Source organism: Crocodylus siamensis, chromosome 3 (genome assembly GCF_052110815.1).
Source record: "Crocodylus siamensis isolate JL-2025a chromosome 3, ASM5211081v1, whole genome shotgun sequence".
Lineage (NCBI taxonomy): Eukaryota > Metazoa > Chordata > Crocodylia > Crocodylidae > Crocodylus > Crocodylus siamensis.
In genome coordinates, this window is record NC_143397.1 from 161,938,161 (window position 1) to 162,226,518 (window position 288,358).

Genomic DNA, 288,358 nt, shown 5'->3' on the forward strand with positions numbered 1-288,358 from the left:
ATTTATGGTGTTAAAATGAACAAACAATTCAATAGAGGGCAATAGAGGAATTTTCCATTGGTCCAATTCCATTGTCCCTTTTCACTGAGATAGTAGTACAAAAGCAAGAAGAATCCCTCTGGAGAACTGCAATGATGAAATGTTAATACTAATTTACTGTAATAGCTTCACATTACTTCAGTCTTTGAACTGGGGATGACTAAATCAGATTGAATGGGCTTAGAGAAACTCTGCATCATTGCACATAATTTGAATGGACTGAGTGCTTCAGATGTTTGAACATAGATCTAGTTCAGTAATATTTAGCAAATAGTTCATTCAAAAGTATTTGCCATATTTTTAAAAAGCCTTTTTATCAAATACTGTCTTCGCAATTCAACAGCTTTCACAAAAGTTGAGACAAATTATTTGTGAACAAAGTAATACTGAAAAATTGTCAACATTGAAAAATTGTACACTTTGTATCTATTTGAACATTCATGATTTACCACCTTTACACAATCCAATAAATTGGGGCAAAAATATTCCATAAGAGAGAGCTTTTAATATAATATCTCTCTCAGATGCATGTCACTGCATTTTCCTTTCCTTGGATCTCCTAGTGCAGAGTTTCCCAAACTCTAGATACTTGGGGCACACTTTTTTTATTCAGGATTAAAATTGTGTATTGAAATACTTCACTTACCAGTTGGATCCAGTCTATGGGCCTGATCCTGTGTGCAGTACTGCTCCATCCATGGCCAATTTCCTCTACATAGGGCCAGCACAGCCAGGCCCCAATCAAGACAAGTGGGTCCAGTGTGTCTGGGGTTCTTTCCAGCCCAAATTTCCCAAGCCACTTCTGCTGCTTTTGCAGCATGCAAGTAGAGTGCCAAGGTGCACCCTTTGGGAATCACTCTCTTAATGAATAAAGCCTTGGTCAATTGCATCAGGAAAGCACACTGATAGATTTTGCTTATAAGAATTAAAGTACTGTTCCAGTAAGTCACTTAAGCGTACCCTATTGGGACTGTTTGTATACTTAAAGCTAAGCTCAAACTCACTGTTTTAATGAAATGAGGCTTTTTGTTGCCCGTCTTAGTTCCTGTTTTGTATGAATCACAGGCATAGCAGTGATGGCAGGCTAATTTTTATCTATAATTTACCTGCAAGTTACAAGGATTTTTGTCATCATTGGTGAAATACTTCATTTACCTTGAGCTCTCTAAAGATTATTTATTTATATTCTAATGGGAGCAACTGTTCTTCATCTAAAGAAAAGTTAACGATGCTTGTGACACCTTGACATCTTTGTCTCAAAATCCTCCCATTCTCAAGTACAATTGGTTTCCTATTTGCATAACACTGTTATCTATCAGTTCTCTGGCAATCAACTGACCATTCATTTGGGTTTATTACTTTCCGGTATTTAACTGGTGTCACCTTTAAGGTCATCTAAAGGAAAACTGATTTGAGTGAATGTCTCCGGTTTTCAGTAAGCCATCTAAAATTCCATTACCGACTTAGACACTGTCATCTGCTTTATTGAATATAAAAATTAAAGATAGAAAGATGTATGAGGTTAGGTAACCCATCTCTTGCATTGTGCAGCATTATTTCCTACTGTATTTTGTGTAATTCCTGTGTCCAAGTCATTTTAAACATTATTTAAAAATAGTTTCTTAGAGAAGTGAATTGACTGTGTTACTCAGATTTTTAGTAAGGGATACAATACTTAACATTTTTATGTCATTAATTAAAATATGACGAAATCAAGCTCTAAGTACCTAACTTCCCAGTATCTGCTTAATTTCAACCATGATAAAATGGGCCTTCATTCCTAGGAACTAGCTTTAGACCATATCTGTCTTGGATATGTATATTGGCTCTATTACTCTAGTAATATAACATTTCACAAACTTTTAAATGTAATCCAGTTTACAATACCCTGAAGAGATAGGAAAGTACAGAAAGGGAACTGATGAACTAGCACAAAGTGAGGTAGCATAAGGTCATACAGGAAATATGTAACAGAGCAGGGAATTGAGTCTACATTTTCTTGACTTCCAGGCTAGTATCCTAAACACTAGGCACACCCACATATGCTTACATTTTTTTCAGTGATTAATACTGTAAATCTAAGGATAGAAGTTAGCCCTTGTGTTCAATATTAATTATATTCAGAAAGCTGTGTGTGGTTGCCAGTACTGTAAGTGAAGTCACAAAATATGAATAGAGGTTGTTCCCAGAGCTGCAGAATCACCAAATCTCAATGTACAATGTCTCTTGATTCCAACCATATCCTCTCTCTCCTCTGCCATATGTACAGATTTATGTACTTTAGATTTTTAGTTCTACTTTTGGAACATTGTGGAAGAAAAGTCGTGGCTGGGGGCAGAAGAGAGGCACCTAAATTTTGAAGAGCAGTAAACTTCTGAAATGACTGTCAGGTCCTATGGATCAGCTTGAAAGACTTGCAAAGTTCTAATTAGGACATGGCTTCAAATTTCACCCCGATTATGGTTTAGCAACACTTCATTCTCTCTTGTATATTTACACAAATTGTAAAATTTCAGTTCAACAATAACCTTTAGTTTTCCCCTCAACAATGAAGGGGTCATGCTTGGATTTTTCCTTCTATTCTTTAAACTGAGAAGTCAAAATCCAATGTTCAAAATGGTGATAGAGAGGTCTAAATGAAGAAATTGGGGTCTTTGACCTCCATCTCTGTTTCTGGGGAAAAAAATCATTCTGTGTTTGCTAGTTGAACCAGAGTAACCTTCACCTAGCAGTTTAACCTATTAGGTTTTGAGCACTTTCCAATAAGATTAGTCTCATAAACAACTGTATAAAATAATATTTTATTAGTAAATCAACTCATGGAAAACCCTGTTCAATTAGAAGTTTGAAAACTTTCTATCATGGTTGTTTATACTGTGTTTGTCCTGGGAGAATCTCATTGCATTTCCATATTATCTCTGAATACCAAAACTCATAGAACTTCCTGGCAATAGAGCAGTGAGTGGTTCTTAACCTTTGTACACTCTAGACACCCTTTGCTAGACTCAAGACACCCCCATTAGACTCAAAGCACCCCTTAGAAAATGTCAGCTCTTAGTTTTCCCTCTTTTTTTATTAAGGAAAAATAAAGCAATTTTTCTGTTGCAAAGAACTGAGAAAACCTACAACAGGTCAGAATACTTCTAACACTATAGATTCCTATTCTAAATCTTCGGTTTTATCTTGTGAATCATGCTTACGTATCTAACAGACTTAACATTGAACAGCACCTTGTACCACTCTTGAAAGGACCTGAAAGCACCCCAGGACGCTGCAACACCCAGATGAGAATCACTGAAGTTGAATAAACTAATTAAAACCGAGCATAAAAGCAAATATATGGCTGTGATGGTGTAAAGAAAGTGGATTTACATTCGCTAAATAAAATAAATAAATGGTGTAGAGAAGAAAATATTTAAAGTTCATTTAATCCAAGTCCTAAAGAAATAAAAAAATGGAAAGTTTACAGATAAAAAATGTTGCTTGATCAGTAGAAATGAATAGGTATGATTACAAAAGTAATAATTTAAATATTGTCATTAAAACATAATCATTTTAGTGAAGGATTATTGGACTAATTTCATAAAGAAGGGACCAAAATTCATGCCCACAGTTTGAGCTGCCTATGTATGCAAATGAAAGGGATTTTTAGTAATCTTTAACTAGGTCTTCAAGGGGATGTTGTATGTTGAAGTACACGGTTTAACGTTCAGTAATATGGTTTTCCAAGCAAGCACATAAGTAAAATTGCAAATTTTTAGTTTAACAATAATCTCACAGCTATGCTGCTCAAATACGGACTTTAGAAAACAGACAGATTTTCCTCATAAGCTGTTACAACAGGTGTCTGAAATCATGTTAGGTTGGTTGTTTAGGCTAATAGGCATTTACACACCAAATAATTAATTTGCCAATATTATTTTTTTGCCTCAAGAAGAGGTGATAAATTCTCAAATCAAAATGTCCTTTAAGGCATTTACAGTAATTTTCCAAAGGGAGAGAATATCTAGTTTACTGTTTTTATTTAACTCTTGTTTGGGCAACGTCAAAAATAATAAATGGTGATAAGGATGTAGTAAAATGCAAGATTTGACTTCTACTAAACTTTTTCAGCTCCAGTTCTGAATTTTGCATGGCTAGACCCTCTCTTATCTTTGAAACCATACAAGATAAATAGGTCATTCTTTTTAGCACCGCTTTACTCTGGCTCAATTAGACACATGGAAATTATTAAATATGTGAAACGTTAAGAAGCTTTTTCAAAATATCGATAATGATAATCAGGACAATTAATAAAAGTAATACTCATATTTACACTTATAATAATTCAAGTATGTTGACAGTTCTCCCCTCCCCCACCCCCATATCACACATCATAAGTATTTTTTTTTTCCTCCACAGGCATAGTTTTGTTTGTACACCTGTGGCACTCTTTTCATTGAAAATTAATCCTGTTCTGAGTTAATCTTGTAATGAAATCTAAAAATAGTGTATGTTAATTTTAAAAATATTTACTAAACTCAAGTATAATTAGCAAGCAATCAGCAAGAACACATACTTACTGTGCCCTAACAATCATTAGTAATGTAATTACTTATTGTGCAAGATTATATATGTGCTTTCTAAAATATGATTATGAGTATTTTTTAAAGATATGAAAACAGAGGATGATCATAATTTAAATACAGTTACTCAAATATTAATTTGAGTGGTGTTTGTTTTCACACTATTTCTAAAGAAAGGAGAAGCTTAAATGGCAGTGTACAGAGCAGCAGCATGAAGAGGTAAAGAATGGTAAAGAAGAATAAAAGAGAAGACAATATCCAGAAAGGAATATAAAGCAACAGAGGAAAGATGAACACTTGAAAATTAAGAAATGCAGAGAAAAATATGAAGAATCTGAAGTCAATAAGGAAAAAAAATAAGTAAGGAAGAGTTAAAAAAAATTGCAAGTAATATGAAAGCAAAGGGTAGGGAAAGATAAATGGATGTTTGTAAATATAAACAAAATGATGAAGAAAGGAATAAGAAAATAGATAAAGAACATATAAGAAAATCAAAACCATAAACAGCAGAACAGAAGGACTAAATAGTGGGGGAGGGGAAGAGATTATGAGATTTCAGAGGGATATTGAAAATGACTCCATTTCCTTCTACACTTTAAAATGTATAAATTCATAGCAAAATACAAGTTTTCAGTGAAAATGTACTATAGTCCTATAACTTCTCCTCCTCTTCAAGAGGCATGTGGCTAACCTGGAGAGGGTCCAGAGGAGTGCCACTTGCATGGTCAAGGGGCAGCGGGGCAGGCCCTATGAGGAGAGGTTAAGGGGCCTGAGTCTATTCACCCTCCACAAGAGAAGGCTGAGAGGGGATCTAGTGGCCATTTACAAACTCACCGGGAGGACCACCAAGAATTACCACCAGGAATTACTAGGAGTAACAGCCACAAATTGTTAGAGAGAAGCTGCAGGCTGGACATCTGGAGATATTACTTTACAGTTAGGGCTGCCATGCTATGGAATAGGCTTCCAAGTAAGGTGGTACTCTCTTCTACTTTGAGGGTTTTCAAGAAGATATTTGGCTGGGGTGATATGACCCTGGCACCCATCCCTGCCCAGGGCAGGGGGTCAGACCTGATGATCTGTTTAGGTCCCGTCTGACCCTAAGCAGTACGATACTATGAATATGCTACTTTGCAATATTATTAGGCTACTGGACAGTAGCATCACTTAAACAGCACTCACTGGTTCTACTGCACAGTAGCTGTGGTTGCTATGAATTTATTTAGTACTTGATTAAAGAAGTATTAAATAAATATGCAGCAACCATTGTGCAGCAGTGTCTTGTGTAGACGTAACCAGTGCAACTACTATAGTGGGCTCATGCCACATTGCAGTTGAACTATATAAAATTCCTTTTCCCTTCTTTGCTCTGTGAGCAAAGTAACTAATCTATAAGATTAATTAAATTCTATATCCTATGTGAGGAAATAAAAGACCTTCAATTTTATTATGTAGTGTTTTAGCCAGAAGATATAAATTTCAAATTCAAAATTATACTTCGTGAGTTCAGGGTGGAACATGTGCAGGCTTTACTTTGAGTTAATTGTAAAGTGAGGAGTGAGTTTTAGTGACTCAGAGTTTTGTAGTATTCAGCTTTTTCTACTTTCAGCTAATTCTGATTTTGATGCAACAGGACAGAAGTAAAAAATAATTTAAAATATAAAGGCAAGAGTGTTACCAGTACAGATTCTAAACAGCCTTCTGTATTTACAGTACCATAACTGATCAAGCTACTGTAACACTCATTCCAAACATCCATGGGGAGTGTTCCTAATTATTTAAATAGTTATTTAGTTTTAATAGTGTTTCTACAAAACACTGAACAAAATCTTTTCAGCTTAGGAAAGAGATATGCAGTGACTGTGGTTATCATATGTCTGCAATGTCAATGCTATTTACATTTTTTAATGGTGGAGGAAGGAGGAGTACAATAACTAAGTGAAGGTATTTAGGTGGTGAGTCACACACACTGACAAAAGCAGTGATTTATCCAGTCAACACTTCTCTATAGATACCTGTTCTTTGACCAAGTGCAATACATTGTCTCAGCAAATGTTGAGTAGAGACAGTTCTATATAGAATCACCAATGCACTGCCTGCTTTAAATACTGGATTTTTTCAAAGAGTGGCAGACAGCATTACTAAAATCAGCCAGGTGGCTTGATCAGAATGCTGTGCACAATTCCAGTTGCCATAAGCCATCATACTGATATGCAATTTGCTTTTCACACATTCCTCTTAGACAACAAAAACTGAAAAAGGACATTTTTGGCACCGCATAATTTTTCCAGTGTGTAAGGATCCATTGACTGCACACATGTACTAACTTTAGCTATGTAATTAAAAATGGAAAAGTGGGAAGAGGAAACACCAACTCTGCACCAGAACATAAGCAGTCTTTTGAGTGAGAATAATGAATATTTTTGCATGTTATCTAGAGTGTTACAACAATATTTTCTCCAGTTTCCTATTTCTTAATTAACTTGCTTCTTATACTAATATACTGTTTTAACTGGTGGAAATAAGTCTTTACTGACTTCAGTTGAGGGGATCAAGATTTATTGATGTAAAGGGTAAATATTGACCAAGGTAAAACACAGGTCAATATCTGCAGTATTTCAAAAGATATTAAGTCTTGCTAGGTCTGTAGAAGCCATTCCTGTATTTCATGGAGGGGAAAGAAAAACATGGATTTAGGGATATTTGTTTGAATGAGCTTTGAGTTAACAACAAAACGGATTCAGATTCTGTTGCCCTTAATCACATAGGGCATTTTTGCTTTGGGAAGCATGGAAGGGCACTTTAATTACCGAGTGCTTTTAATTAAAAGCGCCTGAGTGTCATGTGTATCAGCATCTGCCACACTGAAAAATGGTGGTAGGGTGCTTTGAACTAAAGCTTATTTAATGAGCTTTAGTTCAAAGTGCCCCACAGCCATTTTTTGGCACATTTTTATGTCTAATTCATATGATGCCAGAGTCAACTGGTTCACATTTATTTCCAGGCTCCAGCAGACTTGATTAAACGAGTCTGCTCTGGTGCACCAGATTTTCATTGCATCAGAGCTGGCTCCCTATATGTGTATAGAAGCCCATAGACCAATACCTCCTGAGGTCCTTTCCAGCCCTATTTTTCTGTGATTCTATGATCACTTTATCTACACTGAGCAAAAAACCTTATGCGATTGTTGGTATGACCCATACTGCCATTCTACTTCTGCTAAAATTCTTAAATATTTACTATTGCTTTAATTTCTTTTCATCTTAAAAACCAAAAATTCCACTTTTAAATAATCCCTTTTCAAGACTGAGCCCAGTAAACTGCAGATTATATAAAATGTTGCAAATGGTTTTCACCAAGTTTCAAAGTTTCCCAGAGTATGGAAAGCAAGAATAAATCTATTATAAAAAATAATCATACGAAACTACTGTACCAACAGAATAATCTTTCACAGTGTGTGGAGTGTATACCATATTTCACTAAAGAGATCATTAATTGTCTAGTTCATGACATGCTTAGAACTACAACTCTTTTTCACAATTCATTTTCTGGAAACTTTGCCATGTGTATGCTATTAAATGTCCTAATGAAAACATTAACATCATAAGCATTTTATCCATTACTTGATAAAAGAAGCCATATGGAGATTATTTAATATGGTGAAAGATATCCTGTTTATGTCTATTTAGACTGCTAACAGTAGGCTTAAAATAAATTAGCGAAAGTTTCCATTGTTACAGTCTTAACACTTATCTGCTGAAATATTCATAAACTCTTATGGCTTTGAATATATTTAAGATCTCAGTTGAAATAAATCATTAAAAATAGTTGGACTAGATTACTTCTTAGCATATCTGAATTAATGCTGCTTTTCACTGCCATTTGTGAAAAGTGAAAACAGTATGGAAAAAACATATCACATCATTTTTAGCCTTGTAATATCAAATCTTAGGTATCAGTTGCATCATTCTTCTGACTAGTAAAAATAAATTTATTTCTGGCCTTGAATATATGATCCGTCTTTTCTTGTTTCGTTGTTTTCATTCTTAATAGAAATATTATGTGTATGCCTGAATATAGTAGATTGTAGTGGTTGCCTTCACTTATGACTATAAGTCTCAAAAGTTGCCTTTGTTTCTTCATCTACTGCAGAGTTGTATTATAAAAAGAATAATAGTAGAGTAGTGCTCATTAATCTCAGGTTTCCAGGTTTATTCCATTTTTTTCCCAAAAGGTCCAACTCCATTCTCTCCCATCATTGTTTCCTACAAAGTGAATTGGTTAGGATCTGAATCTGGCATGTTTGTCTACAGATAATCGCTTTAGAGGTAACACATAAATTAGTGGGTGTGTCTACACATACCAATTTAAGGCACTTGAGACTAATTTAAGGTGTATTAAGGACATGTATGTACGCCTTTAAAGTGCTTTAACATGGAAAAAAGCAGGTATCAAATTTAGGCACAAATATCCAAAGCACATTAATGCACAGGTAGACGTGTTAAGGCACATTAATGCTGTGTATAAACTGACTTGCTACTAACTTTAGTCCCATGTCAGCCCACACATACAACATTAATGCACTTTAACATGTGCATGTATAGATGTAAGACTAAAATCGCCATAATGCACATTAAGCTAAAGCACGTTAAATTTAGGTGCACATAAATGCATGTGTAGACATGCTCAGTAGGTCCTACCTCCCCCTCCAGTGGGGAATAGTAATGAAAATTAAATCTGTTCATGCTGGACATAAGCTGAAAAGCAATAAGGTGTACTGCAAGACCGTTTCAGGCTGGACATAAGGAAGAATTTCTTTACTGTCCGAGCCCCCAAGGTCTAGAACAGTCTGCCAGTGGAGGTGGTTCAAGCACCTACATTGAACATTTTCAAGAGTAAATTGGATGCTTATCTTGCTTAAATTGGATGCTTATCCTATGACCCCAGCTGACTTCCTGCCCTTTGGGCAGGGGGCTGGACTTGATGATCTCCCGAGGTCCCTTCCAGCCCTAATGTCTATGAAATCACAGGGTAGTATGTCTAGAAAAGTCACATTAGAGAGATTGTGATACTAGACTTACAACTCATAAATTGCTTATGTGAAGACTGATTGGCTGTCCCCTTCCATCTCCTCATCTTGTCCAGTCAAACCTTCTTATGGAGTGGGTAAAAAGCCTCCAGGGGATTCAGAATAAATCTCAGGGTGTAGATACAAACATTCAAAAAGCTCGAGGTAGACTCAATCTAAGTTATGCCATTTTCTGTAAGTGATGTAGTTTAGATTAGTAGTGAACGGAACAACTTTGGGGGGTGTGGGGAGGGGACAAACAAATCTTAAACTGGGTTCTACCATTTTTAAACTAGTCTATGCATACCAAACGTCAGTTCTGGTATGGGCACTTATATTGGAAAAAGCGTAATGTTTGTAACTGACCTAGAAGATTCTCTTAGAATATAGTACTGGTGATGGTAATTAATCAGGCTCCTTAATGTTGCTGCATCAGTGCTTTATAAATTGCCAGATGATCAAAAGAGATGAGAACAAACTTTGGTCAGACAATAGATTTGTTTTTAATATCATAAAATCTTTGTTGAATAACACCATCTCCCCATTTTTAACTTTTCTCCAACTAAGATACTTGAGTTAGAAATAAAATCTACTTCTCCATTCTTATTAACAGTGCTGATTAAAAATACCCAAATATAAAATGAATCTGTATACTCACTATATTATGAATCGAGCACAATGTATATATTTTTTAAATTTGGAAGTTTGGGCCACCCTGGTCTAGAGGCCCCAAGCTTTTACAAGACAAGCATAATCAAGACAAAAATACATTACAAAAGAAATAATTATTTTTCCTACCTTAATTCATTTTACATATGGAATCAACAAAAAGAGAACTGTTTATTTTACAATGATTACTCAAGGGATGGGTCCTCTTTTACTAAGTCTTTAATGTCAATGGACTATTGAGAAACAAAATTACCATGCTTCACATTACTAAATTACACTCTTGGAATACACCTTTATGCAATACCTATTTTATTCCAGTGTTGGCAGAAGTCGTCTAAGAGGCACAGACATTTGTTTGGTCATAAGAAATTACATTGAGAGAAAAAGAATTTTCTTTAACATTTTGAAACTTCTCATAAGCAACTGTATTTGTATCTCCTTTTAAAAGTGGAATATAGTTTAACAATAACAGTTACTTAATATTCAGAAGTTACCGTCTTGTTCATCGGTGCTGTGCTAGAACTAAAGTAAACAATTTAGTCAGCACAAGAATATACAGAAAATAAGAAAATATGCACTTGGATCTTTGATCAATTAAAATTTCTCTATGGCACAAAATTCTTCATGCTACAAATCTAGAAGGAATTTTACCATGTGCCTACTATAGGTGGCAACCCCTGAGTCTTGCAGGCCATCTGCATACTAAAATGAGTTTAAAAAAACCAAACAAAAATCATATAATAAAAAGAGTGTCAAGAGTCATCAGATCAACAATTAGGGACCAATAAAATAAAATATTTCATCATTGTATGAAGCCATCAAATATGTGAAGTATAAGCACTGGAAAGGAATTCCCCACTAGAAGCTTAAAAAAACCCCTGTTAGGTCCATCAATTGTTATGAGAAGTTTGATATCATATGTCCTCCACATTTCTAATTTTATGGGTTCCATTCACATATTTAATTTAGCCATAAAACTAACAAATATCCAAACTGTAGATACAGAAATTAAAATAACCCCAAAGACAGTTTCCTTACACATCAAGCGAATACCCCAAGGATATGCTTTGATTTCAGAAATATAATATGAATGTATATGTTCATTATCTACACATTCAATTAGAATTTTTTTTTCATCCTACGACCTGTGTCTCACCTAAAAGAAACCCTTTTACTGAGATTCAATTGAGAACCAACCCAAAACCCTGCACAAGGGTATTGCTGTTCTGATATATGTTTCAACAAGATGTATTTAGAGTAAGGGGGAAAAAATCTAAAATTAAGACTAAAGAATTAATTTATTTCTCTTTCAGTGCATAGACAGGATTAATGAATAGGCTTATTTTAATGTTAATAGGGGTCATGAATACAAATCTCCAGTATTCTGAAATGAAAATATATTCATCATCATAATGAGGGAAGAGTAGACCACTGGGTTATGTAAAAGCAAATTAAAACACACGGGTAGGTTACTGAGGTTCTTGCATGAATCATGAAGTGTGGCCCAAGACTAGGATTTACTGGATGACGTCATCACAAGTAAGAGAACAGCACAAAATATTGGAGCTAGTCAAAAAAAAAGTTTGATTCTTCCCCCCCCATAAAAATACCATTTCATCAAAATATTAAAATTTCCAAAGGAATGTGTGAATTTTGTAAATGACTATACAAGGTGAATAGCTCTGGAAAAAAATCAGCAGAGAGTCTTTTGAAATGTAACCATAATGTACATTCATGTGAACGAAGAGCAAGGCAGAAGGTTCACAACCATAGCAAGCTTATTTCCTTAATTTTCAGTCCTGAAATTAGCCACATTAACATTACATTCGTCTATTTTGTTTCATCTAACTTGTATTTAACTTACATAAATACATCTGCAAGGAACTAAGGCAAGATGAAAATATTTACTTCCAGGTCCATCAAAATGGGTAGAATAATTTTCATAAGAACAAATGTAATGATCTTCTTAAATGTTATCTCCATACCATTAACATGGAAAATGGCACATTAGAAAATCTACTCTCTCCATCCCTGGTGTTGTTTAATGAATCTCAGACACTCAAGACCATTGGACTTGGAATTCAGTAGCATGGAGGTAAAATTGTTAGTGTATTTAAATGCATAAAAGATATCGTATAGCTTCTTACAGACTAATTTTATATTTCATGAATGTGGATGGCCTCATTACTTCTGAGTACCATAGGCATTAAGCATCAGCCAGGACCAGTTATGTATTTCAAACATTTATTAAATCTTTGAACACCATTTCTGCATTTTAATGAGTATTTCTTCCTACTGTCACATGTCAACATGTATTTAAAAAAAAAAACATTCAGGGGATGGATGAATATAGGTAGGATTTTTAGAGTCAGGTGAGAAGTACCTTCTTTAAAATACATTTTTTTTTTCTGCTATGGGAAACTATCCTGCAGGATGCAGTCTAATAAAATTTCCATACAATCAAGATTTAGGGGCAGCTTTTCTAATGAAAACATAAACTTAGATAGTGTTTTCTATATTATGTGATATGATCATATATTAATTTTGATTTCAAGCTAATGTATTCAGCTTAATATTTTGAAAAGTGATCCATTAAAATCTGGACATCCATACCCCTGTAGACTCCAGCAGACCTCAGTGGGGTGTGAAAGGATAAAGATTTATGAAAGAAAAGCGTATTTCAGGATCAATGCCAGAAATATTATTTGTATATTATACATTAATATATTTACATTATTTTTCTCTCTGATGTTGAATGACATTTGCTTTTGTAATAGATTAAATCTCAGACTAACCTGATGTTATATCATTTGGAAAATTGTTACCATCACCCCTGACTTAAGTGTAACTTAGAAAATGTAATTATTGATTTTTGTCAACATACCACTCTAGGAAAGCCTTGTAGCAATTAGTAAATTTACATAACAGTCTGCTTTCATTCTGTAATCCCATTACAAAAAACATTCCTCCTTTATATTCTCTTATCTGTCATAGTCCTTCATGCATAGCACAGTGCCATACTGTGCACTGAAAGATAATTGGTAAAATTATAATTATGTCTCAGAATTTAATTTTTTTGCCAACAAATGTTTCTTAGAGCTACATTTTGTCATGCTGTTTAAATATATCTAAATAAAATCCCTGGAAAACATTCATTATGAACCAAGCTAGTTAAGAACTTAATTTTCCAACAGCTGGATTTAAAAATAAAAATTAGTAGAAAGGCTCCTCCCTTTTAATGTTATTTGTAAATATAAAACCAGCACACCACATGTGAATGCAGTCATAATCCCAGCAGCTGCTTAATAGAATGTATTTCCAATAGCAATCATACAAGCCAGACATTGGAAACAGTATATGAATTTTATTTGAATGATATCCAGACATAGACTGCTTTAGAGTTACATAACAGGTAATGTTTGAAAGTATTACATTAAAAATGAAATAAACAGGGCCACTATTAAAATCCAGGAGCTGCAGCTACTAAACGTTATGTCATTTAAGCTATGAATCAATTATCATAACTGTGGCATGACAGATAAATAATTGCTTGGTATCTTTGGGTAAATATAGACTTATTCATATTAAACATTCTTATTAAAAAGTACAGACCCTGATTATCTATTGTTCTGCACTTTAGTCATTTATATCAATGCTAAGTGATTGAAAAGTAAATGCACATTGCTACTGAAACCAAATATTAATGTTTATACACTATAGGCACGTCTATACATGACCCTGTGTTGATGTAGTGAAACGCAATGGTGGAATGTGCTACTAGAACGAACTAGCTGTAGACACCTGTGGATGCAACACACCACTACAGTGAAGTAGCTGGTAAATATAACTAGTGTGTATGGTTCAATACGGGCTGTTAATGCACTGTACTTTAGTACTTCCAAAAGGAAGTACTAAAGCATGGCTCAGTAACAGCATCACCATAGGACAATGTAGATGCACCCAATTGCTATTTGTTTGTTCGGCTGTAAATTATCACATAAGCTGTAAAGTAATGGCAAATGAAGCAGAAGGCAGGATACATTTACATCTCATAGAAAAAATAAAACAGACAAGGTGGGTAGGAGAGAGAAAATTAAGGCTTTTAACTTATTGAGGGTCATAAGGATTATATAAACTAATCCAGGTAGTAGGATAAGAATCCATAGTCTCAGGTAGAATCGTAGAACATTAGGGTTGGAAAGGACCTCAGAAGTTCACCTAGTTCAAACCCCTGCTCAAAAGTAAGAACATCCCCAACTAGATCATTCCAGGTAGGGGTTTATGAAGCCAGGCCTTAAAAAAAAAAAATTCCTGAAGGATGGATATTCCACCACCTCTCTAGGTAAGCTGTTCCAGTGTTTCGCCCCCACTCCTAGTGAGAATTTTTTCCTAATATCCAACCTAAACCTCCTGTTCTGCAACTTGAGACCATTGCTCCTTGTTCTGCCATCTGTCATCACTGAGAACATTCTAGCTCCATCCTCTCTGAAACCACCATTCAGGTAGTTAAAGGCAGCTATCAAATCCCCTCTGTCTTCTCTTTTTGCAGACAAAATAAGCTCAGTTCCTTCAGCTTCTTCTCATAACTCATGTGCCCCAGGCCCCTAACCCCTCATTGCCCTCCTGTGGACTCCCTCCAATTTGTCCACACCCTTTCTGTAGTGGAGGGCCCAAAACTGGACACGCTACTCCAGATGTGGCCTCACCAGTGCAGAATACTTGCTTCCCTCAATCTGCTGGCAATGCTTCAACTAATGCAGCCCAGTATTCTGTTAGCCTTCTTGGCAACAAAGATACATTGTTGACTTATATCCCTCTTATTGTCCACTGTAACCTCCAGGTCCTTTTCTGCACAGCTGCTGCCTAGCCACTTCATCCCAAGCCTGTACCAATGCACGAGATTGTTCTGTCCTACGTGCAGGACTTCACACTTGTCCTTGTTGAACCTCACAAGATTCCTTCTGATCCAGTCCTCCAATATGTCTAGGTCACTTTGAATCCTAGTCCTACCTTCCAGTATATCTACTTCTCCTCCAGCTTGGTGTCATCTGCAAACTAGCTGAGGGTGCACTCCATCCCATCTTCCAGATCGTTAAAGATGATATTGAACAAAACCAGCCTCAGAACCAACCCTTGGGGCACTCCACTTGATAGCGGCTACCAACTAGATATTGAGCCACTGATTACTAACCACTGAGCCCAACAATCCAGCCAGCTTTCTATCTACCTTACATTCATAGACCCATACTTCCTCAGCTTTTTTGCTAGAGTGCTGTGGGAGATGGTATCAAAAGCCTTGCTAAAGTCAAGGTAGATCACATCTACAGCTTTCTCCACATTCACAGAGCCAGTTATCTCAAAGAAGTCACTCAGGTTGCTCAGGCATGACTAGCTCTTAGTGAATCCATGCTGAATGTTCCTGGTCACTTTCTTGTCCTCCAAGTGCTTAGAAATAGATTCTTTGAGGACTTGCTCCATGATTTTTCTAAGGACAGAGGTATGGCTGACTTGTCTGTAGTTCACTGGAAGCTCCTTCCCTTTTTTAAAGATGAGCACTATATTTGCCTTTTTCCAAAGGCTTGACCTGATCACCACTACCTTCAAAGATGATGGTCAATGGCTCTGTAATCACATCAGCCAACTCCCTCAGTACCCTCAGGTGCACAGCCCCATGGACTTAAGGTCATACTTACACAATCTATGCTGTAGATGATTTATTGTTCTGAAATTTCTCTTTCAGACCTGGGGGTCTTTAAGAGGAGGCTTGATGCCTACCTAGCTGGGATCATTTGAGCCCAGTTTTTTTTCTCCTGCCCAGGCAAGGGGTCAGACTTGAAGATCTACAAGGTCCCTTCCGATCCTACTTCTATGATTCTAAGAATATTTTAAACGTTTTGTTGTAAATGAAGTAAATGATGGAATGTGCAGACAAATTAAAATATTCTGCATCTCCAGCAGTGTCCCCTCTTTTTCTCCCCCCCTTCTTTGCCCTTTGTATTCCAATCACTGATTTTATTTAGCAGCTATTCATCCTGCAGTCCCTTCATAGCATCTGATGAAGTAAGCCCACTGTTTCTATACAGTGGGTGCATCTACATGTACAATTAATTTGAAGCAATAAACTCCAAAGCAGTGTGAGCCAGAGTAAAGTACTCCTGGGCACATCGTCTACATGTGCACCTGGGACAACAACAATTTGAGTGGGGGCGGAGCAGTTTATGCCAGGGCCAAGGGCAGAGAGCAGGATCAGCTTGGGTTCTAAGTGGCAGCCTAGAGCTGGCTGCAGAATGAGAATGCTGAAAGTGCGGGGTCTAGAGAGCAGGCAGGAATCTGGCCATCTTGCTAGCTGGGTTGACCAGGTACAATTTACATCTGTGGTCAATGTCCAAACATTTCTTTAATCACAGTTAATTACTCTGCCATAATTACTATTGGACAGTACTATCTTATGGCAGTGAAAATTAGTTTACTGTGGCCTAATAGCACCGCACACGTAGACTGTACACCTTTACTCCACAGCCAATTAGTCTACTCTTCAGTTAAGTGCACATGTAGATGAGGCCATTATGTAATGTTTGTGGATCTGATTCCCTTTTCACGAGTGTGGAACTGTAGTGACGTCAAATTGTCCTTAAAGTTTCTAACTGATATAGAGCTGCCTGTATGTAACTACAAAGTACAGTTTATAGTACTCGGAGAAAATAGAATACATTGACATAAGATACCAAGATGTAGACTTTTTGTCCCCAGCATGCATATTTAATTTTCACTTACCTTACAGGAAGCATGGGCAAAACTAGAGAAAAATTAAATGCTCAGGTCTCACAGTGATGCACAGTGTAATTGTTTCAAACCCAAAGAATAGAGAAATAACTATCCCCAATACAACGCAGTACAAATTGCAACACAGATTGTTCTTTAAACAAAACCAATAGACATTGGTACTGTGCGATAACTATATATAGAACAACCTTTACATTTAAATACATGATCATTGAATGCAACTTGCTATAAATAGTCTTGATAAGCCTTGACTTTGGTTTTTAAAGGGATAACCTTTTCAGTATTCGAAGTGTCAGTGCAATTTCACTGGCTGCTTCAACTTCAATTTTGGCACAATCAACAGACTGGCATCTTGAGATCGTAGTGCTCAACCATAATATGAAGAGAGATCAGCCTATTAAGGTAAGAGAATTCAAGGGCATACTAGGTCTTGTAAGTCAGAGGACATATTTTAAAATCAATATAGAACCTGGCTAGGTGTCAATGCAGTGAAGTGAGCACCTAGGAAATGTGCTGAGTTTATCTAAATCATGTCAATAATATTCTTGCTCCAGTTGGTAACAGATTGTCCATAACAGATTTGTGGGCCAGAAAACATGGTTCAGTAGTCTATGACCTTACCAGCAAAGCACATGCTTAACTTTAAGCATATAAATAGGTACATTGGGCTCCACTGTAGTCTGTAATTAATCATATGCTTAAAGTTAAGTATGTTTAAGTATTTTGCTAGATCAGGGTCTACCAAAGTAATAAATGGACAACAAATATTTTGGAAGTTAGGTAGGTAAATATAGTAATTCAACTAAATTTGAAATTTAGATTATAAGGTGCACTCACATTTATCATCATGTGAATATTATCATATTCTTTAACTGGAGAACATGCAGACATACTGAAGGGCTATGTGTTGGTAAAGCCCTTGTCATCACCAGATTCCTAATCCTGGATACAGTTAATACATACTAATTAAAGGCCTTTGATATAAGTGCCAACCGTATGATACTAAAAACCCAGTTGGCGTGATTTCATTCCCTTTGGGGATGTTTTTTATTCATGGAATCCAAGTAGTCTACTAGATATATAAAAATGCAGGGACAATAATGGGGAGCTATAATATATTGCAAAAGGCATGTAAATGGCATTTTTTCTGGATAGCAATGAAAGCCTGGATTACATAGTCAAATCAAAGAAGCTAAAGGCAGCACACAGATAACAAACAGGAGATTTGTCACAGAGCCCCTGAGACACCTCAGTGTACATCAGACCTGACACAAAAGACCAAAAAAACCTGTCGCCATAAGCTGAGATTTAAGCCTCTCTAAATCACTGTCTAGGAAAGGCTCACCTCCTTTGATGACCTCTAAAATTGGTCAGGGAATCCTATTGTTGAATGGACAGAGAAGAACAGAGTTAGAAATATTGTATCATTTGACAGAGGGTAGAGGTTGGGACTTGGAATTACTTTGAAGAAAAATTGAATGTAGGAAGTTTGTCTTAGTCTAGGGCAGTGCAAACAGAACAAATCTTTGGAATAGCATGATAAACCTAACAAAATCAGGGCAATCAAATTAAGCATACTTTCAAAAGCAAGGTTCAACTAGAGGAATAATGTTGCTTATATTCATGAAAGAAACATTTACAGTAATATAGATAAATTTAAACAAAATAGAATCCTCTTAAGTCTCAAATGCTGCAGACATCTTACACATTCAAATAATAAAAGCTATACTTTTCTGATTGAAACAAAACGCTGTTAAAATCAGGACTTAAATTGAATTTAAGGATATGAAACTTGGATAGGTTGAAAAGGTTTTGAAGTTGGTACATGGGTTGTGAATTCTTGCTGGATGCAAAACCCCTGTAAAAAACGACTGTGTATTGCCAATGATTATGGGGTGTCTTGTATGCTAGCTGCCATTCCAGTTGGAGCAGGTTACAAGCAGTAGCTGCAGGGACTAGTTCAGTAGCAGCATCAGCTAGGGAGAAAATCAGAGAAACACTTAATGAGATACAGTACCAACTGAACTTGACCACAAGACCTGCAAGTTAGATATTGTCATAGAAAACTGCACTGGAGAGAGCTCCTAGACACTAGGCCCAAGAATTCCCCACCCTTTACTAGACTGTCACCAGAATTATAACTAGGAATTGTTAAATGTTTATCTTGCAGCATAACAGTTTAAAAGGTATACCCAGAATATTTGCATCAGCCTTCCTGAAATATCTCTTCACTTTAGCCACGTATCAGAAAGCTAATTTTGGACTCAACAGCAGTAGAATGAATAGGGCCCAACAGCTGAAGTGCCTGAGTAGTTTATCTCTGAACCATAGTACACCTGGTTTACTACTTGTATTTCCTAAGAGCTTTGGTGCAGCACAGGACAAAGAAGCTAGCTTAAATGACAGTAGCTTTCTGTCTCTTGAAATGATTAGATGATATGTAACTATTTTGTGAACAAGTGTTTCATTAAGAGAGTAAGGAGGAGGTAGAATCAAAAAGGCTACTTGTGTTACAAACCACACATCTGGAAAGCAGTGAGAAATCCCTGACCTTGAAAGGGTTACTATGCCAAGGCAAAAGACTGGGGCAGAAAATAAATGACTGGCCCACAGACTCAGAAATAGACTGAACTATACAAGCAGACAAAACTATTAGAATGGATATGGCTAAATTCTTTGAAAACTAAGCCTGCCATTTGATACCCTAACAGACATGAAGCCTTTATTGCAATTCTATGAAAGGAGCCCATTTAATATAATTTTAGGATCACTGGAACCTAAATGGTTCTGCCATTAGGTAAAACAAAGCCCACTTGAATGCACTATTCTATGAGGTGAGCAATTCCCTGACAGAAGAGCAATCTGCACTACTTAGACCCAAGAACATGAAATTCCATAGATAATCCCTGGAGTGGACATGAAAATGACCCTAGAGAAAGGATCTGTGGAGACAAATTCTTGAAAAAAGAAAAAAATTTCTGCATGACTCATAAAAGCAATTTAAACTTAACTGGATAAATGGATTAGTTAGCCAGGGTCTGCACACCACTTGAAGATATATAAGCATGATACTTCCTATTAGATAGCTTGTACAAGTCACACAACACATTTCTTCTATGTCAGTTAAACAAAGAACCATAATTTCTTTAGCAGACTCCAAATAATTTTAATTTATTTGTGTACAACTTACCTTTAAGTTTGAATAAATAGACTTTAACACATCTTAGACTGTTCTGGATTGTATTCCATTTTCAGATTCAGTACTTTACAGATGACAAACGCTCCCTCAGTAACTGGCAGACAAGATTCTTTGGGTAAATCTGATATCTTTTATTAGACCAACTCGAATGAAACTAGGGTTACTGAATGAGCATGCGGTAGGAATTGGTTGGACAATACTATGTCTGCAGGTAATGTCATGGCCCTAAATATATTAACATCTTTTGATATTGGCCATATAATACATAAAGAAATGGTGAGAGGTTTAGATGAACTGGATGGCCAAGTGGAGTTTCAGACAATGTTCCTCTGCAAAAGAAGAATATAATTTCCTGAGGAGAAATGGGGTTAAGACCAAAGAAAAAGATGTAATGGCTCTTCTTGTATTTTTTTCATTTATCAGGGATATATGGTAGCCTGAATGACTAATCCCGGGTCATTATTTCTAAGAAGGTGTCCTTATAAAACTTTCTTCAACTTACTTGATCCTTCCCTGTAGCAACGCTTTCCAATAGCAAGACCATATCTACTAGATAGTTTTTAAGTAATGCATTCTCTGTGTATCCAATTTTCATTTCATGTTTCCTATGCTATATGACTTTGACCTTGTAACCGCTGATAATAAATGCCATAATCCTCTTTGACTGCATCATATTTCAGGATGTACCCTCCGAGAGCATCTCTCAGAAGCACATTACCAGTCCATTATGGGCAGAGCTGTTATGACTCCATTAGCCTGGACAGAGATGGGAGTGAAACCCAGACCCTAGAGCATAGTAAAACCATTGTCTTATTCCAAGAAAATCCAGGGAGATTGTACCAGTAAGCTGCAACCTTGGATGTTCCACAATGCTTCAGGGTGAGTGCTGAATGTACTAGGTGTCTAGAAGAGAAGCATTTGACATCCTGAAGGAATGTAAATGCTGTTGTTACATCAATGACAGTAGTTAGGAAGTTTTCTAGTATACCTTCAATTTGGTGCCTAAATTGAATCTACTCCTGCATAATACCCCTGTAGGTTTTTTTAATCATATATTATTAGACCAACTCATTCTGATGATGTGTTACAGTGATAAATCATCAGATTGTGCTGCTGCTCTGATGAGCTGTTGCTCCAGTACACCATTGAAACTGTCATGAGAATGATGTATTAGTAAGGCATACTGATGATGTGTTACGCAAAAGATGGCGCTGCCCAGGGAACAAAAGGTTTAGGAGAAAATTCAACATAATTACAAGATAAAAGTCAGCCAGCACACAGCATGCTACAAACTGCTTTCATGGATATATTAAATTACCTTCTCTTTCTGTACTATTTCAGGCATGATTACCCTGCTTTTGCAACTCTGATTTGAGGCAAAAAGGAGGATCTGGGAAGGGGGGTAAGGAGGGTGCACCACACAGTTTGGAGAAAAATTATTTCAAGCAAAAAAAAAAAAAAAAATCACTAAAGTAATAAAACAGGTGTTTTCTTTACAATCTTAACCACACTACAGATGTCAGGTTTAGGTTTAATGCATGTGGTAAAGTTGCAAGGCAGGAGCATGAGTATACAAATGTCCCAATTTTGTCTTGATATGCAAATGGATGAAGGAGCAAAAACATAGTTGTCCAGATTTATTTTGTGCACAAGGATAAGAACTTAATATGCCTTTCTAATGCTCTAGGATGAACTGAAAACTAGGGTGCTGGTAAGGCTATATAAACATGGCTGGTGAACATCTAATGGAGGCAAATTAAAATGTTTCAATATTCTTAAATAAAATGGTGGAATGAAAATAGGTATAATTCATTATAGACTCAATCCTGCCATCTTTTGTAATTGTTTACTATGCAGAAGTGTAGATTCTACAATAGGTCAAATATCTCAACTGTTTAAATTTATTTTTCTCTTAACAAGTGACTATCATCACAGGTAATTTTAATATTTTTCTTGATATAATTGAAAGAGACATTCACACAATTATGCATTCTAAATACCATATAATATACCTATTAAATATTTAAGATTATAGTGTATCATATCATATATGATATTACACTTAATACCACATTATAACACTATAAACAACTATAATATATGACAACATTATATACACACACACTTGTGTGTGTGTGTGCGCATATGTGTGTGGGTGCAAAGAATAATAATGCTATGCAAACCAAAAATTTGTCCCGTTTCATATTCAGTGTGGCTCATATTTTCATCTTAATCAAGACAATCCTTTATTAAATTAAGTAGAAGCCTTTTTATCTCTGTTTTGACTGATGTTGGTGTGAGCTTTGCCTGAGTGTAGTATGGCAATGACTACATAATGATTACAAGACTCTCAGAAGATAGGTGTGATATGTCTGTGTAGCAGACATAGTCTATGCCAATTTATGCTATATGAAAATCTGGCCTTTTGCTTCAAAAGCAGAAAATCTGCAACTTGTAAGAAGTCAGCTGAAAAAGGGTTCAAGAATCCAGGATTCGGTGACCATAACAATATTTTAAAATGGTATCGGTTTTAAATAGATTATTCTGATACTTGTTTTGGTAAACCTAAAGTGTTCTTTACTATGAATATTGAATCACACCTTTTGTAGTATTGACCATTTAAAGTGATATTTTTTTCTATTTGAAACTATTTCTGTTTTTGTAAAATAAATCAGTATTAGATAAAGAAAAAAGATGTCAAGACGGAAAGAAACCATCATCGCCCTGAGCTTAGAGATTATTTGCTGTGACAGTTTGAAAACATGGCTGACCATTATCAACAGATGTTTAAATAAAACAATCAATTAGTAGTATTGATTGTCTTAAGTCATTCTGTTCTATTGTGTTTTTTTCTAAAGTTCTCTCTGCCATTTCATCACTATTCTATGATTGTTTGTTTTTTAAATATTTTAAACAATTAAAAATATAATATCTTAAAAATATGTTGCTAACAGTATGTAGAAGGCAACACTAAAAGGAAACTTTTATTAATGAAGAGATTTCTCCAAAGAATCACAGTATGCTATTGGGTCACTTTCCCCCCCCCCCCTTCCTGAATCTTTGATATACAGTTATTTGAAGACCTGTCCACTTTCTGAACTATTCGCCTTGAGCAGAAGTTTCCAAGTGTAGAAAGAATAGCTCTTGAAAGTTGTTTGAAATCTTGTTTAACATCTCTCCTATTCAATAGCTAGCCCAATAAAAATATTACCAAACAAAACTGACCTTTTACATAGAAGGAGTAAAGCACTTTTATCTTCTGTAGATATCTTAATTGAGCACAGCACATTGTCTTCCTTTTGGTAAAGTTCACCTCCCCACCCTCTTGTCTTGTTCCTCTACTAGATGGATTGCCATAGGCAATTGGTATTTTTTGCTTGTTGTTGCTCGTGGAGGTGGATTTTTTGCTTTCCATTTGAAATGAGCCAGGTATCAATAAAAACCCTAATGAAGAAAAACTTTGAATACTATTATATGTCATCTCCTGGATGAAAATTGTGTAGGGAAGCATTATACATTGACACATAGGTGGCTATTGGTTTAGGGAAATGGAAAATGTGTACATGCAAGATGCCTCTTTATTTTCTGGAATACAATAATTCCCAGAAATCACCTGGAGGAATGCATTTCCATATAAGTGTCTAGTGAAGGAATGTGTCAAACATAATACCATTATGCCCTTCATATTCCCCAAGTACAGTTTACACCAAGGTACAACTTCTACATCTTTCCCCAATTCTGTGCTGACCAGGATTCAATTGAACACAGTGCAAAGCCTCCTCTGAGTTAAGTCCAAATGTAATGAATCCCTAAGAGGACATGCTGGCAGTTGATTACCTGCCATGATGGGCTGTGTCTCTGGGATGGACCCCTCTGCCAGGAATTGCAAAGATGCAGAGACTCTGCTAGAGACAGTAGCAGATAGTAAGAGAAGCCACTGCTGGTTGATCCCGACCCTGTCCATGCTGCACTGTCCTGGGTGGGTCAACAGACGCATTCTGCCTGGCTGCTGATATGTTGTGGGTTCAGCAACAACACTCTGGACACTCCTGTATTGAACTAACAGTCATTTATTATTATTATTATTACTACTCTCTGGAATCATATCCAGGGTGGATCTTAACAGTTGTATCAGTAGATGTATGCATAATTTATACTTGCTCTGCCTCTCACTTGACCCAGTGCAGTCCTGTGAAGGTAGAGGAACCAGATATGCTTCTCCTGGCAGAGCATGAAGTCCCCAGTGCTGCAAAACTGCCACAAAGCAAAGTGAACCCTGAAATGCTGAACATGTGGGCTTTGGCCTTCAAGGGACAGTGCAAGGAAAACACAATAAGACACAACAGCCACCCACAGGTGGCTGCTAATCACACTGGGTAGAAGGTAGCTGGAGCCAGAGTCCCACACATTGAGGCAGGAGCTACCTGGCTGAAGTTCCTCCCCCACACACATTCAGAGTGGTACAGCAGGGGCAGGAGCAGGAGGAGCCACAACTGGAGGTAAGGGGGAGTAGAAAGTAGAGCAACTCTGCTGGCCCAGGTCCCAGCCAGCACCTGCAGCTTCTGGCAGGGCTGTTCCCAGTGCAGCTGCAGCTGGCGGGGTGCTCCTCTGCTCCCCTCTTCTCCAGTGGTGGCTCCTCCTCCTGCCCCTTCTGCACCACTTCAGGCATGGGGGTGGTGGGAAGCTTCAGCTGGGCAGCTCACACGGGAGGTGAGGGGAGCAGAGCAGCTCCTGGCTGGCTGCAACCACACCAGGAACAGCTGTGACAGAAGCTGTGCACTAGCTGGGGCAGGGGACAGAGCTGAGGCTGGGTTTATGGGCACAGTCAGGAGTGGTGCAGACTGCTGCAGGTGGGGATCAGCCTCATGCAGAGCGGTGTGTGAGCCCCATAAACTGCACCGCCTGAGCGAGCTCTGCTTCATGCACCCCCCACCTCTACCTCCTTCCCTTCATCCCAGCTTGCTCCCTGGACCTAGCACTCAGGCAGCATCCTCCCCCGCAAATATGTGCAGACACCCTCCCAGCCCCCGCCCCCACAGGACAGGGTGTGCAGGGAGCAGATCAGCTTTACTAATCCATCCCACTCCCAGAACTGCTCCCTGCCCACCCAAAACCCCATAGGGAGTTTTGGTGAGTTGTTGCATGTGGGGAGGTGCTGATCTGGTCCCACAACATCTCATCAGGCCCAAATAATTGCGTACCCCTGCTCTGGATACCTTGGAATCTCAGTTCCAGTGCATTTTAACAGCTGGGTTTTTTAACAGCAGAATGAACTAGAAATAAATCAGGCAAATTAAGAATAAAATTTACTGGTGACACATTAGAAGATTTATTGAAATCAATGTATGCTGTGGAATATTTCATTTTCTGGAGGAAAAACATACCAATTGACATTTTCTGAGCAGTTTTAGTGTTGATACTACTCCTGTAAATTGAATCTTATTCTCTCTCTCTGATGATATAAAACCATTCATAAGCAGCCTGGCACACCAATTCAATATCAAGCACAAATTGTACACAAAATTATGGCATTAAAAAATTAAATGTGTACCCCAGAAATTAGTGACAGGTAACTTCCTGCCCCCCCCCCCCTTTTTAAACAAAATTCAGGCCAGTGTGGACAGATGGAAAATGTGCCATCACCTATGGGAAGAATTAACACAATAAAAATTAACATAATTCTATAATTCAATGGTTTGCTCTGCATGTTACCCTGAAAAATATTCAGAAAAAATAAGGAGAGACTATTCCTAAATTTTCTGTAAATTCAAGAATAATTACAAGATATTCTAAGTAACCAGATACTGTTCTTTCCTTAATGGACTTAATCTATCCAACTTTTATAAAAACATTAGACACAATGATTCATACTGCATATTTAAGAACACTTCCCAGGCATTAACAACATTAGTTTGTATTGTGTTTCCAGAAATCTTATGTCCATTTAAAAAATGAACAAACCCCCCCCCCAAAGCCCCCCAAATACTATGGACACTAAAATTCCAGCATAAAAAGAGAGAAGAAAAACAAAAAACCTAAATAAACATTGTTTTTAGCAACTTTATTGGCTGAATCCTTTTCTGCAGGTTGGCAAATTGTCTTTGTTAATTACATGCATATATAATGTGTGATATTGTTACTGAAGTAAGAAAAGAAATATATGGCCAAATTTTGCTTGACTTTAAAAGCAGCTTTCTATCTGTGTAAGTGGCATTTTGGAGTATAAGACATGGAAGGGCTTTATTCCTCCTTGTTTTTTTAATGTACACACATATGCAGCTTTGTATGTGCCAGGCCAGTGTATAGCCTACCATGTGCACTCAAAAGCTATATTGAAACTTATGCACAGGTAAGAGAAAAGCAAACTTTGTCACTTAGTTGGAAAACTGCCATTTGGGTTTATGGCAGCGTTCCATCTTTGGACTCTTCCACAGATGGCAGCCAAGGAAATGAACATGTAATTCCTGAAGCCAAACATTATTGGTCCAGTAGGAACAACCCAGAAGTAGAAAAAGGCTGGGTCAGCCAGAAGACCTGTTGTCCCAGAGAGGGGATGCATAGGAGATCATTCGCTCCTGCATGCTGCCCAGAGGTGCAGAAACTTGTCCAGGAGACTGAGAAGCTATTTAGAGAAGTTGATCTAATTGAGGAGAAAGAAAAACGCTTACCTTTGCTGGAGAGGCAGCATGGGAGATTTCAACTCAGCGAGAGATTTGTAATCCTGGCGAGTTCAACTGATGTTGATTAACTTATCCAAGATAAAAGAGAGGTAAAAGGGTCATCAGACTTGATGACTTCTGGGTAAGAACCCCCTTTGTCTAGTCTATTGGAGAGGGGGCCCAGGGGACTTAAGTGGGTCAGTTGCTTACAATTGCAATGAAACTGTGTGGTAGGCTGGGCACCCCCGAGTCAAAACAATGAATGTCTGCAAGGATTAATTGATAGAAAGCTGGTGGTAGCTGGATGTGTCTCTGGCAGTGAAGGATAGGTACTAAGCCAAGACCAAGATGAATCTAGTGTAGCCAACAGAATCAAATAAAGAATGGATGTCAGTTTCTACAGAGTGCGTTAGGAAATTTGTCTAATAATGGTATAAAGGAGGGGACTGGACTGATTCCCACCACTGTATCTAGGAACCAGGGAGACCATAAACGCAGACTATCTGAGCTGTGGTTAGGGTAGGGTTTAGGGGAGGCAGAGCCCTGTGAAGAGTCTCTTTGCCACTATCCAGAACATCACAATAAACAAAAGATTTCACCTCCCTCTATTTTGTTTTTCCTTTTCTCTTTCTTTGTATTTATGTTTGGAACATCAAAGCTGTGGCAGGTGAACATAGAGATTCTTGGAATGAGAAGAGATAGCATTGGATTCATGACTCAGAAAAGGTAAGATCTCCACTTGGGCCAAATTCAATTTCATTTTAAAAGCCAGTTTTCCAGCAGAAATTTCTTTTACTATAGGATTATAACAAAGTGGTATTCTATGGTGTTGAGATATCAGGGTACCCTTTGACTTCAAACAGTTTTCTGCAATTTGGCTGCTTGCCCACTGGAAACATACCAGGTTTTGCCCTGAAATAACCTCTTATCCCCACCACCCTATTTCTACCTGCCCCAAACTAGGCCTTGCAGCTTCAGCATAGGAGGTTTTACCAGGTTATGGGTAATACCCTCTTGGTTTATGAAATATAATATAGGTCCTCAACCCTGCAAGAGTAAACACTTGTAATAGCCAGTTGCTCTGAAATGGCACTTGCCACAGACAATCAGTAAAGTATATACAAGAAGGATTTGCAAGATAAATCATACAAACAACTTAACTGGAGGCTGGAGAAACAGAATGTAAAAGAAATAATCATAAGAGCAAAAAAAAAAAAAATCTCTCTACATTTATTGCTAGAACACAGCATCTCTCTGTGATCTGTGAACTCTCCTGTGAACAGGTGCCTGAAATCAGCTTCTCTCAATGGTTGCCAGCTAGGGGAAATCAGATCATCTTAAGGCTCAGGATCTCTAGACAACCTTGTGCCTCATCCAGCATTACTTATGTACTTTCACCTTTATTTTTACCATCTGTATTTTTCTATTTAATTCCTAAGTAACATGTGTATACTATGCAGAAAACTTAGATCTGCATCTGCCTGGGAGGCCAGGTGTTACTCCTGATTTTTATTTTTATATATTTAAGAAATGTAGAAATATTTATATCCTTTCAGACAGATAACTACTAATTATGTTTCCTTGGCTATCAGTTATTCAAGAGATACAACTCTCTCTCATTCTGTTCAATCACTGTGTGACAGGGGGCCATTACGAGGCTGTCAAATGTCAGCCCACACACCTGTCTGGAGCAGTCTGTCCTGCCATACCTGCCCCAACTTGCTGTTGTATAGTCTTGGTGTAAGTAGTTGGGAGGCTGCCCATTTAATACCCCGATGCCTGGGATGTTATACACAGTACCAGCCTACCCTATACAGTGCCCCATGCCTCGCAGATGGCATCGCTAATTGGTAACAGCTCTGGCCCAAGACTGGGCTAAACTCTCCCCCTTGCTGGGCCTCTAGCATTATACTCTTGCACTCGGCCCCCTCTCAGTGGGCCTCATTCACACTGCCCACCATGGATCCATGCAGCCTTTTTGGGTCCCCTTTGGGCCCTACTGTGCATGACCCTTCTGCCTTTCCTACTTACACTCTGGCTGGCCCACGTGCAGCTATACAGACCCCGCAGCCACCAGCCTTATACCTCACACTGGGCTGAACTCAGCCTCTAACCCCTCTCTGGGCAACTTGCTGATGTTGTCTCTCTTGTGAAAGTTGGCCCATGTTTAGCCCTTCAGGTTGTCCAAGCAATCCTACTCTACATGCCCCCTGGAGCAGCCCTTCAGGCCTGCCTCTGCAGACCCTACTCTACACCCCCCACACAGCCCTTCAGGTGCCACAATGAGCCCTACACTTTGCAGGCCTCTCTACACATTCACAAACCCGCACCGGGGCCCTATTCTACCCCTTCACTGGGGCCAGCTCTACACCCCATCTCTGGGGCTCAGGGTCTTACACACCATGGGCTCAGGTATCTGCAAATGTGCCTGGCCCCACTTACTGTGCCTGTTCTAAAATTACCCACTGGGTAGTGGGAGCTGGGGTTATAAAGTGTCCTTACCAACCTTTCACTGGGGAGGCAACTGGCCTGGAATTTCTGGGGAACTACCCCACCATGAGCAGTCCCACCAGGCCATCCTTCCCCAGCAAGGTGTAGTTTTCAGTCATGCTCCAGGACCAGGAGCTTCCTACCATCCCCATAGCTCTTGCCCTTACCTCCAACATGTTCTGAGCAGCACTTCAGCCCGATGGTGTTCTTTCAGAGGCCAGCAGCAGGATGCTGGCTTAGCCCTAAGGGCCAGAGTTAAAATGGAGGCTGATCAGCCCCCTCCTCCAATCACATGGCCCCCCTGCAGTCATGTGATTGCCTTATCAGAGCTGGGCTGCACCTGCCAGCTGCCCTGCTGCCACTCATAAAGTGGCAAGTCGCAAAGGTGTTCTACTACACAGTAAAAAAATGTCAATCTCTGTCCAGGTGTTTGTCATCTGAGAATGGATCCCCCTGGTAAGGGATTCCCCTTTGAAATGTAAACAATTGCTCAAGAGTGTATCTATCCAAGTACACAGTGAATGCATCTACACAAAATTCTTAATGCTCATTACCCTAATAACACTGCCCAGTAGTGCATCACAACACAAACTGTGCTAATGAGCTACTGCACAGTATTATTAGGGTACTGTGCAGTAGCATCGCTAAAAAGGTATTCACTGGCACTACTGTGCAATAACTCTAGTACTTGATTATACAAGTATGAATCTAAATGCACACTAACTACTGCACATTAATAAACTTGTAGACATGTCCACAGAGAGTTCTGCTACCTTTTTGCTTGATCAATATGCATCTTTCAGAATCCTCTCTAAAGTGTGAACAGCTATCCTCTTCCTGACACTTGAATTAAAAATCACTTGACTAATTCCAGTCACATTGTAAAATTACAGCAATACATTCATATCCCAAACTATGGTTAATATAAACATGCAAAATTATTGAATTGATCATAATGTTAGCCAGAAGTACATACCAACAACTGCATTAATAAATCCAATTTAGGAAAAAGTATCTATGCATGATATATGGTAAACTGCCAAACAAACCCTGCTTTTGGAAGGATTTGTAACCAGGCAAAATGAAAAAAACTCCAACTAAAAAATGCTGTTTGGTTGTTTCCATGTTTTTTACAATTGCAATGAACTATTCAAAATGATTTTACATATGCTGAAATACACACAGGAATAAACACCCATTACTGAAAGAAGACCTTGGGTTGGCTCTTAAACAGGTGGGTTATTCAGAAATCCAGCATTGATCCACATGTAATACGCCATCCTAGATTATTTAATAGTATGTTTCTCTTTCAAATGTTGACTGTAATTGAAATACTATGATGTTGATCTATTACACGCTATATTTAAGTACAGACATACACTATTATTTAATACTTTGGGGGGCTGGACTCAATGATCTTCCGAGGTCCCTTTCAGGCCTAATGTCTATGAATCTATAAATCTATGAAACTGTTTTTCTCTTCTCTTTGCCAGAAACATAGACAAAAAAAAAAAAAAAAGAAGCTTCTTAAGAGCAATAACAACTGCCAAAAAGATTGGTTTGATGACCTGGCTATCCAAAGGAAGATTCCAAGAAGCAGACCTCCGCCTTGTAACTGTATTAACTTTGAAGGGGCTATACTCTTTTACATCAAGTTTGGCTTGGTGAGGGCACTTTAATTAGATAGTGTAATATCAGAAGACTTCAATCATACACCAGGACAAAAAGATTGTTACAGTCTGATCACTTTGGGGCAGAAACGTTCTCTAAATATGCTTTTTTGAACAACACCCAGTACTTTGAACATAAAAAATGGAATTCACACTAATCCTGTGCATGTAAGTTTGTGCTACTTAAGAGTGCAAACAAGCATTCGTGGGACCTGGTTCCAGCTAAAACAGGTTGAGAGCCTAGTTTAGGTAGTTTAGTTTAAGTCATCTAAACCTGAATTAGAATTGCCACATTCAAGCATTTGCCACAGGGTAAGTGAAGGAACGAGCAGCTAAAGCTGCAGATTCCTGGTGCTTGGGCCAAATCCCTATTTTCAAGAAGGGGAGGAAGGAAGAGCCTGGCAACTACAGGCCAGTCAGCCTCACTTCTATCCTGGGGAAGGTCTTTGAAAAAATTATCAAGGGCCACATTTGTGAGAGCCCTGCAGGGGAAGTGATGTTGAGGGGTAACCAACACGGGTTTGTGCCAGGCTGATCCTGCCTGACTAACCTGGTCTCTTTCTATGACCAGGTAACAAAGAGCTTAGATGCAAAGGAGGAAGTCAATGTCATCTTCTTGGACTTCCTGAAGCCCTTTGACACAGTGTCCCACCCAATTCTGGTGGGCAAGTTGAGGGACTGCAGCATTGATGAATGCACAGTCATATGGGTGGCAAACTGGCTTCGGGGCGCACCCACAGGGTGGTGGACGGGTTGATGTTGACCTGGGAGCCCCTGGGCTCAGTCCTTGGGCCAGTGCTGTTCAACATCTTCATTAGTGACCTGGACGAGGATGTGGAGAGCACCCTGTTCAAGTTTGCTGATGACACCAAGCTGTGGGGTAAAGTGAATACACCAGCAGGCAGGGAACACATCCAGGCAGACCTGGATAGGTTAGACTAGTGGGCGGATCTGAACAGGATGGGGTTCAACAAGGACAAGTGCAGAGTGCTGCACCTGCGGAGAGGGAACCAGCATTATGGTTATAGGTTAGGGGCTGACCCTCTCAGCAGGACAGGGGCAGAGAGGGATCTTGGTGTCAGGATGGACTCCAGGATGAATATGAGTCACCAATGCGACAAAGCAATAGGCAGAGCCAACCGTACGCTGTCATGTGTCAACAGGAGCATCACTAACAGGCCCAGAGAGGTCTTGCTCCCCTTCTATGCAGCACTCATCAGGCCGCAGCTGGAGTACTGTGTCCAGTTCTGGGCGCTGCACTTCAAGAGGGACATGGAGAACCTGGAGAGGGTCCAGAGGAGGACCACTCGTATGGTTGGGGGCCTCTGTGGCCAGCCCTATGAGAAGAGGCTGAGGGAACTGAATCTCTTCAGTCTCCGCAAGAGGAGACTGAGGGGGGATCTTGTGGCTGCCTACAACCTTATCAGGAACCAGCAGCAGAGACTCAGAGAATGTCTGTTCACCAGGGCCCCCCTTAGAGTCACCAGAAGCAATGGCCACAAGCTGAGGGAGGGTAGGTTTAGGTTAGATATTAGGAAGAACTACTTCACTGTAGGGGTGGCCAGAGCCTGGAATAGGCTTCCCAGAGAGGTGGTGCTCTCACCTTCCCTGGAAATCTTCAAGAGGAGACTGAATAGGCACCTGGTCTTATGACCCCTGCCATCCCCAGTGCTCCTTCCTGCTCATGGCAGGGGGTTGGACTAGATGATCTGTCTAGGTCCCTTCCAACTCATTGATTCTATGAAAGGCAATAAGTTGGGGGGGGGGGGGGCTGGGAGGGACTGGCAGGTGGGGCGGGGGAGGGCAGTAGCTGGCAGGTCCAAGGGAAGCTAGCAGGTTGATAGTGGTGCTACCTGGTTGGTGGGGTGGGAGAGTTTTAAAAAGTTCAGTCAGTGTCAGAGGGGTAAAAACAGCAAAGTCCCACAACTGTGGACAGTGGCTGGATTTTCCAAGGCTTGGGGCCTTGCTGTGAACACATGCAAGCATTCACTAGGTTGGTTTAACCCTATGCCAATCTAAGTTAGGTCTTTTCTGAACAAGCACTAACTTTATATTAGGCGTGCCATTTTTCGGGTGACCTAAGCCCTGTGAATGCTTGCACACCCAGGCATTTAGATCATCCTAACCTTGGTGAGCCTTGTACATATCCTAAGTCTGCCTCCTTTCTTACCCAAAATATAAGGCGTGTGTTTGTTTCATGCTGACTTTCTAAAAAGAACACTTTTCATCCATTATAAAGAAATAAATAATAATTAATTTGGACCCTTTTAAGTAATCCATACTACTTGTCCTTACATATTTGTTCATGAGTTATATCAAAGTCTAAAGGAGATTATGTGTGCACATATGCATCTCCTTCCACAGAACTTTAAACACCTCACCTTATCACCGGGTTTTGCCATTGAAAAGATATAATACAAACAAACAGATACTAACCAGCTATAAAATGTCTTCCTGTTGTTTGCATTTTATAGCTATATTGAATTTCTCATGTTATAGTTGTGTTATTCTACGTAGCTAACAATACATTATTAATTATACAAAATAAAATATCCTTTTTAGTATGCCTTTGCTCTTTGATGGAAAATACATTGCCTTTGATTGATTACTACTGCAAGGCTGGATTCTAGTCTTTGTCCTCTGCCTGTGCACTGAACTCCCTTCTTTTACATTCCGGTGATGTTAAGGTTATTAGCATGATGCTGACAGAGATGCTGACATGCGATGTTTGAAACAAAAGTTTTTGAATTATTAACGAAACTACAAGGGCAGAATCAGATGATTCAATGGAAGTCAGGATCTTTAAAAGAGCAATAACTGATACTAAATTTTAATGAAGTCCAGAGTAACACTGAAATGCACCATTTCATTTGCTGTTAACCTTTTTGATATGCTGCTCTGAGGTCTTTAACTTCTTAAGACAGGGTGCCTTTTAATGACAAGGAAAGGTGACTGTTCCATTTAAGTGGGTATGCTTAACTGAAACACTGAAGGGGAGTGAAAATCAATGGGGACTAAACATAAATGGATACAAAGGTTTAGAGATGATCTCTAAGGGCAGAAGAGGGGAGGAAGAAGTTGCCAATAGATACCTAAAGCTGGACTCCTTGGAAGAATTCTTCGTGGGATCAAATAAATATAACTTGACTGATAACCAAGGAGTTAATGCCCTTTTCTGGTAAAGACTGAGTGCCCTCAACTCATAAATATCCAGATATGTCCATATAAATGTATACGTCTAACAACTGTTTTGGAGAGAGAGCTTAAACTGAGTTTAAAATGGATGCTGAGAACACGAAATTCTGAATTCTAATCCTGGCTGTGTCTTGGCTCCTTGTGAGTCTTTGGGCAAGTCATTGTGGTATAACTTTTAAAATGTGAATAGTTCTTGTGAAATCAATGGGACTACTTTGGCACTTAAGGTGAGCCACATGCTTAAATACCTTTTTATGCTGGAGCTTAAATGTAAGCTTTATTTGTTTACACATGTAGCATAGAGATAAAAATGCTCCTTTACCTCAAATGGGTTTGGAAAATTCTTTGGTTAAGCACTTTATAGTATTTTTGAGACATAAAAACAGGTGCTTCAGAAATGTGTAAAGCCATAATTTAAGACAGGTTTTCTTCAACGGATGGCAGTAAATCAGGCAGTCTATTTGCCCTGAAGTTTTTTGAAAGCCAGACCTAAAAGCTTTTATTGCTTGGAGCTACATGGATTAGAATGCTTTGGGTTCTGATGGTAAGGGAGCAGAGCAAGTGATTCTGGATGTACTGATCACCTGTATGTTATCTTCCTATCTTGGCTTCTCTTCTCACCCCCTTTGCCCTCCCTACTCCCCATGAGAAAAGATGGAAAAGGTTGATGGTGGATCCTGGAGAGGATAAAGGTGTAGTTTCACTAAATAAAATTATAGTAAATTCCATCCCAGTTACATTTTCTCTTAATAACACAAGTTTTCCTGTACCTTCATACAAATGCCAGATAGAACCACATGTAACTGCAGGCATCAATCCCAGAGGCAGCTGTTCTCACTGTTTAATCACTGACATCAAAAGATTGCCCTAATCTGATGTTGGGCTATCTCCAGATCTTCACAGATAATCATTTTGTATTCATTCTGTTTTTATTTAGGTTGCTGGCTCCCAACCCTTTTTAGCTGGAGCCCCTCAGGATGGATTGCTGATGGTTGCTAATTCTCTTTTCCCTTCAACTATGTTCTGACACAACTAACACCATTTCTCCTTAATTGTAGTTCTGGGCTCCACATTTTAAAAAGCACATAAAGAAGATAGAGAAAGTCCAGATGTGGGCAACACAAATGATCAAAAGCCTGGAAGGCAAGTCATATGAGAAGAGATTGAAAGAGCTAGGTAGGCACATTCAGTTTGCAGAAAAGATTCTTAAGAGGTGGCATGATAGCAGTCTTCAAATACTTGAAAGGCTGCTATAAAAAAAAGGGATATCATTTTTTCTCGTTTGCTGAAAGAGGAAGAAGTGGACCAATGGTTTGAAGGTCCAGCAAAGTAAGTTTAGATTGGATATCTGGAAAAATGTCTTCACTGTTAGAATAGTGAGGGAGTAGAATTGACTGCCCAGGAAAGTTGTGGACTCTCCATCACCAGATATGTTCAAGATGTTGGATAGCCACTGGTCAAAGATGATCTAGGCATAGCTATGCCTATTTTCTACCGTGAGTATTTCCCATGCTTCTGGGCTTTCCTTGTTTTCTTCCCTTGCCACCCCCTTCCAATTGTTATATGTGTCAGAATGTTTTTAAGCTTCCCCAGAGACATAGGGTGTTGGCTACAGCTAAGTTTGGAGACTCCAGATGAGGTGGGCTGATTCTCCTACTATGAGCAAAACCAGATGTTCCTGGCTAGAGGGTCTTGCCCCTCCACTTAAGGTAAAACTCCATATTTGGGGTCAGAAAGGAATTATATCCCATAGCCAGATCAGTATGAACTGGAGGGATTTACTGGAGGGACCTCTGTAGTAGGGGTCATGGCATTTTACTCAGGACCTCTTGAGTATATATTGACAAAAAGTTATAGAAGCAGAACATTGGCTACAGAGGATTCGCTGCTTTACCTGTGGCACATTAGGATGTTAAATCAATATTGTATCAAGTTTGATGGTAATCTTATGTAGAGTTTAGATTATGGTTTATATGGGATGTTTTGGAAAGGGATGATACCACTTCAGGCAGGGGGCTGGATTAGATGACCTCTGTAAATCCTTTCCATCCCTACTTCTCTATGACTCTCTGGGTGTGTCTACACGTTGCCATATGGCACATTACAGTGATGTAGCAATCACATGGATCTACACGAACAGTAACCACCCATACTGCACCATCCTTCCAAAGGGAAGTACTAAAGCATGGCACCATAGCAACATCACTGTACAGCGACGTGTAGATGTACATCCTATGACTCTAACTCCATCTGTCATGTTTGTATGTATTTTTTTCCTGTTTTACATTTTTTACATTTAACATTGTTTACATTTAGTTTTAATGAGACTGTAGGAAAAAACCTTTTTCAAGGTCCCTTACAAGATCATTTCAAAAGCACTACCAAAAACCTTCTGCAATTTGTTTTCTCTCATGTTAATTTTACTAAATCACTCTGTTACATTTTTCTTAAAATACCACAGTACCCTCTTTCCTATTATTTATTCCCTTCATACTTTTATTGTGGGTTTGAGAACATTAATTATTTATAAACAATAGTTATTTTGAGGTTAGATCTAAATCTATACCATTTCCACAGAAGTCTTGAGAATGCCACTCTCAGACATGTTCTGCCCATGCGCCAAGCCCAGAAATAAGGACATCAGGAGCTGCCATTCTCAAGGGCACTTCTTGCTGCTTCTCTCAAGTACACCAGATACAAGGATCTTGAACATGGCAGAGTTAGCTTCCTCAAAATGGCATTACTGTCTCCAGTCCAGGATTGTCAAGTGTGTGTTGGGAGTGGCTGGCAGGGTATGGTTCAGACTAGCCTTCCAAGGATATGTTGTAAGTGGTAAAGACATACACAATTTCTTTTGTTTAGAACAGATGAGTTTCACTGGGGTCTCAATCTTTACACCTTTTTTTAACAGAATGAATAAGAATTGCAATTAGTAAAAATGAGTTTCCATTGGAGTATTGAACTATTTGGAATATAAATTATCATGCAGCATAACTACCAGGTCAAGGGAAGTGAGCAACATATATGAGCTTTTTACCTTTCTTATCTCCTTATACTTCACATATAACTATGTGACAATCATTGCTATTTTAATTGCTTGAAGCTTCAGTATGTAACTGGGGCCAGAATCTGTGTTTTGTATTCTGGTATTTATGGGATGATTTAAATTGTCCAATGAAGCTGAGTTTTTCCAGGCTCATTAAATATTTAACAATGAAGGGATGTAAAAAGTTAGCTACACTTCTACACACACAGAAAAAAAGAATTTACTACTTGTGAGGCAGAAGCTAATTAAAGTTATACAAGACAATGATCTATTAAACAAAGAGATATTAAAGGATATCTGTTTGGGAAGGCATAGAAAGCTGACAGTCATACATATTCATTGTCTTTTTTTGGTGTATGATTGTAAACATAAAAATGCACTTACTCAGAAAAATAATCCTGAATGAAGGTTTTGATGAAGAATCTGGTTAACTCTCAGACCCCAAGAACACAGATTTTAATACTTACTGTATGTGGTTTTAGTCAATGAATACTTACATTACTATCACTTGCCAAAATTTGCTAGGGATTGATTTGATACAGGAATCTTTCATAATACATCGGAAGCTGTTAACTGCTTGGCAAGAACATGTAATTCCTTTGTGATATTGTTGCAGGGCATTAATATTTAATTCGTTATCTTGAATTCTTTGGAGGATGCTCCATAGTTTCATCACAGGGAAGCACCGTGCACCAATCTGTGCACCATTGAGGCTCAGGCAGGGTCCTGATGATGATCTTCTCTGGAGCTCTTCTCTCCTCACTGTCCCTCACCACATCTGCCCAGCATGCTGGGCTTTTATTTAAACTGGAGGCCTCGCCCCTGAAGCCTGCTGGATCTACAAGTCTGCCAGACCTGCAAAGCGCAGACTTCAATCAGGTCCAGGGTCTCCTTGCGCCTCACCCTCTGAGCAGGGGTGAGGCAAGCCCCCCCCCCCCCAGCTGTTACCTGATTGGTGGAAATGTTCCACCAATCTGAAGTGTCCTTCTCCAAGCCAGGCTTTCTGGGCAAAGGCAGTGAGCCTACCACATAAATTCAAGTACTATCCTACTGTGGAGTTTGTTTGTGGACAGCAGCGCACATGTAGACACCAATGTTTGGCTGGGGCATGACGGTGCTTTGGTGCAGGGGCTGCCTGCTGTGGCTAGCCCCACAGTGGAGCACCTTCGTGGCCCAGCCATCCCCTCTGCAGCACAGTGAGCCAGGTCAGAGGAAACCCAGGTTGGCAGGCTGACCTCCCACATGCTCCCTGCCAGCTAGAGCTGCTTTGACCTGGCTCAAAGTGATGCAGTCCTGGGGGTACATGTAAAACATGATTCCTGGGAGCAATATGCACCAGAGTTTATTGCTTCTCATTAATATGCACTTGCAAATGCACCCACTGAAAAGATAAAGGAGTCTCTACAACATTCTAGGGTGAGGGTGGGCAATCTTTTATGAGCAGCGAGCTCCTTCTATCAATTAAGTTGCTGTTACAGGCCACCAAAGGCCATTGATTCCTTCCACAGCACCCAAAGTGCCTACTGCTGCTTCTACTGCTTGCACCACATGCCACTGATTCCTATCCTCAATGGCAATGGGGAGAGGAAAATTTGTGGCAAGGGTGAGCAGTGTTTGCCATACTAGGCAAGAGAGTAGCTGGGAGGGTTGCATAATAGGTGTTGTAAAAGGGGATTAGCAACACATCAGAGGGTGGAGAAGTGAGATGTGGCAGGGCAACCTGACTGCCAGTAATCCTCCATGCTGCCACAGGCCAGGTCAGACCGTCATGGGTGAGATCAATTCACTTCACAGGATGGATCCAACCCACAGGTCATAGGTTGCCAACCCCTTTTCTATGGCACGTCAGAACTTAGACCTTTTAGAGGTATACCCAATCCTATGAGATTTGCCTGCAAAGAAAGCAAAAAGGAAAAAGAATAAAAAGAGCTTTGTTAAATGAGCAGAATGGTAAACAAGAAACAATAGAAACTTAAAATAGGAGGCAAAATATACCTGCTGAATTGCTTCCTTAGTTACCATGAGCATCCTTAAAGTATGAAGTTCCCAAGTCTGACATGGAGAGAAAGCACAAGAAAATCAACAGCTTGTTAAGAAAATTGCTGGGATGTCAGTTAGCTTCCCAAAGAAAGATTCTTTATGAAAGTTCTTGTAAATGAAATCTTCCCCTATCACCATTAATGGATGAAGCTTATGTAACTGCTCATGGAGCTGTAATAACACTGTGAGGGTCAAAGAATGAAACACTGAAGCTGGCTGCAAGGCACTTCAGTGTATCGTGTGAACACACAGTGAGATAAACAGGTAATCTCATTACTGGAATGGGCAGATAAAAAAAACACACGTTTTCATTTTGTCTTCCTCCTCACGGTGAAACTAAACCTCAGACTGCAGAACGTATCAGATAGGAACCTCTGTGAAATTGAGGAGACAATTGCACAATTTGATATAAAAGATAAATTACTGGGGAAATAAAATATTTAAAAGTGTTTTCGTATTTTTTTTCCAGAGAGTTGAGGCCAAATTTACCACTGACAAAAACAAATTAGTTTCCATTGACTTTATTGAAATTATGTCAGCTGACTTTTCCCTGCAGATACTTATCCCAATGTCCAGTGAACTAAATAAATATATAAACAAACTTTCTATTGAATTTAGTTGAGTTTGTTGGCTTGTAATAAGGAGAGCTGTTTTGAGTAAATGGAAAGGTAGGAAACAACCTTTGAAAAAGTTGGAAAATGAAAGCCTGCAAGTTTCAGAGTTAACCTGAAAATAGTATCACTGGGTTATATCCCATTTCCTGGGTTGTTGGTCAAATATCTGATTTTTAATGTCCCTAGAATGAGTGCTCAATTTTGTGTCACTGTAATTGTGGTGCTAAGCACCAGGAAACACTAAACACTCAAGTTGGTTGGAGAAATTTAGATGTATTCAGATCCTGTCATATTACACAGTTTTGCTGAAAACAAAGCACAGAATTTTGCCATAACATTGGTTAGGAAGAAATCAAAATAGAAGCTCCAACTATGCTAAAATATTCTGTTTTGATACTTTTTGAATGAAATGTTTTGATTTCTCATTTTGAAATGACACTTCCTTACATTTTTTTTTATTCTGTATTATATGAACTATACATTTATCGCTGTGTATTACAATACAAACTTATTTTTTTCAGATCAAAACAAAATCTTAATTTTTGAGTGAAATATCTCTATCAAGCCAGAATGCTTTTCTGACATTTTCCTTCTCAGAGAATTTTGAACTTTTTAAAAATCCATTTTCATTCCCAAGCCACATTTCAAAGTCACCAAATCCTTTATGAAATAGAACTTCTGTCCTCCACATTTTTCTAAGTCAGGATGAATCAGATTGGAAGGTTGGCCTTTTATTGTACCTCATGAATTGTGTCATGAAGACACAAACTTAACTCATTTATCATTAACTACAAGATTTTCTGTTAAGGCTGCATTAATCTATGTTGGCTTTAGAAATGGTACTTAAAGGTCTGGGTTTTGGGAATTTGCTTATAAGTATAGATATATAGTATAAGGGTTCAAGATGGGCAGCCGGGGTTAATTGATTTGTAAGAGCCTGGGTTTCGCACATAGCTCTGGAAACAGACAGACTATTTAGCATGACAAGGCCAATGGATGGACACACCTTGAAAACTGAGGGGAGCATGCCATAACATGAGATCACAGTCTTCAACCCAGATAGGCTGTCTAACAAAACAAGGACACATAGTATAGAAAATGGCCTGGGAACCCCAAGAGTATGTCCCATACTGGCCCATAACATGAGATAAGTGACACCAGCTACAAGGCCCCAGAGCAGAGTGGGGGGCTGAGTCCTAGTTTTGGGGGAACAGACCAAATTAGGAGAAGGCCCGGAAGGCTATGTGGATATGTGACCACAGAGAGACAACCAACCAGAGAAAGCCATGGATCAAGAATCATCAGGAATCATCAGGAGGGAAGGAGAATACAGAAGCAGAGACTTGAGAGTAACAAAGGGTTCCCTTCCTGTTTCTTCTTGTCCCTCCCTTTGACCTGTCCCTCCCTCTCTTCCTTTTGGTCCCTCCTTCTCTTCCCTTCCATCCCTCCCTGTTCCTCATTCTCCTGCTCCCTGAGAGGGGTCCTCATCTCTCTCCTCATCCCCCAGAAAGGGGCCCCAAGGCCACCATGGGCCAAGGGCATACCAGCAGCCCATCTCTCATGCATCCCACTGGAGTGGGGCTGTGGACCTTGGCATCCTACCTCCAAACTGAGGACATATGACACCTAAAAGACAGCCTTAGAGTGAGGCCTGCATCCTGGCCATGTGTACTTTGACTCTGATAACAGCCCTAGGATTTTGTAGATAGATAGAATTGCTTGATTGCTTGTATTGTTTCTTTTTTTTGTTATCACTGCGTATCAATACATTTGTCTACTATCAAATGGAAAGGTTGTGGTCAGTCTGAAGGTGGGTCCCCTTGCCCCAAACAAGGTATCTGGATCCTAATCCAGACCCAATAGCCTGTTCAACCACATCCTGAGTCTTGTATTCTTAGGTAGCTACATGCTGTGTTATGTATCTGATACTTTGTGATTTACACTAATTTTACATTAAAGTAACTGGAACTTGGTGACTTTGTATAGTAATAATTAAGCTAAGAAAGTTTTGCATCCTCACCAGACATATTTTACTTTTAGTAATGAACACATAAACTTGTTTTCTGTAAAATATTTTCTGGAGAATTAATTTTTGTTCTATACATGCCCAATTTCAAATCAAAAATAGAGTTTATTTGGTATCACACCATAGAAACTGAAACTAGACAAAATTCTTGAACACATATTAACTATGGAGTTTTAATTTGCTTTGGGATTATCCAGTTTTGTATTAATGCACATTAATAACAGCTGCAATGTAACATTCCCACACTGGCATTATAGTGACTGCACACACATACACAGAAGGAAACAAGCAAACAATCCCCCACATCCCACCAAATTTATCCATCCATGTGAAAAATAATGATGGAGTGCATAACAAAATGAGAAAGAACAAAGCCCTGACATGCTTCAGAGAAGAAAGAGTTAAATGTTCTGGGAAAGAACAAGGATGTAAAAGTGATGTGAGCTGGCCAATATAAAGGTCATTCAAGTTTTGGGATATGCGCTGAGAATGAAGTGTGCTTGTAGAAAGTAGGGTCAACAGTTTTCACATATCAGGAAAACAGAAGGATCAATAGGTAGATGAAAATGCATAATGAGATTAGATTATTCTAGTTGGAAAATTAAATGTAGAACAGTTGTGCTGCATGAGGAAGTAATGAGGTTCAAGAAATTGACAAGAACTGCATGAAGTTGTGGGAGATGGGCCAGATACCATGCCTGGAAAAAGACTAACATAATACCCCTCTTTAAAAAAGGCAAAAAGGAACTACTGGGGAACTACAAACCAATTAGCCTCACCTCAATACCTGAAAAGTTACTGAAGCACACCCTAAGGAAAGCAACCATCTGGAGGAGTAAAGGCTGATAACAAGCAGCCAGCATGTATTTATCAGAAACAAATTATATCAAACAAATTGTATCTCCTTCTTTGACAAACTACTTGGGTGGATGAAGGGAATGCTGTGGATATAGTGTATCTGGACTTCAGCAAGTTTTTGACAAGATCCTGCGTGACCTTCTCATAAATTGGAGAAATGTAGGCTAGATAAAACCACTACAAGGTGGAAAAATAACTAGTTCAGAAGCCACAAGCAAAGGGTAATGATTACCCAGCCCATTTAAGAATGGAAGGAGCTTCTGACTGGAGTCACACAGGGGTTTGTTCTGGGTCCAGTGTTTATTAGTGATTTTGATGCTGGAATAGAAAGCTTCTTGAGCAAGTTTGCAGATGACATGAAACTGGGAAGGATTGCAGAAATGTTGGAGAATGCAAGCACAGTTCAAAAAGACTTTGACAGATTGGAAAATTGGGCTAGAGCTAACAGGATTAAGTTGCAGATACAGGCAAGATGCTACACCTATGGAAGAATAATCAAAAAGACAAATAGAAAATGGGTGATACCTCACCAGATGGCAGTGCTATGGAGAAGGATCTGGGAGTTGTATACAGACCCAGTACGAATCTGCAGTGTGATACAGCCTCACAAAAGGCAAATGTAGTGTTGGGCTGCATCAACAGAAGCATTAGGTGCAAGACACAGCAGGTGACAATGCCCCTTTACTCAGCACTGGTTAGGGCCCATATGAAGTACCATGTGCAGTTCAGGACTCCACATTTTAAAGAGGATGTGGAGCATTAGTGAGGGTCCAGAAGTGGGCAAGAAAGTGCTAAAAGACTTGGAAGACAAGTCATATGAGAAGAGATTGAAGGAGCTGGGCATGTTCAGCTTGCTGAAAAGGCACTTAAGAAGGGATATGATAGTCTTAAAATACTTGAAGGTCTACCATAAAGAAGAGGGAAAGCACCTTTTCTTTCTTTCTACAAGGGGATGCAGACCAGTGGCTTGAAGTTGCAGAGAAGTAAGTTTAGTTTGGATATCTGGGAAAAAAAAACAAAAAACTTCTTCACTGTTAGCACAGTGAGCTGGTGGAATAGACTGCCTAGGGGAGTTGTAGACTCACAATCCCTGGATGTGTTCAAGAGGAGGCTGGACAGCCATTGGACAAGGATGATCTAGGTATAGCTATGCTTGTATTCTATTATGGGTATTACCCATGTTTCTGGGCTCTGCTGGTTCCTTCCTGCCCCTACTCCCCTCTCCTCCCCTTTCTGCTACTTCTGTCAGGGTGTTTTTAAGCCTTCCTTGGGGGACTTCAGCTGGAGTATGTGAATACTTCTGCTGGAACAAACGCTGCCTTGGATGCTGGCAATCCGCTTTATCTGTGGCGGGTTAGGGTGTTATGTCTCATGCCAGCCTTGACAGTGGTTTTACAAAGAGTTCAGGTTATGGTTTGTATGGAATGGTTTGGATAGGGATGTCCCTGCCTCAGGCAGAGAATTGGACTAGATGACCTCTGGAGGTCCATTCCAGGCCTACTTCTCTATAACTATACAACACCTATTTGCTTCTTATGCACCGTCTTGACTGAGGCCAGAGGTTTAATGTTTTCCGATCTAAATGTATGATTTCTACAGTGTGAGCTAAGGACCTAAGACATAACACAAGATAAACTGAAAGAATTCTCTCCTCTGTTCCTTTTCTCAGAAATAGACTGGGATATGAGGCATGCATACTTCTGGTACAGTATATGTAGGAAAGGGAGGACAGCAACACGTCAGTTGATGTAAGAAAAAGTCACTAATTCATAATGAAGCTCAAGAAATAAATGAAAGGAAATCGAAGGATGTCAGGGAAAGTGGTTTACATAAAAAAGTGGAAAAGACCTGATGAGACAGCAAATATCCAGTAGACAAAAGTCTCTTGCTGAGACATGTGAAAAATGAAGACACAAATGATAAGCTATTGCGAAAGAACATCACATTTTCTTTTGCTAACACAAGCATAAAATTAACAAAAGTAATTGAAAGAACATTTCAGCCATAGAAGAGCTTAAGAAACATGATATCACTTGCATGTGGAGCACTGTCCCAGTGCAGGAAAGAGGTGAAAAGGTGCAGACACATGAAAAGATAGGTGAAAATTTATTAACATTAATTATACAGGCAGTCCTTGGACTTATGACACAATTGGTTCCTGAAAATTGCATTAAGTCGAAACATTGTAACTCAGAACCAATTTTCTCATAAGAAACAATGTTATAAATGGGGGATTGGTTTCTGAACCAAGGCCCAATACCCTATGTTCACAAAAAATACCCCAGAATTTTTTACTTGATCAATTATAGATGAGTAATATAGCTATATTAATATATTTATATTGTAAATAACAATCATATTTATTTTCAAGGACTTCTTTGAGGTGATTTTGCTGGACTTTTTGAAAGGCCTTTGGTTGGACTTTTTGAAGGGTTCTTGGCTGGAGTCTTCTCAGGAGTTTTGGGTGCAGGTTTTTCTGGCGTCTTGTCTACTTTCTTAAAGAAAGTGTTCAAGGAAGTTTCGACCGATGTTCTCCAGGGAGATAAGCGACGCAGCGAACTTGTTCGCTGGCGTGGCATTGCATTGGATCAAGCATTTTAAGTCAAAACTAGCATTTTAAAGTTGAATATGGGTGTTAATTTATAAATGTTATAAGTGCAAAATGTTCTAACTCGAAATGTTGTTAGTTGAGGACTGCCTGTTCTTCTGTGATTTTCTATGCCTCATCTAATATTGAGGCCCTTTGCACTAGATGATTTGCAAACATGTAATAAAGGCTAGTCTGTGCCATGAAAAGTTGGTAATCTAAACAGGAAAGGCAGGGAGAGAAAACAAAAGTAGGGAGATATATGTGATTTATAAAAAGTTACATAGCGAACAAATGTCTTAGCCAGGAATAGAATCCACATTTCCTGACTCATGGTTTAGTGTAGTCCCTACTGTATATGTTTCCTCTTAGCATTGCCATCACAGTATTATTCTAACCCTATGTGTATATATATATATATATGTGTGTGTGTGTGTGTATATATGCGTGTGTGTGTGTGTGTGAGATATGTCAGATTTACCATATTTACTCAAACATAAGATAATGCCCCCCAATAATTCAATTTTATATTTTATATCCAGAAAATGTATACATTTGTTATAATTTTCCAGATGTAGAATCTAATTATCATAAGTTTGTTTTGAATTCTTCCCCTCTCCCACTGCTACAGCAGGGAAAATAGTGGCTGCAGGGGATAGGTGGCTGGGAGGAGGGAGGGTCAAGTGGTCCCTTTGCCCTCTGCCCCCTCCCCTTCTGCCTCTTTCATTATTTCTGTCTACCCCTACTGTCAGACCCTTCTGAGGCTCTGTTCCCGCCCCAAGCACAACACAGAGGACCACAGTGTAGGGGAAGTGAACTGTATATGACAGTAAGGGGGAAAGGAACAGAGGGCAGTGCAGAAGTTGCAGACAGGAACAGGAGATTGCTGTAAGTCTGACTCAGGCCTTGAGCTGGACTCAGGACCAGAGTCAAAACCACAGAAGCTGCCCAGTCCCCTTTGTTAAATTAAAGTGCAAAGGACCATAAAAACACTGACTCAGCACATCTACATGAGAAGTTTATTGTGCAGTAGACTAATTAGCTGTGCAGTAAATGTCACACATCTACACATGCACCCCTATTACATTGGAGTAAACTAATTTACTCCACAGCAAGATAGTACTTTTAAATATGAGTATTGTCCTGCTGCAGAGTAAAAAACTGCAGCAGTGCACATGTAGATGGCTGGGATAAGAGGGTACTACACTGCAGGGGCTGCCTGCTGGCTAGCCCCACACTGAAGCACCCTCATGCCCCCACCATCCCCTTTGCAACACATTGAGCTAGGGGAAGCAGCTGCAGGCTGGCAAGCTGATCCGCAGTCCCCTCTGCCAGCTGAGGCTGCTCTGACCTGGCTTAACGTGCTGTGATCTCAAGCACACATTTAAACAAGTGCCCAGGAGCAATATACTCTGGTTTAATAAACACTGGAGTTTAGTACAGTGCATTAATATGCACATATAGACACACTAATTTTGTAATAAACATGTCAATAGTAACTTGCATATATACAAATTGCTATGGGTAAGTTATTCAGAATTGATGCATTTTAACTTGTGGCAAACTGCTACAAGTTTCAAGGCAGGTACACCATAAGCACACTTTTTGTACTTATTTATGCATAATACAAATTATTATGCATGATAGTAGTCTAGAGCCAAAAGGATCATGACTTATGATATAGCTCATTGGGCTGGACCTCACCAAAGTAAACAGTATTTCAAGCCATGGTGACCCCACAGCCCAGTGCTGTTCAGTATGTACCTGTACTTAAGATGCCCAGCACAAATGTGCTAATTACCCACTTTTCTGACTAGATCCAGGTGTTTTTTTCACGAGACTTGACACCCTCAAAAAATTTAATTGCAGATGAGGCACAAGGGTGCCTGGTCCATTTCCATCCTATTGAGGCCATGGCCACATTAATCACATGACAGGCTGTGAGAGGGGATGACAGAGTCTCTCAGCTACAGGGCATGTGCATATGAGAAGTTTACTGTGCAGTTACCTGCCTTCTGTCCCCATACTGAAGCACCCTCATGCCCTAGCCAGCCCTTCTGCAAAACATTGTGCCCAGCTGGAACAGCCCCAGGCTCAGTGGTTGCAGCAGCCCTACCTAGCAGGGTCCCTGGGGTCCAGATATTTTGTGAGCATGTTTAGTATAGGCTGCATTCAGTCAACTTCATAGTTGATTTCCATGACTGAGTACATGCTGTTTCTTTCTAGCAGTATTTTAATGACAAATGATGTATTTAATGGGCTGGGGGTGGGGTTTCTAGTATGTAAATAATAAGACAAGAGGATTGTTTTCCCACGATGATGGGGGCAGGGGGAACCTCATGTTGTATTTGAGTAAGTACAGCACATGCCACCCATATTCAAAAGCAATCTACCTTCTGTGTCCCTGACCTATGAAAGGATCCTTCCCTTTCCAGCCCAATCTTGCTTCCAAAACCCCATTCACTATCTCCCTGAAAAAAAACAAAGACATTCTTATAGTCCCAACTTACTCCCACTGCCCAACATCACACCCAAGAGTTTCTTCTCCGCTCCCATAATTTTCCTCCCAAGTTCATACTTCTCCCCAGCACAGTAAAAATTAGGAATAAAATATGATCACCCAGAGGCATAACTAGCAATTTTAGTACCTAGGACAGAGTGCTACCCAGTGGGAGAGGGCCAGAATCCAGGCGCACACCGCACCGTGGCTGCTGCCAAGGAACAGCCATTCTGGTGGCCTCTCTCAATCACTTCCCAGGGCTGCACTTGCCCCACCCTAAGCATGCTATGATTAACAACACTATTTGTTACTTATCAAATTGTTTTCAATCTGTGTATGCATAGACTACAACAGTACTGTCAAAGTTAAACAAACACCAATGGGAACCAAGAAGATGGGAGTTACTTCATGGTTTTTAATTAATTTTAATTGCTGACATTTTGAAAGATAGTTTAGCATCCTGGATTCTTCCCCCTCCCTCCCTCCCAACCTCTCTGGATGACACTGGGATTCTGGCCAATTTTTTATTGCTTTGGATTCTCTCAGTGCTGTTAAAAATGAAGAGCTTTAACAGGTGAAAAGCTGAAAACCCATTTTAGTCAAATGGCTGCATGGAAACAGGCTAATATTTGAAAGCTTAACACTTTATTCAGGGGGAATAAAATGGGATGGCTCATCAGCAGGGAACTGTAATCTGCCTGGCTAGATTTGTGTAGGCATATTATATATAGTAACTGCAGCCACACTGAGAACATTATGTGAATTATATGTAAGAGAAAGGCTTCACAACCATTGGATTAATACATAAGAAAAAAGGTTTTCTATCTATTGGTGGTGGCTTATTTTTTTCAAAATAAGACACAAATTTTAAGGTAAATCTGATTCCACAAGACAGAAATAGACTTGATATTGCAATCAGCATCTGGCACTGACAGTGTAAAGGCATGCAGCTTTTTAAACACGCTAATCCAGTTATTGCTATAGTCATTCCTTAAGATGAATATTTCTTAAGATGATGCTTGCAAACATTTGCAAACCTCTCTGCACTTTTCAGGTAGACTGATCTGAGCCACTGTCACAACCTTCATAGTCTCAATGCTGACACTATGCTTTTGCTCAGGTTTCACAAACCATTAATTACTGATAATTAAATAGACATCAAAAAGAACTTCTTTACGGTAAGGTTTGCCAATACCTGGAATGGGCTTCGAAGGGAGCTGGTGCTCTCCCTTACCTTGGGAGTCTTTAAGAGGAGGCTAGACAGGCACCTGGCTGGGATTGTCTGACCCCAGTGCTCTTTGCTGCCCAGGGCAGGGGGTTAGACTCAATGTTATCTACTGAGGTCCCTTTCAACCCTAACATCTATGGATCTATAATATTCTCTCTCTGGATACATTACAGACATGAAAAGCCAACTCAAATTTAAAGTTAACTAAAATATTTTGTATCCAAGTTTTGAGGTTGTTATATTAGATCAATAATTGAAATGCCCTACATAGTTGATCTAAACTGATATGTGTTCTATGGTAAACATGCAGCTTCACATTAACAAGGTGATGCTTGATGTGACAATTTTCATCACTGGGTTAAAATAATCATTCATTCTCTGACTCTATGTTAGAAGGGAAAGAAATTCCACAGATATGCTCAAGATAAGGTCTGGCATAGCCTTCAAGGTAAATAATAACAAAATAAAACATGCTGACCAGTTAGTGAAAATGTCAATGTCTGATACTGGTTTTCTTGTCAGATTTTATTCATATGTGTTTAGAAATAACAACAAACCATTGGTGTTCTTATCTATTGGTGCATCTTAACAAACAGTTAACAAGCATTCCTCTGAATGTCTACACTTACAGAAAATGGTCACATACTGTATGTAGATAAAAGCACAGCTGGATATTTATGAGACACCAGTTTTCTATAAATATAGAAATTTAGTAATTATCACTGTTGTACAGTTGCAATAAGCACAGCTGGGGAATGATGCTGCTGCTGTTTCTTTGGCTGCAAACCTAATTTCAGACTTACAAGTCCCTACTGTCTCGTCTGCTTCTTCATTCTGTGCAGTAGAAACAACTTAGAAACGCCACTGTAAAACCTGTGCCTGGTCCCCACAACTGGTGATCACTGGCATGATCCAATGCTTATTGAACTCAACACAATGATTTCCACTGACTTTGGATCCAGCCCGAGGCATTCTGTTGAGCGTTGCAATCAAGCCACCATCAGGGCTAAACAAAAAGCAGGACTTGAAAACACCAGGATACTCAGAGCAGGCCAATGAACAAGGAAGTTTTGTAGGTCTCTGTTTTCAAAGAGCTCATAGCAGTGGCTGCTAGTTCAGGCCTGTTAAATATATATTTTTTTAAATGGTAGAGGGGAATCAATTATCAACATGATTTTTAAAATTATTAGTAGAATAGAACTGAACTGCCTGTACTGTAAAAGCTTAATTTACCTTGGATGGCCAAATCCAGCTTCCCAATGCTAATTAATCTTTTTAATTCTCACTCATACTCCACTTACAGCTTGTAAAGTCTGCAGAGGAGGAAAATGGTGGTAAAATGTAATCTGAAGCTGTTGGACAAAAATGAGACTGTAATATACTTTCCAAAAATGTACTTATTGAGATATACTTTTGTATTTCATTTATGTTGGATACCCTGTATTAAGAGGAAGCCAATCACTGTCTGTCTTTAATTTATTCAGCAGCACTTGTGCCAGGTTATCTAAGGCTGATTTGCATTTGTCTAGACTGCAGATGCACAAAAGAGGAAGTTGCAAAAAGTACCTCATAAAACACACTTTGTAATCTCACACATTCCCAAACTCAGCAATTGCTTTCTGTCCACATCTATTAGAACATAATGGACACATCTACATGAGATGCCTTACTGCACATTAGACTAATCTAATGTGCAATAAATTGTCACTGTCTACATGTGCATGGGACTTACTGTACAGTAAATTAGGCTAATGCACCATTTACTAGTACCAGGAAATACAGGTATTAGATTAACAGTGCATTAGCTACTGCACAGAAGTGCACACGTAGATGCTGACCAGGAGCAATTTTTTCCTAGGATCCCAATGTGGCTGGCAGGCATTGTCCCTGCTCTGTGGGGACAACTCTCCTGACCATGTTGGGATTGGGAGCTCCCTATGGTTGCTGCAGGGAGGCAGAGCAGAGCAGGCACAATTTTCTCCCAACAGAGGCTGCACAGGTAGACATGCACCCCAGAGCACTTTTAATGAGCCTGAATGTTCTGAAAAAAAATTCAGGCATGTTAATTGCACATGTAGACATGCCCAATATGTCAGAAAAGGGGGTCTTCTGAGCTGCCCAATTGAGCTGGCTGGCTGTGTAGCTAGTATACTCCTAACACTATGATGGTGGCATTTTGTTCTTGTAATGGAAAGCAGTAAAATCAGGCTGCAACTTAAAAGACATGGCTTATTTCATGCTCTGTCACTGGCTGCTGGGCTGCTGGATAGGTACAACATCTTTCTCTTGATTCCTCAGTTTCCCCATTTATAAAACAGAGAAAATGGCACTGACCTCCTTCCTAAAGTGCTTTTCCATCTGTGGATGAAAATCTCTATGCAAGTCCCACGTTCTGTTCACTGGCTATTACTGTTGTTCGAAGAAGCATTGTTCAGTTGGGAAATGAATGATGTAAATTATCTGGCATTTCTGTTACGTCCACAGTCAGTAGGTAAGCAAACATGAGTGAACTCTGACCTTTTAGCAGGGCCATGGCTTTTAAGATGAATGAGCAGCACAACATTTGTCATATCTGCAATGCTGAATATTGGTTCCAGTGAGTGGATAGGTGGACCAAATCATTAGGTCTGTCTACATGAACACAAACACATACATACAAAGGTATTCCTTTGGACAACTTTGCTTCTAGGTTTTTAATCTATGTGCCTTTGTGGTGCTCTCACATACCTTGGAACATAATTTTCCTTCAAAGAGCTGATACAGCATCTCAGGATAGCTAGGCAAGGGATGACCAAGCCATTCTGTCCTTATCACAGCCTCACTTTCTAGGAGGAAATTAGGGCACTAAGGTGATGGTGTAGCTGTAACACCAACTCTCTCCTGTATGAAGGTTCTGCTAAGCTGCAGCAGTCATCCTGTTACTGTCCACACTGTCATCAGGGTTACAGTTTGCCAAGGTTATAAAACAAAGCATGGATGGAGGCTCCCAGAGCTTTTGGCTGGAGGCCTTCGTTTTGAATCAGTGAAGGAAGGTTATGCCAAAACATGAGAAACAAATAGTTAATCATGTCTAGTAAAAACCTTGTCTAAGAATTTTTCACTGTGTACAAGAATAATCCCACAAACACTCTTAAAATTGCAAAAGCTCAATCTCTCATGGTTTATCAGCCTTAGGGTATATGACAAATGAACTAAGTTAGGTGCAGCAAGATGAACTAAGAGAGTACACAAAGGATTAAGAAGGATATAGTCTATATTTAGCACATGCATTGTTGGATAGGTTTTTTTTTTCCATCAGCATTTTGAATGATATACTAATACACACATTACAACACCCTGAAAAAATACAGTAAAGTTATAGCTTTTTAAATATGTTTCTAGTTTGAAAATAGATTTCTGCAGAGAAGATTCTATAAGAGTTGCTAAAGATGTATTTTTAATATTTTTTATGCATTGGTAACTTAGCAGAACATTTTACACAATCTGAATACTTTCTATAATTATTTGCATTCATATTCCTGATTTGATTAATGTGATAGAAATTACTGGATAGAAAAGTGCTGATCTATGAAAATGGATTTCTTCATCCTTATCCTACGTTTTCCTCCTTGAATATTAATGAATAGGCAAAGTCTTTTTCCCTGTCTTCATGGACTGGATTCTCTTCTGCCTAATGTTCATAGCAGTGCAAAAGGGGTATCAATTACTACTAATCAGTAACAACATTTCACTCCCACTTCACACACATGTGTAAGCTACAAAGCAGTGGAGAATTCTGCCTCCAGAGGATTGCTTATAACTGAAATCCTGTTCTGAGGTTATTGCCTCGTTTTGCCAAGTAAAAAAGATGCACGCTGGGTCTTTATAAATGGGTACCTAAGGAGTGTTAGGCAGTGAAACCTCAGCTGATAATTTATCTCTTTGGCTCGCTTTTCTTCTTAACTGATGTACTATAGCTTAGATCTTACAACAAGAAACAAAGATGAGCGTAACCAGGAGACTGATACTTCAGCATTCATCCTCTGTGCCTACTCACCCCGGGAAGTTTTGCATATTGTTTATATAAAAGCCTGTGGCAGAATAAAAACAACTAATATAACTAACTGCTGGTGTTAGAGATGTGAGTAGGAGTCTTTCTTTACTGAATCGCCCTTGGAAAGTTACACCTGCCTTTGGGAATGATTGTTCAGACAGGCACATTGTGTTACCTCAGAAACAGCTGCGGCTGCATGTGTATATTTAAATCGAAGGCATTTTGTTTCCTTCACATTTCTATCTAATACCCCATTTACTTTTATTTAAGCTGCTAATGCAGGCAGTCCTTTACAATCACATCTGCTCCCTTATGCTCCTGAGTGTACCCATCACTGCTAGTAAACAAAGATGGGTTTTTTTAGTGATTCATATGTGCCTTTGATGACATTGCTTCATTTCTAATATATCAGGGTGTTCTGAAGAAGAAAGATTAAAGGACATTATTCACATATTTAGGCGCAGAAAAGTAAATTCCATCACCACCTTTAGAGGATGTAATATTTTGACATGACAGGCCTAGTAACAAAACAATACAAGTGAAGCTCGTTTCCACTTATTTCATTATACCATTAAGAAATATGGTATTTGTCTGTGAGATAAATGCTTGGCAAGTGGGAGCCAGAGGACAAGGAATCAGAACACAGACTCTTTTTTGTCTTCTGAAAGTGAATTGTTGTGAGGCCTTGGGTGGGTCAAATAAATTGTCAGTGCCTCAGTTCTTTAGTGAAATTGGCTACTAACACCTACTGGATGTTTTGAAGTTTGCAAATGCCTTACAGTCCTTAAAGATAAGGAACAATAGAGGCATTAAGTATTATGATTGTGATTCTCATGTTTTTAGAATAAGAGAAACAATGATTTTACTGATTGAAAAGGTAATATGATTCAGCTGAATATTCCAGGGCATTAACTCTTTCCCTTCCCTTAGACAAATGACTCTATTAAAAATGTTTTAAAGCTTTTAGGGGTTTAGATTGTAAAATTGTAACCATGTTGGTCTGATGACATAGGCAGACAAGGTTCTTCGGGTGAATCTGATATCTTTTATTAGGTCGATTTAAAGAGTTGGAAAAAAATTTCTTAGCAAGCTTTCGGGTTTAAAAACCCTTTGTCAGGCTGAGGAAGTATCTGCAATTGGTGTGTGCTCTTCCTGGATGGATAAATAGTAAAGAGGCTGGTATGCATGCAAGAAAGCCAGTCAGTGAAGATGTAAACTGAGGAGTCAGTGAGTGAGAGACAGGCCTGGGGGCGGGAGGGGAGAGGTGGGGAGAAGGGGCATGAATGTAGCAGGTAAACAGTGGAGAGGTACCTGGGGAGTCAGATGTCAGGCAGGTTATGATGAGTCATAAATCCAATGTCTATATTTAGTCCATGATTTTTAGTATCCAGGAGGTTGATGAAGTGAAGTTCCTAGGCTCATCTGTGAAAAGTGTTTTGTAAGTTCTCTTTGAGGATTAGAACTGAGAGGTTGGAGAGAGAGTGGTTTTCTTGTAAGAAATGTGCTCCCACAGGTAATTCGGTATTCTTGTCTTTGATAGATTTCTGGTATGCGTTCATTCTGGTGTGCAGTTGTTGTTTGATCTCTCCTACGTATTTTCCATCAGGGCATTTGGTGCATCAGGGTATTGGATGAGATATATTACATTTCTGGAGGTGCAGCTGTAAGATCCAGGAATGCTGATGGTTCTGCTGTGGGGTGTAGTGACTGTGGGGATGGTAGAGATGTGTTGGCAGGTTTTACATTTCTTGTCATGGCATGGTCCTGATCCATTTGGTGTGTTCTGGGTTGTTGGAAGGTTGTTTCTGGTGATGAGGGTAGCAAGGTTCAGTGCTTGTTTGAAGGCTAGGATGGGTGATTCTGGGAAGATCTCTTTAAGAATTGAATCTCCTTTTAGTATGGGTTGCAATTGTTTGAGGATTTTCCATATGGGTTCGAGGGAGGGGTGATATGTTATAACCAGTGGTGTGCATTCGTGGGGGGGGTTCTTTTGTACTGCAGCAATTCTTCACCTGGTATCCGGGTGGCTCTTTCAAATGTGTGATTTATCTCTCTGGAGGAGTGTTCTTGTTGAGTGAAAGCCTTTTTAAGATTAGTGAGGTGGCAATCCTGGGTGTTCTCAGTGCAAATTCAGTGGTATGTGAGGGCTTGACTGTATATCACAGCTTTCTTGGTGTGTTTAGGGTGATTGCTAGTTCTGTGCAGTTATTAATGTTGGTCTACAGATTTCTTGTATAATGTGGTATGTATTTTACCATTCTGGATATTGATCATTATGTCTAAAAAGGAGATGTTGGTGCTGGAATATTCAGAGATAGTTCCTTGATAATAATCACTTGATAATTCAAGAGATATTCCTTAAAGCTTTTATGTACATATTGCTAACTATGGATTCAAAGTGGAAAATAAAAGTTTTAAGAAAATGAAGATAAGTAATATTCCCAAGGCTATCATCTGACTAGTCTATCTTCCATATTAGAATATATTAGGAAAAGTGATAGAAGAGCCATAAGAAAGATCAGTAGAGAATAAGAAAAGGCCTTCATCCAGTGGTGTGTTCATATTGGTTTAGAACTGCCTATATTTGTATATCAAAAAGAAAAAAAGGAAAAATTGACAATTAACTTGCAAAAACCTGACTAGCTCCTTTTGTCAAATCTCAGATTCACACTTCCCCTTTCCTCATTCTCAGTCTTTCAAGTTCCTTTCCACTCTAAAGCCTCTTTTTCAGTGTTACCAGCCTACCTTTTTGTAGCCCCCTGCTCCAGAGAGGAGGATGCTGGGCTTACCCTGATTGATGTTGTCCTTTCTGCTTTACACAAAGGATTCTTTTTCTCCTTGTTTCTCTTCCACACAGCTGGTTCTACAATGAAAGCTATTATTCTGGGGTGGGAGTAAGAGTAACTGGGTGTTAGAGAGACCTGTGCAACAATATGAGGGGGAGAAGTTTGCCAGGCTGAGCAGTATCTTGTCCATCAGCTGCTGGAGAGGTGGCTGTCAGTGGCAGGAAGGAGGTGAATAACAACAACAAAAATAGCTTCTGACAGCCAGCCAAAAAATCTTGGAGGTAGTGAGAGGTGAGCCAAAGTATGTGTGAAGAATGAAGCAAAAAGATAGAGTCTCTGGCTGAAAGTCAAAGACTTGGCAGGTAGGCATATATGCAACATTCAACTAACTAAAGCAGCCAGAATATTGTTCTTTCAAATTTCTGGTCCTATCTTTTAAAATTCCATGACTTTCTCAAATATGCCAGTGGATTTACTTGTGCAATAAAGCAGAATGCCAAGGTCTAATTCTCATCCCCAACCAGATTTATACCAGTTTGCGGTTTTTTTTAACATAGTTACTTCAGTGCTCTTGGTTTATATTTCAGCATTAGTAGGGTAAGGGAGATTGGAATGAGGCCATAAAGATCTGAAGGGACCACCACCAACTGCAAGTCCATGGTTGCTTTCCATATCTTACTTCATTATTCAATTGTGAAAAGCACTGCCTAGTGATTAAAGTAGAGAAATAAGAGCCCAAGCTTTGTTACCTGCTCCATTATTGATTTCACAAGTTAACCACCTTTTGCATAAGTTTCACAACCTGCAAAATGAACTTAAAGTCCCTCAAAAATTCCAAAAATTTTATATGCATACAGTTGGATGCTAGGCCTTGAAAATGTACTTGAGGATGTATAATCCTCAAATGTACTTGAGGATCTCCAGAAGATCTGTCTTCTGGAGTAACCAGCATGACATCTAGCTTCATGCCAGGAACATCACTGTATTTCACTTTATAAGAGTAAACTCTACTCTTAGGCTGCCAGGTTGATCAACCAGGTTTGTCTGCAATTTCCATTCATAATTGAATACATGTTAAACATTGCAATTTCCAGAAGTCAAGATAGCAAGATATTAGAAAATATAAAATATATAATTAAATATTGGATATTAGAATTCTGTTCAGTCAGCACTTTAATACATTGAAAATAATGAAATAGGTCCTTGATTTAAAAGCTAACGATTACTTGTTACCTGAATTTGAACATAACTGCCAGAAGTTTTAAAGTTAAGGCTGGTAGCTGATTAAATATCAGAAGAGGTTTTATAACCGACCTTAACTTAGCTTGAAATGTCTTAGCTTACTCAACTGTTTTCCTTTTTTAGCGCTCTTACAAAAGGTGCTGAATTAACAGTTCTCTAGCATCTGAAGCCTTCTTGATCTTACTCCATATGCGCTAGTGTAAGTTTCCTGTATTAACATGACTAAAAATGACCTGAAGGGAACATTTCAAAATGAGCTGGAGACTGGGAGGGTAATTTAATCTATCAATTCAGTATTTTCCTTGTGCTGAGACCGCTAACTAGGAAGCTAATTTAATGGCCAGTTGTGCATATGTGAATGCTTGTCATTTTGGAACCAGGTTCAAAGCACAAATTCATTTGACCCAATAACAACTAGAGGATAATGCTTTTCAAAACCTAGTCACTATTGCCCCCTTCACAAAAGAAACTTTCTGAGCGCACAGAAGGATTCCTACAGATTCACTACCTGAGCCATAAATCCCTTTTGCCTTTTTATCATTTCTGTACACAGCACTGCTATTTCTTGAAAACTTTTATGAAGCAAAGAGAGTGAGAAAAGTACATGACAGAAGGAAGGCATTGCTTTGAAATCTTTTTCTCAAACATCTACTGGTGAAGGGCGAAATTCTTTCCTAAGCTGCACCCAGTAAAATGGCACAAGTAAATCAGTGAAGACTTGGCTGTAAACAACCATAGAAGAAGACAGAATTTCAAGAAGTTCTTTTTAAAGTGCCCAGTACTGCAGTCTAATTTTGCAGCCCAAGGATTTTGTTTCTGTGTGAGGGAGTGTATCTAGTGCATTTTAACCTTATTAAGACTGAGCAGCTGTACAATAAAATAAATTTACTAGGGGAAAGAGTGAAGGCGAATGAAGAGAGGGGAAAACATAGGGAAGGGCAAAAGAGTGCAAGAGCAAAGGAAGTCTCTGAGATCATGTGATTACCCATTAATTTTCAGGCTGCCAAGGTAGCAACCCTATAAAATACTGATGGACTACCACAGTGATTGACCTCTAAATTGTCTTCGAACATTACACTGTGTATTTATACCTATTTCAGACTGAGAAGAAGGCTGGATTTATTTGCTTATAGGATACAATTTATATTTTTAGTCTCCTGTGTTCAATTTTACATTTTCTAAAGTGCACTAAATTTAATACTTCGAAGTTAACAGCTCTCTGATGAATACATTCAGTTGTAAACAAGACATCCTGTTTTTGAGCTGGTTAGGGTTGCAGCCGCATATTCTAACATCATGTCATTCTGCACATTATTCACAGTTCTGCCTGTTGGCTGTAAATAACATATTACTCTGGATCTTCAGATAATACATATGAAAACGACTTAATTTGCTTTTTATCTTGGAATGTAAAGGTCAGCAAGCATAAAAGCACTCGTTTGTAAGAACATCAAAAAATTAAAAGGATATTTCATAAGAGAGTATAACCATGCCTTTCTCAGTCTACCCATCTTGCTATTCTTCTAAACGAAAAGATTGCTTGATGCTAAATTCAGGCTCACGTTGAGTGTCAAAGGTAAGAGATTTATAAAAACTGCAAAAAGGGAAGAGAGAAGCTTTATTATTTGACCTACCCACCATCTTCTCATGCCACAGCTGGAGAAAGGAAGCATAGCAACTGCAAAATGATTAGAAATAATAAAAGGTTTCTATGTAAGTTACCAAAGATCCCCAAGTAAGATCAAGGCAGGGTTGTTTCAAAAGAATTTAGTTGATGTGGTTTTAATGGGAATTGTGCCACTAACAACTTGTGCAAGGCTTTGGACATTTTAGGATAAAAGCCTGATATGATCTGCTTCACTAAAATAACAAAACATAAAAAGGTGAAAAGTCTACATGACCTTCTTTTTTTTTCTATAGCTAGCTTACCTCAGACTGAGAATCTTGTCACATTTCATAGACTAAATACGGTTGGGTTAGATGGAAGACCTTTGGGGAACCTAGGAGATAAAAAATGGCATTGCCTTGTTCAGTGGATGGCACTGTCCCCTCTGTGTCAGAATAAGTCCAATATCCTAGCATAGAGTTAATTAATGACATTGTACTGCTGACAAGTGTAATTTATTGAATGAGATAGAAAACAAAGATTCTGACTGCCTGTGGTCATTACAAATCCTCTTGTACTTTGTGACAGAGTAGGTCATTAATACACTTTGTCCTGACCTGTTTCCCAGGCGTTTTAATTTGGATATGGTCTTCTCAGAGGTGAAGCAAGTATGGAAATAAGTGTCCTATGGATATCCATTCAGGTTTGAAAACTGTGTGAGAAACAATAGCAATACTTTTGAGTAAACAAATATTTGAGTAGTTGGTCTTTCTCTATGTGAATCTTGATGAGACAAATGAGTACCTTTATTCCTCCAAATTAACTTCAAAGTACGTATTTTATTGTAACAATCACATTTTGTCATTTTTGTGACAAAAATGGCCAGTTACATCCATTATCACATCAGGGAACAGAAATAACCAACCTAAAATAGTTTTATAACTATTGATTTGTAGGTGAATGTCCCCAAGATGTCTTTTTCTACACAACTGTTTTCCCATGAGTTCTGACACTTACATCAGTGCTTTGGAGGTAGGATTGGAAGGAGAAGCTGGTGCAAGAACATGCAACATCAGTAGGACACAGTTCTCAAATGCTGCTTCACTAATATTCCTTGACTGAAGAAAAGCAGTTGATTGCATTTTCCTGAAGGAAGTAAAAAGAAAAATGTTTACATTTGGGGAAAATTTGGTTTATGGTTGAAATGCAGAATAGGTTTGACAACTTTTTCTTCTTTTTGATGGACATGAAACCTCCCTGTATTTTGAATTTATTCTTCCCTAAGATGATTGAAACCTAAGCTTTTGATCTGTAGAGCAAATATTTAGTTTTGAGGTTGGATTTAACAATTATTAAAGAAAGCAACCAAGAAAGCAAGTTCAGGAGGATAGATTGAAACCCTAATGCAGTTATATGGGATGATCTGTCTTCTCTTGCCATTTCAGATCACCGAGCCAAATTTGGGGCTCTACTGACTAATATAACAGGCTTTTTTTCCTAGGAAACAATGTAAACTCCTTCCTCGAGCTTCCATTTACCCATTTGATTGCAAAGTGCTATGGTTCTGTACTTGGTTATGGATTTTGGAAAGCACTTACCTAAAATGGACAAAAAATCTGAGTAGGTATCTCAGTCTCTCAACCCTTTCACTCTAAGAGTGCCTGGGACAGTGTGTAATATCAACTAAGGTGAAATTGTTTTGCAGGAATTCTGTTAAAATAGAAAGACTGTCTTGATTGTTTTTCCTGATATCCTTTATTTTACCCCTTTGATATCTGTGTTACATACATTTGGCACACTCTCTGAATACCAAAAAAATTTACCATATGCTGCCTTGGCACTTACCTTCTTTTCTCTCCTAAATTCACCCTCCAATCGATACTTCTGAATTTGACTGTTTATTCTGGGGCTAAATGTTATTGTTATTTATAGTGGTTTCTATTAGAACTTGACAAGTATTATGTTATTCAGGGGTACAATGTCATAGTATTTGATAATATAATGAGAATAGCAACACTTTTATGCAAACCTTTGTATCTGTCAACTGGAAAGTGTACAGCCCAGATGGGATACCTATGCACACGCAGTGAGTCTGCTCCAACACACTGTAATTACAGTGCCTTAGAGCAGACTCGATTGAGTCTGCTGGAGCACAGTAATTACTCCACAGTAATTACTGTGCTCCAGCAGACTCCAGTGTCACGTGTATCTGTGTCCTCTGCTGAAAAATGGTGACGGGGGCACTTTAACTAATGCTCATTTGACTGATACACATGATTGAATGCTTTAATTAGAGCAGCTCTCAGACTTGTTCTAATTAAAGCGCCCTCCCTTCACTCCCAGAGCACATGTATAAATACCCAGAAAGTTATATTTCCCAAAGATGCAAAACAGATCAGTAGCCATGATAAAAACAGAATTTGGATGTTCCAGTTCCAGATTCAAAGAGTAAGCCACTGGGCTATATATTATTGTAACCCTCAATATTATTTTCCTTTTTACTATTTATTATTTATATTGTTATGGTGGCTAGAAGCAGTAGAATAACTAGGGCAAGATGACAGGGTACCCAACCCAAGTTCAGAGAAAAATGCTGCATCCACAGCTTCACCATTGTACTGGTGGCATGGCAGCAGCTGTAGATCACCACTACCTCTATGTATCACTAGCTGCTCTGGGCACTCTGCTGATACACCTCTGGCTAAAAGCACCAGTCCCAGCATGCTATGTGCTGTACAGAGAGATGTTTTCTGTCCCAAAGAAATAAAGTCTAAATAGGAGAAATCAGATAAAAGGTGAATATTGTCATGCAATTCCTTGTAAGTTGCAAATCAGCAATGATGAGAACACACCAACTACATGAGCATTGTTAAGTTCTTGTGAGTATCAGAGTAGGAGTTTTTAAGGGGGGATTTGAAAGGGGCAGTGTAGATTTTACAGGGAATTCGTCCCATGTATTAAGAGATAGCATGAGACAAAGCCTATAGGTACTGATCTGAAAATAAAAACAATAAGAAACTAACACTGTGCCACTCTTGAGAGGGGGGATTGTCATTGAAGAGTTTTAAAGTGAAGACATGCAACTTATATTTGGGTTGGAGGAAAGGGAGAGATGGAAAGAAAGACAGGAAGAACATATTCAATTAGTAAAAAAGTCTTCATTTCTGCATTTCAAATGGATCCAAGTGGATCAAGAATGCATTTTTTCAGCGTTGGAGAAGTAGATATCAGAGAAATTGAGGCACAAGAAATTGAGAGCCTGAACATATGTCTTAGCTCTTTGAATGGAGAGAGATGGATTCAGATAGGCTAGGGACATAAATTACAAATAAATCATTATAAGTTATCAGAAACCAGTTCAATTCTGTAGCACTAGAGAAATTCAAAGCACATAAACTGCTTTCAGAGTGGCTGAACTGGTTTAAGATAAACCTGGATGGATGTAGTATCAGGCTTAAGTGATTTAGGGTAAACCAGTCTATCCAACTTCTGCCTCAGATCCCATTTCCCATCAAGTTAAGTCATAGACCTCCAGCACACCAGCATGCTTTGCAGCTCCAGTTGAGCTGGGTGGCCTGCCACCCGGCCATCACAGAGCTGAGGCAGCAAAGCCTTTATTTCCCAGCCAGACCTGTGGGAAGCACAGGGGGGTTGGTGATGGGGGAAATTTCCCCCCACTTCAGCCCTGGCCCTGACCTCTCCCAGTCAAGGTCTGATAAATGTTTGGCAGGAAGGCCCCAGGCACAGGCTTTTCTTCCTCTCTCCCATCGCAGCCCAACTCCATCAGCTGGGAGTGTGAGGTCCCTGCCTGCTCACTAACTGCTGAGTTGTCAGATGCAGGGAGTGGGCAAGAGGGTGGTGGGGAATGGACCCCTGCTCTGCCCTCCTCTGCCTCACCAGAGGGCATTTTTCTGTCTTAGTTAAGGTAAGGCTGAATGTCAGTTTAGTTCAGTATTGGTTCAGTTTACTCAGCTTAGAAAGACCCGTGTCGATTAAATTGATTCCACATCAGGTTTTTTGAGTGTCTGTACTTAGCCATAACGTGCAAGAAGAATCACCAAGCTTTGATATTGACTGTATGGGCCACGTGAATTAAATAAATCTCATGAGGTTCAATAAGGAGAAGTGCAAAGTCCTGCACTTAGGATAAAACAGTCCCATGCACCAGTACAGCCTGGGAACCTGTTGGTAAGCAGCATCAGTGCAGAAAAGGATCTTGGGGTTACAGTGGACAATAAACTAGATATGAGTCAGCAGCCTACTCTTGTTGCCAAGAAGCTAATGACACACTAGGTTGCATTAGTAGGAGTGTGGCCAGCAGATCAAGGGAAGTAAGTATTCTGCTCTATTCAGCACTAGTGAAGCCACATCTCGAGTATTGTGTCCAGTTTTGGGGCCCCCACTACAGAAAGGATGTGGACAAGTTGGAGAGAGTCCAGCAGACAGCAACAAAAGTGGTGAGGGGGCTGGGGGACACTACTTATGAGGAGAGGCTGAGGGAAGTGGGTTTATTTAGCCTGAAGAAGAGAAGACTGAGAGGGGACTTGATAACAGCCTTAACTACCTGAAGGGTGGTTCCAAAGAGGATGGATCTAGACTGTTCTCAGTGGTGACAGATGAAAGAACAAGGAACAATGGTCCCAAGTTGCAGCAAAGGAGGTTTAGGTTGGATATTAGGAAAAAAAATCTCATTAAGAGGTGGTGAAGCACTGACATGGGTTACCTACAGAGGTATATCCATCCTTGAAGGCTTTTAAGACCCAGCTCAACAAAGCCCTGGCTGGAATGATCTAGTTGGCACTGGTCCTGCTTTGACCAGGCAGTTGGACTAGATGAGCTCCTGTGGTCCCTTCCAACTCTAATTTTCTATGATTCTAACACATAGGGTTTATAAAATAAAACTAATAGGTAGTGAGTTTAAAACTTCAAAAGGAAGCTCTTTTTCACACAGTGTCATACTCCTCGCCACAAGCTGTTGTGGAAGCTGACAGGTTACCAAGATTCAGAAAGAGATCAGACATCTATGCTTGCAGTTAATTTGACTGATTAAACTCCACTGTGTAGCAGAGTTTATTGCTCCAGGGTGCCACATTTACATGTGCGCCCTGGACTGCAGCATGTTAAACCAAGTCAGAGCAGCCCCAAATAGCAAAAGGGCTGGGGGAGCAGGGCATCAGTCTCCCACCCTGGGGATGCTCTGATCCAGCTCAGCGTGCTACAGCGGGGTTGGCTGGGGCACAAGGGTGAACCAGTGCTGGGTTTGCCAGCAGACAGCCCCCACACTAAAGAATTCTTGTGCCCCAGCTAGTCTTCTTAGCATCTATATGTGCATTGTGGTGCACTAAATAACCCTGCCACAGGATAGTACCTGTGTTTAGAGGTACTAACCTATGGAGGAGTTAGTTTTCTGCAGCCTAATAGGGCCACATGTGTAGACACTTAAAGTTTACTGCACAGCTAATTAGGTAACTTGGCAGTAAACATCCCATGTAGACGTGCCTTATGTGGCACAGGATACTGGGCAAGGTGGACCTATGGTCTAACCCATTTAACGGCTGTTTTTCTGTTGTTATTTACACCAACTGAAGACATTATTAATTATTATGTTGTGAACCTGGGTCGGCCTAATGGCTTTTATATGTACACTAGGGTAAACATTCTTTACCTATCATATTTTATTGCTGTTTCCATAAACAACCATTTCTACAACTGATTCTTTCTCTTTTCATTTTCATCTAAGCCAGTATATCCAGTGCCTTCCATGATTTTTGCCACTATAGCAACCATCAGCTGGCACAATAATGGAACTCACCTTGCAATATCTAAGGGTTTCTTATAATCTCTTAGTTTGTCAAAGGGATTATTGTTTTGCTGTTCTGCCTGGGACAGTCCAGAGTATATGTTCTGGCAGTACTATTATGTAGTTAGGTGCAACTGTGGGGGCTGGGCTAGGATTTAGATGATCCTTTCTAGTCTTGTTCTTATGTGCCTAATTACTCATTCAGTTGAACACATGATGCTAGCACATAATTTTGCTTTCGGATGCATATGTAAATAGATGCCATTGAAATCATTGAAAGGGCTGAGTTTTCTCCATTTATGTGATGTGAGTTCCCTGTTCTTTACCCTGTTTCCAAATATACCTATCTTTCACCATGAAGAAGAGTGGACATCCTAAAGCTGTTTATTACATAAATTTCCTTTCCTTGACAATGTAATACTTTAAATTTTGATTCATTCATTTATAAGATATTAAGCCTCACAGAAAACTATTAACTATCACCACAACTGTTAAAAATGGACCATGCTTTATTAATTATTTGTTATTATTGATTTTTTTCATTATTATTTCTGTGTTTTTTGTAGGATAATTATCCTCATGTGAAATGTAATTCAGTTTTCCTTGAAGCCACTTTGTCAAGGTCACATAATAGTCAAAAATAAAGAGCTATTAAATCTCTTTCCTTACTCTCAAGCATCAATTGTGTTGCCTACTTATTCCATATTCACCTTATACACACAACCACTTACAGAGAGAATGAGAAAGTACCCACAAAAGTACAATGATAGAGTAGAAAAAATCTCACTATCATATAGAGTCTCAAGGGTCCCAACAAGAACTGACTCAAAAGGACATGAGCACTCACATCTTTACATTAGTCTATTTTGTATGTGTTAAGAGAAGGAATTCTTAACCTCATAAATGTCATGAATCTTACCACGTCATTGGATGTACAATATACATTGGATGTACAGAGAAAAAGGAGACCTTTTTTTCATCCCTGAGGATGTTTCCTGTATGTCACAGTCAAGCATTGCTAGAAATTGAAGGGAAAAAATCAACCAAAAATATGGACAGGTATCCAGCTTTCCCCTTATAAAAATTGTAACAATGTCAACAAAAGGCATTTTTTGTCTTTGGGAAATTGCATACTTTCTGTTAAGTTTGTTATCTGGTTTCTTTAGACCTACTCCAGGGAACAACTTTTTTCTTGTGGGAGTTATTCATTCTTACAATTTATTAGTTTAGGCCAAGAACTTTGGAAACCTGAAAGACTTTTCTCCGAAGGATGACACTGGTTTTTTTTCCCCCTCTGGTAGGATTTTGCCCTTGATAAAATGCTTCTTCCTTTCTTTTTTGGATCATTTTTGAACCAATAAAAGCGTCAAGGCAAAGCTTTGTATGTTTCATATCTTTTTGCTACACTACAATTTTTCTCTGTTAAACTCCCAAATCACCATCTCCTCTCCACACCACAAAGCAACAGATTGTGATACTCTTGAATAGTACCTAACAGATTGGGTTGTCCTACTAAACTCACACTGATTATTTATGGTTTCAGGATTACTTACGGTATCAGAATCTGTCCCTAAATAAACACTTCTTATACAGTAAGAACAAACATTTTCTGGATTTTAGAAATCATCAAACTCCTACTTTTCCAGTTGGTATTTCACTGTAGTTTTTACATCATTAAAGTATAAGTCTCTTGTAACATCATATTTAATTTAGACACAGATATTAATCTTTAGAAATGACCTCTGGGAGCAAGGGTATTGTCTGTAACAGTAAGGGTATGTGCTGAAAGCAACTGAATTATACCATTAAAAATATCCTAGTAAAATGCTTGCAGTACCATAAAAGATGAGGATTATGCTTGGTTGGTTGTAGTATGTGGAAAGGTGACTCCTAAACAAGGAAAGGGAATAAAAAGTGAGTACAAAAAGGAAAGAGTGTCCAAACTATTAATCCTTCTTCCTGTCACTACCAGAGGGCATATTAGCAGACACCCTTTCCTGTCTTTCACTGTGGATGAACTTCTGGCCCTTTGGAGTTTTGCCATTGCCTTCAATAGGAACAGAATTTCACCTTCTATCTTTTACGTGCTGTAATAAATACATCTTTTCCCTAGAGTTTCATCAGTGAATTTTTCAGGTGGTAATAGTAGTTTTTCTTTTTTCGTCTCATAGCCTTTTTTTTGGCGGGGGTAACATTAAGGATATAAAAGGATATTAAAATTCAGGCTGACCATACTTGTTAGACTTGAATGCTGTAATGTGGCCCAAATGTCTGGTTTGATATCACACTTATCCCTAATTGATGAGTAGTTAGTCCCAATGAAAGGAAAAGCTATCAGTGTGTTAGGGGGTACTGAGGCAAAGCAGTAATTAAAGGAGTGCCATAAATGTCAATGCACATTGGACATATTGCACTTGTGCTAGTCCTGTTTAATTTTACATCTTTACTCCTCTCTTTCTCTGCATCAAGTGCATGTGATTACTTGTAACATGGTTCCTTCATTATAATTTATGAACCTCAAAAAGGTTCTGAAGTTTGGTTTTGCTAAATACCTATAAGTTATTAGTAAAACTGGTAGAAATGACACTGTTCTAAAAATAATAATAGGTTTAGCGCATGATATGAATGGTGATTTTAATGGCTTCTAGAAGTAACTGCAGTGAATATACATTTAAAAAAGTGATCTTTACTGCAGACTGCCACTACTTTATGCATAGTTCCTTCTCCCTAACTCCTCATATTAGAGAGGGGCTAAACATGAAGTAGTAACAGTCTTCAGTGCTACAAGAATTTTGTTTCTGAAAGGGGAACATTACTTTATAATTATGGCACCAAGCTAAAATTGAGATGTTCTAGGTATAGCTAACTGTTCATTCATTGATCCAAAAAATGAGCCAAAATTATTGATTTGTCAAAACTAAACTTTCCACATATAAATTTGAAAACACTTTTTCAAGAAGTTTTCTCAGATGCAGGATAGAATCAAAGTAATGGTAGAATTTTGCATCTCATGCAAGACTAAGGAAGTGATATTCCCACTGTACTCCACACTGGTGAGACTGCAGCTGGAGTACTGCATCCAGTTCCGGACACCACACTTCAACAAGGACATAGAAAAACTTGAGAGGGTCCAAAGAAGAGTCACACGTATTATCAGGGACTTGCATGACAAGCAATACAAGGAGAGGGTGAGAGACTTAGACCTCTTCAGCCTAAAGAAGAGAAGGCTGAGAGGGGACTTACCTCTACGTCAGGGGAGTACATCGAAAACTCAGTGAACAGCTGTTCACCAGGGCACCCCTGGGGAAGACGAGTACCAATGGGCACAAACTTCTGGAAGGCTGCTTCAGGCTCAATTCCAGGAAAAAACTCCTTCACAGTCAGAGTATCCAGACTGTGGAATAAACTCCCTCTAGTGATGGTGCAGTCACCTACCCTGGAAATCTTCAAAAGGAGACTGGACAATCACCTCACTGGGGTCACTTGACCCCAGTTGTCTTTTCCTGCCTCATACAGGTGAATTGGACCCAATGATCTACAAGGTCCTTTCCAGCCTTTAACAATTTATGAAACTATGAAACTATGAAATTAAAAGAGCAAGAAAGAGAGAGCAAAAGAGAATTCCTCATTAGTATATTCAGTAGCCTATTGTTTAGGATGCTTTCCTGAAAGGGAGGAGAGCCAAATTCAAATCTCTGCTATGCCTAGTTAATGGCTTAAATCTGGATCTCCCATTTTCTAGGAAACTGACGTGGAAACACTGGGACATTGAGTATTTTAAGGTTAGATGTTTGATGTTTTTTTCATTAACATTTTCTAATGGTCTTGGTTTCTCCTGATGCTGAATGAGATGAAAAAACACCCCAAATCTCTTTTCTTTCCCAGTGGAATACTTGGTTTGGAGCCAGTCCTAGTTTTGGGTCTTCTTCTTGGTCCTGTCATAGGGCTAATGCATGCCATTGTCTGAGGTCCCTGCCACACATTACTTATATTATGCAATTAACTGGTTAATTGTGCAATAAATTTAGACTGGCCTCATGTGCAAAGTAATTAACATTCCATAAAAATGTTCATCCAGCTATTAAAAAAGCCAACCAGCTACAAAGTTAGTGCTTGAAAATATGTAACCACTTTATAGCTGGTTTTTATCCAGCTTTAATTTGAACATGTGGCAAGGACTCAGACAATGTCACACATTGGCTGTCACTTAACTACTTTATGCTTCTCTTCCCCTTATGCAAAATGGGGTTGATAATTATCTCCCTCATAGGATATTTTAAAGATAAGTCTACTAATGAATATGAGGCACTCTGATACTATGATGGCTGGCCCAAGAGAAGACTTTTGCTTTCTCCAGTAGAAGACAGCTAGGTTTAGGATTAGTTCTTCTCTTTCCCTGATGCTTAAGGTTACAACTGTGCAAGACTGTTTAAGCGGTTACTATGGTGCTGTGGAAAAGTGATCGGGTTTGAACCAAATCCCAGGCAGGTTGGTTGCTTTTTCTTGTGTAAATTTCCTTGTAACTATATTTGAGAGGATGGTGAGGGAATCAGAATTCCGCATCAGAGGGACTTCATTTTGTTGGTGGGTGAAGTGAACTGATCAGGGTCTTCTTCTGTATCTACATTTCAATGCCTTGTGTAGGGATAAGTTATCTGAGCTACCATTATTTTATCTGTAATTTCATGAAGTTTAGTGCAGCCTAATTACCAGCCCAGAAGTGGATACTACTCTGATTTCAGCAGAGATATGCTCTTAATTTCAGATTGCAGTATATAATAGCAGTAACAGCAAATGGACCATAAATTTTATGGAAACAGTTCTTGGGAGATTTTCAATACTCATAATTTGGTGGTGGGGGAAATATAATAGATAAGTTAGATTTTGCTCTCAGAGTCAATCTTAGCATTTTGGGTGGGCCTGAAAATAATTAGCTACCAAATATACACTATAATTTTTCTTTGCTGTCACACCCTTAGGCATAGAGATAGCCTAAGGATTTGGGGTAAGATTAGAAAGTTTATAGCTTATACCTTAAATGAGTTGTTTTATATAAAAGGTATGTGAAAAGGTGGAATGGTTAAATGTACATTTAATTTCAGGAACATTTTTGTCCCTGATGGATCTGAGGAAAAGAAAGATAAAAGTCACAATGATGCATAACATCTTCTTTTCCTTTAGATTGAAAAATGTTGTCAATATTTTTTTTTCATGTCAGAGCATGTTCCACTATTTGAAAGTTGACAGTGACAATCATGATGACTATGATACCATTCTTTTAGTGTTCTTTTCTGTTTATGAATTTACCTTGTATCATCACTACTGGTTATTAGACCTCTTGGGTCAAATACAATATGTTAATCAAAGTGACAAGAAAATTTCACCTGAGTTAGTTTGTTCTGTTCTTTCTTGCAATTTCCATGGTACCCATGTGCAGCTTTCTGCTGCTGGAAATGACCTTCTGTACAAGCAAAAAATTAGGCAAACATTTTTTTATGTAACAATTTGTCCTAGTAGTTTGGCGGTAATAATATGGTCTAAAGGTTCACAGACTTTATATACCACCTTCAAGGTATTTTCACCTTGTAGGAAATGATTCTCTAATATGCCAAAGCATAATATAAACTATGACATTCATATGTAGACATCTTGTTTTACTACATGAACTGTATTAGCAGACTTGTCTCAGACAATTAATTCAGGCATTATGGGCTGTTTTGGGTACAGCATATTTCTATGTTGTGCGCTGTCACTTGTAGCTCAGAAGTTAGCCATTCTTCAGAGCTTTGTAGTGAACACTTTTGCACTTGTATTAGATGCCAGGAGGACAGAGTGGTCAATCTCAATGTGATATGATATATCGACTATCAAGAAGTTTTGTGGTGCCATGGTCAGGGTTCAGGATTGGGACTTAGCAAGTAACTGGGCGTAATGACATTTGCTTTCTTTATAAAGTACTTAAAAACTAACTGCTGAAAGTGCTTTATCTGTTTTTTTCCCAATTTTCAGTATCTGTAGGCATGTCTACATGATAGCCTAAAAGCACAGTAAACTAATTCTACTGTACATTAGTGCATCACATCAAAAACCATGCTAATGCTCAGTAGTATTAGTCTACTGGGCATTAGCATCACTTAAAAGATGTGTGCTGATACTGCACAGTAGCACCAATTACCACACATTTAGTACCTGTTATTACAGCTACTAAACTTAATGCACTGTAATTAATGATGTGCCCAGTGAGTATATGAATATGATGTTGTTTAGCATGCCTCAGACCTGTATTATTTTGCAGCTTTTTATACTGAAGGTTGCATTCAATAAAAACAACAACCAAAAAATCTCAAACCCACAACCAAAAAAAAAAAAAACCCTCTACCGCAAAAGCCAGCCAGGTGTTTAGCAATTGGAGCTAATGCTGAATTAAATGGTAGATTTAGTGTAAACAGTCTTTCATTTGATATATTAGCTTGTTAATGTTCTTACAAGTCTAAAAAAATGTGTGATTTCTTGTGTAGTTGTTTTTCATGATTGCCATATAACAATGTATTACTTCACTTTGTGTCCTCCTATGGTAATACCTTGGAAAAATAGGCTGTTGCTATTTTTTATTTCACAGCAAATTTTCAAAAACTCTTAAGGAAAATGGATAAGATATATTTGGATACTGATAAGAGTAGAGGGATAGAAAATCAATGTGCAAGTTATTCAGAAGAGAAATGTAGACACAAAGGAAAATCTCCCCTAAAAAGATTCAGTGAAAAAGAACAGGTGCAGCAGAAGAAATATTCTTTTTCTTCCTTAATTACCTCTTTTTTCTCACGTTATACCATGACTACAGTGGTCCTTCCAAGAGGATCATTTTAAGATGAACTGAGTATAACTTTGAATCTATTAGTTGTGTCAAAATACTAACTTTACTCTTTTTATTATATATATAGGGTTAGATTGCCCAGGAAGTTATTAAAACAATGGCAAAAATTGCATCAGAGGAATTTTACATCCTTTCCCAAATATCACGCTTTTTGTCATGCTAGATGTGAATGGCAGGAGGTGCGATGTTTGGGATGGGGCATAACATTCATCTAATCCTAATCATGTCACTGCAAAGCTGCCTCCAGCCCAACCCTGCAGATCAAGCAGGGAGTGGCTTTTTCTGAGAACCAGGGCTAACCCCAGCAGATTCTGGACCTAAGGCTGCCTGGTGATGACAATCAGTTTTGTGTTGGACCCCTTCTGGCTAACCCTAGATCCTGTTCAAGTGGATCCCCAGGCAGGTCTAAGAATAAGCAAAGCAATAAGCTGATTGCCAGACATTTCTCAGACAACCCTGGTTCGGGTTTGAGTTTTTGGGACAGCCCAGCTTCATGTCCTGAGAACTTCCAAAATCTAAGGATCGGGGAGCCTTTCCCCTATCCTGTAGTCCTCATGACACAGGATGTTTAAAAATTGCATGGTCAGCCCATCGCTGCCAACCCTGCATTTTACAGTGTCTTGGCCTTCAGCTCAACTGGGGCTTCAGCGAAATGCAGAAAAGGTTGCTGGACTCAGAGGCTGTGTGCTACCTGCTGGGGGGCCCCTTGCTTTGTTCCCCACTCCTGCTGGAGAATACTGAAACCCACTCACCTACAATCTATTTTCAGCTTGAGACCAAGGTTTTACAGGTTCTGCTGTCAATTTCTGTCCCCATGCTGATGCTGACAGGGTGCTAGACATTCAATTTATAACAGTGTCCAAGTGAGCCACAAAGATGTTCCACATATGTTGTGGAAATCTCTGTGGTTGGTCTGCCAATTTATGGCACTGTAAATTGGCTGAACATTTAGTATTGCTACATGTGAATCATACCATGTAGTGTAATATGTACCAGGGGCATTTACAGCTGTTTTATGACAGTTTAACTCCATTTATTTCAGCTGATACACACACCCATAGCAGTGTGAAAAGTCTGGCATGTAATCTTAGTGTGTTAGTTTTATCCAGAGTTTGTTAGGTGTGTTGTTGCATTCTCAGTGTATTGCTTTAGCAACATTGTAAAGACATCATAAAATCTCAGTTGGGAAAGATGCTATTATTCGATAAGAAAAGAAAGCAAGTGTTAAAATTTCATACAGCTGTCACAGGATTAGACTCTTGTAACCATGAAGGTTCAGGAGATATACAAGAACCAAAGGTATGGTTTTTTTATTTAGTTATTTATTTTTGGCATGGTATGTTGTAACGGACCAACTGTATAGTTGAGGAAATGTTAGACAAGCTTTAAGGTACAAAGGCCATGTCTACACATGCTTTGACATGCGCCTAAACTTAATACACATTAAGACACGCCTAATAGACATTAAGGCGATTTAGGTGCAAGTCTACACATGCACATGCTAAGGCACATTAACACGGTGTGCAGACCAACTTGGGACTAAGGTTAGTCTCAAGTCAGTCGACATACACAGCATTAATGTGCTTTAGCACGTCTATAGATGCATTAAGGTGCTTTAGCTATTCATGCCAAAATTTGATACTTGCTTTAGCAGGTATAAAATTTAGGTGCAAATAGCCTAAAATCACCATTTTAAAGTGCATTAAGGGCATGCACTTGTAGACCCATACCCTTAATGTGCCTTAAAAATGGTTAAAATGCCTTAAATCGGTATGTGTAGACATACCCAAAGTGCCCTTTTTCAAAAGATAGTAGGCAGTTTTAATGTTGTTTTGCCCAATGGTTACTTGAACTCATAAAAAAATAGTCAAGTATGTCAGAAGCATGGGCAAAACTTGTGAGGTAAAATCATTTAAAAATAATTCATTGCATATTGTTCCTTGTCTTTCTGGCATCGAAAAAAAGCAATGATGTTTTACACTATTTAGTCAGAAGCCTAATCTTAAATAAAGCTAGAACACCAGAATAAAATAACTCTAAAATAAACTATTTTAATCTAATAGGTAAATTGTGAATCAACAAATCATAATGTAGCCTTGAGAAGTCTTTTTTTTAAGTTTGCATTATATATTTCATGTATAACAAACATCTCTTATAAAAAATGAGGGATTTCCCTCCCTCTCTCCTTCCCTTTTACCAATTTTATAGCCAGCCAAAAAGCCAATAATAGTAGAGTTTCTGAATCACCTTCAAATGTGTAGTAGAAAATGGATACATGCAAAAAAATGGAATAAATATCTATCCTACAGCAAACAAGAACAAAGCCAACATATATTTCATAAAAGAAGGGTATAATTTTTTTAAAATATAAAATGGGAAAAGCAAGGCAGTTGTGATGTTTACTTAAATTGAAATCTCCTTTGAGTGATATGTGCTAAAATCAGCACTTTTGACATCATAATCCAAATGCATGAATTATTTTATCTTCCTGCAAACAACACAAGGTTGTTATAAAACTGCTCTTTCAGCACTTTGCTGACTTAGTACCTACTTAACTGCTGCTGCACTTCTGGCTTTTATTGAACTACATACACTTGATCCTTTTTTCCCACTTTTTTATTGAAAATCTTACATATGTGACTAAAAGTCATGGGCAATATCTTTCAGTTCCATTACAAAATTGGTCATATATATATATATTTATATATATATATATATTTATATATTTAATACAATTAGAAGAAAATCTACTAAATCATGAAATAATGACTGTCTACCAAAATATAACCCAAATTAAAGAACTGTGTTGCAAATTATTACATTTTTTTGATGAAGCTGAAGGCCACTTTCACATAGGTAATTGATAATGCTGGGTTGCAAGACTTACAAAGCCTTAAAGGATATTTACCCCCATCCTTGTATAATCCATATGTTAGGAATTATACAAGGATCCCCTTTTCAGAAAGAAGCACTTTCAGAGTAAGCAGCATCCCCTATGGAGTGCCTACGATCTGCAGACACATGCCCAGTCCTGCAAACAATTGTGCATTCCTGTGAATTGCCCTACTAACATCAAGTCACGGAAAATTAAACCACACTGAAATGTTTGCAGGATCAGAATCTTATCTAGGAAGTCATCTACAAATTCTCTAAAAAAAAAAAAAAAAAAAAATCTGAAAGAATACTAAAAGAAAACACTGTTCTTACTTGAATATATGCCTTATTATCTAATAATAAATCATGAAAGATGACATATAAATATTGTCAGAATCATAAAAAGTTGTCTTATTCTAAGAAATCCTACTTCAAAATCATACAGTATTTTAACTGACAGCAATTGTCCTATTTTGGCACGCCTGAACCAGTGTAGAAATTTTGTATTGTGAAGTGAACTCCTTTGGAGAAAATACTTGTGTGCATCAGGATCTAAAGATGGATTCTGGAGTTAATAGTATTACATTACTTAGCATATGAAAGAAATTTAAAATAGCCTTTTACTGTGATTCAGCAGCAGCAAAAGAGAAGGGGGAAAAGCAGGGTCTTGAAAGTCTCCGGAGCATATAGGACATGTCACCTTGAAAATTAAATCTTGCATAAAGACACTCCCAACCCCTCTGTAGTGTTCTTTCAAAAATGTGATGTACAAATACTTTATTCATATGTCTCAGACTTTGTAATGGCTCAGAAGTACAATGGTGTCCTTGTAGCTGTGCTCCTTTCTGCGCGATGAACGGTGGGCTCGATTGCTTTACTGTAATTTCTCCATTTCCATGCTTCATTTCCTTCATGTATCTGAGATTGGAGAAAAATCAGCATGTTCTCATGAGCCTAATGCCATGAGGCAGTAAAATGGACCTGAATTTAGTGGAGGCAAGAGCTCCAAAATAAATATAACACTATATGTCAAATAAAGGGGGGGAAAAAGATAAATTCTCCTGTACAAATCAGAAGAGATAATAAAAAGCAACAAATAGACAGCAACTTTTTTCTGTACCTACACAGGCAGCACAAAGCTATTTTCAGCTTTAAAAAATCTCTTCCCTTTCCATCTTTCTTGTTTTATGTAGTTTATAAATTATGTTGATAAGGTGATGATAAATGTGACAGGTTTTTTAGCATGAATTTGCCTTTTTTTTTCATTTTGAATGGATTGCCAGGTATTCACAGAGACTTCTGGTTAAATAGCTCCATTAACCAATAACAAATAAGCTAATTTTGCTGGTTATGGGTTTTTTTTTCTTTGTTTTGTTTTGTTTTTCAATTTGATCCAGCAAGCTGCATGCAACACTGTAAATAAAATTTGCCAAACAGTTGTGTATTAGTAAAATACAGTGTACTATAACACTGTTAGAAACGGCATATTGCATTTATTTGTTTCCTCTTTCCCTTATCTCTTATTAGAGACTGCATTCTTGACATAACAGTACTGTGAAGGCATCTACAGGGTATCATTGGCTCATTGAGGTCACAGTGCACCACTTATTCTTAGAAGTTAGTTGCCTCTGTGGGTATATGTGTGTTGCTATCTATTCAAACATGGCTGAGCATCTCATTTTATCAAAAATGCCACCAAATGCTCAGAATCTGTGTGGTCAGTGCAGTCCCTAGGACAAGTCTAATGAAGATATGCTTCACCAAGGCAGAAAAACCTAAAAGATTAAAAATGGAGAAATATTTACAACTTTCCTTAGTCCAGATGTTTCAGTTCTTGGGTTTTGTTTGTTGTTTTTGTTTTCTTCAGTGCATTTTTCATAGAAAGTCTCCAGGGCTATGAGTACAAGCTCTCTGGTCCAGTCCCATACATATCTGCAAGCCGTTTAAAACGAGGCCCCCAGTCACTGAGGTAATCGTAATTCTGATCAGAGTTTGAACTGATAGAATCTAAAGAGCTGAGGGACTCGGCCACTGAGCCGTTTCCCTCGAATGCATATGTCTGCAAGGAATCATAGGGTGGAGCACAGGGATCCACATCAGCCTCTTTTAGTCTTTCCCAAATAAATTCTCTAAAAATGACATTATCTGGGATACTTTTAAAAGTTGGTCTGCTCAAGAACTGAATCTCGGGAGTTACATCCCTTCTGGTCTTGGTGTCTCGGATGATGTTGAGATTTCTCAGGGCGGCCATGTCAAAAGCCTCTGTGTCTTCTTCTCCACCACCTTCATCATCATACCTGACTATGTTTTCTCTGATATCTCTCTCCTCATCAAAAATGAGTGGCTCTTTTTTCCGTCGTCGCATGGTAACAATCAGCAAGACAAGCACTAGAACACAAAAGAAGAAAATGTTAGCAATGCTAATGTTTGAACTTATCCTCCACTCAGATCCTTTCCAGTGTGGCATTTAAATCATAAGCATCCTTTCCTTACCTAGGAAACAACAGGCAATTCATTCAGTTAGATTTCAAATCACTATCAGGCCCTAAAATGCCTTTTAAACCCAGGGCTTCCAGACTTTAAAGAATCTATTTCCAAAGCCATTCTGAATTAATGTCTTCATCTTTAATTCTATATCCTACACTATTGGCCAAACATAAATTTAAGGGCCATTTCTGGCTGAATATTAAAATCCCACAGTCATGAAATAAAAAAGGACCTTTTCCTGAACCCTTAATTGCTCAAGCGGTAAAAGCACATTCATAAAGTGACTGCATAGTGTTTAACAGCCCTAGCTTGGAAAGTGACTGAATTAAAGCATACGGCCATAGGTTTTCTGATGAAATACCTGTTCCTTGATTGGGGAACTCTCAGTTGTTAAGTAGTGTCTAACATAAGACTGTCTTAGTTCATGGTTTAAAAGCATCTCTATTTTAGGCTGCACTTTGCTTTAATGTGCAAAGTATGGTACTTACTGTCTGTGAATTATGTGTGATGAGAATAGTGAAGGCTGGAGTTTATTGGTTAAACCAGTGCTAGGGAAGGTAATGATTAAAAAAATTCTGACATTTAAGGTTTCTCCCTTCAGCCTTAAAGCAAATATTAATTTGGAGAAACTTAACCAAAGAACAAGAAGGAAATTCACTCAAGGTTCAGTTAGCATATTGGGGGAAAAAAAGTATTATTCATAAACAAATTGTGGAGGTGCTTTCATGAATTTTAATCATCTATATCGCAGTCACAACAGTATGAGGCATCCCTTTCCCCCAGCCTCAAAATCATTATTTAATTCAACATTGAAGTGTCTGAACAACTTTCACTGGATTAATAAGAAGTATATATGCTCTTAGCAAAGAATGCATGCCAGGTTGTAAATATCACAGTATAGTCAAAGGTAAACCTCTCTTGCACATTTAACTATTTGCACTGCACTTTAATATTTAATTTTAGTCTCTTAATTTTAGCTTCTTGATTGTATGACAGTATGTTTTCTGGGTTACATTATTTTCCCATAGCACTCACCACATTTACTCACTATAAAGAAGGGGTGTACAGGGCACCAGTCCAGGTGCTAAGTCTTGGTTGTACTGGGGGGAATAAAATACCAGTAGTACTGCTGGCCAGGTTACCAACAGCACAGACACTGATGCTGCCCCTTGTGTGGATGCTGCTCAGGACACTCAAGCACCCAAATACACCTCTCCTTCTACCATCATGGGAGAATAAACACAGCATTCTCCTAGGATGGTAGGAAAAAAAGGTTGGAAGGGACCTTGCAAGGTCATCTAGTCCAGTCCTCTTCTCAAGGCAGAATCATTCCTAAAGAGTGATATTAATGCTCTAAATAATGTTGGCTTATCATTCTCATATGTGAGTCTTTTCAGGGAGGTATTTTCTATGAAGACATCAGACTATAAAGTCATCACTGACCATAGTTTAAGGCTAGGGACAGACATTATACATAAACCAGTTTAATTGATCAGAAACTAGTTTAAACCTGTAACAGAATAGATGTTCAGTGCCATGTTCAGTTTGAAAATGACTGAAACTGGTTTAACATAAACCTGGTTGAATGTAGTATCAGATTTACCTGATTTGGGTTAAACCAGTTTATTCAATGTCAGTCCCAGACCCCTTGCTGGTTTAAGATAAACTAGACTCCCCCAGCATGCTTTCCGGGCTGGGTGAGGTTCTCTGCTCCACAGCAGGGATGGCCCCTCCCCTCTGCTTCCTGGCTGGAGCTCTGGCAGAGACTGAAGGCACAGTAGGGTCTGCCTGACTTCTCCCTGCTCCACACCCCACCTTTCGCTGCTCACTGGTGAAGTAGATGACTTATATGTTGCAGTGTGGAAGTATTAGTTTGGGATACTTAGCCACCTCAAAAATAAGGATGTTGACCTTTAAAAAGGCTTTTGATTTTATGTCAGGCCTTTATATTCAAATAAGACAGGTTGTGTTAAAAATTTCAGAACGGTAACCGAGAACAATTAAAATCCTAGAGACAACAGCTGCATTTCACTCTTAATAGATTTCCTTATTAAAAATTATATTTTAAATGAAAGACAAATTATGTTGCTGTCAGTGATAAATACATGATTCAATTTCAGATCACTGTTGACAGAACCATGTAGTTTGTTCATCTTCTTTTTAGCATTTTTTAACATGTCACTGTCATATTTTTTATTGCCATGTACCAAACAGTTAATCATTTCCTTTACTCAAGTGTAAATGTGTTTTCACACTGCTGTCATGCTTAGCAGACTTCATTTTGAGAGTTAAATACCTGCTAATAAGTGAAAAATATGAAGCATTGCTAGATAGGTCTGCCTGGATGTACAATAAAAATCAAGATACAATGAATGTTTTATGTGGTATGCCTTGTATATCCCACTCTTGCTTCAAGCCAAGAAAAATATGAAGTCTTTCTAAAGGTTAAACATTTTAGCATTTAGATGGCTTTATGAGATTATTAATTCCTAACTACTCCAACAGCTCTGAACAATAATTTTTAACTTCTAAATGAACAATGTTTTAGCTGCAATGAAGGAACTTTGGAGATGATTACAAGCCCAAACTAAATTTCTAATCCCAGAACTACTGGCTTTAAATGTAGTCTTTTCCCCATTATGCCTTTTTTTCCTTTCCCATGCTAATAACAGAAGCAGGTATCAAGGCAATTATTAGTTGTTTGGCTGAATGTGTAAAGAAAATAATTTTATGGATTTTATAGTAGAAATAAAAGGTACATTAGAGCCATTTGCTATACTATTCACACTATCTACCATACGGACAAGAACACAAATGGCAAGATCATGTTAATTGTATTTAATAGTCAAAATTAATTATTAAAAAAAACCCTTACAATGAATAACCAGAACAACAGATGTGTATATTGTGCTGATTTACAAAAATCAGTAGAAATTACTAAAAAAATTGATTTAGTTAAATCAGTATAATGCCCCAAAAGAAGCGTTAGTTATATACAGATATAAAAGTGTTTACCAGCAGCCTATTTGTTTAGGTAAATTTAAAAGCCTGCAACCATAATAGGAGTTTGGAAATTATCTCTATCAGTTGCTAAACTGACATAGTTAAAGAAGTAGCAAAATTGTGTGTAGAGTAGACCAGCTTCAACTACAATCTTTTTAATGTTTTTTTATGACATCGTAATCTATTTTATAATGTGCTTTAGTTTGGAAGTTTTCTTTTACTTTCATAGAATATCATCCAGTACAAGCACAGATTAAATCATTTGCATCTCTGACTGTTATGCTTAAAAGTCCATGTTGTTCTAAGACAAACTAACTTCTAAGTTCTGCATCATTGTAAAGATGTCATAATAACCCTTAAAAACCTTGAGGGGGGTGCTACAAATAACATATAAAAAAACTGCATGCAGCTAAAACCCACAGATTATCACTGCTATACATTACTCCCCTAAACACGCTATCTAATATAAAAATAAGTAAGAACAGGTTGTGAATTAATAGGTGATTGGTCTATGCCTCAGGTGCCTTAAAAGTCACAAATCTAAAGGCTTGAACCATCCAAGTTGTACACCAGTAGCCCATTTATTCAGAGTCTATCATAACTAGTGCAATCAAATGATATTTTATGATTAAGGCAGACTGAGACTATGAAATCTGGATGCAGTTCCCAGCTCTTCATGTAAAAATGAGATTTTTTTTTCTTTAATTGTCCAAAATGATTCCAGGCTTTGAATGCGCAGCTTGAGTGACCCTAACAGGACCTGGCTTTCAAAGGACATGTTAGCATCAGTACCATCTGAAAATAATCTCACTTGAAATATCTTAAATTGGGTCTCTAAAAACTGAGCTACCCATACTCATCACTCTTAGCATGTGGACCATAATCTCTCCATTCCTTAGTTTCAAACCTGGTATCCATGCATTTGTAAGGCAAACAGGTTAGGGCAGGGACTTTACTTACTATTTGTAAAATAGATGTACAATGAGGGCACAATCTCATTAGAGCCATCCAGTAGTAACAATAATAAAATCATTTGCTCTTCAATAGGAAAAGAAAAGGTCTGTTAAAAATGGCCTGGGGAGGAGGTATTAATCAATGTGTTAGTACACTATACAATGTAATACTTATAACAGACTGATTGTGATTAATAATCAAAAGAATGGAAGTTAAAAGTCAGGAAGGACATGTCAGAGAAAAGTAGAGCTGGAAGGGACCTCCAAAGGTCATCTAGTCATTCAAGCTCAACCTAGTTTCAATACAACAAAAGCCTCTGAGCTTAGGAAATAAACTATGGGCATCCAAAGATATACATACTTTTTTTGCCTGCTTTCATGTAATATGTGTAATGTAGATATAGTTACTATTATGCTAAATATTTATTATAAAAACAATCATCGTGTCTATGACATGTTAACTGAAAAATAAATTACAGTGAATGAAATTATGTGATAATTTCAGATGAAATAAAGAATTCCTTACTTATTTTTTTTAAAAAGTTATGTACAGTATAAAGTGCATGACACCCAGTGTGGTGCTTTTCATGTGCTTTTTATGGAATAAATTACATGTGTATTTTTAGTTTGTATTTGAAAAAAAAGAGCCCCACCACAGAGTCCATAACTGTGAGTCTTTTCTAAATAAACTATATAGCATTAGGAATTTCTTGTGGAATAGAATTTGGATGTTAATCACCATGAGTCAAACTAGGGGGGAAATCTTTGCTAAAACTTCAGTTAAATTTACATCTATTTTACTTAAGAATATTTAAAATGCAGGGGTCTTGTTAAATGTGATCATATGGACATTTATAATATAATACTACAGAGACCCAGTCCTTTACTCAGATCAGTATTTCTAGTCAAAATATTTACATGGATATGACATATTTGTGAGAATAGACAGGTCTATGTTCATGCCCCATCTTTAGTCACATTGAATTGAACTTAAAATGAAAGACCTGGTTAAAACTTGGAAGGGAGAGTATCAAAATACCTATTTAAATTACATAGGGAAAGCTTTCTACTGTAAGCATATAACTGGCTTTCAAGACACAGGACTACATTTTCAGATCTGCCTGTCTAAACTGAACTGGCAGATTTATATTACACATTTGTATTTGTATTTAAACATAAGGGCTTTTCAGGGAGAAAGCAGCAACAGCACATACAAATGTCCAATTAGACAAACAAGAGACATTCGGACAGGTGAATTTAAAAACTCATAATGTATAGTGACTGTCAAATCTTTTGATAGCTTAGATCGACAGTTGAGTAACCAGAAGTCAAGTCCCTCATGTTCTGCACAACAAATTATTTAGATGTCACGTTCTGTGATCTATTCCTCTGCTCTCTGCCAATGAACTCTAAAACAAAATAACTGTGCATGGTCTAGAAGTGATTAGAAGAAACACTGTGTTCACTTGAGTTATCTGCTGCATTCCGTATCAACTATACTAAATAAATGAGATTGTTCTGAGAAATACAGTTTCCTTTGTTAGGAAAAGTGCACAAGAATATGGACTCAGTTTTTAAACCATTACACACTACTTACTCCTTGGATAGGTACTGACATTTAAAAAGTCCAAGGTGGAATTGATTTAAGTTGCATGGTTTTCTGTAAGTGGCATAGGTTAGGTTGCTACTGAACAGATCATATGTTTCCCCTTTGATGGGAGCGTGGAAGGCTGCCTGCACTGGCTGAGACCAGCAGGTGGGGGGCATGTCTACATACCACCCAGCAGGCCTTGTGGGCTCCCTGAGCTGCTGGAGACTGCCTAGTGCAGCTGAGTACCCAGGCCACCCCTGATTGGCTGCCAGGTACGGCGATCATGCCCCCAACCCCCTGTTACAACATCTATCAGCCATTGGCATCTGTCTGCCACAGGCAGGCAGTGGAAGTGAGGAAAGGAGGCATCTGCTTTCCCATGCATGAGCCTCAGCACCTGGACACCTGTGTCCCTGGGCCATGCCCCCACACTTTATCATGAAGCACTCCATGATGTACACACAGACCTGACACAGAGCCCAGAAGAACCCCTGTGCTTGGGTGCAGCCCCGTGGAACCTGACTTGGCTGTCAAGGTCTGAGTGACCCACCTCGTCCCACGGCCTGCCTGTAGCTGCCTGTGACTGGCAGATGATACAGCAGTGGCAGGAGGCATGCTCACCCATGCCCAGGAACCCAGTCCAGCTCCATGGGGCTGCGTCTAAGCATGGAAGTTCTCTTGGACTCCATGTAAGATCTGTGTGTACATCATGGGGTGTTCATGATGGGTTTGGGACATGGGTACTCAGGTACCAGGGCTCATGAATGGAAAAACAGGTGCTTCCCTTCCCCACTCTCACTGCCTGCCTGCGGCTGACAGCTGCCCAGAGGCAGGAAGTGGGGCTGGCTGTGAAAAAAGGTCTGTGCTGGAAAGGGGGGCTGTGAAAAAAGGTCTGTGCAGGAAGTGGGGCTGGCTGTGAAAAAAGGTCTGTGCAGGAAGTGGGGCTGTGCTGACTCAGCTTTATGATAACTCAGGGGTGGAGCCCACTGGGCATTCAGCTGGAGTAGCCAAGCATTGGGCAAGTGCTAGCACACTTCCCTGTGAGGGAGGGTTATCAGGGAGCTGCAAAGGAGCCTGGGATGCCAGCAGACAGTGACCTAACATGAGCTGATAGGAGAAGTGGTACTGAAGTTTGATGTACCAGTCTAACCTAAATCAATTAAGTTTCAGTGCACGTTGATCCAGGTCTAGCTTAGACCAGGTTCCACTACTTTTAGATCAGTCTATGTACACCAAACTTCTGTTCAGTCTCCAATCACTTAGCTAGGTAAACATGTAATGTCTGTAACTGGTCCTTTAACGAAGACAAAAAAATCCTTAGTGCTCTTGCTTTCTTTACAACCTGGGATCATTACTTAATATGACAGATGTGGTAGAATTTTGTTTTGAGTGAAATGGATTCCTGTTAGTGGAGAATTTATATTTCAGTTAAGGACCTTGAGCCTGATCTAAAGCTACAAACTAATGTAGTGACATTAACACAGTTAATTAATTATGATTTATATTAGATAAGAATTTGATTTCTTATGCCTTCCTATATAAGTCATTTAGCCAGTGATCCCAGTAACAGGCACTGGGAGTTGCAGTACTGAAGCAGAACTAACAGAGAGATTGTGTTCATGAATTTTCTTTCAACTGGATGATGATTAGGACAGTGATGATGTTTTTTCAAAAAGCTCTGTTCTATCTACATCCTATTATGCTGTGTATGTAAGTCTTAAAGAAATGTCTTCATTGCAAAATGTGTTAAGAACAAATTTGAAATCATTTTGTGCCTTTCTCTCACAAACTTAAAACACCAGAAGAGAGAAAATACAACCTGCATATGATTCTCATATAGAAATCAACTATGTCTCTACAGTTGTAATAATTCTTATCTTAAACAGTGACTTAAGAAGCTTCTGCCTTTCAACTTTGAGTCAGTATAGATGTCAGAGCAGAGAAACAGGAAGCATTATGCCTCAGAGATGCCATATATATGTTCTAGGAAAGTAGAGTTTGCCTCTGTGTACCATACAGGTTGATGTAGGGAAGGAGAGTCTTCCCCAGTAAAGGACTGCACTTAGGCACTTACCAGTCATGAGAAGGGATCTAATTTATCCTCCACTTGCAGAGCAGGTACATTCAGTCTGACACTATTGATTGAAACCATCTGAGATTTCTCTGTATATAGCCACCTGAGCAGCTATATCTAACTATGAACTTTTCAATCTTCCCATTCTTTCGGGGATGACACTGATAGGCCTCAGTCCAACAAGGCTCTTAACTGCATGCTTTTATGCTGAACTGTGGCCAAGAAGTGTGAACTCTGACACACAGTGAACGAAGACAAAAAAATCCTTAGTGCTCTTGCTTTCTCTACAACCTGGGATCATTATTTAATCAATTTCACTTCAGTATGCAAACTAATGTGAGAAATACTGAGCCAGCTTTGTTGCTGATACATTGTTTATTATTTTTACATCAGTTTCCCTTCTGGTCTGGCTTCAGTTTTTACCGCAGGATTTAAAATCCCACTGTTATAACAGGTGCAGAAGTAACAAAAGGACCTTGTGCAAACAATATTCTTAAATTAAATCTGCTGGTTTTCATCAGGAAACTACATCTGCAGCATTTTCTGTATGTGTTTTTTTTCTTTGCAAATCAATAAATATTTGCAAACAAATAAATAGTAATAAATATATCAATAGATAATTTATATCTCTTGTGCTTATTATATATGCAATAAGTAATCTGAAAATGGCCAGCTGTGTTATATTAAACAAAAGAGAAACGTCCATAAGCTCAGCTTTTTTCACCTGAATTGTCTATCTAGAACTATTATAGCAGATGTGAGTGATCTTATTCCTTCTAGCATTATTTTATATATACCATTGGAGGCAGCTTAACTTTGATATAATTTATCTAAGCTTGAAAAGCCAAAACAAACGGCTTTGTGTTGTTCATGATACAAAATGCCTCTCTTGCTGGAATATTAGCTTTTCTTGTCTCTGGAAATCTGGGGATAAGAATAAAAGCTTGAGGCAAGGATTTTTTTTTTCTATTGTACTTTGAAAGGAAAAATAGAAAAACAATGTGGGACATACCGAGCAATGTCAGAACACAGGCAAGTATGGCTATAAGTGCTCCAGTGCTAAGTCCTGCAGGTAAGACGTATGCCTCTGCATTGCAAGTCTGAGCTATGCCATCTGCATCACAGTCACACACTCTAATGGTGAGGGTATTAGTGCTACTAAGCGAAGGAGAGCCACTGTCCACAATGAATATTGGCAAGTAGAAAACAGACTGTTCCTGTCTCCGGAATCCATTTCTCCTGGTTAGCACTGTTGCAGTGTTGTCTAGAGAAAGGAGAAAGACAAGTATGAGATCTACATATTTCGAAAGGAGTAATCATTTTGGGGTGCTTCTTGTTTAATTTCAGTTTTGTATTATTTCATTTGCTTCTGATTCCTGGATGATTGGTAGCAATGTGATGTCTCCTAGAGTTCCCACACAAACAAACAAGTCCATGGGCATTCTCATTACTAAAAGCATGAAGATCTCCATTTACCAGCGAAGTTTATTCTGCAAATGTGGGGGCCTTTAAACTTTTAAACACCCTGAATGACCCCCTGAAAATGAACCTAGACAGTTGGCTCACTAGGCATAACTATGAAAATATGCTTTCCTATCACAAGCACATCTGTTTGCATGCAAGCATTAGTGCACGTCAGGTAAAGGCACATCTAATTTTCATCTGTATGCACAGAGACTTACTTATCTGTGCTGTATAGGAATCTACACATGCAATGAATGTGCAATATGTATGAATACATATACAAGTATATGCAGTATGTATACATTTAAAGCAGGACTGGAAATGACAATTTGTTTGGATTTGTGTTAAGTGTCCTCAGTGAAAGAGTGTCCCTGGCAATCTACAGACACATGGCAGTGGAACAAGTCACTTCTTCAAGGTGTATAATTGCATCTAATAAAATTAAGAAGTTCAATAGCTTCCAATAATGATAAAATAGAAGTATAGCTAAGATATAATTAGCAGCTCACAAGCAATTGAAGACAAGTTTTGCAAGCTTTAGTAAGCATGTCAAATAAATATAGCTGTCACAACTGATTAGAAGTGTTTAGTATGGTAGTTCAAATAATGATTTTGCTTCCCAATCGGATACAGGAAAGGGTTGGGTTGCAGTTTTCCTATTCAGCACATATAACAATTTTAAAGTATTTTTGTTAAAATAAATGTTTTTAAATATAATAAAATAAAATGATGGATAGTTGAATCAATTTTCCTTTGCAACTTTTTGTTCTGATTTTAAAGTTCAAGTAGTTGAGAACAGATCACCACTATTTAATCCCTAATGTTAAAAAAAAGAAAGCAAAATGAAGACTCTAAAAATAAACGTGCATCATTTGGCTCAGTCTTGGAGATACTTATGCTCATGCTTATCTCTTCTTTTGAACTTAACAAGACCACTAATGTGGTAAAATATGTGCTTCAGTGCTCTGCTGAACTGTGCCCTAAGTCTAAATCCAAAACAGCCATGCCCAAAAGTGAACATGCTCAATGCAGATGTAAAACACTGAGAAGTAGAAACTTATGTCTCTAAGGCAGTGGTGTCCAAACTGTGGCATCAGTGTGGCATACAGCAGACTGAGAAGGCAACATGCACCACAGTGGCAGACAGCACAGGGATCAAAAAGCAAAGCGTCATCTTAAGCAGGAAGCATAAGGCAGGGAACAGAAAGCCAAGCAGCAGATCAGGTAAGGGAATAGCATATTTCAGGGGTGGAGTAATTTGTGTCTTGCCTATCAAAATGGTTGGCCCTCACATCCTTAACATATTCCTATTTGGTATAAGGCAAAGCAATGCTGAGACACTCTGCACTTCTGCAGCACAAAAGCAGGCTCTCCATGCATGATAGATCCCAAACAAAAAGCAACATGACCACTTCAATACAGTGCTGCTGAAGAGCTGAGGGATGAGTGCACAGTGCTCTGTTAAATCAGTTATTCTAGGTCTGGTTAAAGAGCTTGCACATTTGGATCATTAGAAGGGTCTCAGCTCAATGCTGTTTTGGCTCTGTATAAACTAGGCTTCAATGTGGTTTATGCACATCTGTGCATGGACACATTAGAAAATACAAGAATTTATTTCTAAGCACAGACATCCAACATGTAAGAAGTTAGGTGATACAATAATCTGACTTTCTTCTCTGCTGAAGGTGATGTCTTCATCTTGACCACCTTTTTAACTTGTTCTTGACTACATGTTTCAACATCATTTTGTACCAGGGGCCCCAAATCCCAGAATCTAATCTCAAAGGTCTATACTTACTATTACTTGTCTATACCTTTGAGCTACCAAATCATATTTATTTGACTTTTGTGATACTGCTTGTATGAGGAAACTTAAACATGCCACTAATTGCTTGCAACTTGAGATAGTAAATTAGAGACAGCTGGATGAAACAGCTTTATCAGTAGCACAGATTTTCTGACTAGTCAGCCAAAAAGAAAAGATACTTAATTTCCTGCTATTTCATTTTTTTCTTGTTCAGGATGAAGGGTAGATCACAGTGTGGATCCAATTCAGAAAAATGACCTATCAAATAGGACCTTTTTATCTCAACATATGTTTAATTAACATTTTTTACTAAAAAGAGCTACCTTTTTTTTTCCACTCTGGATACTACTATAGCGCAGTAGCTCTGTGCAGTAATACAGGAGTGAGGAGGAGTCTTATTTTATTTACTTTAGCCTTTAACTAAGTAGACTGATCAGATTCCAGTGCCCTACCAGATGCAGCAACTACTGAGGACCCTGATTAGGAGTGTGCTCTTGGAATTTTTCATTAATGGAAATGTGATGCCAATGGAAGTTTTCTGTATAGATCTCTGCACAGATCTTTACAGCCTCATGCCACACATGTAAATATTGTGCATAGCCTAAAACACGAGTACTGAGCTTCTCCCTTCAAAAACATTCTTCTGTAGCTTACATACTCATTGAAAAGATTTGTTTTTCCAAAGGAATGCTTGTTTGCCATGTGTTTTAAGGTTCATTTCTCAATGCCCAAAGTTATATTAATAAAACATGAAGCTCAGGACATTTTTCATCCTCTGCCCCAAGGTAAAATCTAATTTGGAAAAAGACCTATAAATACAGAAAAAAAGGAAAAAGAATTACGTGGAAAAAATAAGATTTGAAGTCTGTTTAGCTCAAGGCTTTAAATGAGTTAAACAGTTTCTTTCTCTTGACAGATAATCTATAGATAAAAATTACTCTGGAAGCTGATTGCTCTTTAATTAATGGCCTTACTGCAAGGGACGTTCCCCTAGATGATAATCAGGATACCCATCTCAAAAAATAAGGTGCCAGACAATGAATGTTATCTCTTAGGCTTCCCTACTACATCTGTATTCCTACCTTTGTTATCTTGCAGTGTAAAATTGTGGTTATTTGCTGCCTCTGCTGTCAAACTGAAGTAGAACTGGTGGCCGTTGGGTGGGTCATCTTTATCAATAGCACTGATTTTCTGGATAACCTGAAAACAATGTAAATTTAAAATTATATGTAGATTTATATTTGATAATATGAATCATACAAGTATATTTAATTACATAGTCTGTATACAGTACGTGTAAGGTCAAATGCATTTGTCATGTGGTTTTGATCACTTGACTCACATTCTCCTCACTCTTGTTTTCCTATTTGAAAATTTAAGTAACTTCAGAGATCATTAAAAACATGCAATATCCTCATATCTTCCCCAATGCCAAAATGCACTCATTCAAGTCATTTCTCTATGTCAAATTTTCAGGTCTTAGTGAGAAAACCAATGAGAGATTTGAGATCTGGTATTTCACTATGCATCAAGACTAGGAATACAAGCAAAACATTATTGGAAAGAGAATATCTTGTGAATGAAAATAACTGTCGGTGTAGTGTGGTACTCACTGGGTATATCTACATTTGCGCTTTACTGCAGAGTTGATTAATTAGCTCTGCAGTAAAGCATAACAGTCTACACATGCGCTGATATTATGAGCAGGAAATTAATTAATTCCACCACTGAACAGTACTGTCAGGGAAGTACTACCGCGGAGTAATTACATGCACTGAAATGCATGTATTGACAGTGACAGGGGGATGCTGGGGCACAAAGGTGCTAAAGTACAGGGGTGGGGGGAGGGACGGGATGATGGCTTGCTGCCTAGCCCCACACTTTAGCATCCTTGTTCCCCCGCCAGCCCCGCCACTGCCTGACACTACCACACAGAGCTTGGGGCTGACCCCTGCCAGCCTGGGGCTACTCCACCCTGGCTCAAACTGCTGTGGTGTTGGGCACACATGTAGACACTGTGCCCAGGAGCAGCTGACTCCAGTGCAAACTGTGCTGGAGTTTATTCTGTCACCTTAATAGCATGTGCAGATGCACCAGTTATTTGTGGGTACAACTGATGTCACACTTCATCTACAAACTGCAAATGCATACACAACACTTTTTAGTTCACTTACATTCAACGCAGACCTGGGTGCATCTACACATGTGGTTTAAGGGTATTTGAATCTGAAAGCTTGCAAAGAAAGACTTTTTTTTGCTATTGTTTAGTTAGTCTAATAAAAGATATCAACCGAATAGCTTTGTTTGTCTCTATTTTTAGACCAACATGGCTACAATATATATTGCCGAAACATGGAAGATATTGTATTTAGCTATTTGGAAATGTAAACTTCATTGCTAACCACAAAAGAATAAATTTTCTCCTCCCTGCCTGACATCAGAAACCTCCAGGGAAGAGCCTGTATAATCTGCATATTATAGAGCAACAGCCTCAAAAAAAGACTCTGAAGAACCCTGGATAAAAAAAACTTCTATCCTATACCTCCCCTGTGCAAAATAAAGTTTCTTTTCTACCTGAGAAAACTATTACCATCTTTGAATTGTCCTCAGCCTGACAAAGGGTGTTTGGACCTGAAAACTTGCAAAGAACGAAAAATGTTTTGCCACTATTTGGTTGGTTTAATAAAAGATAACGCCTCTAACCAAGAGCTTTGTCTGTCACAAAAAACATACTGTTTAGCTAATGCACATTAAATTAGGCTAATTGGGATTTTTCTAGTACCTCACAATTGTACTGGAAAAATGGTACTTCACAATGATATGTGCTTTGTCCTGGGGGTGGGAAGGGATGGCGCTTTAGGGTGGCTGTAAGAACTGCTCTAATTAAAGTGCTATCATGTCTCATATATCAGCATCCTAACATTAAAAAAAAGGTTGTGGGGCATTTAAAAATGGTGGTGGGAGCATTTAAAAATAGTGGCGGGGGCTGGTACATGAAACACAGGAAGCTTCTGGAGCTCAGTAATTACAACACTCTAGCATACTTCATTAATCATATGGAATTCCAGAGCATCAGAGCAGTCTTGCTACACATGTATAGGCACCCATAGGTACTAGCTTAAGTGTGCATTACCTAAAGTGCATTAATGAATGTGTAGATATGCCCACTGCATATTAATCTGATGTTAATATCATTTTTTAACTTTAAAAATATTTTTATTTCTGAAAAAAATTCTGAAATATTATTCTAAACTATACCAAATAGAATAAGCTAATTGATTTCTTATTTATAATTTGTAAGTGTAATAGCTATATGTATCTAAAGACCAGCAACAATGGTTAAAGCAGGGACAACATTAAGCATTTTATCCAATCCAACTCTATTCTGATTGTGTTCAATGGCCCTGTTATTCAGTTTCTTAGTTGCCTTTCAGCATAAGCTGTTAATCACGTTCATCATGCTATCTGTTGCTGTTTTAAGTCCTGCTGTTTGAAGAAGTAGATCAGTGATTTCTGCCACAGAAGAGGGAAAAGGATGAGACTTGGGGGCAAGCACTGAGGTGGAAACAGTCCAGGTAGGAGTCCAGTAGCGCCATGGGAACACATCAGATCTGTGAATGTCAGGGGTGAATACTCGAGCAGTTCCCTGGTGGGAAAGTGCAAGGAGTTAAGGGATGCTTTATGTTCTTTTATGAAGTAACAGGAAGATAGCTTTGTATGACACATTTTCAGAGAAACTAGGTGCATCTACATGTGCCCCTGACTCGCATTTGGTACAGTACCCAGCAGTAATACACAGTCCCAGCGGTGCATGGTTATTTTTAAATGCTATGTCACCATAACGATGAGCTACGGTGATGTAGTTCATCACCACAGTGATGTAGCATTGGTGTAACAGTTTGTGCCTATGGATGCTACATCACTGTACTGACAAGCTACATCACCATAGCTCATTGCTAAGGTGACATAGTATCTTATGTAGACGTGCCCACTGAAGAAAAATGCTGAAGTCAGTAGAAACAAAGGTAGTCAGGACCTCCAAAAAGTAGGCCTTGCGAGGGCAAAGCTGCATCATTTCTTTTACAGGAATAATTTACATGAGATAAAGTGATCCAAACCCATTTTTTTCTTAACCCAACTAAAGACACAGCAGCCAGTTATTAGTTTTAGGGATAATAAAGGATTTTTAATTCCAGGAAGTATGGAATATTCTAATCCCAGTGAAATAACTGATAATTATGCTTGCCTATTACTTGTACCAAATCCAGGCATTCATGACATAATGTTTAATTTGCCTATGTAAAGAAACCTATAGCCATTAGTAATTTTATGTTACTTTTCATCTCTGATTTGTACGTCCACTTTTTGCAATGAGTATGCTGGAGTTCTTAGTTTTTTTGCTGAATATTTGTTTCTGCACATCATAGTATCACTTTTTTCTGCAATGAGATGATTATATTCTATCTTAAAGTTGTCAAGCTTTTAAAAGAAATTACTGCAAAACTGATATGAATAAATGCTAGAAATATCAATCAGCACCTGGCCAGGTTGAGCGTTTTCACAGACAGTGGTCTCATACTCCATGGCAAACTCAGGAGCATTGTCATTAATGTCAAGGATAGTGATAGCCACATAACCTCTTCCAATCTGTGCTGGATTCTCTGTTCAGAAAAACAAGCAAGCAGAGCTCATTACAGGTCATTTTTTTTGGTAAATGCGCTTTGTTATTTGCATTTTCCCTTTGCACATAGTAATCAAAACCAATTACAATAGAAACGCAATGAGAAATAAATCCAGGCTAAATTTCTGACCCTGATCAAAACAATGAGAATTCTGCTATAAATTCACTGACAGTTTTGCTTTATTTAGGCCAAAGTTGTAGTACTATAGTAGCAAAACATAGCTGAAGGGATGAGAATGAGTGATATAATGGTGCTGCCCGTGGATTCACATCAGAATAGAGAAAGACTATTCACCTAGGATAGATTATGGTAAGAATGGGTAAAATATAATTTTATTCAATTAATTCTCCTCAGGAAATGATGCTGTTCAGACTCCTAGGGAACCATGACAGACCCCAAGAATAAAGCATCTGTCTACCTAATTCAGTGGTTTACAACCTCTTGTAGACTCAAGGCACTCCTCGTCATACTCAAGAGACCCCTAAAAATGTCAGCTCTTAGTTTTCCTTCATTTTTGGACTACTGAAAAATAATAGAGCAATTTTTCTGTTGCAAAGAACACAGAAAAAATACAGCAGGTAAGACTGTGTTCAGCACTATGAATTCCTATTTGAAATCTCTGGGTTTATCGTGTGAAGTATGTATATATGTTTGCACACAAAACAATGCCAATGGCACCGTGCAGCACCTTTAAAAGAAAGAGTACCCTGGGGTATGGTAAGCAGTCCCTCAGGGTGCTGTGGTTAAGAATCACTGACCTAATGAATCTCAAAGGTACAGTGGGACCCACTAGAGCAAAGATGTGCAAGGTGTAATACTCTTGTAGTTAAGACATACCAAAAAAATTAGGATCCTCTCAAACCTGAATTACATCCCCAAATTGTAGCAATCCTGGATTGTTGCAATGCTGACTATCCTCACCCGCTTTAGCATATTCACTGGTGAAGCAGTTTTGTACAGTTTAGATCTTTTTACAGGTGTTAAATGAGAGAAATTGTTAATCTGCTGAGAAAGGGGCATTACAGAGTTACCGTAAACCTGCCGAGGGGATAAAATTCTTGCCTGCAATGAGATTAGGGTTCAAGATCAGCATTAAATCCTGTATAGCTGAAATTTGGTGGCCTAAGCAGACAGGCCTACAATATGTAATACAGCTGTTTTGATATAAATATCAGTTTTTAGGCTGGCTCAAGCATGAGTGAGATTACATTATTTGCTACAGAACATTACAAGTTATAATGATACTTGTGATGAAGCTGAGTAGATAAAACAATGGCATAGAACTGGATATTTCTGTATGTTTTTCAAGGGCATTTTTGCTTTCTATTGTTACCTAGGTTTTCAGGTTCTGAGATGTGAGAGTAATAATATTTTTAATTAATTATAATGTAAAATAAAAGTAGATTCCAAGGTGCAGACTTTTCATTCACAGGTGATAAGGTAAATGTAAGCAATCGCCCCAGTCTTTGATGAGCCAGGGACCAACATGGCCCCACCTATAAATTCAAACATCTTGAGGCTTTTACAAGGCACTTTTGCCTCAGATAGTCCCTTTTCCTTCCCTCTCTGTTGCAACCATTGGTTTCATTGTAGAGTGTTTTGGGGTTGTTGTTTTTTTGCCTGCTGGGCCAAAAATCTGGCCCTGAGAGTAAAAGATAAATTCATAGGGATATTAAGTCACAAAAGTTATCTTTCAGGTTGAACATAAAATGAATATCACTGAAACCAGTATGCAACAATTTCTTAAAATAGGAAGTCAAAGAACTGAGAAAAGATGTATTGCCATAAATCAGCATAGTAGCAATAAGGAGTGACAGTTGAATCGGGAGATTCTTTACTATCACATCTATATTCAGACTGCAATAGCAGAAATGTATCACTCTCAAAAAATGTAGCTGCTGTAGAAAATGCTTTACTTTTGCAATATTTAAATGACATTTTCAAACAGTTAACTAGTACATGAACTCAGGAAGCCTGATTCTTCAGTGTTTTGTATCTTACACAGTCACCTGTATCTGTAAAAAGTGAATATTTAAGTATGCTACAAAACAGTAGTCAAATGTTAGGGGAGTGAACCACGAAGATATTCCCCTCTCCTAACTTGTTAAAACTTCCAGAAACAACCAGTAGTTGCCATCTGTCAATAGTGTCATGATACCACCCAAGGCTGTGCCATGCCACCACCCAAGGCTGTGCCATGCCCTCCATAGCCCCATACCATTTTTCAACACTAAACTCCTTAATTTGGCTCTCCTTCCAAACGTAATGCTTTTCACACCTTTTATACTGACTTTTCATAAGCTTACATAACTATACAAGACACAAGACAAAGAAAGAGTTAGTCCTTTTCCATATATGCTTTATTTATAACAAATCCTCACTTAATAACCTCTAGGAAGGCCAGTCAATTAATTGTCAATGCAAATGACCAATTCTTATACTTAAATCTGATGTTTTATGCTCATATTGTTTATAAAACTTTAAATTCTAACTTACGACTCTCCATAGCCAAGACAGTGATGTTATGAACAGCATTAGTTTCTCTATCCAAAGACTTGGCAGTTGTAATGACTCCACTGTTGGCATCGATATTGAAATATCTCTCCAGGTCAGTGTTTCGATCTATTGAGTACCTAGGTGAAAGATGAAAGAAAACTTTTGATTTATGTTCAATTACAGTTTTTAAAAACATGTAATTGATTTCTCATTAGAGAAAAAGAATTTCGGTTGTTCCCTCCTTTGGGGATTTTCTTTTCTTTTTTTTTTATTAGTCAAATTTCTCTAAGGTGTCCAGAGAAGAAAATGCATGTTTAGCATCTGATGCACCAAATGCCCTGATGGAAAATACGTAGGACAGACCAAACAACAACTGCGCACCAGAACGAACACACACTTGAAATCTATTAAAGACAGGAATACCCAATTACCTGTGGGACCACATTTCTCACAAGAAAACCACTCTCTCTCCAATCTCTCAGTCCTGATCCTCAAAGGAAACCTACAAAACACTTCCCAGAGATGAGCCTATGAACTCCACTTCATCAACCTCCTGGATACTGAAAATCATGGACTAAATATAGACAATGGATTTATGACACATTATAACCTGCCTGACATCTGACTCCCTAGGTATCTCTCTGCTATTCATCCCCCTTCTCTCTCTCTCCCCCCACCCCCCACCTGTCTCTCACCCATTGACTCCTCAATCTACATTTTCACTGACTACCTGTCTTGCATGCATACCAGACCAGCCTCTGGCTTCTTCACTTTTCATTCCATACAGGAAGAGCACACACCAACTGCTGAAACTTCCTTAGCCTGATGGAGGGTTTTTCATAGTTTCATAGTTTGTAGGGTCAGAAGAGACCTGAGCAGATCATCTAGTCCGACCCCCTGCCCCCTGAACCTGAAAGCTAGCTTAATAACTATTTTCCAACTATTTAAGTTGGTCTAATAAAAGATATCAGATTCACGCAAAGAACCTTGCCTGTTTAGCCTCTTAAAACTATCAAATAAACTGTGTTGACAGTAGCTGGTTTTGTTCCTGCATTTCATACTGCCCTCTTAAGTAAAATTACATGTATTTCCCTTTCCTTTCCTCTCCTCACTTTTTGCCTTAAGGCACCTATCCATTTATTCATGGAGTAGTATGGTTCTGCACCCAACCCAGTGTGAAACAAAGTTGGAAGTTTGCCATATGGCTGAATCTACTTCATGCAGTTCCCAGCAGACCAGGAACAGAACTCGCTATTGCTAGAGAAATGGCCCCTGTATTACCCTATGCTACAGGAGATGGCGGAAGAAATTTAGAATAGGTCAGAGGATTACATATCACCACTGTCAGCTACCAGTGCTTTCCTGTCATTAAATAAACGCAGGCTCACATCATTGGCCCATAACTGTTATCTCCAAACTGCCTTTACAATGAAGAAATCTGTTTATTAGAATAGAATACAATAAGAAGAAAGATCCATGGGTTTATTGAGAAGAAAGGAAAGGGATTTAGGTATCTCTGGATTTACTAATGATACTTTCTTGACAAATGATTAAATAATATGCTAGATTCTGCCACTTTTACTTATACAGATTAACTGGTTGCCTACCCTTTAGTGTGTTTAGTACTCAAGCTCAATACATTTCAATTCCTTGAGAGATAGCCATTTATTTCCTTGCCACATCCTCTATTTTTGTTGAGTTTGAGGTTTTAGAAATGTCTAGGCTTATAAGTGCAACATTTCCTGAATTTCAACAATTCAGATATTTAATCAATACCAATGTTATCCAGTTTTTCTTATTTGAACACATAGGGCATGTCCAGAGGAGTGTGTACGTGCAGAGGTGCACATTTCCCATGGCACAAAAAGCAGCAGCACATATTCATGCTGCTGCTTTTTGTCCCAAGGCATGCCCGTGCATATGTACTCCAGAGCACAACAAATTGGCTGGATGGGGCAGGGGAGGCTGGGATTAGCCCCTGGGCTGGCCCTAGCAGCTTTACCTGGTATTCTGGGGCCTCCCTGGGCACCAATGCCAATCTGGCCACTCAGAGCATGGTCAGCAGGCACAGTACAGGTCTGAACAGCCAGGCTCTGTTTCTGGCAGCTCTGGCAGAGCCAGGCTCTGTTGCTGCCCTGTGCGCCATGCCATTTTTTTTGCGTGGGAGGCAGCTTTTTTTGACACCGGAATCTCCTGGTATCAAATTTTGCCACCATGCTACAAATTATCAGTGCGGCAAATAGGTGAATGTGTGTCATGTGCAGTTTGCAGCACCTCAAACATCTCTGAGGCACTGCAAATTGCATGTGTGTGCTCATTTGGATGTACCCACAGTGTTAAACTCTAAATTCCCTAAGTAAATCTAGAAAAGCTAGGTATGCCTTTTTAATGCACTCCTAATCCCAGATGAGTTTGGTTTCTGATGCATAATAGAAAAGATTCAGGATGGCTTTAAATTGCAATACCTGCCAGTAGCCTTCACAATGATTATGGCAGGAGGGACTACAAGGGGCTAGACACACCTTTGGTATTTCCTCCAATTACCCAGTCTGGTTCCTCTATAATTTTTTAATGTCCCTCAGTAATGGAGATCTGCAAAGTACCAATTAACTAGTTTTTAAGGCTGCTTTGTGTTGCTGGGGTATGGTGCAAAAGTAACCATAGTGCCAAAAACCTGGCCCTTACCGTTATTCAGGGAACGGACAATGTTCTGGACTGAATGTGTGCATAAAATTGGAACTAACGCTACCCCATGCAGTTCTGTTAAAACTAGTTTTCACATGCCAGATGCTAACATCAGTGCCAGAACATAGTGCCATGGCAAAAAGGGAATTTAGTGAAGACAAATTTCACAAGTAAATGCATGCCAACCTATCCATCTAATAGCTGTTTATAATGACAGGGAGCAGCTATTTTGAACCTGTTGTTAATATATATTGAAATAGACAGAGAGAAAGCATGTACATCACCGCTTCAAGTGAGATGCATGTATTTTATAACTTAAGGTTGCTGCGTTATAAATTGTGGAACTATGAGACACTAAAAAAAAATTGTAATAAATGAAATTAAAAATTAGATATAACCTGAAAAGGTGAAGTACTTAATTAGAACTATCTCTATGCAGTTTCCTTCCATTTGTGAATAATTATAACAGTAATAATACTTGATAATAACTTTCAGTTGAAAAATAATGCCCTCTTGCAATGGATCTCTGTGTACTCAGTATTTCTGAGATACTCCATAGATCTTTCCTTTATACCCTCCATATCTACTATTAGCACCTTGCCTTAGAATGTTACCTACCTATATTTTAACTTTTGTGACAAAGTTTGTCTTCTGACTCATTCTCCTCATTAAAAACCCAAGCATAAAATTCACCATTTTATATGTGGCTTCTTATATTTGGAGCCTAAGCACTATATTATGATAGAATGGCAGATTTTTAACACATACACCCACAGAGAAAGGGGAAGCCTGAGACAGATTTTTCATTCCCTCCCCTGCAGGAGGGACATATGGTCACATCTTTCCCTGTGGTGACTGAAGATATTTGTCCCTAGTGGGACCAGTATAATCTGCAAAGCCAGTGTACTTCAGCTAGCCTTTCATCTCCATTTAGGAAAATCATAATATTTATCTTTATCATCCTGTTGAGCCTTTTCCAGCCACATAAAACCAGATAAATTTCCTGACCCTGTCCACTTCTTTGTTACCTGGCGAGTTCATGGTCATATAGGAACATACTTAAAGCTGTCCATGGACTGTCAACTCCAAATTTCAGACTTATAATATTCAAAGAGCAGTATAAAAATGAATCATTTATATTTTTGTGAGGCTTACATATAAGTTTTTTGTTGGTTAGTCTTTCTAAGGGCTACTGGGGATTTCAAATGACTCAGGTTGAAAACCCTATGCTCCTAAACTGTTTGGAAATCACACATCTTATATTTACAACCATAATGTTATAATCAGATTTTTTTTTTGCCTAGTAATTATACAGAAAGTGAAATGTGCATGTACAGTGCATAGTTAATAATTATATTGTTGCAGCAGCCAAACGATAAAGCTAAAATAGTGCACACAATCAAGTACACATCCTTCAAGCAAATAACTATAATGGCATAATTTGCTAAGCAAATTTAGCAGTTTGAAATGTTTATGGATAGAAATTTTACAACATACACATCAGGATATGCATCACTTCTCTTTTGTATATAGGTTGTTTGTAATATATTCAGCATTATTGATTTAATTGGGACATAAGCTACAGTTTGTAGATAATAATGGATTCTTCCCAAGCTCCACAGAATACTGACCATGGACAGTCAGGTGATTTTTGGTTTGGAATCCTGAAAATAACCCTTCTAATTTTTTGAGAGAGAGGAGAAATGAAATAATTTCATCAATGCTACAACAACAGAATTCAAAAGTCCAAATACAACTACTTTGAGAACAGCACAGGCTCATGCTAAGACTGAAAAGGCCAACTATTTCCTCCTAGTGCAAATGAATAAATCCTGCAATAACATGAACAGCCTTAAATCAAAGGGCAAACAAGCAACCAAGCATTAGACATACCTGACAGGACTGTTTGAGGCATCTGGGTCATGGGCTGCTACTGTTCCAATGATGGTGCCAACCTTTGCTGCTTCCGACACCACCATGGAATATAATCTTGAGGTAAAAACTGGGGGCTCATCCACATCCTCTACAATTATCTTCACTGTTGTCATATCACTAAAGGGTCCCAGGCTTAGAAACCGAGTGTCAACGTGCAGATTTGCTGCTTCTATCCTCAGGGTATAGCTTGTCTTTGCTTCAAAATCTAGCTCCTATAAAGAGAAAGTTATTTGGAAATTTAATTAAAAATTAAATAGTTCAGAAAAAATGTTTCACTTAAAACTGCCGGTGAGTATATAAAGAACTCTAGCACTAGTATCCAGGCAGTATTTTTGATTGACATCACAGCATACACTAATTTTTAGCTTTCTCAGAACATTATTTTCAGTATCTTTCTTAGTCTGATCTACTGTGCTTTAATTTATTTGAAGGCAGGCAATATGATACTAAGTGTATTTTGTTATTTGTGCATTCATTTGATACATAAAATGTGTAAATGCCAAGTGAAATGGGAAAAATTGCAGAGAAGTAATAAGTGCTGCTTAACCGAAATGGGGCAAGAGGATACAGTGTGAAGCAAATGTTTAAGTATAATGATGTAATGCATACTTTTTAGAATAAATAAATCACACTATCTTGTATGAATGGGAATTTCAAGAGTATTCAGCATGACCTGACTCTGCTCCAATTCAAGTCAATGGGTGTTTTGTCCAAATTTCATCAATTTTAATTAATGTGAGTAAACCTAAAGAAACAAAAATGCCCCTATTATGTTAAAAAAGAACTTAACTTCTGTTAAATTCATGTTGAAGTATACTACTTCCCTGATTATGGATATGCAAATGTTTAAAATTAGAAATGTTTTGTTGAATCAGGGCTAAAACCCAAGTTTTAACTTCCAGATAGTTATTCTGAGCACTGCTAGCATTGACATAAAACCAATTCTTTTGATCTTATTTTGAAATATAACTGGACTCTTTTTATACTTTTATTATAGAAAAAAGTACAGTTATTCTGTATCACTACCTCTGTTTGAATTCACAACAGTATAAGGTACACAAAACATCCAGGAACTACTAAGTAATTGTAAGCATGGCTCCTCTGTAGTGTAGGATGCTGTGGGTAATATTTTGTATGGTGATAAGGTAACTGAAAGCTATTATGGAAATAGGGCAATAAAGTAATTGATATCATATGCTGAGCATCAGGGTTACAAAGAGAACAACAAGCCTGCAAAAGCACAAAGATTCTTCTCATTTTCTAATACAAGTGCCATACAACTGAAGGAAATTTAATTCTGAAGGCAGTCATGGAGAGGATGGAGGAAGGGGTTTGTTGAGAATAAATATATTATGTGTTCTGAGTACAGCTGTGTACTGTGAGGCAAACTGGACAAAAATTCCTCAGGCAGGGCTCTGGATTTTCAGCACTCTCATATGGCAGAAAAGAAACTCTATGGAAGCTTTATGTAAATTAGAATATAGAGATTTTTAAAGCTAGATATAAAAGTGAATAATCCCATTAATAGAACAGCACCTATATATAGGCACATTGCTTTCAGTTGGATATGTCCTGTCCCTATTTTTCATGTTTTAATATGATGCAGCTGTCTATAACTAAACTGCCACATAACCAAATTATATAAAGGTATAGGTATCATAGAAGTAGAGCTCAGGCAGGTAGGTGGGGGACAGTGGCAATTCTGGATTAAAAAATAAGCAAAGAACCTAGATGTTTCTGCTAAAATAACCACCAGCGAAGCAGTTAAAATTGTGCATATTCAAATGATCATTTGGTAAATCTATATGAGACACTTACTGTGGAGTTGCCTAATCAGTTCTACAGTAAAATGTTACCATTTACACAAGTGGTGCTATTAGGCCAGAGTAAACTAGTTAACTCCATTGTAGGATAGTACTGCCCAACACAAGTACTATTTTACAGCAGAGTTATTTATTCACCACAATGCATAAGGAAAAGAAGCTCAGAAGGAAGTCTGTTTTAATGGAAAATGTACCCACAAATAAATGCTATAAAGCCTAATTCAAACCCGGACATGTTGTGTAAAAAAAAAAAAAGTCTAATTCTAATACTAACTTGTACGGGTATTAATGCCACTCTATGTTGAGAATAAGGATGATTTAAATTTGACCTTGTTAATGACTTCAGAGGCCTCAGATTTGCCAGTCTGATAAGAGTTATTTGAATCAACAATTTTCACTTCTAACAATTTGCAATGTACCTTTTTCCATTTTCTTCTGCTTGTGGCAGAGATGGACATCCTGTGTTTTGACAGTAATATAAGAGTACAGAAGTGCTAAACTGGATTTAATGCTAAACAGTAAATGGTAAGTAAAATACATATTCATAAAAAGGGAGGCACTTCATTATATTTGATTACTTAGCCACAAAGTAGATACTATTTATATATGTTCTACAAGCCCGTTTATGAGGGTAATTTACTCCCAAAAGGAGATTGTGGCCATGTGACATTCAGTGCCAGTGACAATTTCCTGAGCTTTGGGAGCCTTGCTAATCAAATATGCTACAATTTAAGCATATATATGTTTTTGGCAACATACATTAGATTTCTGCCCCAATCTGTCCCAAAATTAATAACACATCTTAAAGAAAATTCTGCTCATAGTTTTTTCTTGTGGATTGTGAATCCTGCAAGACACTATGCACCTCTAAGATGCTGGAGACTCATCTAAAAAAAAAATCAGTGGGACCAAAGGCCACTAAGCATCTTCCATTGAATGTTCAACCTAAAAGTTAAGCAGAAAAAAGACATTTGCCTCCTTTGAAAAAAAAAAATTGTTTCTACTTGGAATGAGTCAAGAATTCATATTTTCTTTCCCCCCTCCCCCCAAAAGGAAAACTTGTAAAAGAAATAATTTGGAGGAAACTAAAATAAAAATAATTAATCTTGCTGCTTAGCAGCTAGTTCCATGACTCTGTCCTTTGGCAGTTTTGTCCTTGGGCTGACCAACAGATGACATTCCATGAAATAAGGAAAGTTCCTGCCCAAAAGTTTCAATGGAACTCATGTTCTGGAATGCTTTGGATGTGTATAATAATCAATTGTTCCCCTGGAACCAATTATAAACCAATTATATTCATCACCTTTCAAGAGCAAACCCATATTCAAAAACATAGTAAACAAACATTTTTAAAAATCTAAAAATAAAATTAATACAATAATAATTGCTAGCTTTGAATACATCTGTGGAAGAGAAATGTTGAGAACAGAAGACAACTAATGCCTGTCTAGAACTGTAGTTCTTCATGATGCCAACCTTTCCAGGGTCCTGCCAGCTTCTGACACCTGACCCACAGCTCATAGAGAATAAAAATGCAAAATATTTAAAAATGTACATTCTTGCATGTTTAATGTAAAATATTTAAACTTGTGCATTTTAAACACAACCTAAATACATGCTTAAAGTGATTGTATGGAAGGCAGATTTCCATGGACTTAGATTAGACCATTACAACATAAAGATGGGATGCTTCACATGATTTAAGTTAAATATGATGGGCTTAAGTACTTTGCCAAAAAGGGACCCAGACCTCTGAAGAAGGCAACAGATTAAATAGTAGCTTTACAGGAAAAAAGAAATCATGAAATGTTCCAAATTCAGAACATACTCATACTGCCATCTGTGTTGTTGATCTGGTGTATCATGCCTACTTTAGAAGAAAGCACCTTGAAATAGTATATTTTCAACATAACAATATAACAGAAATAAACAAGTCTACTTTTTAAATCACTTTATTATTAAATTGTGTATAAAATTACAGAAATAGTGGAATCTGACTGTAAAAATTATTTGTGAGATGAACATGTTACCTTGATTAAATTTGGGGGGGGGCACTCTTCAAAACCATTACTACTTGATTCTTTTATTAAAGTATAATCAAATGGCCTTGGCAGGGAAAACAATGTGAACAATGAGCCAAGGCATTCATATACTGCAAAAAGCCCAGCAATTTCTCAACAACTGAAGAAATACGATTGGTGCATAGATACTAAAACGGTGATCAGAAAACTGTGGGAACAGCTTTTCAAATTCACTGTCTAAATTTATCCGGAACAGAGACAAATGTTGTTTTACTGTATGCATTTCCACCCAGACTTCAATGAACAGTTTCACAATAGAAAGTCTTTTGTTTTAAGTATTTGGTGGAGCCTTGGTTTGGAGCTTTCACAATCTTCCCAGTTAACCTTGGATAAATCACTTAATTTCTCTGTTCCTCAATTTCCCATCTGTCCAATGATTGCTATTATATGGGGATACTTCTATTGTTTGTCTGGTCTATTTAGACTGGAGCAGAGACATCCTTTTATTATCTTGGTGTTGCTGTTCAACGCTGGCCTTATAGCTAATACTAGTAGTACTACTACTGACTCTTTCAGAACTAAAACTAAAGCATATCTGCATCACCTCAGGACCAAGGTATAGATAACTTCATGAAGTATGACACACCTACAATTAGCATGTCAAAACCTGGACTGGTGGTAATGTAGCCACTTTAGAACAGTGAATGGTTCATTTAAATACACTTTATTTCATGCGTGATTGCTGTCATGTGAACAGCACAGCTTTAAAGCAGCCTCTATTTAGAGGTTTAATGTGTGGAGCAAGCATGCTATGTTGCAGTATAGTGCTTCCAAGAACTGAGGGTAAGCTGGGGTCTATGCTGAGGTCTATGGTGTGTCATATAACAGCTAGTCCCCTCCCAAATTTCCATGAATGGCATGTGTATCATGTATGTCACGTTTTAGGACAGATAATTGTCATATAGGGCATGTATGGAGACATTGCTATGACGCCATGCTTTAGTACTTCCAAGTACACGTATGGTGCATGGTTAGCTTTTGCCACTATATCACCATAGCAGCAGGTTAAAATGGGGGAGCACACCACTATGGTGACGTAGCTGCCAATAACATGTAGGCACATGTGTCTGCTATATTGCCATACTGTGACATAGTGCATCACTATGTCACCGTAGGGCCAGGTGTATTTAAGGTAATTTGGGAGAGTGGAGAGTTATCTCATACAAGCAATGGTTAGTATTACTAATCTGAAAGAAATGTGTGTTCAGTAAAGGTTAACTTTCAATACAGAGAATGAAGAAGATAGTTCATGTTAAAGACAGTAAGTAATGAAAGAGAGAAAAAGTATACTGAAAAGGTCTTTGTGCTTTTTTTTTTTGTTCTTTTTTAATCTAATTACTGTTGATGCTGCTTTTATATAGAAACATCATTTAACTGGTCATCAGATCATCCCTTCATTAGTGCAACCTATAACAAAAGCACATATTCCGATAATAGAATACCAAGCCAACAGCTTACAAATCACTACATCAGTGTTGAAGGTTAAAAGGACAGTGTATAGTTTAGTTCTTCCTTCAGTACAGTGAATGGAGCTTGACAGCTTCATTAATATATGTGCATTAGTGTTATCTGATTAGATCCTATGCAGGCCCCATTCATCTTTTTTTTTTCTTTAGAGGGGTAAGGATTTTGTCCTGTCTGAACAAAATTACAAAACAAGTCATCCATATCACAGAAGCCAGATATGCAGTTATCCTTCACACAGAGCCCATTTTTATAATGCTCATTTTTTACTGTATGGTAACTTTGTAATAATGTACTTTGCAGAGGTGAAAATCCCATTTTTAAGCTCAGTTGAGGTCTTATATTGAAAACTGCAGTACATCAAACAAATGCACATTATATCTCAAAGGAACCATGGAAGGCTCAAGTTCTTACATTGTAAACTCTGTTACAGAATTGAAAGCAAATTTTCTAGATAGAAAAAAATAGTGTTTAACACTAATAGAAAGATAGCTTTTCACTCAAAGGCTTACTCATAAAACCCTCCTATTTTTATAATTATCTGTATTACTTTTAGAACTAGCTCAGGTTTTGAAATAATCTCTTGCAGATGTTTGAAAACCCTCCCAAAAGCACACTTTACTAGAAGAAGCAGCATGTTACTCAACCTGGCTCTGCAGTGTCTGTAGAGATTGGGTGCTTCAGTGGGGCTTTTTGGCAATTTTAGCTAAAGCTGATTCAATCAGCTATTAGATAAGCCAGGTTGAAGTAATACGCTGCCTCTTCAGGGCATGCATGGAACATACTGAGTTTAAAGTAAAGCACTGGTTGCTTTGGGTTTTTTTTTACATCTGCAAGTACCTTTAGGCTAGGGACAGAAGTTACACATAAACCAGGAGAAGTGATCAGAAACTGGTTAAAATCTGTAACACAACAGAAGTTCAGGCTGTGTCCAGACAAGCATAGCTGTGCAGTATGTGGCATGACAGACACGTCTGCAGCACCACATACCACATGTTCCTTTGTTCTCCACGCTGCAAGGAAGCAGTGAGGTGGGGTTTTTTTACTCCTGGATATCCTGAGGTTACCCCCCTCCTCCTTCCCCTACCCCCCAACAGGGAAAAAAAAGTGAGGTGGCACACACAGGGGCAATGTGCGCTGCCCAAAGCCAGAGCCTGGCCAGCTGGAACCACGCTTCACTGCCAGCCAGGCTCCATGTGGCAGGAGCAACACAGCTGCATCCCTAGGAGGCCCCCAGCATGCCAGATAAGCCTGCTGTTGATCCTTGCCTCCCCTACCCCACCCAGGATAACTTGCTGCACACTAGAGGCCGCATGACAAGGGAGTTCCCCAGGGACAACTAGTGGTGGCACGAAGTGTGCCATTGCTAGCTGTCCCTGCTGAACCAAATATCCATGCATGTCTGAGCATGGCCTCAGTGCACTTAAACTACTTTCGAAATGGCCAAACTCAGTTTAAGATAAACCTGGATGGATGTAGTATCAGACTGAACTGATTTAGGTTAAATTGGTTTATTGAACTTCTGTCCCTGAACCCCTCCAGATTCAATTCAACTCACAGTCCCCCAGCATCCCAGGATGCTTTGTACCCTGCAAATTCCCCCTCACAGGGTGAACGAGCTAGCCTTGACCCAACCTGTCTGTTCCAGCTGAGTAGGGAGTCATGCTCTAGCATCGCCCCCAGCTTCTAGCCTGGCCCACTGTAGGCATGTGGCTACATTTCCAGAATCAAAAGTAAAAGCCTGTCCACTTGCTTATTAGTTCAATCTATGCAGCTTAGACTAACCTGCGAAGATTGAATTGAGTTAGCCTCAAGCTTTTTGACTGCCTGTGCCTAGCCTTAATGGGCAATTTATGTATATATCAAAGTGCTTCACATTACTTATTGTCACATACTTTCTTCTGGGTATTGATACTGGTATCAAGCTGTGTAGAAAGGGAAACTGAAGATGAATGAGACTACTAGGAGACACTTGCTTATAAGTACCTCTTACTAGCCAAAATCAGACATGGCAACAGTCCAACTAGTATTCAAGACCTCTAGGTATTAACATCTTAATCCAAAGTCCAATTAAGTCTTACCAGGCCTTTAAGCATGATGTATACTTAAAAGTAGTATGCATACGCTTACATATCCCCTTCTTCCTACTATTATCAATATTTTAAAAACCAAGTAGTTTATAGGACTTCTGGAGAGGGGTGATTTTTTAGATAAAATAAGGATAGGTAAAAGTAACTTTGTTATCTATTAGCTAGCTAGCTGGTTTGATTGTTTTCTTACTGCATTTCACTGTTGCCATTTTTTACTGTAAGTTTAACTGTTAATTATAATTAATGAACAGACAATCTTTTCATATTTGAAACTAAAAAAACCATGAAAATAATGGAATGAATTCACATGATGTTTTATTTCCCCATCTATCCTTAGGCCTGAATTTAGTAGAATGTCTATGTATGATGGTCTTTGCAAAACTGAATGCAAGTATTTTACACACACAAATAGAAACCTGGTAAGAAGACCTAATAAGGATCAGGTTGTGCCAGCCAGCCAAAGAAGACTTATTTTGAAGGTATATGAAAACAATTTTGCATAGGCATCTTGAAATAGTAGGTCTGCTCTGTGAATATTTGAGGGTTAATTAATCAGGCTAACATTTCACATTTAGATAATTTCTTTAAGTCTACATCTGCCACTGAATACATATTTTCGAAAATTGCTTTATCAGTAAGAAAATTATGCTTCTCTTCCAAAAGTCCCCCCCTCCACCAAAAAGCCTCTGTTTGAGTAAATATCAAATCATATTACTAGGTAAAGTGGACAGTTTTTATATTAACATTAACATATGTACTTCAATATTAATATTACTAATTATTACTACAGGAAAGCCAGGTCCCACTAATATTAACAGCAGAGGATCCATTGATTTCAGTGGGCCAAAAAAGCCACAAATATATGTTCTGGTCTGTAGAAGACATGGCTCCTAGCCCAAGAACTTCTTTCCTACAGGTTTTTCAAAAGAAAAGAAGAAAACTAACCATGCAGTCACACATGTTTCAAATTAATTTAGATATCAAATGCTTGTCTCAGTCACACAATTCTAATTAAAAAGGATTGGATTGAAGGGGGATAATGCACCACATGTTACATACATTAAGGTTTTGAGGACCTTTTCCCTATCTCTTCATAATGAACTGAAGGAAGTGTTTCCAAAGTTTTCAGGGAAAGGAAAACTTTGGAGTTATCACTGGTCTATTTGGAAAATTTCTTAATTTGTCTGATTAGCAGTGCTCCATAAATCTTGTTTTCTATTGTGCGAAGGTCAACGTGCCAGCGGGAAAAAAAATGTTGCCCAACTCTCCTAGTACTTTAGAGAATAGGGAAATATAAAGAGAGCGAAGCTGCTCTAAAAAATGTCTCACTTTGGGACCAGCCAAATACTTTTGAGTCATGGCACAGGTTCTACCTAAGTAATGAACATTGGTAAGGGGTGTTAAGCAGCAGCAGTCTCAGCATGTTCTGTGGCATGTGTTCTCCAATCCTGTCATGACAGCATAAACCATAAGAGAAGCTTTGCACCAGCATAGTAGATGTCTTCTCTTTCCCATGCATTTCTTGTCACAAAGAAAAAAGTTTCCCCAAAATGGGCCTGTAGGTTCAGATGGAAACCTCAGCCATACCTGTGTAACCCCAGTTAACTCCAAATTTGGCAGGACTGAAACTGAATATATAAAAGCAGCATAGGTCCCATAGGCTTTACTTTTAATGAATAATACCTTAGAGTACAACATTACACTTTTTTTCTCTTGACTGCAATCCTTGTTGGAATGCTTGTATATTGGGTGCAGAGAAGAGATGTGCTCTCATACATCAGTGGTGCTCAACCTACAGTCAATGGAGACATGTCATCCAGCCCACAGGAGTCGTCACAATTCTGGAAATTTGGTGGCAGGGAAAAAGTGGAAGCTGTAGTAACATTAATTGCCAAAGCTGTGGAAACCAAAAAAAAAAAATTGCTCTGGAACTAATAGCTATGACAATTAATTGCTGCCAAATTTGTAGACTTGTGGAGAGCCTCAAAGGCTAGATGACATGAACCCACATGCCAGACAGCACCTGAATGTGGGTGCCTATCCATGGACAGTTCCAATGCAGAGGTTTGGGCTGGTGCATAGGGTTGCTCTGCTCTTGCATCCAGTACGTGGGGTCAGGCCAGCATGTAACAGGTTACATCCATGAACTGCCCCTGCACACTGATCCCCCATGCAGGATGTAACCTGGGACCCCATGCCACTCATTAGGCCCATAAGCCCCAAAAGGTTGAGCATCACTGTGTGAAATCAATATCAGCTTCAGGAAAATTAATATACATATCAAGTAGACAAGATCCTTTTCTAGAATTTTAAGGAAAACACAACTATATCAGTTTCCTAGTCATAGGATCATTATCTCTGTATCTCCCCTTTCCAAATATCTGTTGAACTTTTTCCTCAAAGGATAACTACCTTCCTCAAAGGTACTACCTGAATGCACTGTAATTGGGTTTTGCCTGCCGTGTTAATGCACAGTAGAATTAATGCTCTGCACTCTAAGTGTCTTTTGTAGACACAGCCTCAGTGTAGGCAAGTTTTACTTTGTTCTTAAATCACATTTCTTAAGATGCTGATCTCTTAAGATCTACATAGTAGTTATATAAAAGCAAGTTTTTGACTTCTAGCAATGAAGCCAGTATTGCAAAAGTGTCTCTAAAACAGTTTCTTGAGAAAACCTGAACATTGAATCCACAGTTTGTATACAGTAGTCGAAAGGGACTCAAGCTTTAATGAGAAATCCATGCACAGAAATAAGTGCATTGGTGCTCTTGCACTTTGATAAGGTGCTTCCCATGCTCATATATGTGATTTGAATGAGTGACTGTGCAAAAGCAAAGCTGCACCATTATACTTGCATTTCTCTTTTCAGAAATCTTTACCTTGACATTGATGAACTCTAATGTGTAATCTGCTTTTAGAAGCATGGAAGGGGAAGGAGGTTGTGACTTGCACTCATGGATGTAGAATACTTCATGTGGTTAGTAGCATAACATTGCTATGAGATATTTTTGGTTTCAGACATATTTCCTCACTTATTGCAGAGCACATGTTACCGTGCAGTGACACCGTCTGGCTGTTCCTATATTAAGCTACTACATTAGTCATTGTGCTTGAATTTCAATCTGCCTTTATGCAGCCCCAACAATTTAATTACTACACAAGTAGACTTCAGTAGAGGGGAACTGAAAAGTGAAATGCAACCCCACAGTCTGTGACTGGTGTCCTCTATATACTTTCCTCCTCACCAGTTAAGGTTCTTCACATTATTTTAATAATCAGCAAGGAGAAATTTTCAGCTGTACATGTGGGATACACAAGCAATCCTATATTCTTACCCATACCTAAATTCCCTGGCACAATTGCATATGATGCAGAGGTTCTTGAGCTGGCTGTGAGCAACAAAAATACATCGCACCCATGTGGATAAGACCAGATAAAGATGCCCAAAGAAGGAAAACGGGTAGGTCCTCAGATCATTCCCCAAAAGGAAAAGACCTAACTTCCTATGCCAGAAGATTACAGTGCTTCTGAATTACGACCTTTTGGCTCCAAGCAGGTTTAAAAAACAATTAACTGGGGGTGTATCTACAAAAAATGTTTACTATGGAGTTGACTAATTAACTCTGCAGTAAATGTCTCATGTGCAGGGTTATTATGCTGCAGTAAACTAATAAACTCCACAGCAAGTAAATTCCATAGTAAATATTTGTACTACCCTGCTGCAGAGTCTTTTACTCTGAGGCATCACACATGTAGATGCTGACATGGCTTGCTGGGGCATGTGGGTGCTTCAGTGTGGGGGGCTGTTTGCTGACTAGCCCCACACTAGGGTATACTTGTGCCACAGCCAGCCCCTCCACAGCACATTGAGCCAGGCAGGAGCAGTCCTGCACTGGCAGGCTGAACCCTGTACCCCAGGTCCACTGCCAGTCAGGACTGCTCTGATCTGGCTCAGCATGATGCAGTCCTGGGTGCATGTTCAAACAGTGCGCTCAAGAGCAATGAACTCCAGTGCTTATTTATTACTTTGAATTGCATGTGTACATATGCCCACAGTGAAGTAGTGGAGTAGGTCAGAAAATGATAGCTTTTAATATGTGGCTTATTACAAATTCCATGCAACACTTTTCAGCACTGGAAATGGACAGGTTAGCACCCAATAATAAATATAACTATACTGATAATGCTGATGTCAAATATTATTGTTATAATAATGAATTCCAGTTATTTACCCCAATCCATGCAACCTTGAAATCAAGAGCCTCAGAGACCATGCCTGAAGGCTCATATTAAAATTAAAATGTATGAATCAGTTCTCAACTTGGATCATCAGAGACCCCAGACTGATTCAATATTGTTCAGTGTGACAGTGACAAATGTTTTCCCTCTAGGACAGGCATAATTTTTTCCAGAGCTGTACTTGGAAGCATTAAATGAGCAAGCTGAAGAAACCCCACTGAATTTGGCTGCTGAACAAAGAAAAGGCTAACTTTTCATCAGCTATATTTCAAATATGTGCTAAATAGAAATAGCACTAGGCATCCAGAAAGCCTAACTTGATCGGTTTTGACTTGAAAGAGATGATCTGCAAATCAAATGGCTGTATTGGGGGCTGATTCTTTGGAGAATTCTGATATCTCCAGTTTGTTCCAACTTCAGTGGAAAGAGAGGATTACTTTGCAGCTGTCAGGAGGTAGTCACCCATCTCAGGTTTTGGCCACTATATTATGGAATTCTGCAGAAAATGTTTCTTCTAAAGGAGAAGTCCTATTGAAGTCTTGCCTTCTTTGGGGAAAAAAATCATGCACCAGAGAGGAAAGAGAAAGAGAAACACTTGAGGAAGCTGTAAATGCTTGGCAAACACATAGGCAGCATATGGTATTGCCTATGGTAATTCTAAACATAGACCTCCATTCAAGAAAGTCTTTAAGCATATGCTAAAGTACCACTGAAGGACTTCAGCACAACCCTACAATACTTGCTAAAACAGGGGTAGGGAACCTTTTTCTGATCACAGACCAAAATGACCTACCCTGAGTCAGAGGTGAGAAGAAGGATGCTAGAACCTGGCCACCACTAGCGCTTTTCACCATGGTGGCATAGGGAGAGCACCCACAGTTGAAGCCCCTGCCAACAAATGCTGCAGAACATCCAGGTCCATGAGCTGGAATCAATAACTCCATGGTCTGCTGGTTACCAACTCCTGTACTAAAGTACCAAAACCATAACCTCCACATTGCCAACACCAAATCTTTAAAACCACAAGCATAACATTTTCTAGTAGAATATTTTTCTGTCAGAAAAGACTTTCACCCCTCCCACTCTCCCATTGTCTATTTTGAGAAAAAATGCTTTGGAATGAAAGGGAAAGCAAACATTTAATAATGTCAAAATATTCTCTCCCATTTGATTTGGAATGTTTTAAAATTTCTTGATTTCTCATTGCAACATGACTTCTCATTTAAAATATTATTTTGTATTAAAAATAAAAAGTTGATACTGGAATAAAGAGTATATGCTATATGGCATATAAATATACATGTAAACATAACATATATTATAAGGTATGGCTTTTTAAAACTGTTCTAAAAGAATAAATATTTTTTGCTTTTGATCAAATTAAGAAACTTGAATTTAATCAAATTTCACTCAAATTTTGAAATAATACAATTTCCTGTGAAACAGAAATTCCAGTTTTTAATTTGTACTAATAGTTCTTTTTTCCTCTAAAGAGCATGGCATTGACGTATAAACAGGGATCCTGGACAAAAAAAAAAATCACAAATTCTCTGATAAAAATAACCACAAATTCTCTAATAAAAAACTCAAATCCACAATTAAAATGAATATGAATATATATATGTTAATTTGATCCCTATATGTATACACATATATATGAGGATCAAATGAACACAATGCTTTATTAATATATATAATTTTAAAGCAGCTTGTAAGCCTACCAGTCCCTCAATCACTATAATAAAATAAATTCTAAGTACCTATACATTTTGGTATTTGATTTTGGGATTTTTATCATGGAAAATCAGAGCTCTCCATGCCCTCTTAACTCACCAGGATGCAGGTCCATGCCCCTCACTCCCCACCCACAGCCCCCTCCCCCTACAGCTGCCAGGATTATGGGGCTAGGGACCCAGATCTGCAGCCCCCTGCTTGCCGCAGAAGCGCCTGAGCCCCAACTGCTGCCTGCGAAATACTGCTGTGGCTCGAGAGGGGAGCCCGGCTTCTCCTCCCCTGTGGGTGGCATGGCCAGAATGGAGCCTGTGGGCAGGCTGGTGTAGACTGCCTTCTACTGGCTCAGGTGGGGGGGGGGGGCTCCCCACTACTGTATGCAATGCTGGGAGGCTGGGGGAGGCACATGCCCCCCAGATCTGTGCATGGGGTGGGGGTGGGGATGGGGGCAAGGTGCCTGCTGTGGGCTCAGGCTCCCCATCCTGCAGCTCTGCCCTAGGGCCTCTGCAGCCCATTGGGTGGGACCCAGCACAGCAAGACAGAATGGGGCCAGGCAGAGAAACACCTTGCTACTGCTGCAAGATCCATGCTACCTTGGAGATGTGCCCTCTGTCCACCTGGCAACAGTAAGGGGCATAACCCTGAGCCACTGCTCCCGCTGCTTCAGGGAAAGCAGGAGGCACATCGCCAGGGCAATGCAGAGCTTACAGTGGCAATGAGCTTCCCTGCCCAGCTCCGCTCTGCACCACAGTGCTGTGTCCCACCTACTGGGCCAGGGAAGGGCAGCAGGACAGGGAGCTGCAGCCCACAGCAGGCAGCCTGGCCCCACCCCATGCACAGATCTGGGAGGCACGTGCCCCCCTGCTCCCCAGGAGTGCACAGTGGCAGGACACCTCCAGCCCCGCAGACAAGCCACCTTTGGCCCCGTTCCAGTCCCCACTGGCCCTGCAGCCACCCATTGCAGCCCTGGGCCACAAGCCGCATGCACCACTCAGCTGGGCAGCAGCCCTAGCTCCAGCCCAGAAGTGCCCTGCCCAACTCCCTCCTTCCCTATGGGGACCTCAGTCCCCCCTCCCCACCAGGCTTATCTGCGGGAACTGCTCTCCAGGCTCTTGGCAGCCATGTGCATGCACATGCACATGGCACCTCCTGCCTGAATGCCCTCCTCCCACTCCCCGCAGTCCCTTGCAGGCTGAAATGCTGTCAGCCTACAGAGATATCTTTTCAAAAGAGCAAAATCTGCGTGTTTCTCAATTAAAATGAAAAGTCCGTGTTTTTCTTAGGTAAAATGGAATGTCCATGTTTTTTTCTGTTTTTCCATGGGAAACAGAAAACTCAGATCTCAGCTTATGAAACAAGTTAAATGTGTATATATATGTATTTGGGGTCATTTTATTTTACTTGATATGTTGAGCAGTTAGTGTGAATTTAGTTCATATTTTCCATTTTTTCCCCTCAAATTGAGAGCTAAAGATATGAAAGTTAAAATTCCTATATAACCTTCTAGTTGCTTGAGCTTTAAGGCAAAAAAAAATAAAACAAAAATGCAAGACTCCAGATAAAATAGTAAGAATCTTCAGTACAGATGATGTTTAGGACTGTAATAACACCATGGAATCAGGATGAGATCCACTGATGTGACTGTATAGAAATGAGACTCCTCTCTGACAGTACGAAATTTCATCCTTCCACGTATTATACTAATCCTACACCACATAAAACATAATAAAACAAGGTTACCTTTTGAATTGCAATGATTCCTTCCTGTGTATCTTTGTCAACAGTAATTTTGAAAACTCCCAAGCCATCACCATCCACAATTTTATATTCCATTTCAGCATTAGATCCCACATCAGCATCTGCAGCTTTTATTCTGGCTACCACGGAAGCCACAGGCAAGGACTCTGGAACATTATACTGATATGACCCTGTGAAATTCAAAACAGTCATTAAACTTGGAGTTTTTCATGGTATGTTTCACAAAACACATATGTTAAATAATGAATAGGATGTAAAATCCTCCATTAAATTGTTGAAGGCACCATTGGCTTCCTTTTTTAAGCTTTTGAGATGAAAAATACTGCTTTGTATGCTATAGATATGATTTCTCTCTGTTCCAAATTTGCCCACTAGACTTGAGAAGATGATTTCACAAGGACTATATAAGCATCTTTCCAAAATGTGAAGTGAAGTCCTAAAATGAATTGTTGCTGCAATGATTCAAGACAATAAGCAAATTTGTCCTTGCTTATTTCCATTTATTTTAGGTTATGTAAAAGAAAGGAGGTAAATATATGGGTGAGATCATTATTTAGTCTTATTTCATGACTGTGGGCATTTTTACACATGCTCTGGAGGTGGGGAGTCACTTTAATTAGAGTGACTTCAAGAGCTGCTCTAATTAAAGTGCTGCAGTGTCTCATGTATCAGCATCCCTGCCACTAAAGCCATCAAGCTAGCTTTGGTTAAAGTGCACCCCCATTAGCATGGTCCAGCAGACTTGATTAATGGACTCTGCTCTGATGTGCTGTACTTACATGAGCCTCCTGGCCTATCTACAGGTATCTTGTATGTCTTGAAGCAGCAGGTGCTAAATTTAGTGGGTCTGAGAGTATGGATTCAGTTCTTGCCCCTAACATAATAAACATAACAGAATCTTTCTTGAAAATTCTAACCTCTTTGTTCAGGTAGAAGGTAATATAAAATGCAGCTAGAAGAGATCTGTGAATGCAGCATGTAGCCAATAACATCACCTCCAGAGATAGATTCACTGTTGTTTTATTATTACCTCAAACAATTGGTGGCAAGAAATCTAATTCACCTTCTCTTTCAGACAGATGTATTTTTCATATCTACTTGAGATGAAGATAGAATGGACATGCATACATTTTGCACATTATTCTGATTTCCCATAGCAATGACTTTACAGAAACATCATGAGGAGAAAGAAAAGGCATGAAATTAAATGTTATTTGTAAACAGGGTGCCTCAAGTCTGCAAATAGGCTTGTTTCTTTCCTTTTCTCTGTTAAGTCAAGAACCACCTTGGTCAAAGCATGTAAATCAAGGGCAGACAGTATTCAGATTGTTCCAAGACTGATTACTTATGAAACATTGACTTTCTGCACAAGAAAAATCTTGCTGAATTGCCAAAGGAATGTGAAGGGTACAAAAGCAAGTTAAGAATTATACATCCTGAAGTCCAAGAAGTAAAAGCTAAAGATCCGTTACAATGCATATCTTTTATCTTTGACAGGAAGAAAGCAGAAGACATCCATAAATGTCTGTGCATTTCTTCACTTAAACTGATCCAAAATATATTGGCTAGAGAAAAACACAATATTTATTCTAATGTACAAATAATAAATAAATAATAATGTCTAGTCCTCAAAGGATTCCAAAGCACTTTACAAAGATGAGGATCATATGCTTAAATTTGAATATGTACATAATTTACAAAACATAAGGACAAGTAGAATAGCAATACACTTTACTAGACTCTGAGCAACTTACTACGTGGAAAGCGGGGTGGGTTATCATTGACATCCGTTAATGTGACAGTAACAGATGTGGTCCCAGATAATCCACCGTTTTGCCCAACCATATCCTTTGCTTGAATGACAAGTAGATATTGGTCCTTAGCTTCCCTATCCATGTTGGGGAGAGCAGTCTTGATAACACCTGAAATATGTCAAACATACTACATCAGTAGTTGCACTTATTAATTGGTACAAAGATTAAATTTGTCTTAGAAACAGTATAGGAATAATACTGAATGGTCCAATATCTCCATTTCTAGAACACAGATGTGAAATTCCAGTGCCAAAGGTATCTAGTCTATTTATTTGGCTAAGTTTTTTATATTGTTACCAACAAATGTGAGAGCTGAGCAACTTTCATTAAAAAAAAAGCCAAGTTCCTAGTGGATTCATGGAGTCTCTGATGCTCCATGTGGAATCCTATTTTTCTTTGTGCACTTAAATTACATTTATCCAGAATTTTGGCACCTACACACAGTCTAAAATTTCATTACCCCTGCAATGTGCACATGTAAACACAGAGTCATCATATATTGAGCATGCTTAGTAGACTACACACTGGCTGGGTAGCTAAGCATCTATGTACATGAATACCTGAGTGCAAGTCCCAGAAAGAAACAGGAGGAGTTGACTGTCTCATCCTGGGAAAGTAAGTCAGGGAGTGGACAGAAATAACACTTACAATATTCTAAGTACATTTAAACCCCAAGGCTAGGGACAGAAATTACACAGAAACTGGTATAAGTGATCGGAAACCAGTTTAAATCTTTAACACAACAGAAGTTCAGTGCACATAAACCACTTTCAAAATAGGTTAAACTAATTTAAGATGAATCTGGATGGATGTAGCATCAGCCCTAATTGATTTAGGTTAAATCGGCTTACTGAACTTCTGTCCCAGATCCCCTCCAGATTCAAGTTGACTCACAGGCCCCCAGTATCCCAGGATGCTTTGTACCTCCCCTGCAAGCCCCTACTCCCTTTTCAGGGTGGGCAAGCTAGCCTTGGCCCAAGATGTCTGTTCCAGCTAAGCAAGGAGGCATGCTCTAGCCACTTCAGGCATGTGGCTGCATTTCCCAGATTGAAACAAATGTCTGTTCATTTGCTTATTGGTTTAATCTGTGCAGCTTAGACTAACCTGAAAAGACTGAATGAAAGCATCAGGCTTTTTGACTGTACGTAGCCCTAAAGTCTAGATGTACAGGCTACCTAAGACTGCCTTAATATTCCTGGAATGTTTCAAAAGCACACTGGAAAATCAAGTACTATTTTGAGCCTATCCTCTGGGAACCAGCTCAATATTACATGGGGGCACAAAGCATTCCATGTCCACTGTCTGGTCAGTCCTCCAGGCATTCCAAACTGCACCCCTACATGCAGGACAAGGAGCTGATCTGAAATGCAGTGAGGACTCTATTGTCCAAGACCCCACTCTCAGTCCCCCCGTCTGTCCCCCAACAGGGGAAAGCAGACCACAGAAGCACAAAAGGGGAATTAAAGTCGTCAGATAAAGTAAGAATCCTATCCCCTTCATTCACCCACTCTTGTCACATCTTCCTTTTTCCTCCATACTCAGCAGCTTCTCCCCTCTCACCCATTCCCCTCCTTCCCAATTCCTTCTACTGCTCTTAGGGAGTGTCCTGTGCCATCTTGGGACTATGGCAGTAGTGGACAGGTTCCTCTTTTCTGCCTGGTCCCACAAGGTGTTCCCTGCTAGCTCAGAAGTGAACTTGGGGAAGAGGAACACACCTAGTGCTATTGTTGTTGTCCTTGGCAGAGCCCAGCTGAGATAGGCAAGAGTGGCTCTGGAGCCTTTTCCCACCACACAACCCCTGGATCATCCAGGGACAGCAGGAACAGTGACAATAGTGGGTGGGGGAGGAAGAAAATGGGAAAAGAATTGGGTGAGGAGGATGTGCTGCTGAGGATGGACAGGGACAGAGAGAGATATGTATGCCGTCTGGATCTGCCCCTGCAGACCACCTAGGTGTGGCCACCTAATTGCGGTTCCCAAGGGAGTTTTTACTCTGATCCCCCTCAAGATCTCTGCAGCTAATTTCAACCCCTGCCTGGAAATCTATACTGTCAATTTCACTTCCCACCTAGAGACCATAGGCTAAGTACAGATGTTCAAAAAGCCCTTGGCAGAAGTGCTCTAACTTCACATGCTTTAAGTAAAATATGATAAGTTAGAATGGTAGCCAACTGAACAGACATTTGCTGTTTCGTGGGGGGAGCTCACAGCATGTCCATACTGGCCACAGAGGTGGTCTCACACACCTCTCAGGAGGATGCCAAAGTAGCCCCACCCCCTCTCCAGCTGGCAACTGTCAGGATCAGCTTGTGGGAAGAAGGGAGGGAATGGAGCTTCTCCCACTACTAGAACCCCTCCCACAGCTAGCTGGCTGGGTCTTGGAGGGGTCAGGCCAGGTCAGCATGGGGAGGGGCTCCACTCTCCCTGACCACCCCCCTCACCCAGTTTCTTAACACGTGCAACCAGCAGCTGCAGCACAGCACAGCCTGACTGGGAGGGCTTCAAGAGAAGGGATTCAGGGCCTATGCCCTGTGTCTTGTGTCCCTGGTAGCCACAGTGTGACCCAAATGGGAGGGGAAGGGCTGTGGGGGAAGGGTTACAGGCTCTGTATCCCTGCTGCTGCCCTATCTGGGTAGATTCATAGAATAGAGACCTGTAAAATCATCAAGTCCAGTCCCTTGCCATGGGCAGGAGGTAGTTGGTTTCAAATGAGCTCAACGAGATGCTTGTCCAGCAAGGGATGGTGACTAGACAACCTCTGCTGGCAGCCTGTTACAGATTCTAGTTACCCTTTTGGAAAATAATTTTTTCCTCTTGTCCACCCTAAATTTTGCCTCAACTAAATTGTGCCCATTGGACCGCATCCTCCCAAGGGGTGCCTTTATGAAGAGTTGCTCCCCTAGATCTTGATAGCTGCCTACAAGTATATCAGGGGAAAACACCAAGTCACCTCTCAGCCTTTTCTTACTCAGACTGAACAAAGCCAGTTCCTGGAGTCTCTCCTCATAGGGCCTATCCCCCAGGCCCCTGATCATATGGGTCACCCTTCTCTATACCATTTTGAGCTTATTCACATCATTCCTGAAGTGCAGTGCCCAGCACTGGACACTGTATTCCAGCTGTGGCTTCACCAACTTCGAATAGAAGGAGAGGAGCACCACTCTGGATCCACTGGCAATGCAACGGCTGATGCATGCAAGTTCTATTTGCTCTGCTGGTGACTTCATTGTACTGATGGCTCATATTCATCCTCTGATCAACTGTCACCCGCAGGTCCCTTTCAGACGCAGTGTCATCCAGGGGACCACCACTCATGATATAATAATGATGAGTTTTTGTCCTACCCAGATGAAGGACCTAGCACTTCTCCCTATTGAACCTCATCCAATTCTGTTGAGCCCATAGGACCAGCCTGTCAATTGGATTAAAATGGTAACTTCTTACCCTGCTCTCAGATGTGCCCACATTTCCCCACAGCTTGGAGTCGTCCACAAGTTTAATCATTGTGCTTACCACTCCCTCATCCAAGTCACTGATAAAGTGTTAAAGAGTACGGGTTCTCCAGGATGAGACCATCCCACCAATTAAGACCCACTGGGATCAGCCTCTGAGCCAACTGCTATCAACCTCACTGTAGACCGGTTTAGGCCAGTACCCTCCAACTTAAGTGGGAGAATCTCATGGGAAACAGTATCAAAGCCCTTGCTGAAGTCTAGGTAGATGATGTCAACCACATGTCCCATATCCAGCTGGATAGTTACGTGGTCATAGAAGGAGACCAGGTGTGTCTGGCATGACCTCCCTTGACAGAGCCATGCTAGTTGTTTCTTAATATCCTGCCAGTTAGAACTTGTGGTTGATGGCCTCCTTGACAATTTTTTTGAAGATGTTTCCCAGGACTGAAGTCAAACTAACCGGTCTATAGTTGGCAGGGTTGTCCCTCTTCCTTTTCTTAAAGATAGGTACCACATTAGCCCTCTTCCAGTCATTTGGGATCACCCTGTGTTCCATAAATCTTTGAACAGCCTTACCAGAGGCACCACTATGGGGCTGGCCCCACCCAGACAGGGCTGCTGCAGGGACACAGACCTCAGAACCCTTTCCCCGCAGCAACCCCTTGGCCAAGCAGCCCAGCAGGAATGGCTGCCATGAAAGAGAACCTGGACTCCTTCCTCTGAAGCTCTGCCCCACTTCCTTCAACTGGGCTATGGTGCACTAAGAAGCCAAGGCAACTGTGAGGACAGAAACTCCGCTTCCCTTACCCCACCTCCACTGCCAGGCTATGTGGAAGGCTGGGATCAGAGACAGTCACTGATTTAGGTTAGTGACAGCTGGTGGGGAGGGGGTGGCAGGGCTGACTCAGGACTCAGGCAGAGCAAATGAGCTCTGCCCAAGATTAGAGTAGCGCTCTAAGCTAACCCTTGGTGGGATCTGGCACAGGTGTTTGATAAAGCGCTCTAACAGAAAGCACTTTAGGTTCGTATATACCCATCAAGAGTTAACTTAGAGTAGGAACTTCCATTTTTAAAGTGCTTTATGTGCCATGAATGTCTGTTCTATTGTGGCTTAATGAGCTTAAAGTGCATTAAGTGTAACATCTGTACCCAACCTTACACTCTGGAATCCCAGCCCCTTTTGGGGTACAAGGAAGGAGTTGATAGGTTGCCAGGTGCAGTGAGGAGATGGGTGTGTGGCTTTCCCCTTCTCAGCCCAAATAAACCTGCCATACTGATGTGGCAGGGTCTCTAGCAGGGAGCTGAAAGTGACAGCACAGCTTTCAAGGCAGGAGTTATAAAGTCAAGGAGATCTTGGGAGAGAGCAGGGCAAAGCATGTACATCCCTTTAGCAACCAGAGTGCCCCCCAACACTTGGCAGTCTCTCCCTGGAAGGCATGATGGTCTTGGTACTCTAGCACTCCCTGTAGCAACACTGCAATTCTGTATAAGGTGAGGATTCTGCTTAGAACCGCTAGTAATGTACATGTCCAGGAACAACTGTGAAACAGTTCCCAATCAGGGACATTCTTGGAACAGTTCTAGCGTTATGTCTGTCCACATCCAAAGATGTGGTAAATATCCTGGAAGAACTGAGAAGGGTCAAAGTGTTAAGCGAGTCTCCTTAATCAAAGCTAGCTTCCTGAGTGACTTGGAGGTAGACAGATACTCAAGGATTGTGGAAACTGGACTGAAATGGTAATGCACTAATAGACAAGAAAAAGGAATACTTTTTAGTGCTTAGTGCATCCATGTGTTAACATGCGAGTGTATGGTTCCAAGAAGAGTGCACGTTTAAAGATGTATGTTTTCTGAAGAGCTTTGGATTTGGCTACTTTGGCGTATTTCCTCTGTCATTTGAACTGACTGAATAAAGACTATTTTGTTTCTATTTGGTTTCATTTATACAAGGGCAAACCACCAGCAGCAGGACTGGAGAAGTGTCTGTGGAATTTGCAACAGCAAAAAAATCCACTTCATGTGCCACTAAAACTTCCCTTTGTTGCACAAAGTGAGACAGAATTTCACTTTTTCTAGCTCTCTTCTTCATTCTCCAACCTTTGCCTCCCCACAATTTGGGGAACAAAAGGAAAGAGGAATTTTGCATTGGTTTCCAAAATTTGAAGTTGTGCAAAATATTTCTCAATATCTCAGTGTCTTGAAATTGTCATTTACCAAATTAATTCTTACTACTTTTGATCTCATATTATGCTATTAATTTGAAATAAGTTATCTTGCATTAGCTAATATTTACTTAAACAATAGCCACTTCTAAAGTACTCAGAGTAACACAAAGTTTTTGATTTATTACTTGAAATATTGCAGGATCTAAAATAATATTATTATCATATCCATTTGATAATCTGCATACAATTTGTAATTACAATTTGGAATGAAAAACCAGAAGAAAACCCCGTGCCTTATCCATTCTGCTCTGTTGATATGCATCAGAAAATAAATATTCCTTCTTAGACTGTGATGACTTCATGAATATTTCATGCTTGGTACATAATAGAGCTGCTAAGTCTGATTTCCAGAAAGACAGGCATTTACTCCACCAGCACTTAAGAGTCACCAACAAAGGAAACATAAACAATTTAAATAAAGGAGATGCGCACTGGGGCACATATCTCTTAATCTTGTATTTGCTGAATGTTTAGTTACAGTTTTATCTTCTCTCTCTAGCTCTTTCTCTCTCTCTTGAGCTTCCCGTTTATCAGCCCTGGGCTGAAATATTTGTTTTACAAATAGATGTTATGGTATAATTATTCCTATTTACACAACATGGAAAAAATAAATATCAAATTTCACAACATATTCCTTCTTAGTTGTTGCCACATTTTTGGTGTGCTTGTTTTCCTATCATTTGCACCCATTTGTATAACCCCACTAGTGCTAGTCATCCTTTCTAAAGTTAATTATCATGTTAAACATCAGAAACTTTGGCACCACAGCTAATAAAAATAAAAAGCAAATGCATTTGTCTCATTCTTCAAAGATTTTGATTTACTAGAATTTATAATACTATAACTTTAGAAGCTGGTCTATTTGTAATTTTGCATGTGTGTGTGTGGTGGTGGGCTATAAATCACACAAATATATATAATATGTTTATGGGTGTTTGTGTAGTATAAACTGATGGTCAGGGCAAATAAAGCAAGTAGAGCAAGATGAAAGACAATGGGAACTTAAGATATGCCTGATGATTTGAGGTAATCATTCACATGTTCACTTTTAACTCCCTGCACCAGAAAATGAAATCTCAACTGCTGCAGCTTGGTCCTCTTTTACTTAAAGGTCAACTACTATGGATTCAGTTTCACTAGGGCATGGAAAGAGCACATACATGAGTGCTACTGCAGAGCAACTGATGTGCAGTAAATCTGTAACTGTGGCTATTGTAAAGGAGAGAGAAAGCACCACCACTTGGTTAAGATGCTGCACTGGGAATCAAAAGATCTGGGTTAATTTAAAGCTCTGCATGGGCTTCCTATGTTGCCTTGAATAAATCAATTGTTTGTGTTGGGCTTCAATCTAAATAGGAATAATAATACACCATCCACAGAGCATCATGTGAATAAGTCTTCTAAAAGTCTTCTATAGTGAAGAAGACCAAATAGATATCCCAATAGGGCAAAAGCTTTTAATTTTCTGCTTCTGAGAAACGACACAATGCAATGGATCAAGTTTACCAAATTTATGGAAGAATGTAAGGATGTTTAACCTCATGCTCTTACTTAAAAAGTTAACACAATTCTGTGAAAAGATGAAAAACTGTTATTAGGAATATTCCTTTTGCTAGTAGGTAAAAAAAAGTGATGAGCATTCAGAGGCACAATGCCTCATTGTTCAACTTGTTCACAAATAGTAAGTAAACTCTGTGAAACATTTTGAATGTAACAAAAAGTGTTCATGGTGAACAAAAATAATATCTGAGGAATCTGTTGAAGTGTCTGTAGTTTCCTGTGGGGTTTTATTGGTTTCCAACATTTCAAGCTGCAAAAAAAGTTCCACGCAGTCTTGAAATTGTCATTGACCAAATAGATTCTGGGGAATCAACAAGGAGGCTGATGAAATAAGAGTGAGAGAAGAAGAGGACAGATCTCAATAATTTTGAGTGTTTGCATGATTCTTATATTTTCAAAATCCCATTCTTAAATCTAATAAGAAAATAAGAACGCTAAACCTAAAATTAATTCTATAGAAACAGGCTGCAGAAGTAAAAGTACTGCATGTATTCCAGGGAAATTCAACATACATTTTATTTATCTCATCCTTGGTATGGATTTGCCTGGGATGGGAACTCAGAAAAATTTACCTGTTTTGGGCTCCACAGAAAAGTAAGGTTGTCCTTGCAGAATACTGTAAACCACTCTAGCACTGTTGCCATATGTAGGATCATCTGCATCAGTGGCTGTTACTTGCACCACAGAAGTACCTGGGAAATGTGAGAAATACAATTTTAATTAAATGTTCCACAGTTCTGAATTAAATTAATTCAACAAACTATACAATATATATTATGACTCAAGGCTTCTGTTTCCATGTAATACAGCCTGTAAGTACAGTATGGTGCATCTACACATGATGCTACATCACTATAGCACCCATGGGTGTCTACATATGACTAGCAGCTACTTCATTTCACTGTAGTGGTACACTCCCCCATTACAGTGTGCTGCTATAGCAAAGTACCTGTTAAAAATAATTGTGCACTGCACATACAGTGCAGTATGGGTGCTTACTGCACTGTGCTTTAGAACTTCCAAAAGGAAGTTCTAAAGCACAGTGCAGTAACAACATTGCCATAGGGTAATGTGTAGATGCACCCTATATGTCCATGAATATTCTAGTTGCCACAGGAGTGATTCTCTAAATTATTAATACAGGTTACTATGGCACAAATGCACCAGGTCTCTACCAATTAATTGTTTGTCTTGAAAGCAGCCTCATCACCAAAAAAAGCAAACAATTAGATAATATAACATTTTTAAAGTGTTTTTATTTTTTCCCTTTAAAATTATTTTTCATGCTGATAAAAGAGCTGGTTTGACAGCAGGTTTTTTTTTTTCCTCCTGAAAAGGAAGCAGATTTTAAAACATGGTAGGATGCCTAACTACTGACACTTTCACCTGAGAATTATAAATCATTAGGAGTTAATTGCTTAAATATCTTTTTTTTTAATCAGTGGAAAACTGCTTTTTTTGTCCTACACAGGACAAGCACAAGTACTGGTATTGAGAACATATCATACTTTCCCATCAATGTCGTTCTTCATCTAAGGAATCAAAATGTCAGGGAGGAGACGGTTTAGTGCCAGTATGAGGGTCCCCTGCTATGAACAGTTACCCAACAAGAAATGGGCTGAAACATTCAACATAGGATGGGTATAAATATAGTGTCAGAATTATCTATCTCTACACCTTTTTAATGTTCAGAGCTGAGGAGGCTTTTATTTGGCCACCTAAGGAAACATTTGGCTTTCCCCATTTTTCTTTTGTGGCCAATCAGCCACCATGTTGACTAGATAGGGAAAAAAGGGAAGGGTATTCATTGGCTGACTGGCTGTATAGAAATGTGCACTTGGAGGAGCAACGTACGGGCTAGGGACAGAAATTACACATAAATCTCAATATAAGTGATCAGAAACCACTTCATATCTGTAACACAACAGAAGTTCAGTGCACACAAACCACCTTCAAAATGCCTGAAACTAGTTTAAGATAAAACTGGGTGGATTTAATATCAGTCTTAAGTGATTTAGGTTAAACTGGTTTATAGAATTTCTATCCCATATTCCCTCCAGATTTAAGTTAACTCACAGTCCCTCAGCATCCCAGTATGCTTTGCACCTCTCTCGCAATGCCCTCCTCTCCGATTATGGCTAGAAAATGATATTTAGAGATCTGCTTTTAGGAGTTGGCTTGTAGGTAATGTAGATATTGCATTAGAACAGTGGTCCAAGGAAACAACAAATGTTAACTGTTTTCAAAAAGTCTGTTCGTGACACAGTTTTCTTCAAGGCCCACTGTCTGAAGCCAGAAGATACAAAGGCTGGGAAATTGAAGACATGTACTATACTGTTCCCTGATAAACCATAACGTGAGATAGTCTCACTGCATTGGAACCAGGTCACAGTGACCAGCTGCAGAGTCCTTGGGATTTCCGGTTTTGGTAGACAGACCAAATTAAGAGGCCGGGGCATGCCCAAATTAAGACCCTGGTATATGTCCAACCAAATTAAGATGTGTGAATGTGAGGGGTTTGGGAAACAAAGGAATATGCTGACAGAACAGCACGTGGGCAGTATGACAACCACAGGGAAACCAATCAATGTTACCAAGAAATGAAGTGTCATCAGAGGAGGGAAAGAATGCAAAAGGAGGGATTTCAGAGAAGCAAAGGATCCTTCAGGGGGGAATCCAAAGCCACCATGGGCAGAGGGCACACCAGCAGCCTGTCTTACCCACCGCATTGATGGGCATCAGCCCTCAACCTCCAGGCTGCTTGCACCTGATGTTCAAGAAAGAAACACAGGGTGAAGCTGGCATACTAACCAAATGTGTACCTTCCCTCTATGACAATCCTGGAACTAGTACATATAGAATCAGGTAGGGGATTGGGGGGAGGGGTGTTATTCTGTTTGCCTTGCCTGCATTATTCTTATCTACTCTTGCTGTGCATCAGTAACATTTGGCTATTATCAAATGGAGAAGTTGTGGTCTGTCTGAGGTTTTGGTCCTTCTGGAACAAGGTATATGGGTCATAGGTCCAGTGCCAACAGCAGGGTGGGTGGGCTAGCCTTGAACCAAGCTGTCTGCTCCAGCCAAGCAGGAATGTATGCTCTACCATGCTCTAGCACGCCTGGCTTCTGGCCTAGGCCACTGCAGGCATATAACTGCATTTCTGGAATCACGTGCTTATCAGTTCAATCTACGAAGCTTCAGCCTTGGGCTTTTTGACTGTCTGTACTTAGCTATAGTGTAACAGGTTTAACCTTGACCCCTGATTCAGACTGGAGAAGAAACAATTTTGTGATGCTGGAAAATAATTTTTCCTCACTGACATTTGAGTCTGGGCATGATGAGAGTATTTTTCAAGTGTACTGCCCAAGAATCTGGTAGATCACAGATTTAATATGAGCCTGCAGTGTGATGCTGCTGCAGAAAAGGTATTTGGAGTTGGACAGAGATGAAGGCAACCTTCCAGCAGATAGCACAGATTATAAAAGAAGGGTGACTTGCACTGAATGAGTTCTTTATGGATACTTTCCCAGATGGGTTAAATTAATAAAGTTGTGAAAATGTAAGCTACTTCCCAGTCTTGTTTTTCTGCATAACCCAAGACAAAACATGGATGCTTATAGACATGCTCTGGTGTGGGGAGAGAATATTTTAATTAGAGCACTTCCCAGAGAACCACACTAATTAAAATACCTCACTGTCACATGTATAAATTGTTCCACATTTCAAAATGGCTATGGGGAGACTTTAACTAAAACTCGTTGAATGAGCTTTAGTTAAAGTGCCCCCGTGGCTATTTTCAAACACAGGACACTTAATACACATGATGCTGAGGAATGCTGAAGCATTCTAATTTGAATGCTTTAACATACTTGATTAATTAAGATTAATCAAGTCTGCTTTTGTAGGTTCTAATTAGAATGCATTGGATCACATCTATAAGTACCCTATGATTGCAATTCTTTTTTAAATGTATTTTTCACTCTCACTGTCTACCTAAATTTTTGGGAGAAGATGTTACTTACAGACTGAAATTTCACATGCCAAGTCTTGATCTAGAAGCAGGCTTAAAAAGAAAATTGCTAGTTACTAGTGAACACAGAGAATTGATGGGTTTAAAGTTCCAAAACTGAGCAATGACTTGATGGATTAACTAAAGACTTTGATTCAGCACTTCAGACTAATTTTACAGTTTGATCTATAATGAGATTAAATACAAGTCTGATTTAACCTTTCAGGTATCCTTAACATCCCTAAATTCTGAATATATGAATATTTTAACTATTATTCATTATCCCACACTGCTTGTGAATGACAGGCTTACCACAATGGAATTTACAAAACTTCAAAACAGTTACACTAGATTTTACAAAGTTTGGAAACAGTACCAATACTGCTTATAAGATTCACAGACAGTAATATCTTTGCTTGCTGCTCATGGTCCTTTCAAGCACACCAAACCAGCACCTGCAATGACAAGGTCTGCAACCACAACTGACAGATCCTATAAATCCTGAAAGGCTGGAGTTAACTCCATGGATGAGGACAACTCATCTTTTAAACTTCATAAAAAAAACCAAGTCTAGTATCTGGATTGAGTTGGCTTTCCTCTAGAGTTACTCTAAGCCCCTCCTGAAGATTTCATAGTAGTAAAACCTGCTGTAGAATTTTTTTTTGTGATTACCTGAGTCCTACTGACCCACCTAACAGTTCAGCTTATGCCTTCTCCGTATCCATGTCCCCTCCCCCTACTTCTTTTACCACCAAAAGGAAGGAAAGGCACATCTTTAAAGGAGCTATTAACTTTTTTATCCCTGAAGCCTTGGAAAAAAATTGAACTTATACTAGTGATATTTCAAGCAGATGATTCTAACAAGGATTTTCCACAAGGAAAATATATGGATTCCGGGTATATAATATACTTACAATATAAGCTTTGACATAGGAAATGTGAAGCATATAAATGCACAACAGAGACATTTTTATACATGAAGGTTTCTAATTAAAAAAAAATATATCCCTGAAAAGAAGTATTTTGTTCTTGCTTTTGTTTTGGTGGGCAGTACAGGAAGTAACGAGTTGTTCCTCCTGGAAAAGAAAGTGACACGAAGCCACACTAATTTTACTCCTCTTTCTCTAAAGCAGTAAAATAGAACCCCCAGCTGTTGCTGTGTTTCACATATGTATAAAGATTGAGATGATTATTTTATTCTTTTTTCTCAAAAAAATCATGAAAATGATTTAAAATGTCAATAGAAATTAATTGAAGCACTATGTAGAAGTTTACTTAAAATATGGAGCTGTACTTAGAAGCTTATAATACTGATTTTAATTAATTAAAGTACCTGAATTGAAAAATCTGTCTAAAATAGATTTAAGCTCAATATGATATACTGCTTAAAATATAATAGTTTCACAGCAGTTAACAACTAAAAAAAACCTCTCTCAAAGAAACTGGAATTTAAGGGTTCTATACAAATATAGAGTTGTTTCTTACTTCTGACTACTATTATCTCATTTAATATTCAAATATGTGCTATGGGAAATCTACTATTCCATTGGAAACACTGTGTATTAGTTTGGAAACTATGAATCCATCTACTGTTTATGGGTTTGCAATCCCAATCCTGGTCTGCCTCCTAGAAAAGGGATTGTCATGTATATCATATGTTCAAATTTATATGGTATTTTGTTTTTTTCCTCTACTGATAATGAACTGGAATCTCCCATGAGTCTCCTCCCAACACTGTTCAAAGACCTCAAAATCCAGTTACAAGCAAGAAGTTAACCTGCACACTATCCTGAGGAATTACAGTGAGGGCTGTAGACCCACAAAAGCAACATACTCATCCTCCTAACGACAACTTGGAATTCCTCCTTTAAATGGCATAGGCCAAAAATAGGTATATATGTTATATTATCACCTTTACTTGTCAAGGAGATTTCTTCCTTTTCTTTCAGATGAGAATCTAATAAAAAATTATCTATGGTCTCATCATTTCCAGGTTGGATCATTGTAATGAACTCTACATGGGGCTAACTCTTACATTTTTCCAGCAATTGCAGCTAATGCAGAAGGAGGCAGTGTCCTTATTAAAATGGTGTTTCATGCAGGGAACAGATATTACTGTATCTAATAACACAGTGAGACTCTGTGATGTGCACACGCTTCTGATTGATTTCTAATGCACATTTAAGGTGTAGTTTTTGACCTATAAAGCCCTAAATAGTTTGAGTTCATGGGATATTGCAAAATTGTAATACTGTACTCTGAGGTACTTGATCTAATTATTCTTTCACTTAAGGAGCGGGGAATGAGGTAGCAGGGCATTTGTAGTGAAGGGTCTTTGCTTTTAGAATGCATTCCTATTTTCTGTCATTAGAGCCTGGATGTGGAGATTTTGGAACACGCTGCATTGGACTGCCTATTTTCCCAAACTGTCTTCAGGGGTATGGCCTAACTAAAGTTAACTGGCTGTTGAAAACCCCTTTCCTAGGGCAGGCATTTTCTTCAGAGATCCTTTTAAAAACTGTGTGTTTGAAGATTTAAAAGCATAATTGTGAAGGATTTTTTAAACTTGTGAATTCCTTGGGAACAATGTTGGGGCTGGGGAAGCTGAATTTAAAATTAGATTGTGTAGGAAGTATTGTGTAGGGAGTTTGTTTTTAGAGCTAAAGATGCCTATTAAGGAAAAGCCTTTTAATTACTCAATTGGCTTGACAAATATCTGGCCTGTCTGTTTTTCTGTCTGTCTTTCTTTCATGGTGTAAGCCTTTTCAAAGTTACGTAGTAAGCACATCATTAGCAAATTAAAATAGATACAGCAAAAGCCATTACACTTACAGTGTGTGTGTAGATGAAATGAGGGGCATGTATGCATGATAATTTAAAATGGGTTAAATGCTTTAACACTGCTTTAATGGTGTTGGTGTACACACGTGTTGGCAGCATATTGTGCATTAGTTTCAGCAGCTTTAGTACATTTGGCCATGTAATGCACCTTCAATGACTTTGGGACTCAGCAAACTAAAATACCTTCAAGGAGTTTTAGTTTGTTGCCCTACAGCTGTGGAGTGAAGTACTGGGGTCTGTGTGGCTCAGGAACTGTGCAGGCAGCCCATGCAGGCAGCCTGGCAGCAGACCAGGAAGGCAGGCTCCACTGAAGGAAAAAAAAAAAGCAGTGAGCCTGATCTATTTTTTTTTTTTCCCCTGGAGCCTGACTGCCTGCATGAGCTGTGTGGGGACCTGGTCTTTCCTTCCATGGCTGCGGTGCCCCCTGGGACCGCCCGAGCTGGGTGCCTGCAGGTGGGGTCTTGCTTGGGGAGGGTCCACTGCTGCCGTGGAGGGAAACACCAACCCCTGCCCCGCTGCAGCCCAGGTACCTCTCCGCCTGCCCGCAGTTTGCCCTACCCTCCCTACTGCCAGAGACGCGGGTAAGACACAGGTGTGTATATGACACGGGTTTACTTCACTCTAAATTGAAGCGGTGTTTTTAAAAACCTACCACTTCAATTTAGGGCCCCCATTTTGTCTACACACACCAATAGTCTACATATATAACAGGAAAGAATTACATCTCTTTTTAGTGACAACTGATAAGAATACCTTTCCAGTAAGCGACAAACTGACAGAATAAATAGACTGAATTAAGGCTATAGTGGTATTTTAATTTCTAATTTCTATACCATCCTCTAAAGTGCATAGAGCCAGATTTTCAAGTTCTCAGCACTCCCAATTTTTAGGCACCAGAATTGGTACTCCTTATAAATTCCAGCCTATATTGTTAGGTGCAACATTTTCATGAAAGGCTTTAGTTTTTTGTTTGAAATATAACATTCTATTATATCCAATAATTAAACTATATTGCCAGTCATAGGTCTATCTGTAACTCAACTTTTATTTTTTTTATCTCTGGCTTTCATATAAGCCATAACTTTGTTTTATGCTATATGTATAAATTTGAAAGTTGTCAACATGTTTTTTTTCTGCCCGGTATATTCATCAAAGGGCTTTGAAGAATTAGGAAAGCTTCTGAATGACTTTAAATAGTCTCTACAAATCTCAAAATAATTTGAAATGTATATTATTCAGTCTTTTTTTGATGGGAGGAGTTATAGTTTCCATGGTTTTACAGTATTTAGGTTTATACTCTTTCACCCTCTTTCATATCTAATTAAGAAATCCTTGTCATAGAGATAATTTTGAACAGAGTAGTAGAGAGATACTTTGTTTCCCCTTAATATTTCATGAATCCTGTAGATGTTTAATTAGAAATTGTGTAATATGAATAAACTATGAATCAATATGACTAAGTAGACAACTACCACACAAGTACTTGAAGCTACTAAATCCTTAATCCAATATTAATGCAGTGTTCAGTATTTCTACACCGAAAACTAGGAAGGCATTTTAAATGTATATTCCAAAGCTCACAGATTGTAAAACTGATTTTGGTGTATTGGGTCAGTATTAAGTCAATGCATCACTTAAATGACACTTACAGCATATTTAGAGGATTTCTATGAAACATAGGCACTGGGGAGAATTTCACCCAGCCATTTAAACGGGTGAAGTAGTACACATTAAATAATAATCCTTATGTTTGCTACTTGATGTATTTAAAGAAATGACAGACTCAATATCAAAAGTCAGGTGTACAAACCAGCTTCCAATTACCAGCTGCCATTACATGGCAGTGTGGAAGGGGCAGAATCTCACTGATAAGGGAACACTCACCTATAGTCACTAATAATATAAATCAGAGAAAAAATAGATGTTATACAGGGGAGAAATATGGAGGCGATATTCTCCAGGGGAATGGATGAAGGAATAAGACACTTTAAAACCTTACTTCTTGCTTCAATCTTTAATGATAAGTTCACTTAAATAATCCAGCACTAAAGTAAAAATATATTTAGTTCAAAGACAAGTAAAAATACTGATGCTTCAGTCAAGCAGATCGAACCGTGGAAGTGAGATGCCACTTAGTCTGAAAGATCATTTTCTATATACTGTTCTGAAAACTTTGGATTGCTATTAAAATGGTTTGGATTATCTAAATTATCTTCTCTTACCAGAATGAAGCAGGTTTTATAAGTATTACACTACTTCATCTTGCTCCCGGTATTTCCCAAGAATGCAGATTTCTATCTTTCCTTCAGAGGTTACTTGTGCCTTTCCCTGCACTGACATAGCATTAAATGACCATGTAAAAGTGTCATATATTAACCCAGAATCTATATCTAACATGCTCACTGCTTAGTAAAATAAACCCACATGAGTAGTGCTTTGCTTAGTCTTTCACATCTTATAAACTGTTTCAGACCAGTCTCCTTTGCAAAACTAATGATTTTAGAGGAGCCCTAAACAAAGGGGCTTGTCATCTAACAGTACTGAAAAAAACCCAAACAAGTTGGTATTCCTACTTTTCATGAAAGCCTCTGTGTGGTCATTTTTATTCCAGATTATGAGTATCATATTTAGTTTAATTTACATCTGCGCCAAATTTTAAGCCAGTGTAAATGACAATAGCTCCACTGAAGCCAAGGGAACATTTCCAAGGTATACCAGGAGCTGATCCTTCAAAATGATAAAACAATGTAGCCCAGGTTTAGAACTGATTTAGAACATTTATGGTTCAGATTTAAGAATAAAAGCACTGCTGCTTTTCCAGGAAAATATCTGAACTACTTACAAGGTCCCCAGATTCTGATGGAATCAGCTTCAAAACTATTTAGAATTGAGTCTAAATAGTCTCTCAGGTAAATGTGGATGTGTAGAGTTCCCATAGCATAATATTTGGCCTTTCCATATATGTACATCTGCCATGCATTACCAATAAAAACAGACCAAGCTTTTTGTGTAACAGAAGCAATTTGAAAGAATTTGTGCCTAATGACCTGATCTACATAAAAGGATATATTATCACCTCTGTGTGCCGGAGAGTAGGTGTGAAACTTGTTGTTCTCAACAAGAATAACAAACCAAAGCTTCTGGGCACTGAAATGAGAATTACACCATAAAATTCCTGTCTCAATCCCAATACAGCTATTTTAGCTTTGCAACATTTCTGAAAGGGTAAATATTTTGCTAAGTCTGATTTTCCAGTTAAATCTGAAAATATCGGTGTTGCAGGTGGCTCATAGATAATTAAATAGCTTGGTGTAAGACAGTAAAAATAATGACATTTTGAAAAAGGCAATCAGAGCAGATTTCCCATGACATGGACAATGCATTCTGTACTTACCCACAGGAGACATTTCAGGAACACCCGCCGTATAAGGACCATCCAGAAATTTTGGTTCATTGTCATTGATGTCCTGAATCTTAATGACGAATTCCGACTCTGGTTCCACGGGTTTGTTAGTCAGCCTATCTAGTGCTTGTGCTCGGAGCGTGTAGTAGGCCTGCTCTTCCCGATCCAGCCTCTTTGTAGCATGAATATCCCCCGTGTTCTCATCAATAATGAAAATGGAACTTGCCCCTTCGCCTGACAAGATGTATTTGATGGAGCCATCTCCTTTATCAACATCAGAGTGAAGCTGGTGAAAAATTGATGAGAGATGAGATTAACTTACAAGAGAGTCAGCGATATGGAGATATGTAAAAATAATTCTTATGTCATGCAGCAGCACATGAAATTTTATTGTTCTTGGAAAGATAAGCTGAATGTCTATTGTGCACGGCATGTAAAATACTATTAGAATCTGTCAGCCTGCTCTTTTGAGAGAGAGAATTTCATGCCTTTCTGTAAACAATCTCATTTTCAAGTGCATTTTATATTGCCTCATAACTACAGTACTCTCATGCTCTACTTCTCATTTTTATAATGCCATTTGCTCTTACCTAAGCTTAACTATTTTACTGGTACTGATCCACTATCCTATTGTGTATTTGTGATTTTGCAGCACAGTCATTATCAACTAAATTTCAATAACTGCTTACTCCCTTTTTGTCACCATAGATAAACTGCATGTTGATTTCCCCTGTTCACTAAACAGAGTTTGTCTGAGACAATACAAATACAAATGAACAGTGAATGAAGGAGTCTAGTACTAACTTACTGGCTGGCCCTGCCAAGTCAATAAGCTCGTCTCAGTATTCCCCTATATAAAATAAAAACAATGCTTATCTGTTTTCAAAGTACTAAGAATTATAATTAGAATAGTGCTAATTTTTAGGTTGTTTTACAATGATCATTCCAGTGAGATAAAGGCCACAATCACAAAATTCCATCCAAAATGTGAACACATTGCAATTTTGTCAAACAATCAGAGAAATCAGTTTGATAAAAAGCTAGAAAGAATTATAGCTTTTTGGGACGATAGGATTGATATGAATGTATTCTTTATATATAATATAAATATATGTAATACAGTACAAACATATCTTAAATCCAGGAACAAGTACCTATTTTGAACCTACATAAGTAGTAATAACAACTACATTTCATAGCTAGAGGCAACCAGCTTCCACAAAATATGCTAATAAATAAATAAAACATGAGAAGAACCTGGAGAGGACTTTACAATAGATATTTTTTAGGACTGCACAACATGAATGGCAGTATGTAGTTACCACGGGACCAATTAGTAGTAGGAGGCAACCATCAATCCTTCTGGATTATGATGTATGCAAGATAGGTCACCAGGACCTCCAGCAGGAGTGGAGGCTGCCCAGACCTCAATTTAGACTACTGAGATGGCATTCAAAGACCAGACTTTAAGTGCCTCAATAGCTGTATTTATTTGTGCATTAAGAACTAGAACGCAGGTCTCCCATATGGCAGACAAGGATATCACTGAACCATAACAGTGAGGGTACAATATAAAGGTACCAGAAGAGGTAGAAGTTCAAATTAATTTCCAATCAGTTCTGTATAACACCCTTCCTCAGGGAAATTTGGGGTGTCTTTACATGTGCTCCAGGTTGTGGGGGAGGGAAGAGAAACTAATTAGAGTAGCTTTTGAGAGTCACTAATTGAAATACCCACAGTGTCTCATGTATTCAGTGTGCCATACTTCAAAATGGCACCAGGGGCACTTTAACTAAAGCTTATTCAATGAGCTTTAGTTAAAGTGTCTCCACCACCAGTTTCGAATGTGGGGATGCTGAATACATGTGACATTGGGGCTGCTGGAGTGTTCTAATTGGAACAGACTTGATTAACCAACTCTGCATTCTAATTAAAACACATTGAAGCAGGAAGCAGGCATGTGTATAGGTGCCCTTTGGTCCTAACTGCAACAGTCTTAATTTCCTGTGTTAGGTTTTTTAGCTTATTTATGCAAATAGAAATCTATTTTCACTTGTAGAATATGACTTAGCTCAGAAGTCAGTCTTGATGATCATATCTGAGCAAATAAACACACATACAGCTCCACACAAAAACACCAAAACCTCTGGTGTGGACCTGAGAGAAAGGCCCTCCATCAGACACTTGCTCCTCTTTTTTATGGTGTTACTGACAGAAATGCAATGCCAAAAGTAGTTTAAAACGATAAAGATGTTCAGACTTTTCGATTCCCTTCTTTGAAATGTATCAAATGTAAGTTGAACTTGTTTACAATGGTGCTATTATCATCATTTCCATTACTTTTTTCCCTCTCAGCTGGAAATGTCACTAGGGTCCAGATGTGGAGTGGGGGGGTGGGGCATGGTGCATAGCCAGGCACAGAGTGGGATGGGGGTGGTGCGTGGCTGGATGCAGAGTGGGGAGGGGTAGCATATGGCTGGAAAGAGTGGGAGGGTGGCATGTGGCTGGATACAGAGTGGCGGCAGTATGGGGTGGTGGGTGGCAGCAGCAGCCACCAAGTATGAGCTCCCCCCGCGCCCGCATCTAGCCAGCTGGATGGCACCCATGTAGCCCACACAGGGGTACCACTGCCCTCAACCCCCCCCCCCAGCCCTGCTCCTGGAAGGTAGTGGCATGGGATGGTAAGTGGTGTGCTCCATCCCCACCCACCCACATGTACCTCCTAGGGCCTTCCCGAGTACCCCAGGGGCACACATACTCCCAGTTGACAACCCTTGCAGTAAGGGATCCCTGAACACATCTAGCAGATTAGCCTTATATAAATCACAGCACAAGATACAGTTGTCTTTCAAAATACAGCAAGAGCAGATATCCTCAAGTGTTTAGGCTACTTAAGCAGGATGCTGAATGTATGGGTTCAATTCCCTCTTCTCCCTGAGGAGATTCAAAACCTCATCTCCAGCATTCCAGGAAATTACCCTGCCAACTGAGCCACTGACTATTCTAGGGTAAAGGCACTGTCACTTTTTTCTACTGAAGTTGTTCCATTCTACAAGATGTATTTAAAAATTCTTTGGATCTGAGAGAGAGCACAAGAGGGAATATGACTGTCTAGCCAAGTAGTTAGGTCACTCACTTGGCTAGAGAGTCAGTCTTGCTTTCTTTCTGTCCTAATGAATCTTTAATTCTTTTTTTCCAAATTGTGACTGTTTTGACAGGAAGGAATAAGATTAGCCAAGACTGTAGCATGCAGGAATTCTCTCCTGGAAGGTAAGAAATCATGGGTAGACAGGAAATTAAACACCTACCTCCCCAGGGTAAATGCCCTAGCCACTGAACTGCTGTACATAAGTGGGGTGAATATCCTTTTTCCAGATATGTTTTGAAAAAAAAGAATGATCCCTTTCATAATTATTCAAGGAATGGTTACAGGCCTAACTCCAGAGTGGAGGAAAGCACTTGCCAACAGTACTTATAAAAGTCTCCTACCCCCAAGGAAGGGATAGGATTTAAGAACACACCATTTCCTATTCTCTAGTTTTGATGATTCACTGCTCTGTAGGTTGTGACTCCTACCTAACCTGACCCTATAGGCTAGGGACAGACATTCAAGAAGCCTGAGCCTGAATTGATTCAATCTTTGCAGGTTAGTCTGACCTAGCTAGCCTGAACCAGTTTGTAACCACATAAACATCCCCTCTGGACTGAGAAAATGCAGGCACATGCCTGTAGTGGCTCAGGGTAGAAGCCAGAGGGTGCTAGAGCAGCCCTCCTTACCCTTCCACAGTGCTGAGTTGAGGAGGCGTGGGTGGTCAGGCCCCAGCAGGATGCTCTGATTAGGGAGGGGTCAGGGAGGGAGCCAGCAGAGAGTAGCACAGCATCTAGCACCCCATCAAGAAAACAAAAGCTGCTCTTAGTAGTTCAAGCTCTTCTTAAACAAGAAGGAATGGAGGGACACTACCAGCTACCTGTTGATTAGCTCCAAAAAGCCCTAAGCAGACCCTGTCCTGTCTGCCTTTGTCCTGTCTGTCTTATACAAACGACTCTCAGCATTAGCTAGCATACCACATGCTGGCTACCATCCATGCTGTGGAAGAGGGGAGGAGTGGAATCCTTGCTTGAGTAGGGAGTGTAGAAAGAGGGGAACCAGGAAGCCAGGCAGATGCTGCTGTCCCAGCTATCTCTGCTGGAACTCCAGCCAGGGAACAGAGACGAGCCCAGTTCTCAAGAGCAGAGAGCCCCTCCCAGGGCTCCAAAGCATTTGGGATGCTGGGGGACTCTGGTTTAAGTTAAACCAGGAAGGGGTCAAGGACAGACATTGCATAAACCAGTTTGATCCAATCAGTTAAATCTGATACTATTTCAACCAGGTTTATCTCAAAGCGGTTTCAGCCATTTTCAAAATGATTTATGTGCACTGAATGTCTGTTCTGTTATAGGTTTAAACCAATTTCTGATCACTTAAACCAGTTTAAGTGTAATGTCTGTCCCTAGCCTTAGGGAGCCCAAACTTGGGGTTGTGGGTTTCATTTCAGGGCCAAGGACAGAGCTTACATATAAACCAGTATAAATGATCAGAAGTTTAGTGCACATAAACCACTTTCAAAATGGCCAAAACTGGTTTAAGACAAACCCGGATGGATGTAGCATTAGACTTAACTGATTTAGGTTAAATTGGTCTACTGAACTTCTGTCCCAGATGCCCTCCAGATTCAAGTCAACTCATAGTCTCCCAGCATCCCAGGATGCTTTGCACCTCCCCTCCAACCCCTGCCCCCTCCAACTGGGTAGGTGGGCTAGCCTTGAATCAAGCAGTTTGCTCCAGCTAAGCAGGAAGTTATACTCTAGCACCCCAGTTTCTGGCTTGTGCCACTTCAGGCAGGTTGCTGTACTTCCAGAATCAAAAGTGAATGTCTGTACAGTTTTACCAGTTCAATCTACGCAGAATAGATGAATCTGCAAAGAATGAATCAGTTCAGCCTTCGGCTTTTTGACTGTCTGTACTTAGCTCAGGGGTCAGAAAGTTAGATGCTAAAAGTGACATGCTGCAATGCTGTGGGCATTTACAGACTCTTTTTTGCATCTGGGTCTTAACGGATAACTGCTAGCCTGCAGATTAGAGAAGTGATAAGCAATGGTTTTGATACATTTATGCTTCATTCTGTGGATGAGCTACATTTACTATACCTTTTGAGGAAAAGCACAATTTTCTTTGTTCTACTAAATCTTTAAAAACCAGGGATGTTTTGTGCTCATGTTAGTGAAGAACTACCTACTGCCTACTTAATCCTGGGAAACACATTCTAGTGCCACAGATTTAGCTCATCACTGGCACTGTGGTGCTCCCAATTCCATATAAAATATACTAAGGAGTTTGTTTAAACATCTGTATGAGTGTTTTAGTGCCATCATGAGAAACCTTAAAGTATAGTTCAAGGCAGCAATGTAAAAATTAATTATATCAAAAGGATCCAGATTCATGCTTGTTGCAGAATATATGCATCAACCTTGTTTTAATATAAGACGACTAGCATTTGATCCCCAAACATATTAAGATGGAAGGACTTTTACCTTGTGGACTGTATACTGGACTTGAACCCAGGATTCTTGGACTAAACTCTCACTATCAAATTGCTTATCAACTAATCCATTTTCAGTATTTCAGTTTCATATCATGAAAGGGAAAAGTAATACTAAACTGTCATAGGAATTTTGTAAAACTTAATATAAGCCCTTTGAGCACTGGAAAAACTATATATCCTCATTTGGCTCTGTCACTGACTTGAGTAAATCTATTGAGGTCAGTGTGCTATGCAGTAGTTTTCTAGGAAAATCCTACTCTCAGGACACATCAAGATGAGATGTTTTACTGTATGTTAGACTAATCTAATGCATAGTAACACGTCACTGTCTACATGCGTGCTGGACTTACTACATACTAAATTAGTCTAATGGGCCATTTGCTAGTACCAACATATACAGGTAGTAGATAAACAGCGCATTAGACAATGCATAGTAGCACATGTGTAGATGCTGTTTGGGAGCAGTTTTGCTCCCATTAAGCCCAAGCAACTGGGGGCCACTGCCTGGATAAACCCAAATATAAGGGAAGCTATGGAGGGGCAGCTGTTTCCAGATGTGCACATGGCTGGGAGACAGCTGTCCCTGCACCCGGAACAGCTCTCTTAGCACTTTGCACATCAGCATCAGCTCCCGTACCTCCTGCCAGCTCTTAGACTGGCACCTGGGGGAGACTGGAGCTCCCCCTGTCTGCTGCAGGAGGGCAGAGCAGTGCAGGGTAAATCTGCGCCCAACAAGGCACACATGTAGATGTGTTCCTGCCTACATCTTATTGCCCCTTATTTTACTGCGTAATAACTTGACTGTGCATTTATTGCACATGTAAACACACCCTGAAATTCAGTGCAGAATGGCTCTAGAAAGTTTCTGTGGCTCAAAGAGATGAGTGGAATATTATTGCTTTCTTTGTGTGGTATTCCACATTCCTTTTGTGATTTTTCATACAGAAAGCCAGAAGAGAGCTAGTAAAGCAGCTGCAAGAGAGTCAAGCCAGTAGCTGAATGTAGGAATTATGAATTTCTGGGAGTCACATGAACATTTGCTGCCTTCAGGGCTATAGAGCATGGCTCTTTGGTACTACATTGGACATCATATTCTGAAGGGGAAAAGCAATATAGAGGTTCAAAGATCCATGGTATTTGGAAATACTGCCCACTCACTCTCTGAAGTTCTCAAGCTTATTTCCATTCAGGGAAAGTTTGTCAGAAATCAAGTAACTTGATAGAGACTTCCTGTCCCAACACACAATTCTACATAGTTTCATAGTTTCTCGGGTTGGAAGGGACCTGAGTAGATCATCAAGTCTGACCCCCTGCCATCGCAGGAAAGAGTACTGGGGTCACACGACCCAAGATGTACATCTAGCCTCCTCTTAAAGACCCCCAGGGTAGCAGCCAGCACTACTTCTCTTGGTAGTTGGTTCCAGATCCTAACTGCCCTGACCATGAAGTAGCACCTCCTGATATCTAGCCTAAATCTACCCTCTGCCAGCTTGTGACCATTATTCCTGGTCACTGCTGGTAGTGCATGGGGGCACAGGGACTTCCCCAGTGCCTACTGGTCCCCTCTGACTACTTTGTAACAGGCCACTAGATCTCCCCTCAGCCTTATCTTGTGGAGGCTGAACAGGTTCAGGTCCCGTAGCCTCTCCTCATAGGGTCTGCCCTGCTGCCCCCTGATCATGCGAGTGGCCCTCCTCTGGACCCTCTCCATGTTGTCCACATCCCTCTTGAAGAGCGGTACCCAGAACTGGATGCAGTACTCCAGCTGCGGCCTGGCCAATGCCGCACAGAGGGGGAGTACCACCTCCTTGGGCCTGCTTGAGATGCATCTGTGAATGCATAACAAGGTGCGGTTAGCCTTCCTGACTGCATCCTCACACTGCTGGCCCATGTTCATCTTGGAATCAATGATGACTCCAAAATCCTTTTCTGCCTCTGTACTGATGAGAAGGGAGTTCCCCAACCTGTAGATATGGTGACAGTTTTTCCTCCCCAGGTGCATCACTTTGCACTTGTTGGTGTTGAATCCCATCCTATTCTCATCCGCCCACCCCTGTAACCTGTGTAGGTCCAATTGCAGCCTATTCCTCCGTTTGAACATGCCCACATCCCCCCACATCTTAGTGTCATCAGCAAATTTGAACAGGGTGCTATTTACCCCCTCGTCCAAGTCACTGATGAAGATGTTGAACAGTGCGGGCCCAAGGACTGAGCCCTGTGGAACCCCACTGCCCACATCCCTCCAAGTCGAAAATGATCCATCCACCACCACTCTCTGGGTGTGGCCCTCCAGCCAGTTGGTGACCCATTTGACTTTGTGGGTATCAACACTACAGTCCCCCAGTTTCTTAATGAGAACGGGGTGAGAGACAGTGTCAAAGGCCTTCCGAAAGTCCAGAAAGACTATGTCCACTGCTACTTTTGCATCTAAGGATTTGGTGACCTGGTCACAGAAGGCCACCAGGCTGGTCTGATGGGACCTGCCTCTAATGAACCTGTGTTGGTTGCCCGTAAGCATAATCTCCCCTGCTGGCCCTTCGTGGATATGCGCCACAGTAATTTTCTCAAAAATTCCTTTGCAGTGAATGGTTGGAAATCTACTCCATAAATGGGGGATGGGAGGGGTGGGAGATAATCTTTGTTTCTTTTCTCTCCATTTTCTAAAGGAGGATTGGTTCCCTTAAAGATGGAAGAAGCACATTCCCCCAATTCCTTCCACCCAGAGCCAGTCCTTACATGGACTGTGTAGGTCACTCTGTCCCTAAAATAAGTTGAATAGTCCAGATATTTCTCTTCTGGGTCCAAAGCATGTCTACTTGCAGATTCTATTTTTTTTCTGGAGTTTCATATTCCTTGCAGTGTCCCATATACCAAAGCTCAGGAGGATTGGAAACAGAGGCAGCAGACTCTAAGAGATAGACCTTAAAAGCTTTTCTTAACAAATAGAGGATTTTTTCCAGCCTTGGAAAGGTTAAGGGAGAACTAACAGATCTAGAAAGGGAGAGTCATGAATCCATGTGCACTATTATTTTCACTGAAGACTTTATCTTGTGTGTGGCTGAGTGCCCTCAACTCCCACTGAAATCTAAAGGAACAGTTTTCCCAAGTAACCCTCTACCTACTAAGAATATTCTTGTGTCTGTATATGTGCAAAAAGAAGCAATCAGCTCTTTAGATATTGACTAGTAGAGACATTACTGTCCTAATCAATCTAACGAACCAAACTTTTCCCCCAGCTATGGCTTACAAAGGTACAGCTGAGGGTGCAGTCTGTACTTACATTTATTTAGCGGACAGTAGCTACTGCTCCAGTGAAGATCTAAATATTGACTTTGCATTACTTTTTAAATCACTGCTACTAATTAGTTTCTGCTTTCAGTCAGCTTATAGGTACAGATCCACATACTCAATGGCAACATCATTTTGTATTACCTAGCACTAAGGTATGTTAATGTGGTATCTCATATAGAACATGGAATTTGTTTTCATCATTAGGCAGAGATACTACCCAGCACTGAAGGCTATTTGTCTGGCCAGCCAGGTTTCCCATGACTTTTCTTTCTCCCTGACTTGCTATTTCCTTGGTTTACGACATAGACTTCCCAGAAGCAGGTATAGTATAATGTTCCTATCTTCCTTCTTTTTAACATTAAGCACATTTTGAGTCTGCATGCACTAAAGGTTTTCCTCACTGTGGCAGCAGGGAGAGGGTAGAAAAGAAAGAGGCATGGAGACCCTGGCACAAGTAGGCTTTCTATCAACACCAAGATTACAGATGTTGTAACTAAAAAGAGACAGGTAGAGAACATAATGGAAGCTGCAGTATCAAGCTTATTTAAGAGATATTCTGCCTGAAATTATCAGCATAACTGAGAAGGCTTTTCAAGGAATTGTGATCATCGCTTGCTAGAAAAGGAAAGAGAAAACAATAGGAGAAAAGAAAAACAAAATCCTCATGGATTCCATAGTTCTCAATCATACGGACACAAGTGCAGCTTCTACCTAGTCTAGAAAATAATATTGAGTATGATGATTGGGAAGCAGTGGAGAAAAAGGAAAGCCTACAAAGGATGGAGGACGGGATTCACCTCCAAAGAGAATTATTCTGCGCTGGTCCGGTCCTGCAGGGAGCAAACCAGGAAAGCCAAGGCTGCAACTGAACTCCAACTAGTTTCAAGCATCAAGGACAACAAAAAGTCCTTTTTCAGATATGTGGGGAGCCGGAAGAAAAGCAAGGGCAACGTTGGACCCCTGCTAAACCAGATGGGGCAACTGACAACTGACGCCCAGGAAAAAGCCAACCTATTAAATAGGTACTTTGCGTCAGTCTTTCTTCAGTCCCATGGGACACCCATGCCTGCTGTGGGACAGGGAGATCCGGGTGATGGGAATCCCCTACCCTTCATAAATGCTGACCTCGTGAAGGAACATCTTGAGAAGCTGGATACCTTCAAGTCAGCCGGCCCTGATAATCTGCACCCCAGGGTACTCAAGGAGCTGGCGAGCGTCACAGCCCAGTCCCTGACATGGATCTTTGAAAACTCCTGGTGCTCTGGTGTAGTGCCTGAAGACTGGAAGAAGGCCAATGTGGTGCCGATCTTCAAGAAAGGGAGGAGAGTGGATCCGGCTAACTACAGGCCCATTAGCCTGACTTCTATCCTGGGGAAGATCTTAGAAAAGTTTATTAAGGAGGCCATCCTTGATGGACTGGCCCAGGCTAACACCAAAAAATGGAAGGTTCTCCACCTTGGAAGGAAAAACCTGCAGCATCCTTATAGGCTCGGCAGTGCTACATTGGATAGCACTACAGAAGAAAGAGACTTGGGGGTCATCATTGACCACAAGATGAACATGAGCCTGCAATGCAATGCTGCAGCTAATAAAGCGACCAAAACGCTGGCTTGTATCCATAGATGCTTCTCGAGCAAATCCCGGGACGTCATTCTCCCCTTGTACTCGGCCTTGGTGAGGCTGCAGCTGGAATACTGCATCCAGTTTTGGGCTCCACAATTCAAAAAGGATGTGGAGAAGCTTGAGAGAGTCCAGAGGAGAGCCACACGCATGATCAGAGGTCAGGAAAACAGATCTTACAATAATAGGCTGAGAGACATGGGACTCTTTAGCCTGGAAAAGCATAGGCTCAGGGATGATCTGACGGCCACCTATAAGTTTATCAGGGGTGACCACCAGGATCTGGGGGAACATTTGTTCACCAGAACGCCCCAAGGGATGACTAGGTCGAACGGTCACAAACTCCTGCAAGACCGTTTCAGGCTGGACATAAGGACGAATTTCTTTACTGTCCGAGCCCCCAAGGTCTGGAACAGTCTGCCAGTGGAGGTGGTTCAAGCACCTACATTGAACACCTTCAAGAGTAAATTGGATGCTTATCTTGCTGGGATCCTATGACCCCAGCTGACTTCCTGCCCTTTGGGCAGGGGGCTGGACTCGATGATCTCCCGAGGTCCCTTCCAGCCCTGATGTCTATGATGTCTATGAAATCTATGAAAAAAGGCAAAAATCATAAAGAAATCTAAAATGGTGAGTATCACCGTGTTGATTATATGCTGTATTGTCTTCAGGTTTTCAGTCTGAAATTCAGTTATTCATAAGATTGGGATATCCTAGAGATCTTCCCACACCTCACATATTCATCTCATTAAGGGGGCATGCCTATAATTACCCAACCCCCATCTCATTAGAGGCTTAGAAGGGATTTGGCCAGTGTGCACACAATACATACCCTTTGCTGAAATTAAAAGTGCTTTTTAAAACATGAGATTGTCCAAAGATTAAGTGAATGGGGAGAATTAAAAAGCTAGTTAGCTGGATGTGTGTGTGTGTGTGTGTATGTACATATATATAACATTAAGTTTCTCTTGTATCTACACAGAAACTTGTCAAGTTATATAGATAGATAGATCAAAGACTTTATTTGTCTGTTTTCTTTTCCACCTGACTTGTCACAAAGCTCACAACTACAATATTTTTACTTAACATTTTATTAGATTTCATACTTTATTTGATTGTAGCTATGCATTTTTTGTTTTTCTCCTCTGTGTACACATCTATTGCTTTTCCATCTGTGTTCTCAATTGTGATTACTCATTTAAAATACATTGCATATTTCTATAGTTTATGTTTTTATATATAACTGTATTGGTTATTGGTCAGGGTGTTTGAGGAGCAAGACTTGCTGAAATGGAATAATCTTCAAGTAAGGCAAAGGTAAAATCTGGAACATAAAGATAAACTGGGGAGTGCTAGATTTAAAAGTAAAGACAATCTGGAGACATGCCACATTCCTGCTAAAAGAAAGGTGCTCTCTCTCTCCTTGCTCAGACACACAGCACTTATTAACCTTACTGTTCTTAATGGAAGTTCCTGAACTCTGAATGCTTTTGAAAATCTATCCATGTAATGATACCTATAACATATGGAGTTACTTGAGAAGGCCTCTGTAAATGCCATGCTGACCAAGAAATCAGTGCACTTGCAACTGAACTGAATCATTTATTATATTTTACTGACATCAGCAAGGGCTTGTAATTCACAACATTGACCTGCTCACAGGTGTGATGCAAAAGTATTACTCAGCAGATAATGAGTTTCTCAAAGGACCTCCTTTCAAGAATCATGGTCAGAAAGAAAAACACCTGGAGGACAAATATTTGCTTTTTTATTAAATTATGTCATGTTGTAGTACAACATTAGGATCAAAAGGGAATATATTATTTTATGTTTGTATTGTAGTATAATAAATTGTGTAGAGGGCAAGGGGTAACACGTAAAGAGAACAGAACCAAATATAAATATATTTATAAAAATAACTGCAATCTTAATAAAAAGAGGTTAAGAAGAAATCATTTGAAATAATGGACTTAATATGCTCCCAAAGCTGTCTTTCTCAGCAATGGCATCTGTGGTTACTGAACCAATGAATAAAATAATGCCAAAAAAGCCCTATTCTCCACTTTGACATACTGGCATTTGTATGCCCTGCTCCTTTGCCCCGAGTGTTTTTTCTTGTCATGTGAGAGCAGAGATAGTCACACGGGAAAACAACAAGGCTATGTGAAGCAGAAAAATTAATGCCACAGAAAAATACACATTTACTCAACACAAGTAACAGGAAGAGGTACAGCCTTGCTGGACACTTGATTTGGTACTCATCAATTGTTAGACCAATCTGAAAGACAGATGATAGCAGAAGAAGCTAGTGATGTTAACACATGACCAAGAAGGCAGAGGAAAAGGAAGAAGTAGTCAGAAAGAGGAGCAGTGAGTTGTAAGACACTGGAGAGAGGAGAAAGCAGCACAAGAGATCATGGAGTATATATGTGGACCAGTGAGAAAGAAGCAGAGATCAGAAAGCAAGGGTGGGGGCACACAAGGCATGGTAAGAGAGAAATGAAGGGAAAGTACCAGGGTAGGGAGAACAACGATCTTGCTATCTAGCACCTTTAATTTCTAGATAGATAGATAGATAGATAGATAGATAGAGAGAATAAAAGTGGAAAGAAATGGGAAAAAATAAAGGTCTGTGAGATGGGAAAAACTATAAGAAACAAGAAAACAATGCAAAGTAGTGAGCAGTCCAAGGATAGAGGAGATCTCCGGGAGGAGAATTGTGGTAGCGTGACAACACCTTTTCAACTTTCCAATTTGAGTATACACCTGGGTACTACAAAAGCTTACTGAACTTTCTGAAGCTGGACAGTTCTCATGTACCAATAAGTGCCTGCTGAAAGTATCCCGAGTTCATAGATGATACACGTTCTCAAAGAAAAAATGAGACTCCAATTGTATATTAAGGGCACAATCAAAGCTGTAGTAAATTCCACAATGTTTAAAATGACCAGAATCAGGAAAAGGAAAATACAAGTGACTATACAAACCAGAAAGAATGGCAAATAGAATTAGAGGATTAGAGTCACAGTCATGTCCAAATTCTGCGCAGCACAGTTAAATAGAAGAATAAAGAAAAATATTGTGTAATCAGGTTGTTTAGCCTGCTTGCTCCTGCAGGCTGGTTTTGCTCCCCGAGGAGCATCTCAGCCAATCCTCCCAAACAAAACAGTCTTTGAACAGCAAACAGACAAATACATCAACAAAGAAAAACCCTTCAGCCTTGTCTTGGGCAGAAGGTGGGGGCTCTTTGGCTCTAGCCCCAGCATAGTCTGGCTCCACCCAGGTAGCAAGCTTGTTTGGCTCATATCTTGTCCCCTGGTTGCAAACTGCTCCTTCACCCAGTTTTTCCTGGTCTGCTCTGTGTGTGCTCTGAATTGGCCAGCTTTTACAGTTCCCTCTAATGGCTGGTTATTGCCATGTTTCTTTCTGTCCTTCAGAATAATTTACTTAATCCATGGACAGTCAGAGTGATAAAGCCAATCCGGCAAAATTTCCATGTTAGAGGCTTCTTCATCTATTCTATTATAGCATCTTATTTAACCCCTTGGCTAGGGACAGAAGTTACAAGTAAACTGGTTTAAGTGATCAGAAACTGGTTTAAACCTGTAACAGAATGGAAGCTCAGTGTACATAAACCAGTTTTAAAATGGCTCAAACTGGTTTAGGATAAACGTGGTTGAATGTAGTATTAGACTTAACTGATTTGACCTAAACTGGTTTATAAAACTTCTGTCCCAGACCCCTTCCTGAGTCAAGTTAAATCATAATCCCGCAGCATCCCTGCATGCTTTCCAGCCTTGAGCTAGGCTGGGCTGTCTGCCCCAGAGAGTGGATTTGGCCCCTCTTCTTCCTAACTAGAGCACTGAGGATTGACTGACAAAGTGTGTGGTGGGGGGGGGCAGGAGCAAGCCCACCTGGGGATGCAGCTCAGTTTACAGTAGGGACTGCCCATCCCCTCAAGCAAACCCCAGCGAGGATCTGGGGACAGGAAAGGGGATGCTCTGGAGCTACCTGGCTTCTGGCCTGAGCCACTGCAGACATGTGGCTGCATTTCCTGAATCAAGGGTAAATGTCCGATCACTTGTTTCAGTTTCATTTTTGCATCTTAAACTAACCTGTGTAGCCCCGGTGCACTCGGGTATATACTCCCCTTCTCCAATTTAAGGGAATTGTTAATCCTCCTACAGAACCAGGGGACTTAACTATATACACATTTATTTACATTAACTTATCACAAGAAAAAGAAACATGGATATAAACATACATTCTCTCCCTCTCGGATATCATATATACCTATATACACAATAACATATAAAATATTCTCCGGGTAAATGTTATAAAACCTTATACCACTGCTCCAGATGCACATAAATCATAGATAAGTATCTGATCTGAAACAGATAAACCCCAAAATAAACACAGATAACCAACAGATGAACTATAGGTAAGTATAGGTGAGCAATAAATAAGTCACAAATAAATACAAATAAACAACAGGTGAATAATAACAAAAGGGCTCCCAGAAAAGCCCTAATCAAAGTTATAAATTTAAGACTCTACTTATCTACTAATTGCAAACATGAGAGTTCACAAAATGTAAGGCACGACACCACACCACTTACAGTGCAAGAACCTAAAAGATAAATTTAATCCCAAGGGAAAATCCCAATGCCCCTGGGCCTTTTCCCAAACCCTCCAAGGAAGCTGGTAACTTCAGGGGGGCCCTCCCAGTGGGACCCTCACTTTCAGAAGCCCTTAACTAACCAGAGGGGACTCCCCCTCCTCTGTGGGAATCCTTTTTCCCTTAAACTCAGGCTTCCAAGCCTGGAGGGTGGATGTTGTCCTCTGCACCAGGCTGCTCTTGCACCTGAGGTGGGCTTCAGGGGTCACTGTTCCCTGGAATGGGGTTCTGCTATGCCTCTGGCTTGGGGAATTGGGTGCCTGGGGCCTCTGGCTCAGCCCTGCCCACTGGCTCACTAGCCTGAGCACTGTCTGGCTTCCCAGATTTAACCTTTTGCTATGGGTTGGAGGCCTGGGCCATCTCGTGCAGCACCATGCTCAGTCCACTCGCGGACCCTCCATGCAGTGCCTCCTGCACCAAGCTCCTGGCCTCGTGCCAGGGGTTGGGGACCTGAGCCACCCAAGTGCTTCAAAGATTCTGCTCCATGCACCAGCCTGTGCACCATGTCTCTGGCCACATGCCAGAAGTTGCAGACCTAAGCCACCTCATGGAGCTCCCAGGGTCTCAATGCCATGCTGCTGGAGCTGTCCACCATCCCCCGCTGATGGAAGTCTTCAAGGGTGCTTCCGGGCTACTTCTTTGCCCTGCTGAGAAGCTCTCCTCAGCTCTTCTAAGTCCTGCTCTTCTCTCTTCTCTGTCCCCGATGCGTCTCCCTTGTGCTGGGCACACAGCTCCTTTTATAATCTTCAGGGCTCTGCCCCTGAAGTCTTCTGGACCTGACAGTGTTGCAGTCTACAATCAGGTCTGAGGGGAGCTCCTCTCTCCATCCCCTCAGAAAAGGGGTATGACTTCACTTCTCTTGCTGCCCCCTGATTTGTGGATGGGCTCCACTGATCAAAACAGCATTTCAAGCATGAGACTCAATGCAAGTTCTGAAAGTTAGCCTGCTACACCTGCAAAGACTGAATCGATTCAGCCTTGGACTTTTTTCCTGTCTGTACCTAGCCCTGGTGCTTCTAGAGCAGTGGTTCTCCACCTTGTCAGATTCAAGGTACCCCTTGATAGAGTCATGGCACCCTTCAAGCATGCACACTGAGAATACAAAGTTTAGAATCTAGGCACAAGTGTTGGTGTGGACCTCAGAGACCAAACCTTAAATATAGCATTTTCTCATAAAGAAAAAAAAGTTGCTGTCTTTGGCCAAACTGAGTGGATTTTACTCTCCTCCCCACATTGAAGGATGTAAGAGATTCTGGTTAACATGACACCGTCTGTTCTGTGAATAAAGATTTTTAGTCTTCAGCATTATCAAAATCAGCAGCTTCCAAAAGCACTACCCTTGCTCTCAATGATAATTTGTATTTCTCTGAGTTACTATTAGCAGAAGTGTATTCTATGAAGTATGTCAACTGCACGCCTTTCTAGATCAATGCTATAGGGCTCCAATATCCTTATTAAACTGTAATCCTTATCATACAAACCTGACTGAACGTTAATTGAGCCAAAACTAAGAAAAAAGATTGTTGAAACATACAAGACTGTACTCCTTGAAAAATTATTATTCCAACAAAATTCACAAAGTAAATGCCAAAAGTCTAAAATCTTAACCTCAAAAAATTCTAGTGAGAATCTAAGCAAGCCCTCAAGGCTTCTAAATGAAAGACCGAATTTAGATAACAAGTTTACCTTAGTGAGTTGAATAATTAATAAAATAGTAAAAATTGGATATAAGAGCAGCCAACACATTTTCTATAACATGCACACAATTCTTCCTCTTAAGTAGCATCTTTCAACTGTATCTGCATCTATTTATATCTATGTAGCTGTCGATATAGCAGTCATATATATACAGAGATAATTTTTTTTTGTTGTGTCCTCTCATTTTATATCTCTGCAGATGCTGTGCTTCTAAAACCATGCCTTCTTCCTCCCAATTTTAATAAGAGCACTGGATGCCCTGCAGCTACAAGGAAATGTGCAGCCAGCCCATTAAGATTAGCGCAGCTACAGGAAGAACACAGAAGCAGCTGCTGCTGTAGATGGAGCTGAGTGGGCATATGCAATCGGCTGCATATTCTTGAGGAGTTTTAATGGGTCATCATCATGGCATGTCACTCTCCAAAATGGCTATTTGTCACTCATATTCTTAAAAGACAGTTTGGCAGCTCTGGGTGGTAAAAACCATCTGCATACTGTTTAACATCACATACTAATTGTGTAATATTTAATTTGTAAAAAGCAATAATTCTGTATTGTAGCACCACCAAGAGCCCACAGTCAACATCACAGATACATAAGGGCAAATAAACAAGCAGGGAAGGATAACTTTGTGCTTCCAAGTGCAGAAGCAAGTTCTGAGTGCCTGGACCTCAAATGACGTCTCAATCGGTTTGTAACTTAGTACAGTAACTTAGGGTAGGGGCAGACACTACATTTAGATTGACTGAATTAGGGTTAAGTCAGTTTAAGTGTCAGTCTCTACAGATGTTCAGGGAGGTTCATTCAGGCAAAAACAGGGGGCCCAAACTAAATTTTGAGACAGAGACTAAGCGTTCCTGCTTACCACATGGGAGATCTGGGTTCAAGTACCAGCTGAGGTGACTTGGGGTGAGTGAGATAACAAGAAGCAAACCTTTTCAGCCTCCACAAGAGAAGGCTGAGGGGGGATCTAGTGGCCTGTTACAAACTAGTTTGAGGGGACCAGCAGGCACTGGGGAAGTCCCTGTTCCCCCATGCACTACCAGGAGTGACCAGGAATAACGGTCACAAGCTGGCAGAGGGTAGATTTAGGCTAGATATCAGGAGGTGCTACTTCATGGTCAGGGTGGCTAGGATCTAGAATCGACTTCCAGGAGAAGTGGTGCTGACTCCTACCCTGGGGGTCTTTAAGTGGAGGCTGGATGAACACCTTGCTGGGGTCGTTTGACCCCAGTACTCTTTCCTGCCATGGCAGGGGGTCAGACTCGATGATCTGCTCAGATCCCTTCCGACCCTACAAACTATGAAACTATGAAATTAGTATGCCTGAGAAGGCACACAAAATGAAATTGGGAACCTGGTTAGCCTGATCTACCAAATATCTGTACACCTTTGCAGCATAGCTCCATGGCTGGGAAAACATAGCCACCTGTGCTAGCCCCAAGACTGTGCTCTTCCTACCTTTTCCTGCAACCCTGACTGGGTTAGTTTTAGCTCCCCAACCCTCCCACCCCTAAACAGAACCCATCACCTCCCCACCCCATAGACCAACAAATCCTCTTCCCAACAGACTCACCAAACCCCTCTCATCCTGCCAAACCCAGACCTGCCAACCATTCCCTCTTGTTAGCTCCCCACAATCACACCTGCCCCTCCCGCTATCCCAAATAAATTATACTAGGTTTCCAGCACCGCTCCTGGCACTGATGAACATGGGCACCAGCTACACAAGCCACATGATCTCAGATCAGGTGAGGCAAACATCTACACATATCCACAGAAAACAATCCACAATGAACAATGTATGGATTGAAAACACTCTTTTTTTCCTGTTGGCAAACTGGGATCATATTTTAATATTTACAAATCTGCTCATTATTCAAAACATTCCTATAAATCATTGTCAACCCAGGCATTTCTATTGTATTTACCCTAAATATTTATCTGGATGCCCTGCATGTCAGTATTCAAACTATTAAATTGGTCAGCTATATCATATATTGTATTTGCTCCCTGAGCTAGCCTAAATAAATTAATTTTATGTCCACCCAAAACATTTTATTTTCCAATTAAATCAATTTCAGTGAACTAAACTTTGGTCATACAAGAGGTTGAGAAAAATCAATAGAATTGCATGATAATACTGTCAAATTCTATTCAAATGTCCTCAACAATTATCCTCTCTAGCTGGAGAAATCAAAACTTAGCCTTTGAATTTACTTCTGATGTCAAAAGGTAAACTTCTCCTTCAAAATGCTACTCTTTATATCAAACCCTCTGTGTCTATTCATAATGCACCATGGCTGGGGGCCTCCATGGCCAGCACTATGAGGAGAGGCTGAGGGACCTGAATCTCTTCAGCCTCCGCAAGAGGAGACTGAGGGGGGATTTTGTGGCTGCCTACAACCTTATTGGGGCCACCAGCAGGGACTTGGGGAAAGTTCACCAGGCCCCCGCTTGGAGTCACCAGGAACAATGGCCACAAGCTGAGGGAGGGTAGGTTTAGGTTAGATATTAGGAAGAACTTCTTCACTGTAAGGGTGGCCAGAGCCTGGAATAGGCTGGTAATCTCACCTTCCTTGGAGATCTTCAAGAGGAGACTGGATAGGCACCTGGCTGGGGTCTTATGACCTCTCCCACCCCTAGTGCTCATTCCTGCCCATGGCATGGGGTCGGACTCAATGATCTGTCTAGGTCCCTTCCGACTCATTGATTCTATGATGATCCTTGATATTATTTACTAAAGTCATCTGTTTACGGGTCCAGTGGCTTGATTTATTTTGTTGCCAGGAAGCACCGAGGCTGTAATACAAAATGTTTTAACATGGTATACCTTCTTTTTCAGTTAAATAGTAGACTTGTGTAAGAATCCTCCCCCTCTGTATTCCACATATACAACTCCTATAAAAGTCAACATGCATTAAAATGCATATTGATAATTAAATACCTATTGTCTATCTCAAGGTGTTCTATGGAGAAGTAAAACTGACTTCAATAGATCTGCCCCCATGGAATAATGTATAGGATCAGGGCTTTAGTTAGCATCACATTTACCTTATTCAGCCTAAGCTATGTCCCCAGTATAAGTGGAAAAAAATTCTACTTCTCACCTCTACTCCCACAGTAGTAGCAGAACTGGAAGAACTTACAATGTAAATTTGCACAAGTAAATTAATTTTAAAAATCTGTCTGTTTTTATTACCATATGGAAGTTATCTAGTTTTATAGACTTTTCAGACTTTGGGGAAAAATAATGTCCTTTTTGTATTAATGAATATTAAAGTACTTAGGTGGGGTTTTTTTGCCTTTACAATATTATGTTTGATACTTTGTAGGAAGATAATTCTATACATCACATATAAGTGCAACACTGAAAGATTAATATTATTTTCTTCCTTTCTTGTCCACAGCTTTTACTACTATGAATAGGTTTCAAAGAATTTTATTAAAAAATCTACCTTTTAAAGCTATTTCTACCATATCATTTGTTCAGTAGATGGCCAAGTTGATTCAGGTCTGGATTATGAAATCTTAATATGATCACCAAATATATATAAAAAAGTATACTTTTTGCTTTAATATTTTAGATTTAGGATTTAGACTAAAAAAGAGAACTTCAGAAGTAGATATAATCATTTCAGTACCCCAATCTAAAATATTTTGTATAAAAAATACAGTGAGGAAATAGAGTCCAATTGTTTCAATAGCCACATGCATAATACCGAATTTACAAACAAAAAAAATCATCTGTAATGTAAACATAAAGTCTAATGTATGTATGAAAAGAAAGAAAAAAGAGAAAGAAAGAAAAAGAAGCTGTTTCTGTTTATAGAATATAAACTGTAATGTATACCCTTTATATAGTCTTATTTGTCAAATTACTGATCTACAGTTTAGAAGGATTATTCTATTTCAGTCTGAACTATCTGAAATAGCTTGAAGCACTACTTGGTTTATAATGATTTCCTCTAGGAAGCTGCTTCCAAAGAACATTAATACAGAGAAATAGATTCCTGGAGGGTATAGATTATTGTTGTTGCATTTTTTTTTCCTTTTGGGAGGGGGGCCTATTGTTTTTTATGTTGTATTCATTTACTGAAAATTCCTTTTCTGCTGAAATGTTAATGCTACCCAAAATCCTCTTGTAATATTATATTGCACATAAGTGGGAAGTGCTGAAACCCTAATACGATGGGTGAAAATTGTAAAGTGTATAAATGAAAAGCAGTCAAAGTAATTACTGTGACTAATTGTATCTGTAGACACATTTAAAGTACTGGACTGCAGCACTATGAACAATCTGATCATTTTAATGATGAAAAATTTAGCATACACGGAAGATGAAATAAACTGGGTCTGCATCCACTATTAACCTTTAATTCCCTGAAAACAGGTAAAGACTGGTTAAATGAAGTTATGTAACAGTTAAAACAAAACAAAAGTAATAGCCTTTGTTACTCTCTCTCTCCCTTTCTATCAATCAACTCACTCAGAGTACACATATATTGAGATAGCAGCTGTTGTTTTCCTTAAAAACAAGTTAATATTAATAATTTATATGTGGTATATATTTATGCGGGTGACCTCACCTGAACAAGCTAAGGAGCCTAAGCTGAGATGCTTACAGTCAGTAGAGCAAAATAGAATATGCTAGTCTGGATTAAAACAATATGGTCTATACAAAACAATATCGTTTATAGCACCGAGTCATAATTAGAATGTTTCACAGATAGATTTAGAATACTTTTTGGTTTTCTTAATAAATTATCTTAGACCTAAAGCCAACAATGATTTAGGCCCCCTTGACATGTTACATTTATGCCACAATGAACATGTTAATCATGTATGATGCCTTAAACTAAACACATAACAGGTCAGGACAGGGGTCAGGGATGACAATCAGCTGACTGTCAGCTACTAGAGTCTCTACCTAACCCCATTACAGTCCAGCTCTGACCAGGGACAGCACTGGGGTCTAGAACCAGCCTTAGTATGATCCAGTGTCGAGCTAAAGCCAATGATTGTCAGCCCTGGCCCTGGACTTGCCAGGGCAGAGGGAACTTGAGATCATGACCCCAGGCTCCTCATGAATTGGCATGAAGAAAAGGTGCAACTAAATCTTAAACCCAATCCCTAAATCATGCCTCCTGTTCTGCACATAAGGCATGGCAGAAGACACAATTATTGGGATTGGAGATAAGATCCCATAATGTCTTTAAATGAACATGACCTAGGGGCTTTAGAGAACTTGTTCAGTCCCACTTTAATGAACAGTCCAACTGAGTTCAATGGGACTACGCAGAGTTAAAACTAAACATAAAATTAAGGCTAGGGACAGAAGTGACACAAACTGGTTTAAGTGATCAGAAACTGGTTTAAACCTTTAACAGAAGTTCAGTGCACATAAACCAGTTTCAAAATGGCTGAATTGGGTTTAAGATAAAACTGGTTGAAGGAAGTATCAGATTTAAGAGATTTGGGTCAAAACAGTTTTTCAAACTTCTGACGAAGACCCCTTCCTGGATCAAGTTAAATCACAGTCCCCCAGCATTCTGGCATGCTTTCCAGCCCAGGGCTTGGCTGTGATGTCTGCTCCAGCAGAAAATGGTTGGGCGGGGGGGGCGAGGCAGGGACTTCCTCCCACAAGCAAACCCTAGCTGGGGTCTGGGGCCAGGGAGTGGGGTTAAACACCCTTCCCCCAACTACAGAGCTGTCCTGCCCTGTTAAAAAAATATACTGCTGGCTCCAAATCCCAGAGGCACTTGGAAGCAGGAAGAGGAAGCGATGAGTAACTGCAGAGTCTTGTTGTGGTGATTCTGGACTGCAAATCCCAGAGACCTCCAGGGCAGCAGGAAGAGGAAGCGAACACACAACACATGCTGGCTACATGGCAGAATGACATACTTTAGTGCCCATCTCCCACTGCACCCCCTGCTTCTCGTCTGAGCCACTGCAGGTGTGTGGTTGCATTTCCTGAATCAAAAGTGAATGTCTCTCCAGTTGTTTCTTAATTTAATCTCTGCATCTTAGACTAACCTGCAAAAACTGAATTGATTCAGCCTCAGGCTTTTTGACTATCTGTACTTAGCCTAAGTGTTTTGCTTAATATGCATACCCTGAAGGCTCGAAGCTGACAGTAAAGGAGTTAGAGGGAGAGAGTAAAAGAAAAGTATGATAAAGGGCTGTAGCACAGGTGATTTTATATTAAAAGGTAAACACCAAAAATATGCACCACACCATGAAACTGTACTCTTGTACTGAGAGAGAGTACTCTGTACTGTACAAAGTAACCTATGAGACAAATGTAAAGTTCTGATTCTTATTTAACTACCAACACAGTTTCAGTTATGCTCCTACAGGCACTGGTGCCTTTATTCTTAGTGCTAGAAATAGTTAAATGCATTTAAAGAAAAAGCAAACACCATTGGTTATTTTGGGATAACATTGGTTTTCCTATTATCCTGAATTAATGGCTGTTTCTGCAATTTAATGAAATACACTTGTTTTCATTTCAATTAATATTTCAGGGTGAACGATTGTGCTTCACTGCAGTTACTTGCCCTAAGTTCATCTATAACACTTTCTTAGTGTTTTTCACTATGTAATTGCTTAGCTCTACAGGACAATACAGATTTCCTTAGGGCAGAATTCTGGAGGAAAGAGCAGTTGAGACAGATCCTAGTCAGCAAGGAAGTTATGGGAAAATAAGGGGATAGGGCCATTTTACTTCATCTTCCCGCCACCCTTATGCATTTTTCTTTATACACATTCTCCACAATCCCTTTCATCCTCCCTGTAAAAGTGTTTTCTATCATCATCATCACCATCAATAACATATTGTAAACATTTTTACTTATCAACAGGAATTAAATAATTTAGTCCAGTATTACCTCAAACAAAGAAAATGACTCCAATTCAGGAAACTATCCATATTTATTAATGGCACTTCAACACAGACTTAAAACTGTTGCTGAAGTCAATACTGAAAGTTAAGCACATGCTTAAGTGATTTCCTGAAGCAGGGTATAACAGGCATGGAAAACTAAGGTCTTTAAAGGAACACAAAAATGCATTGAATAGACTTATTGTAAGAAATAAAAATCTAAGTGATTCCACTGCCTAAATTCATACTGTAACTATTCAGTATTCAGAACAAGCAGAAGTATGGTATGCATAGTAAATATGGGTGTTTGAGAGTCTGTCTTAAAATGCTCAGATCATTTAAAGAGTTCCCCAGTGAATAAGTGCTTTAAAGGGTTTGGTTTTTTCCCCCTCACATTTTTTTTTTAACATTAAAATTTGCAGGTCTGCTGGGACCTCTGGATATAACCAGATTGGTCTTCAGGTAATGATTTGCATTTTGATAGGCACGTTTACTCTACAGGACTGAGATTGTGAGGGGAAATTACTTGGTTGTATGCGTTTTGTCTTGTCTTCATGGTTCAGAAAAAAATGGGGCCAATGCATTCATACTTCACAATACAAATGAAATAACCTGACCTCAGTGAAGACTATTACTGCATAAAAGTCCTACTGATTTCAGTCAGACTTAGATTGGCCTCTTAGTGAGCCACGTAATAATGTCTATCAGATATTAGAAAGAGGTGGCATTTATTTTTACGTCTTCCCAGTCCAATGACCATGCAGAGACTTAAATTCAGAAGATCTCAACATACCTATAAAGTCAGTACCCTGTGTTTTTCAAAATAGTCTTATAGCATTTATCACAAAGGGGCATGAAATCCAAACACACTTATCATTTTACTAATGTTTTTTATATCACCTAGATTAGTAATACCAGAAATAGGACATGTGTTTTTCTAGTCTTCATACCTGCAACATTCTCTGTATGATTCAAGTTAACCACTACTGTTAATTGTTGGCAATATAATGGATTTATGATCCATTAACAACTGAATGATGAGTAGTACTGAAATGGAAAATGTTGCTTTACTTCAGTCATGTCAGTGTGCTGAATTTGTATTAAAATTCAAATTATGCAGTCAGTTTTAATTCTAAAACTGTCTGGATTCTTCTAGTAATGTTCAAAGCCTTTGTTCAGAAGCTCACGCTTCTGATGGTTCTAATATTACATATGTCACTGAGAACTTGGAATTTACATTAAAAAATCTGATACAAATGTTTATCTGATACAAATGTTTCATTTTACCATAACAAACGGTTTTTCATCACAAAAGTAATTTGAATATATAAACATTCTCAAACAAAACTAGTGACATAGAATGCAATTATCTAATAATCATATCTATGCTCTTTTTCTCTTGGAGTGAACTCTGGTCCAGTAAGAAAGGAACTGGGAGAAAATCCCCCATTTGCCATGTGCACATACCATGTACTTTAAGGATTATGATTAACCCAAAGATAGAAAATTATTTGCATTAGTTATGTTATTAACTGCCAATCAAATCAGTTTCTTTACATTTCTCCTAAGCTACATCAGTCCCACTCTTTGAAATTTACTGTTACTATTTATCTATGTTATTTTTTGTGTAAGACACAAGATAACCACCTAAAATGAATTTTTATTACATGTAGCATTTTCTTTTAAACACTCAGTCTACAAATATGGTGTTATTCTTGGAGATTAGAGTTTAAATCAGTTAATATCTACCCTAGCATTCAAGGCTGCTCTTTGCTAAGTTTCACTTGACACAGCATGTAAACTTCACCAGATTGTCTGAGCACTCTCAAAGCTTAATTGATCCAATTTGCATGTCTCATTCTGGCAGAATTGTGTATCATTTCTATCCTCTTGGACTAAGTGATCACAATCTAATCACTTTGTATACAAAGCATATGGAAAGCTTCCAAGTCCTTTGCTCTCCCTTCCATGCACCCATGTTAAGGCATTCTAATTCTACAAGCAATTTGATCTTCCTGCATTTTTACAGGATTACTGTCTCATTGATTGGCCTTCTGTCACCAATTGAAGTACTAAGAAAATACATTGGTTCTTTAAGCGAAACATACTCCTTTTTTTTTTTTTTTTACACCTATTGTGGGGCTTTTAGATTTTTTTTTTAATTTAGCATCCTGTTAAATAAATGCTAATTTCCCAATTCAAGCAGGGTCATCCTTATACCTAATTTATACATCACAAAGGAAATAATTTACTTTCAAACTTTGATAAATATCTTTCACAAGTTAAATATATATCAGTGCATTAAAAAAAAAAATTGTACTTAAGTATAGTTTGTATAGATCTCTCTCCCCACTGAGATTTAGCTTAAAACAAAACATGCTACCAAAAATCAGAAACAGGCAGGTGAAATCAATAAAGATCAAGGATGGGTAAATGTCATGCATAACATCAACCAAACACTTGAAGTGAATTGAACGTTCTGTTTAATCAGAGCACTCGTGTTCATGGCTTGATCTTAAATATACCCCCACTCCCCACCACTATCACCACCACCTAAATTCTCTCTCAAAATGGACACCATGCTTCCTTAAACTGATGCTTTCTGTCCCCCTCCTTATTCTCTTGCCTGGTATTTTCTTTAGCCCATCAAACAGGACCTATAGGTTGTGTAAAATTCCAGCTCATCTGGGAAGCTGGAGGTTTTGAGGTTGGTTTTTTTTTTTCATCCTCAGTTTTTCCATGATGTTTTATCATAAAGCTCTCTAATCATGTTTGTTATGCCAAGTTTATAAGAGGTATTCCTCTTCCTTGTAAACCACTGTAGAAGAATTCTAAATGATGTGATTTACAAAATATTCACTGCCCTGAAAATTGGAGTTGACGTCACAAGATGGAGTTGAAATATCATTGGTCTGCTGGGCCATTCTGGCTGACTAACAACCTATTATACACTTTAAAATGATTGTGTAAAAATGACATTGCGAGTTTCCATAGGTATTGCTACTCAACGATTTGAATATGAGCAAAATTTGAAAGTAAATTGCTGGCTTTAGAGCCTCAATCTACTCTTGTAACATTGAGGTGTTTTTTCCCCCTCTTCATGCATTCTCAGTAGTACAAGTTCTTCCTTGTAAAAGTCCTAGAAGACAAATTATATTTTCAGTTCCACCATATTATCTAGTGTTTCTACTCTTATGGTCAAATATACAGTCCTCCTGCAATTTAAATTACACAGGTGTAGCTCACTGAAACTCCATAAGCACAATGCACAAGAAATAACAGAATTCAGCTCACTCACACTCAGCTCTGTTGATTCAGCAGGGATAATAGACATAATAAGCACAAAAAAAAAATTTCTATCACCAGAAGAGGCAAATATGATTCTCACAGGGAATTCATTTGTTGTATAAACAGATATAATTTTACAGTCTTTTTTTTAAAGAGAAAAGCCACTCTTTAAGCAAGAAATAAATGGGAAATATGCAAGAAATCTGAACAAAATCTAAAAGAAAGATCCTCAAACTATAGATGCAATTCACTTCTCCCTAGATATCAATTTCAAAGATACCTGTAAGATGAATTTTATTTACTAATTTTAATATTTGTATTGCAGCAGACCAGAGCCCCAATAATGGACCAATACACCCTTCTCACAGATGCTATCCACAGGCAAAACAAACAAAAAAAGCTTGTCCCTGTTTCAAGGACTAAGCAACCTAAGAATTGTACCACTTGTTTAGGAAAACTTCCAATATGTTTTAGGGACACAGATAGGGACAATAAAGTCTCTTATTTAATACTCCATAATATTTTTTTTTCCAGCAAGATAATATAACTTAGGGATTCCAACCTACAAAAATATCTTTTAACATGTAATTTTATCTTTTGTCAAATAGTATTAAAAAAGATCTTACTCTTTACAACTGGAAAAATCTTTCCAGTCCTATCTCCATCACCACTAACTGAGCCAGCAGTACATTTTGGTGTGGTTAGTAGATTCAGAAAGTGCTGAACATATTGTCCATCATCAATTGTACTCACATTTCCAACAGTATAATCTAATCATTGGGGAAAAAGAGAGTCTTGATTCAGCCCATTACTCTCTACAACAACTGCTCTCCTTGAATTCACATCTGTTCTGTCATGGTAAAAGGCAATTTACAGGTGCTATAATCTTGGAGTCAAATAGAAAACTCTTAATACTGTTAATCACTCCACTCTTCGTAATAAACTTTATTCTTCTTATCTTAGTGATCAAATGGTAACCTATTCCTGAGACTCTCTTGCTAATCAAAAGTAATTTTCCAGGAAAGTGAATCTGATCTATAACCTGTTAATGCTTAATACCCTGATGCATTATTGTGTTTCCAGGTCCTTTTTTAACAGGTGAAGGAATTCACAAAAATTTGCATAGAAGCTGTAATCAGAATGCACAAGAGTGTAAGCCACTGGAGAATGCGCATATGCCTCTTCTGAGGTCAGTCAAAAGAAGGTATGTGTCTGTCACTACAGCAGCTAAATAGCCTTCTGGGCTTTTCAGCTCAGGTTGTCAAGACTTACAGCACATAGCATGAAATGTCCTCACTGGAGCTACAGCCAAGCTTGTGGAAGGTAGGAGGTTTTAAGCAGTCACACCCACATGCTTTCTGTCTCTGCAGCAGCAGAGCTAGAGGGGAGAAAAGAACCCGTGTGTTTAGCCTCTGAAATCCCACTGGAAAGATGTTTGTCAATTTGTCAATTATCAATTTCATTGTCTGCCTCAGAGAGAATTAATTTGACAGATGCCATCCATTCAAATAGCAAACTGGTCAAAAAGCTTCATTTTGGTTTTCCCAAAACAGAATCTCTTTCTGTACAAAAGGTTTTTTGTGTTTGATTTGGGATGCAGAATTTTTCAAAAGCATATTTTCTGCCCAAGGGAATGGGTGTCCGTTTTCTGCTCAGCTCTAATTATTAACTCAATAGAAGAATGGAAAATAGTAGCTATAGCATTTGATTTCACACAATATGTTACTAAATCTAACCTTGAAAACTTACTGAAATCAGTTTGCATACAAACATTGTTTCACAGCCTGAAAACAGATTGAAGGACTTGAAGCAAAGTGTAACTGTTAATACTAAGCTTCAATTTGAGGGAAGGTGTCTATTAAGGTTATGAAAGGAACATGCATTAATTCTGGAAATCAAGAGGACTGGGTATGTAACTACCTTCCTCCAATAACCAGGGCCCGATTAATGCATAGGCAAACTAGGTACATGTCTAAGGCCCTGAGCTCCAAGGTGCCCCTAGTCCTTCCCTCTGTGGCAGCAGTGCAAATGACCCCATCTGCCTCCCTTCTCTTCTCTTCTCTTCCCTTCCCTTCCCTTCCCCTACCCTCTGCTGGCCCTGCTGCCATGGTGGCTGCTTCCTAGCAGCGGCTCTGATCCCTGGCCCCTGCAGGTGGCAGCAGGGAGGGGAGTCTCAACTGGCCTGGAGCCCATGAGTTTGTTTGCCTAGGGCTCACTAAAGGGTTAATCTGGCCTGTCAATTACTTAATGGCACAAGTAACTTTAGAAGTTTGAAGTGACTGGCTTTCTGACTGAGTAGACAGTCAAAAAGGTTAAGTCCCCATTGTCAGCAGCTTGTCTTCCAGCGCAGCCAACTAATCTTCAGATGAAACATTTGTTATTCTATCTCCAGATTCCAGGAACCTATTCTGCATGGGGCCCCACTGCTGCTGCACTTTGATTATCCTCCCTGGCTAGGGACAGAAATTCAAAAAGTCTAAGGCTGAATTGATTAAATCTTTGTATGTTAGTCTAACCTGGCTAACCTAAATCAGTTTTGCAACTGGACAGGACATCCCAAAAAATGCAGGCACATGCTTGCAGTGACTCAGGATAGAAGCTGTGGGGTGCTAAAGAAGCCCTCCCTTCCTTCCACTAGTCTAGAAAGGAATTTATACCAGTGTTCATCACCCAATTAAGAAAACAACAGAGGGACATTAACCAGCTACTTGCTGATTCTGCCTTTTGAGTCTACCTGTTGATTCTACAGGTCCCCTAGCCAGCATGTGGTCTGCTAGCTAATACACAGACAACTCCTCAGCAAGGCAGAGGGGAATTCCTGCTTAGCAGGGAGCGGTGAGGGAAGGGGGAAAGCAGCCCACAGTCTCTGGAGCTGCAGTTAGGGAGCATGGGCAAGGGGCAGCCCTGCTGTGCTGCACAGAGCCCCATCTAACCCAGAGAGCATGCCAGGAGCCTCAGAGTGTCCGATTTATCTTAAATCAGCAAGGGGTCTGGGACAGACATTGCATAAACCAGTTTGAGACAAATCAGTTACGTCTGATACTACATTCCACCAAGTTTATCTCAAACCTGTTTCAGCCATTCTTAAACTGCTTTATGTGCACTGCACATCTGTTCTGTTATAGGGTTACCCTTGTTTATGTGTAATGTCTGTCCCTAGCCCTTGTCTTCTGCCAAGAATTAGTCAGACTACCTCAGACCTGAGGGTTCTTACTGGCTAAGTACAGACAGGAAAAAAAGCCCAATGCTGAATTGATTCAATCTTTGCAGGTTAGTCTAAGCAGCACAAATTAAATTGAAACAGAACTGAACAGATATTTACCCTTGATTCAGCAAATTCAGCAACATGCTTGTAGTGGCTCAGGCCAAAATCCAGGGGGCACTAGAACATGGCTCTCTGGTATGTAGCCAGAATGGGCTATGTGTTTGCTTCCTCTTCCTGCTGTTCCTGAGGTCTCTGAGATTTGTAGTCCAAGATCACAGCAGCATTACTCTCCAGGGTTGCTCATCACTTCAACTTCCTGCTTCCAGCTGCCTCTGGGACTTCAAGTCCACAACTGCAGCCAACAGTAAGTTTAAGTCAGGGAAGGGCTGTTTAACCCCACTCCCTGGTCCCAGACCCCAGCTGGGGTTTGCCTGGGGGGGGCGGCAATCCCCACCCATTGACTGGGTTGCATCCCCACTTGGGCTTGCCCCCCCACTCTTGTCAGCCAGCCCTCACTATTACAGCTAAGCTGCAGAGAGGTAGGGCCAGCCCTGCTCTCTGAAGCAGACAGCATAGCACAGCACAGCACAGCACAGCACAGCACAGCACAGCACAGCACAGCACAGGACTGCAAAACATGCTGGGATGCTAGGGGACTCTGATTTAACTTGGACCAGGAAGGGGTCTGGGACAGAAGTTTCATAAACTGGTTTGACCCAAATCAGTTAAGTCTGGTACTACAGTCTACCAGGTTTATCTTAAACCAGTTTCAGCCATTTTGAAAATGGTTTATGTGCACTGAGCTTCTCTTCTGTTACAGGTTTAAACCAGTTTCTGATCACTTAAACCAGTTTATGTGTAACTTCTGTTACATAGGCGATATATGAGGAGGCATGGGGGGGCACGTGCCCCCCCTGAGAGTGGCCCTCACTGGCTGGAGAGTGGGGGGCAACAGGTGGTGCCCTCCTGAGATTGTGGGGGTGCCAAGAGAAGCACTGATGGCACTTCCGGCAATGGCTATTGGCCGCTAAGGAATGCCCCCCACAGTCGGCGATTGGCCACTGGTGCTCCCTCACCAGTTGTCCATGTTCTGCTCCTATCCACTAAGAACTGTTGTGCTTCCACCTGACAGCAACATATATAGACTCCTCTTAGTACTCTCTCTCTTCTCTGCAGTCTATAACTCTCACTGTCAGAATATAGTAATGCTACAAGCTCTGACTTTTTAAATTTTCTGGGTCTTTCCCCTATATTCTCCACATATCTCTATTAACTTATTTTAGGGAGCTAGTCACAACTCCTTTTTCTTGTTTGTTCTTACTTCCTGTTATCCAAAAAACAAAAACAATCTTTCTTCTCACTTTACCTATAGTGATATTTGTTTTTACTGCTGTCACATATTGCAGAATATCAGTATTACAGTCAGCATCCTGCTTCTGCCACTACTACCATGGCTTTGGGCAAGCCAAGTCTTAGTGTGCATTTGGTCCTTCAGCTATACCTATCAGGTAGCTTCCCTGGCTCTCTATCTTTCAAGGGTGAGAGAGTTCTAGTGGTTCAAGCACTGTGGGACTGGATCTCATGGAATTTGCCTCTGCTTTCCAACTGTGTTAATATGACAAGTGAAGTAGGTTTGGCACATATAAGTGATTTTCCTTGAGAAGCCTTGTGATAGCAGCTGCTTAAAGTGATTCAAAATAAAACAAAAGCATTTATTCACCCCAAGGTATGCAACACACAGCAAAAAAAGGGTAACAAGAAGAAAAGGCTTGTGCATATCTAATCCTTTACATTCTTCCTTGCATGCTTTGATAATCTACATTAAACCCAGCAATCTCCATCTCCAGGCTGGAAGAGACTGCACTGCTGCAGTTTGCTTCATAAGTCTATATCTCTTAGAAATTCTGGGGGTTCAATCTCCCTTCTTGTCTGAGATAGGATCTTTAAAGTTTTACTATCCCCTTTGATCCTGGGTTCAGCGTGACAGGAATAAACCCAGCTGAATCCACTTCAGGGTTTATTTTCCCATGGCTCTCTCTCAAACACCTTTCCTAGTTCTCTATGCTATTGTAATTACTTTTCCATCACCATTGCTGTTGGTTTCCCAACTATAGCCTATATCAGTGTTCAGCCTCCTGCCCCTGGGCTGGATGTGGTCCACAGAGTCATGTCATCCAGCCCAGGGGGTTCTTCACAAGTCCAGTATCTGGCAGGAAGGGGGCAATAGCAGCATTAGTTGCTCCTAGAAACACACCAATTAATGTTGACACTGCTCCCCCATTACCACATTTCCAGCCCTGTAGGGAACCCTATGGTTTGGATGATACAGCCCTGCACACTAGATCACACTGGTACATGGTCTCACATCATGGCTAGGTCTGGCACACACATTACACCACAGCTGGAGCCAGGATGCAAGGTTGTGCCAGCATAACCGATCATATCCATGGACTAATTCTGCAAATCAATCCTGCACATGGGGGAATGAGGCGGGGAGGATGGGGCAATTTACAGACTAACCCCATGCCACTCATCTGGCCCACAGGGCCAGAGGTTGAACACTACTGGCCTACAGTCAGGAAGGATAATATAAAACATGTAAGATCAGGTGTATATAATCTGTATTACAAATAATACAATATTTTCCCATTCTCCAGATATCATAAGGAGACTTTTTATGCATTCAGAAACACACTACATTCAGTAGGAAAAAGAAAGCTGAAAAGCAACATAGCCTGAAGACACACACTAGTGACAGTGGACTTGGATCTAGAGTGTATTATGGTATTGAAAATGGGCACACAGCTTTGAACTATGAAATATGAATAATATAATGGAATAAGAAATAGCAGTTTCTCTTTGTTCAGCTCCTATTTAGCTGACACTATAATATTGTATTCAGTTCTGGCCTTTTCATTACCAGGAAGTTATTGAAAAATTGGAAGGAGTGAATAGAAGAGCAATAAAAATGATCAGGGGGCTGGAGGACTCACTAACGAGGAAAAATTAAAAGACTGAAATATGTATTGCTTGACTAAGCAACAACTAAGTGGTTGAGGGCAGGATAAAATAACAGTCTACAAATATTTGAAGAGCATAAATATCTAGAAGTGAGAGGAATTATTTATTGGTTTTCAAATTAATCTGCAATGTCACAGCTCTCTAAATTACAGATGAAAAATAAAAATATGTAAATTAGTTCCACAGAAATGTAGCCTTTCTTAGTAACAGCATCATTCTATATTTGGAAAACTAGTTAAAACTATCTACTAATTCCTGATATTCCATTTATATCATTGTGATGTAACCTTAAACAATGGGCAACTATTTCTCCTGTGGCAACTGAAAACTTTTCATTGTTATGGGTTGCTAATAAAGCACCGAATAACATATAGAAAAAACTAAACTGGCACTGATTTCATAGTAGAGAAGACCTGAGGTTAATACTTCAATGTGAAATATAACCATTTCTTCTCCTTGTACTATATCTAGGATTCATGCATTTTTGTAATTTTTTTAGGTATTTCTTGGAACTCTAAACCCCTTGGCTTTATTCTGCTTTCACCTCTGGTACTTTTATACTACACTACCATTAACTTCTGTGCAGTTGCTGTTGATTTCCACAGATTTGAGAAGACAACGAGGCCATATGGCTTCAGTTAAATTCAGTTGAAGTTGTACTGCAAGAACTCGCTTTGGAAATGTAGGGCTCAATTCATTTTTGCTAGTCCAGAAAAATGGCAGGACTTTTGATCCAGCTTGTCTTCTCCTATACTTAAACTTTATCCTGTTCACCCACAAGAAAAGCCAACAGGCAGCCTTTTATTTTTCAAAGGGAGAACTACAAGATACTAAGGCATGCTTTTATTCACTATAAAACTATGGAATATTTCCATCTGTTGTCAACATTCTCAGGACTTTTCATGTGGTAACAAGGAGAGTAAAATATAATTGCTGGGTGTAAAAAATGGACAAAATAATTTTGTGGCCAAAATTTATGGTATTTATACATGTTGTACCATGTTTAATAAAACTTGTGCTTCAAATTACAAACTGAACACTCGAGGAGTTGAATTGGATCCTCAGATTGCTCCCATTGACAGGACTGCAAAATCGTCTAAAACAGCAGAAAGTCTATATTGTCTCTGAAGTATTTGATATTGTCCTTTCCATTGGCAGAATACAGAGCTATATAGACAGATTTTGATCCTTTGGGGCTTATTTTGCATTACACACACACACACAGAGTATTATAAAATACAGTGTGTGTTTTTATCTGAATGATCTCCTATTCCATTAGCAAAGCTTGTTCTCCCCTGTATTTTGTTGAGATTTTTTAGAGAGCCACAAACAAAGACAGGGCCACTATGCAAGGCCAAGTCCTACAAAACTCTATTGAGCACTGTAGTCAATGAGACTATTCAAGGTGGTAATTGTTAAGCTCAGCTGTAGGCAACTGGGTCCTAAACATGCATTGTTGTTTAACTAAAATGTGTCATCTGATTTTAGTTGCTAAGGCAATTTAGGCACATGTTCTTTCAATACTGTCAGTAGAGCTTCATCATCATCTTTTCCTCAGCTAAACCGAATTATCCTGAATAATGAATATGCAAAATTAATAGTAAGTAAGCATGATTTATTTTTTAAAATCTTATTTCCACTGGGACCAAAGCACCTTTGGTAAGCAAGATAGATGTTTTCTATATACCCAAAAATTAGAATGCGAAATGTATTTAATTTAATGTGACTGATAAAACTACAGTTAATGTTATGCAAATATGCACCGAGCACCTTTAATATTACAATTAGGATGCAAGACTGGTGGTTAGTTGCCATGTTCTTGGATTTGGAAAAAAAATTACTCTAAGATAAAAAAAAAACATAAATAATTAGTGTTAAACGGTTTTATGGTTTTTATTCATCATTTTTCCGTCAATGTTTGTAGGGGGAAATAAAATATGCATTTTATGCTATGATAACCTGTCATGGTTTTCACTGCATATAGTTTCTCACAAGCATATTTATGCAGTTTATTTCTGTTCAGAGTGAAAGATACAGCAAAAATACTGATACTAATTTGAATTAATTATATTTTCTTTCTGCTTCATATGAAAGCATTAAAATTACCTCCAATATAGTACAAAGCTAAAAACAGACTAAAGGTAACTTATTTAAGTTGGAGAACTTGAAATAGATCCCCCTGTATTAAAGTTATTAAATTAATTATAATGAATATTAGCCCCTAACCAGGACATAAAGAGTATAGTCAATAAGGTTCTATCATTCTTCTACTAAATTTAGTGGGTATTACACCACTGATTTAAATGGGTCCCAAAGATTGGGCTTTTTCCTGTAGAATTTCACTTGTTCTGAAAAATATAAATCTGCTATAATGTTCCTGGAATAAAGTGCACATGGGATCTTGCAATTAATATGATATAAATAGTTTGAAGAAAATAGTTAATATTGTGTACTGGGTAAGCGAGGGTGGTACTCAGATACATGTTGTGGCAAGCTGACATATAATAATGTCTCTACATAAAAATGTCTCTCACATGCAATGTCTGTCTATATTTTTTCATATTACATGAGCACAGAAGATTATGAACACAATGATCTTTTTGCCTAGAACACTCTTAGACCCTGATTTCTCACTCAGACATGAGTGAGAAGAAATGAAGAAAATGGAAACTGTAGCTCACTGATCCTCATCCATACGACTCTGTTGGAAGAACAAACTTTCCTCAACTGATAGAAGGTAGACCTTGTATAATGGCTCCTCAAGCAGTAAAATTTGAACTGGAGCCTTTAGAGCTAAAAGCATGAAAGTCACTGTTCATGTTAAAGACACAACTGTCTTAGTTGTGTTTTAACAAACTCATTTCCTGAGAGGCGCTTTAATGGGTCACACTTGTGGCAGGCGGCTGGGGACAGAAGTTGCACATAAACTGGTTTAAATGATCAGAAACTAATTTAAACCTGTAACAGTACAGAAGCTCAGTGCACATAAATCAGCTTTGAAATGGCTGAAACTGGTTTAAGATAAACCTGGTAGAATGTAGTATCAGACTTAACTGATTTGGGTCAAACCAGTTTATGAAGCTTCTGTCCCAGACCCCTTCCTGGTTCAAGTTAAATCAGTGTCTCCCAGCATGCTCTGTAGCCCTGGCCTGTGCTGTCTGCTCCAGAGAGCAGGGCTGGCCTTGCCCCTCTGCACCCTAGCTGTAACAGTGAGGGTTGGCTGACAAGAGGGGGGTGGGAAAGCCCAGCTGGGGATGCAACCCAGCTGCCTCCCCACCGACAAACCCTGGATGGGGTCTGGAGCTAGGCGGGGGGGTTAAACATGCCTTCCCCATTCAAATTTGGGTACAACTATGAACTACTAATCCCAGAGGCACCTAGAAGCAGGAAAAAGAACTGATGAGCAACCCTGCAGAGACCTGCTGCTGTAATTCTGGACTGCAAATCCCAGAGACCTCAGGGGCACCCGGAAGAGGAAGTGAACACACAGCCAGACAGCCATGCTCTAGTGTCCCCGTCCCGTCTTCCCCCTTCCCCACCAGCTTCTGACCTGAGCCGCTGGGCTGCATGTCCTGAATCAAAGGGAAGTGTCTGTTTACTTCTATTTCAATTTAATCTCTGCAACCTAGACTAACCTGAAAAGACTGAATCAATTCAGCCTTGGGCTTTTTGACTGTCTGGGTTTAAGTGGGATGTTCAAGTATAACACAGTTCAGCTCTAAAGCCCCCAGTGGAATTTTTCAACAAGGTTACCAGTATGTTTAAGTTCACTTAGCTGTGAACAGAAAGGGTACCTGATGGAGCAGAGCAGTCCTCCCTTCCTTCCACAGCATGTAGCTGAGGGAGGCATGGTCAGGCTCCTGCAGGAACTCAGATTAGCCCAGAAGGGAATTGATAACAGTGTTTATCACCCAATTAAGAAAACAACAGAGGGACATTAACAGCTACTTGTTGATTCTGCTAGTTGATTCTACCTGTTGATTCAGCAGGGACTGTAGTCAGTATATGGTTTGCTAGCTCATACACAGACACCTCTGCAGGAAGGCAGAGGGGAGGGTGGAATTTCTGTTTAGCAGGGAGTGGTGAGGGGGAGCAGCCTGCAGTTTCTGGAGCTCTAGGCAGGGAGCAGAGGAGAGGGACCACTCCTGCTGTGGAGCAGAAAGCCCTGCCCAGCCCAGAAAGCCTGCCAGGATGCTGGGGGTATCTGATTTATCTTAAATCAGCAAGGGGACTGGGACAGACATTCCATAAACTGGTTTGAACCAAATAAGTTAACTCTGATACTACATTCAACCAGGTTTATCTCAAACCAGTTTCAGCCATTTTCAAACTGGTTTATGTGCACTGAACATCTATTCTGTTACAAGTTTAAAACCAGTTCCCAATCATTTAAACTGATTTATATGTAATGTCTGTCCCTAGCCAACTGAAGAAAGTTGATACTAAAAAATGCACATACACACAAGAATACATTTTGCACCGATTGGATTTTCACCTCAGTAACAATTCTGTAAAGTGTCTACACAAAAAGAGCAAAGGAGAGCGGGGTGACAAGAAGACAGGGGTGATATTTAACAACCAGAGAAGCAGGGTGTAGAAAAGACATGGCAAAAGCATCTCAGTGAAAGTAACAGCATGTAGCAGAGCAAGAGGCCTGGCAGCACTTCATGATTGCAAGGAATGAAAAACACTAAATACCTGGAACAAAAACCTGATGGGTATGTAGATAGACATTTCTGTCAAACACTTCAGGAAGATTAGGTAAGTGATGCCAAAGTAAAGGAAAAGACTGCACAAAAAATGCACTCTGCTAGGAAATTGGAAAAAGAATACAGTTTAGCTAGGCATATGTTTCAGTTATCATGTTGTAAATGCCTTGAAGTTATTGACTTTCATTGAAGGCAGTCAAAAGATTCCTGCTGCCTTCAGTGGGCTTTGAATAAGACCTATAACTTGGCAGTGGTATGGAGGTCAAAGAAGCCCAGACACAGTGGTTTCAAGCTGGTGTGGAACACAAATGTAGGAATAAAAATGGAGGAATGCAATGGAAAGTTTAAAATGATGTTGGATTTGTATTCTTATGTAAAGATGCAAAAACTGGACTTGATGCACCAAAATCAATGTCCATTGCAATAAATAATGTCTTGTTGTTCCTTTGTACTCTTCTCTCAGCCTGTCTGAATACATCTGTTGTTTCTTGTCTTTTTGTTCTCTGTACAACTGGGTCATCATCCATGATTAGGACTCCCAGGCACTATGATGCTTCTAATAATAAATACAAATAATAACTGTCTGTTTGTGGGTTCTGTGGGGTCTGTGTTTTAGATATCAACCGTAAGACTTTAGAAAAGGGTAGGATGGAGGTAAAACTAGATAATGAGGGATAAGCAAGGACAGGGGATAAGGAACTATAAACAAGTTCAGCAGATGAAAAGGAAAAGAAATAATTTTAAAAAACAGCTAAAAAGGAAGCTAAAACAGCATGAGCTTGACTGACATCAAAATTATAAATCTGCTCATGCCCTCATATAAAAAAAAAAAAAAAGCTTTTTCTGATAACCAACCAAGCATGCAGGAAGCTTGCAGCTACAGATTATTACAAAATTAGCTTTTACTTTTCCATATTCTAATCTATTAGCTATTGCTTTTCTGAGTTGCTTGAGATGCTCATAAGACACAGCTTAAAATAATGCCGAAAAGAAATGCTGAGAATTGTGTTGCAGGTTGACTCTGCTAGCTAATCAAAATGCAGCACTGCTATTATAGGATTATCTCAGCAGTATCGTTGTGTCATTGGATAAAAGGCCAAGATGAGAATGATTTAACTTACCGGTGATGCCATTTCCCATGCCAGCCTATCTGGTACACAGTGCCTCATGCTAAAGATCCGTGTGCTCTGCCTTGTATGAAAACATCCAAATGCCCATTTTCTGGTTCAGTTTCTGTCCCCACTTTAACTGTCTCCTTTCACCTATACCTTCCACCCTCTAATAATCAAACAAGGTCTATTTGTCTCTAAGGTGCTAGAGAGAAAGGAAGAAATCTTCCTCTGAAAAAGTACAAACATAGTCTGCGCAGAGAAATAACTTCCTATCGCATACCTTACAGACACAACCCAACCTTTCAGGAGCATTGAAGAAACTGGGCCACAATCCATCACACTGACTTATGAAATCAAGGTACTTGGAAATAAGATAAATCAACTGCAAGATAGGTGCTGACCTTTGAATTTCTTAGATCTCACAGATCTCTCCATAGCCACAACTTTATATATGCTGGGATATCTCACAAGAATTCAGATATATTTGACCTTTCATTTGTTTAAAGGGGGCCAGCACTTATGCACTGTCATTGACAGGGATGATGGTTTCCCACTTTGCTTAAGGGGCCATGTGTTACCACTTTGTATTTGATGAAGCAATAATATTTTTGAGAATAAAATATGTCAGCAGTCCAACAGAGCTGTTTTATAAATCTGAAGGATACCTTGTAGTGAATACTCAAAGCAATAGTGTTTGTTTACAGCAACTGGGAGAGGGGGTAAGCAAAATTATAAGTCTCTCTATATTCTCTTCCACCTGAGTTTCAGATTATCATGCTGTCTCTCTCATGCTATCTAAAAAAGAAACACCCCAAAAAACCAACCCTGCATGACTAACAGGAATATTTTGAGCAAGAACACTAAAACATTTGTGTGCACAGATGTTACTGGGCATAATTGTGTATTTTCTTCAAGTTTTAAAGACTCATGTCAGAATTTGGCTCAAAGTATCAATTAAAAAAAAAATCAAATGGTAGGTGGAAAGCCAGTTTCTAACTAGTATTCGCTGGGCTCTTGGCTTTTTTTACAATATTTTCTTCTGGGCTAGGGACAGAAGTTACACATAAACTGGTTTAAGTGATCAGAAGCTAGTTTAAATCTGTAACAGAACAGAAGCTCAGTGAACACAAACCAGTTTCAAAATGGCTGTAACTTGTTTAAGGTAAACCTGGTTGAATGTAGTATCATACTTAACTAATGTGAGTCAAACCAGCTTATGAAACTTCTGTCCCAGACCCTTTCCTGGTTTAGGTTAAATCACAGTCCCCCAACATCCCAGCATGTTTTACAGCTCTGGGCTGGGCTGGGCTGTCTGCTCCAGAGAGCAGGGTTGGCTCCAGAGCTGAAGCAGTGAGAAGGGGGTGTGGGGGGCAAGACTGGCTGGGGATGCAGCCCAGTCTGGGGGGGTGGGGACTGCCCCCCCAGGCAAATTCTAGCTGGGGTCTAGGGCCAAGGAGGGGGGTTAACTATCCATTCCCCTGATCAAACTTAGTGCTTGCTGTGATTATGGACTATAAATCCCAGAGACACGTAGAAGCAGGAAGAGATAAGCAACACTGCAGAGTCTTCCTGCTATTGATTTTGGACCGCAAATCCCAGAGATCTCAGAGGTAGCAGGAAGAGGAAGCAAACACACAGCCCATGCTGGCTATATACTAGGGATCCATGTTCCAACACACCCTGGCTTCTGGCCTGATCCACTGCAAGCATGTGGCTGCATTTCCTGAATCAAAGGTAAATGTCTGTCACTTCCGTGCCAATTAAATCTCTGCATCTTAGACTAATCTGCAAAGACTGAATCAATTCAGCTTCAGGCTTTTTGACTGTTTGTACTTAGCCCTAATGAAGGATCCTTAATCATTCAGCAACTGATGCCTCATTACATTTGACTCAAACTGAAAATGTAACATTTTCAAAAATGACCACAACTTTAAGGTGTCTTAAATTGAGCATTTCCACGCTGGATCAACACAACTCATTAGCCATTTCTCAAAATGATAAACTTAGGATTCTGTTTCCATACATGTGTGTACCATGTCTTATATGTTTGCATTACATTATAAATAATGTCCTTGAATATTTTTCTATTCTTTCAATACAGGGGCAAATCCAGACAAGTGGATCCAGAGGAGTGACATTGCTACACTCCCCTTTCAGAATGGCCCATGCTACAAGAGCCTCTGGGGACTTTTTAAAGTCCTTAAAGCACATAAGAATATCCCCCCTTCTTCCCCCACCCAAACCTTCCCCTTCCTATTCAAAAGCAATATTCTGTCCCTTCCCCTTTCCCCCTCTTTCACCTGCCACTGCTGTTTTCTCACTGTCCCAAGGCATGGGAAGCTTCAAAGCTGCTCCTGCCTGCTCCCACCATGCCACATAGGGACTGGCCTTGGCCTTCTCCCTGCACCTGTTCCTTGGGGACTGGGCAGGATAGACAGAGCCCATCATCCCACTCATTGCTCCTGTTGTTTTTCCCAGAACAGCATCCAGCCTGGTTCTTGACTGGATTTTGACATTAGTAATAATAGCAATGACAATAATAACACCCCCCTTTATGCATCTTGGGCAATATTTAAGGAATGCCTCCAGTATGTCCTTTCAGTTTTAAGTTATTATAAGGAAACATCAAGAAGCCTTTATTATGCAAGCAAGATGGTAGAATCTAGTATATTATGACTTCTAATTTAAATTCTATATCATTTAATGGCCTGGTCTTGGGTAAGTCATTTATACCTTTTTTCCCCAAAACTAATTCATACCAGCTTACCTCACAGGGCTTATCTCAACATTTAGTTCAAAACACTGAACACATACCATTTAATGTGACAAGTACCTAGGAAGGAATAAGTAACCTCTGGAGTCAAATCCAAAGGAATTATTTTTTTCTTTCTGTACACCAAAACTACTTTTCCTTTGCAACCTTAAGATCTTAATGAGGTTTTTATTGAAAATGAGTTGATTTCAGCAAATAAACTGCATTGGAACTAGGGATGGGTGCCACTAACTTCATTATCTCTACTTCTGGGGTCTTTTGGAATCCTGATCTTGGCTTTGATATGAATTTTGCAGCTGCTGTCTGCCTCCAGATAAGACCTAATGAAATCAGTGAAGCCAGAAACCAGGCTGTCAAACAATAGTCTCACATTAGCTCATAATCTTCTGTTCACTTTTTGATTTATTTGTGTGTTTGTTGGCATAAAAATGGAAAAGAAACAAAAAGAAAGACCTTGTGCCTGAATGAGAGGTGGCATTGTTGAAACACCTCAAAATACTCTTGAGAAACTGAAATCTGTATCAACATTCTTTTCAAAATACTAAATTATGGGAACATTATGTTTGTGTGGTTAAGCTACCCAAGAAGCACCAGAAATTCCTCAGGTATGTTTACACATACAACTTTAACTCTTTCCCTTTGTGTCTATGCCCTTCCATTCAGACTTTAATTACATGATCACATACCAGTTCTCAACTGCTACAATATAACTGCATACAATGTTTCTACAATTTTAGATACATGTAGAAGCAATGAGACCTGTGAACTACTGTTTGTATGCCAAACATACCATTGAAGTCATTTAATTCATTTATATGGAAAAAACATAGTAAGGCAGGTTTTACACAACATGCTTCAGAGCAATAGTAAACATTTACCAACAAATAGTAGATTCTAGTTAAATTAGGTTCAGAAGTTACTATTTCACTCCCTAAACGGCATCACTAGAAGATAACAGTGTGTGTGTGAGTGAGAATATATGTAGCTCAATATTTAGCTGCCACTTCTGCATTTGTCTAACATGCTATACTGATAAACAGAAAGACAATTTCTGAATGAATTAGGGGCTCTTCAGAGGAACAGGGGATTACATAGGGTTAAGCTGGAAACTGTTCAAATGTATACCTTGGAGAGAAGGAAAACTACATCATTCTCCTTTAATTCCTGTTAGCTTTAAACTGATATAATTCCATCTATAGTAGAAAATTTAGTCCTGATTTATTAATGTGAAAGCAAAATAATCTGAATCACTAAAACAATAGAAGTACCTGAATGATACAAGAATTGACTATTACATAATACTTTACCTATGTCTGTAAGTTTAATAGAATAGTATAAAGCAATATATTTTGAAAAAATGTATGGGTGAAATACTGGCTTCATTGTGACCAATGGGAATTGTGCTACAGACTTCAGCAAGCCAGGATTTTACCTGTATGCTCACCCTATATGATGCATCAAAATTCATATACACAAGAGGACAAAGTTAATGTTGAGTATGCGTTTAACCTTGGCTTTTCATGACTTTGGAATGATTTACTGTGCAGCACTAACATCCTCCAACACTGCTTTTATTATTGGAATTGCCTGTGGCTTTTTAAATAAAATGAAAAATACTACTCCATAATGCAGCTCTATTTGTCCAAGCATTATTGGAAGCTTAATCTTACACACCTTGAGATCTGTAGGAAAGTTCCTGGTCTTCTGCATTTACTTCTAGACTGTCACTTTGCAATACACATCCTGAGTAAGGGGCAGTATGTTACACAAATAGCACCTACAAACAAAGTGGCCAGAACATAGTTCCAGTTCTGACAATATATTCTTCACAGAAACTACTGTTCTTTTTGGAGGACAGCCTTATTCAATGTACAACTACAGTATATAACAAACTCTGAAGCTAAATTTGCCACATGTAAATAATGTAGCACTGTGAGCTACACTGACTACTACAGTAAGAACTCCATATAGAATGTTCTCAATAAATGCAGTATGAGAACAGCACTGAATCAAATCCAAGTTTCACAATAATATCCACAGAAATTTCTCTTCAATAAGGGTTCTATCCAACCCAAATTTCAATTTTCTACCACTAGCTGCAAAAATGGCTGAATAATTTCAAGTTAAACATTTAAATACAAAATAATGTTAGCCCCCAAAGTGAACTTTTAAATAATCCATAACATTAATAATATTTGAATGGAAACTATTATGCAATTAAGTATAGTCAGCATGAAAGATCCTTCTATAACATGGAATAACTGGAATCCAATCCTCACATCTCCCCTCATCCTCCTTCTTTAAGAGCTCAACTGTGTAAAGCGCTAAGCAATTAAACATGTAGATATTGTTAAACGGATTAGCAGGTTCTCCTGTGACTTCACTGGGGTCATTCATGGGCCTAAAGCAATCTAAAGCATCAAGCTTCTGTTTTGCAAACACCTACAGTATGAAGAACCTTGACATGAACAGGACTGACTACATCAGCAAAATCCCTCATATGCTTAAGTAGTTGCATCACTGAGGTCCAAATCATTTCCCCTGGAACCTGTTACTCGTACATTATAGTATAAAACATATAATTTTTTTTGTCAAAAATAATCACATTCTTGCAACTGTTAGGCTCCTAAAATTTAGCCAAAAAACTAACTACTTCTATTAATTTGTATTAATTGGTATCTCTCAATAAGGAACACATTGGAAAACAAGTATTTTTTTGGTAAAACAGTATAAGCTGTAATAAACAATCTAAGCATTTATTTGTAGGGTTACCAATGGAACCACATTGCATGCCAGCACAAAACAGTGAATCAGCTTAAGCTGTGAACACTTGCCACTGAAGGGGCCTATAAAGGAGACTTTTGAGACACCCTGATATGGAGCTCTCTTTGTATGGTGCCCACTGTAGTATAGGTGCAACCTGAGGGACATCTTACAGTATGCTGGCCAGGGTGCCAGTATGCCAGGCAGAGAATATGAGAGCACAGTAATAGTTCATAATACAGAAATACATGTTTCTTGTAGTCACTAGCCTATGTCCTTCTGCTTGATTCTTACACCTCTTGACATTAGTGGTACAGAAATAGATATTTAGACTGTAAGCAATGAGAAACAGGGACTTTGTTTTTATTAATTACATTTCTCTTTCACTTTTTATAAAGAACTATGTAAAGTTATGTTGTCCTATAGTTACGTGCTAACATATATTATTTATAATAGATGATCTTTATCTTTATTATGAATTACTAGATATATTAAATTCAATAATGTTAGGCACTGATGATCTCATCTCTTTATAGAAATGATAATTAAATATATAGCTCTTACGAACTGCATAAAGAATCAAGTATATAGTGTGTTGATATAGCAAGGTGATCCACAATTCTTTTATTTAATAAATAAAAATACAAGTGCAATCTTTGCCCCTTCCTGGCTTACTTTAGCCAAAGTCATAAAATAGCAATTCAAATTCACAAGTCACAGCACATACCCGCACTTGAAAAACAGGCATCTACAACTTTCAAATATTGATCAAATCCCCTACCTTTCCTACATAGAGAGGGTCTGTACCCATGTATTCCTCCAGCACAAAAAACTGATTCCACACCCAGCTGCGCTTGGTTCTCGGCCTCCCTGATTGAAAGTAGGGCTTTGACCTGGACCTTGAAAGTTCTGCTTGATTCATCCCAGAAAGGCACAGGAAAAGAGCTATTATCTGCAAAAAATGGCAGAACTCCACTCTGCCCAACTTCATCTTTTCTTTTTTCCCTGTGTAAGAAAAAACCTTGACAAGAAAACGGGCACAATTCCAGTTGGCTCAGTAGCTCTAGCCTCTGGCAGGGTGTCAGCTGGGAGTCCAGAGATAATAATTTGTAGAGTGTTCGATTGGAAGAGGTCACCACTGCTGAATAGCCTTCACCAGAGAAATGGTATAATAGGTACCTATCAGGAAAAAGACAAGAACTTGTTGTCAGAAAGTTAAAAAAAACCCCCAAATATCCTTAGCAGCTTTCAGATGGTGCATATATCTTAGCTCTTAAAATAACTTTTCTTATTAGTAGTAGTAAAATTGAGCATATACAATAATTCTTTGACATTCTAGATTGTCTTCCTTTGATTATTTAAATAGGCCTTACAGATCTGTCTTTATAATCATGAAGTCAGATTTGTCTCGAATGTTCTCTTGATTTGTTCAGCTTTCCCAACACAAAATATTCAGCCTAGTCTCCTTCTCCCTCCAACTGTTTCATGTTTACTAACTTGATCTTTTCTTTCCTCAGTTAATTTTACTTATCATTATCAGGACATAAGAGCAAATTGACAACAAACAGGGATTTATACCAATAGGAAGGACATATGCTCAACTGAATCTCTTCCATGTAATAGAAATGTGAAATTAAGTAGTGTAAAGTGTTTCAGAACAATTTGATTGATTCTAAGTATATCAGATGTTTTGATATGTTCTGATCTGAACCTGATCAGATTAAATGCCCAAGAGTTTCCGCATTCATTTTTTGTTCACATTTCAAAACCAAATGTCAGGAATGATATGAAGCGTGTTAGACTAGAGTATGCGTATATCTTCTGAAAGGTCAGAAAATAATTTGATTTTATATGTTCAAGACAATGTTGGTAGGAGCCTGAGTGAATCTTCAGTAATAACAGACAGTCACTGTCTTGTTGTGTACCCTCTCTTTTTCACTTTCAAAATTCTTATTTAGAAGTTTGTACAATTTAAGATAAATGATTCCAACAAAATCCCTCAAAATATATTTAAAACATGTTAAGATACTCTGCCCTGGTACTATCAGAACCGATATAGTGTACTGGGTGTTTTTAAAGATGTTTAGTCTCCCATTTCTTTTAAAAATATGCAACTGTTTGAGACAAGGTGAAGAGAGGGTGTTGCAGAGAGATCATGTATGCATGAATTCTATGTAAGGAACCCCTCCTGCAGTAAAGCTTACTCCTTATTATCATACCAAGAACTGAGACAAGGTACCTTAAGAAAGTGTCAAATAAAAAAGTGGAGATTAAAATGAATTACAAAGTACTCAGAGACAATACAATGTGGAAGAAATAAGACTTAACTTTGTATATGCGTTATTAAAATGAATGGACTAGCTATTATATCATTCATACAGAAAATGCTTTAAATTTCATATGCTACTAGCCATCTTTATTAAAACTGAGTGAAATACCATTTCTGGTAGTTCTTGGAAGCTTTTTGTTGTGTAATTTCTATATATCACTCTGCCAAAGGTATCTAGAGGGTGAAACAAAACAAATAAAAAGCTCTTCTGATTACAGGCTTCATTTAATGCCTTTTTATAGTAATCCCTTCTGTGGTACTGCTTTACAGCAGAAAGGCTCTGCTTAAATACTGATGGGATAAACCAAAAATCCACTGAGTGTGTTCACTAAGCAGCAGCAGTTTGAAAGCCTTCCTATATAAAAAGCCATTGCCCAGCTGAAAGCAAAATACAGAAAAGTAGCAAATTCTTACATAATGGCCATGATTTTTAAAACGCTACAATTCCAAAGCACTTCTGAAACTTGGATCAAAATTCCCTTCATAGAGATTAACAATAAATTTGGCAATTTCTGCTGACATACTAGGGTATGGTATATGTAAATATTTATATATATTTAATTGTTATTCCTGAAAAGCCATAGCTCAAGTTTGCTGTAAGTCTTGAATTGAGATGTAGGCTGATAAAAAAAAAAAAAATACAGAAAAAACAAAACAACAGATGAAGCTGTAACCTCCCCACATCATCCTTCAGTTTCATGTAAGCAATGGTTCTCTGGAGAATTAGTGTAGAGATTGTGTGCGCCCCCTTTAGGTGCCTTAACATCTCTGTTACACCACATCAGTTAAAAAACATGATATTGATAAACTGTCAGTTTATTTCAAAGAAGCAACTGCTGTTATTTAACAGAGATAAAAATATGAAAGGGATTTTTGTAAGAAAGGTCAGTAAAACATTTACAACGCGTTAAAGTTTCTCCACTAAGCACTTTGAAATGTCTTGCTCTGAGCAGCCATTTAGGACTTGGAATTGCTGTAACCTTTATCTGGGACAATATTTTCTGATGTCTTTTCTTTTACACATGAAGAAAAGTATGAAAATTGCCATATGAAGTGTCATGTTCCCTAACTACATGCTACAGAATGAAAAAACATGCCCAAAATACCATCCAAAACACAGCCCATATGCTAAGCAGCACAACCTGATGAAAGGCAGAAAACTTGTGCCCTTTGGAAGGAATCATTGCTATTTACCCATTCTCAAATAATGTTATCACAATGTCTTAATATTCCAATTATTTTTATTCAGTTAAGTGCCAACACACTCTTTTTTCCCAAATGGATTGCTAACTCCCTTTACTCATAATAGATGTTATTTTAGCAGAACTAATTCTCTAGATTTTTTTTTAGTCCTTTCAGGATGCTTAATATTTCAGTGTGATAATTCCTAAAAAGAAGGAATCGATGTCTAGGGTGTAATAATCTCAGCTTTCTTGCAAAACAGAAATCATTCATTAAAATGTAATTGATAAAATGTCTCATTCTTATGTATGATTATACATACAGAACTGTATATGGCTAAGTAGGTACAGGCATTCAAAAAAGCCCAAGGCAACATCAATCAAGTCTATGTGGGTTTTTGTAGTGGTATGGGTTAGATCGGGAGCTAACAGAACACGTTTCTCGCCCTGGCTGTGGGGTGGGGGGCACACAGACTGCCTGCACTAGCTAAAGCCAGCAGGTTGGGAGCACTCCTGCACCCCCTTCAGCAGGCCCTATGGGTCCTCTGGACTGCTAGAAACTGCTGAGCACAGCTGAGTACATGGGTCACCCCTGACTGGCTGACAGACACAACTGAGCATGCCCGCAACCCCCTGCCATCACTGCAGACTCTCCCCTATGCCAAGCCCTAGGCTTCTAGACAAGCTCCAGAGTAGGTCACCATGGCAGGTCCCCTGCTGCCACCAGTCAGACTGCCAGATTTGTCATGATGACCTGTTCCGGGGCTCTCCTGATAACCTAGGGCTGGGCACAGGGGAGAGTCCACAGTGATGGCAGGGGGTTGGAAGTGTGCTCACCCATTCCTAGCAGCCTATCAAGAGTGTCTTGACTGCTCTGTAAAAGGAGGATTGGGCCCTTGGAGCTCCAGCACCAGCAGCAGGTTGCACCTGGCAGCCTGGGAGGCTCATGCCAGGCAGTGGGGAAAGGGTGGACTCCTCAATCTCCTGCTTCTGATGGGCTCAGCACTTCACTTGGTGGAGCCCCCCTGTTCCCACCACCTAGTATGAGTCAGGGTCACACTGTAGCCACCAGAAACCATCCTTCCTCCCAGTAGTAACTGACCATATTTTAAAGCATTTCACCAATAAAATTTAAATGCAGTTTATGCACAAATACTCAAATGAAAACTTATCACTTCTTACTTTCTAACATATGAACATGTCACACAACATAAAAATGAATGTGAGTGTTAAAATTAATTCATTATAAATCAGTTATCTTTATTTTCCACTCATTTTCACTGTATTAATGGACAGCATGTGCTATAGACAAAAATGTAGGCACTAACACAGTTAAATTAACGGCAGAGAATATTTTACAGATATTTTGTGTATGATACTATTTGTTCCATAATTTTCCAGGGCTATGGGAGTCCCTGGCTGGGTGTGCAGGTGCCAGGGTTGGGGTCTTGTGGGTCTGTGCCTGAGTACTGGGCTTCTCTTAGGTTCAGTTTCAGGTTAGTGTGTACATTATGGGGTGCTTTGTGACAGGTTGGGAGAGCACAGCCCATGGGTACCCAGGGCTCATCCGGAGACACAGATGCCTCCTTTCCCCCTGTTGTCCCAACACCTCCCCTCTGCCCAACTCCTGAGGCTGATATCTGACTGGAAGCAGGAGGCAGGGCTGAGACTGTGCTTGCTGGCTCAGCTCTGAGCCATGGGGAGGGACCTGCTGGTTGCTTGGCTGGAGCAGCTAAGTGCTTGGCAAGTGCTAGCATTTTTCCCTGCAAGGGGAGGTTAATGGGGGGTAGGGAGGAGCAGCACAAAGGAACCTGGGATGCCAGCAGACAGCAACCTAACACAAGTCAATAAATCTGGTACAGATCTGCACCAGTCTAATTTAAATCAATTAAGTTTGAATGCACATCAGTCCAGGCCTCAGACTGGGTTCTGCCATTTTTAGACCAGTCTGTGTGCACTAAGCTTCTATCCTGCTACAGGTTTAGACCAGTTTTCAATCACTTATACTGGTTTATGCATAATGTCTGTACCTGGCCTATATCCATCTCTTCCTAGACATATCCTATCTGGGACCATGGCGCTCCACATGGCAGTTTTCATACTTTCCTTCAAATGTAAAAGAAAATGTGTGTGTGCAAGCGCATATGCGTTTGAGAAAGAACTCTTACTTTAGGATCCACTACTGCATGAAAGTCTGTAAGTAACTTTCCAGCTTCAATGGAGCTAAATGGCTTTTTTTTCCTCACCAAGACATGAATTTAGGGTTTTGTATTTCACATGCAACAAAAGACTCTTCTAGCATGGAGGGAGACTACATATGAAATGTAGCTCTACCTTCTAATCCAGGTATTCTTTGTTTTATCTGTTGTTGCAGGATGGGGTCTAAAGTAAAAGAAGTCACTGATTCTTAATTATTGTTGATTTTCTGTTTTAATGTACATATTCTGAATAAAGTTCCTTCTTTGGCACAATTCAAGGCACATATCACCAGAAACAACTTCAGTGCAGATGAAACCGATGTAAGTTTAACATCTAACCTAACTGAACCTTCATATCAGGTATTCAGACGTGCAGTTGTTATGAGTTTTGTCCACTCTAGGTTTCAGATGCTAATTTAGGTCTTCAGATCGTGGATACACAAAATGAGGTTGGGTTTTTGAAAAATGAACAAACAAACAAAAAAAACCAACAGGCCATTTTTAAAAATTAAAATTAAGCTTTTTTATGCTTTAAAGCACTATAGTTGCCTCCCAGAAGAACTCAGCCTTACATTTACTTTGTGAAGAGCTCCGTGGTCTGACAAAAATGCCAAATATTAGTTAAAACAAACCATCTGTAATCCAAGGGTTATATTCTGTGATCGGGGTCTTTAATATTTCCTTTTGCCAGTGATGCATCTAAAAAGGCTGAAGTGTTTTCTTTAAGGAATGAGCCATGAGAATCAGAAAAATCCATACCAAGTGACTACTGAACCTCTGCTGAATCGTGTTTGTGTTCTTATGCAGACATTTCGCTGGTTGATCTATAAAACATCATAGTATGAAAAACTACAGTCTAAAAAAAATCTTGCTATTGAGAAGATACTGTAAAGTCCATGTTTCTTTCATCTGCTATTTGGGTATTGAACTGTGTTTAAGCCAGTCTGCCAGGCAAGGAGTTTTAGAGAGCACTTTTAAACTGGGGAATGACAGACTTTTTATTTCACTAAAAACATCTTCTAGTGACAGAGGAGTGAATATTGTAAATTGTCTCACAGAGGTAATCCTAAACTGAAAGAATTTGGACACAGATTCAGATCGTTATCTGTTACAAATCAACAGAGTTGCATAGTTTCAAGCAACTAGGTCAAGTTACACCAGCTGTAGATATGGTAATATCAACAAACATACAACTACTCTCAAGTTGTTTGCTTCTCGCCTTGTCCATAGTGAACCATATTTTTTCTTCTCCACCCTTCCAGACAATCAACTGTAAGTCTTCATTTTGCTTGCCTTCTCTAATCCGAGATGCAATTCCTTGGTTCCTTTTTCTATCTCTTCCATTTTAAAAATAAAACTTAACTTCTTTTTTCTTTTTTTTTTTGCCACAGGCCTCCGCTTGCATATTGCTCTGTCAGTTTAGCCCATGAACCTTCTTCCCACCCCCACCATCGACCTACTCAACTTCACCTCATTTTCTTGTCCTTCACATCCCAAAACACACTTCATAATCTCCTTTCTCTGTAAATTCTTCTAGGCTGAGAAACTGTAGTTTTCTGCAGTCTTATATTCCTCTGTTGGACAATGGAATTGTCCTCCCACCCAGCTGAAAACAAATTTTTCTTTTGAGTTATACCATTTGTACTTCATTTTCTCTTCTCTTACCTATACAGCTTTCTTCAAATGGCTTTAGCTTCTCAGTACCAAGGCAGTCCCCCAGTGTTAACCCTGATCTTCTCTGTCCCCAGAAGCATCACTTAAAATAGTGTCCAGACAATACCAAATCAGTAAGTCATGCCCCAGAAGGGTCAACAGTGAAAAGTTATCCCTTATTTTTCTCACTTCATTTCAATCATTCAATAAAGTAATACCCCTCTGTTACTACTGTCACTAGATCTTGAACCGTGATCCCATGAATGCAGTAGACTCAGCAGGTTAGCCCCTTGATAGCGGAACAACTATGACTAAAATATTTATGTTTTGCCATTCTATTTTATAATACCAGTTGGAAGTGGTATTATTTTCTGTGCAAAAAGAAAACTCCCCTTTCAGTAGCTGCAGGTGCATAACAGTGTCACACATGACTGCATTATCATAGGACTTTCTTTACAGTCACGTTAAATCTGTGCTTGTTTAGAGAAGTAAGGGTTTTGGTGAGAGAACAACTCTAAACAAATTACAGTTTAGATTGCAGTCACTGGCTTTCACCTTTCTTCTCCAAAAGGGAGCGTTTCATTGAACAAGAAAGATTGAGACCCCTCCATGAAGTGAGAGTCTCCACAAGTCAAGGCAGCATGATCAAACTCATTAACTCCCTCTGCCAGATGACATTACAACTACAGACCACAACCTCCTGCCGCTAACTGGCCTAAATATTCACACGGGAGCTCTGTAAATGGAATGCACATCCTGTAGTCTGCATCTGGTTATCAAACAAGAAACTAACACTGCTCCCAGCATATGGCACTGTTATACTAAACTAGCTCCAATACCCTCTGACTCAAGTGAAAGGACCCGACAAGGCAACAGAAAAAACAATAAGCAGACTTTAATAAATGACAAGGTTTCACACAATGCATACAGAAACCAAGGTGACAGTTATTCAGTCTTGCACAATACCCTGGAACTGATTATGTGACAGTACATAGCTGAATTTTAAGCAGTATTTTTTTTAAATCCTTGTAATTTTCTCCATATGCGAGTAGCTTTACCACCTTGCAACATTAAATGACATAGATCTAAGCGGAAAGGTGTATGCTAATTTGATCAGTTTAAGTAGTTCTCTGAAAATAAACGCTGGCAATATTTTTATATCTATATTTTTATAGTTATACAATACAACTAGGCGAATTTCAGCAACACCATTGACTCTGACTTTTCCATCCTCGTTTAAGTTGTGCAATTTTATAAAATACATAGGGGAAGAAATAACTTTGTGGTAGTTCCCTGCAGAACCTCTGAATTCCCAGTGGAGGCACTCCTGTATAAGTGCTCATAGTTAAGCACGGTGTGACTGGCAGGGGTTGTAACCACCATATATTTTATGTACCCTCCTTCTGATGGAATTAACCGATTCTTTATTGCCACAGAAAGCAACACCCAGCAGTGACATGAAAGCATACATGAACAAACTGTGCATGATAAACTACAGCACGTTAGACAGCTCAGGAATTAGATCCACTGAAGATGGTCGGTCCTGCATTATCAGGTACTGAATGCAATGATGAAAGACAGGCAATATGGAAATTTATTAGCAAAATATACTAACAAACTAGCTGCTGACTAGTAAATTTATTAGCAAATCACTTAACAATGAAAATAGCCAACTCCCAATTTTTATTTCAAAGAGGAAGCAATTTGTGTGTTGAGTACCTTTAGGAAAAACCGCAGCAATGCTTGCTTGATAAGGTAGGAGTTTGACTTAACAGCAAAGCGTCATGAGGTTTTATATTAATGATGGTTTTCTCAAGTCTTTAGTACCTGACAGTTAAGAAGATTAAACATGCATATACAACATGCATGTATAAAAACTTATGATGTGGTGTGCATACATGTGGATGATAAACAGAAGGCTAGACTTCACCCACATCCCTTTCTGCTCATCAGACACAGTCAATTCAAGGATAAACTGCAGTTACACACATGATTTACAATTACCCTTTTATACAGAAGGGTAAAAGCGCTTTGCTATTAAAATCAATAAAAGGAGACTTAAAAGAGTTGTGAGGCTGTCAGATGATTGTTAACTCAGTCCTAATGACCTATAGCAGCCTTTAATTACATCTCACATTATAAGAGCTCAATGCCCTCTGATTAAAACTGCAAAAAACCTTAATAGCGTTTTTGCAGGAAAATGGTCAGTATTACTAATGATTGTTTTTTCTTCATATTGACTGGCACGTGCTTCTAATGTACAGGAGCAGATAAGAGTATTAACTTTTGATATTTACCGAATACTCCTGGCAGTTTTTCCCCTATGTTAAGATCTCAGCCAAAGGTATAAGATTTTTCTTTTAATATAGAAAGTTGTTAGAGTCAGCACTAAGCTTTTTTTCCTGTTCCCCCCATGCTTTTCCTGCAGATTGTATTTTTACTTTTTATTTTATTTCATCTTTCTTTAATATCCCTAAAAACGAAAAAGACTGTATAGATTAGATCCCCTGATAGTTGCAGGTTGGAAAAGCTAGAAAATCTGAACAAGGACTTTAAACAGGAGGTCACATTTGGTCCCTAGATGAATTTTTCAAAGGTAGGAACCGCACAGTTAAACCATGTTAGTTTTAATGAGGCATACACATATTATTGCTAAACACCCAAACCTCACTGCTGTCACCTTTAAACTGTCATGATGTTGCTAATAGCCTGCCAGCATGATCTTTCCTAACTAATCCTTACCTGCTGACCTGTTGTTTGTATCCTCAAAAGCTTTAATCTAGGCAGTAGCCAAAGCAAACTACAGTAATATAACTTTCCTGCTATGCATTTAGCCTATTCATGCTTCTCATTACCTTATTCTAAGTGCCTTATTTTATACACACACACCCCTCTTCTTGCTCAGCTCTTTGTATCTGTATACAAAGAGTATGTATATATGTATTATAGGACAGAGAAAGACAGAATGTATAGAAGAATGTGTACCTAGCTAACTATTACCAAAGAGAATGCAATAATATACCTTCCCTGCTAACTTCAGAACATCTGGCAGGGGAAAAAATATTAACCATCATAAAATCTGAAAAAAGTAAATTTGTCTGCTCCTCATGACCAAGCTGATGCTCTTCAAGAGACTGGCATTTATAACTGCCTGGCTATGGCTTTCTTTTTTTCCCCTTCCCTCCTCCCCCCACCCTTACCCAGAAAGGAATTTATTTTCTGCAGAGCTTTATGATCACCTACTTTTGCTTGAAAAATGGCAGGGCAGTATGTCTTGTTAGAGAGACAATAAAGTATATGTTGCCCTTTCAAGTCTGCTTTGACTTGAGAAGTTATCTATCAAGCAGATTTTTTTTCCTTGCAATAGAAAAGGATTAAAGTATCAACTTGTCAATGTGTAGAATGAGAAAGCCTCACTAACTTCAAGCTCCCCCAGCCCTGAACCTCACCCTTTTTTTCCAGGGGAGTCTTCTTAGCAGAACCCTGACTCACCTGAACTCCATCTTCCCTTGAAACTGTAGAAAGAGCTGATCTTTATACAAAAAGGGCTGTGTTTCTCTATTTAACAACTTGAAGTCTGAGGATGAAGACTATGTAATACTAGCAGTGCACAGAGTCTATTCTAGGAAAGCAGGACATGTGTGCGTATGTGTTCATGTGTATGGATGGGAGGGGGTCACTATCAAACAGCCAAGCACTGCAGAGCAAACCTTATCAGCTGAATACTAATTAAAGAAATAAGCCCTCATCAGTCCCCATATTTGCAAACTGTAAAACATCCCTGATGCTAGGAGGAAACAAAGAAGAAAACACACACAAACACAACTTTGGAGGATTTTTCTTAGCCTCGATATTCTACAGAGTGGATACTCCAGGTTTGGGTCAATCAGAGACAGACACTTCAGTTCTGCAGAAACTGAAGAGAAAAACACTTCCTCCTTCCTAAATTTCTGCAGAAATGCATGGTCCTCCCCGCACCACCACCAGCCTCTATGTGAAAACAGAGGGATGCTCTTGTGATGTTCTTATTAAGCCTCATCATGACTATTCCTGACTGCAGACACATCTGGTGTGCGTGTTTCTGAAAGCTATTCCCAAACATACTGATCTATGTTTTGCATGCACACTCACACTCTCTCTCACACATGCACATACATTCCCCCTCCCAAGTACACACACACAGTCTCACATACACACAGCGTGTGTGTATGTCTCTCCTTCACACAAGCTGTTTCTCTTTCATATACATACTCTCTCTCTTTCATATACATACACATAATGTGTGTGTGTGTGTGTAGGTCCCCATCACTCTTGCTTGCTTGCACCTACACACACACACACACACACACACACAGTGTATGTCTATCTCCATCACTCTCTCGCGCACGCACGCACACACACACAGAGGCTCTCTCTCTCTCTCTATCACACAGACATACACACACAGTGTGTTTGTGTGTCTCCAACACTTTCTCTCTTTCCATCACAGACATGTGCATGCACACACACAGTGTATATCTCTATCAATTTCTCTCTCTCTCTCACACACACACATACAGTCTCTGTCTCTCTCCATCACACATACACACTGCGTGTGTATTTGCATCACTCTCTCTTTCGCACGCACACACACTGTGTGCATCTCCAGCACTCATTCTCCCTCTCTCTTTTACACACACACACACACACACACACACACACAATCTCTGTCTCTCTCCATCACATAGCCATGCACAGTGTGTGTGTGTGTGTGCGTCTCCATCCCTCTCTCTCTCTCTCCCCACCACACGGACATACACACAGTGCTGTGGGTTGTGCATCTCCATCGCTCTCCCCCTGCTCGGGCGATGCTGCCCCGAGTCTCCCATGCACCCAGCCGGAGCCTCCAATGCGCTGCAAACTTCGGACAGCGCCCGCCGCCGCCTCCGCAGAGCAGCGCCGCCCGGACCCGAGACCCGGTCCCCACCACCACGGGAGTGGGGAGGGGGAGGGGACCAGACACAACCCTCACTCCGCACCCCCCCCCAAAAAAAAAATCCCCACCCCACCTTTACGTCCCGCTCTTCCTACCTGCCTGCCTCCTTCCCTCCGCTCGGCCGCTGGGACGAGGCTTGTAATCCAAAGGCGCGGTGCCGGCAGGTAGGTGAGGCGAGGCGAGGCGAGGCCGGGCAGAGCCGGCGCGCGGCGGGCAGGTCCGGGGGGCAGCCGCAGCCTCAGCCCCGAGGCGCAGGGCGCGCGGGCGGGCCGACGCTCGCTGCCCGCAGCCGGTCCCCGCGCCGGGCGCCGCTCGCACTGGCAGGGGGAGGAGAGAGGCTGGAGGAGGCGGAGGAGGCGGGGAGGGGGGTGCCAGTCCGCCCGCTCCGTCTGAGGCCGGCCGGGGGAGGCGGCAGGACTTTTTGTACCTCCCGGAGACCCGCTGGTGGCTACTGAGGAAGGGAGCCCGAGGAGCCAGCGCGCCCGCCCGCCCTCCGTCCTCCCCCCGCGCCTCGGCAGCCTCTACAGATGGAGCCCAAATCCGGAGGGGGTGGGGCTGGAGGCAATCTCTCTCCCGGGGAGGGATTTGCATTTGAAAGCATGGAAGGGCAGAAGAGAGTTTTTAAGGGATTTTTTTTTTAATTATTTATCCCCCCACCCTCCTCCCCCCCAGCTTGTCACAGGAGCCGTGATCAATTGAGTTCCTGAGGCGTAAAGGCAAAGTCATAAAACTAATCAGAACTTACAGGTTTCTTGCTTTATAGTTTTGCCCTTTCCAGCTCCTCAGCCTGCCCTAGTTCCACTGTCTTGGCTTGCAGAAATCCTCCCCTCCCTTGCTGCTGCTGCTGTCCTTGGCTGGGATGAGGAGGGGGGAAGAGTTGCTCCCGGGGGCAAAGTGGGACAAGGCACTCTCCGGGTCGCAGCGATGCCCCTGGGATGCTCTCCTCAAGGTCCTTCTCGAGTGAGGTCAAGGACCTTAGGAAGAGAGGTGGGGGGAGAGCAGTTTGAACACCCAGCTGTCCTGGACAGGGGTCCACCGAGCTGGCAATACAGGAGGATCAGGCTGAAGCTGTCACTGTGATCATATAGGGGGACTCTGCTTGCCTCAGTCTATAAAACACGACTGCCTCCCCACATTAGCCAACCCAAGGGTCAAAAATCTGAAAGAGGGTTGTCATAAAATAAACGGTGGAAACAGACGATGGACTTAACGGCAGTGTTTCAGCGCCGAAGGTTTAAGTACTGGGAGGAGGAAGAGGAGGAGGCAGTTACTGTGTCACATACACACACACATTCATCTCAAAGCGGTGTTTAAAAAAAAAACAAAAACTATGCATGGAACTAATGTCCAACTTGTCTGTGTTTGGGTAGTCTTTGAAACTTTCTGCTGCCTTTCAAATTTCTTTGAGCTTTTTTATTTTCCCTTCTGCAGAACGAAGCAAGGAACACAATTTAAATTGACTACTAAGAAGTCAGGGGGGGTTTTTTGTATAAAAGGCACAGAGTACAGGTGAGATAGGTGCTGCTAAAATGATTTTTTTCCCTAGATTCAGAATATTTTTATCACCATCTGTTTTTAGAACAGTGGATCATATCAAGGGCAACTGTTAGAAGGAAGTCTGGGCCAACATTGTCTTTTGATTTATAGCTTTCCTAGGAAAGCCTTCAAAGTGCAAAGCAATAGCATAGATTTATAATTAAAAGTTGCTCCCTATTAGATGTCACACTATGAAGTGCTCCTCCACTGAAAACAAAGTATCTTGAGAATATATATACACATACTTTAAATAGGACTATTTTAATTGTCTCAGAACCTAAGTCATGTAAATCTCTGGATCTGTGTGTAGCTTCCAGAAACTAAAATTCAAACACAGATGTTTTAATGAGTGTGAAATGTAACAATTGCTATAGTATCATGCATTTCTTTTCTTTTAGCTTCATTTTTAGAGAGGTTTGTTAGGGTTTTTTTTGCCATCTCTCAAAGCAGCGAAAGACAACAGAGCATCCTGGCATTTGTGAATTGAAGGAGAACTAGATGCAATCTCCAATCTGTTACTTACGTAGTGTCTGAGTACATGATCGCAATCTAATAGGATGCATTGGAGCAAGAAAACTCTGAAATGATTGTATACAGCTACCATCAGAAGTTACCTGTGATGGTAATTAAGAATCCTTCTATTCCCTTTGTTCCTCCACACCTGCAATGCATCTTTCATTAGTAAGTGGAAACAGTAATCTTAGCATTGATCTAAAAGGACAAAGCTGAGGAACAGATTTTTTTAAACATGAAAAATACTATTTATGGATCTGCTTTGCTACCTTTTACGTTTTTCTGAGATGCAATCAGAAATTAGATCTCTTAATCTCTTCATTTTTAATATGATAACTATAACTTCAATGGTGAGAAGGCAACAGGTTAACACACAAACTTTTATTGTTTTGAAAATGGACAAGAAAGAAATGGAAAAAAACATTAGTAGGGAACTCTAACTTAGAGTGGCAAGTTTTCCGTTTCCACTTCAAACTCATAATGTTTCTAATTAATTATCTGATCATTTTAAACTGCCCGTGCAACAAAGGCATTTTCTCCTCCAGTTTGATTTTGCTACCTATAACACTGAAGATTAGTTATACCCAACCAACAGGTGACTTACCAACTTCCAAGTCTAACTCTTTAAAATGCTATTTCAGAATTTTCCTCCTTGTTTAAAGAAGTAGCATCCAATACATTTTTGCCAACAAAATGTGAAATCAGGAAAATACCTTTTTGAAAAATTAATGTTAGTAGAAATTATTGTGTTTTTATAAATTGCCACTTAATAGAAATGATTTAGGGGTTTGTTTGTTTTTTGTTACTTTCCTGAACCAGAATTATACACATTAAACTGTAGGATGTAAATAAGAGCAAAACTGAGCTCAGCAGCTCCAAAAACAAAGACAATCAACTACACTGACAAGTTTAAGTTCATTGGGCACACTGTATAAAAGGTGAAGATGCAATAATTGTGTTTAGTTTTGGTAATCAATACTGTTTTAGTAGTATAAGCAAATATATTCTATACCAGCAATTTTTTGTGACTGTCCTGTTGATATTTCCAGCACATTAGCTAGTTGACTTTGGTTGTTATCTACTCTCATGCTATTTTTTCCACCCCTCCTCTTTTTTATATGTTTTGTACTGAACTTAGTAATTGCAAAGGGTTTCAGAGTGACCACTCAGGGGAGTAAAATCTTCAATTTGTCAGAAAACCAATTGTGGTAAGGAAATGGGACTGTCTTAAAAAGCACCATAACTAAGCCCTCCAGGAACTACCTAGAAGGATGAGAAGGCACTTTGGTTAGTGTGACCACTTTCTCTCTCTGTTAAGACTGCAAACATGAATGCTATTTATTTTAATACAAATTGTGATAATGTTTTATGTGTTGTGGACCTTGAGATTGAATAGAGATCACAATCTCATTTTACAAAGACCTTCAAAGAGCTATCTATCAGCTGGTAGCAACTTTTGCCACTACTACAGGTTTTAACTGATGACATAATAAAATGATGCCTATACTACTTTACCAGCCCCCTAAGCCATCAAGTTTTTCATGATTAATATCTCTACTTTCATATTCACATTATGCATTTTAAAAACAATGACTAGATGCTGATAACTCAGTGACTGTGTAGGCAGAAATAACAGCCATTATATGCTCAAGCAACAGCTTGCACAGTGCCTTAGATATTAGAATATATTACATCTGAGAGACATAATATTAATTTTACCTCACTATTCCCAAAAACTACTGTGGGATATTTAACTTTCATTAGGCAGGTCTGCAGTTTAACATCTTGTCTGAAGGATAACACGTCTAACAACTGTACCATATGCTCTGTACAAGCATGAATACAAGTATAAGCACTTCAAGAAAGCACCCCTTCTGTTGCCCTGCAGAACACTGGGTATCAGTCCTGGTGTACAACTTGAATTTATGATTGCCTTTCTCAGAACTGAGCATGTCATTCATTTCTATATCCATGCTTATAGTTGCATATCAAGTAGCAAACCAATGGACTGATGGTCTTTCAGACTATAGTTATTTCCTTATTCTCATTTCACAAAACGGCAAACAATAGCAGTCAGGAAAAGCCAAGCAGCTTTCTGAGTACCAGAGAATGTAACCAACCTTAGCGGTATGCTCTCCATAAGAATGTTCCTGCCTTTTCTGTATTCCTCCATCTTCCATTAATCCATTGACCACTTGCACTTTTTTTTTTAAAGACTTCTCAGAGTTACTAACCTACCACTACTACTACCATTACTGATAGTGGTAATCTCCTAAACATTAAACTTGTTTGAGATATAAGCAGAACAAAGTAAGAATATTTTGAAGCAACTTTCTGCTTATTATTGAGTTCTTTTGTATCATTGCACTGCAGTACACTTTTCAAAGAAGCTATAATTGAGGCTCTGAAGTTTATGCATGATTGTGCAAAGAGGTACAGTGGGTGACTGCAGTAGGTCCCTCTTCAAGAGGGACCTGTTACATGCTTTTTTTGAGGATCTGGACTAAGTTATCTTGTTTGTGAGCACTAATCACATTTAGATATGCAACCAATTATATACCCATAAGGCTTGATAAGCAGTATTTAAATGTCTACTGCATACAGTCTACAGCAGAGAAGCTCTATAATACATCAGGTTTTACTTTTGTGGATGGAAATGGAAAATGAAAGTTAAGGTCCCATGACCAAGTACATGTGAAAAGTGATGTTTAAGTTATATGAATGTTAGCACTGGACGCGCTAGAAAATATTTTTTAGGGATGGGAACAAGTATTTGTGGGACCTGGTTTAGGTAGTTTATTTTAAGCTGACAGTACCCCAAACTGGGAGTAGTGCATGTAGAAATTCATCGCTACTGGGGGCAGTGTGGGCAGCCCACGGTAAGTAACTTAGACATGGGGCAGAAGCTGGTGAGATTGGAGGGGCAGGCAGATCCAGAGAGGGACTGGGGGTTGGACCAAGGAAGCTGGTAAGTCTGCATGAGGATTGGTGGGTTGATGTGAGGTATTGCCGTCAGGTTGGAGGTAGACGGGGGCTAAAATAGCCTGGTTAAGGTCAGGGGGCTAGGAAGAGCATAGCGATGGGGTTCAGGTAAGCACTGGGCTTTCCCTGCCCAGAGCTGTCCTGTGAACATGTGAATCTAGGGGAGCTTGAGAAAGATTTAACCATGTATCAGAGACTGTGCAAGACACATAATTACTTTGTATAAATGCAATAGTGAGACTGTACATGTAAATACTGAATCCAAGCAATGAACCCAGCATAATTCAGGCATTACCTTAAGAACATGGAATGTTTAAAACATTAAAAATCTATAATACTATTAATCTGAAACCTGTCCTTGGGACTGATTTCATATTCCCTTAATTCAATGGTAAAACTCACATTGTGTTCAATATAGCAGGGTCAGAACACAGAGAGATTCAAGTCCCCAGTTATTTCTTATGAGACAGCTTATCTATATAGTGTTATAGTTTCCTTGGTCCAGGTTCTGAAGTCACAGCCTGAATCCTAGAATATGTTTAAATGGTAAAGGTAAAGTGGTAAATGTACTAGGAGGCAGTACTGTCCAGTGTATTTTATTATCTTGTCAGGTGCCTCCTGAACCAGAAGCAGCATAACTACCTTTGTGCACTGATTCAGGTGGGTTAGTTGGTACTGCTGAGTCACAGTGCCAATTAACCCACCCTGAGGTAATTAACCCACCCTGAGGTAATTAGCATACCTATGTTGCCACTATTGTTCAGACACAACTACAGTGTTTCTACATTAGGAGCAGGCCACCTGCAGTAGTATAGTATCTTTGAAGGCATTGTCACCACAGTCAGTAAGTTTGCCATGCAAGTATAGCCTTAGTCTCTCTGCTGCTCCAAGAATGGAGTAAGTTGTGACAAAGTCTGTCCTACCGTAATTTTGCAACTGTATATGTTTTGAGGGTGAAGCCAAGCTTTCCTTCTACTTTCTGTTCCTTCAGGTCTTTTGTGTGCGTCTTTTTGTAAGCCTGCACTCCCTTACTTGGGGAGTAAAGGGCACTTTGCACACTTTTACTATTATAAGCTTGTATGTAAGGCTGCCACAAACTGGCTTTCTAAAACCCTAGATTTGGCCTGAGCCAGGCTGTCCCACTTGATGAACCCAGTGGTAAACTTTTTGTTGCTAGTCCTATGTTCTTTATTTAGTATTAATCTTTCTTTTTTACTCCTGGACAAGTGCAAAAATACAGAATGGAAGATAATTGGCTAGGCAGCAGCATTGCTGGGGAATGCTGAGGGTTTTGGTGGATTGAAAACAACATGGGTGAGCAATATGATGCAGCCACAAAAAAGAGGGAAAAAAAATGACAATTTGGGGTTGCATTAAGAGATGTAGTTAGGGATCTACCGAATTCATGGCAGAAGTGGGGTGAGCTGTGGCTTCTTTAATCTTGCAACTTCCCCTGCACGCCCCCCCCCCCAAGCTGATTGGTAGAAGGACCCTGCTTGCAGCTCACTCCTGATCAATGGGGAGGTGAAAACTGTGGTTTAAATATGGTGCTGTGTTTGCATCCCACCACTGATTGGCAGAGGGGCCTTGAATGGCCCTGCTGTTTGCTACTGACTGGCAGAGATGCAAAAATAGCTCCGTTAAAACCATGGTTTTAGCTTCCCTCCTGATCAGCAGGGAGCAGCGGGGTCCTCCATTAATCAGCAGCAAGGTGTAGGGGGAAGGGGTGAGGAGTGTATGGGGGAAACATGCAAGTTTAAAGGAGCTTCCATGCACTGCACTTCCACCATAAATTCAGTAAGCCCCTGTGGCAGCGCAACCTAGGGGTACCATGAACTCCCCTAGTGCCCTGCTACCGTGCCAAATCGGTCTCAAATGCACCCTCTTTATCTCGCCCGCCATGTCTTTGCTGGAAAATATTGTTAAAGGGAGGCTGCCTTCTTGCCCTCCTTGGCACAATGCCTTGATGTATCGGGGCTCTGTCTAGTTGCCTGCCTGCACCCTCATGGGCGACTCCTGGTTTCCCCCACGCAGCTCTTGCAGCCCACACCGGGGCCTGGCCCTCAGACCCCCTTTCCGGGTCCTACACCCACTGGGCTCCTCACAATTGGGGCTCAGGCGGCTTTGGCCTTGCCCCCAGACCCACCTTCTCAGGTCTTACACCCCACTGGGGCTTCTCACCTGCATCCGCACCGGGCTCCTCCCAATATTGCCCACACTGGGGCCAGGGCCAGGATACCCCAAAGCACAGCACCACTCTCCAGCACCAGGAACCCCCCCCCCACACATGCTACTGGGGAGCTCCCATGAGGCCTCCTCCAACCCCTACAGCCTCACCCGGTCCTCCGGTGTAACAACAAAACAGAAAACTCCCACTTCAGGGCTCCAGCATAAACTCCATGCCAAACTGGCTAAAACACAACTTCTAAGCCCTCCAACTAATCATCTTTCAAAACCCTACCAGAGCTTGCTCCGCCAGTCCTCAACCAAAGCTGATCAGGCCATCTAGCTTCTGCTCCCTCATCCTCAGCTGCCAGAAGGGAACTACCTCCTTGGCCTCAGCCGAGGCTGTTTATATAGGCCAGGCCCTGCCCCCTTCTGGTCAGCTGACCCCTGTGGTTGCCCCGGCAACCCACACCTGTCCTTCTTTAGGAGCAGGCACTTCAGTGCCCTGCGACAGCCCCTAAATGTACTGTATGTAAGACTTGCAAAGTGATAGAACCATTTTTCTTAGCATTACTTAGGCTTCAGATGGAGTTTTGTGATGCAGGGCTTTAGGCTCCACATCTTAAGAAGGATGTAGAAAAAACTCGAAATGATCCAGAAGCCAACATGCTGCATAACAAAGATGATAACGGGGTTTAAAATGCTAGCCATACAGTGAAAGGTTGAAATAACTAGATACGTTTAGTTTGGATAAAAGGAGATTGAGGAAGGGACATAATATCAGTTTTCAAATATTTCAAGGGCTGTAATAAAAAAAAAAAAAAAAGATAACTATTCTGCCTTGCTGCAAAGAGCAGAACATGAAGCAATAGGTTTAAATTGCAGCATAACTCAGGGGAAAAAAACATCAAACAAACAAAAAAAACCTTCCTTACTATTAGAACAGTAGGAAAAGGGAACAAGTTGCCCCGGAAAGTTGTGGAGTCTCCTTCACTGGAGGTTTTCAAGAAAAGGCTGGATAAACATTTGATAGGGATGTTCTAGGAACAACATTCCTGCATTTGTGTTGGGGGTTAGACAAGATGACCTTTGAGGTGCCTTCCAACCCTGTGAATCTATAATTCTCTACCATTTTATACTGTACATAGCTTATTCTACTTAATTGGGGTAGGGATTGTCTTTCTGTCAAGTTTTTTACAGGGCTTAAAACAATGGAATTCTATTTCTTTGCTGGTGATCACCACACTGTCATAATACTGATAAATAATAATAACGCTCACACACGTAAGTGTAAATTGCTCTGATATACTGTATGTCATCTGATGTCTTGATGTCTTATATTCACCATCTACACAACTTCTAACATTTTTATACAGGTTATTTTTATGTAACAAGTCGGCCGGCATTCTTATAAACCCGGAATAACAATGTGCCTTCATACAAAGGACTGTGGAGCTGTTATCTGTCTAAATCTTTTCTTTATATCCACATAGTCTTATGGCTAATCTGTGTCATTGAGTGAATCTGTTGGACTCCTTTGAGTAGCTTTTATTTAATTTACTCTGACCATCTTCAAAACAGTGGAATGGATGTACAAATGGTTTCATGTATGAGCTACAATATACATTCTCAGGCCTAAGGCCAACAAAAGAATAGGTGCTTTTTTTTGAGCAGCAGATGCCTGCAGGAGGATAATATACCCACCAGTTACTCAGCTGCTTCATCTGTCATTTTTATGAAGGCATGTCATGGTTGGACTGAGCAAAATTGCCTGTGAAAAGCAATGTGGAAAAAAAAAGCAGGTACAGTTTTTCTCTAAGAGATGGATAAAATTAATCCTGATTGTGTTTTTTGAGGTGGGGCAAAGTGGAACATGGAAAAGTGAACACAACAACCCCCAAATATTTTTTAAAAAATCTTCATCAATATAAATCATGGTATGTGTTAAAATACTGCAGTTGCTCCAGTGCTATCATTAGTCAGTTTAAAAGTTAAATTAATGAAAAAATTAGAAAGTAACAGATGTGAAACAATGTTAAGCATACATTCTTTCACACTTCTTATTAAGTGTGTTTAAGATTTGGGCTGTCAAACACCCTTTAGCTCAGAGAATAAAAGCATAAAGGGGAAAATTTAAGTGTTCTCCAATGCAGTAAGCCCACTGAGCGATGTAATTGGCTGAAGATTTGTTTTCTGACACTTTTACCAGAAAAGAGAGGGAGGGAAGAAAAAAAGTGTTTCTCCAAAAGCATTCTGACAGACACCCATAAAAAAGACCCAACTGTGTGTGTTGGGAAACATGTCCAAATGCTTCTCTATTTAAGGCTTTTTTCTCTTTCAATAAAATGTCAGTACCTCTTTGAAAAGATATTGTCTTCGGCCAAGACCCTAGTGAAAGGCAACAGATGTTGCTAAGATTGTCCCCAGTCTGCTTTCTATCCTGTTTCATTTCCAAAAGGGAGAAAAAGAGAAAGAGAGAAGAAAACTTGCTTTAAATCACTGGACTATTTTGTACTTCAGCAAATCTGTTTGCACATGCTCGACTAGCCTAGTAGAAAAGGCCAAGCCTTTTGCATTCAGCCTGAGGTCAGTCCTAATGCTCCGTTCAGTGGTCCACACTCCTTTCATATGGAGCAGCTGCCTCTGATTGCTAGAACAAATTGAGGTGATTCAGGCCACCAGCAGGGCGACAGTACAACTTCTATTCACCAGAAAAGGAGGAAAAGCCTTAGAACAGGACCAACTGGGGCTGCCCACAATAAACCGTAGGATTAGATTTGATACACTCAATATTAAGACATGCTCCTGTTGAAAAGTAGGCCATAATGACATAAACTACAAGACAGTTATACTGAAGAGAAGAGGGGGGGAAATGGTGTTTACACATTTATTAAGTTACACTTAATTATTTAATGTGTGAATATTTAAAACAGCAACACTAATGACTGAGGCATAGGAAATAGCTTGTTGGTTAACTCTTGGCCGTATAGTATTGGATGCAAGTGGAACAAGATCAGTTTTTTCCTCTGTAGCTTTGTTAGAATCCTGCCCTGTAATTTCTTTAAATGATCTTAGGGATCAATTTCCAAAAACAGGGTAAACCACCATTTTGCACCCATTTCAGTGCTTAGAAACAGCATGTTATATAATTGCTACATACAGGACGCATCCACACGAGATGCTTACTGCGCAGTAGCTCATTACTATTGCATAGTAGCATGGCTGGGTACAAAGTGTGATGCAATGCTACTGCACAGTAGTAATGAGCTACTGCACAGTAAGCATTACTAGGCAACCATGCTGGGATGCTACTACACAGTAAAGCCAGTTTCTGAGCAGTCATTTAGTACTTGGCTATGGAAGTACTAAATGACTTATGCAGTAGCAACTGTGCAGTGGGCGGCTCATGTAGATGTGCCCAAAGAGAAGGCAATATAAGAAAAATTCTAGAGATTTGGTATTTCTCTCTTTTAAAACTCTAATCTACCAAATGAGATAAAGACACAAAGCAGGCATTATCAAGAAAAGATGAAGGCATAACTTGTTGCCTGCCCAGTGAAGCCATGGCCACACAATTGCTTGTCCCTAGATTTCTCAAATCCCAGCATTTACTGCTGTGCTGGGGTGAAATCAATAATCCTTTGAGATTGAACCTAAATAGAACAATTGAGCATGCATTAATCTGCTATGCCAGCTACTAACCACTTCACAAGGAAACACCCTTTGAAGGCTCCTTAATAATAGCAAAATCTGGTAAATATACCATATTGGCAAAAAGTTTGGCTTGTGGGATTTAAATCCAGGTGAACTTTTAAATTGAACCATTTCCTACATCTCTGTGCTTCAAAGAAATGACTAGGTATAATAACTGTTCTTTGAAGTACTGTTGCCCATTTATGAAGGTTAGTCCAGTTAAAAAGAAAGAACAAAAAATAAGTGATCTAGCTATTTTCTCACTTAGATGGTACAGAGGCCATATCTAGAAAAAATACATCTTTATGCATGCATGTAAGCAAGTATACTGAAGAAAAACTAAAAACTTTCCTCGATTCTTCAATAGCAGGCTGATGTCCAAGTTAAGCTATAATCTTACTTGGTTAAGATTTCTGTTATGTTAGGTCTTCATTTGGTCCTGCTTCTTCCAATGAATTCTTCACATGAAAAAAGAACTTTAACACAAAAACTATACAACAGTATGTTTCCCTAGAGGAAGAATTACTTTCCTTTTAAGATAATCTTTTTTTAAAAGTCATCTCTTTAAGGCATCAGTGATGCATGGGAATCCTAGAAAGTTCATCATGAGCAGGATTCTAATAGTTACAATGGGGAACCATACAAAGTTCATGTACTAGACCTGATAAAAAAAATGTCCAAGTTTGAAATGATTTGTCCTAACTCTCAGTTGCATTAAATCCCCTTTAAAATAATTCACCCCAGTTTAAGATTTATTACACTCACAAAGCCTTAGTGTAAATGAGGCTCAAACACAATTTGAGCCATGATATTAATAACATTTAATATTGCATGGCTCTCCCTTTTGTGCTAAACTTTTTCAAAATCCTCATGAATAGGAATGGGAAAAATATAGAACCTCACTCAAATCCCAGGAAGAGTTCATGAAGTGGAGATGGGGCCTTTGAGGATTCATCTATCTGACAGAAGATCAGAGCCAGTTCACTATGTTTCTGCCTATACATGCTAGATCACTACCGTATGTAAGAAACAATTTATGACTGACAGTGTCAAACATGGTGGAGCAAACCAGAATGCGCATGGGTATTTGCCCATTGACAGTCTATGGTGATATGTAATTTAAAAAGTGTGGCCCCAGCATGTAGAAATGGATAGCTTGCACCCATATGTTCTGAAGGAAATGTGTAGTAAATTCTTACTTAGGCTCCAATTTAATCTCTGCTTGTAGAACAAAATTCTGTTTGTGAAAAAAATAGTGCCTACACTTTTCAGTGACAGATGCCAATTAACAATTCTAACATATGCTCATGCTTTGTGTGTGTGCAAATCTTAACACTTGTGCAAACACAGACTATTAAAAGTACATAATGTTAGGTGTTACTGTGTAGGTGTTTATCTCTGAAATGCAGGTTGAGGGCTAAAAAATTTAGCCCTAAATATTGAAGTATCTGAGTTACTGAAGAAGTAACTGTTCTTAAAAACAGTTACTATAACAGACAGTTAGAGAATGGCGATTTTTGCAACCCATTTTGATAAAGATCCCAACAGTGATCAATTAATTATAGCCTAGTTCCTCTCAGTACCAAGTATAATAGATGAAAACATTGAAGAGAGAAGTTCTGCCTTTAGATACAGGTAGCTCCTGTTGAGCTCAGTTTAGAAATCTCAAGTATTTCTGTATAGAAATTGAGGTACAGCTCACTACTTATTCCTCACAGTATAAACAGAGGTCATGCTGAGCACCTCCTCTTCAAGTTGCAAAGAAAAGGAATCTACCCTTACTTCTATCTTGTTTAACAGTCTTGTAAAAATAAAAAGAGATATTGTGAAATATACCATGGACTAAAATATGCAAATAAACCAGAGCTGCTTGTTAGACTCAGAACCATTTCTGAGCTCTCAACGGGCCTAGGTAAAATCAACCCCTGTATGAAAAGCAGTTGATACAAACTGAATCAATGTTGCCTTAGTACTTACTTGGACTTCTTACTACTTCAGAGTATACAGAACAGTAACATGCTCTTCCTCTTCCATCTTTTTCTGGCTTGAAGCTTTTCTTCCATCTTGCCATTCTTGGACCTGGCTGTCATACCTTTGCCTACACTGTGTGACTAATCTGATACATCAGACAAAACATTAACACTGGATTTTATATAAATGTCAAGAATATCAAAACATAAATCAATGACAACAAATATTATGAAGGAGCATGTATTTCGCATATTCATATCTCAAACTACTAGAAATAAGGAAGAGACATTTATTAGGAACAGATTAGCCAATATAAGTCTACTCTGGTCTACATTGGATATTGAGTATCCAAAGAAATGGTGGAGAATGTGAAGATGGAATGTAACTTGAGTGACAGTGACCATGAAATGATAAAATCCAAGATCGTAAAGGGAAGAAGAAAGAAGAGCAGCAGAACAAAGACTTCAGGAAACAAACCAACTCAGGGAACTGGTCATCAGGATCCCCTGAGATGCAAATCTAAAGGGAGAAGGATGCAGGAGACCTTGCTATACTTTAAAGAACCGAAATAAGAGTAACAAGCTATCTCAATTCAATGGAAGACCAGCTTGACTAGACAGCAATCTTTTCAACAAGTTGAAATTCAAAAGAGTCCTACAAAAAGTGTAAACTTGGTCATATTACTTGGGAGTATCACAAGAGTATCAACAGGCATGCAGGGAGATATAGGAAGGCCAAGAAAGGAAAAGGACATAGAAGGCAATAAAAAGGGATTCTACAAGTATATCAAAAATAAGAGGAAGACTAAAGAAACCATAAGGCCCTTATGGAATACAGACCAATGCATAATGCAGAGAAGGCTGAAGTGTTAAATGCCTTTTTTAGTTTAGCCTTCACAAATAAAGTAAGCTACCAGGTAATGATTGTAGTCGGTAGCAAAGATAAGAAAGGAGACAAACACTCTCCTATAGTGGAAGGACAGGTCAGGGATTACTTAGAGAAGCTAAATATTTTAAAGTCAGCAGATCAGATACAAGCTAGGGTACTGAAGGAATTGGATGAACTAATTTCAGAGCAATTGGCTATCATCTTTGAGCATTTGTACAGGTTGGACAAAGTCTCATGTGACTAGAAAAGTGCAAATACAGTGTCCATCTTCAAAAAATGATAGAAGGAAGATATGAGGAATTATAGACCAGACAGCCTGACCTCTGTACCTGGAAAAATCATGGATCAGATCCTTAAGGAATGTATTGTGAAGCACCTAAAGGAGAACAAAGTGATCAGTAATAGCTAGCATGGATTCAACAAGAGCAAGTCATGCCTGACCAACTTGATTTCTTTCTGTGATAAGGTGACAGGCTCTGTGAATGCAGGGGAAGCAGCGGATGTGACATACCTTGATTTTTAGCAAGACTTTTAACACTGTGTCTCAGGGAATTCTCATTAACAAGCTAAGGAAATACAGACTAGACAAAAGTACCTTGTCACTGCTGGCTTGTGTCTGGCAGAAGGGTTACATGAACAAACTGTGTGCTCTTGTTGCAGGAAACTCCAACAGCATACTGGCTTGTATGAACAGGAGTGTCACTTGCAAATCCAAGGAAGTGATCCTTTCACTCTATTTAGAACTTGTGAGGGCTCATCTGGAATACTGTGTCCAGTTTTGGGACCCACACTTCAAGAAAGATGTGTACAAGATTAGAAAAAAGTCCAGCAGAGAGTGAGAAAAAATATTAGAGGCCTGGGGAGCACAATTTATGGAAAAAGACTGAAAGAGATATGATTATTTAGTCTGGAGAAGAGACTACTGAGGGGGGATTTGATGATAGTCTTCAAAAACCTGAAACACAATTGCAATGAAGATGGAAATAACTTTTTCTCAGTGGCTTTAGAGAAAAGGATTAGGAGCAATTGCCTCAAGCTACGTCAGAGAAAATTTAGGTTGGAGATTAGGAGGACTTTTCTGACCTTACAGGCTGTCAAGCATTGAAAATGGGTTCTTGGAGTCAACCATGGGAACTAGCTTCCTTCCAATATTTGTTGTGAAATCTCCATTCTTGGAAATTTTCAAGATTAGGTTTGGCAGTGTGATGGAAAGGTGGCTTAAGTGGGGCTCCCTGAGTGATGCATTATCTGTCTGGCGTGGGTTTGGGGTCCACGGGGACTGCCCTCTACCCTTTGGGAGCCTGTGGGAGCATCTCGCTGCCACAGACCTCCCCACTTAAATTGCCTTGTGGCATCTGGACCCCTGGTGTGGCTTCTTGCAGAGCCTGATGCTCCTCTTCATGAGTGTGGCATGCTTCGTCCACCGACTTGTCTGGGCTACTCCATCTGGAGAGAAAATCAGATATGAAATTATCTTTGCCGGTGCGGTGCACAATTGTAAACTTAAAGGGCTGCAATGCCAAGGCCCAGTGAGTAATCTGGGCGTTTATGCTTTGTTTCTGGGTTAGCCTTTGCAGTGGGGTGTGATCTGTCTCTACCATGAATTCTCGTCCCATCAGGTAATACTTAAAATACTCTATTGCCCAGTGTATTACTGGGCACTCCCTCTTGATTGTAGCATACTTGGTCTTGGTGCGGCTGAGCTTATGACTGGCGAAGGTGATTAGGTGCTCCTCTCCCCCACATCTTTGAAGTAATACCACCCCTGGGGCACTGCCTGATGCATCCATCTGCGATATAAAAGGGGAATCAAAATCAGGGGTGTGTACTATGACATAACAATGTATCACCTCCTTTAGTTCCTTGACTCTCTTTCTCATTTCTGGTGTCCATTTCAATAACGCTGCTGGTTCCCCTCCCATCTGTGAGGGGTGTTGAGAGGCTTGCAAAATGTGGTATGAACCACCAGTAATAATTAATGAGTCCCAAGAAGGAGCGTAGCTGTTTATGGGTATATGGCTCCTGAAATCGTCGTATGGCCTCGATCTTGTCTGTCAGGGGTTGTAATGTTCCCCTGCCTACCCAAAACCCTAAGTATGCCGTTTCTCACCCTGCTAACTTGCATTTCTTGAGATAGGCAGTCAAACCCGCTGCTTGGAGTTCTCTCAGGACTGCCCTCAGGGATTTAAGTTGCTGGTGCCAGTTGGGAGTGAAGATAATGATGTCGTCTATGTATGCTGCCGCATACGACATGTGCAGTGTCCATCAGCCTCTGGAAGGTGGCCGCCATGCCGTTCAGCCAAAGGGCATCTGTATAAACTCGAATAAATCCCAAGGGGCCCCAAAAGCAGTCTTGGCGCTATCCACAGGGCACACTGGGATTTGCCAGTACCCTTTGGCAAGGTTGAGGGTAAATATGTACTGGGCTTTGCTGATCCTTTCAATGAGGTGAGTAATGTCCGGCATAGGGAAGGCGTCGAAGGCTGTCGAGGCATTTAGCTTCCTGAAGCCTATACACAGATACAGTGACCCATTGGGTTTGGCCACCGGCACAACAGGGCTACAACAAGGGCTCTGGGATGGTCGTATAATTCCCTGTCTTTGCATTTTTTCTATCTCCTGTCATTTTTCCTGCTGCCAATGCTGGGGTACCATCCTCCACCTTTCCCTTACTAGCACACCAAGAGGAGTTCTAACCTTGTGTTCAATTCCCTTCACTCATCCCGGGGTTTCTTGGAATACTGCCCAGAAGGCCTCTATTAAATCCAACAGCTCCTGTTGTTGCTGGCTATCCAGCTTTTCTCCCATTTCCACTGACTCCTTCCCTGTGGATTCACTTAACGCAGGACAGGGCAGTCCCAGTTCTTCCCCCACCTCATCTTTTTGCACCAGCGAGCCCTGTGGGGCCTTCCACTCCTTCAGAAGGTTCACATGATAAATTTGGCATTCTTGGCAGTGGCCCAGCTTGAGCAATTCATAATCCACCAGCCCCTCTTGATGAATTACTCTAAATGGGCTGTGCCACACTGCAAGATGCTTGCTCAAGGTCGCCAGGAGCGAAACCAAAACCATATCTCCTGGCTGGAAGGTCCGGGTTCTTGTCTTCTTATTATATTGGGCCTCTTGTTGCTCTTGGGCGGCCCTCAGATTTTGGCCGGCGATCCTCTGGGCCTTGTTGATTCGGTCCTGCAATTCTTGGCAGTATCTTTCCACGGATGTTCCTAAGAACAGAGAGGCATTTTGAGACTAAAACAAGCTATGGGGCCACTTAGCTTCTTTTGGGTTCCATGCTCAAAATGCCGCTCTGTAACTTTCTGGCCTATAGAGGATCGCTGTGTTAACAGCATCATAATCTCGGGGGTCCTCCCTTGACAGGGCCTGGTATGTGGCTTGGGCCTGATCTATCACTAAGGCACCTAGCTGGTGGCCTCACTGACTGAAATCCAACCCCGTATGGGTAGCGGTCTTCTCAAATGCTTCTATATATGCCTCAGGATCATCTTCCCGTGACATACGCAGAATCTTGAATAGGGCAGCATTATGCTGCATCCATTCTTGCTGGTGTGTCCCTTGTAACTGTTGCACCTCCAGCACTTGCCCTATAGCCTGAATAGACTGTGCTAGTAGCTCCATATGAGTTATCACTGGCAGTTGCATCTCTGCTTGCCCCCAGGTTGGGATCTCTGTCCCACTAATGCAAAAACCTTCCCGGCCAATGCACCACTGTGATGGAAAGGTGCCTAAGTGGGGTTCCCTGAGTGATGCATTATCCATCTGGTGTGGGGGTGGGGCCCACGGGGAGTGCCCTCTCCCCGTCAGGAGCCTGTGGGGATGTCTCACTGCCACAGGCAAACCCTTAGCTGAGATGGTTTCATCAGGAATGAAAGTCCTCTGCCTTCAGTGGAGGACTTGACAAAAATGACCTCATATGGTCTCTTTTAGCTTTCCTTTCCTCTTATCCTGCTACAATCTTCCTCTGAGAGATCCAGTTCTAGCTAGTCTCATAAAAAATAGTAGGCAAGATGGACATTGGTCTGGTCCAGTGGAAGTGGCAATGTTTCTACTTAACACAGAGAAGAAACAGTAACTACAAAAACAACTGCATCTCCTCTGCAGTCTTTGGTTTGGTTTTACTACAAGTAATTTTGACACAGATACAATATGTCTTCTAAGTTAAGAATTCTGTTTCCATCCCTTGACCAACATAGAACCTCCATATGACAAATATCAAGCTCTTTCCTGCAAAGCTTTGTACAATAAGTTCTTATCACTAACTGAACTGTAGAGGTGTGTGCTGAAAAGTTGGAGGTTACTGGAAGTGCAGCCTGATATCACAATAATAATGTTTTTCTTATACAGTAATGTACTTCTTCAAAATATGTTACAAAAATGAACTAATTAACAATTATAAATTAATCTATGGGGACAGAAAACATATCATCCTGTATCTTTCTCATATGAATTACTCTTAACTTCTTCTACTTTAACAGTTAAAACACATCAGTGTTAACAATTTTCTTACAAAGCACATTTTAATATCTTTGACTTCTTCCTTGACGGAATATTATTACTGACATGTAAGAACAACTATTGTTGTTGAGTTTAAATGCTCTTTCCTAGAAGCCGACAGGTATGTTCACCATGTCTTTAATCTGACACTCCTACTGTACTTATTTTCTGTCTACCTTTTTATTTTCATTTCTCCTATTGTGGAATTTGATTATTCCCTTTTATATATGCTACTATCTATATTATATGTATGTATATATAATGTTTTATAATTCATAATCCATTATAAGGGTAGACTTTTTATTCAGGCAGATCTGCCATTAAAGTCATTCTTGAGGCATACCTCATATACTTAACATATGAATACTTAACATATGATCATGCTCCAAGACGACCTTTCTCCAAGACAAAAGTAACCTGTTTCTAAAGAATGTTAAGTATAATTTTCCCTAGTTCCCTTTGGGTTCTTTAGCCTGAATAAGCTCTTTTGGGGCTATACAGAGAACCAACTGAAGGATTCCTTTGAAAATGCTGTTTCTGTTATTACTGTCCAATGATCTAATGATCTACTGTCTAATAATAATTAAATTCAGTGTTTTTTGGTGTCTTCCTCTCCTTGCACTGTCCTTGTATTCATTTTAGTACAGTTCAATACAAAAATAAGTAACAAGAAAGTAAATAAGATGTCAGGCCACATTAAGAAGGTGATACTGTATATACTATGGAAAATATTATAATACTATCATGGACCAAATCATTTTTGACTAATGTCAGTTCTAATAAAAATTCATGCATTTGATAGGTTGACTGGAATTCAAATGTTGTTGTGTTCACATTTCCCTTAGGAGAATGTGGACAAAATGAGTAAAATGTCTAAGTGACTTTGGAGTTCAGAAATCAGGTATTTAGATGTTGCTTCATTCAGCTTTTCAAAGCTTAAATGATTTGAAGGGCTAAATTCCATTTTCAAAGATGACTTTTGCATTAAGTCAGTTGACTTTTTGTTCGGGGATAGGCCCCACAGCATGAAACTGCAGACTATGAATTAGTTTTGGGATACCTGACCAAACTCAAAATGAGCAAACTCTGATACTGGAAGTACACATACTGCAGTAACAAAGAGGTCTGTATGGTCTCTGTACCAGTCTTCTTTTTATAAACTTAACATTACAGTATGTATTACCTTGACTTTTGATTTGAATTCAGATTTGGGCAACTTAACTAAAAAAATGAGTAAACATTGAAAAGGTCTAAAAAGGGCTATAAAAATAGTTGAATTGTGAAGTCTTGCATGTCTGGAAGAATCTGAAAGAGTAATTATTTTATTTTGTAAAAAATCTGGTAGAAGATTTCTTTGGGTCTTGGAGGCTGAGTCCTGCCTTAAGGAGAAAGTAAAGTAGCTTGTTCAATGTATATTATATACATCAGTCCTTGTACAGAGATGGTCATAAACAACACATAGTAAATATATCGTTCAGATCTTTTAGCAGTATCTAGTTGCCATCCTGGATCAATTATGTACCGAGAACTGATTGTAATTATGGCAGAGATCAAATTGTGCTGCTTCTCTTAACACCTCCCCACAAAAAAAAACGTACGCTGACAAAATAGCATCTCTTCAAAGCACTAAACAATGCTCCATGCTAGAAAATATCTAGTATAACAGTGCCATCTGGTGATTCTGCGATTTTCATAGGGGCTATAGGGAATAGATCTAGATATCAAGTGATGTCTACAGCTTTAAAAGACCACTCATATATTCAATACTGAATTCTAGGGAGAAAATAAATTCAACATACCTGGTGAATTTTGTCTGTAATACAAAATGAGCTATGTCATGAACCCCATTATGATTTGAAGGTTCATGGGAAGCCATTCATGTTTTCTTGTGTTTATTATACTGATATGGCATGTCTGGTTTCATTGGAAAGTCCATGTTATGCTGCATCCATTTATGTTACTTTTATTACTGCATAGGCTTGGTTATATAGTTCATATAAATCTTTTATGATTTTGGACTTACCTTTATGCTTTAGTCAGAGGAAATTAGGGGTGTATATTTAAGGAAAGAGTAGATGTAACTGCTAAGTCTCTCTTGCTAATGTGATACTAGGGCAAGGATAATTGTTACTCCCAATCACAGACAGAAGGGGCACTGACGGGATAGGCACCCAAGGTATTATCTGCTTGTAATGGAAAAAAACCCAAAACAATTGCACTCTCAAGGTGCAATAGTGAAGCCGTCTGAGAGAAATGGCTTATCAGCCAGGAGAATACCTAGTACCCTATAGAAAAATGGTTTTGGAGGTAATATGAGGGTGGTAATATGAGCGTGGTTTGTAAGGTGGCTAAAGTCTTTTGGGTTTTTCCCAGACTGGAGAAGGGTGTAAGGCTCTAGCAAGCAGGGTTGGTAGAATCAGTGGGAAGGCTGATTTATAAAAACACTGATAGAATTCTCAAGGTGCTAAATAGTAGCCAGGGAAGAGGGTAAACATTTTTGCTTGGGGGGGTTTTTATGTCTTCAAACTTATGGTTAATGTAACAGGCCCATACTGTCCAATCAGCATGTGCAAGGTCCACTAGCAATAGGACCAACCTACCTATAGGCTTTCCCAGTTTCTTCTCTACCTTCAATCCCAACTGCCATGACTTGATCTTAATGTAGAGCTCTTAAAGATTTCAAAAGTTGCCAACAGGACAAGGGATGGTCACTTCCAGGTGCCCATTGCCACTGCTATATGCAGTCTCCCAGACTTACATACTGCCCTCCACAGGAGGAATCATCCCTGCCAGGACTACCTCCCTACACAACAACAGAACAAGCTACTTTAAGCCTTAAGGGCATTAATTATAACTTCCTTTCCCCCCCAGTCGTGCTTATGTCTCACTGGTGTTGTCAAATGTCAGTATTGTTCAATATTTCACATCACAGGCTTTAACTGTTGTTGGGGTTTTGGCCACTTGGTGGCTTCTGCCCCCTTTTTCTAGTTGAGCTCTTTCTGCCTAGGGCCCACTCTGCTCAGACCCAGCTCAGAAGCTCGAGCCCTACCAGTCTCTGGCTTTTTTTTCTGTCCTTTGCCCTGCCTCAGGCAGAGCACTACCCCTTCTCATGCCTCACTGGTGCCTCTCTCTGGCCTCTGCACTCCCCCTACGGCCACACTGGTGAAGTCCAACAACAATGCAGGCTTCCATCTTACATAAACTTCTTCCTTTCCTGGGATTCAACACTTCAAGGTCAATACTCACAAAAAGAGAAAAACAAACAAAAAAGAATGTTACCTCTTTAAAGGCACTCTGCTCACACATAGCATCATAGTGGCACAGGCTGGTCACTGCCACTGCTGCTAGGGTCTCCTCCTACACTGTCAGCATCTGAGCCACTGAAGTTCCTGGCATTCTGCCCACTGGGAGCCTAAAAGTCTCTGCTGCCCATCTGGGTGGGGCTCTCATTTCTTCCCCTTTCTCCTTCCTGGCTTCCATTCCAGTTTTTTTCAAGCATCCAAGCTCACTCCCAGCAGGCTAATCACCTACCTTCCCCTCTCACTGACAGGTAAGTCTCATATTTTAATTAACTGATAGCCCTTGTGCTAGTGGCTGTGTTCTTCTTACAAGGAAAGAGTCCTGGCTTTCTGCTGCAGGACCTCTTCTACATTCCCAGCTCCTGCATCTGTCCCTCTCTCTCTCTTCCCTCCTCAGCTGAGTGACAGGGTTAGGGTCCCCTCTTACAGTTAGTTTTTTTTTTCTTGTACAATTGTTTTCTCTTATATAATACATCCTTTTGTTTTTTCATCTCCTTACTGATTGCTGGTGGCAGAGAGTGATCACTATGAGAGTAATAGTCCACATTCCACAGAAAGGGGGACCTAAACTTTTTTCCACAACCCAAATGGGAGGCCATCTAGCCTTGGCCAGCTGCATCTGTGAGATTCAGAATAAAGGCAGTGGAGTGGAGGCTTTCAGAGTTAAAGAGTTATCCCATGGCAAACCCTGGTCTGTTCCTTGGGAGAAACATCACAGAGCCTTGGGACATCAAAAAGACACTCAGGGCTCTGGAGGCACCCTGTGAATAGGTCTGTAACAAGGAGACCCTCAATAAAAAGGAATAAAATATAAATTTAAGAGATAATGTTTTCATATAATATGTAAATGGTGTGTGCAACTCTGTGCTTACTGAGGCAAAATATAATAAGATAAGAAAAAGAGAAGAATGACAAGAGACTGTGAGGCTACATAGGTATAAATACACTTAAATTACAATAGGTATAAAAAAATTCTAATACTTCAGGACATAAACAGATAATCAGTTGAGATTAGGAATACATTTCCCCTGAGCACACTGAAATGTATTAGTTTGGGGCTGTGGCAACCTCTGAAATTTAATACATTGACCATAATTCAAGATATATAATGAACTAGAAAAACCTTTTATTCTTTGGTCTGTTTCATTGTTCCTATATAATATTCCTAGCAATATTAGGTAAACCCAAATGGAGCAATATGACAGTAATTTTGAGAAGAATGACAGAATCCTGAAGGAGCACAAGAATAGAAAAAGTACTTTATTTTTTTCAATAAAATATTTTAACTTCTTTGGACAATATATATGTATATATTGGATGTTCATTTGTGACCAAGCTCTACAGAATAAGAAATTAACTTGAAAAAGAGATTAAAAATATGACTTGTCCATTTTCATTTGGTTCATCAGATACCAATCAACATCTCTGAAACTTACTTAGGTTCATAAATGCTAAATTAGATAATTCCCTGCTTTTTTTTTTAATTGAGCTTGTTCTAGTAGGACTTTAAAAGTTAAGTCAATAAAGAAACTACTTAGGATTAAATTAAAGCATTAAACTATTATGTACCACACAGATAACAAAGCAAATTCTTTAGTCTGTAATCACTGAATCTAAACTAGATTATAATGATGTGGCATTTACACGTATATTGGAAAGACTTTCTAAATACAGTAAGCAGTCTGTTTCACGTTTTTAATAGTAAAAGACATTTTATCAGCTTTTAATATTGAAATTTCAGTACTGACTAGTAACTTTTTTACATTACTAGTTCTTCATTGTCTGAAATACTTTTAGTCTTTGCTCAGAGTAGTTATCCTCAGTACAGACAAAAATTCATCTAGATTGTAAAGTGCATTTCTGGGCAGAGCTCCCATAGAAGACACTGCAGTAACAGAAAGATTTGACATCTGATAGAATTTCTTTCACTGGTCTATGAGACCACTTGTCTATGGCATAATGGGCTGAGAATGATACAGAGAAAATTTGTTCTTCTTTGTATCTTTGTTTGCTTGAAACCTAGAATCAGCCAGTATCTTCCCTAGCAGCTCCACATATTCCTTGTATGTATTCCATGCAGAGGACAGTATAAGCTATTGTTTTACCAAAAATTTTCTTTTCAGCTTCTTTTAAAACTGCTTTTTGTCCTCAGACTTAATTTTTGGCCTCTGCAATTCTGCTTCCCCCTCCCCCCGTGCATTCTTCTGACAAATTCACAATGACGTTTTTGTATAGTATATGTCATATCAGAACCTGATGGATAGACCTTAAGCCATAGGTCCACAAATAGCAGTACTACATGCCCTTGCTCCATTTCAGTGTGTATGAAGTAGTCTGAAATTGATTTTAAAATGTGTGCATTTATTGCTTAGACACCTTGATATGTTTATAGAAATTTATCAGTTATTAGAAAGCAGAATTTCCTAAGAAATAATATCTTGGGCAGAGATTTTTGTGTGCATGTGTGTGCTGGTTCTTCAAATAGCCTTAACATTAGAAGCAAACCCTTTGGGAGAAATTTTTAGAATATAGTTAGTAGTGTGACATTAAGTCCTTCAGTATAGAAGACAGGCCATGTCTAGACAAACACAGCTAGCCGATAGGGTTATGCGAAGCTTCGGTCACTGATTCAATTTGAAGGAGATTTGGCCTGATTTGGAGGCCAAATCTTCAAATCCAAATTGAATCAGGAGATCCATTAATCTCTCCAAATCGAATCAGAACCAATTCAGAAAGATTCAACAGTTCAGCCATAGACACGACTTTATATGTTTTTTCTACATACCTCAAGGTACTGAGCATGGCTCATGAATGCTGAGATTGTGGGGTGGATGAAACATCCCATGGGAGCGCTGGGTGGGGGGGTCCTAGGCACGCTCAATGCTGGATTGGAAATAGTCCAGAGTACTTCTGGGTCTGCTGCGGAGTGTACGAGGGCCCCCTGCCCTCCCCAGGCTCAGTGACTGGTGCCTCCTGGGTCTGGGGGGACACCCGGCTGATTGCCAAGCAGGGGAGGTGCAGGGGGGAGGTTCCTCATGCATTTGTGGGTGAACCCAGAAGTGGAATGGAATTACTTCCTGTCCGGGTCCACCGCTGAGCACATGGGAAGCCTCCCCGCATTCCTGTGGGACACTTCATCTGCCCCACCATTTTAACATTCATGAGCTGCGCTTGGTACCTCGAGGTATGTAGAAAAAAACATATAAAGCTGTGTCTGTGGCTGAATCGCTGATTCTCCACATCAGAATCGAATCTTCAGATTCAGATTCAGCCAAATCAAAATCAGGACAATGATCCAAATTAGTGAATTGAATTAGTGTCCTCCTAATCAGGCTGAATCCGAATTGAATACTGCCTGTTTTGCACACCCATACTATGTGGTGTGTGGTGAAGCAGACGCATTAAAAAAATGCACGGAAAAAAAAAGCAGAGTGTCACATGCAGAGACAGTGTGTGCCAGTCTAAGCTGGAGCCAGGCTGGCCAGAGCCATGCTCCAGCTGCTGGCCAGGCTCCAAGCAACAGGATCACCACTGCTACAATCCTGGGAGGCCCCCAGAACCCCCAGTAAGGCTGCTGGGGCCCAGTCTAGTGCTAGCCCCAGCCTCCCCTACCTGACCCAGGGTAACTTGTTACACACCAGAGGGCTCATGGCACAAGCGTTTCCTAGGGACAACTAGCAGAGATACTGTTTTAGTAGCGGCACAATTTGTGCCACTGCTAGTTGGCCCAGGGAACAAAATGTCCATGCTTATGTGGCCGCAGCTTTAGAGTCCATTTATTTTAAACAGTTATCTTAGCATGTTATAAGTAGAGTTCAACTGGGTCATGATTTCTTTAAACCAGTTCAGTAATAACTAGATCTTACTGTCTTCGTAAGTTTTGCAAATGAGGATTTTCAGGAAAGGAATATGTCAGCCAAACCCCGGCTCCTCAAAAACAAACTAATTATGGTTGTCTTGGCAGTCTACATTCCCATGCCCAGGACTGCCACAGCACATGCGGTAGTGCCAGCTACCATTTTGTTGATGGTCGTGATGCAGCTGTGGCCACAGCTATTTTTGCCCCCACTCCAAATGTAGCAGCTGGGGTTGCTGCATCACTCACCTCCCTCAATTACTCTACAGAGTCCTGTGTAATACTGCAACTTCGATGCAGAGATGCTGACTTTCTGTAAAGTATCCCAATAGGTAAATAACAATAATTAAGAAGCTTTGTGTCATTGTTTTAGACCATTAACTTAGTGAGGCACCGAATATTAAAGCTTGTGAAATGTTTAATATTTATTGTGAACATGGACATTTTTTTCACTTCATACTTCAGTGGAAGTACTACCTTTCAACCAAATATACTTAAAATTCTTCAGTAAAATGGGTTTTTATCACCTCACTTTAGCTCAGACCATGTAAATTGTTCTGACCTCTAGGAATTGATCTTCCTAAGCTTCCTCTGGGCTTCAGATTTATCTTTAGCTCTCAGAATACAGTAAAATATATGGCACTTTCTACCTGAGGATGGGGAAAATGCTTCCTAATTTTTATTATGTTTCACAACACTACTTTGAAATAGAACACATGTATTACCATAATTTTACAGATAAGAAAACTGAGGCATAGAAAACTTAAAAGACTTATCCATATCAAAGAAGTCAGTGGTTTATAAAACGAATAATTTTCATCTGCCATAAATTGATATAACCCCTTCCAAAATCAATAAAACTATGTTGATGTACAAAAGTGAGTATTTGGTCATAAAATCTTAAAATGAAGAGGTAGGTGACTTTTTTTTTCCTACCTAAAGGCTAAAGACATAAAGGTGCACCTTAAACCTTTCTAGATCACTGAATTCCTGACTACTATTTGTTTCTCTACTCAGGGTGAGAACTTGTTGCTTTGAGAGACTATAATGTTGCACATTTTACAATTAGCTTCCCTCCAATCCTGCCCTTCCCTTCCCTTTTCCGCCCTGACCCCAACCACCAAATTGGACTCACAAGCTCAGGAATGCATCCAATGCAGTGTTTTCACTCAGTGTGCAAACTGGGGACACTCAGGCCATACTCTGCCAGAGCTTTTGCTTGTGAGAACTCAAAAGACCAATCAGTGGACTTGGGAGAGTGAATGAAATGAGATATTTTTGTTGGTCAGATGTTTAAACACACATTATGTGAATGACTGAGAATTTATCAACACTACCAGATTTTTGTGTAAACAGATTTTTAAATCAATATTTATTCTCTCTCTCAAAAACATAAAAGACATAATTGCTAAGTACAGATGTTTAAAAAGCCTGAGGTAGAAGCATTTAACTATTGTGCTTTACTCAAAGCGCTCAAAGTTAGAGCAGTAGCAACCTAAACAGACATTCAGCATTTGGTTGGGAAGGCTCAGAGCCTGCCCAAGGTGCCTGAGGCCAGTAGGTAAGGGCATTCTCACCAGCCTGCTGGCAAGCCCTGTGGGTTTCAGGATCACTGAAAAGTCTAGAGTGGAGCCAAACAGGTAAACCTCCCCTGACTGGCCATGCAACCAGCTTTCTGCTGTATCACCATGAACCCCACCCCCACCCCCTCCCAACCACTGTGACCTGGACGTGTCTCTGTGTCCCAGCCTGCCCACACCCCACCATGGCATATCACCACACACACCCAAGCAAGGAGACATAGGAGCTGCAGCAGGTACTGGTGGTATCTATGCTTGACTTAAGCCAGAGGCCACAGGATATCATGCATGCCCACCTGGACCTAACGCAGCAGTGGCTTGTAGTGGCATACACCTTCATACCTACAAGCCACCAGTCAGCCTTCTCACACATGCCCATCCACCACACCTTGTGCTTGCCAAGCATTAAGGAATGGGTCACCAACCTTCATGCAGCTGACAAGGACAAGACCATCTAGGATGCTATGGATAGCAGGGTGCTCTGGCACCACCTCCAGACCATTGGGTGCTGGTTCTGGGTCTGAGCTACCAGCACCAATTGATTGGAGTGTATAGTCCTGGAACCATGGAGTGAGGAATGATAGCTCTAAATCTTCTGCATGCATTGGGCCACCTTCATGGATTTCATCACCCAGCTGGCCCCCCACATTGTGTTCCAGTATGTCAGCATGTGGCTAGCCCTTACTCTAGAGAAGCGGGTGGCCATAGCCATCATGAAAGTGACCATCTCCATTAGTTAGTGCTACCTTGCCAACCAATTCAACATGGGCAGGGCGACAGTTGGAAAGGTCATCTGGAATGTGTGCCTGGACATCCAGGATGTCCTAGCCAACTGCTTCATCCACCTGACTGTTCCCCCCGCCCCAGGCTGTAAAATGGTACCAGCCTTTCCTATTTTGTCTATTTATGTTATAAATTCTTACAGTAGGGATAGACATAGACAGACACTAACACAGTGGTATCTCTAGGATCTATTATAATACAAGTATAATGCCTAATATTTTTTGTGGTTCACCATTTTTAAATGGCTTCTTTGAAATTCTGCTGTGAAGTTAATAGGTATAAAACACAAGGTTCTAACTAGCTGTACTTGCGTTTAGGTTTATTTTTCCATTTTTCAGGTTTACAGAATACAGATTATCAAAATAAAAAACTATATATATCTAAACAAGAGGACAGGAACAATATAAAAAACAGGAACAATGGATCTCAGGTCAGTTCAGGTTAAGTCATTTCTAAAGGGGTAGTTTGGTTTTCGCACCTTTGACTTCTCTAAACCTGCTAACAAGCTCTAGCAAGTTGCCAATTAGCAGCATATACAGTAGTATTTTGGGGTAGTTTTTTGTTCTGGTGTGGCTACCTGGTCAGTAAAAATTCAACTGAGACCAACAGACACTTGCCTAGACTAATCAACTGCAAGGGAGAGAAGTCTGGAATGTGGAACTGGCTAGCAGTTCAACTTACTGGGGACAGTCTCTTACTACATTTGATTTTTTGACCTGTGGGGTATTTTGTTTTGTTTTGTTTTTTAAGGAAGGGGCTGTCTTATTTTTCCCTAGTATTAGAGGAAGGTATAAATGCTTTTTCTCCCCCTTACCTGACTAGTTTAAAGCTTCCTTATTTTATAAGCCAACCCAGCTGCTGATAGACAAATGACTCAAGGATTAAAGCAGGTTTCCTTCCTCCCATTGTGGGGATAATGTAGGGGCCAGATTTTGACTACTCATTTTGCTTGTATTTTACCTGTAAGCTAAACCATTCTATATAATGCATGCCATTCAGCTATCAGAAAGTGTATTCTCCTTCCTTCCTTTTTTTGTATCCTTATGATAAGGTATTTAGTAGAATTTGCAAGTTGCATTGAAATCAGACCAGCCATACTACAGGTTCTGCTACGGCATCAAACTTGTGGCTTCTTAGGATGTTAACTGTGTACCTGAACACCCACACCACACCACACCAACCCATGTATGCTAGTGAGACTATATTATATAGAGCTGAATATCCTGTCCACACACCTTATGACATTAATAATAATATATATCCAGATCGTAAATAAAAAGCAGGAGAATTCCTATCAGAGAAGTTTTCATCATAATTATAAATGGAGGTAGCCATTAGGGGTGTGCAAAGAGGTCCCTATTTGATTTGGATGTGGCCCAATTCAGGGACAGTGATTTAATTCGTTGATTCAGATCACTGTCCCTGATTTGATTTGGCAGAATATGAAGATTTGATGCTGATTCAGAGAATCAGTGATTTGGACTTAGACACAGCTTTAAATGTTTTTTTCTGCATACCTTGAGGTACCAGCATGGTTGTGAATGCTGCGATGGTAGGGTGGATGGAGCATCCCACAGGAGCGTGGAAGGGGCTTACACATGGTCAGCGGCAAACCTGGAAGTGGACCAGAAGTATTTCCAGGTCCACCAGGGAATGCACTGGGCCCCCCCTCCACACCTCCTTGGCTTGGCAATCAGCCATGGGGGGACTCCAGGTGCTTCCCCAGACCCAGGAGACACCAGTCACTGAGCCAGGGAGGTGCAAGGAGCCCCCCACATTCTCCCTGGCAGACCCAGAAGTGGACCAGAAGAGCTTCTGGTCTACTTCTGGGTCTGCTGTTGAGCATGCTGGGGAGCCCCCCATGCTTCTGTGGGACACTCCATGCACTCCAGCACCACAGTATTCATGAACTGCCTGCTACCTAGAAGTACGTAGAAAAAACATTTAAAGCCATCTATGTCTGAACTGCCGAATCTCTCTGAATAGATTCGGAGGTTTCCAATTTGATGCAGAGAGATTAAAGGGTCTTCTGATTCTATTCAGATTCAGAGATTCAGTCACCAAATTAGGCCGAATCTCTACCGAATCAAATCTGGAACTGAAGCTTCTCACAGCCCTAGTAGCCATAAGGGACCAGGGAGACGAGAAAGAAAAAGAAATCACTTAGAATTATAGAAGAAATACAAAACATATATTGTTTAAAATATATTCTTAAGTGGAGCATTTTTCTTCCCAGATGGAAGGGGAATGGCAATACAGTAGTTTTGATTTAGTACTGGGACAATTGCAGATCCATCAGAGTTGTTCATTGCATATCAGTACTTGCTTGTGCAATTTGTCACAATTATAAAGATTATTCTGGGGGGGGGCATTTCCCATAGCCCTTTGGTACTCTACAAGCATGATAAAGTCCACAAAACAAATGGCAAGTTACTAATTCCACCTCTTCGCTTTTTTATGCCTGCCTCCCAAAGTACTTGCTGAATTCTAGCCAGAACATGCCTTCCCACCGTAAAATCCATGAGAGAGGCACTGCTAGAGGAAAAAATATTTTCAAGGATCCTCATTCAGAGCAGCTCTACTTTAGTTCCAGATGGAAGGGTTGTGAGGAGTAGGGTAGAGAAGTGGAATAGGGATTTGCGGGAAGCTAATATAATCCCTATGGGTTTTTTTTTTTTTTCTGGGTAGTACTGCTGAATTGGAATGGGAAATAAACTTAGGCATTGTAATTTGCCACTGTTATACGAGCATAGGATACTGGACAACATATGTATTATGTGAATATTGTGTTCGCTTGAATCTTCCTTATGACATTCTAGGCAATAAAGAGGTACACAAGGAATGAATAAAAAATAGCTGGAAGGATAAAATCTTGGATAAATTCTTACTGTCATCATCCAAGCTTTATTTTTAGAATACCTTCCACAAGGCAAAAAATATAAACAAGCAAAAATGTGTATGCGCTTTTTACAACAAATGGCTAGAGTTGCAGACAAAACACTCCATCATTTTACCGTGTAGTTTTAAATGCTTATTTTAAAAAAAATGATTCAGTAGCATTTCTCTGTGGACTATGTAGTATAATTTATTGCAGACTACATGTTGATTAGTGACACAAGATCTTTCAAAGCAGTACCATATGCTCTGTGTGACCTGGTATAAATTGTTGTGGAAGTAATGATGCTTTTTTACAAACTTATCTTTCACGGTTGTCCAGGGATTCTGATATTTGCTAGAATTTGAAAACCACCTTCTTCTAGTCTTACACAGTCATACTTGAAAAATTGTCTGCCTTACTGTTTTCTAGAATTTGGCAGCATCCTCTTAAAAAAGGCGGTGGGGGTAGGGGGGAGGGCATTTTTGCCCCACCCAGTGGCCACTACCTAAACTGACAGCTTTACTTGTCTTTACAGTTACTTGTCCTCCCCTGATCTGCTGGCTGAATATGCTACTGAAAACTGAACAAAGGCAGCAGCTCTCCCCTGTTGCTAACATTAGTGTATTAAGCTATCATTATCATCAATGCCACTGCCATCTGTAATGTGCTGTGGGGCAAACACAGAGCGTGCCAGCAGCTTCAGCACCACCGGCAAATGCTTCATCACGTAAGAAGATACATGAAGCCAAAATATTCTATACTTGAATCCAAACACTTGAATGAGAGAGAGAAAAGGAAGTGGGGAGGGAGAGGACAATCAGGAAAGAGCTGTCCATGCTCCTCATCAAAGCACAAGAGCAACGTAAAAGTGTACAAGGAAGCTCTGATTATTGAAACTGTCCTACATCATCTTAAGGAATAACAGGCATAAAACAGGAGTCTTAATTTTATTCTATTTCCCTCAGAACTCTGAATGACTGGCTCTTATTCTTTCCTTTTACCTTTTGCGGTGTCTCCTATGCAGTTTATAAAAATTAGTTTCACATAAAAACTAACAAGTAAAAGTTGTTGCCCTTCTCAGCTCCACCCCAACTCTCCCCCCTTCAGTAATTCCTGTACTTACTGGTAGGGAAGGGCAAAAAAGGCAGCTTTGGTTCTCCCTTTCTATGTAAGCCTCATCTTATTCTCCCTGTCCCAGAGCTATGGCCCTTCTCTGTCATTAAGACCTAGAAGAAATAGACTTTACTTCTTGCTTTCTAGTTGCACCTATAAGGGACAAGTTTTGAAAAGTGGTAACTATATTTTACAAACAAATAGGAACTTTTGGCTATTCTGTATTCTTTTTTTTTTTTTAATTGAGCATTATCATTCAGAGATTTGAAAATGATTACACAGAATTCAATCAAATCTACTATTTTCTTACAGTATATAAGACTCTATTTGGAAGAGATCCTCATATGCAAAAGAGCAGTGATTTATTATTACTAAAATGTATCTTGTAGCAGCACTTAGAGGCCTCATCCAAGACCAAGGCCTCTATGTGTTAGGTACTGTTTAATCATATAGTATGTAACAGTTCCTCATAAATAGGGCACTTTCCTAAGAGAAGAGTAAGTGCAATGTCACAGTCAAACACCATCTCAGTAGTCTATCAGCACAAGTACTAACCCCACTAATTTTGGCAGGGCCATCTTTGGTATAAATGGTGAGAGACTTGATCCTAGCAGATGGTTCTTTATTCCTCTGTTCTGATTTCCAAAAGAAATACCTTGTATTTTATAGTGTAAGGGAACAGCGTGGAGTAACATGAGAATCAGTTCATAAATATTTATAATTTACTAAAAAGTTATTTAAATGTGTTACTGACTTAAAAATTCCTTCCTTATTCCTGACTTCCATATCAGGTTGAACCACTGAACTAATGTGCAGTGCATATGTTCTTAACACACTTTTCAGAATCATTTTCTACAGTATGATTTTGGTTTTTGCCCAAAAGTGGTCAGTTTCCATTTTATATTTTTAAGCGCATGTGATCCATTTCATATAAACTGTTTTCCCAAATAACTTCTTAGTATATAGGAATTACTACATAAAGCCGCACATTAACAATAGATAATCCTGAGGATTCCGATAGTATTAGCTGATCTGTCATTATTTGAATCCCCATCTTAAATAAAATAGAAAATGGTACTGACTTGGCTGAAACTGTTCAGTTTAACATCATGCAGCTTTCTTTGCCTTCAGAGCTCTTGTTTGCTCACCATGCCCTCAAGTTAATGGAAAATTATTTTCTTTTCTCCTCACAGTGGCATTCTGGGGAACTCAAGAAAGTACAATGGGTGGTCCATGTTCAGAATGTCCTCACCACTTTCCCAATTCAGAAAGTTCAAATAGCCCACTTAAGCATAATCTTTAAGGAGTAAGTAAAACCTTTTGAGAATTACTTATCACCAGAGTTTTAAAAAAAGTGTTTTCGTCTATAACTTGTGTATCCACCTTCTACATGAAACTATGGCAGTTTATTTCTTCACATATAAGATACGGAATTTAGCTCCATTTTATTCAGTTCCTGAACTGATGTTGTTCAGTCCATTTGCAACGTTATGATTAGCAAATTATTGACAGGGAGTGTATTTTTAACATCATCTGATCACTATATGGATTCTGTTACTTGAATTGTCACTTTCCTCAAAAGTAAAGAAGAAATTCTAAAATTAATTTATTGAGTTACACAGCTAACTTTGAGTGGACTGGAACCAGATTCAGAATGGACAGCTGTTCTCCATTGGTTATGCATAGCTGTAGACCTGTGTTTCAAGTTGTCACATGTTACACTGGTCACTGACTTTATATTAACTCAATTGTTTTAGAATACAAGCCAGCAAACCACAGGCTGCAAGCTGGATTTGCTCTGTGGATCCACTGGATCTGACCTTTGGACTCAGGAGAGCTTCAGCAATGTTTGCTGGACCAGGATTTCAGTGGCAGGGGCTTTACACACATCTTGCCATGGCTGGGCAGTGGTCAGCTTCACCCATGCTGCAGCTGGGGCAGCAGGGAAAAGAGGTAGTTGGGGCTGATTCTGGCTGTAACCTGTCAGAGTGAGAGGTCAGAGTGAGGTCATTTTGGCTTTCCATTGCAATAAGGCTGCTGAGCACTATTTTAAAGCATCACATGAGTACTGTCCTAACCCCAGGTTTGAAGGCTGCCTAACTGTCCATTATGAACATTCTCCTGACCATTTTTCAGAAGCAGGTTTTTGTCAAAGAAATTTGGTATTTTGACAGAGAAATAGCTCTGGCAGTCAGCTAGCAGGGCATTTTACCACACGTGATACAATTCTCTCCTACACTGACTCCCTGTCCAAATAAACACTAAATATCTTAAACGTATCCTCAGAGAGGATGTTGCTTTTTCTGTGTTTTCTCTTCTACTGAAGGTTTTCTGCATCACTGCCTGTATTTCATCATGCAGGAGAGTGTTCTATGATGAATTTCTTGACAGCATCTGATATTGCCGCTTCCTTTTTCAAAGAAAGGGGAAAAAACATAATAGAAAAAAAAAAAAGTGTTCCAAAAGAGTTAAATTAGTTCAGATTATTCTAAACTCACCACATTTGTCCAAGGTAAGTTCCAGGGGGTTTGTCAATTTTAATTAGAAATGGCACAATGATTGTGCACAATGTAGCAGATTATCAGGGCTACTTGTTAAATTATTAAAGGCTGGATAAGCTTCAGAATGAAGTTAGTGTCCAAATTAGCAAATGTGATAGTTTATAGTTTATGCTCACAAAAATAATTGCTTTCCTTCCCCCTCCTGCAGACTGTATTTTTTATCTGCAAAAACTACCAAGCCTGTAAATCTCCAGCTAATTTCTGTGAATTATATCTAGCTTTATAACGACACAACTGAGTGAAATGCCATGCCCTTTTATTTGCCTCTTTATCTCATTTTGATGTTGCTTACTTCTTTGTTATATTCATAACTTCCCTTTGCTACAGTGTAGCATGCTTTTACCTTGGCAGGGCATGTATTGTAGAATCCCAAAAACTAGAGTTGACTAAAGAAAACTGGATGCTAAGAGGGTGCATCTACAAATTCATGAATGTGCTTTTGCTACTGTGCATTATATTTAGTACCTCTGGGTGCATCTATACGTGTGTGTTAATGCATATTATCTTATTTTAATGCTCATTAAATTATCACAAAAAAGTGTGCATTATTTAATGCACATTAAAATAGGCTAATATACATTACGTAAAGTGCATTAATGATGGTGTAGACACACCCTCTAATGTGAGGTACTAACTAAATGTGGATTATGCTGCCCAAATACACAGTGGTGAAAGCACATGCTTTTTTACTGATATGCTTAGTAGCCTAGTTTTACTGTGCATTAGCATATTAGCAGGTTTTTTCCATGATGTTCTAATGCACAATAAAATAGGACACTGTGCATTAAATTGCACATGTAGACGCATGTGGCAAGCAGGCAGAAAAAATAGCTTATGAAAGCCACGTGTAAGGAAAGCAAGACAATATATGGTTAGGAACAGGTTCTCAAACTATTGTCTTGGAAGCACCAGCTGGACACTTGGTATTATTTCTTCTTTTTAATTTCAATGGCTAATTAGCTTTAAAAATAGCTAAGCACGGATGAGAGAAGAAAGATGGTCCAGAGGCTAATTTCTGGCCCAATATAGCAGTGTAGGAACTTGGCTGTCACACATTTATTGTATGATGTTGGGCAAATCATTTAATTCCTTAGTGGTTCACTTATTCCCTTTCTATAAAATGAGGACAACAGTTCTTCTCTTCTTTGTGCAAGTGTTGAGAGAATAAAAAGACTGTGATGTACTTAGATACTTGTGTAAGTGAGGCTAGGTTAATATTTTAGATTGATACATTAAATATTTTCCTATTTTTCCATACAAATGACTGTATTTACCTGAATCCAGGATGACTTCAAATTAAAATGACCTTACACCTCCAATAATTAGGTTCTAGATATGAAAAATGTATAAATTTGTTATAATTTTCCATGTATAGAATCCAATTATTGGAGAGTCATCTTAAATCCCACTGCCCAACACCACTGCAGCATGGCAAGCAGCAGCAGGGGCAGGTTGGGGGACAGGCAGCAGGGAAATCCTGCTCCCTACCCCCCATGGTTCCTGTTCCCATACCACATCTTGCTCTATGTCACTTGCCCCCCTCCATGCATACACTTTTTGGCACCTTCTCCTTCCTGCAGTGCCTGCACCATCTGGCGCCTGTTCTTACCACCACTTGCTTCATCTGCTCTCTCCCACCCGCACAGTACCTGCTACCCCCTCAATCCTGTGTCCTCCAGTGCCTGTCCCCAGCTCTAGCCTGTCCTTGGTTGGCCCACCTTGTTGCCTGCCCCCTGTGCTCCCCTCCTCAACCCCCTCTACTCCTTATGTCCCTCACTGTCACCATTTACTGCCGTAGCTCTGGTTTGAGCTGTGGACCCTCTTTGGCCTGGGGTACATGTGGTCTCCAGCCCCTGAACAGCTATGCAGCAGTGATTGCAGAGGCAGCAGTTCAGGCCTCAGCCCTGGACTTAGGGCCAGAGTCAGAGACAAAGCTGCTGTTCCCACTTGTACTCAAATCTGAGATGAGGGCCTTCCCCTCCCCCATTCTGAATCATAAAAAAATCTTGTCTTAGATTTGAGTAAATATGGTATACCTTTAACATCTAAAGGTATGTCTTGCATTTGGGAATAAGAGAAGAATGTGTTTTCTGCACAGCCAGTAACATATGGTAGGCAGCCCCTGAGACAGTATGCCATTTAAAATATAGTTCATCATGAGCACCTCTGCTTCAAAATGTCAGATACACTTTTATTTCTGTTAACTCAAGATACAAGTGTATCTACCTTTAAAAAAAATTCATCACCCAATAAATGTTTGGGTGACATGAGTTTCATCAGAAGTCACTTTCAAAGTCTTTTGGGCAATTACATTTGATACTTTGTTTTGGACTACATTTGATATTTTGTTTTGGACTCAGTCATCTAAATTTTGTCACCTTCAAATCAAGTGTCTTCCTAGACAAATAATTACATGCTCCATAAGCTCAGTAGACCTTGGATTGTGTTTATTAATGCAAGAAACTTTCTAATTTCTATCCATACTATGCCAGTCCCACATTCTGAAGGAAAAACAGTTGAGACAATGAATATCTATCATTATGTGTGACTTGTCAGAGGAAAACACCTCCTCAAACACCCACACACCTATATGAAACCCCTTTAGCTATGTGACAGGAACAGAAGTCAAGATTCAATTCCCATGTCATAACATTTCAAACCCAGCCAGTCTATTGATTATCTGATCTCCATTGACACCCCTGGGGCACAATAAACACAAGCTAAAAATTTGTCAGCCCTGATACATTATGAAATACATCTTCACTCTTTGGAATGATGTAATCATTTCACATCTATCACTTGTTCAGTGACCATGTGTTTTGCAGAGGTCAAATCATTTCAAGCATTTTAGATGTGATCTACTGGAAACTGTATTCACTCATTTTTTTTTTTTTTCCAAAAACACCTGAAGCACTGTGGTGATCATGGTGGCTTTATCAAAATGACACAACCTTCACTATTATAGTTTGCCTAGATATGAAGTCTTCTAAAGCAAACTTGACAAAATATGAGTTTCAAACCTGTTCGCTGAATAAAACAAAGGAATACATCAGTTTAACCGGTTCTCCAACTACTTTAAACTGCTCCATGGTATAAATAAACTATTAACTTGACTTAATTACTGATAAAGTCAAGTTTATGGCTACTTTGTAAAGCAGAGAGTGAACTGGTGCATCTGGCCTTAACACTTTAAAAGGCTGAAATATAAAATATTGTCCAGAAATAACAACACTTACTGTTCATATTCTTTTGAAATGCTGATTTTGTCTGTGTTTGTCATATTTATTTCATAAAAGGCCAAGTGTTTTATTTGCAAACAACAAATTTTATTAAATGCAAAAATGTAGACATCATGCCCACCACAAAGAGAGACTTTCTTTCCTTTTAAAAAAGAACTATTTGCTGACTTCGTTTGGAGAACTGAATAAAAGTCTTTGAAGAGCCCTTAAAAGGAATTGTAGGAGCTTGTTTATTCTTATTTTATTGACTGAAAAATATCCTGAGGTCATGACCCCCAGAAAGATTTATTTCAAATTACGATAACCTTCATTTTTGAACAAATACATTTGCATGCACTAGACAATGTGTTTTTTCTTTTCTCAGCACTGTATTAACAATGAGCCACTCTTGAAGAAATAAAAGCATTTCCATGTTGTGCGCACATTCTTCTGCTGAGTATTTACATTTTCCTTGAATATCTGACTATCTGAGGCACAAATAGAGAGTAATAAATCCAGAAAGACAAGGTAGATGTGGAGCTGCACAGACCAGGGAATGGGGGACTTTCCTTCTAACCCTACTGTGAAGAGTAAAATTTACCTTGAAAAAGATTTTCTATTACAAAGTTTGAGTACTGAGCATAAAAGCTAGCTTCCTAAATTCTCAGTGTACACAAGTGACATATCTTGTAGCACCATAAGGTAAGAATGTCATATCCACAATCCCGCCGTATCCTGATCTCTGAGTTACCAGTAGGCACTAAACTCATGGGGTGGGTCTAGATGAGCATGGTCATGTGGTATATGATGCTGCAAACACATTTGCAGAGCCACATACTACACAGTCTGGTGTTCTCCGCACTGCAAAGGCATGGTGCCTGAGCGTGCACTGCTCCATTTTTTCCCCCACTATTTTTTTTGATTCCTGGATATCCAGGAGCCAAAAAAAAATTAACAAACCTGGGAAAAAGACCCAAACCAGTGCACCCTCAGGCAGCATGCACTGCTGAAACAAGGAGCTGAGCTGTGCTCAGCTGCCAGACAAGAATCGCCATGGCTGGACCTCCGGGTGGCCCCCATGACTCCAGGTAAGGCTGCTGGAGCCAGCACAGTGCTGGCCCGTCTCCCCCATGCCACTTGTGCCAACTTGGCATGGGCATTCCCCAGGGACAAGAAGTGGCAGTGCAAGGTGTGCCACCGCAACTTGTCTCCAGGGAACCAAATGTGCACACATATCTGGATGCACTCATAGGAACCAGCTTTTTGGGCAGGAATGCCACAAATTAGTCCCATGCTCTCTCTGAGTACCACTTCCATCCACTTCCCCTACCAAATCAGTTTCTCTGCTCTCTGTTCCCTAACCTGTGCCCCTGTCCAATCTGCTGTTCTGCTCCCTGCACTATCTGCCATTGAGTTGCCTGTCCCCTCTGTGTGGCACATGTGCTCTAAACTGTGGAGATGTAGATATCTTGCAACATATCATGTTCTGTTCCAAATTAAAATTACCCCAAACAGTTTTATTTTTATATTAAGTAAAATAATAGTTCATTATTTTACTCAGCAATGATCCAAATGTGTTAGAATTCTTCGTAAGTCACAATATATTATGTTATTTAACATTTCTTTTAATCTGCCTATACAGAGAGCATAGGGAAAGGGGAAGGTAAAGCAATAGGAAATATTTACACCACAACATGATTTTCTAGTATTTTGATTTTCAAAATAAAAGCAGTGTTGACCTTAGAAAATGATCAAATTCTTTTTTAGTCTGTATGTGCTGTTGGTAAAACACTACTTGCTTATCTCTGCTTATAGCAGCTTAACCTTTTATACTTACGTTATACTTTTATACAATACCCATATTGCCTAATGTACGTCATATCATACATTCAGTAAATAAAATGTAGTGATTGCCATTAAAAGGTCAATATTTACTTTCAGTTATTATATTAGGAGCAAGTTAGCAAAGGCTATCCTTCAGTTTGTATAGAAAAATCACATGCAGAGCAATCCAAAGGTTTTCATTAACTTCAGTGAGTTTTGGATCAGACTTTATGCAGTACTGCATTTATCAGTGTTATTAAATATATGCCACATTTACTCAAATCTAAGATGACCCTGAATTAAAATGACCCCCCAGTAATTAGGTTCTATGCATGGAAAATTTATAAATGTGTTATAATGTCCCATGTATAGAATCTAATTACTGGATGGTCATCTTTAATATATTCCTCCCACCACTGCAGGTGGCAGTGATGTGGTAAGTTCAAGCAGTTTGCCCCCTGCTTTTTTCTGTCCCCTCACATCCTTGGGATCCTCCCCCCCAGCCGCTGCTCCCCACTTCTTCCCCAGCCTCTGCTACCTCCTTCCCCAGCTTCTGTTCCTCCCTCCCTCCAGCCTCTGCTTTCGCTTTCCCCACCTCTGTACCCCCCACTCTCCACAGCCTCTTCTCACCCCCCTCCTTACCCTTGTTCCACACCAGCAGGCTCTGTCCATGTCTTAGCCTGGGGAACTGAGCACCACCCCAGCCCATCCCTCATAGCAGCCATGCAGGCTAAACACTGCTGCCACAGGGCTGGGCTAGGGCTGTGCTCAGTACTCCAGGCTGCAGCATGCACAGGGCCTGCTGGCATAGGGTAAAGGTAAGGGGGAGAAGAGAGAAGGGGCAGGTGGGGGAGCAGAGGCTCCATGAGGTGTAGGAAATGGGGGGAAGAGGCTAGAAAGAGGGGATGGTGGGGTGCAGAAGTGAAGGAGATGTGTTACCTGCCATCTCTGTGTTCTTGGGGAACCCTAGCACAGCAGCCTCACCCCTCCCCAACCTCTGCCTGAACAAGAACTGATTAGAGGAAGGACTTACAAAAAACAATGAAGAAGCAATGGGAGACACCTAAAGCCCTCCAGACAAGGGTGATAGGAGTGAAGCAACTCCCCGGTCTTATTTATATCAGAGATGGGACAGGAAAGCACCTTCATTCAAAATGGAGAACAGAGATTCCAAGGCAAGGACTGCAGTGAATTCTGGGACCAGGGAAGAAGGGGAGCATTTCATGATGGGGGATCCCTGCTCCAAATGCTAATTAACCGACATCTACACATACCCAGCTCAGCATTTATGAGACCAATTCTAGTAATGACTCCTTTATCGATACCCGAAACACTGAATCTGCCTGTCTGTATCATGAGCTCCCTCAGAGTAATGCCACCCATAGCCAGGAGTGATCAGTTCCTATTATCCAGCATATGAGCCATTGTTTACCCATAAACAAACCTAGTGTTCTACCTTGAGCCATTGTTAGTTCTCTACAAAAAACCCTACCCAAGCTCAAGTTTCTCTCCTGGTGTTTCAATCCAAAAGCTGCACCAGTTCCACTCCTTTTCTACCTTCACTGATCATGTTGAGGGCTCTGCCAGTCTGCAAGCTCCAACAAACACCTGGCAACCTCGACTGGTTCAAGCTTCGCTGTGGTGAGATCCCAACTCTTTCTCTCTCTCTCTGAATCCAGGAACCTGACTTTTACTTTCTTACTCCAGGCACAGCTTTCTAAACCTGACTTTTGCCAATCAAACTTGAGCTAGACTTCCTCAAATACCTAATTGAAACTATGTAATGTTGTAACTGTTTTATGTCTCTCTCTTGTGTGGCTATTACTACTGGTATCATCATAAGTTCACATACCTAGCAATAAATAAACTTTATGGTCAAGCTGGTTGCTATACTATCTCTCTGAACCTCACTTACTCTTCCTTCCCCTTGACCTCCCCATTTGCTCTTCAGCAACACTCTTACCTAAGCCAAAGATCCCTGTAATGCCCAAAACTACGGTGGGGTCTGCTCATCAAGGGAGTTACTACTAGGACCATTATGACAAGAGATTGGGATGTGTTGAGTTTTGAGGGTATCAGCTGAAAGTGCTGATCAGACCCAGCCTGCTCAGACGTACCCTGTTAGCATGTATGTACGTGTCTAACTGCATTTATTATTGTTCTGCTGAAATAAGGGATGCACTGAGTTCAAGGCATATGAGGGTGTCAGACCTGTCAATGCTGAATAACCTAGCCTGACTCCGATGTGCTCTGTCAATCCATGTGCTTGTGTCTGACTGCATTTTACTATTGCCCTGATGAACTGAGTTCAAGGTATATAAGGGTGTTAGCCTGTCAATGCTGAATAACCCGGGCCAGCTCAGAATTGCCCTGTTAATCTGTGTGTATGTGTGTTTGACTGATTCAGTGGCTGGAGGAACCCAGCCTCACTGAAACCAAGTCCTGCAAGATAGCTTCACTGGTGGTGAGGACTTGCAGAAGGGAGAGATACAGCTCCATACAGAAATACAAGTAGCACATTGATAGAATTACAGACACCCCAGAAACATACCCCTAATAAATAAGTGCACCCCAAAGTGATGGGCAAATCTGGTAACAGAGGGAGGAACAGAAAGTAGCTGCAGTTATGGCCTGGATCCCTAGTAGGGACCGGAGCCTTGAGCCACAGTAGTCTCCTGCCCCCAATGCACCCTCATCTGTGATGGTAAGGCAAGGTGATTTTTTTCCCCCATGTTATAATCCCCTCATTTTATAATCAAGTAAATCAAGTAAATACAGTGTCTATTTTGATTTCTAAATTGAATATGTTCAAAGTTTATAACATGGTGACAGGTAAACAGCTCCCCTATTCTGACTTAGCTCTCCTCCTGTACTCACACGCTTCTAAAAAATCCATGAAAACAAACAAGCCTTTGAATTATTCACTGCAAGGCAATGAGTCTTGACTTTTTTCTAAAACAAGAGTGTGAAATCCCAAGGTAAGTACTTTAGACATCTCCCTCATACAGACAGAGGCCTCCCTACTGTCACTGATCATAACTGTGGTATTATAACATGGAGTTCATTCAGTTAGGAAAATAATAGGATTTCCCCAAGCAATAGGACAACACTGGTACCTTTTTAAATTCCATGCAGAACGCAAAAACATGAAAAACAGATGTAATGTGCAGTAGTTGAGATGTGCTACTTACTAGACAACTAACTGACTTGACATCGGTTTAAGATTATAAGTGTATTTAAAATGCAACTCTATGTAAAACACACTATCTAATCTGGACATGGGAATGATACTGCTGTCTTAAAGAAAAAATGATATCCATCCGGTTTTCAGGGATGAAAAAAACAATTCTAGCCATAGCCGTTACTTGATCACTTAACAGCAAATACTGATTTAACTAGATCCATGAAGTGTGAGCTCTATTTACAAATAGCAGAAGAACATCCACTACTGAGAGGGCTATACTGATGCTTATGTATCACAATAATGAGGGTTGTATAGGAATGTGAACAGAACAGAGTCTCTTCATAATCTTTGGTTGAGTCCCCCAGCCAGTCATCATTTGCCTTGTTCTATCTCGACTGAATTTTAGCCTATTAGGCCCAAGCCTGAAAGTGTGAAATTAGATGTTATTATTTAATAGGAAGGCAAATGACAAAATATTATATTAAAATACATTGCAATAGTGTTAAAATATATATACATAAGAGCTAGGTGAATAATGAAAAATGTTTAATATTTTATTAAAAAATTGTGAAGCCCATCAAATAAATTATTCATCAAATATATTCCCAAATTATTCAGCCAACTGTGACTCAAACAAATAATAGATAAAAGATAGTTGAATAATTTATATGAAAATATCAGGAAATACATTAAATAAATAATAAGTTGTTTATTGTATTGACGAAGGAATATAAACAAACAGAAGTTGCAGTTGTGTACACACAAATACAGTTTGGATTTATGAATGGGGAAGAGTAACATGCATTTCCTTGACTAGGGTGGAGTTCATCTCTTTTTCTGGATGCCACCCAAACAAACTACCAGTTGACAGTTGTTCAAGGTAGAGTTATTTATTAAAAGAGAAATCTTCCTTTTGCTTTTTTTTGTTGGTTTTGGAATTTGCTGGCTTGTGATATATATTCTGAAAATATGTCCCTCAGTAAATTGCACAGCAGAGATTGTACACTACAAACTCAAGTGCCTAAGTATTACTCTGGTTTGCTCATAAATATCCTCATTGAGACATGAATTTAGGTATTGTGTTTCTCCAGATCTGTATGAGGAAAGGTTTGTTTGCATGAATGTTCACAAATTAAAAGAACATATGTAAGGTCAGTATTTGTTTGACTGTAACTGTATTAATTCTGCTGTACAAATTCTGCTGTGAATATTGACTTTCCCCTGCTGTAGACAATTAATGTACAAAATTCTCAATTCTGGGAACTTCAATGGTTTCAAATGATTTTTTTTCTGGCAGAGAGTTAAACTATGTCATATAGTTTAGTTATTATTATTGTTATTTATTATATACTCTCTCATCTTCCTACCTGCCATTAAAAAGTCTACTTTTGCCAATGACATATACAAGTGATGGCCAAACCGCAGCTCCCAGAAAATTTAAATACAGCCCCTGAAGAAAGAAAAGTATTTAAAAAAAAATCTGTTTCATTATATTCTATTTGGGGTTAAGTATTACTTATTGTTTTTTCTAAGAAGTAATTTAATGACAAACTATTATTTGATCTATGTACATTGATTCTGGGGAATGCAATTTCTGAAATTTGTGTCCCGCAGCTAATAACCATATCCAGAGTTTTGGTTTGCAGTCAGAAGGGATAGAAAATGTGTTCACCCTGATGTATAACAAATGCAGAGTGTATTTTCTGGAAAAGCACCCACGTGGTCACATCCACAAAGAGAACCCAAGATATTTGAGACCAGTAATTATTTAATGAATTGTGAATGTTCTTATTTCCTTTTTAAGTGATTATTTTCCCACTTTGTGCATCCTAAATATTGAACAGGATAAGTTACAATAGGATATTTTTGTCTTTAAGAAACATTGTGAAATGACATCTGGAGAATGATGAAATTAAAAAAGAATTCATACAAAGACAGGGTTTTTTTTCCCCATATGTTTCTAATGAGTGATTTTTTACACAAAAAGAAAAAAAAATCAGATTCATGAAAGATTCTTAAACAATTTATCTGCTTTTTTCCAGTTTTCATGATCAAATCTGGAACCCGGAGTTAAAGGGATTTTCATGAGATCAGGAGAACAGAAAAGAAATAATAACATGGAGGTAGAAATGCCCTTTGACTTCCATTTGTCTCTTCCTACAAAGGAAACAAAGGAAGTGTCATCTCACCTATAAACTGCTATTTTTGTCACTTAGGAGCAGCCGGGTCATAGCCCAGAGTGCTCCTCCTTCCGCTTTATAAAAATCAAATAGATGGTCCTTAATCCAAAGAGCCGGTGCCATAGTAAAGGATATGATTATAATTATACTATAGTATGCTACACTCCAAGCACTTCATATGTTTGCATTAAAAAGGGCAATGCTAAACCAAAAAAACTGTGCATAATAGAAAAAAGATTTATTAAAGAATAGTTTAATGATTTATATTCATTCTGAAGCAATCTATTTTCAAAAATGCTTATATTATAAATTATAATGCAATACAAATGGTATTGAATTTTAAATAGTGCACAATTGTTGTACATGTTCTCTATGGTCCTATTGTTTCTATTCACATTTATGCATTACACAGTTTGGGACACTGAAGCAGCTGTTTCTGTGTGGATCCTTCTTGTAGAAGGAAGAAGTACTGAGTTTGCGAATTAACATCTGTGACCGGCTCATAAAAATGGAATGAAGCTGTAGTTGTTTCACATATTTCTCATTTCTCAAAGCTGGGGCAGAAGAGCTATAGTTTCTTTGAAAGAGAAAGTACATAAGGAGGAAAGGAATGTTAGCCAAATACAGGATTTGCTTCAGTAAATAGAAAATAATTTTAAAGCCACAAATTTCACAGATTTAATTTGTGGATAATAACTGTAAGAAGGCTTCATGTTAACAACTATAATTGAATTGTTACATTTTTATTTTATATTAACATAATCCTTGCATAGCTCTGAAGATCAATATAGGTCACCTGGGACGGATCTGGAATTTTGAGAAGCAGGATGCAAATGGTCAGGTTCATCATCATCATCATCATCACATATAATGCAATAATACAGATAAGCTGTATTCATTTGAGATTAGAGCAAAAACAAATCTTTAGGGCTGTGAAATAGGAGCTGCATTGCCAGGAGAAGCTAACAGAAAATATAATTGCAGAACAAAGGATAGCTTGATTGGAAGAAACGTGCAGCCTTTAAAAAAGGAGAGAGGGTCAACAACATCTGCAGAATGAAGAGTTTAGAAGGGATCAGATATTTATAATGAGCCATAAAGTCAAGTCACTCCCTCAGCTGTGCCTGACTAGAAATGCTGATACCACTGCAAGGAAGTTAGTTTTAAACTTTGGGTGGATCAAAGTGGGTGGGAGTGCACTTGTGCACCCCTGCAGATCACTAGCTACTCTTTTTGAAGTGCCCACATCACCTGTCGAAAGCTCAGGAATCATCTTCAGACCACAGTCCTTATTGTATAACTCTTCTTGGATGATAATAGATGTTTGTTTGTGCTTCTACCATGTGGTCAGATGATAAAATTAGTATACAGCCTCCATGAAAATTACAATGCTTCTAATCTAAAAGAACCAAAACAAATAGATAAGTGCAATGATAAAGGGTTAAAAAAATTATGAGTATATGAGTAGTAATATGTTAATAATTGCATGATTAAATTCTCTCCTCCCTGCCTGCCCACCAAAAATGGTTTTAAATTAGTAAGTTATATGTAAGGTGGAGAGAGTAAATATGATCCTGGAAGTGTATGCCCTCAAAACAGGTCCATTTATCTTGTAGGTATTTAATGCCCCATGGGCTGTAATGCGTATCAGGTATACTTACCTAATTTTAGTGTGCTGTATTCTTCAGCAGATAAATGTCTCAGCTCTACATTTTCAGAACTCAGTTTCTCTTCTCTTTTATATATCCATACCTGGGCAGGCTGGCTGTCACCATCTCTCATGCTTGGCATTCAATGATTAGGAGGATGTGGTATGAAAGTATCTGCATCCTGACTAACAGGTGTGCTCTGCTAAGGTGGTATTTTTCTAATAGAGCTGCTCTGGAAAGTAGATAGCTTTGGAGTGGACCCTTATGTGTATTATGGAATACTAGGACGCGATCAGCAGGGATCCTGGTTCTCTCTTACTAAAAAACAAATCCCCAATTTTCAGGTTTAAAAATGTAACCCAAAAAATCCACATTTTTCTGCGATTAAAATGAAACACCAGTAATACATAGGTGTATATATAGTGCCATTTCATTTTTAAAATCACAGAAGAATGTGGATTTTGGGTTACTTTTTAACCTGAATATTGGGGATTTGTGTTTTTAATTAGTGAAAACCATGCTCTCTGGTGATCAGTTGCATGTATTTCAGGGTAACTTTGCAGTTGCAGTGCATAGCTTTTGTGACTATGTGTGTAAATAAGAAAGTGGGATTTTGTCCAAAAGCTAACTAGTGGTTTCATTCCAATCTATTGTTTTCATTAAATGGAGAACCTGAACCAGAAATGGAGGTCCAGAAACTCTATAAACTTTAAGGAAATAGATGAAACTGGGTTTGGTTTTGTTGCGCAGGGGGGGAAAAAAGAGAGAGAGAGAGAGAAATTGCAACACAGTAATTGGTATTTTCCATAGATAACTTTATTTGGCAAAAACAATAAATCAAAGCATTTAGCTGGACACTTCTGTTTGGGAAAAAAAAATTAAATCAAAGAGATGCATTTAGGCTGGAGCGTAGGTGGTCTTTAGATATCCTGAACTACTAAAGCAGAGGCAGCAATTCTAAATAGAATTTTTTTTTTTTTAATTGAAAAACACACCAAAAAGCTTTCTGTCTTCAGCCCCAAACTAAAAAATTCTAAGTTTATGTAGAACAGAGACTTCACATCAAGCCATTCTTCTAGTTGTAATTCCGCTTTTCAGTCAAAGTACCCCATCAAGGTAAGGTATTTGCATATAAAAGTTGTTATTTCCTCATCCCCAGAAATTGAAAAATTCATTAGTCATGAATCAATCCATTACTCCATTTTTCCCTTTATTACTTTTATTTAAAGAGACTGCATAAACATGTGCTTTCATATTTATAGAAATTAAATAAAACAGAATAAAAAATAAAAAAGGTATAATTACTTGTGTTCCATGAGTAATTAGTTGCACTATACAATTAAGCAGGAGAGAGAGAGGAAAAAAAAAGTATTGAATCCTCAGGGGCTAATGCAGGATAGATCACACTTAGTAGTCCTGAGAGGATTTAATTTTTCTGCTAAAATTAATCGAGACACTTTAAAACATCTCTGATCACCAAAGAAAAAGAAAGCAATTCAAATACAGGAGACAAACACACTACCCTTCATCAATCAGTGTCAGGCCTCAAGCAGCTATTTTAACAAACACCTTTCCTGCCCTGAAGTGAACTGATTTTTGTTTGCAAAGTCATCATTAAAACATGTCACACTTTTTTGCTGGAGCATAGCTACAGCTGAGCCTGGCACTGAATCTTACAGAAAAACTAAAAACATGGTACAAGTTTAAAACAAACAAAAAAAATAATACTGAAACCATTCAGCTCATACAAATCTAGTATAATTTTTCAACTGGCATCAGTTTTGCTCACCATTGGAGGCACTATTGCCTACATGCTTCCTCATTGTGATTTTGTTCACTTTCCAAATGCTGCCTTATACAGCTTACAGGCAGAGCAAGATAGCTAGCTCTATGCTAGTGAGTGAGCTACAGTTATTGCAGAGACATGCAATGAGCAAATAAAAGCACCGGTGAATCTTATTTACAGAGATGGATCTTCATTTAGTTTGTACATTTGAAACAGTGATTCTCAATCAGGGTGCCACAGCATTCTGGGATTCTACCAGGTCCTTGGAAGGGTGCTGCAGCTGCTAGGAGATAAGCAAGGTGTGAGGAAATAAGAAGGTAAGCAGCACAGAATTAGGCTCGTCTCTGTCTGGCTGATCCCACACCCACTCTACAAGGTGGCAAGCACTGTTATACATATATTAGGTTTTGAAATTAGTGCCACTCAATTCACAAAAGTCACAGAGGGATCACTCAAGTCCAAGTCCAGTTACTGATTTAAATAAAGAACAAAAGAAAAAGGTAGAAGGTGGCACTGTACCCATCTACTCTGGCCTAATATTTATATGCTTGCTTAATATTACTAGTGCAAACAGTCCCATTCAAATTACTTGATGTGGTAACACTTGATTTCAATGGGACCAGTCTCAGTCATACAGGAAGCTATATGCATACTTGTTGGCAGTGTCAAGCCTCAATGAAGATCTTTTAGGTTAAAGAAAGAGGACAAAGAAAGTGTTTGCTTACTTAATTAAAACTATTATTTGCACAGGGTGGACATCAAGTGCTTGAGCAATTGATAAAAGGCATCTGGATGTCTGCTTCACCAATTCTTCCCTCTGGAAAGGAAAAAGAGCCCAGAAAATATTAATTCAGATAAAGTGCATATTGTATTTATCTGTCATTGTATAGACACCTTAGCTGCTACCTAATGAATTCATGTGAGGGGGAAGATATCTGGCCCCTTCCAGCCTTGCTGGCTAGTTGAAGTAGTCAACATTATGTGTGCATCTTGCAGAAGAGACTTGGGATGCCCAGAGCCTTGCTTTGGCAAGGAAAAAAAAAAAAAAAAAAACACAAACAAAAAAAAAAGTCATGGATATATTTGACACTACTCACAATTTATAATCACTAGCATAACTAAAGGTGGGCAAGTGTGACAGGATGTGCCCCAAGGGCTGCCATGGTGCTGCCCATGTCTTACCAAAGCCCTCCTTATAACCTTCCTATCTCAGCTACTACACATTGATGCTGTCTTTTTGTTAAGCAGGAGGCTTCCCCCGAGACCTGGATAGGCTTTTTGGTGCCTAGGGGACCTGCTCAATCACTGGCCCCTAGGCCCTCCATCTGCCACCAGACCCTTGCTTGCTATTTTCCAGGCAGCTCATGTACCCAGTTAAAAACTACTTGTGCCCAGCAAGCACACCTCATAACCCTAGTGGACCAAACTCTAGCCTTAAGTGCTCCAATTCTGACCTCTGTCCTCCCTTGTAGGATGCATCTCAAGTGTTACCTACCAGTTACTTTGGCTATAGGCCTGTAGCCTGGGCATGCTTGCTCTGGCCTAGCTTCTTGGCCTCAGCCTGCCTCTCTCTCTCTGTCTCTCTCTCTCTCTCTCAGGGCTCAGGCTCTAACCTGCTTTGTGTGAATAAAAGTGGCTGCCACCTGCCCCAGTCTCCCTTTTCTCTCCCTCTATAGCACCCTGTCTCTGACAGAGCCAAACCTGGAGTTGATCTCCAGTGCTCCTGCCTAGCCTAGCTACTCTTACAACCACTACTTAGTCCCCTGGATGTTACAAACCTGATTAAAACAGAAAAAGAGAAACTACAACACATTCAGGTCCTCACAATACAACAAACAACCTGAATTAAAAACCTCTTCACCCTGAGTGAACTGAGAAAGTAAAAAGAGGCTTTTACACCTTTGAATTCCTAGCTCTACTACTGCTTGTATGGGAGCTCTTCATCTTTCACCTGCCAGGGCTAGAGTGACCCTATTGGCCTGAGGCTTTTACATCTGTGAGTACCTCCTCTTCTAGCTAACCTGTCCTATCATTCAGCACAAGCACAGTGGTTCCTCATTAGCCTTTTCAGCCCTGCTGAGATTAATTGCACATGTGGCAGGGCTGTTGGTGATTGCAGAGTGTCTTTTTTTTCCCTGTGCCTGCTTGCCTCAAAGGGGTTTTCCCTAGTAGCATTATTGCTGCAGACACTGATGCTGCAGCAGCAGTTGAAGTCTTTGAGTTCCTAGGGCAGGACTGTTGCAAGGAAGTTTGGTGCATGGGGCAAAGCCTGCAATGGCAGCTACCTCACCCCATGCACAGATCCAGGGGGAACACACTCTCTCTCCCCCCATGTTTGCCTGGAAGTACATACCACCCTCTTCCTGTCCCTGTGCCCCTGCAAATGAGCCACTTGCTGCTCCATCCCACAACCTGCCCCAGGGGGGGCAGCACCTGTTGGTGCCCTTTGCTTTGGCACCTGGGGCACTTGCCCTGCTTGCCCCCCACTCTCTCCCCCCTTGCTACAACACTGTTCCAGGGCACCAATGACTGATTACCTTGACCAATCCCCACCTCCAAGGATGGTTTTTTTGCAGGCTGAGAAACTTGTTAGTCATACTTTAGCGCTCCATGACTGCTATCCTAGAGAAGCAAAGTGTTTGCAAGCCTGCCTATTGTTCCCTTTGGTACAAAATGGGCATGTAGTTGTTAAAACACAGACCATGGAAATGACTGTTGAGCTTGAGGTTAGGACCTTGACCTAGCAAGGAAGAAACTCTCTTCAGTTCTAATTCCTGCTTATTTGTACAAAGCAAAACAGCAGAGGCAGGAGAGAGTAAGATTTCCCTGGGTACTCTCACGGCCTGGTTTGTTGGCCCGCTCTCCTGGGAGGTGAATATTTTATAGGAAGAGGCATGAACCCAAGTCCCAACTGAATCTAAGTATCCAATATTCCGGATAAATTCTTTAACTCAAACTATGATATAAAGATGCTTGCCATTGCTGTTACTTTCTCTTGCAGTTTTATGAATCTAGTCCTTCTTTTCCCTTGTTTTCCATATAAGCCATTTTTTCACTAAAACCAAGTGGGAAAATAAAAGTAGTTTTAATGTTGATCTGAATAGACATTTTTGATATTTTGGCTCAGTATTTGAAGAAAAACTAAAAAAAAACCACCCCGTAATCCACACAGCTCTATTCAAAACTTACTGAAATCCTATTAAAAATGCCATTGGAATGAATAGGATTCTATTCTTCAGCAATCCCTTGCAGTCAAGGATGATTGTCTTCTGTGAGTGCCTTATCTGTGTGTCCAGAGATGGCTAATGAGATCTATCCAGGATCATTAGACTCTACTGCAGCTCAGATACATGTTTCCATGTGGGGTGGTGGGTGCTGAATTCTTGATCTGGTTTGCAACACACTGTTTCTGCCACTCCTGCTTTTCCATCTCCTGTTTTTGTTGTGAGGTTTCGAAGTACTGAGATCCCTGCAGCAGACTCTTCCTCCATTTGGGGCGGCCCTGGCTGATAGTCTCCTATGGGTTGACATCAATGTTGTATTTTTTAAAGTTGGCCTTAAGGATATCCCTGAAACACTTTTTCTGCCCTTTTCTTGAGCATACATCTTGGCTGGGCTGGGAGAATAAAACTTGCTTCTGGAGTCTGGAGTTGGACATCCAGATGATATGGCCAGCCCAGCAAAGCTGATGTTGAGTGATCATCACCTAAATACTCATGTTGATTCATCTGTCTTCACACTGCATTTGGAGGACCTTCTGCAGGCAGCATTGATGGCACTTCTCAGACAACTTTAGATATCTCCTGTATGTTGTCCGTGTCTCAGCAAGGTGGGGATCACAACTGCTTGATAAACCATGAGTGTGGTTTCAGATCTGATATTGCAATCTGCAAGCACCCATTTCTTTAGGCATCCAAAGGCTGCACTTGCACATCTGAGGTGATGTTGGATGTCTTCATTGATGTCAGTCTTCTGCGAGAGATGGCTTTAGAGGTACAGAAAACGTTCAGTGTTCTCCAGAGTCTCACTGTGGATCTGGATTACTGGAGTTGGGGACTGTTCATTGCTGGTGGAAGACCTTAGTATTCTGAAGGCTAAGTGTCAGTCCCATTTTCTTGTATGCCTCGGTGAAGATATAGATGGTTGCCTGAAGATCTTCTTCTGAGTTAGCACACACTACAGCATCATCAGCATAATGGAACTCAATGATTGAGGATGGATTGGTCTTGGTTTTGAGTTGGAGTTGGCTGAGGTTAAACAGTTTACCATCCACTCGGTTATTTCAATCCACTCCAACTGGAAGCTTGTTGGTGGTCAGATGCAGCATCACAGCAAGGAATATTGAGAAGTGTTGGAGTGATGACGCAGCCTTGATTAACTCCTATTCTAAGATCAAAGGGATCTGTGATAGATCCATTACCACTGCTTGCATACCATCATGGAGCAGACAGAGAATAGTGACAAATCCTGGTGGGCATCTGTACTTCAGAAGAATCCTCCACAACACTTTTTGGCTGACAGTCAAAAGCTTTTGTGAGGTCAAAGAAAGCCATGTAGAGAGGCTTATGTTGTTCCTGGCATTTCTCCTGTGAGCTGTGAAGATCATGTTACTTGTGCCTCTTGATGCCCTAAACCCACACTGAGATTCCAGGAGGAGCTCTTGAGCAAATGGAAGGAGACGGTTCAGGAAGGTTGATGTTAATATGAACTAACTGCAACCCTTATGAAATGGCTACAATAATATTTTTAAAGTGACTAACATTCTATTAGGAAACACCAGATTTCATTCTATATCACAATTAACCCGTGGCCAAATAATTCTTCCCATTATGCTGGGAATTAAGTTCAAGAAGACATACAGACATTAGGATAACTATGACATAATAAGTAGCAATGAATAGTGAGAAGATTTCAAGTATAACCTAAACACACATATGTTAATAAAATTGTGTTATAGTTGGGACTACAATTCCAAAATATACCCACACACATGCAAATAATAATAAACTTCTTTTAATCAAGCCAATGATAGGAAAAACAAAGAAAAACAATGAGTTAAAAAAAACAACAGCTTGCTGTACCGGACTCCATTGGAAAGCTACACTTCAAACCTCTTCATTTCATCAGGTAAAAATATGCAGATGGGAATATAAAAACCATTTGGTTTAATGAATATCTTTTGTAGGGAAAAAAAACCCTGTTAAAATATTTGTGGAAACTAACAATAAATGTATGGATGTTTTTCCATGTACAGAGAAAAAAATCTAATGTCACAAAACAGATACTTGTTAAACTAACTGACCTACTAAAAATGCATTTAAGACCAATGTATTTATATATGAGTGACTATGCTTAGGCTGCTTTCCCGCCTTATCTACCCCACCCTTTGCTTTTAAGCATTTAAATAAGGGGGGGTAATTTAAAATGTTGATTAATCATAAATTTCAACTGGAAACTGCTTGGGGTCTTAAAACTTAAAAAAAAAAAAGGATCACTTTATTTAGATGTCTATGTAATTATGTCAGGTATTCTTTCATGCATGAGCCTTAAGTATAGGTATGTATTCTCAAAGCCCATTGATGCAGATAGAGTACCCCATGAGGGGCAAGCACTGAAGCTTTGCAGCCTCTGTAGTTCAAGCTCCAACTTCTGGTCAGTTACCAGCTGTGCCAGCTGCAACTGTCTATCTATATCTACACTAACTTGGGTCAGAATTGTCTCAGGACCTCAGTCCGCCTTTAGGTCATACTGGGCTAATATTGTCCTGAGCTCCTTCACAGACTTTCTAGCAGAGCCTAACTGTCTTTCTGAGGAGAGATTTTCACAATCTGCCCTGCTATGTTCAGTGTAAACTAATTTAAATCATTATTTTGTCGTTGTTCCATAGGGCAACAGCAACAGTTTCTCTGGGCAGCACTAACCTTCAATCAAGCACAGAAATTCAGCTTGCTTTCCACAGATGCTCTACTTTCTCCTGTGCTACCCAAACACACAAGACGTCAGGGTGCAATGAGCCCTCAGAAAATTGCTTGAATACTCTTCCTATCTGTAGATATTTCACAGGTTTACCAGCAGGAGTCCCTCAGAGCAAAAACAGCTCTTACCAAGTGAAGTCCCTTCACTTGTCTCTGTACCATCATGCACAGATAAAATTTTCCCAAGCAGATTGGGATGTGATTACTACAGTCCTTTTTACCTGGGCCTGCTTGCCTTTGTTTCTTTCTAGCCTATCTCTGGAACAAAGACTTTGACTTTTTAATTACTTTATTCAGGGGTTCAGAGATACAACAATGGTGGCCGCTTGCAAAGCAAAAGCACAAACAACTTACTACCAACCCAAAAACTAGATCGGACAAGTCTCTTTGTCCTCGGATCCAGAAACCAAATTGGGCAAGGGAGTTCGTTTTCCACACGGGAGCCACCCGCACCCATTTTAATGCCCACAAAAGTGCGTCCCACGCACACCAAATCCCAGGCCAAAAGAATCCCCGGAACAACCAAACCACCAACACATCACACTGTGACACACCCCTTCGCTGCATTTCCTGTCGTGTCTCGCATGCTACGCGGTTGGCGTGCCAGCCACACAGTCCTAAACAATTCAGACCCTGCTCCATCTCATCATACACGTCACACAACCTTCAACTTCCACACAACAGAGAGCAAAAAAGCAGCCTGGCGAGGGCCCAGGATGCGGCGGAGCTGGAAGTCGCAGTTCGACACTCAGCCAGCCCGGTCGCCCAGACCGGTCATGACATCAGAGCGCGTATTTGAGACGGCTGTCCTCCACCTGGCACAGCGCGCCCTCAAGGGCCCAGTGCGTCTCAAAGGCGGGCACCGCCCACCGGAGCACAGCATGCTCAAACTCCAGCGAGAGGTGCACCTGCACCAGGAGGCGGAAAAGCCGCAGGGCATCATCTGAGCCGGTCCCGGCAAGCCAGTTCCGGCGGCTCTTGAGGACGGCCAACTTGGTCTGACCCAGCACGAAGTTGGCCAGGCAGACGGGGCCCCTCTCAGCCAAGAAAGAAAGAAAGGAAGATTGATTTTGATTTTTTAAATACTTTATTCAGGGGTTCAGGGGTACAACAATGGTGGCCGCTTGCAAGCGAAAGCACCAACAACTTACTACCAACCCAAAAACGAGATCGGACGAGTCTCTTTGTCCTCGGATCCAGAACCCAAATCGGGCAAGGGAGTTAATGCCCACCCAAGTATTCCAAAGAGATCCGAGCCACAGCCCGTCCGCAAAAGGTGTGTCCCACGCACCCCAAATCCCGGGCCAAAAGACAAAACCCCGGGCCAACCAAACCACCCACACATCACACCGTGACAGACACCTTCGCTGCATTTCACGTCGTGTCTCACATGTTATGCGGTCGGCGTGCCGGCCACACAGTCCTAGCCGATTCAGACCCTGCTACATCCCCTCATCCACGTCACAAAGCCTTCAACTTCCACCCAAAAGAGAGCAAAAAAGCAGCCTGGCGAGGGCCTAGGACGCGGCAGCGCTGGAAGTCGCAGTTCGACCCCGAGCCAGCCCGGTCGCCCAGACCGGTCATGACATCAGAGCGCGTATTTGAGACGGCCGTCCTCCACCTGGCACAGCGCGCCCTCCAGGGCCCAGCGCGCCTCAAAGGCGGGCACCGCCCGCTGGAGCACAGCGTGCTCGAACTCCAGCGAGAGGCGCGCCCGCACCAGGAGGCGGAAGAGCCGCAGGGCGTCATCTGAGCCGGTCCCGGCCAGCCGGTTCCGGCGGCTCTTGAGGACGGCCAACTTGGCCTGACCCAGCACAAGTTGGCCAGGCAGACGGGGCCCCTCTCAGCCAAGAAAGATTTTGATTTTTTAAATACTTTATTCAGGGGTTCAGGGGTACAACAATGGTGGCCGCTTGCAAGCGAAAGCACCAACAACTTACTACCAACCCAAAAACGAGATCGGACGAGTCTCTTTGTCCTTGGATCCAGAACCCAAATCGGGCAAGGGAGTTAATGCCCACCCAAGTATTCCAAAGAGATCCGAGCCACAGCCCGTCCGCAAAAGGTGTGTCCCACGCACCCCAAATCCCGGGCCAAAAGACAAAACCCCGGGCCAACCAAACCACCCACACATCACACCGTGACAGACACCTTCGCTGCATTTCACGTCGTGTCTCACATGCTACGCGGTCGGCGTGCCGGCCACACAGTCCTAACCGATTCAGACCCTGCTCCATCCCCTCATCCACGTCACAAAGCCTTCAACCTCCACCCAAAAGAGAGCAAAAAGGCAGCCTGGCGAGGGCCCAGGACGCGGCAGCGCTGGAAGTTGCAGTTCGCCCCCAAGCCAGCCCGGTCGCCCCAGACCGGTCATGACATCAGAGCGCGTATTTGAGACGGCCGTCCTCCACCCGGCACAGCGCGCCCTCCAGGGCCCAGCGCGCCTCAAAGGCGGGCACCGCCCGCCGGAGCACAGCGTGCTCGAACTCCAGCGAGAGGCGCGCCCGCACCAGGAGGCGGAAGAGCTGCAGGGCGTCATCTGAGCCGGTCCCGGCCAGCCGGTTCCGGCGGCTCTTGAGGACGGCCAACTTGGCCTGACCCAGCACAAGTTGGCCAGGCAGACGGGGCCCCTCTCAGCCAAGAAAGAAAGAAAGAAAGAAAGACTTTTGACTTTTTAAATACTTTATTCAGGGGTTCAGGGGTACAACAATAGTGGCCGCTTGCAAGCGAAAGCACCAACAACTTACTACCAACCCAAAACCGAGATCGGACAAGTCCCTTTGTCCTCGGATCCAGAACCCAAATTGGGCAAGGGAGTTAATGCCCACCCAAGTATTACAAAGAGATCCGAGCCACAGCCCGTCCGCAAAAGTGCGTCCCACGCACCCCAAATCCCGGGCCAAAAAAACAAACCCCGGGCCAACCAAACCACCCACACATCACACCGTGACAGACACCTTCGCTGCATTTCACGTCGTGTCTCACATGCTACGCGGTCGGCGTGCCGGCCACACAGTCCTAACCGATTCAGACCCTGCTCCATCCCCTCATCCACGTCACAAAGCCTTCAACCTCCACCCAAAAGAGAGCAAAAAGGCAGCCTGGCGAGGGCCCAGGACGCGGCAGCGCTGGAAGTCGCAGTTCGCCCCCAAGCCAGCCCGGTCGCCCCAGACCGGTCATGACATCAGAGCGCGTATTTGAGACGGCCGTCCTCCACCCGGCACAGCGCGCCCTCCAGGGCCCAGCGCGCCTCAAAGGCGGGCACCGCCCGCCGGAGCACAGCGTGCTCGAACTCCAGCGAGAGGCGCGCCCGCACCAGGAGGCGGAAGAGCCGCAGGGCGTCATCTGAGCCGGTCCCGGCCAGCCGGTTCCGGCGGCTCTTGAGGACGGCCAACTTGGGTGACCCAGCACAAGTTGGCCAGGCAGACGGGGCCCCTCTCAGCCAAGAAAGAAAGAAAGAAAGAAAGAAAGGAAGAAAGACTTTGACTTTTTAACTACTTTATTCAGGGGTTCAGGGATACAAAAAGGGTGGCCACTTACAAAGCAAAAAAACAAACAAATTACTATCAAACCAAGAATACCATATCACTGCATTCAACACATCACACCGTGACAGACACCCTTGCTACATGCCATGCCGTGCCTTACATGCTAGTGGTTGAAGTGGCGGCCACACGGTCATAACTATAAATAAACAATTCATACCCTGCTCCATCCAATCATACATGTAACAAAAACCTTCAACTTTAAACTGTAAAGCTGTTGGTTCAGAGATGATACCTTTTATTAGACCTATGGTCACCCAGGCCATGGTCCAAGCAACATTTACCATGTTAATTAATGTAACCCACAAATGCACAAGAGAGAAAAAGAAAACAATCTCTATCTCCAAGATACAATCCATCTTTTATTTAAGTCAGGCAAATGCTAACTAGACCCTGATCCTGCTAACTATGCTGCTGTGACAAAACCCAAGGTGTTACCCATGATATACCCTGGATTTGTGTAAGCTTATTGGTCCCCCACTCCACTGAATGTGTGTGCCCAGGTTATTAATGCAGCCAGAAATTATGATGTATCATAGGCATTTTGGTAGAGTAAAGCAAAAGAGTTTATCACAAGGAAGAACAAATGGTATAAAAAGATAAAAAAGATAAAATACTTTGGCAACAGAATATGGTAAGTGACAAAATCCATACCCTATGTTCAGACTACTACATAGCCCTCATAAAAATTCCTGTGAAAGTCTCCTGGGGTCAACCTTTCCTTAGTTTCATTTAGTGCCATTAATTAGTGATCTCCATTCCCCATCTCCTAACCTTCAGGGGACCCAAACTAACTTCTAGTGCTTCTGCCTGTAGACCCATAACAATCCCTTTACAAATATCTCATTGTAGGTATAAAGGTATTGATAAAATTCAGTGTTGGATCCAAACTTTGTGCTATTCCACATTCAGTGTTGTTTGGATTTAAGGTTTTTGTTAGGATCTGTTTTTAGTAGGTGTTTAACAAGATTTTGCTTTCTTGTGTTTTCCTGGTAGCAAAACAGCACTGGCAATTCTACAAAATTTAAAAGTGTGTCCTAGTATTCATTTTTGTTTTGCACAACTCCCCACACATAGCTCTCTAAAAATGAGCGCTAAAGTATTTGCATAACATCTGCACTGCTTGGAGGGTTGGAACACTAAAGCAATTTGATCATGTGTTCTGTAACATGAAGCTGCAATTCAGGCAACCCTTAAAATTGAGCTAATTTAATGTTCAGTTAAAAGAGAATATTTACTTTTATTTGCCCCTTGTTATTAATGTTGTATTAAGTGTCATCTCCTGAGATAAACATTTTATTTTCAAGTACATCCCAATAAACAACTCCTCATACATTATTTTAAAGTGAAAACCCTTTGAAGGACACTCATTTAATCTACTTAATGTGTCTCTGTTTACAACCACCTATGTGTTCAAATTTAACTAGTGTTACACAGCTGTCATTCTATACCTATAATCTGCATGCGTGTGATATAATCATAATTTTATGAATAATAAACACATACAGAAGTTACTAATAGAATACTAGCATAGCAGCTCCTGCCAACACCTCTACAATTACAGGTCTGTGTCAGCATTTCAATTATACAGCACCTCCTAATTTGGAGGATTATAATTTGACAGTAAAAATTCATTCTATGCTGCAACTTGACATCTAAGGTCTCAGTTCAAAGAATTGTTATTAATATTGGTTTAAATTAGCTTAGATGTTATTAAATTATAGAAGACTACAGTAAAAAAGAAATGCATGCTATCCTTCAACACTCCTGTTAGCAAAAAAAGCCTTGGGGTAGAAAATTTCAAAATCTTATGGTTATTTTTGCGTGTAGGCAGGATAAGTATTTTCATCTTTTATTTTAACCTTTTAGCAGAGCGGTGATACTGCATCTTTAAAAACTTGCCAGACTTGTGTTTGCTCCTTTTTTATTAGAGCTGTAGTATGCATATTTATTATTTATATGCAGCATAATATATTGATGATATATTATGTTCATTTTTAAATACACTGATTCACACTGATAAAATAGATCATGTTGGTGTATGTTTAACAGAGTCAGTGAATTAAAGGTCCTTCCTTAATAATATATTATTTATTGATAGCATATCCATGAATTAATAACCTCCTAAGTACATATTGACATGATAAACAACAATTGTTCCAACTGAGAAATTACTATTGTGTCAATAACTCACTTATCAAGGTTCCCTGTTGCTATACATTGACACAATACATGCTAATGACTCCCTCATATTACTTTTTTATTGTGGAGTATAAATCATTTGTAGGCTATGGCAGGGTTAGGATCCCATACATTTCTTCAGAGATTGAAAAGGCTCTCAGGAAGCATCAGGGTCTGAAATATTGGAATGAGATTAATGACAATGAGCGCATCCTATCAGGGAGGTGGTTTTAATGAAGTAGAGCTAAAGACAACATTAAAGAAATGGCAAGGGCTTTGTTAGCAAATAAAAACCACTGCATTAGTAAAAAATGGTAAAAATTGTGCCTCCAGGAGGCACACACAATTCAACATAGAATCCACTCATAAATGGAGATTCCATTAAATGATGGAGATCCTGGGCTAAATTTTAGCACTCTTTGCCACTCCTACAGAGTAAAGAGGCTATAAAGGCACTCTGGGGATGTTCCCTGGTATAGAAGAAGCATGGAGCTGGTATAACACAAACTTATGCTATTCCCTCTGATACCCCAACATAAGAACATCTCCTTGAGGCAGGAGAAGTGGATGAATCAGTACTAAGAATGATCAGAGAGCTCAGCATTCTGGCTACTTAGAGCTCCTGAGACACCCAGAAACCCTGCTGTAAATTAGAACAGAACTTCCCTAAGTTACTTCATGGAATCTTCTAATACTTGGTATGGATCTGGCATCTATACATACAAACATGATTTATAGCCACTTTAGGTCTCCTCCCACCTATGCTGTGTCTCCTGTACTCTCACCTAAAGGACAGTTCAGGGAATTTGACCCCACTATGCAATATAAAACATTGTAATGCATAAGCTAACATTTTTGTATTATGTGCTACATCCCCAGTGCTGTAAGTAGATGTACTAATCTGGATCTCTGTCACTATACAGTCTCGATGGCTTCTTTGGGATGTGACACAAATTCAAGGGTTTGTACTAGGGCATTTACTTTTAGGATCAGTTGTAATTTTAGTTTATAATGGGACAAATTTGAAGATGTTATAAACATTTTTATTTGTATATATTCATGTACATCAAACAATATTAGGTCACTAGATGAGAGTGGGTGTGTCTAGACAGAACACTAACTGTGCAGTCGCTGAATAATACTGTGCCATAGTGCGTCACAGCACCAACAGTGCTAATACTTTACCATACAGTTTATTACGCTACTGTGCAGTAGTGTCACTGAAAAGGTGTTCACCAGTGCTACTGAACATTAACTCCAGTTACTATGCATTTCTTTAGTAATTGATTATACAAGTGCTAAATAAATGTACAGTAACCACTGTGCAGTAGCATTTCTGTAGATATGCCCAGTATAACTTAAATGCCAAGGAATAAATGTGGATGTAAAAGAGAAATTAATTAGTTGAAGGAATCATGTAAAGCAATAGGGCTATTTAAAACTACTGCATATCCATATACAGGTGTTTTACAGATACATACAGGTGACAATTTATGTCAAAAGACCCAGAATGATCTTGTTTGCACTAATACAGATATTATACAACATAACCTCATAAATCCAGCATGCTTGGGACCAAGCACCTGCTGGAAATTTGAAAATTCTGGATTTTTGCAACTGGAGTGGTGGCAGGTCACAGAATGGTGATGGGGGAGGGTAGCGGTGGCTGGTCCCAGAGCAGCAGCTGCATGTAGAGCGGCAGCATGGGGTGGTGGATGGTGGCAGCAGCTGCTGTGTGCAAGCTTCCTCCTCCGCTGCTCTGGGACTGGCCACTGTTTCCCCCTCCACTGCTCTGGGACCAGCCACCACTACTCTCCAAAGTGTCAGATTTTTGAGAATTCTGGATTTTTGATATGCAGATTTATGAAGTTATACTGTATATCATGATAATTTTTCAGGTCTCAGTACTTTACATTACACTTTTAATTGGTAGCTGCTTTCTGTATCATTTAAAAGAGATAAAGATTAAAAGAAGAGATGTTATGTATTAGTTGTTATTGTGTGGTTCACATTTTGATGTTACTAAATTTGTCTCAATGTCTGTGAAAGGTCAGAACTGGAGACAAGCACTCAGAAGAGAATGCAGGCTGCTGTATCCTGTGATTGTATTCAGTCAAGAGAGCAAGCAGCACATATTATTTCTTTTAACGCCTAGTCTGTTTCACGTTGTTAGCAGTCTCTGTATCTGATACAGGCCTGGCCCTTCATATTAGTCTACAGATATCATAATTGTGACTGAAGTCTTTCTAGAAGAATACAGTGATTACCCTTTCATTTGATATTCATCTTGATTCTATGCTCTGGACATGCTAATGATAGAAAAGATCATTCAGAAAAATCTGAACTGTTAGATACTTGTAAAAATGTCTTAATCTAGCCTTATGTTCATAAACATTAAAAAGAAAAACAATATTATTAATTACTTGCTAAGTACCCAGAAGGTCCCAAAACCAGATGATCTACAATCTTTAATACCATGTATTTTGACTTTAAAAGATTTTAACCTAGTTTAATCTAGATTGTATGACAAAAGCACCAAAGCAAGCCACTTTTTAATTCACCTCTATATAAATAGAGGTCATAGTTTGAAATGTTAGCCTTATAGTTTCTTGTGCTACAGTTAAGTACCTTTGCTAATGGTTCTGCACATAAAAAACAAATTGCCAGCACACTCTAGTGGTCAAGTTTCAAATCAGAAAGTTCTGGAAACTGAAGAGAGAGACAACCTTGGGTTAAGGAAAACCTCGTATGATACCAATATGAAGACACCCCCCCCCCCCAAATTCTTCTTGTTACTTTTTTCATACTTAGGAAGGCTCATTTTCTTTAGAACTCTTATTAGCCTAAAACAGAAATGGTTTCTGTGCTATCTCAGTAGTGTTGTGGCTGTGATGGCCCAGGGGATATCTAAGAAACAAGGCGGTGATATATTTATTTGATGATATATTTTATTGGACCAACTACATAGGTAGAAGAGATGGTAGGTAAGCTTTCAACCTGAAGAAGGGCATTGTCTTGCACAAACATTTTGCCTAGTATCTCTCCCAGACATATTGGTCCAATAAAAGATATTACCAAATAAATATTGTTTCTGCTTCAGCATAGAAATTGGATTGAAGACCTGTGTATTTACATCATGCCACTAATATAATATTGTTTTATAGATATATCATTATTAGTTTGACAATTTCCTCTTTATCCCCATTTTTCCTTTACCTTCTATTCATTGTTGTTTATAGTTCCTCCTATATGTTGATGCTCATTGATTTAGAAGAGTTACAGTAATAAAGTTTGCTCTATAATTGAAATACTTCTCATTTCTTGCAGATAGTCAAGTCTCACAGCACAATGATTCATTTGAATATAATTTTTAGAAAATAAGTTAGTTGCTACTAGAAGTTAGATGCTACTTTAAACACTCCTTGAACTTAAAATGTTACCATATTGTTAAAAATGTCTATATCCTGATACAGGTGCCCAAAACCCATCCATAAATGCATAATTATCCACACACATGCATTGGCCTAAAACTATAAATATTTTTTCAAAGAGAATGGATATAGCACTAGGTTTTTGTTTTTTCCCCAAAATCAATATAATCTATACGGTAAAATTGCTTTTATGAGGCAAAAGTCTTACAGCAACATATTACTGGTTTTATCATCATATCAATGTTTATATTTCTATAAATAGAAGTACTAGGCACATTGGACTTGTTTGTTTAAAAGGTCTTTATTTACAGCAGAATGAGTTAAGCTCTGGATTTTTCAGTGCATCAAAAATTTGCTTGTTTCTTGTTTTCTTTTAATTTCTTTTCAATAAAACAGTATTGCATCTTTAATAAATTAATACAGAATATAACAATTTTGCAATTCTTGACCTCTGAAATTAAGACATTCATAAACACTGCTTTATAAAGCTATGCACTCTATAGAGATTCTTTGCTTTGTGTGGTATTGAACTGTTCCCTCTTCCCCACATCTGCATACATATTAAACACAAAGAGTAATAATTTAAACATAATGATCTAACTGAGATCTTAATGGGATGTGATATTTAGAATTGTTTTGCTACAATTAGAGGTGTGCCCTCTTTAGTTCATGGAAAAAATGTAGTAATTCAGTCACCTCAGCAATAGAAATTGTCATCTTAATTCTTCCCTACCCCTGACTAAAATAATGGTTACTATCCTGCTCTTTAAATCAGAAATGGAAAGATGCCAAATGCTTTAAAAGTGTACTGTCAATAAATTCATGTGGTTCAGATGCACCCTGTCGAATCTAATGTCCTTCTGCCTTCCTTCATCTGCTCATAAATGTTGAATGCACTGCTAGTTTGTCCCTTCCTTCCAGTTCAATTGCAAAAGGGTTCATACACACACACACACACACACACACACGTGCACACACACACACACACACAATATGTATATATATGTAGTTAAGCTCCTTTACTTGAAGTTTTGCCTCCTGCAATAATTTACATAAATAATCAGTAAGCATGAATGGAAGCAATGGATCATAAACACCCTCAGGGCCCCATCTTTTCCAAGCACCAGTGTTTACTTACTTCTCCCATTTTTGAGCATCATTTAAGTACTTCTTATTGCTACCTGTTTTTCTATGGTTCTGAGTTTGGGGAATATAATTAACATGAATGGTAACTACAGTGACTCTGGGTCTTCCTGTTACAGAAGTGTCTGCAAACTTTATTTGTATTCATGGACCAATTACTTGTCATTAGAAAACAGAGTGTTTACCTCTCAATTTTTATAATCAGCTTTGATGCAAAAAAAAGAAGTGGGATAGTACACTTTTTGGAAAAAGACCAACTGCCATGCCTTTCTATGTATTTGAAAAAAAGAAAAAAGTTAATAACAGTTGTATCAAATGCAACATGCTATGAGATTCTTGGGCAAAGGTTACAAATAAATGAAAAGCATTATTATTTGCTACTTTTATGATTACTGAGGGAGTAAGAAAATATTAGACTAATCCCTAGCTCCCAATGCACATACAAAATTAATAGGAATGGAGCTGTTTCTGAGGGGGGGAAAACAAATATTTTTTTTTCCCCACAGAAATGGCTCTGTTCCCTTTGCAAGCAATTCAAAGTTGCAAAGTATATAAATGAAACACAAGGCCAGTTAAATTTAGCCTGGCTTGATTGCTGCATGTGTGGCTAAGATCCTTCTGTAATCTTACAACTATATTTTTGGTTTTCGTTTCACAGAATTTAAATTTTATTCTTGCCATGCCCTCCAGTTTACAACAATTCTTTGCACCGTATATTTTGTCTCCCTAAGATAAACATGTCATCACAATACCTACCAAGTTAATTCATGCTATTTAAATTTACCCCATCTTGAAAATTTTGAAACTGTTGTGCCATTTTTCTATATGCTGGGCATATCTACATGAGCTGTTTACTGCAGAACTGGCTAATTAGCTTCACAGTAAAATGTCAGCTTCTAAACATGCAGTGCTATTAGGATGGAGTAAACTAACTCTGCCATACTGCCACAGCAGTATGATTCTATGATGGATTTATTTACTCTGCCCCAGCGCACACACAGACAATGATAGCACTGGTGGAGGAACGAGGGTGCTTAAGTGTGGGTCCACTTGCTGGCCCCAGTCAGCCCCTCGACAGCACACTGAGTTGGCTTGGAGCAGTCCCAGGCTTGCAAACTGACCCCCTAGTCCTCCTGCCAGCCAGGGCTGCTCCACCTCAGCTCAACATGCTGTAGTCCTGGGCGCACATCCAAATGCAGCACTGGGAACAGTACAGTTTGGTGTGAACCGTGCTGAAGTTTATTCAGCCAGATTAATACCATCTGTATATGTGCCCACAGTATATCAAAGACGCCACATATCCTTGGCTTAATCCCTCATTAATCAAGAAGTACATCACTGCTCCATTCAATAACCTGACACTTCTGAGGCATAAATATGTAAAACATTTACAAAGTGTTCCACATTTACTTGTTGAAGCCCAAATGTCATCCTGTAACATACTAGTCTGTGTTTTTTTAACTGTAAAAAATATGCATATACTCTTATTGTATTCTCATATTGTCTCAGTTAGCTGACAGACTGATCCACAGTGGACCTTTTCATCTAAAATCTACACTGATAGATTTTCCCTACTATGTACTCTGAATATGGATTGCATTTATGTAAAATGATGAAAGATGGAATTTAATAAGCTTAATGAGAAGGGAAATGCTGTAGCAGTTCTTTCATTTTATTGCAACTCTCTTTTATAAAATTGGGAATGGGTATTGGGATGCTTTCAACACCTGGTGCTATGTTGTGTGTGTACACAATCTTATACCCCCCTGGATTATTCCACAATTGCCTCAGATGTTTGAAAAACATGGTTATTTGTTGTTCACCTTTATCAGAGTCACTATGAAAGAGCTGCTTGAAGTACTCTTTATGCTTCCTATAATTATAAGCAATTTTCGATATAATTATTCTTTCCATAATTGCCGTTTTTGTAAATAAAGGATATCTATTTTCATCCATTATAAGATTTGTGTGTGATTCTCGTGTTTTCCTCCACAGATACCTTTCTAAATTACTCTCACAGTATTACTATTTATGTTCTGTTTCCACCAAGTCATGCAGATATTGTCATTTATGCTGTGGTATTGGCATTTCTTTTGGCTTTATTATATTCCTCAACATGAAACTGATTTCAGTTCTGAAAGATCTGGTCCAAAGGCTGAAACATATGATACTTTCTATGTATTTATCTTCAGTGGCTTTCCTACAGTCTTTGTCAGCGCATGCCATGCGTTTTGGTTTTGGTGCTATTGCTTTATTCTCTTTTGTGGCTCCCTTCTTTTGTCTTCCCCTTGGTAACAGCATCTTCTGTATCCTTCACAAAACAGTATTTGAAAACCGCAAACCTGTAAGAATTTCCATCTGCTATTACTGTATATCTATTTTGTCTTTCGCAAAGACTGGGTATTATGTGGCGTCTCTCTCTCTCGTTATTGTCATTATAAGACAGAAACAAGTCTCAAAACAAATTAAGGTACATGTTACACTTAGACCATACCCAATCTGTGGAATGTTAAGCAGTGTTAAAGTTGGAGAATGCTGCAAGCAGTCGCACACTAAGGGTTAATAACATTTCTTATTAAAGTCTGGGCAACTTGTGAAATTCTGAATGCTCTCTGTTCTCCAACCAGTTCTGGGAACTGCCAACTAGTTCCAGGATCCCTTTCTACATTCTGTTTTTAGGAGAGCTTAGGAGTGTTCAGAACCAAGAAACCTGCACAGCTCTGAGTTGCCATTAGAAAGCAGGTGAACAGGGATGTAGCTAGAAAACAGGACACCTACGCTCTGTTCCTGCTCTCAGGGCTGGGCATGGTGCATCCTGGGATACTGAAGGACTGCAAATTGCTCGTTGTATCTCATCTGAACAGGCTGAAGTTACCCTAACATGAGCTATGTAGCATGGCTCAGAGTTAACCCTCACTTGTAGGGGCATAACTTTGACACTTGGAGGGCACTTGGCACAAGTTAACAAGAGTTAACATGCAGACTCTTACATTTTAAGTGCCTTTAGTATGGTCTAAGTGTAATGTGTAACTTTATCCTCATCGCTGTCATTACAAAGGGTTTCTTTCCCTGTGTCCAATAGCTGCATTTGTTTTTTTTTCCTACTTTACCTCTGGAGTCAGTGGGCACCTGTACATGAGATGTTTATTGTGGAGCAGATGAATTAGCTTCAGAATAAACTGTCAGTGTCTATTCATGCAGTGCTGTTAGGCCAAAGTAAACAAATTAACTGCGCAATAGGATAGCAGTGCCAGACACATGTACTATCCTGTGGCAAAGTTTCTCACTCTGTCACAACACATGTAGACACTGACAAGGCTGGCTGAGACACAAAAATGCTTCAGTATGGGGGCTGTCTGCTGGATAGCCCCACACTTGAGCACCCGTGTGCCCCAGCCACCCCTCTGCAGCATTCTGAGCTGGGTTGGAGCAGCCCCAGGCTGGCAGGCTGCCAGACTGACCCCCAGGGCCCCCTGCCAGCCAGAGCTTCTCTGCCCTGGCTCAACATGTTGTGGTCCTAGAAGCAGGGGTAAAGATGGCACCCAGGGCCAATAAACTCCATTGTAAACTGCACCAGAGTTTATTCAGACAGTAATTTCATGCGTTTCATTTCATGGCATTTGTTAGGATTATCATGGATCTGTTCTATTTCTTTATAAAATGTATCTATTATTTCACCTTCCATTTCTTCAATGGGAGCATATATACTAATGAGGTCAATGTTGTCATTCTCCTTTTATCCCTGAAGTTATAGAGCCATAGAGAGGTAGGGCTGAATGGTCACCACCAGAGGTCATCTAGTTCAACCTCCTGCCTATGGCAGGATCATCCCTTTCCAAAATATCCCGTACTAACCATAATCTAGACTCTACATAAGATTAATATCAAACCTGACACAACGTAGGCTTAACACCCTAACCTGCCACAGGTAGGTAAAGCTGGGGATCCACAGTAGCCAATGTCCTGCTTGTATAAAATGTTGTCAATATACGCTCAAGAGGTCATGGACAGAGAGCCACACTCACTGCTAGAGACAAAGGCAACCCCCCCCCCCCACAGTCCATACCAATATGATCATGGAGTAAAATTCCATCCTGACCCCAAATATAGTGATCAGAGTGATCCTGAGTGGAGGGACGAGACCCTCTAGCCAGGGACCTCTGGTTTTGGTCACAGCAGGATCTTTGGCACACTTCAAAGTCCCCAGCGTTGGCTGTAGCCGACAGCCAATCACAGAGAGCAGATTTGTTCATTGATGTATTCAAAGCAAAAGACTGCTTATAACAAGTGTCATTTACTATAAAGCCTGTGTCCCATTTTATGTTTTGTGGTCTTCTTATCTTAACAGAAGGGCAAGGATTTGCTAATTTTTATAGATACATTTCCTGGTCACCCTTTTCCTGTACAGCTATCTTGTGCTTGCCCTATTTGTGATAATCATGCTCCACTATACTTTGGATGTATTTTGGCATTTTTTAAAACAACATGTTCCATGTTCACAGTTACTAGTTCTTTCTCCATAATTAAAATCATTTATTAGTATCATTATCATTTATGTTTTTCCAAGGCTTGAGAATGTTTTAACCAGTATGATTTTTATTAAATAAGGGTTAACTTCCTGTTTACCCCCTGGCCTGGAGGATCAAGGAATTGCTTCTGTGTCTGAATCATTGTCTTTACTTGTTTGGGCTCAGAGACCCTATTAGTAACAAAGGCTACTACTGATCATGGAGAAACACAAACTCTGGCCACATGTAGTACTGTATTATGTTTTGAATTGTCATCCTCCCAATAGAATCTAGAAGCATGCAAGCATTCATTCAGTTTGTCCCAGAGGAAACATGCTCCCACTGGGAGAAAGATGTTCTAGTTTGACACCTGGAAGGTCTGCCCAGTGAGAGAGTTTTTCTTACAAGAATGAATGCCTGTACACTTCTATTTGACTCCTGTGTGACTGGGAGGATCTAAGCAGCAATAGCTCTTGTGCCCTTCTCTGACTGGGGGACATTGGTCTGGAGAAGGTAGAGGAGCATTACCCTGCAGCTTGACTCCTCTTAATCATGGAAGAGCAGAGCTGCCTCTGCCCCTGCTCCTCAAGCCTTCCAAAGACTGGGGACACCCCAGTATGGAGAAGGTATGAGGGCATTTCTTGCTGCTCCACTTCCCTCCTGGTCTGGGAGAGGAGTGGAGCAGCAGGGCAGTGCTCCCTGAACTTCCCCAAACCTGGGAATAGAGCCCCACTGCTCCATTCCCCTTCCAGCCTTGTCTATGGGAAGGGAGTGGAGAGATGGGGAAAGACTTTCCTCTCATTTCCCAGATGAGGGAATGGGAGGAAAGCAATAGTCATTGTTCCCCCAAACCTTCTCCAAACTGGGGACTCCTTGGTCTGGGTAAGGTATAGAGACCAGGGGTGAGGGCATATCTAGATGCTGAATTGCCAACGCTGCTTCATTGCCCAGAGAGATTTCCTAGAGTAGTGGAAATTTCCCACTTCTAGAAATTAATGTCTTTTCAAAGCCTCTGTCATCACTTCACAACTATGCTGATATATTTGTCCAAGGGCATTTTGAAATAAAATGACTCCAACCAAAAGTATGGAAAAGAGTGCTGCCAGGTTGAAAAGCACATAATATATTGTGAACATAAAGTAAAACTATGCATGCATTGCCATTAATAGGTTCAACTAAAAGTAACTTTAGATTCTTATGTGCACATTCATCACATTTACATATCTCATATATGCCACTTGAGGAAGGGCAAAGGGAGACTACAGTGGGGAAAACAAATACCCTGAGAAAATCACAATTCATCTTGCTGTAAAATACAGATTATATTAAGTACCACGTTCAACCACAGGCTAATTTTCTTTGGTGTTATGCAACTGAAGATGAATGTGTATAATTCTAAAGGCTTGTTCAGAATACCAAACTACTCTTGTTTGCATTAAGGCCTTATTGAAGTCACAGAGGGTTTATTCTTGCCATGAATACACTTAGTTTACTTTTTAGATGAAAAATTCTCACAGGGCATGTCTATGCGAGACACTTACTACAGAGTTGACTAATTAGCTCTGCAGTAAAATGTCACTGTCTACACATGTGGTGCTATTAGGTCACAGCAAACTAATAAACTTCACCACAGGACGATACTGTCAGACACAAATACTATCCTATGACAGAGTTATTTACTCAGGCACAGTGCACATGGGGCTGATGGGGCTGGCTGGGTCATGAAGGTGCTTCAGTGTAGGGGCTGCCTGCCAGCTAGCCCCTCACTATAGCACCTTCATGCTCCAGCCAGCTCTTCTGCAACATGTTGAGTGCATCAGAGAAACCCTGGGCTGGCAGGCTGACCCTTGGGGCCTCCAGCCAGCTGGGACTGCTCTGCCCCAGCTCAATGTTCTCTGGTCCTGGACCCATGTGCAAACATGATGCCTAGAAGTAATAAACTCCTCTGAAAACTGTGCCAGAGCTTATTCAGCAGCATTAGCTTTAGGTGCAGACTTGCCCACACTGATTTAAACATAGATAAAACACCACTAAATGTATGGCCATTGACTATCATAGTAATCTTTGCCATAACAGCAAAAAGTGTCACATTCATTGGTCTTAGTAAAAAGAAAACATACACGTAGCCTTATAAAAATATCCTTAGTATACCATGTGTTAGTTTCTATGGAATAAAAGACACAGCATATGACATAGTCAAGGTACATTATGCAATTCATACATTTTTCAAATAGTATATTTGCAAATAGTAAGTATGGTGAGGACTGCAAACAAAGATGGCATTGCCAGTTTCTATGGTTGGCAGTGCTATAAATAACTATAACAAAGTATGTAATGTACAACATGATGGTTGATATTCTTGCAGGAGGATTATTTTCTTTTGCATAAAATAGTCCTAGCAACTTATATCTTGCACCAAATCAATCAGAATAATATAAGAACCAGTCAATGACTGCAGAAAACAACAAAACCAAATATCAATAAAAGTAATTTAAAATCCAAAAAAGTTCAGTTAACCAAGGTGTCATTTTCCAGTCCTTTGTCATTCAAGCTAGAGAAAAACCTGTGGAATTTCCAGACTTATTTTCTTACTGCAAACATTCAAGTATTTCACATATGGCTCATATATTCAACACGGTTAAATGCTTGTACATACTAAACAACAACAAAAATACCTCTTCCAGATTTCCTAGTCACTTACAAGTATCTTAACATTTCCAGCCACTCTTTCCTTCCTTTACCTATTCTCTTCCATATGAGTCTTTTAATATTTGTATTTAAAATATGTTGTACTTTTAGTCATTAACATTCAGGTCTGGCTAGTAATGAATATACAGTTTGGCCAACCCTGTAAAATGTATATTGGGACCTGAAGCTCAGTAGATCAAAGAGCTAATTGTGCCTAAGGCCAACATTGCAATCCAAAAATCCCAACTCTATTTGTGCCTTAACCTGGAAGAACCCTGTTTGACACTGGTGTTCTTTAGGCCCTAGAGTCCTGCTTCTGTGCATGTTCAGAACATCCCTGTTCTGAGTTATTCTGGTTTAAGGATTCAAAAACTAGGCATTCCTCCAAGCCCCTGAGGGGTATTTACTGAAAGGCTTGCACCCACTTTCTATGTTACAGCATTATGATTACAGTATTTTCCTAAAAAGTAGGAGATTTGGGTTAACACCCAAGCAGGGAGAAGCAGGGCCTGTGGGGGCCCTTTAAGAGTACAGTCTTTGTGGCTCTAGGATGGGGGGGCACACAGACAAAAACAATACAGGAAGAGGAGACAGGGTTTCAGCAGTACCCAACAGCCCTGCTATGGGTACCTTGAAACCAAACAGGGCTGAACAGACCAATGAAAAGACAATGGGATCATGCTGTGTGATAGGCGAGACTGGTCAGAGGGGGAGGGACTTATCACATAAGAGACCTGCCGTCAGGCCAGGAGGCTCAGTGTGGAACTGACTGTGGGTAGGATGTGGACCACTGCTGTGGAGCCTGGAGTGGTGGTAAAGGGATCCTGGGCATGAAGGTGGAGAATCTTCCATTCTGTTTTAAGTTTGTCGAGGATGGGGATGACTTTGAGTTTGATTTATTCTTTGTTTTGTTTGTGCCCAGATGGATGGTGTCCTTTGTTTGCTATGGTGGAGACAGTAAATAATGAAGAACTGGTAGTGGTTGTAAGATTGGTTAGGAAGCCACGTTGGTTCACTAGAGAGGCACTCCAGGTTTGGCCCTGCCAGGAGCAAGTCACTATAGGCTGAGAGTGAGAGGGAAAGAGAAGGAGAGAGGGAAAGAGGGAGACTGGGGAAACCATGTCAGGTGACCACCTCAGTTGAGGAGGTCAGGGCCTGAGCCCCAAGAGACATAGAAGCAGAGGCCAAGAAGCTGGGCCAGAGCAAGTGTGTCCAGGCTAGAGGCCAACGGCCAGAATAACCTGTGGGCTAAAGCCAAGAAAGCTGAAACCTGTACAGGAGCATGAGGGATAATTGAGTGACACCTGCAAGGCTTGGGTGTGGCTGTAGAGGAATATAGAGGCCACAATTAGAGCCCGCAAGGCTTGATGACAACCCTTGAAGTCATGAGATTATGACAGCCAAATTTGAGTTGTTTGAAAGGCATGGGTAGTTCTGACTCAGCATTCAAACTACCCACAGAAAACAGAAAATGTGACAGAGGGGCCTAGAGATCAGACTGAGTCTACTACACACCAAGGAGATCACTTCAGGACTCAGGGGAAGCTTCTCAATCAAGAGAAAAGGAATATCAATTCATGGCAGGTGAGATAGAACAGGGGTTACACAGAAAACCTGGAGTGAGGGCAGGACTTGAGTAACCAATAGGGGGCATCATGACAGCCTTCACAGTGCCCTAATCACTAAAGAATTCAGAATGTATGGAGACAGAGAGGGGGGGCCACATACATGCCTTCCTTGTTAGGGCACACACAGGAAAGGAGAATGCTGAGTTCCAGTCCCTGCTCCTATGAAGCAGTTATTGGATAAAATGCATTCTTTGAAGAAGTTATTAGAATTTGTCTTCTGCAGTTCAAGATGGCCATTAGGCCATATTCATGATGCCTCTCTCTCTCTTCCTTTCACCCCCTCAATTAATACTGTGCATCTTGAATTTGCTGCTCAATGGCACACAGCAACAGAAATGGTACTAGATAAATATGTAGCCTGGTGGTGTGGGAACCCTCCTGTTAAGCAGAGGATAGCAGATTAAATACCCTCAGGGAGATTTGAACCCAGGTTTAACATGTCCCAGGAGAATGAAATAAATCTTTAGGTTATTACAAAGATGGTAGCAGAAGCGGAAGCATCAACAGAAAACTAAACCTTGCTGAGTTCTTTTAAAGAATGGCTGAAAATGCAACTCTCTACAGCTGAGGAAAAGATCCTGGTTTGCAATCCCTGCCTGGTCAGAGGCACCTAAGCTTCCTGTTTCTTTCCTATTGGCTTGCTCTAAGAAGTGTATTTTCACTTCTGTTCTGGGAGGGGGTGCTTGGGTTTAATTCTAATCATTTGCTGCACAAGGGACCTAAATGCCCAAGTCAGGTGTATGAGTTCCTGTTGTGCTAGGCCATAGTTATGCTAACCTATAGTAAGCTGCATTGCCAAAAAGCAGTATGGGAGAAAGGGGCCTTATGACTGCTGGATGACCTGATAAGAAAGAAAAATAAATAAAAGTATACACTAATGAGCAAAAAGACACTAATTCGAAGAAGGGAGTATGAAACCAGCAGTTGAAAAACTTGAGGCTGAATGTAAAAAGAACACAGTAATGAGCCAGAGATAGCAAGAAACAAAATGTAGGTGTGTAAACAGCAGAAATGAAACAAGTAAAGATTAACATCTCAGCAGAGAGAGAGATAAGAACTGGTATGGGACAATGGGTGGAGGTGCACACAAGTATAAATATGGGGATGAAGAGCATGAACAACATGTGGTGTCTCTCTTTACCTGTCAAGGGCAAGTTTCACTAAGTCAGACTGGCCATTAATCAAACCAAATGGTCCAAAGCAATAAACCTTTCAGAACTTTTGCTACTGAACACGGATCAGAGTTGGGTTTTTTTGTTTGTTTTTTTTTTTGTCACCTTTAGAATCTGGAAGACTGCTTGCTAGCATTGGCTTTCCAGAATACAATGACACCAGTGGGTTGTACATCAAAAGCAACATCAACCAGCTACCACATGAGAAAACACTATACACACCTTAGAACAACATCAGGGGTCTGGATTCTACTCTTGAGAAAGACACTTAAAAGATGAGTGTCAAGGACCTGAACTTATACATGCCTAAGTCCTTTTTTGATTTAGCCCCAAGATGAAATTGTTATGAATAAATCAATGGAATGAGTTAATAGTACTCAAGCAGGCTGCAGTTGAGAATTGGTAACAAAGGCAGCATGCAAATGATCAGTATTTGGCTAATATAATTTATTTCTTTAGGAAATAGTAAATTGCCCAAACTGTAACTACCCTAAATGAAAATCCTTAAACTGGACAGATGTGTCTCCTTGTTAAAATATTTACAAATAATATTTTTAAAATCCTTTGAAGTATTGTATTATTAAGAGAATCAAGAACAGAACTTTATACTGAGATTTATCATTTGAAAACTATTTTCTCTTCTTACTTTCCTGAGAGCCACATGCAGCATTCTTCTGCTGGAGCTAATGACATGAACACATAGTTATCATTGTCTATGTGTATTGTAGTAGTACTTAGAAACCCTGGTCATGGTTCAGCATCCCATTTTTAGGCACTGTACATCCACTGTGCAGTATCATTGCATCATGGTCAATAAATTCTTCAGTAAACTAAATCACAAAAAGGAAGCTTATAAGAAGTGGAAACTTGGACAAACGACTAGGGAGGAGAATAAGAGTATGGCTCAGGAATTCAGGGATGAAGTCAGGAAGGCCAAAGTGCAGTTGGAGTTGCAGCTAGCATGGGATGTGAAGAGTAACAAGAAGGGCTGGTATACATATGTCAGTAACAAGAGGAAGATCAAAGAAAGTATGGGTCCCCTCCTTAATGGGGGAGGCAACCTAGTGACAGAGGATGCAGAAAAGGCTGGACTACTCGATGCCTTTTTCACTTCAGTCTTCACAGGCAAGGTCAGCTCCCAAACTACTGCACCTGACAGCACAGTTTCTGTGGAGGTGAGCAGTCAACAGTGGTGAAATAACAAGTTTGGGACTATTTAGGAACACTGGACATATACAAGTCCATGGGACTGGATGGGATACACCTGAGGGCACTGAGTGAGTGATTGCAGAGCTGCTGGCCATCATCTTTGAAAACTCATGGTGATCATGAGAGGTCCTGGATGATTGCACAAGGGCAAACATAGTGCCCATATTTAAGAAAGGGAAGAAGGAGGATCCAGTGAACTACAGACAAGTCAGCCTTACCTCCAGTCCCTGGAAAAATCATGGAGCAGGAATTCATTTCTAAGCACGTGGAGGAAAAGAAGGTGATTAGAAATAGTTGGCATGGATTCACCAAGGGCAAGTCATGCCTGACCAACCTGATTGCCTTGTATGATTAGATGACTGGTTCTGTGGATATGGTATACTTTGATTTTAGCAAGGCTTTTGATGCTTTGATACTTTGATTTTAGCAAGGCTTTAGCAAGGCTTTGTGGGAGCAAGGCTCCCATAAAATTATTCAGGCAGGTAAGGGTGTGCTGGCTGGATGAATGGACTGTAAGGTGGATAGGAAACTGGCTAAAGCGTTGGGCTCAGAGGGTCAATGTCTCAATATAGTATCAATGGCTCAATATCTAGATGGCAGCCAGTATCAAGTGGAGTACACCAGGGGTTCTTCCTGGGGCTGATTTTGTTCAATATCTTCATCAACAACCTGGAAGATAGCATGGAGTGCGCCCTCAGCAAGTTTGCAGATGACCCCAAGTAGATATGCTGGTGGGTAGGGTTAGGATTGAGAGTAACATGGAAAAATTAGAGGATTAGGCCTAAAGATATCTCATGAGGTTCAATAAGGACAAGTGCAAAGTCCTGCACATAGGACAGAACAAACCCATGCGCTGGTACAGGCTGGAGACTGCATGGCTGGACAGCAGCTCTGCATAAAAGGACCGATGGGTTACAGTGGATAATAAGCTGAATATGAGCCAGGAATGTGCCCTTGTTGCCAAGAAGGGTAACATCATACTGGGCTGCACTGGTAGGAGTGTTGCCAGCAGGGCAAGGGAAGTGATTATTATCCTCTATTCAGCACTGGTGAGGCTGCATCTGGAGTACTGTGTTCAGTTTTGGACCTTCTACTTCTGAAAGGATGTGGACAAATTGGAGAAAGTCCAGCAGAAGCCAACAAAAATGGTGAGGGAGCAGGGGGACATGACTTTTGAGGACAGGCTGAGGGAACAGGGCTTATATAGTCTAGAGAAAAGAAGACTGAGAAGGGATTTAATAGCAGCCTTCAACTACAGAGTGGGGTTTGAAAGAGACTAGACTAGACTCTTTTTAGTGATGGCAGATGACAGAACAAGGAGCAGTGGTCTCAAGTTGCAGCAAGGGGTTTTTAGCTTAGATATTAGGAAGAATTTTCTCACTAGGAGACTAGTAAAACACTGGAATGGGTTATCCAGGGAGGTTATGGAATCTCCATCCTTGGCAGTTGTTAAGACCCAGGTAGACGAAGCCTTGGCTGGGATGATCTAGTTGGGGATGGTCCTGCTTTGAGCAAGGGGTTGGACTAGATGAGATCCTGAGGTCCCTTCCAACCCTAATTTTCTATGATTCTATGATTCTAAGCATCTCATGTAGATGTGGCCACTGAGTCCAACAGTCATGACTTTCTCAATTTTATTCTGCAGCATGAAAACTGAATTTAAATCCAGAGAGGTGCATAGTAAAGCTTTTCCGTCCATCTTTATTAAAGCTGTGTGCATTTTGACTGACTGGCTTTTATACTAGTCACAGGGGGAAAAACAGAAAAATGGATTTACTACATCTATATACCATATACAGAGAAAAGGAATATTTGAGTAATGTGTATTCACAGCCGCTTAATCTTATACTGAATGGTTACTGATGCGTCCCCAAAGAGTCCTGAGTGTGGTCTGATTTACAATGTTCTTTGAAGCTGCTACAAGCTTCAAGCTTGTCTTGAACTAATTATCAAGTAACAACACACTAACAAACCTGACAACTTGCACTATTTCTTACTAAAGCAAGTTTCACTTTTTTCTTTTGCTTTTTGATGGAGAAACTAATCCTGACCTTAAAGCATATGAATAAATCTCATGTTCGACAGCTTGCTGAAACAGCTTTATGGAAAAGAATGTAGCTATTTATCATCTTCATAGTTGATAATATCTCCAGTGAAACGATAGCAATTAAAGATATGTAAACAAAACAAAGTAGTGAAAAGGATTTTGGAAAATGAAGACACTAAAAAGTGGGGAAGAAGAGCAAAATGCTCTGAAAAGGCATGGAAATCTCATTTGTCTTAATGTAAATGTGAATTGTACACAATAGCAAAATTAAAAGAAATGTGAAATATTCTTCCTAATATCCCAAATCAGTAAGAGACAGATGCTGATATCCTATGGGTATACCTTACTTTGAAAGCAATCCCATTGATTTAAATGAGGCTGGTGCATGGGATAAGAAAATACATACAGAAGCCACTAGAGTAATGTTGATAGAGACCCCAGATCATAAGTGTTGTAGGACTGGGCCCCAGGGGTGGTTATGATTCACCCTTGAGGCTATATGGCTCCTACCTGGCTTGAGTGCAAAGGTAGCTCTCCCTTGATTACTTGCCCACCATGCCTTGTTCTGAAAATCACCAGGCCTCTAGAAGCATGCTTTAAAATCTATCTATGAGAGATATGGAGGGAGAGACAGAAGGGGCAGAAAGAGCGTCTTCAACTATCCTAGGAGGAATAGGGTGACATTTTAGATGGGCTAAGAAACTCTAATATACATATGTTTCCAAATCCAAGACTGTTATATTCAGAGAGGATAGTAGAGTCCAACAGTAGACACAGAGAGACTGTTTACAGCCTAATGCCTGCTTCTCTGTTAGGGAAAGGACGTCACCTCACCTGAGTTCTCTGCATATAAACTGGTCACTTTTACCCCAAGTAAAGATAAATTCCAAAGAAATAGGTTTTAAAATAATATAGCTGAAAATCAGTCTATTTTGTGGCTTCTGATCCTATTAACAATAACATCACTACTTGAAGGAGACCTTCAGAACCCAAAAATAGTGTGTTGCTTTCTGCTAACTCTAAGTTCAGGCTTCTGTGTTTGCAACAGATTATGGCTCTTTATCCTACCGCACAGCAGACAGCACTGATTCAAAGGGTTCTTGCTAAGCCACTAAATGTTTCAGAGAAACAAAGAAACTAACTTTAAGCATGTAAATAAAGAAGAACTATTATTCAGGTATTTATAAATGTTAAAGTTGCACAAACTTTAGCAGGCAAAAAACAGATTAATATTTTTATGAATTAATACGTAATCATTGAAGTTCACCTTTAGGAAGCAAAATTAGCTCTACCTGATGATTTGTATGGTAGTGTTATAATACTCTATTATATGGCAGACCACAGATCAAGTCTAGCCTCATAAATCTCTCACTTCATGACTACAGAAGCTGTCAAACCAGATGTTGCTTTCAGTCTCCAGGGGTGGGTACAGAGCAGTCTTCATCGCTCTTGAGCACTCTCTAGCAGATTACCACAGAACTATTTTATAGTCTCAGAAGAGACTACTAAAACTACAGGAATAATACTGCACTAGATGCCCCGTGCAGTGTGGCTTGCATGAAAATCCAATGAGCCAATTTTTGTTTGAGATCACATTTGATTGCACTTCAACAGCTTCACAACACTTCCGTATACACAACATTCCTGGTTTTGTTACTCAGGTCAGCAGCCACTACAAATCAGATGTTTTCTGGGTAGGAGATTCTGGAAGCAGCCATATACAGTTGTCCATGGGTGAAGACAGTATCCTAAAGGAACACTCCTGAATGCTGAATGCCACCTGAACAGGGAACTGTCGACATGTCCATGTGAATGGAAATGTGTAGTCAGATGGCTCCAGTGCTATCCAAGGAATTAGCACTGTTCTTTCTGATCCAACAATTTTTGCCTCAAGTTGTCTGCTGTTGATGATGGATTGCACCAATAGCCATGTTCCATTGCAGAGACCATCCTTAAGGGGAAGGTTTTGCAGAAGCATGATGATCATCCCAGGTTTAAGGTGCAGCTGATGTGGAGGCAAACTTGACACCTTCATGGAATTCAGGTAGTCAATTGCCACAGCCATAACACTTTTATCCTCTGAAAGAGCATCTGCACTTGTACAAATCCATTCTTGGCCTGGAAATTTTGCCACAATAGCATTGTTGATCTCCTCTACAACAGAGTAATGTGGCACCAAAATAGCTCTTTCAGATGTCCTTCCTGGATTTTGATAATTATCCAATAGATTTGGATATGTCCATTCTATCATTGCTGAGAGATCCACAGGCATGCAGAGCTCAGGAGGCAGGGTAATGGTTTCATCAATATTTGTAACTTGGTGATTTCCCAGATCCAAAAGCCATTGAGAGTATTTTGCACTTTGTGCATCAAAACCTCCCTTATGTATTTGCATGTTTGCACGAAGTTGGAAAATCTGGAAGTGGTTCCACAACTCAGATCACTTCAAGCATGCCTCTACTATTTGTGGCCATGAGACATTTTTCACAACAGGCAGGATTTGCCAAACATCATCCCCAAGCACTATCACCTTGCCACCAAAAGGTGAATTGCTCTGCAGTAAATCTCGCAGTGTCCATTCTACATCCTCCAGCATGTACCAACGAGCCTTGGTGCTTCATCCCAGATTATGAATGCTGCTTCTCGAAGCAGCTTAGCAAGGTCAGACCGTGCTGCAGCTGCTGGTTTGCAATACATTCAGAGGTACCTTGAAACTTGAGTGTACAGTCCTGCCTCCTATAAGCATGGTAGCAGCAACTCCACTGGATGCCACATCCAATGCAATGTTCCCTTCCCATGCACTGCTGAAATAATTGTATTGAAGCAGAATGTTTTTCCTGTACCACCAGGTGCATCAACAAATGCGCAAAGTGGCTCTTGATTTTCCACTGCTTTCAAGATTGTATCCAGCATTTATTGCTAAGCTGGAAGCATGCATGGTAGTGAATCTTGAGCAATTTGGCATTGCTCCTGCCAGTTATAGTACAGCTTCTCTGCTAATGCATTTGACAGCCATTCAGTGAGGATGTCTTCCAAGAATGAGCAAGGCATGAGAATACATATGTCCCATGCAGCATTGCTCCATACAACTTCTTCCCAGAGCAAGGCATGAGAATATGAATATATAAGGGTTTCTCACCCAACTCCCTCTCCGAACAATTTCATCTATCACAATGAGGCTTTATATATACTAATGGAGATGGCACACAGTATGCGTAATAGTATAGATTAGATCACAGAGTCATAGAAAATTAAGGTTGAAAGGGACCTCAGGTGCTCAACTAGTCCAATTCCCTGCTCAAAGCAGGACCAGCCCCAGCTATATCATCCCAGGCAAAGATGGAGTTTCTATAACCCTGAGTAACCCATTCCAGTGCTTTGCTACCTTCCAAATGAAAAAGTTCTTCCTAATAGCTAACTTAAACTTCCCCCGCTTCAACATGAGACCACTGCTTCTTGTTCTGTTATTTGCCACCACTGAGAACAGTTTAGCTCTATCCTCTTTGTACACACTCTTCAGGTAGTTAAAGGTTATAAATCCCCACAGTCTTCTCTTCTCTAGTCTTCACTTCCCTCAGCCTCTTCTCAGAAGTCATCAATATTTGTAACTTGGCGATTTGTACCCCAGCCCCTTAACCATTTTCATCATTCTCTGTTGGATTCCGTCTAATTTGTCTACACCCTTTTGGTAGTGGGGGGCCCAAAACTGAACATAGTACCCCAGTGTGGAATAGAGGAGAAGAATGACTTCCCTTGATCTGCTGGCAACACTCCTAGTTATGCAGCCTGGTGTGCTGTTAGACTTCTTCACAACAAGGGCATGCTGTTGGCTCATATTCAGCTTACTATCCACTGTAACCCCCAGATCTTTTTCTGTAGAGCTGCTGCTTAGCTCGTCGGTCCCTACCCTGTATCAGTGCATGCGACTGTTCTGTCTTAAGTGCTGGACTTTTCATTTGTCCTTATTGGACCTCATGAGATTCATTTTAGTTCAGTCCTCCAATTTCTCTAGGTCTCTAAACCTCCAGTGTGAACTTCCCTCTAACCTCCAGTGTACTGATCCCAGCTTGGTGTCATCTGCAAACTTGATGAGAGTGCACTTCATCCCATCTTCCAGGTTATTTTGAAGATATTGTACAAACCTGGCCCCAAGACCAATCCCTGGGGTACTCTCCTTGATACTAGCTGCCAACCAGATATTGAGCCACTAATTACCCTCTGAGCCAGTGATAGAGCCAGGTTTCTATCCACCTTGGAGTCCCTTTATCCAACCCATTCTTCTTTAGCTAAATTCTGGCTTCAGTAGCACTTTTGGTGTAAATACTTTGAATAAAGGCTCCTCAACATGACCCACAGTGATTAAGAAATTGCTGAAGCTAATAGTCTGTGAACATCCCATAATTCTTATGTTTATCAGTACCAAATGTGTTTAGAGAAAATAATGACCTGAATCACAGATCAGAATGTTAGGATCAAGGGCAATTTGTTAATCAAAAAGAGCTGTTGAAGTCATAATGAAAAATGGGCAAGATTCTGCTAATGTTACTTAGTTCATCAGTGCTTTTCTCCCTGATAAAGTTATAGCTATGTGTCAGAGGAGAAGTTTACCCCTTTAAAAACAAACAAAAATTCTTACCCATAACCTCCACCATAGCTGCTGTTGCTTGTGGGTAGGCACTGGGTCCACTGGGAATTTACTTTCTGTATGGTGGTAGAGAAATGAAATAGTTTACATACTGCGATGAAACAATTACACTACCTAGGAGTTTTATGATTTATAGCAATATAATAGTTTAGAGGAGGACAGAAGCTTCTGAGTGAACTGCATTTACTGTATGGTTAAGCAATTTGAAATGGCTGATATGATGGTGAAGGGTACATTGGTTAAAAATTAGCTGTTGCAGGCTTCCCCAGTTACAAGACTGCATTGCCTATGAAGGTGGTCAAGCATTGGAATAGGCTGCTTAGAAAGGGCATAGAATTATTCCAGGAAATTTTCAAGGGCAGGTTAGACAGTGACTTGGCTGGGATGGTTTATAGATTCATAGATTATATAGTCAGCAGGGGCCTAATGGATCATCGTGTCCGACCTCTTGCCCCTGGCAGGAAAGAGGACCAAACCCCAGCGAGGGGACTGACAAGCCTCCTCTGTCACAGTCTGGCTAGGCGCTGTGAGTGTATCAGGCATGAAACTGCTGTGTTTGGGATTGAGGAGGCAAGTGAGGAGTGAAGTAAAGGCAAATTTACTTATAGCTTAGCATACAACAGTTAACAGAAAGGTTAATGTGACAAACGGATAGTACAGTAATAAAGAGCTAATAGTGAATGATAACAACAGATAGACAGAATGACAAAGAATTCCCACATGGGATTGGCACCTTATTGGCAGTTCCTCTATGCCTGGTGTGCACCAAGTTGTTCCAGCAAAGTCAACGCTGTCCAAGGGGTCACTGGGAAGGTCCCTTGGTCAGGATCCAGTCTTCATTCACACTGGGAGTCTGGGGTCCAGGCTTGGTACAGCGATGGTCCTTCTGTCCCGTCCTTCATACTGGTCACCTGACATACATGCTTATTTATATCTTATCTTATGATAATATGTTGGCTTTAGAGCCACTCACAATCTTGCCCTGTAGCTGTTACCCTATGGGATCAAAAGGTGTTAGAAATTATCATGAAAGGTTACTGCCCGAACTCAGGTTCACCCAATAAGCAAGTTACACCACATTACTTTGAGGTGTGAAATTAGTATTATCTGCCTAAGCTCAACTCCTTTGTTTTTTATTCCTAGATTCCTTGGAATGTGCTGATTATATTAGGTGGTCAGATCTTATTATGGCTTGACCTTTGAAAAACCTGTTAGATCAGCTAATCTTGTAGCACTGCTTATTTTGGGGGCTCAGTAGTCCTATGATCAGTGCAAACAGATTCAACACTTTGGTTAAATTGTGACAGACAAAATTCCATTTGCAGGTTGCAAACTTACAAGATTTGCGTTAGTTAATCTTAACTGCTTAGACAATTACCAGATGCTTCCAAAAGCATATATGTTTTGATTTAACCCCTCTGGTTCTGGCTATCACACTCCTCTTGAAGACCTCCAAGTTTGGTGGTAGTACCACCTCTCTTGGAAGCCCATTCCAGATTCTGGCCACCCTTACTGTAACAATTTCTTCCTAATGTCTAACCTAAATCTATTCTCCACCAGTTTGCACCCATTATTCCTAGTTACACCCTGGGGTGCTCTGGTAAACAGCGCATCACCAATTCCCTGCTGTCCTCCCCGATAAACATATAGGTGGCTACAAGGTCACCCCTCAGCCATCTTTTGTAAAGGCTGAAGAGATTCAGATCTCTCAACCTCCCCTTGTAGGGTCTTTCACAGAGGCCACTAATCATGTGAGTGGCCCTCCTCTGAACCCTCTCCAGATTTTTCATGTACCTCTTGAAGTGCGCCACCCAAAACTGGACACAGTACTCCAACTGAGGCCTGACCAATGCTGCATAGAGGGGGAGCATCACCTCCCTTGATCTGTTGGTCATGCATCCACTAATAAATCTGCTAACAACAAGATGCAATTGGCTTTGCTGATGGCCTTGTTACTCTGCTGGATTATGTTCATCTTGGAGTCAACTATGATCTCTCTCAGCCTCTGAGCTGCTGAAGAGGTCATCCGCCAACCTGTAGGTGTGCTGGGGATTCCTCCTTCCTAGGTGGAGTGTCTTACATTTATCTTTGTTGAATTGCATCCCATTTCATTCCTCCCATTGATCCAACCTGTCCAGGACAGCCTGTGTCTGCTCCCTGTCCTCTGGTGTATTAACTTTGCCCCCTAACTTGTATCATCTGCAAACTTGGAGGGTGCTCTCCACACCCTCATCCAAATTGCTGATCAAGATATTAAATAACGCCAGTCCAAGGACCAAATCCTGTGGGACCCCACTGCCCACCTCCTTCCAGGCCAAGAATGACCTGTCTACTACCACTAGTTTAATCATCAATGATCCTGCTTTATGCAGGAGACTGGATTAGATGTTCTTGTAAGGTCCCTTCCAGCCTGCTTTCTATTGTCCTATAATCCTATCTATTTTCATGAATGAGTTTGAGACAAGACTATGAAAAATCAATGTTACTTGTTTCATGCCCTTTATAGTTTAAGAAGACTAAGTTTTTATATAACTTTGGGGGCATCTACACATGTGCTTTAATGCATAGTAGCCTATGTTATTGCTCATTAAAGCATCATATAAAAATATGCTACTATGCTAATGCATGGTAAAAATAGGCTGCTGCTCATTGTCACTAACAAATATGTGCTTTTGCTACTGAACAGTAGGGCAGCCTTTATTTAGTTTCTCACATTAGAGGGCATTTATACACATATATTTGTCTACTGTGATGTGCTGGAGATCTGGTGTGTTGGAGCAGAATCAATTATCAAGTCTGATGTGCCCGGTGCTGCATTGCATGCATTTGTATAAACGGTTAAATGCACATCAGCGCTGAGAAAATGGCAGCAGTGCACTTTTGAACTACAACACCTTCTATGTGTTTTAGGTCAAAAGCATGCCTCTGCCATTTTCTCTGTGCCCATGTGCATTTCACTGTTTATACAAATGCATGTGCTGCAATGTGGGGGCTTTTAAAAGTGAGCAAGCATGTGTACAAATGCCCATACATACTACATTTAATTCACATTAGGAAAAGCACATTAATGAATGTGTAGACATGCCCTTTAAGTACTATTTCATGTGGATATGCGTTTTTCATTCCATAGGCCTTTGTAAACTATGTCCCATCTCCCTGGGCCTGAAAATGCTCTGTGCTCCTTTCCTGTATCTGGAGTCTGTGAAGAACAGAGCCTGGGAGGTTGGTCCTCTGTGGGTATTCACTACATGTGAATATTAATGTAATACAGTAAACTCCAGAGCAGTTCATACCAGAATTTATTCCTCCAGGTTCAGTTTTTACATGTGTGCCCAGAACTGCAGCACGTTGAGCTGGGGTGGCATAGTGCTGGCTGGCAGGGGGCACAGAAGGCCAACCTGCCAGCCTGGTGCTGCTCCTGCCTGGCTCAACATGCTGTAGAAGGGCTGGCTGGGGCACCAGGATGCAACAGTGCAGGGCTAGTTAGCAGGCAGTCTCTGCACTGTAGTACCCTCATGTACTAGACAGCCCTGGTCACCATTTACACGTGCATTGAAATGGAGTAAATAACTCTGCCATAAAATAGTACCTGTGTTGGGCAGTACTATCCTATGCAGGAGTTAATAGGTCTACTTTGGCCTAACAGCACTACTCATGTAGACCATGATGCTTTACTGGCTGCGTCTACATAAGACACTGACTATACAGTAGCCCATGACTACTGTGCAGTAGTGTTGCATGGCAGGAAGCATGATGTAATACTACTGCTACTGCGCAGTCAGCGTCACAGAAGAACCACTTGTAGGCACAACTGCACAGTCATTTAGTACTTGTTTATGCAAGTACTAAATGATTGCACAGTAATGACTTCACAGTCAGTATCTTGCATACATGCAGTCACTATGGAGCTAATTAGGCAACTCTACAGTAACTGTCTTGTGTAGATTCACCCTATGGGAACAAATGAGCCTTTTTTCCTGGTGAATCTGGAGTCCATTTCCTCTTCCACCCTTACATCCCACCACCATGTTTCCCAATGCCCCCTCACAAAGTGAGCAAAAGCCATGAAAAGGAGCTGAAATTGAGAGTTATGAATCTGGGTTCTTATATATAGCATTATACACTTTGTATAAATGGCTGTATTGGAGGTTGTATTTTGGAGAAATGCTTATGATTTTTTTTTATTACTTATGAAAATCATATGTAAAGAAAGAGTCATGGTTCTGGAAAATATGTTATATTTGGCTAGTCAGATTACCTGATGATTTTGTTTTCATGACCATCTAGGAATCAGAGTGACTCAGAGTCTGTCTAATTCCTCTCTCTTTCTCTCTCTCTCTCTGTTTCTGTCTGTCTGTCTGTCTCTGTCTCTGATTGGGAGATGCTGTAATTGTAGTGGCTTGGTTGGTTTGTATGTTTCTGGGAACAGAAAGGATTAATGAATGCCTTTTGAATTATTGTGAAAAAAGACTTGTCAAGACAGGAAGATCTGTTAATGCAATCTCCTTTGAAAGTTTATTTTATAACCAGATTTCACTTACCACACACATCACCTTTCTAGTGTTCTTATGCATCATTCTGGGAACTATGATCTTAAATATCCCAGAGTCTTATCAGTTTATAGAGATGAATGTATCTTACCAATTAAGGAGTTTGAAGATCAGAACCAAGGTCTAGAAATAACATCATAAACTAAAAGCTGCTGGAAAGGTTGGATGCCAAGTCTGATGTGTAGTTTAATCTGTGGAGAAAATGAGCAACTGCACTCTGCACAAAATGGAGGCTTAGCATTGCTTTTGCTTTCAGTTCCTACTACAACGAATCACAGTAATTCAGCCTGAAAGTGACTCTAAACCATAGATCCTAGTAGCTAGGTCCTCATCAGGGAGAAAAAGGTGAAGTATTTTCCAGGCTGGAATAAAAGAGGTGATTTTTTTTGTTGTCACTGATGTGAATTGTCTGTAACACCCGGTGGATGTATCTACATGTGCCCCTGATTGCACAGTTGGTACCACGCAGTCATTTAGTACCTATTTTAGCCAGTACTTAATGATTGCACAGTCCTTGCTGGTACTGAACAGTCCCTGTGATGCATGGACTGTATTCAACCCTACTGCACGGTAGCAATGAGCTACTCATTGCTACTGCTCAGTAGTGGTGGCATCATGGTTAGTGCCCGCCAACACTACATTGCTGTAGCTCATCACTATGGTCTTGTGTAGACATACCCAGTGATCAGTCAAAGAATGTTCCACAGCTTGACATTACTATGGTGTAAACGTGTTACTTGGCTTTAGGCTGCAGTCATGTCCTTGAGAGCTGTTCAAAGCTTATGTCCTTTCCAAGCACTGTCATTTCAATCTCACTCTTTTTCTAGGAACCAGAGTCATAATAATCAGATTTTGCTCCTTGGGTGGCTGCCAGGGCTGCAACAAGGATTACTGAATGGCAGTGGTTGCCAATCTTGTGCCCTCTCTAAATCAGTGCCCAGGTTTGGTGCTCCCTCATCCACCTCTAGTTATGCTACTATTAAGAACTTCTCTTATAGCAGTTCTGACAACTTAGATATAGGTAACATGTTGCTTTAGCGGTAACTAGCATTGTAGTCGGGCATAATTTAGTACTAAAATTGAATGTGTATTGTGTGATATTAAATAATAAGCATATGTGGGCAATAAGCTTTCCATTTCAATATATTTATTCAAAGTGTCTTATTAATGAAATGGCAATAAGTCCTATAATAAAGCACCTATCTTTTATAGCATTTTACATATTAAAACACTTTATGGTCAGTATTGTTATCCTCATTCTAGAGGTAGGGAAATTGATGTCTAAACAGCTTAAATGACTTGACCAGGGTCATCCAGCAAGACAGTGATGATGCTGGAATAGATTATAAATTACAGAGGTCCTAAGCCATTATTCAGTCCACTTCCTCTCATAAAATTGATGGGGAGCTCTGCCACTTGTATCTGCAAATAATACCAATTAAGAAGCAGAACATTCTCTATCATTATCTGTTCCATAGCATAGGGTAGTGGTTCTCAAACTTTTCAGACTCAAGGCACCCCTTGGAAAATGCCAGCTTTTAGCTTTCATTCGTTTTTTTTTACTATGGGAAAATAATAGAGCTGTTATTTTATTGCAAATAACTCAGAAAGACCAAAACAAGTAAGAATGTTTTGACACTATGAATTCTTTTGAATCTCTAAGTTTATCTTATGAAATGGGTAGGTGTTTGCACACCTAACAGTACTTATATTTTGAGGCACCCTGGAACACCCTTAAAAGAATCACATGGCACCCTGGTGGACAATCACTGCTGTAGGGAATGCTGAGTTCATTATGAATTGAAGCCTTTGTCAGGGCAGGAAATTACATTCATAACATGTAACTGCTAAATTCTGATCTTGAATGAATGCATGCATTTTCATGCCTTCCAAGTGCAATCTAAGCACAAAATTAATCGGAGTATATTAATAGTGTAATGGTATCTATCATTTTTATCCACAAGACAGGAAAAACTCTAATCTGATGAACCAGAATTCATTGTAATTTTTGGAGTTATAACCTTATGATAAGTCTGAATACAGTCTGGAGAGCGCAGACATACAATATTAAGAGTGAAAAAAACTCTAGCATGAGTTGGAGTTCTAGGCATGAAGAATAATTCTAGGTACTTTTATCCCACTTCACAGCAGAAAAAAAGTCTAGAGCAGGGGTTCTCAAGTTTTGTCATAGTGAACCTCACTGAGCTATGAAAAAAAACACCTGTGCCTCCCATAGCTTCATCATATTTTCAACCTTTGTGTTTTGCTGAAATCTCTGCCACTGCGCTGTCTTTGGCTTAGGTTGTACGCTTTTCACCCTTTGTCATAAAATGATCAATTTCTCATTTAAGCCATTTCTCACTGGGTTTGTCTACATGTGCATTTATGCTGGCTTATATCTACTATGCAGTAAATTACTACACAGTAAGTGGGAATAGGATGGGGTCTACACATGCAGGCATTAAAGCTCATTAAAGCTCTTTGTGGAGTGATTTGGGAATAAAGATAGTCTCAAGTTAGTCCACACACACACAGTGTTATTGTGCAGTAAGTCATCTACACTTGCATTACTGATCAGTAACTAATTGGGTGTAAATTGGATGATGCCAAATGTTTGCTCAAGTCAGCATAAATTGCTATATTTACTGTGCAGTATGGGTGTGCACATGTAGCTGTGCACACGTACTGCACAGTAATTTTGGTTACCACGCAGTTAATGTACACCTGTAGATATGCCCACTAAGTATGCTACTGAGGTTTGTAAGTTTATTTATAAAAATCTATGCAACCTATGTCCAGTGCAGGAGTGGGAAATTGTTTCAGCTGGAAGGTCGCTTAATGAGTTTTGGTGAGCGTCATCTTGGGAATGGAAGTCCTGCCCCCTAATCCCTGACCTTTGCTACCAGAAGTGCCTCCCCTTGCCCCCATAAGTACTTCTCTTGGAAGGGAGAGGTTGCCATCTTGGAACTGGAAAAAAAATCAAATTATATACTAAAAATTAAACATCTACTATAATATTTTAAATTTAATTTTAAAAAATTGCTGTCCATATTTACAAGGGTTTGCATAGTATATAAACAGGCAATTGCATAACAGCTCAAAATAAAGTCTTACTCTTGTATATTGTGTATGAGAGGGGTGTGTGGAGTTTGGCTGGATGTGTGTGTGGTAGGATGTGAGAGATATGGGTTATGTGTGTGTAAATGGGTATGTGGGGGATTGTAGAGGATGTGAGTGTGTGTGGAGGAAGGTGTGGGTGTATCCGGGGGAGGTTATGGGTGTGGGATTTGTGAAGTGTGTATGTGAGGCTGTGCATATGGGTGTGGGAAGTATGCACCCCCCCATGGTGCATAGCCCCCAGTGTCAGCAGCAGTGGGCAGGCCCTTGGGGCATTCATGGAGCCCTCTGATGGCACATGGCTTTGCCTAGGTCTGGGAGCTGTACATGGTGGCAGGGAACAGGTCTAGGCTGGTCCTGTCCCATTGCATGGAGCAGCTCTTGGGACTCACTGCAAAGGGGGAAAGCCCTGCATGATGGAGCCAGCAGCCTGGCTCTACTTTCTGCACAACATGCAGCTGCCAAGACCCCACCAGGAAGCAGGAGTGGGGCCAAGCAGCCTGGCTTCATCACATGGGCTCCCTGCCACTTCTGGCAGAATCCTAATCTAGACTTTGCACTCCTACCACTCTGATGGGTGCAAGCCCCATGCTTGAAGTACTATGCTCCTACCAGTCCCATGCTCCATGCCACTGCCCAGCTGCAGCTTCCCCCATCTGCCTCTCTTCCCTTCCTGCTGCCCAAGGGACTGCAGCAGTGATAGGAGAAGGAGCTGCTGGAAGCTGGGGCAGTTCCCTGGGTGGTGGCAGCTGTGGCGGCAGCAGCTCTGCCCAGAAGCTCGGTGTGCTTGCAAGGCCCCTCTCATGCATGAGTGGGTGGGGCTTGAATTCAGCCCATGGGCCATATTTTTGTCCGCCCCTGGTCTGACATGTCACAGTTGCTAAGCAACATTAGTACACTAACCACAAGCTTTTTGCATTATTTTATTTTTAGCTATTTTAAAATACATCTAAAACATATAACTTTTTTTCAACTCATCCAACTTCTCCTCTAAAAAAAGACTCATAGCTCGTGCCTCCTTTGACATGATGCCATACTTCCCCAGGGGGGCCCACCTCAGTTTAAGAACCAGTGGACTAGAGGATCTCATGAAGTTCCTTCCAGGCTTACTTTTCCCTGATTTCTGAAATAAAGTGAATAGGATGCAGGAACAGAGCACAGAAACAGCATGCATTTTGATCTTCTTTAATAAGTCTATAGCACATAAAAATGAAAATAGCAATTGCAAAAAAAAGGCCAGAGACAAGAAAAGTGAATATGTGAAAAAGAACAGAAATGAACAAAAAGCAAGAGAAATGAGAGCAGCTTCCAGAGCATACTTTGTTAAACAACTACTGTAATTTTGACCTTTTAATATGTAAGTTAATATATTCAGCCTAAATGGATTCAGTGTTGCTGCTTGTCAGATTACAGTATCCAGTAGTGTTTTCTATCCAAGAATGATGTTATTAGACTTATTTTATTTCATTTCTTTAGAATTTTTTAATACCATCACCCATACAGACTGGGCACATCTACACATGCTATTAACAAGCAGTAAGGTTATTGCGCATTAAAATAAGATGCAGTAAACTTCACCCAGGAACACACCTACACATGTGCCTTCTTGGGAGAAAATTTGCTTCCAATGGGTGAGTCCACATGCAGGCATGTGAGCTTGTAGTAGCTCAAATAGCAGTGGCACAAATTTGTGCCAGAGATTTGTGCCTCAGCACACATGCCTGAACATGCACTTTGATATGTGTCAGGTTGTGCCACTTGGGGCAAACTGACCCTGCACAGCTTCTATCAGATCTGCAGCCGGGGGGGGCTAGAGGCTGGGGCAGTATAAAAACCTGCCCTGGTGAGCAGGTAAGGGTTACTTGCCTTCAGGAGTTTCTAAGGTCCAGCCAGTTGGTATCTGGGGACACTAGCCCTTTGTGCCAGCTGGACTGCTGAAGCAACCCTACCCTAAAGTGGTCCCTGCACCCTCTACCCACTGCAGCAGTCTGGCCATGGGGGCTGGTGCCTGGCTGTGACCTGCTGCCACCTGCAATAGCATCTGCCCCCTTGGACCCACAGTCCTATGGCTGCATGCATGCCAGACCCAGGTGAGGACTACATGGCCACCTGGGCTGTGGTATGGGCACTGCAGCAGAACCACCTGCACCTCTGGGCCAGCTGCTAGTGAGCCGTGGCTGCACAGTTGGTCTTTGGGTGGAACTACTGTCATGTCTTCTGGTGTCACAGCTCTGCCATTGGGCAGCTATTGGCCAGAAGATGTTCTCCTTGCGGTGGATCACTTTGAACTGTCAAACCATGTCCTTCTGGCCTCAAATGGCTAGGAGGTTAGCCATGCCATTTGCCCTCTAGGTGGATTCCTGGTGTTGGCTTTAGGTAGGCTCCTCTACCCAGAGCCTGCCACTTGCCTGACTAGCAGGGTGCCTGGTGTTCTCTGTTTAAAAGTTGCAAATTGTCTGATTAATGCCCTCCTCCCCCGACCCCGAGATTCTCTCATTACAGTACTCCAAATCCATGTTCTTCTGCAATTGAAATGAAACTCTGCTATATAGAGAGAAATCAGTTGGGCAATGTTTTATTGATATATGTACAATTTAAGAGCAATTTGGAAGCCTACCTGTACTTTTATCATCATAATAAAACAAATTATAAATATCTATAAATTTTGGCATTTGCTTTTTTTTTATCATAAAAAAATCAGAGCTGCTCCTGTCCTCTTCACTCACCATGATGTAGGGAACTGAGCACAACTGATGTGCTGGTGCCCTGCCCCTGCCCTTGCCCCTCACTCTCAACCCAAAGTCCCCCATCCAGTGCCCCCCACTCCTGACCCATAGCCTGCCCCCACCAGCTCCCTCCCAGCAGCAGCTCCCTCCCAGCAGCACTAGGACAAGAGTCCAACTGCAGCTGTCCTACCTACTGCTTTATGGCTCTGAGCAGTGGCAGTCCCTGCAGTTCTGCTTCCTGCACTAGCACATAGGCCCCAGTGATCCCTATGCTATACCTGGAAAGCCCTTGAATGGGGCTCAGGGACTGGGATGGGTAAGCCCCTTCCCTTCTAGGCTGGCATCCCCTGTACAGTCTGCTTTAGGGAGGCAAGGGGGCTCTAAGCCTAGCTCTGGTGGATGCTCCTACCTGGACTGCTCCCCCATCCCTGACCCCCATCTCTCTTTCACACACACACACTCCCCTTCTGTCACCTTCCCCTCCTACCCCTCAGCTCATCAAAGTGATAAAGTGGTTCCTGGGACCAAGAGGCCTCCCAGGCCAGGGCTGCATGCTCCAGAACCAGTGTGGGCAAGGGGCAGGGCTGCAGTATGGCAGTTGCCCCTGCTGTCACAGCCTCTACCAGAAGTTCCTGTTTCATCCCATCTGGTAGCTGGACATGCAGGATGTGAGATATGTGGAGAGGAAGGGGTGGTTTGTGGGGAAGGGGTCTGGGGTTTGTGGGGGAGAAAGTGGGGTTTGTGGGTGGGTGTAGGGTTTGTGGGGATGAGGTTTATGGGGGTAGTGTTGAGCTTGTGCAGGGGTTTGGAGTGGTGTGGGGTTTGTGGGTGGGTATGTGGATGGGGGGTTTGTGGTGGTAGTTTGGGTATGTGGGATTTATGGGTGGGGGTGTGGGGGGACTGTGGCAATGGAGGGGACTGTGGCAGTGGGGGGGACTGCTCGGGAGTGGTGGGTCCCCTGCCTTCCCCCCACCACATGGAGCACAGTCCCACCCACCGCAGCAACAGTGGTTGTTGGGGCACTTGTGGTCAGCTTCTGGCAGACACCCCTGGCAGACCACTTCAGACCTGGGGGCTGTACATGACACACAGTGTGGGCCCAGCCCACTGGCTTGTGCATTCAGACAGAGTTGGGCCAGCTCTTCATGTCACTCAGGCTCTCAGCATTTTACACAGAAGCTATGCGGTACATGACCAGGCCAGCTCCTGCTTCTATGTGCCCCATGTGCTGTTGGGCTGGGTCAGCTCCATGTAGGCAGGATTCGGCTCCTGTGTGTGGTGCTGAGAACCTGGGCAACAGATAGAGTGGCCCAGTCTTGCCTGAGGGCATGCATCAGTGGACCAGGCCCATAACATGTGTAGCCCCTCTGTCTAAGGTGGCATCACATGCTGCCAGGGGGCTGTGCCTGCAGCAGGTCATGAGCACCCCAACAGTTCTTTGCTGGCTGATGCAGAGGACTGGGAGGAAAGACTGTTTGGGTAGGTGGGCAGAGAAACCCCCACTCCCCGCCACAATTCCCCTCACCTCCAGTTCCACCCACCCTCATATCCTTACTTACTGAGGACAGACCCTGGGTCTGAGTTACAGCTGCAGCCTTGCCCTGCTCCTATTTGCTCCATCACACTGAGAAAGACTGCTAGAGCAGCAGGGGAATGGGACAGCCATAGAGATGCTATGGCCAGGTGCCAAAGCATCTCTCTGGAGGACCTAGCCTAGAGTTCCTTCAGGGCATGCTCCAGGAGTGTGCCTTGTACTGCTTTTTCCCAGAGTGTTATTTTTTTACACTGAGATTTCCTGGTGTCAAATTTAGAGTCCACACTGGAAATATGCAGTGCAGGGAACATTTTTTTTATTCCAAGCATGCGTCTTGCTGTGACTCAAACTGCCTTGAGGCACAGCAACAGGCATGTGCTTGCTCATCTGGACATATTTAATGAAAGCAGTTGAGACTAGGGATGCTCCTGACTCCCTCCACCCTGCTCTGCCCTGCTGCAGCAGCCAAGAGGGAGTTCCAGGCTGCCCCAGGTACCAGCTCCAGGCACAGGCAACAGGGATGGTCCTGATCCCCACATGGTTAGGGGGGAGAGGTATTGTGGCACCTGGGACTTCTGTGTCCCAGCCACATGGGGATTAGGTCCTGACCCAAACCCCGTGTGGCTAGGACAAAGCAGTCCCACCTGCCAGCATAGCTCTCCTGGCCCCATGGTAATCAGGATGGTCCTGACTCCCATATGGTGGGGAGACAGTTGCCCCTGCAGCTAAAACAGCTCCCCACAACACTGGGGCTTAGCCAGGCTGTAGCAGGCTCCCTGCTGCCTGGTCTGACTGGAAGCAAATTGATCCTGGTCAGCATCTACACGTGTGATACTGCACAATAACTAATTCATGATACTAGAAAATTGCGCATTGGCTTAATTTTCTGCAGCATAGCTGCTGTGCACAGTTACATGGTGATACCTTACTGCAATTAGTCTACTGTGCAATAAAGCATCTCTTGTAGTTGCACCCAGTATGCAGTAGGGTAGTATCTCCATGTCTCACTAGTATAGGCATCAGGTCTGATCAGAAATCTATTCAAATTAGTATCAGTCTTTTTACTGACCTCAAATCAGACCTCATACACCTAGTACCCATAAAAAGTCATTTTGAAATAATCTACAACTTCTGAATAAACTAATGGCGGAGACATATTTACTGAAATAATTTGACTTTACAGTGCAAATGGAGCTCTTCATTATCTAATTACCAGGCACTGGGCATGTCTACACATGAAATTACAGCAACTGAATAAACTGTGAAGCTTATTTCTTTGGAGTTAATTGCTCTTAGTCATGCTATTTGAACATGTGCCTGGGAGAAATTTACTGGGGAACAATAAGCTCCACAGTTTATTCCGGCACAGCACTTGAGCCAATTCAGAGCAGCCCCAGCTCACAAGATGGCACCAGGAGTCAGACTACCAGCCTGAGGCTGCTCCCCCCAGGTCTATGTGCTGCAGAGGGGTTGGCTGGAGCACAAAGGAACTTCATTATGGGGCTAGCCAGCCGGCATCCCCATCACTGAAGCATCCTCATTCTCCAGCCAGCCGGGCAGTATTTACATGTGCATGGCTGCAAAGTAAAAAATTCCACAGTACTTACATTGCAGAATAAATTAGTTTACTCCAGCCCCAATAGAGACATTTACTGTGCAGCTAATAACTCAGCTGCACAGTAAATGCACCCAGTGTAATGGTATTTACTGCTGTTAGCTACCTTAGGAGAACTGATTGCATGTTAATGGGCATGTCTACACATGCAAATGTTGCAGGGTGGGTTCATTTTAGAGTAAATTACTCTAAGACTAAAACAATGCTGGTCAGGCATATACATGTACAGGGATCCCGGAACAGATTTGCTGCTCCTGGCAGCAGTTTGCTCTCAGCCCCTTCCGCCCTGCACCACCACCCCTGAACTGGCAGGGAGCATAGGGTCAGGAGACAGCTGTTTCCTGGCAGGGGCTGAAGGATTGCTCTCTGACCTCAGGATTTGTCTACTGTCTGGGTGGGTTGTGATGGTGGAGCCTGAGTGGGGAAAATGTCATCCTGCCATAGCACCAGGAAGCTTCTTGCCCCTGCTCCCCACTCAGGGGCAGAGGGCTTGGAAAGAGTTGCAGGGGAGGGGCAAGTCCCAACTCCCCACCTTTATCTGCCAATGGAGCAGCTAGCAGTGAGCCCCTAGCTGGGAAGGGATTTCCCACTTAGCTTTGGGGCCTCATTGCTTACTGTTCCACCAGTAGATCAAGGAAGGGGCTGGGACTTGCCCCTCCTCTGAAGCTCTTTCCAAGCCCCATGCCTTGATCACCTGGATTGCCTGCTTGTGACACAGGGCTAGGAAAAATCTGTAGGGATGAACCTACCCTTGACCAAGACAGTTCCTGGCCAGCCCCAGGCTGCCTAGGAAAGTCTGCAGGTGCAGACTGGACCTGGCTGGGGACTGACCAAGTCCCCAGCCACATCCTGGCTGCATGTACAGATTTCCCCATGGAGACTCAGATTGGCTAGAAACTATTATGGTTAAAGGCAGGTCCCAGCCAACTCCTGGTTGGGTGAAGAATTCTCCCCAGTTGCAGAGCTGGGGCTGAATGTCAGCACTCTCTGTTTTAAGAGGCTACAACCCCTTCCTGCTCAGAATATGGCAGGCCTGTGGCACTGTCAATTTTTGGTCTAGAATCACTGTACTCCACACCACTCAGATGGAGTGTTCATGCCTACCACAACTTGCTGTTATCACATAAATTCTTGGGAGCTGGAGGAAATGGACTGATGGTAATACTAATAACTGTAGGCCAATCTTCTCATGGGGCTCCAAACTCCCCTTTACCCTACCCTAAACACATCAGATTTACTCCAGCAAGAATGGTCAGTGCCTCTGCCTCTCCTCAATTTCTGTGGATTCTGCAAAGCTCTTAGTTTGGGAGCAAGCTGATTATACAGGCACAACTGCACACAAAACTCTCAATAATGGCTGCTCTTTGGGTGTGGCCTCAATCCCAGATAAAG

General features: G+C 40.2%; 1 protein-coding gene across 1 annotated transcript; it reads right to left on the reverse strand.

The window, feature by feature from the left end:
* Positions 1-72,661: 72,661 nt before the first annotated feature.
* LOC149869052 (cadherin-7) lies at positions 72,662-191,568 on the reverse strand. Its single transcript, XM_090039600.1, has 12 exons — positions 191,179-191,568; positions 179,529-179,926; positions 134,113-134,407; positions 124,441-124,560; positions 116,569-116,736; positions 114,797-114,984; positions 99,587-99,840; positions 95,009-95,145; positions 92,370-92,491; positions 88,913-89,030; positions 85,572-85,823; positions 72,662-76,839 (listed from the first exon to the last, which is right to left on the reverse strand). The coding sequence occupies exons 2-12, from the start codon at positions 179,736-179,738 to the stop codon at positions 76,346-76,348; spliced, it is 2,358 nt and encodes a 785-aa protein (XP_089895726.1). The 5' UTR covers positions 179,739-179,926; positions 191,179-191,568; the 3' UTR covers positions 72,662-76,345.
* Between the last annotated feature and the right edge of the window lie 96,790 nt (positions 191,569-288,358).

What these genes read in the sequence shown, in the direction of transcription:
- LOC149869052 (XM_090039600.1), bottom strand. Translation starts at nt 179,738, where the DNA reads ATGAAGTTGGGCAGAGTGGAGTTCTGCCATTTTTTGCAGATAATAGCT. An exon ending in CCCACCCCGCTTTCCACGTA is followed by an intron (nt 114,985 to 116,568) that starts GTAAGTTGCTCA and finishes TGAATTTCACAG; the next exon opens with GGTCATATCAGTATAATGTT. An exon ending in TGTCTTGGCTATGGAGAGTC is followed by an intron (nt 92,492 to 95,008) that starts GTAAGTTAGAAT and finishes TTTTCTGAACAG; the next exon opens with AGAATCCAGCACAGATTGGA.